General features: G+C 42.2%; 35 protein-coding genes across 72 annotated transcripts; 19 read left to right on the forward strand and 16 right to left on the reverse strand.

Annotated features, from left to right (window-relative positions):
* Positions 1-19,498: 19,498 nt before the first annotated feature.
* Positions 19,499-32,130, reverse strand: LOC128266514 (arrestin domain-containing protein 17). Its single transcript, XM_053003086.1, has 3 exons — positions 31,599-32,130; positions 21,628-23,001; positions 19,499-21,074 (listed from the first exon to the last, which is right to left on the reverse strand). The coding sequence occupies exons 1-3, from the start codon at positions 31,711-31,713 to the stop codon at positions 21,016-21,018; spliced, it is 1,548 nt and encodes a 515-aa protein (XP_052859046.1). The 5' UTR covers positions 31,714-32,130; the 3' UTR covers positions 19,499-21,015.
* On the forward strand, positions 23,601-27,536 carry LOC128266513 (tetratricopeptide repeat protein 14 homolog). The gene is made up of 7 exons (XM_053003085.1): positions 23,601-24,214; positions 24,281-24,492; positions 24,619-24,830; positions 24,897-25,115; positions 25,215-25,681; positions 25,760-26,057; positions 26,301-27,536. Exons 1-7 carry the CDS (start codon positions 23,947-23,949, stop codon positions 27,397-27,399), a joined length of 2,775 nt encoding a protein of 924 aa, XP_052859045.1. The 5' UTR covers positions 23,601-23,946; the 3' UTR covers positions 27,400-27,536.
* LOC128266525 (GTP:AMP phosphotransferase AK3, mitochondrial) lies at positions 24,976-30,327 on the forward strand. Of its 2 annotated transcripts, none has more exons than XM_053003103.1 (2): positions 24,976-25,115; positions 29,317-30,327. In XM_053003103.1, exon 2 carries the CDS (start codon positions 29,349-29,351, stop codon positions 29,997-29,999), a length of 651 nt encoding a protein of 216 aa, XP_052859063.1. In that variant the 5' UTR covers positions 24,976-25,115; positions 29,317-29,348; the 3' UTR covers positions 30,000-30,327. The 2 variants fall into 2 exon arrangements, with proteins under 2 accessions (XP_052859063.1, XP_052859062.1); XM_053003102.1 differs by lacking the exon at positions 24,976-25,115 and adding an exon at positions 28,183-28,722.
* Positions 32,131-33,097: 967 nt separating the features above from the next.
* LOC128266515 (arrestin domain-containing protein 1) lies at positions 33,098-35,590 on the forward strand. The gene is made up of 4 exons (XM_053003088.1): positions 33,098-33,391; positions 34,152-34,519; positions 34,577-35,111; positions 35,184-35,590. Exons 1-4 carry the CDS (start codon positions 33,277-33,279, stop codon positions 35,543-35,545), a joined length of 1,380 nt encoding a protein of 459 aa, XP_052859048.1. The 5' UTR covers positions 33,098-33,276; the 3' UTR covers positions 35,546-35,590.
* A 398-nt stretch (positions 35,591-35,988) lies between these two features.
* LOC128266523 (mitochondrial thiamine pyrophosphate carrier) lies at positions 35,989-38,764 on the forward strand. Of its 3 annotated transcripts, none has more exons than XM_053003098.1 (3): positions 35,989-36,275; positions 36,328-36,622; positions 37,213-38,764. In XM_053003098.1, the coding sequence occupies exon 3, from the start codon at positions 37,314-37,316 to the stop codon at positions 38,310-38,312; it is 999 nt and encodes a 332-aa protein (XP_052859058.1). In that variant the 5' UTR covers positions 35,989-36,275; positions 36,328-36,622; positions 37,213-37,313; the 3' UTR covers positions 38,313-38,764. The 3 variants fall into 3 exon arrangements, with proteins under 3 accessions (XP_052859058.1, XP_052859059.1, XP_052859057.1); XM_053003099.1 differs by having other exon boundaries at positions 36,364-36,622; XM_053003097.1 differs by having other exon boundaries at positions 36,367-36,622.
* A 386-nt stretch (positions 38,765-39,150) lies between these two features.
* Positions 39,151-40,461, forward strand: LOC128266524 (uncharacterized). The gene is given in 3 exon segments (XM_053003101.1): positions 39,151-39,711; positions 39,713-39,886; positions 39,888-40,461. Coding segments are annotated over 3 exon segments (864 nt in total). The 5' UTR covers positions 39,151-39,222; the 3' UTR covers positions 40,089-40,461.
* Positions 40,462-40,923: 462 nt separating this feature from the next.
* On the reverse strand, positions 40,924-43,122 carry LOC128266520 (sorbitol dehydrogenase). 2 transcript variants are annotated; one of them, XM_053003095.1, is made up of 7 exons: positions 43,011-43,122; positions 42,799-42,939; positions 42,703-42,736; positions 41,661-42,130; positions 41,373-41,591; positions 41,192-41,313; positions 40,924-41,133 (listed from the first exon to the last, which is right to left on the reverse strand). In XM_053003095.1, the coding sequence occupies exons 2-7, from the start codon at positions 42,850-42,852 to the stop codon at positions 40,950-40,952; spliced, it is 1,083 nt and encodes a 360-aa protein (XP_052859055.1). In that variant the 5' UTR covers positions 42,853-42,939; positions 43,011-43,122; the 3' UTR covers positions 40,924-40,949. The 2 variants fall into 2 exon arrangements, with proteins under 2 accessions (XP_052859055.1, XP_052859054.1); XM_053003094.1 differs by having other exon boundaries at positions 42,799-43,112.
* An 821-nt stretch (positions 43,123-43,943) lies between these two features.
* Positions 43,944-47,135, reverse strand: LOC128266517 (uncharacterized). Its single transcript, XM_053003090.1, has 2 exons — positions 46,577-47,135; positions 43,944-46,084 (listed from the first exon to the last, which is right to left on the reverse strand). The coding sequence occupies exons 1-2, from the start codon at positions 46,721-46,723 to the stop codon at positions 44,918-44,920; spliced, it is 1,314 nt and encodes a 437-aa protein (XP_052859050.1). The 5' UTR covers positions 46,724-47,135; the 3' UTR covers positions 43,944-44,917.
* A 2,718-nt stretch (positions 47,136-49,853) lies between these two features.
* Positions 49,854-57,184, reverse strand: LOC128266522 (uncharacterized). The gene is made up of 4 exons (XM_053003096.1): positions 56,873-57,184; positions 52,925-53,164; positions 51,749-52,154; positions 49,854-50,934 (listed from the first exon to the last, which is right to left on the reverse strand). The coding sequence occupies exons 1-4, from the start codon at positions 56,911-56,913 to the stop codon at positions 50,548-50,550; spliced, it is 1,074 nt and encodes a 357-aa protein (XP_052859056.1). The 5' UTR covers positions 56,914-57,184; the 3' UTR covers positions 49,854-50,547.
* LOC128266516 (uncharacterized) lies at positions 54,523-56,987 on the forward strand. Its single transcript, XM_053003089.1, has 4 exons — positions 54,523-54,906; positions 54,968-55,966; positions 56,546-56,656; positions 56,726-56,987. The coding sequence occupies exons 1-4, from the start codon at positions 54,809-54,811 to the stop codon at positions 56,835-56,837; spliced, it is 1,320 nt and encodes a 439-aa protein (XP_052859049.1). The 5' UTR covers positions 54,523-54,808; the 3' UTR covers positions 56,838-56,987.
* Positions 57,185-61,422: 4,238 nt separating the features above from the next.
* On the forward strand, positions 61,423-63,024 carry LOC128266518 (E3 ubiquitin-protein ligase RING1). Its single transcript, XM_053003091.1, has 2 exons — positions 61,423-62,800; positions 62,854-63,024. Exons 1-2 carry the CDS (start codon positions 61,541-61,543, stop codon positions 62,896-62,898), a joined length of 1,305 nt encoding a protein of 434 aa, XP_052859051.1. The 5' UTR covers positions 61,423-61,540; the 3' UTR covers positions 62,899-63,024.
* A 64-nt stretch (positions 63,025-63,088) lies between these two features.
* On the reverse strand, positions 63,089-63,854 carry LOC128266526 (uncharacterized). The gene is made up of 2 exons (XM_053003104.1): positions 63,731-63,854; positions 63,089-63,669 (listed from the first exon to the last, which is right to left on the reverse strand). Exons 1-2 carry the CDS (start codon positions 63,749-63,751, stop codon positions 63,214-63,216), a joined length of 477 nt encoding a protein of 158 aa, XP_052859064.1. The 5' UTR covers positions 63,752-63,854; the 3' UTR covers positions 63,089-63,213.
* A 263-nt stretch (positions 63,855-64,117) lies between these two features.
* LOC128256429 (uncharacterized) lies at positions 64,118-65,185 on the reverse strand. The gene is made up of 2 exons (XM_052986787.1): positions 64,989-65,185; positions 64,118-64,929 (listed from the first exon to the last, which is right to left on the reverse strand). The coding sequence occupies exons 1-2, from the start codon at positions 65,007-65,009 to the stop codon at positions 64,477-64,479; spliced, it is 474 nt and encodes a 157-aa protein (XP_052842747.1). The 5' UTR covers positions 65,010-65,185; the 3' UTR covers positions 64,118-64,476.
* Positions 65,186-66,069: 884 nt separating this feature from the next.
* Positions 66,070-67,573, reverse strand: LOC128266222 (hydroxysteroid dehydrogenase-like protein 2). The gene has a single exon (XM_053002577.1). It carries the CDS (start codon positions 67,399-67,401, stop codon positions 66,160-66,162), a length of 1,242 nt encoding a protein of 413 aa, XP_052858537.1. The 5' UTR covers positions 67,402-67,573; the 3' UTR covers positions 66,070-66,159.
* A 511-nt stretch (positions 67,574-68,084) lies between these two features.
* LOC128257427 (protein unc-80 homolog) lies at positions 68,085-85,679 on the reverse strand. Of its 4 annotated transcripts, none has more exons than XM_052988465.1 (30): positions 85,270-85,679; positions 84,253-84,507; positions 83,610-83,636; positions 83,292-83,312; positions 82,906-83,238; positions 82,548-82,847; positions 82,352-82,489; positions 81,976-82,289; positions 81,724-81,923; positions 81,531-81,661; positions 81,187-81,299; positions 80,565-80,700; positions 79,991-80,426; positions 79,670-79,867; positions 78,989-79,331; positions 78,186-78,291; positions 77,497-78,126; positions 76,213-76,945; positions 75,678-75,815; positions 75,316-75,614; positions 75,079-75,257; positions 74,445-75,018; positions 73,795-74,352; positions 73,431-73,734; positions 72,421-73,370; positions 70,463-71,926; positions 69,558-69,726; positions 69,439-69,486; positions 68,834-69,381; positions 68,085-68,569 (listed from the first exon to the last, which is right to left on the reverse strand). In XM_052988465.1, the coding sequence occupies exons 2-30, from the start codon at positions 84,496-84,498 to the stop codon at positions 68,336-68,338; spliced, it is 9,870 nt and encodes a 3,289-aa protein (XP_052844425.1). In that variant the 5' UTR covers positions 84,499-84,507; positions 85,270-85,679; the 3' UTR covers positions 68,085-68,335. The 4 variants fall into 4 exon arrangements, with proteins under 4 accessions (XP_052844425.1, XP_052844404.1, XP_052844409.1 ...); XM_052988444.1 differs by adding an exon at positions 80,976-80,993 and having other exon boundaries at positions 68,834-69,495; positions 80,565-80,709; positions 81,480-81,661; XM_052988449.1 differs by adding an exon at positions 80,976-80,993 and having other exon boundaries at positions 68,086-68,569; positions 68,834-69,495; positions 78,189-78,291; ... (1 more) ...; positions 81,480-81,661; positions 85,270-85,678.
* Positions 85,680-87,652: 1,973 nt separating this feature from the next.
* LOC128265667 (myosin light chain alkali) lies at positions 87,653-90,142 on the forward strand. Of its 2 annotated transcripts, XM_053001852.1 has the most exons (6): positions 87,653-87,784; positions 87,927-87,954; positions 88,961-89,266; positions 89,335-89,421; positions 89,772-89,818; positions 89,940-90,142. In XM_053001852.1, the coding sequence occupies exons 1-5, from the start codon at positions 87,782-87,784 to the stop codon at positions 89,813-89,815; spliced, it is 468 nt and encodes a 155-aa protein (XP_052857812.1). In that variant the 5' UTR covers positions 87,653-87,781; the 3' UTR covers positions 89,816-89,818; positions 89,940-90,142. The 2 variants fall into 2 exon arrangements, with proteins under 2 accessions (XP_052857812.1, XP_052857820.1); XM_053001860.1 differs by lacking the exon at positions 89,772-89,818.
* A 1,082-nt stretch (positions 90,143-91,224) lies between these two features.
* On the forward strand, positions 91,225-109,537 carry LOC128252883 (microtubule-associated protein tau). 14 transcript variants are annotated; one of them, XR_008267352.1, is made up of 9 exons: positions 99,010-101,392; positions 102,260-102,303; positions 103,363-103,552; positions 104,131-104,333; positions 104,976-105,161; positions 105,944-105,961; positions 106,367-106,525; positions 108,125-108,348; positions 108,688-109,537. XR_008267352.1 is itself a non-coding variant. In XM_052981048.1 (8 exons), the coding sequence occupies exons 1-8, from the start codon at positions 91,605-91,607 to the stop codon at positions 108,745-108,747; spliced, it is 1,116 nt and encodes a 371-aa protein (XP_052837008.1). In that variant the 5' UTR covers positions 91,225-91,604; the 3' UTR covers positions 108,748-109,537. The 14 variants fall into 14 exon arrangements, 12 of the variants coding, with proteins under 12 accessions (XP_052837008.1, XP_052837009.1, XP_052837006.1 ...); XR_008267353.1 differs by lacking the exons at positions 99,010-101,392; positions 105,944-105,961 and adding an exon at positions 91,225-91,860; XM_052981048.1 differs by lacking the exons at positions 99,010-101,392; positions 108,125-108,348 and adding an exon at positions 91,225-91,860.
* On the reverse strand, positions 95,422-96,076 carry LOC128252886 (40S ribosomal protein S10a). Its single transcript, XM_052981056.1, has one exon. It carries the CDS (start codon positions 95,986-95,988, stop codon positions 95,503-95,505), a length of 486 nt encoding a protein of 161 aa, XP_052837016.1. The 5' UTR covers positions 95,989-96,076; the 3' UTR covers positions 95,422-95,502.
* On the forward strand, positions 108,982-110,299 carry LOC128252228 (uncharacterized). The gene is given in 4 exon segments (XM_052979792.1): positions 108,982-109,031; positions 109,865-110,043; positions 110,082-110,173; positions 110,176-110,299. Coding segments are annotated over 4 exon segments (375 nt in total). The 3' UTR covers positions 110,230-110,299.
* Positions 110,300-110,308: 9 nt separating this feature from the next.
* On the reverse strand, positions 110,309-113,542 carry LOC128252885 (ras-related C3 botulinum toxin substrate 1). Of its 3 annotated transcripts, none has more exons than XM_052981055.1 (5): positions 113,527-113,542; positions 112,112-112,267; positions 111,811-112,043; positions 111,585-111,745; positions 110,309-111,523 (listed from the first exon to the last, which is right to left on the reverse strand). In XM_052981055.1, the coding sequence occupies exons 2-5, from the start codon at positions 112,225-112,227 to the stop codon at positions 111,446-111,448; spliced, it is 588 nt and encodes a 195-aa protein (XP_052837015.1). In that variant the 5' UTR covers positions 112,228-112,267; positions 113,527-113,542; the 3' UTR covers positions 110,309-111,445. The 3 variants fall into 3 exon arrangements, with proteins under 3 accessions (XP_052837015.1, XP_052837014.1, XP_052837013.1); XM_052981054.1 differs by lacking the exon at positions 113,527-113,542 and adding an exon at positions 113,292-113,520; XM_052981053.1 differs by lacking the exon at positions 113,527-113,542 and adding an exon at positions 113,283-113,520.
* Positions 113,543-113,825: 283 nt separating this feature from the next.
* Positions 113,826-115,044, forward strand: LOC128252085 (probable enoyl-CoA hydratase). The gene is made up of 2 exons (XM_052979498.1): positions 113,826-114,739; positions 114,809-115,044. The coding sequence occupies exons 1-2, from the start codon at positions 113,866-113,868 to the stop codon at positions 114,913-114,915; spliced, it is 981 nt and encodes a 326-aa protein (XP_052835458.1). The 5' UTR covers positions 113,826-113,865; the 3' UTR covers positions 114,916-115,044.
* A 687-nt stretch (positions 115,045-115,731) lies between these two features.
* Positions 115,732-150,618, reverse strand: LOC128252080 (tubby-related protein 4). 7 transcript variants are annotated; one of them, XM_052979493.1, is made up of 11 exons: positions 149,801-150,618; positions 137,229-137,426; positions 121,377-121,541; positions 120,856-121,315; positions 120,269-120,786; positions 119,349-119,577; positions 119,020-119,291; positions 117,023-118,957; positions 116,630-116,965; positions 116,055-116,246; positions 115,732-115,990 (listed from the first exon to the last, which is right to left on the reverse strand). In XM_052979493.1, the coding sequence occupies exons 2-11, from the start codon at positions 137,322-137,324 to the stop codon at positions 115,874-115,876; spliced, it is 4,320 nt and encodes a 1,439-aa protein (XP_052835453.1). In that variant the 5' UTR covers positions 137,325-137,426; positions 149,801-150,618; the 3' UTR covers positions 115,732-115,873. The 7 variants fall into 7 exon arrangements, with proteins under 7 accessions (XP_052835453.1, XP_052835455.1, XP_052835450.1 ...); XM_052979495.1 differs by lacking the exon at positions 149,801-150,618 and adding an exon at positions 145,240-145,923 and having other exon boundaries at positions 117,023-118,954; XM_052979490.1 differs by lacking the exon at positions 149,801-150,618 and adding an exon at positions 145,240-145,923.
* LOC128252084 (uncharacterized) lies at positions 124,941-128,135 on the forward strand. Its single transcript, XM_052979497.1, has 4 exons — positions 124,941-125,333; positions 126,581-127,022; positions 127,076-127,203; positions 127,522-128,135. Exons 1-4 carry the CDS (start codon positions 125,100-125,102, stop codon positions 128,002-128,004), a joined length of 1,287 nt encoding a protein of 428 aa, XP_052835457.1. The 5' UTR covers positions 124,941-125,099; the 3' UTR covers positions 128,005-128,135.
* LOC128252083 (attractin-like protein 1) lies at positions 146,372-156,841 on the forward strand. The gene is given in 9 exon segments (XM_052979496.1): positions 146,372-146,990; positions 150,625-150,861; positions 150,927-151,084; positions 151,146-151,293; positions 151,531-153,850; positions 153,852-154,364; positions 154,427-154,513; positions 154,981-155,062; positions 155,126-156,841. Coding segments are annotated over 9 exon segments (3,972 nt in total). The 5' UTR covers positions 146,372-146,721; the 3' UTR covers positions 155,284-156,841.
* A 1,610-nt stretch (positions 156,842-158,451) lies between these two features.
* Positions 158,452-170,007, forward strand: LOC128257548 (uncharacterized). Its single transcript, XM_052988611.1, is given in 7 exon segments — positions 158,452-158,821; positions 161,321-161,468; positions 164,198-164,757; positions 164,759-165,274; positions 165,682-166,120; positions 166,186-167,841; positions 168,461-170,007. Coding segments are annotated over 6 exon segments (4,584 nt in total). The 5' UTR covers positions 158,452-158,821; positions 161,321-161,371; the 3' UTR covers positions 169,777-170,007.
* Positions 170,008-170,737: 730 nt separating this feature from the next.
* On the reverse strand, positions 170,738-174,679 carry LOC128262422 (G-protein-signaling modulator 2). Its single transcript, XM_052996676.1, has 2 exons — positions 173,123-174,679; positions 170,738-172,537 (listed from the first exon to the last, which is right to left on the reverse strand). The coding sequence occupies exons 1-2, from the start codon at positions 174,401-174,403 to the stop codon at positions 171,848-171,850; spliced, it is 1,971 nt and encodes a 656-aa protein (XP_052852636.1). The 5' UTR covers positions 174,404-174,679; the 3' UTR covers positions 170,738-171,847.
* Positions 174,680-175,312: 633 nt separating this feature from the next.
* On the forward strand, positions 175,313-194,987 carry LOC128252527 (serine/threonine-protein phosphatase 2A 56 kDa regulatory subunit epsilon isoform). Of its 7 annotated transcripts, none has more exons than XR_008267313.1 (10): positions 175,313-175,865; positions 189,920-190,200; positions 190,268-191,070; positions 191,149-191,348; positions 191,420-191,614; positions 191,676-191,866; positions 191,939-192,272; positions 192,405-192,634; positions 192,704-193,315; positions 193,352-194,987. XR_008267313.1 is itself a non-coding variant. In XM_052980305.1 (10 exons), the coding sequence occupies exons 4-10, from the start codon at positions 190,932-190,934 to the stop codon at positions 192,987-192,989; spliced, it is 1,575 nt and encodes a 524-aa protein (XP_052836265.1). In that variant the 5' UTR covers positions 175,313-175,865; positions 177,051-177,183; positions 189,920-190,200; positions 190,268-190,931; the 3' UTR covers positions 192,990-194,987. The 7 variants fall into 7 exon arrangements, 6 of the variants coding, with proteins under 6 accessions (XP_052836265.1, XP_052836264.1, XP_052836269.1 ...); XM_052980305.1 differs by adding an exon at positions 177,051-177,183 and having other exon boundaries at positions 192,704-194,987; XM_052980306.1 differs by lacking the exon at positions 175,313-175,865 and adding exons at positions 176,161-176,445; positions 177,051-177,183 and having other exon boundaries at positions 192,704-194,987.
* Positions 194,988-197,198: 2,211 nt separating this feature from the next.
* Positions 197,199-199,642, forward strand: LOC128252529 (solute carrier family 25 member 45). The gene is made up of 5 exons (XM_052980311.1): positions 197,199-197,418; positions 197,707-197,819; positions 198,178-198,418; positions 198,478-198,592; positions 199,023-199,642. The coding sequence occupies exons 1-5, from the start codon at positions 197,373-197,375 to the stop codon at positions 199,417-199,419; spliced, it is 912 nt and encodes a 303-aa protein (XP_052836271.1). The 5' UTR covers positions 197,199-197,372; the 3' UTR covers positions 199,420-199,642.
* A 158-nt stretch (positions 199,643-199,800) lies between these two features.
* LOC128252528 (spaetzle-processing enzyme-like) lies at positions 199,801-201,860 on the forward strand. The gene is made up of 3 exons (XM_052980310.1): positions 199,801-200,415; positions 200,680-201,268; positions 201,382-201,860. The coding sequence occupies exons 1-3, from the start codon at positions 200,178-200,180 to the stop codon at positions 201,791-201,793; spliced, it is 1,239 nt and encodes a 412-aa protein (XP_052836270.1). The 5' UTR covers positions 199,801-200,177; the 3' UTR covers positions 201,794-201,860.
* A 1,185-nt stretch (positions 201,861-203,045) lies between these two features.
* On the forward strand, positions 203,046-215,292 carry LOC128252922 (kinesin-like protein Klp98A). Of its 2 annotated transcripts, XM_052981148.1 has the most exons (12): positions 203,046-203,807; positions 206,950-207,173; positions 209,801-210,114; positions 210,178-210,347; positions 210,603-211,038; positions 211,107-211,838; positions 211,904-212,077; positions 212,244-212,366; positions 212,469-212,582; positions 212,642-213,686; positions 213,878-214,053; positions 214,122-215,292. In XM_052981148.1, exons 1-12 carry the CDS (start codon positions 203,761-203,763, stop codon positions 214,362-214,364), a joined length of 3,798 nt encoding a protein of 1,265 aa, XP_052837108.1. In that variant the 5' UTR covers positions 203,046-203,760; the 3' UTR covers positions 214,365-215,292. The 2 variants fall into 2 exon arrangements, with proteins under 2 accessions (XP_052837108.1, XP_052837117.1); XM_052981157.1 differs by lacking the exon at positions 212,244-212,366.
* A 166-nt stretch (positions 215,293-215,458) lies between these two features.
* Positions 215,459-217,214, reverse strand: LOC128252935 (putative gustatory receptor 98d). Its single transcript, XM_052981169.1, is given in 5 exon segments — positions 215,459-215,870; positions 215,926-216,093; positions 216,152-216,228; positions 216,295-216,568; positions 216,570-217,214. Coding segments are annotated over 5 exon segments (1,227 nt in total). The 5' UTR covers positions 217,170-217,214; the 3' UTR covers positions 215,459-215,762.
* A 1,076-nt stretch (positions 217,215-218,290) lies between these two features.
* LOC128263975 (putative gustatory receptor 98c) lies at positions 218,291-219,625 on the reverse strand. The gene is given in 5 exon segments (XM_052999265.1): positions 218,291-218,344; positions 218,396-218,563; positions 218,625-218,701; positions 218,756-218,920; positions 218,923-219,625. Coding segments are annotated over 5 exon segments (1,167 nt in total).
* A 490-nt stretch (positions 219,626-220,115) lies between these two features.
* Positions 220,116-221,951, reverse strand: LOC128252229 (putative gustatory receptor 98b). The gene is made up of 5 exons (XM_052979793.1): positions 221,935-221,951; positions 220,649-221,534; positions 220,502-220,578; positions 220,273-220,440; positions 220,116-220,217 (listed from the first exon to the last, which is right to left on the reverse strand). The coding sequence occupies exons 2-5, from the start codon at positions 221,520-221,522 to the stop codon at positions 220,116-220,118; spliced, it is 1,221 nt and encodes a 406-aa protein (XP_052835753.1). The 5' UTR covers positions 221,523-221,534; positions 221,935-221,951.
* Positions 221,952-231,745: 9,794 nt separating this feature from the next.
* On the reverse strand, positions 231,746-236,374 carry LOC128266659 (uncharacterized). 2 transcript variants are annotated; one of them, XM_053003320.1, is made up of 4 exons: positions 236,145-236,374; positions 235,449-235,511; positions 235,224-235,386; positions 231,746-234,415 (listed from the first exon to the last, which is right to left on the reverse strand). In XM_053003320.1, the coding sequence occupies exons 1-4, from the start codon at positions 236,213-236,215 to the stop codon at positions 232,088-232,090; spliced, it is 2,625 nt and encodes an 874-aa protein (XP_052859280.1). In that variant the 5' UTR covers positions 236,216-236,374; the 3' UTR covers positions 231,746-232,087. The 2 variants fall into 2 exon arrangements, with proteins under 2 accessions (XP_052859280.1, XP_052859281.1); XM_053003321.1 differs by lacking the exons at positions 235,449-235,511; positions 236,145-236,374 and having other exon boundaries at positions 231,746-234,409; positions 235,220-235,287.
* Positions 236,375-240,980: 4,606 nt separating this feature from the next.
* Positions 240,981-242,496, forward strand: LOC128263159 (dynein regulatory complex protein 9). Its single transcript, XM_052997907.1, is given in 2 exon segments — positions 240,981-241,574; positions 241,577-242,496. Coding segments are annotated over 2 exon segments (1,401 nt in total). The 3' UTR covers positions 242,384-242,496.
* The last annotated feature ends 1,297 nt before the right edge of the window (positions 242,497-243,793 follow it).

A 243,793-nucleotide genomic window follows, 5' to 3' on the forward strand; every position in this document is an offset into this window, starting at 1 on the left:
AAGTAGCAAAGCACTCACTCCCACATATGCAGCAGCAATCACTCATGCCGACAGCCTCCGGCCAGAAGTGGGCGTGGCAGGACAAGGAAGCCGAATCGGGAGCTGGATCTGAATCTTTGGCTGACAACGTTCGGTGCCTGATAAGTGCCCCCGTTGGGTGCTTTTAACATAAACGCCATGCATTTATGTTTATTCAGGTTTCAGTCGATGGTGCGTTGGTATGGGTACGTGTGTTTGTGTCAGTGTTAGTGTTTGCATTGGTGCGAGGGAGTGGCAGTGCAAACACACTACCTACTTACGCATACAAACAAACAAGCGTTTGCCATTGTAACGATTTATCGACATCGAATTGTTAGTCCTCGAATCCTGTCGCCAAAGGTAAACGCAAGTCGGCGCTTACCATTAGCAAACCTCACACCCCCAGAAAGCACACACATGCCTCAAGAAAACCCCAGCACCACTCAAACATTATCAGACTAAAGAGCAACAAAAACATATCAAGAAGAAGAGTTTTATTTTAACAAATGAATTTGATTGTTGTTACTTTTTCTGAAAACGAATCAAGAAGATTATGAGTTAAGAGAGACAATATTATGACAAATCTCTTTAAAACTTTGTTTAATTTTTTTAAATAATTTTCAATATAAATTTAAAATTTATTTAGAAGCCAAGAATGTATGCAACTAAACTAAAACCAAAACATCTATAAATATGAAAGAAATATGAAAGATTAGTTACATATGCAAATAAATATTTATGTAAGTTTAATTTTTTTACAAACACTTAAATTATATTAACATTCAAAGCTTTTTGATCAATAGATATCAGTATTCGAGTAAAATAAATATTAGTATGAAGCAGTAATTCATCCACTATTATAATCTCTGTGAAAACATTACTCGAGACTGATAAGCTACTTTCATATATTTATAGGAACACAAGAAGAGTTCCACTTTATGTCTTTATCCGCCCTCAAAGGAGAACATCTACTTAACGCATTATATTATCCATTTTGCACCTTTTTTATGAACGCATAATACGCTGGCGCATAAATCATTAAAACTTGCCACATTACGCATACGCCGCGTTGCAGCAGCCAGCATAAAGTGTCTATAAAAACGCTTAAAATGTGTGAACACAAAAGCTTCAAACTCATGAGGCGAAACTTTGGCATATAAAAATCCTTGTCTTCCCAACTTGGGTGGAGTGTATGTGCGGGCTGCCCGCTAATAGACACCTTTGCAAGGAAAAGTGGGCGGTGAGCAGACTTTGGCTGGGTCTTAATTTTCAATATTTTGTAGCACACTAAAAACTTTTACCCCTCTTTCACACACACACACACAGCAAAAACTTTGCGTGCATAATAACATAATTAATTAATGTGGTGCAAGAGAGCATACACTGGGGGAAAAAGTGGATGGAGCGATGGGGGGAAAATCTATAGCCTTCTTTAAGACTAGCACTTTAAAATCTGCGGCCATGGGATTTTATATTTATATGACCAGCACTCGCAATTAGTGTGGCCGGCAAAGAGCTTCTTGCTGTCAGGCCTCAGTTAATTTATCGCTTGTTATGTTTAAACTAAAAAAATAAACGCGAGCATCGAAATTGAAGAGCGGGAAAAGAAGAGAAACATCGCTAGCTGGCCACAGCCATTAACGGCCATTGTGTTAAATATTTTGCGAGCAGACAAAAATATTTGCCAACCCCAAGAAAGCCAAGAAAGGCGAGGTGCTGCGATCTCGAAGGTCCGTGTAAATGGCAGGAATGGCGGGTTGTGGCATGTGTGTGCCGGCTAGCTGCTGCCTTTGTATCTCTGAGCCGTGGTTTAAAGCTGGCCTAACATTATTGCGCCACATTAATCACCGGCAGCGGAAACTTCTGCCTGCCAGGCACTGAAAGCAAAAGTGTTTTACTGGACTCTTTCGAGTGGCAAGTGGAAAATGGCTGGGGAGTTGGGGAGAACATTGAGATAGGCTAAAAGCATGCCAGCAGCATCTGGGCCAAATGCCAGCACACAAAATTAAAAAGGAATTAAATAAAATTAGCAAAAATGTGCGGCGAATTGATAATAATATTTAATGGCAAGTCAATTTGTTCCGGCCACCGAAGCGCACGCACAATTGCGCTGCACGCCCACATTTGCCTAAACACCGATTTGCATATGTGTGGCTTTTTTTCCCCAGCACAACGGGTCAAAATAACCCAACTGAACTCAGCTGAACCCCGTCGCAATGTTTGCTTTCAATAATTACGCATGAATTATGCATGGCAAAAGCAAATAGCGATTGGAAACTGCCAGGCGGGGAAAGGGAAAAAATAAAGTGAATTCAATGATACACATAAACTAAGAGAAAGAGTTTGAGATAAGGCTAATTACATTGATTTGGAGAATTTATATTCCGCTTAAAAGGATATAGTATAATAACATTCTTATTAGCATTCTTGCGAAATATGTTTTTCGAGCTACTTAGTAGACACAGTTGAAATAATGCTAAATCATATTAAGGTATTTCTAAGCCAAAGTAAAATAAACCCAAACTAGTAATAAGACATACAAAGGTTTTTTGGACGGTAGAGGGTTTATAGGGAATTTCTAGATTTTTAACAAATTACAGTTTAAGTCTTAAAATATAATTTCAATCGCTTCGTTGTTGAGAACCTTCGACTGACAGGATATTAAATTTTCAGTGCATTTTCATGATGGTAATGAAATCACTATTAGTTTCATTAAAGGTCCATGATTTTACCAAAACCCAAAATATGCATTGGCATTGCAACTAGCCCCACTAACATCATCTTTCTAACCGTAGCTGAAAAGAACTAAATTGCTGACCCCCTCATCCGAATAAAATCGTGAACCACAAACAGGTGCATACCGATGAGCAAATTTTGCTGTGCAATATTATTATGATAATAAAATGCTTGCCAAATAATTTACATTTTGGATTATTTTTGGTGGCCTGTACTCCAAAAACTCCTCAAACTATGCAATGGAAGCGATAAAATTTCTCTGCGAAACTTGTTTTCCGATCATCTGGCGTCCATAAAAATGGGGCAAATGTAAACTGTAAATAATTTGACTAAATATATACACGCATAAGTAGGCGGACATGAGCAGTCTGTTGTTATGCAATTGGGAATTCGGTTAGGCAGCTCATTGAATTTTATTATACAAATGAACAATTGGCCCAGCTCAAGTGGATGTTGCTATGATATGAGCCGATACCGACCCAAACCAAAGGTTTCGTAAATTTAATTCAATTTTATTATAGTTTATATGGGCATGCACAATGCACGTTCTATAGTCATTTGATTTGTCTGTTTGGCGAGCGCTTTGCAATTTGACAGATAATTTGATTTGGTTTTGTATTACATGTGTAATCATAATTTTATTTTGAGTGGGCTGAAGCTACAACAAGCTCTCGCAAAGTGTTCGGTAATAGAAGAACCCAATAAAACAATTTCAATTTAAAGCTCTAAAGTATTATCAAGTTTTAAAACTTACAGAAATAAGTACAAGAACACTCTGTGTCATAAATATATCATATCGTTGGGATTGTGAATAAATTAAAATTTATTAAATAAAGCTATCTTAAATGGCCTTAACTTTTAATTTAAAGATTTATTAACAAAAATTCAAGGAAATCCGCTAATCACAAAGCTAAAAGTCCAATATCAATTGCAAGTTCAGCTGAGCTTGCAAAAAAAAAGGTTGAAAATATTTATTTTCGCTTTTGAGCTTCATGTCGGGCGCCATAATCCCCAGAGCCATTCCTTCCAATCGAATGATAATACTGCAAAATAAATAAAATGGTAAGCTGCAAATCTACATTGCTTTTTTTCAGGCCCCAAATGACATTGAAAACGAAAGACCTATTGAAAAACTAACCAGGGCAATGCGAGTTCTTTTTGCACACAGCACTGTAAATCAAAAGTGTGTCTGCATCGAGGCGTAGCACACATTTATACATAAATTGTATTTACATTTCTATATCCATGCTAAAAAAAATGGCATATCGCTGCTCGATGGCCAACGCTTGTTGCACTCGTAAGCTGCATATTTATGTATTTATTTGCTGCCAGCAAACAAAGAGCGATTTATTCGACCTTTTTCGCCTTGCTTTGTGTGAGATTTCATGCGCAGGCATTAAATATTTGGAGATCGGCAAAAAATGGTCGAGTGTCAAGGCTCATTATTGATTATGTATTACTAGCGAAAACAAAAGAGGATTTAACTTGGTCGTCACCCAGCATTGCTGATGATTCCAAAACTTTTTTAATGCTTTATTTATAGTGAGTTGATAAGCTAATATTAATTAATACGGCTTTATTTTTCATGTACATACAATTTAAATTGTGTGGCTAATTGCGGCTAATATTTTATTTATTTAATAGCCGTTTTTCGCTCAACTATATGCACCTATAGTTAATATAACAAGAGGACAAATGCGTGTATAAATACGCACTTTTCAAAAACTTTTAGTTATAATTAAAATAAAACTGCTGAGAGCCTAATGCTTTTAGCCGAAACTAGCCCAATTTACGGCACCTGCTGCTAGGTTCATTCTTCCCCGATATTGTAGCTTCAATTCAATCGGCACACGAGAAACGCGTTAAATGGGAATGCTGTTATTCAATTGCTTGTTGAATGCAGTGACGCGTGAGTGGGTGAGTACGGTGAGTGGTTCGGTGCCACTTGAAATGAGTGGCATGTCGTACTGGTTTCTGGTAGCGTGCCATGGCTACCGGAGAAAGGCTGAGCCGTAGCCGTAGTCGTAATCCGCTGCCCCGAACCAGAACCCGAGACCCGTAATCGTTGCTCGAGCGACATGTTTACTGCGGTGCGTGCAGTCAGCTCGATGCATGTTTATTTCCCGCTGCAATTGAATGCTGCATTGAACGCATATATATAATATATGTTACACAGATGCGCTTATACACTAACAAAAAAATCAAGAAATATATACGAAATGGTATCAATAAATATGGGATTTAGTTTTAATGAAGGCAGCTCTTTAACTCAACAGCATACCTTAAATAACATTTTTCAACCTGTTGAATTTCTCATGATGCTTAAGTTAATCGGAGAATTTTCATTAAATCAAAAGTCTTTTACGCGAAATAAATAATAACATAGTTATAATTTGTTTCCGAATTTTTGAAGCTTTAAATTTTTTTATCTTATTCCAGTTTGAGATTTAAAGGATTTAAAATATGTTTCGAATTATATACCTTCTCAAGAGGCTTACTTTTGTGTAGAATATTTTTCCTTAGTGTATGTGTGGGTACGTTCATACGGGTCATATAATCCTCCATTTTTTACGCCCATTTTATTCCATCAGTCGGCGAAACAAACAGACGTGTTTTTCATAATGCATTTTTAATATAGATACCCTCCGACGACTGTGATTTCGCATTTCTCTTTGCATTTCTTTTTAAAATTCATTTCAATTTCGGTGGGCCTTTTTTACAGCTATTTGTTTACGGTATTTATTTATAAACAATCAGTTGGCCCCATTGAGTCGTAATATACTTTCTTTGCTTTGCGCTGGCAAGTGACAAAAAAATCAGTCAAAAGTTTATGGCAACCCCGTATCACTGCAGTTGATTTATGTCCTGGGGGGTGGTCGCCTCTGTTTGATAAGAGCAATGTTCGTGCACGCGGTTCTCTGAAAATGCATTCATTACGCCCACAAAGCCGATTCAATCATTCACCTATGGAGTATTGGATTGTGCCCATATCTGCGGTGATGGTCTCCACAAGGGTATTTAACCGAGCTCGACCACAAAGCGACGGCATTAGATGACCTTTAGCGAAGGCCTAGCTGCCCCCCACCGGGCACATTAATAATTTTCGCTATTTGCTAACAATATCAAGTGGCAAGTCATTATTCATGGCGAAAAGCACAGCACAGGACAGAACAGAACTGAACACAGCGGACCGGAGCGTGAAACTAATGACTATGAACAGCCTTGGTCATGGATATTTAGATGGGTGGTTTCGGGTCAGTTCATGCAGAAAATTATATGCATTAAACCCGTGATTATGTTGTCCAGACTGGCTTGCCATTATTGTAACTAGAGAAAAGAAAAAAGTAAGCCAGAAACACAAGAAACGAAGGCAAACTGCCTACAAATCCAAACGATGAATGCCCTTTTCAAGTTTTGAAAACAGTTTTGAATTTAAAAATTCATTAAAATATATTATTTCAATGCTCTACAATTCTTTTGAGAAAATTCCAGAGTCTGTAAATATATCAGAAAAAGTAGTGTTACTTTTCAATTCAAAGCAACTTATATTAAGTTTATTTTGAATTAATTTTTTGTTAACATTTAAAATACCCTTACTATAAACAGCGTGTGGCTCAAATATAAAAAAATTCGAGATTACACAGTATAAGGGTATTGTTAACGTGACCATTGTTTGGGGCAATGCAAGTCACCACTGTGGGCGTGGTCTGAACTTGCTCAGGTTTAAGCGAGCCAAACAAGGTCGCCTCTTTACTGCGACAAGAGCAGCAGCAGAAAAGTTGACCTAAAATGCGGAGAAAAAAATTCCAAGCGTTGCAGACCAGGCTCAATTGCTTTATGGAAAGTCATTTTAGTAAAGTTTTGCACGACTCCACCCCGTAACCGCCTATGAGCCCGTCCCTTTTTCTGTGGCTGAGGCAATTATAACACGTCGTCCATATGTTGTAAGTGCCACTAAGAGCTGTGGCAGCTGGGAGCTAGGTGCATTTGCCTTTGCACCCTGCGCTGCGGGTTGCAACTTGCAGCCCGTTAATGTGTTGCACTTAAAATTTATACGGCCAAAAAGGAGCTGGCAGACAACTTTAACTTGTTGTTTTTTACATCCCTTTCATTGGTGGTGAGCGGGGGCAGGTTTTAAAGTGCCGTGGCCAAACCGCAGGACTTCACACGGGCAATGTGCGCACCGTTTGCCAAGCTCGGAGGACATGGCTGCGGTCGACCGCCACAGGTGCAATATATAATTCAACCGCAATTTTAATTATGTTGGTAGAAGCAGGCAGCAGCAGCATAATGGAAAAGGTCTTAAGGTACCACATTGCGTATGCGGAATCTTTAAATTCAATATTTACCAAATTTACTTCTTATACATTTGAGCTGCCATTGTTGAACATTTAATAAATAAATAACCAAATTCTCGTTTTCAGAACAAGCTTAAATAGGTCGAAAACGGCAGCTGGGAAATGCTCTACATGACGAATGCGCAATATTTTAAAGTTTTTTTTTATTTTAAATCATTTTCTAAGCTTTGGATTTTGGTTTTCTCCGGAATTACTATGCACTGGTACAATGTTTAACTTCAATATTTGCCTAGGTAACTCTTGATACTTTCTGAAAACAATGAACTGATTTGTATTCACCTTACAGGTGAATTTATTGACCTGCACTAAATGGCAGCCAAAGATTTATAGAACTGCATTAAATTTCCATTAACGTTAAAACTAAGCAAATATGTCAGCCGCCTGCCTTTAACGAGGCCCGATGGAAGCAGCCCTTTGACTGGCAAGGGTAAACAGACACGGACACAGACGGGACTTAGATGCAGATACTAATGCAGTGGCAGTTGCAGATACAAATACAAATACGGATACAGTTGCAGTGGCAAAACAAACTCAAACAAAGCGCAAAAGCTGAAGAGCAGAGGCGGCGGGCGCAGTAAATGAACATGGAATTGTGTGCATCATGGATTCGTTTTTGGCAGTGTGTTTAAAATGTTAATTTGCTTGTTTAACTTCGGTTTGGCTGCTGCATTGTGCAGTCAAATTGGGAAAAACTTAGTTAGATCTGCGCCTCTCCAGCTCCTTTGAGCTGCTCTTAAGCCTCTATTTTATTCCGAGCTAAATGCATTATTTATTTCCTTGCCTAATAAATTGGCAACTATTTATTTTGGATTTCTTTGAACGACTTAATTTAATGCGCTCCAATTTGTTTCGTCGGCAACTTGTTTCCAAGCTGCACTTTGCTTAATAATAAATGTCACTTGAAAGGTGAAAGAGCCTGCAAGAGCTTTTAGAATTCTTGTCCGCTTAAATCATATTAAAGCTGTTCATACAAACTGCATAATTTATGATACTTCTTCGAGCCAAAAACTCCACTGACGGGCTTTGTGTTTGTGCTTGCATGTATTATAATTAAGAATAATGCGTGAAGAGAAATTCTATGGCAAATCAGGGTTTGTGAAAAATTTAAAACATTTTCTCATTGATGCGAAAATTTGATTTGTAGCCACGACGATTATCTGATACCCTTCTGCCGTGTTAAGCAATCGGATAATCAAACTGAACGAATAATCGTTGGGAAGGACATTCAACATTTACCAAATCAGAAATCTCCAATTAAATCAATCTAGATGCAGTTGATCCAGCAAATTTTACGCATATCAATTTGATAAAAATAAAATAAAGCCAACAACGGAAACCGGAATAACTAACACATATGCCTGCAAAAAAAATAAAAAATAAACATACACAAAAACTGAAGGCATAAAAAACGTTGCGGCTGAAACGCAATGAAATAACAATGGCCGAAAATAGCTACATAATAAAATTGAAATTAATTAATTAAAAACAAGAACGCGAGCTGGCCAACAACAAAGAGGGCACTGCGAGTCAGGGCTGGCACAGAATCAACAATGGCAATTATCATTATCATCAGCATAAATGTAAATTACACTTTTGTGTTTTGGCCAGAAATAAAAATGGCAAACAACCAAAGGCAAGCCAGGCACGAAGACGGTCCCAAAAAAGTATGCTATAAAACCATGCACTTTACAATTGCACTCAGACGAAGCGGAAAATGCGATGGTGGTGGGAAAGTGGGTGGCAGACAATACATAACTGTGAATTTAGATTACTTATGATTATTACGACGGCCGTGTTCCATGCCAAAAACCATAAAGTTCTCCTTGGCCCGTGCATGTGCAATGAACTATTCCAACAAAGTGCACCTACCGATGGCTCCTTAACGGTCTGCTGCTTAGCATACCTCGCATACGATCGTAAAAAAAACAGGCCGGTCCTGTTTTACCGTCGAGTGCCCTTTTATTGCCCCACATAAAGCGGCAACAATCGTTCCCCAAATAAGTTAACACTAATGCCCTCCGCAGTTAGGCTAACCTCGCTGGAGTTTATTTCATTTTAAGCATTTCTTACTTTTGATCTAATTGGCACGATAACGTTGCGAATTGCTGTAAGCTAGCTATAGTGTAAGCTTATCAAAAAATACTTTTCTATTGATCCATTTTTCGGTTTATCCATTAAACCAACTGAATAATTCATTGCCTGTTTTGTTTGACCTTTGTAAATGTGAAAATAAAGTGGAAAAGACATACAATAATTATAATTTTATTTTCAGTGACAAGTTCATCATATAGTTTTTAAAGTCGATTATTCATTTTCCAAAACGTTGACATCCCCTTCTCAATCAGCTTCCAAAATTATACCGATTAAGATACATTTTGTATATCCACATGAAGCTACACTGTAATTACCATGAAGAAGGACCTGTAAAACGTTCTTCCTCCGATATTTATTATTGAAATGTAATTGAGCCGTCTAGTCTCTGGAGCGTCGTTAAGCCAGTCTATACTTATAATTAGCTGCGGTAACTGCTGATGGCCACTGCCACGCCCCGTCCCCCGCCCCCGCCTTCGACCAGCTGCTGCTCTTGGTATCTTCTGGCTGCAGTTTGGGCCGTGGTCAATGTTAAGTTTAATTTAATTGCCCAACAAAAGGCCCAAAGCAACAGCAGGAGATACCCAAACAACCGCCCACTCACCCATTTATCATTATTCATGTGGACCGCACACATTGCCTTATTACCAACACCCACACATTTGTCGACGTTGTTTGTTGCCACATTCGCATCCGAGGGAATATGTGTAAGCCATGTTGTGTTGGCCCGCCACTTCATGTTTGTTCTTCCTCCCCAGCATCCAAACATTCATACACGTTAATAATTGTAAATACGCACACGTTGATACGCGAGTGAGCTTTATTACCACTGCCCTTCGTTTTTGGCGTTTGTCGGCTTAAACGTAACCGCACATTTGGGGAAATAATTGTTAATAAGCAGCTGCGTTTGTGCCATTTAAGTTTGCCCCCTTTTAGCCGCAAAAATTGCCAACTGATTCCAATCCGTGTCCCATTTCAATCGATGCCCTTGCCATCGATAAAGTGCAATCCCAAAATCCAATAACGTTTTAAATTGTTCAGTGAAGGCTGACATAATTACAAAAAAAAAAAAAAGCCAAAACGTTGCTGGAATAATCATTGTTTACAATAAAATTATATTGATCTCGAATTATAAAAAAAAGATATCATTTAAGTTATTTGTTTATTTTATAAAATATGTATTTAAATTAAGGAGAAATAATAACTTGTATGCAGTAGTAAAACTAACTGCTTACAAATTAAATTAAACCAAAAAAAAAAAAAATTGTAAAACAAAATACAATCGTATTAAGAATCGGTCTAGTTTCCATAATTTAAATAACATTTTTGAAGGGCCCATTATACACAAACACATCCCATTCTATCGCATATTGTAAGCAGAGCAAGTCTCGGCAGATGCGTTGTACCTACAATTGAAATATCAAAATGATTATTAGCATAATAATATTGCACTCCAACAAGGGGCACACACACTCTCACACCCACAGTCACGGCTGCATACAATAGATGCAGAAATAAATGCAAAATGGAAGGGGGAAATGGCACAGAGTGAAAGGAGAGATGTAGAGAAATTTATTACCGCCAACACACTTTGAAATCCCATAAAGCACTTTCCCACACTCACACTCACACACACACACATTCACAATCACTAACGCACACAGATGAAAATCCCCCCTCACGCATGAAACACATTAGCGTTTTGAAATCAACTCATGGGAGCCATGGAAAATAGAGAATTCTCTTGCCGCGAAACTCTTTGGCACAAATTTGAATTTTATTTGCTACTTCCGTCGCTATATTGTTTGAGTACTGGCAGGTGGGCGCCATGCCCACTCCATCAGCGCCCACCTTAGGCTACGTGGCGATGAATTTCCATATGCATTATTGCCAGCCCAGCGGCATTTCTGCTATTGCCACTGCCAACTAAAAGTTTTAAATAAGCCAGTCAGTAATGTGCCACAAATTGGCATTAAAATAAGGTATTACGCACTGAGAAGAATGCAAAAAACCACCTTAAGAATAAATATATACCAAGTGTGTTGGGGATTTGGTAGAGAGAAGCTCAACTGAATCATTAGTAAATTATCTCAAACTAATACACCAGCACAAAGATTCTTCCTCATTTGGAAACTTGAAGCAGTTTTATAAAGTTTCTTATCAATCAACCTGAATCTTTAGTTCAAAAATTTAACCCTTTCCAATACATTGTAAAAATTTTAAGTTTTATCCATCTAATTCTTTTCGTTCAAATTTCGCATAATCTGAGACTCAAAGCCTTTGTTTCCAATCATTTAATGTACAACCTAAAATCTATTTAATTGAATGCTCATAAAAAGTACGACAAATTGGAATATTTATACTTCATGTCCATCAAAGCAGACGATTGAATGTGGACATGTGTGAAGCAAACTCTGGAAATTTGGAAAGTTTATAAACCAAAAATTGTCTAAATTCAGCAGTCATCCTGTTTGATAGCAACTCACGGCATCTGCAAACATCCTGGCAAAATCTGCACTAAATTAAAAAATCGCAGCTTTGTGGAGATTTTTTAATTAAATCCCTGCATATTTGACTTGTTCATGCATCTGCAGCTCAACTAGAAAACAAAATAAAACAAATTCCAGTTGCAGGCGCGAGGACATTTGGTTTATGGAAATATTTATATGTTTGCCTATATATTTTTATTTCCGTTTTTCAATTTTATAATTGAATTACAACAGATTTGTATGGACGCATGCAAGTGGGGATTTTAGCAAACCCTCGTACATTTATATTTTTAGAGAATAATTTGCATGGCCTGAGCTCTGGATTCGGCTGACAAATTGCTAATTGAAAGAGCCAGGCAACTTTACACGAACGAGGCGTGGCAGCCGCTTCACACACACACGCCCCCACACACCATAAACTACCGACGCAAGTACACATAGAACAAATTACTTAGGACTAGAATTGGCAAAACAAGGCCAATATGATCTTATTTAAACTTAAACTAATGTTGTGAAATTAGATAATAATGAATTCATATGAAGCATTAATAGAAATATAAAATTAAATATCACTGAATTTAAAAATAAGTCCTTGTAATGTGTAAAGTTGGTTTGAACCACCAATAACTAAATAGTTATTTAAACAGAAACTAGAAAATTCAACTGATCTCAAACAGTTAAGCCAGATTATGCAAACTAAATAGTAATGGATATAAGAAATACTATGTAAAGCAGTGAGGGGTGAGAAATATAAATTATTTTAGACCTTCAATGTCAAATCAAAATGTTGTTTTTGTTTAGTGCATAGTTTGCTCCGAATACGCAGTGACCTGTGCGAGTCGCGTTTGTTTGCCCTATTGCAAAACATGTGAGCTTGTGAGCTGCGAGCGCCTAACTCGCCGCGACTCTGTCCTGGACATCGGGATTTGGATTGGATTGGATGGAATGGATTGGAGGGAATGGGAATGGCAATGGGATTGGTATTGGGATTGGATGGTAGGCAAACGACCTCGGCAATTTGCCACCCATCCACTCGACACCATCCCCTCAGCGGATGAACTGATGCAGTGGGTGCCGCCCCTTGGTTCACTGATTTATATGCAAAACGCGACGAGCGGCGAAAAACAGTTTTTCAATTAAATTCGTTTGAGTTGTCGTCGCTGGATTTCAATTTGAAGGCTGTCGTATAATTTATTAGCATTAACATTAACCCCGCCACGACTTGAGCCCAATCCTTGGCACTCGACCCCCGGCAACCGCAGCCTCATCAAATACGGCTCAATCCAATAACAGTGAAAAGAGAAAAAAATGTGACAAATTTGCTTTTCACTTTGCAAAATTAAAAACGCTCACATAATATATACTCCCACCGAAATAAAGTAAGGCGAAAACAAAAAAAAAAAGTGGCAAAGAAATTGAAGGAATATTTTTTCATTCATCATCTCAAAATTTGCTTGATGAAGCCAGCGGCAACAGTCGTTTTAGGTGCTCCATTTTGTTATACTTCTTGAAGGTACAACCATTCCAAAATGGACTATAGATTATTCACAATGCCTTGCTGCTACTAAATTGACTTTAATTTTGTAATATAATTTTCATTTCGTATAAATCTTACACAAATGAGAATCGGTTTATATCATGCACATATTTACTATCTTTAAAGATTATTTCCATTTCACTTTTTGTCTTTAAAAAATGCTTTAACTCAAGACGGGATAAACGCTGATCGATACATATATTGGGGCATATAGTTTTCTCGTTCAGCCACTGTGACTTGGCAAACTTGAATCCCAGCCATCCGATATTGATTTACTTAAAAGGCAATATCAGTTTGCAAAGCAGCAACCCTTAGCCCGACCAGCCAACCGAACCCCCAGAAACCCAAGAAATCCAGCAATTGCTCCGCCTCCTTGGAAACATATCGAAAAATGCGAAAATTGTACAATGAAAATTGAAGTGAAATTAAACTAAAGCCCTGGGGCGATAACGACTGGCTTGTCACCCTCAGATTCCCCACCCTCATCCCCAACCCCTCTTCAATCCCCGTCGCCTACCCCCATGTAGAAAGCTATCCCCCTTTTAGGAACAGACTCGACTTGTTGGCATTCATTTAGCTCTGTGGCCGGCACAACTTTGGGACACTTAAGCGTCGTTGGCCACGCTGACAATGTCTGAATGTTCGAGGGCCAAGAATGTGAGGGCCAGGCTTTATTCCTGGTCCTCCAACTTTCCCCTATTCCGCTTCGTCTCCCCACACCCCTCGCATACTTTCTAATGAGACAAAAATTGCGATTTGAATGCAAATAACTGCAGGGCTGCTCCAGACGGACAACAATTACATGGCTTCATTGGGCAGAGAGAGTCGAGTGGATAAAGACTACACTGAAAAACACTTATTTTAAGCTATACACTTTTTATTCGATGGCCTAGATACTGTAGATTTAAGAAATGTTCAACGGACCTTTTCTTTAAGTTTAAAGCTTTTAATTAGTTGATGTTATTTTAAACTTATAAATCTAAAAACTGTTAAATTGAAACTAATAATCATGTCCTCAAATAACTCGTTCAGATTAAAATAATTTTTGTAGAATTATTTTTTCTTGCCTTATCAGAAAACGTTTTTTTCTGTGGGGATCTATTCGGAATTCATTTCGTATGGGTGTGAGTGGTCGAAGCTTTTGTCAAGGGCATTAAAATTTGACAAAATAAAATGAACGAAATATTTGGTGTTGGTTTCGAGTTTGGCTACGTCGTGGGTTGGCATTTTAATGAAGTTCTTAAAGCTGGCGACCACAGAAGGGGGCAAAACCGAAGGGGCCAGGTGGGCAACGTCTATTTGCATTTAATTAAATGCCAATAATTGAATCAATTTGCACACGGAATGTGAAAAATCCTTGGCATTGTCATGGCAGACTAATCAACTGCTCCACTTGGTTAACTTTCGCCCAGCACTGTGAATATTTGTATTTTATTAATTTGGATATTTGCCCAGCAAGGACAGTCTGAACTGGCAACAGCCACAGGAATGCGGCCAGCAAGTCCTTGGACCCACTGGTTTGGATGGTGGAAAAGTATTTTGTCCCAGCCTGACATACCGGAACATTCCTACATAATTTGATTTACTTGTCTTTTACATATCTCGAGACTTACCTTGGTTTCTCGTCCAGTGACTGAGAAGGAATTCCTAGTTAACCAATTTAGTTGCCGGAAATTTTGCTTAACAAATATAATGAAATTTAATAAAAAATTTCTACAACATAGTTTGGGTGGGCAAATATTTCTTTTGTGCGTTGACCAAACAAATTAAATGAACTGACATTAAAAGGTATTTGAGCAATATTTTTTTAGCACTGCACTAAACTAAATACTTTTGTTTAATGTTAGGGTTAACATATAACTTTTGTAACATATATTTTATCAATCAAAATGCTAGTTAAGTATATTTTAAGTGATAAGAAAAACAAACAAATTATTTATTGGCTTTGAAATGCAGTGATTTTCCTTTTATTTTTTTAGATACATATTTTGTTCTCAGTGCCAAATTGATTTTAACTCCATTTCGTTTCCATTTCCTCGTTAAATTTTGCTGGTCAAATCAAATTTTAGCCTGCTACTAATTATATGCATATGTTTTTATTTACTTTTATTACCATTTTCCGTAGTTTTTCCTGTCATAAAAACCAATCAAATATTTATTGCGTTTTTTGCTTTGCTTTGGCATGATCATGGGTATGAGATTGGGTTTGTTAGCTTGTTTTGATTTGATTAAATGTTAACATTTTGCACAAGTTAAGTGCACTAAATTCGAATTGGATTGCGGGGAAAAGGAGGCATTCATTACATAAATATTGCAATTGCTTTTTTGCTGAAAATTGTTTTCAGCAAATATCTTTAATTCAATTGAGCGTATAAAATCAACCCTGTCACAGATTAAAGTGTTAATGCATATAAATGTTTTACTTATTTGCATACATTTTCGTTCGCACTGTTTTTATACGTGTTTCTGGTTTAGCGAACAATTTGAATTGAGCCACAGATAGTTTCTGGCATTACAATGCTAAACTGATTATCCAACAGCGAAAACGGTTCGGCCATCATTATAAATTCAATTTAACCAATCAAATGCTCGTAATTTGATTATGTTGATTTTTGCACATTAAGTGCATATTTATTGACTGAACGCATACACAGCTGGCAAAATGCACAAAAAGTTCAGCTTTTGTTTATTTGCCGTGTTACATCATCAAAAGAAAATGTTTTGCTAGTCCGCGGCCAAAGGTGTTTTAATTGTCAATTAAAAGTCAGTGGGGAAATTGAATAAAAAGCATCTAGAGGAGTTGACAGAACGATGCTGCCAAAATCTAATCCAATACTTTCTAGTAACTTCAAACCAATTCAGAAGATTCGCTTGTTTAGTTTAGCTGAAAACATCCAAAAACATAGCAGCCAAACCACAGAATACTCCATGCTTTTTCACACTCAAATGGACTTAATTGCCAAAGTGCTAGTGGACTTGCTAGCATAACAACGACTGCTGCTTAAACGCTCATAAATTGCTCCGCAGCAATGTTCTTTGTTGTGGCCTCCGGCCATTGGAAATTGGCTGGGTTAGCTTAGCTGCTCGGCGCTTAAGGATTTCTTTCTTGGCCACTTTTAGCTCGCCGGCATATCAAATTATATGCACACACACCGCAAGCCTTTGCTGTGGCTTCTTTTGCCAATCGGTCAGTGGAAAAAAAAACAATCCGCCCCTCCTCCGCCGGCATCAATCAGCGGGTGCAGCTCGAGTTTAGTTGGTGAAGTCGACTCCATCTCCACTGCCAAATTCCTCTGCCTCCGCCCGCCAGCTGCAGTTCATCTCCAGCTGTGCCCGTCCGCAGTTTGTGCGAACGTGTCTCAATAACGAAATTAACAGAAATTGCAACATATTGTGTGGTGGCGTACGATACGAGTGCCATGGGCAGTGGGAGAGGGAGGGTCCTGCAATCAAATTGCACAGAAAAATGAACAGCACGTGAAGGCCAACAACTGTGTCAAATTGATATTAGAACGAAGTCAAGTTGCGGCTACTTTGATGGTACATAAATGCGACTGGGTTCAGAAAGTACACTCCAGTAAATTTTTATTACCACATGGAAAATCTTCAACATGGATCCTTATAATAATATTACCTAATCGTTCAAGTTTGAGTATTGACGCTATGAGAAACTAATAATTTATAAGACTGTACTGAATTCAAAAATGTTCTTATTTACAAGAAAAGTAAGCCAAAAAATCTATAAAAAAAACAGTTGATATTTTGAATAACCAAATATCAATACATTTTTACAAAAAAATAAATCATTTTAATTTAAAAATCACTAAACGTAAAAATATAAATATTAAATATAAAAACTAATAAAAAAAATAGGTATATACCGTTAAGTATTTTGGTAGCTTAAAATTGACTTTATTATAATAACGCTTTGTAGTGATTGTACTGCTCCTTAATATACATAAAAATTAATCGCAATTATCGCATGACTAGCCTTCCTTCCCAAAAAAACACAGCATAAAAACAAACTTCAACTCCTCGAATCCGTCACAGCTTGCTGCCAGGCAACAAAAAAAGCTTAATGAAGCGGCCTGGCCAGCTACGACCAAAAAAAAAATATAATACGAAGTGGAAGGGGGGGGCCAAGAAGGTCACAGTCTTTGGCAACAGTTGCTCCAAAATGAACGCAGAGCTCGTTTCGGGCCAAAATCAGCGTGGACGAGGAGCATAAGCCAGCAAATAGCACCCACTGTGACCACTACGGACAGGAAATCGCACATGTGACCAAAAGCCAGAAATTGGAGCGACCATTGAATATGATAGAAATAGAAATAGAAATGGAAATAGAAATAGGTACGTGCGAAAATTTCAACGCTTGATTAAATTTCAGTCAGAGTCTAGAAAAGAAGGTTGTGGCGAGAAAAGGAAAAGGAGCAAAAGCGCCACAAGTGTGGGCCAACTTGAAAGACAATCGGGCAGCAATTTAAAACCATTTTCACTGTGGCCAGAACACCCATCCACATCCACACAACCGAAAACCCCATGAAAGTCGGATGGCACCTGCTGTGCGGCAGTTGCAGTAACTTCTGCTTGATTAGTTTTGATTTGGTTATTTGGCATTAGGCCATGTGCCCAGCCTTTTTTAACGTGCTCTTTGGGCTTCCTTCGATTTCCCCGTCTTCTGTCTCCTTGGACAGTGGAATAAACTAATTCGCAGTCACTCGGTGACGCAGATGGCTCGGTGTTTGGACATGTGTGCTTAAGTTTTAATAAAAACTCAATCAATGGGCGACTTACAATGTGTGTCGAAAGTTTTCGGTGGGTCCATTTCGGTTAGAAAATAAGAAACGTAGGGTATCGATGGGCCAAGAAATAAGTTATAACATTGTTATTAAAAAAAATTGTATTTCCCAAACCAAATAATTATATAATTTAACGAAATCGTAAGTCTTCAAAATATAAATTTTTGCATATATATATTTATAAATCTTTTCAACCAAAATTGAATTCGAGTTTTTATAAATATAGTCAATTCAAAAAGCTTTTTTAAAAAATGGTAACTAATAAATATATTAAATACACTTTTTATTTTTCTTTGCTTGCCCAACTTACCCACTGCATTCACCTCCTTATATCTTATCACATAAAAACACATACACAATCTTAAATTACTGCCATTTACGTACGTGTCTATCAATCTGTATCCGTGTAAGGGCTGCTCCAGTGGCACACACATGGCGAATACTTAATATCAGTTGGTGGCACGTTCAATGCCGAAAAGCAAAGCCTCAAATTGCACCACTCACGCTCTCGAAATGGTCAACAAATCATTAGCCTTCCACCCCCACTGCAAAGTCAAATAGAAGTTAAACCCAACAGCGATTAAGACATTTAAGTACACAGAAACTGGGGTGAGTTGAGTTCGCTTCTAGCACCTCTATAATTTGACGAAATGGAAATGGGGGAGTGAATCGCGCAAATAATAAGGGCCGCGATCGTTTGTCGCGCGTGCTGAAGTTTGCAGAATGCGGCAGGCACTAAACTTCCGCTAAATGGCGCTATTATTTAACAATTTTGTTTATGTATGCCTTTCATGCGGGCAGCGGCAGCCCACCATCGCAATGTGGAGTATAATTTATGGTTACTCTGATTCCCCCCGAGTGCCGCTGGGCAAACTAAATTGTCGCCCTCAGCAGCGGCGACTGGAAAAATATGAAAGAAAACAATTACAGCTGACTTAACACTTCCGTTGCTTGTTACAAAAGCCGCACACGTTCACCCTTCACCTCCTGACCACTTTTCCACCATCCCGTCCACTTTTCACCTGCCCAACTGGGCAACAGTAGACACAGGTAGCTGCGTGGGCGACAGCAACGCACTTCCCTTCAAGCACTTGAAATTGTAATTTAACACGTACAAGAAGTGTGCTTTTTGAGGGGTTGCTAACTTGTAAAAAGCATGGAGGAGGTAGTAACATGACCTGCTTTAACAATAGTTTGGATCCCATTTTACCTACAAACACATAGGTTTTACTTAAATACTACGGATTTATAAAAATGTAATTAAGATTAAGCCCAACAAATTATTTGATTCGGTTTATTCGAAATGGCTAAATTTCTCGTATAAGTCATTGGAAATCGTAATAACTTTTTGGCAAAGAAGCAAAATATAAGACTACAATTACCTAAATATTTTGTTATTATGTATCTCAGATTTATGGAAATGTTTCTTATCCCCAATGTAATCGCTAAAGTAGTCTTTTTTTTTTTGGTAATTTTATAAACATTTTATTCGGTTTTTCGTTTATGTAAATCATATTTAAATTTAGTCAACTTGCACTAAATTCGAGAAAAACTAAAAAATTGGTATCCAAAAATAGTGATTTGTAAAGCACCTTAACGAAATCGTTTGATCGTACATAATATGCATTTGTGCGCTTAAAACTAAAAGTTGACATTGCTTCCGAACGATGATTTATCAATAATGTGTGTATAAAAATTGTTTATCGATACTTTTGTATTCAACAACGATAACCATTCGATTTACTCATCATACAGAGGCACTAAAGCTTATTGATTCAATGATTCTTCTGGCTTGAAAGAACCAAACTATCCTTCAAAATATTCGATTCGTGCTTAAGTACTTAAATGCTAAACATATAATGAAGTGTGAGAAATAAATAGTATTGTAAGACCTGTTTTGGTATAGAATTTCATTGAGACACTAGATCTATAAACGATTTCATCTAAATCTTTGGAGATGTGGACGTGAACAAATAAGAGATGAAAGATAAATAGGCGGGTTACAAATATGTTTCGAGTTATGGTGAGTAGTGAGATAAATACTCATGAGTCTTTGAGATTTAAAACAGATTTCATTCCTAGAAATGCACAAAGTTTGGCTATCTGGGTAAGGGCGGCATTTAAATTATACTTGATATTCAAGACAGACTTTTCATAGCTAACAATAAATTCTTTAGACTGAAGAAAATTAATTAATAAGAAAAAAATCGTTTTTATCTAAATAATTCATGAAAGTTTAATTTAGAATTTGTTCGTATATAATTGGTATTCATATTTGTAGTAGCTTGCCTTAGCTGTGTTTCTATCTACTTCGCTCCAGCAAGCTAACTATCCCAAAAACCTTCAGACTTTTCGGCTAAAGGATACAAATTTATGTTGTTAAGCTCAACTGGTGGACAAGGCAAATACGCTTAAAAGTGGTCATAAGCCTTAAACGTTAACTATTAAATTTAGTTGATTGTAATAGATTTGCTGTTTTAAATATTTTATTTCAAATACTTAACTCAATCATATGCAAACGTGTTCTTTAATTATTTTTTTAAAGATATTTGATATGATTTTTTATTGAAAAATGCTAAAATGTTATATATGTGCATTCATATATTTATAGAAAAAAAAGGGTGAACAACCAGTTGTACATAATTTTCAAAAAATATTGCACAACTTTTTGAGTTATAGAACTTGTACCAAAGAAACTATTTGCCTTGTCCAAACCTAACTCTAAAATTAGGACAAACGAAGACATTAATTTAAATGTACGTCAAAATATAACTTTCGCATGGAAGATTAAAGCAGAAGAAAACCATATATTAAAGTGTGCGTCTGAGTTGTGCACAAATTGCTTAATATTTGTGTTCGAAGCGTAGGCGGTCTAGGTCATATTCGATATTGTGATACTCTATAACACTATAAAGTAAACCTGAAGCTCTATGTCTAGGCAAAGCTTGGACGTAATTGGGTGGCTGCTCAGGACTGTCTATCACTCCTTACTTTGGAGTTCCCGGAGGTGCGTTTGCCAGGCCGAAGAGCTCTTCATAGGAAGGTGCTGAAAAACAGAGATATAAGCTTGCTAGAAATATGGTTTACCACTTGTTAATTAATAATTAGGTGTATAGGACGAAAATAACCAATGGTCCGGAGCAGACAAAATTATGCTAAACACCCTCGTTAAGCATGGAAAAATCAGAGCCTAATTAAAACCGATGATAGACAAATAAAATAACTCTAAACTTTTAAATTAATCATAATATTGTACATATCTAGACCGTCACAAATAAACTGTATGTTTTAATGATATAGCTTTCCTTTTTTGGCAAACAAAACTTTGTACCAATTCTACAATAACCAACAATTTAATAAATATACGTAGAAAACTAATTGAACTCCGAGCAGTATTTTCTTTCGTTTACTTCATAAAAAATATATAAGGAATTTAACACAATTCAAAGCGCAATTAGAAGCTCATTCTAGAAAACTAAATAAGTATATAATGTAACACCTTTTGACTTTATATTAACTTGTAGCACAGGGAAACCACAAATAAATAGATATAAGTAATATAACAGGTGGAGAAAAAAGGTGTTGTCATCGTAACTTACGCAGCTCATGAGCTCCAGGCGCCTGGCGGGGCTGCAGAAACGATGCTGAGGCCGAGGTGGATGGAAGTTGGCTGTATCCCGGTGCTCCTGCTCCTCCTGTCGGAGCAGCCACCCCAGTGGGTGGCGGTGTCAAGGCAAGGAGCGAGTACTGCGGCGACTCCGGCAGCGGGTAGGTGGGAAGGTGCGGCGGCGGATACGACTGCACCATCAGCGGACTGGACGAGTAGGGCATGTAGGGCACGTTGGAGCTGCGCAAGCTGGCCCTGGCCGAGGGACTGCCGTACTGCGAGGACTGCGAGCCCGAGGTGTAGGAGAGCTCCATGTTCGCGGCACCAGCGCCGACGGCGGGACTCAGGGTGGCCGCCGAGGAGTCCGAGGTTATCGAGTTGATGGAGCTGCACTCGCTGAACTGCGAGGAGTGGGAGGGCGAGCCAATGGAGGAGTCTAGCGAGGGGTAGACGGGCAGGGCAGGCTCGAAGGGATTGCCGGAGCCCGCATCCGGACCGGGCGGACCATCGTCTGGCCGCGGTGGCGGCGGCGGACGCAGTGAACTCAGCCTGTTGCAAGTGTCCTGTGAGTAGACCTTGAACGGTAGATTTAGTATCAAGTTCTTGAAGAATCCCCGCAGCACCGCCTCCACGCGCAGCTCGTAGACGATTGTGATGACGCCGCTCATCTGCTCATCCGTGGGCTGAGCCCCTTCGGGCAGCAGCAGCTCGTGGGCAAAGCTCCGCTCGGTCTTCTTCTGCACCGAACCCGTCTCCTTGGTGGCCACCGCAATGCACTCCACCTTTTGCACCCGCAGCGGCACATGGCTGTAGTAGGTGACGTACTGGAGGACACTGAAGCGCAGCTTCTCCACGGCGGTAGTGCTGTTGTTGATCACAGTGGCGCAGATCCGCAGCGGCTCGCCCCGCACCGCAAAGTCCTCCGGCAGGAGGGCGAGCAAAGTGATCGGCCGTGTGCCGAACAAACTGATCGTCTTGGTCACCTGCTTCTCCAGTGAACTGGGCACACTGCGCTGCGACGGTTGCAGCGGCATATTCTTCACCACGGTGAACGGAATGGTGTGCCGCTCGTCGAAGGTCCAGGGCCGCTGGATGAGCACGCGCATCTTGTACTTGATGCCGCCATAGCTGCCCTTGAAGCTCGAGGGAAGCTGGCGACCCAGCGCCACCTCGAAGATGAACGTGTGCTCCCCGGGCGAGAGTTCCAGGCCACGCGGCTCGAAATCCGGCAGTGGTGTCTCACTGTGCTCGTACACCTCCTTGCTTGTGTAGAACAGGCTGCGGGAGTACTCGTTGTTGTTTGAGTTCTTGCGCAGGATCTCCATCCACTTGCACTTGCCCTTGCCGGTGACCTGCACCTTGATCGCTGCAACGAGGCGGGAGTTGAAGGGAATTAAAGAAGAGTTTAAATTAAGGTAAGGTATTATGGGAATATATTTAGGATTCTGGTTTCTATTTGCATTTAATGTTTTAGTTCTTCGTTAGTACCTTCATCCGTCGCATCGTCGGGGAGTGCTCAACTTTTTTTTCTCTTAGCTGCTCTTAATTCTATTAGGTGATTAGCATAATATAATATGACTGCGTGAGACATCTATGGGTGGCATACAGAACCAACAACATCTACATGCATTTTACAGAATGTCTTTACATCCACTGTAATCTATCGCCTTACTGAAATAGTGTGACCAGTTTGGCATTACCGAAAAATTTGAAAAACTAGCGACTAGCGGAGACAGCAACCGCGTCAATCAATAGTTACAGGCTACATCGATGACATCGATGTCAATATCGGTGTTTTCCTAACATGTATGTCCTTTACATTCCTATGTTTGAGTATAGTTTCCTAACATTTACCTAACATAGGCAGCGCTGGGGCAGAGGGAAAGCAGAGTAGAGATGGAAAAACATCGATGTTGCGCCGCCAAACATTGATGAAACCGATGTTTTCGAACATCGATGTAATCGATGTTTATATCGGTGTTTTTCCACCTCTACTTAGTAGCCCAACACGAAAATTAATTTCTTTTCAATTAAACTGATTTTATGCTAAATTTCTTTGCAAAACAAAACATATTTGTGCAGTAATTAAGGAATATAGCACGGGCCTTCCACGTTCCTAATTCGACGACCCCCAAAAGCGAGTTTGCGTTGTCAAACATACCCCAGACCGGTGCCGACATTTTCTTGCCTGATTAAAGTGTGGGATTTTCTTGCCTGATTAAAGTGTGGGGTTTTCTCCACCCATTCCCTTTGCTTTGTGAAGAGGCCTTAAGTTGAGATGGTGTAAAGCGAAATTGGCGGAGCTGCAAAAATGAATTTCGAGTACATTGGCCATGCGCTGGGCTTCCACGGCCAGCCGCTGCAAAAGATCTGGGACGATGAGCGGGGCATCGACGATTTGCGGCTGATGGGCCTCACCCAGGTTAACTATGGCGTCTACCAGGAGCGCCAGAAGTTCTTCACCTTCCAGGAGCGGGCCAAGCGGCTCAAGATGCACCAGTTTCTGGCTCGGAAGGCCACCGATCTGTACGATCGCAGTCTGGTGGCCAACGTTATGGAGGATTCGGTGGTGGCCCAAGGTGAGGTTGCCGGCATGAGTATATATGGGGAGTGGGGCTAACCTCTATTTTTTAACCTCGTTTTAGGCAACACCTATATGCCGCAGCTGCCGCCCTTCGAGTTCTTCCTCAATGTAAAGGACAAACGCAAGGGTTGGGCCCACCGCCTGGCTGCCCTGAAGCAAGGCGACGTCATCTACACCCAGGTGACACGGCTGGCCAATGGCAACCGGCTGATGGTGAAGCCACTGTGCACCGCCGAGCCCAAGCACGCCTACCTAGCCGACATGCCCATCAAGGTAAAAGCAGGTCCCTCTAAAACCGAACTAACTATATAGTTATTAAAAATGATAATACTGGTATAATATACCAACTATAAACCAAAGAAAATGTAACCATAAAAGCTCACCTTTGCACCATTGTAGGCCATGATTTTACAGGACTATTGGGGTCCGCTGCCCTTGGACAAACAGGGCAATGCGCGCACTTTTGCCCTTAATGACATCCTGCGCTGCGAGATCAACATCATATCTGCGGATACCGAGCGTCTCACTCTGAACATGATTGGCATGTTCAACAAATCGCCGGAATTGAAGTTTGGTTTATGCGACCTTAACGAGTTGCCCAAGTATTATCGGTAATGCGGGGAGTTATCGAGGGAAAACCAGTTTCGAACCCCACTAAACCAACGCTTTTCCTTTAGTAAAATCCACAATCTTGAACATCCTTCTGTGAAACACTACGAGGATGAGCTAAACGCTGCCCTGGAGTTCGAAAATCCCAACTACGATTTGCTGTTCCAGCTAAATGGCTTGCAGCCCAATGAGAATCTCTCGCTAATGGGGCATTTGAAGGGCGGATTCCCGGAGGCGGAGAACGCAGCAGAGCTGCGCCAGAAGCAGGCATCCCAATGGGCCTTCCGGTAAGTTTTAATAAAGACTTCAGACTTGAGAGTGTATTCCATTCCATCATTCACACACCCTATCGCACCCAACACCTTCGTTGCTTGGCCGGTGATCAGCTCCGTGGCTGATGGCATCGAACACTTTAAGAACGGCCAACAGGTCGAGGCCTTTCAGTGCCTGAACAAAGCTCTGAACATTGATCCGCGCAATGTTGAGGGTCTGGTGGCCCGCGGTGCCCTCTACGCGAACCGCGGAAACTTCCTCAAGGGGCTGCAAGACTTTGAGAAGGCCCTGCACCTCAACAAGTACCACGTGAACGCGCGCAAGTATATGGGCGAAACGCTGGTGGCCCTGGGTCGCAGCTATGAGGAGGAGAACCGCATTCCCGAGGCGGTCAAGGCATACAGCGACTGTCTAAATCTGCTGCCACAGCACGAGGAGGCGCGTCAGTCCTTGGACGCACTGCAGCGAAGTGGTGACGGTAAGAATAGACTAAGCACCGAGCTTATCAACCTGACCGGTAACCACTCGTCGGACGAATCCAGCTCATCCAGTGCCAGTGAAAGTGAAAGCGAGGATCAGGGTGAGTACATGTCCACAGATCCAGGGTTTATCTCTCTGTATTGCACCTCTTCAATCGATAACCTATTCCCCATTGTAGCTGGCAAGGCTAAGAGCAACATTAGTCAGCCCTTCTATGCCCAAAACCAGATTCAACCACCGGGGGAGGAAAAGTTGGCCGTCATCGATGCCCAGAAGGCCAATGAATTCCGTCTGGATGACGATGAGACCATGTCCAGTGTGCGGAAGCTCTTACGCGAGGCCAGCAAGCACAAGAAGGCCAAGAAGAAGGGCAAGAAAAAAAAGGACAAGAAGGAGAGGAGGAGGTCCAAGACCAAGTCTGTGGACGAGGATCCCATGGAACTCCTCAAGAAGATGGATTTTCAGGAGGCCTTCAGGTGAGTGTTGCAGCAAAAGATGCTTCCTTGCACAACAAATATACAATTTCATAAGATCTCCATGCTTAACCCACTGTGATAGGCAAGACAAGTATGTACCGGGAATTTAGCTTAACACCAAAGCTGTGTTTGCACCTCACATGAAATTAAACAAATTAAAATGTTCAATTTAATTGTGGGGTATAAATACAGTTAAATCTTTGAAAATACGGATTTATTATCCCTGCTTTGTGTTGCTTTTAGGCTTATGAACAGCGCCAGTAGCGAGACGGAACTTAAGGCCAAGATCAAAAACTATTTACAAGGAGCCAACAAAGGAGGAGACTCACCGCCACCTGCTCCGCCGCCGATGAAAAAAACACCAGCGCCATCAAAAAGATCTAACTTTGACACCATGGGACCCAGCACATCGCGTCATGCGGCCGCCGCTTCTGGATTGGGATTCGAACATCCTCCGGCGGCGCCCAAATACCATGAGCAAAAGAAACCGCCGGAGCCGGCGCCTAAGCTCTCTTTTCAGATCAAGAAGCGACCGCTGCAGATGGACAAGCTGGGAATGCTTCGTCTGGCAGCGCCAGCGGAACCCTTGAGAGGTGGTCGGAGCAGCAGCTCGCGCAGCCGGAGTCGGAGTAGAAGTCGCTCGCGAAGTCGCTCGCACCATCGTCGTCGTGGCAGGAGTTCGCGTTCGCGGCACAGGAGCAGCCGGCGTCGTGGGTCGCGTTCTGACTCCCGATCCAGGTCGAGAAGCAGGTCGCGATCGCGCCGCCGCCGCAGCTTTTCGCGTTCGCGAAGTCTCTCGCCACGCCGATATGGCAACCGCTTTGTGGTTAGGCGCTACGACAGCCGCCGAGATCGCCGTTCGCGATCATTCCATCGCCGCAGGACGCCATCGCCCTTCGTGCCGAGGCGTTCGCCCTCGCCCTTTAAGTCCCGCCGGACGCCCTCTCCGTTTGTGCCCCGACGCACGCCTTCGCCCGCGACCCGCAATCGCCGCTCCCGCAGTCGGTCCCGTTCACGTTCCCGCAGCCTGAGTCCGCGCCGCCACCAATCCCGCTACCCACCGAGGGGTAGGGGCCGTGGGCGTGGCTCTGCCGTGCCTAACCGCAGCAAGTACTCCTGGTATAACCATGATACACGCAGCGTTTCCCGCGCCGTGGAGACACCAAATGGCAAGGAGGAGAAGAACCCATCGACTGCTCCGTCGGAGAAAAGCGTTCCAAATGAGGGAAAAGGCAGTGGAAAAGCCGTGGTCGATGCCGAGTCCAGCGTCGAACAAGTGGACCCAATGATCAAGGAGCGCAAAGAGGGCCATGTGGAGGCCACCCAGGAGGTCAAGGACTAAAATCATTGACGCCCACACGTACTACGAGTGTTAAGTTTCCTTTTAGCTGATAACAAACATTTGATTTTGATATGCTAACTTGTAAAACCGGATGTGTTCTCCAAACACTAAATAAAAAAGCTTTCGAAGCGAATTTCGACCTGCATGCATAAATCAACAAAAACTATGCTGCTTTTTGTACACTTTTTAAAACACAACTCTAAGTCGAAAATGTGAATTTTTTTACGGTTTGTTTTTGTTTTTTTTTTTTTTTTCATTTGGTGAGAATGTTTTATTCCTGGCAACCATGTTGACATCTTAGGATTGGTAAGTCTTAAAAAATTACACTTTAATATTTTGCAGGTTGTCTCTTTTCTCTGACATTTTAACACTTGTTTTTAGCGGGTACATTTCTTCAGGCAGACAAGTCGAAATCAATCTCAGCAGGATATCAAAACATACTGGAAATAAAATAAAACAAATCACCCAAGCTCGAGCCAAAATTAAAAAAAAAAAGCTAAAGAAATTGTTATATATGCAATAACTCGTTTTTCATTTATTTTTAGATCGCTTGTACATTTTACATGCAGCCGAATATAATAAAATAATAATAATTTTATATTTTTTTTCAAGAAAGAAAAATCAAACTATTTTGTGTAATTTTTAATTACGGTTCAGGTCTGACATCTTAATTTAAATTATATTGGTTTATTCTTTAAAAAAATGTTCGCTTATAAATATAACACATGTGAGTAATACTTTTTAAAATAAATAAATCGGCAGCTTTTGAAAAAGCAATCAGTGTTGTTGCATAAACCTAAAATAGTTTTGTATTTCAGATACCACACGTTTTGCATATGGAAGATTCTAAATTAAAGTCCAAACTGCAGTTATTCACAATGGACGCGCAGTAAGAGAGAGAAAGCCCCAAAAGTGGAGAGCGAAACTGCCGAGCGAGCAAGGGAGACAGCGGGTGTATTCCCCTTAATTCCCATTTACACTGCACTTTCTGTACAGAGAGGGGACTCAAAAGAGAAGGCAAACAACCGGCTGTCAGTTGGGGACTCCAAGAAGGAGAGAGAGAGAGAGGGAAGCCTGGAAGCTTAACAACAAGAGCCAAATACTCACGACAAGATAATGGCTTGTTTCATTTGATATTCGCCAGCCGGCAGCAGCAGAACAACAAATAAAAACAATAGCCGCCGCAGCTGCGGACACCAAATTAGAATACTTACGGCGACAAGTTATCGCACAATTAGTTCGCGGGCGATAATTGTTGCGGAAATACGGCGGACACCCGAAATTTTCCCAAAAAACCGAAGTGCCGCCTAAGTGTAAATTAAGGTGGTTTTACAAGCTGCTAATTTTTACATAACAAAAGACAGAGCCAGTAAAAGTGCAAGGCCAAGTGAACTGCAGAAATGCAGAAGTGCTCAGAAAACACAACACGCGCCACACTGAAACTTATTCTATAATTTTCCGTGCGGACTTTGGACGATAAGCGCCCGACAACAAAAATATCTGGTTATTCGAAGACAAAGAACACAAGGCTGAAAAGCCACGCTTGCCTCCTGTGTTTGTTGTTGCCGCTCTCGGGATTGTGTGCGCTACACTCGTTGCCATGCGGCATATTGATTTGCGGGCACAACAGCTGACAAGTGTTATAAATTTAACATTCGTGTGTGTGTGGATTCATTGGTTCGAAAATTAAAACTTTCAGCGGTTGTGTATCAAACGATTGTAGCGTGCTTGATAATCTTATCTCGCCAATAAAGATAGTCAATTGTGGTCAACAATTGAATTTGTATTTAGACCTACGTATTTTAACTACCTGCAGTTTTTAACCCTAAACAGAAACTTTTAAATATTTATGTTTTTATATCATTTTTGTGGATAAGTTTGTTAAGTTGGGCATAATTGTATAATTGTATCTTCCAGCTCACAAAACAAAGAGGAAATAGAGCTAAGGCATGTATACGAAAATCTTTCGCACTGTGATAATCGGAGCCCCCGGCTCTGGCAAGGGAACGATTTCGGAGTTGATTGTCAAGACCTATGGCTGCCTTCACATCTCCACCGGCGACATCCTGCGCCAGAACATTGTGAAGAACACGGATCTGGGCAAAAAGGCAAAGCAGTACATCGCCGACGGACAACTGGTGCCGGATGAGATCGTAACCAAAACGATGCTGGCGCGGATAACCGAGGTGGGCAACAAGTCGTACATCCTAGACGGATTCCCGCGAAACATTGCCCAGGCCGAGGCGCTGGCCGCCCGCGAACAGATCGATGCCGTGATCACGCTGAACATTCCACACGATGTGATCATCGACCGAGTCAAAAACCGCTGGATTCACGCGCCCTCGGGCCGTGTATACAACATAGGGTTCCACGATCCCAAAGTGCCTGGCAAAGACGATGTAACGGGTGAATCGCTAACGCAGCGCGAGGACGACAAACCCGATGTGGTGGCCAAGCGGCTGCAGCTGTACGATGAACTAATGAAGCCAGTGATAGCCTGGTACGAAAAGAAGGGACTGGTCGCAACCTTCAAGGGCAAAAAGACTAAGGAGATCTGGCCGCGAGTGGAGCTCTTCCTCAGGGATCGTATGAACATGTGATGGGACAGCCCGAAATTTTCCCCATTGTGCACAAACTAACAATAAACTGCTGTGTTCAATTAAGTGGATAACATATTAAAATCTATATACATATAAGTACGTATGTAATATGTATGTTTGTGGGCCGGGTCGGAGGAGCAAGCGTTTGATTAATGTAATTGTGAAGCCTTACGATGTAACAGCTGTCGTCATGTTGTCCCACACAAAGCATTCCCCTCATGAAAATAATGTATTGCAGCTCCCCCTTTTTTGTATAAACATATTTTTGTACTTGTAGTCTGTGCTCTGATAATAAATCGCGATTGTTATAATTGCGCTGATAACGTGACGGTCGACTTTGACTTTGGAGCAGTTAACGGACCACCGTCCATCTATTTATAGCCTCCCATCCACAAACACTTTGCCTAGTGCGTGAAGTCTACATTTATGGCTTCACCTGATTGTCACCCAAATGCCCCTCGTTTCATAGCGTAGCGCAAAAGAACTTGAAAGATGCGGGATAGTGTGGCGCTCCCTTTAATTTACTCCCGCTCTTGCGCTCTCTCCAACGCACACATGCAGCGGACCAGCTGCTGGCCAATTCTCACGCACACCTGCACAATGACAAATCACAACAGAGAGGCGCTGGTACTACAGTGAAGGGTCATATAATTGGGGCAGAAAAATGGCAGATGGATAAAAAATAACGTATCGGTTAGTACAGAGTTTTCTTATTAAATTGGGGTAGCCCCAAGTGGTCCTAGAACCCTATTAGACATATTTTGTAGTTTCTCTTTCTTTATTTGAAAATTTTAAAAAGGTTGGAATTTGTTGTTATTATTATGTGTGTATCAATTGTTAAGGCTACCGATTTTAAAATATTCCAAATTAAAAAAAAAAAATCGCCTCTTGTGTGGCCACTACTGTGCTGAGAGTGCTCTCTCCCCTCTCTTTCGTTTAGACCTGACTTTGCGCTTGGCCCCATATTATGGCATTTTCGGAACGACAACATAGTGGGCCTCTCTTCACACATGCCATGCCCCCACCCTCTGACCTTCTCGCTCGCACCCGTGCGATGCGTTTGGCATTTCCTGAAACAAATGCCAGCGCTCGAGAAGAACGAAAGCATATTCAATTGGGATTGCATTGGGGCGGCAATTGAATGCTTATCGATGAATGAAAGGCGAGTGCAGAATTGTAGGAATTTGCGAGCAAGAATCTCAGTATCGTGGAGGGTGTGTAAGGGGGGGGGGCTATAAAATGGCCGCTCTGCTTTGTTAACTGATGGAGTTCTTTGTTTCAGCGAATGGGGCCGCAACGAAAGTCCAGTTGGCCATTGGGCAAACAATGAGTTAAAAACCGCTGACAATACAGAAAAAAACAACTGCACGCCTCGAGATTATTGTTAGATAGAAATAAAATCTATTTCTGTTTACATTGGTAATACAAGCACAAGTTTAGGTCAATAATTGTAGGAATGATTTTAATTAATCATTAAAACATAACAATCATTTTTTTCTGTGTTTTGAGGCGGTCTGAGTCACGGATGATGCAAGCCGGGCTTTGAAATGGCATTTCCAGGAAACTACAAAAGCCCTGGGTTTGGAATGCACAACTTACCGCGTATTTTAGTGCGCTTGTTTACATTCATCCAAATCTCGCCGCGAATTATGTCGCCAGCGAAGTAAACCCGATCCGCGCTGTCCAGCGTGATTCGCAACCGCTCGCTCTCCATTCCGATTCCGCTGATGATGATGGTGATGATTCCTCCGATTTGCCCGCTCTCATCAAACACTTATCCAAAAATAATTTCGTCATCAAAATGCCGCCACATAGAATAGTTGAAGCACTGCACCGCTAACTTAAAATATATGCAGACTAGTATAACACAACCACCCGCACTCGGTTAACAATACGATTTACTACAATGACCGCGCCGAGGAGTGGGAGCTTTTTTCGCGCTGGCCAATTCTTCGGCAATCTCTCTAATCTATTAACTGCAATGGCCCACAAGTGTTTGTCGCACACCCTGGCCAATTTAATTCGATTGCTGCCGAACGCTGGCGGGTTGAATAATTAAATTTCTTATTAATTTACGAGATCCCGAGAGTTACGCTTTTGTTGTAGTTGCAGCTCTTTCGATAACTCAGAGAGCGGAGGAACGATAGTAGAAACAGCTGTTACGCGGAGTTGCCATATTGCCGATGACCAGGCGAAGCGCGTATTTTGCAAAATTTGAATTAAATTTTGGGAAATATATGCCGCTTTAAGGGAGGTAGGGTTTTAAAGGCCAAACAAGGACTACTTTCGTAGTTTTTTTTTATTTTTTTGCTTGTTTTAAACAATTTGTACGTTTTTTTATTAAAATATTATTATCAAAGCAAAATTCTTTAAATTTCGATTTATATGCGTGCATGTTTACAAAAATTGAAGCTATGGCAGCTAAATGAAATCGTTTTAAAATTAATAAAACTAATGCTTAAAAGAGTAAACAAAAAAGAAAAATTAAGAGTAGTTACATGTTTTCCATTTATTTTTGTTAATGTTTTGATTACTCCCACGGTAGCAATATGCTAAAAGCGGCCGATTTTAATGATATTTAAATGAATTAATTAAATGGTGAACTTTACGAAAGTGATACAAATAGATGAAGTAAAAACCATATAGATATGCGGTTTGATTGATTTTATTGGTTGGTTTAATATTTGTTTAATTAGTTCTGGTTTTCAGATCTTAATTTCTCGGAGCAAAGACCTGTTGTAGAAGCTCTTAGCTGTAAACAGAAAATGAACATTGTTTGTGCCTGCAGTGTATGCAATATGTATGTAAATATATATAAATATATTATATTTAATATAAAATTAAAAAAAGGTAATTTAAAAGTGTGCATATTCTTGATAGTGTTTTTTAACATTTGCTTAGATGTTTGATAATAAATTTAAAGAGTACCAATAAACTTGTTTTTTTTTTTTAACTACACTGTTGTAAGAAGCAACACGCAAACAAACGCGTAGGGCTAAAATGTTATGTTTTTTTTATTTTGTGGGCCTCGAGAAGGGGGAGGTTCTCAGTTACTCTCGCACACGGAAAATCACTTCCAAGTTCGCCCGTGGCTTTCGAGAATTCAGTATTAAGCCAGAGCTGCTCGCGTTAGGTGCTCGCGAGCTGAATTTCCGCTGACCCCCGAACCCAACCACTCCCAACTATTATATCAACAATACAAACAAACAAACAAACAAAGGAACTTGATATCCCGACACCGCCTGACACCGTCGCCAAGGAGCAAATTCTGGAGAAGATGAGCAGCAAGGTGACCTTTGCCTTCGACAGCAACCCATTGGGGGTCTATCAAGCCGGTCAGCTAATCTCCGGCACTGCGGAACTGGTCACCGAGCGTCCAAAAACCATTCGATGTAAGTGAAACCCACGCGGAAGACGCAGTATTCCAATTAACTCAGATTTAAAGGGTGGCTAGTCGTAGGGTGTCATAAAATAGAAACATATGCACTCGGAAAAACAGGACGTTCTGAAATTATAATCCTAATGACCATGACGTCATGTCTATTCATACACCATTCAAACTCAGATGCCCATTCCCATCCACATTCGTTGCGTAGTCGCGTCGTCATTAATATTGTTGGTGTACTGTTGTCCGATGCTTTTGTTACTGTAGCCGGTAGATCTGTTTAGGCGATATGTATTGTGTATATAGTATAATACATACAACACACACGTGGCCGCTTGGCTGGCTTCGGATATCTGATAGCGATAGAAAACTAGTTTTGTTTTTAAATTGCGTCCAATAAAGAGAGAGATAGATAGAGATAGAATAATTGAGCTAAAAATCATCATAGCTTCAATGTATTTGAACATATACCCATATAAATCAAAATTTAAGTGTTTCCAAGAAAATTTAATTTTTACAAAGCTGCAAAGGTATATAAACTTCGGCTTACCGAAGTTTGCTTCCATTCTTGTTTTGTTATGGTAATGATTAAATTTTTCTCGGAATTATTGTTAGTGAATGAACGAAAAGGCTTTGTGTGGCTGCCGATCCATTTTCCAATAAAATACTACATCCGAGTATACAAAAGGCTTTAGGTCAACTACAATTAAAGTAAATGCATAATTGAATTACATACCCGTAGTACAGATAAATTAACCCAATTGCAGCGATCTTTATAACCATAAACGGTTATGGCGAGACGCGATGGCAAGAGAGCGAGGAGCGGGTGGGCGAGGACGGGAAGCCAACCAAGACACTGGTGACATACACAACCACCGAGGTCTACTATAGCACTGACCAGCCGGTGTACGGGCAAGCCGGCGGATCCCAGCTGGAGCTGCCCATGGGCAAGTACGTCTTTCCCTTCCGGACCACTATACCGCCCAATGCGCCCACTTCCTTCAACGGAGCCCACGGTCAGATCAAGCATGAGGTCACCCTGACCATCGATCGCGCCGTGCGCTACAACAATACCTTCAAGCAGTGCTTTTCGGTGATCCTGCCACACGATCTCAACAAGCGTCAGGAGTATAAGGTGGGTAACCCTGTTCCTTTAAGGCTGGATACCCTAATAAAGAAAATATTTTTCTAGGAACCCTTAAAGCGTCTGGAGTCAAAGAGCTTTTGGTGGGGCTCGATCTTCGGTGCCCACAAACCAATGATCATGGACGTAAGCACCTCGTACTCAGCCTACGTGCCCGGTCAAAAGATCCACTTCCATCTGGTGCTGGACAACCAGTCGGATGTGCAATGCATGGATGTGAAGGTGCGTCTGCTCAAGAACGTTTCGTATCGGGCCAATTCCTCCGGGGCAAAGGAGCAGCTCAAGGTCACCGAAACCAGGGTGGCGGACAAACATTGCGGTGAGGTGCTGAAGCACAACAAGGCCAAGTTCGACGAGTTCCTGATGGTGCCACCGACCACTCCGTCCACACAAAGCGAAAAGGATCCCATTCGGGTTGGCTACACACTCCGTTTTATTGCCAAGACCTTCAAGTTGCATGGAGGCGGGGATCTGGTTATGGACTTTCCACTAACCATTGGCACAGTGCCGCTGATGGGAAGTGCCGATGACACGGGTCCAGAAGAGGCGGAGAAGTCCACGCCCAGTGGAAACTCTCATCCAGGTGAGCTTTAATAATAATAATTAATAACAAGGAACATAGAAGGGTTAATAAAAGGTTGTGTCTCCCGTTTAGGTTCTCCCAACTTCCAGGAAGACGTTAGTGACGAACAATTCGAGTCCAATAGTTTTAAGCCACGATATCCCGTCTACCCCTTCGATGGAAAGCCGGGAACAAATGGAGCCATTGGGGCAGCTAATCCACCCAGTCTCTATCCCAATGTGGTGGACGCACCACATGCTACTCCTGTTAAATTTACACCGAATCCTGTGACGCCAGCCTCACAGAAATCCCCACCATATCCGACCAATACTCCTGCCGCTGCTGCTGCTCCAGGTGGCAATATCGAGGTGCTTGGATTCAGCATTCCACCTGACTATAAGCCCACGCCCAGTGCTCCAGCCGATGCTCAATCCGGAGGAATTGGGTGGAAATAGGGACCACTGATAAACCGTTTTGTATTTTACTTTTTAAGCCATTTTTAATAAACATAAAAGCGCGCCTAAGTGGCAACGCCATGCTTGTGACAGCTGCGGGTATATCACTGTTTAGCTGTTTTATATATAGCTTTTTAAAGCCAAATCTGGCTTATATATACAGGCAATAGACTTGATTGATTGACTATGTTTAAAAAACATTTAAATTTATTTTAATAAATATGCATTATCCATTAGTGCAGTTAAATAAAGTTTTGTTCATATTAAACAATGACTTTTCAAATCATTAAAACATTGGGTGGAAGACAGCATTAATAGAATTGATATATCATTAACTCGAAGTCAGCTATTCAAAAGGGGCACTTAGCCTTTTCTGGCTATTGTGGCTAGCTGCTCCCTAAAACCGATAGTTGGCATCTCTGTTTGGAAAGCTCATCTCCAACGGCCCAAACAGCTGACTGCGTGCACTTGGCGACGTAACTTGGTTTGTTGTTGTGGTTGGAGTAGAGCAGAGCCCCGCTTGGGAAAACCAGTTTGTGGAAGTGGAAGTGGCCAAGTTGGGCAGCGGATCGCCGCACAACTGCAACGGCATCTCAGCGGCTATTACAATCCCATACCCCTGGCAAAAAGAAAGTTTTGACGCAATCCACGGGCCGCTGCCTGTAATGAAGAAGCGTCGCAGCCACAGTAACTGCTGCACTCTTTCCGCGAACGGACGCATCTGCTCCAGGTGAGTTCCGACCGCCTCCCGCCCTACAGGCAATCATCAACCGAATCTCAAGCGTGTTCCCCCCGCCTTTGTCACTTTATCTCGTCAGCAGCATCGGAATTTTGGGGCTGAACAACGGTCAGCGGACAACGCACAACGGACAACGAGACATCGAACAACAAAAGCGGGAAAAAGTGAAATCGCTGATAAACCCGAATACCCACCAGACTTTTGTCAATCAATGAATGGCCATCTGAACCTGGAGTCTATTTCGAGAGCTCTGCGAATTTGCCGCGCACTTGGGCATAACAGAGATAATAGTGAAGTAATAGCAAAGACAACCCCACGCTCCGTTGAGCATGACACTTGTAAGTCCCCATCAACAAAATGCACTCCTACTATTTCCTAATTCCTGTCTACGCATTTTGACACATCAATTTGGCCATCAAGTTGATGAATGCGTAAACAACTCGGAGTTAGCGCCCGGCCGCACCTCTAAAACACTTTGAATGAAAGCTACAGTCGGGCTTCCCTAACTGGGATTTCCCAAAAATCAAACATATTTGGTCTTACACCTATTTTGAACTACTTTTTTTTATATCAAACAATTTTTGAATCAGCTAGAAATCGTTATAAGTAATTATATTCAAAAACCTTTAATTAAAAATTTCTGTTCATCTATTAAATAATAAATTATTGACCTGACTATAGCCTTTCAAATTCAACGAGAATATATTATATATTTATTGCTATGGAATTTCACAATTCTTCACACCTTTGTTCGAACTATAGGTAGAGGGAACCCTCATTTAATAATACAAAGCGTCTCATAAATAACTAATTAATTCTTCTTTAAAAGTACACTATTGACATTGAATGCCGCAGTTAGTGTTTGCATTTACTGAATTTCGACTGTAATAACGTTGTCTCCGCCTGTCTGGGTTTCTATGTTTTACAGAAACACCATTGAAGAGTTGGCAGTCGTAGCAATAAAAGTGAAATCCGCACGAGCAAACATACGCACACGAAAATCAAAACCAAAGCAGCTCCGACGCAGACATGGCGGTAACCACAGGCTCGAGCAGCGAGGCAACCGCAGCCACAGCTCCCGTCCCGCGGCGCAGGCACAGTACGCGGGAGCAGCTTCATCAAATGCTGGCCGGCGGACTGTCGGCGGCCATCACTCGGTCTACCTGCCAACCGCTGGACGTGCTCAAGATCCGTTTCCAGCTGCAGGTGGAACCGCTGGGCAAAAGCCGTTTTAATGAGGGAGCAGGAGCTTTTACCTCCAAATACACATCCATCGGTCAGGCGGTAAAGACAATCTATCGCGAGGAGGGGCTGTTGGCCTTCTGGAAGGGCCACAATCCCGCCCAGGTGCTGAGCATCATGTACGGCATCTGCCAGTTCTGGACGTACGAACAGCTGAGCCTGATGGCCAAGCAGACCAACTACCTGGCGGATCACCAGCATCTGTCTAATTTCTTATGTGGAGCTGCGGCCGGAGGAGCAGCGGTGATCATTTCCACGCCGCTGGACGTGATTCGCACTCGTCTGATCGCCCAGGACACTAGTAAAGGATACAGGAACGCAACGAGGGCTGTGTCGGCGATTGTGCGGCACGAGGGCCCACGCGGCATGTACCGCGGTCTGTCCTCCGCCCTGCTGCAAATCACGCCGCTGATGGGCACCAACTTCATGGCCTATCGTCTGTTCAGCGACTGGGCTTGCGCCTTCCTGGAGGTCAGCGATCGCAGCCAATTGCCCACGTGGATGCTGCTTGGACTGGGCGCCTCATCGGGTATGCTGTCCAAGACGATCGTGTACCCCTTCGATCTGATCAAGAAACGGCTGCAGATCCAGGGATTCGAGTCGAACCGCCAGACCTTCGGACAGACGCTGCAGTGCCACGGAGTCTGGGATTGCATGCGGTTGACCGTGCGCCAGGAGGGCGTGAGGGGCTTGTACAAGGGCGTGGCCCCCACACTCCTCAAGTCAAGCATGACGACAGCCCTGTACTTTAGCATTTACGATAAGCTCAAGCAGGTGCGATTCTAGGTCAGGCTTGGAGTCGGGGTTAATGGCGGCTCAAACCCATTGTGGCACCCGAGGCCCTCGTGCGCCCAGTCAGAATCTGCACTGTATTTTCTATTTTTATATATATATTTACCGCAGTGCGTAAATAATATTAAGGCATAGGCTAGCTGTTGATTAGTTTTCGGTTATGCGTACGGGGTTCTGTTTATCTAAGTCCAATCGTCTTGGGAAGCGCTTTAAACACACACAAAAACAATTAGCACACATGATAAGTTATATTTAAATGTTAGTTTGTAATCCGTTATCCGAGCAGAAGCGTTTCGCTTTTCAGCCAAACTCAAATCATTATTTATGATTATCTTTTGTTAAATTTCCAAACGAAAATGACGGGGCTGTAGCCCCATTACTCGTTAAATTATTTTTATTACACTTAAATATTCAGGGACTTTAATAAAAATTGACTACATCAACGAGTTGAGTTAGTTTTTTTTTAATAATGGAAGTTTCATGTTTTTGTGGTGAGACATGAATTGCATGTATTTTAATTTATGGCTCATGAATGTATAAACTTTCAATTGGTTTAGTTTAACTCCTAACTTAAACGGAATATGTCAAATCTGAATTTGTGTTGACTTTTTATTGTTAGAGATTACTAGTTATTTTATCAATACCCGCTTGGTTTAAGTTCATCAAATTAACAGAAATATAGTATATTAATTTGAACAATTGTTTTCTGGTCGCATTCCTACGAAATGTTAAAGTTTTTTGTTGTAGATATTTTATGTTAAATTTCAAATCGTAAACAATGTTAAGGAAAGCTCACCTTTCTGAGCTTTTTGTGTTGTGAAATTGCCGGGTATCGTCCGTGTATAAAAAGAATTGTATCTCTTTCAAAACAACCTGCTAGTTGATAACTGCGATACTTGAAGAAATGGCTCTAGTGAGAACCCTTAGCATTGACAATAACTTCATTCCGTGGCTGTTGTGGAGACCAGCGAGAAAGGCGGGGGAATCACCGCCGGATAATTTCACATTCGATGGGCCACAGGTGGTGGCGTTTCATTTCGTGGCCAATTGGCACGGTGACAACCTGAACAAGTGGAAAACCCTAATCGATAAGGTGGCACAGCAGTTCGCCGGACGGGTTCTCTTCGGCCTGAGAGACATTTCCAGCATAGCGCAGTTCAATAGTAATTTAAATCCGGAAGACTTTGGCAGCTACAGGAAGGGATTGCCCCCGCGGATCTATGGCAAGGATTGCGAGGGCCGAGTCTACGAAATGCACAAGCTGTTCAGCGCGAAGTACTTGATAGAATTTTGCGACCAACTGCTGAAGGAGCAACTCTTCCAGGCCGTGGTCGTGGGTCCCACTGCTGCACAGGATTCAGCGCCAAGGAACTACTTCGAACTCCGGGAACAGTGCTAGCGGCGACATGCTGGTGATGCTCTACGACCCTGCCTGCTACTACTGGCCCATCCAGCAGCGGATGCTGCGCAAACTGGTCCGCCTTCTCTCCAGCGAGGATCTGCCAATTGTGGTCGTAGACAAGGCGAACCAATACCTGGGCGTGGGCTTCAACCGCTGGCTGCAGATAGGTCAACTGTCACGGCTCTACCATTTTCTCCTCGCCACGTCGCGATGGCTGGGACATTAAGCTGCAAACGCGGCTGGAGAGCACTCGTGGCTATCTGCGCTACATTGCCCGGAACAGGCAACCGGAACTGAGGGACTATGACGGCGATGGGGAGCCCAGGGGACCAGAACATGCCCTAGAGTTCATTAAATGTTTATTTTAGACCTAGCATTTATTAATCGTAAGTCGTAGACAAAATTATTAATACAATTTAAATTCATTAGTTTTATGCATCGAAGGTTTTTTTATGAAACTAGTTTTCCACCTATATATTAGTGAAAAAATTAAGACGTAGGCTTTATAAGTCAACTAATGGTCTATATCGGAATGGTATACCATAAAAGTACTAAATTTTTAGGATACATTACATTTTCAATTTCAAATTACATTTAAAATGCATTTAAAATATATATAAAAAATGTTGTTAACTTTTGTAAGAACTGATTTTCAAAGGAAGTTATAATTTATCTTTGTTTATTCTTATCTTTGAAAAGATACAAATACATGAATGCTTTTTGGATGTACATTAGGGTAGTCACTGTTTAATGTGCTAGATATTGTATTCGAAACCCAATTAATATTTCAAGTTTTAGGCGTTGAACAATACAAGTATACAAGTATTTACTCAGACGACACTTAATGGTCGTTTCTTAGAATACATTTTTTGATTTAAGGCAACAGTACGTATTAGTGTTAACTTTATTTTTTGGTCCTATTCCTAACAGCTTGGAAGTAAAAGATGCTTCTATCTAAAACATTACCTTTAACGAACGAAAATGCTTCTATAATTTGTAGTTTCCTATTTGTGTGTTAATAGTTATTTTTTTGTATTTTTTTTATATTGAGAAACATTGAATGTCCCTTATCTTTCTGATAACCATTTTCATAAAACAAATTGTGTTCAAAGCAACTCAATCTCAGGGGATTCAAACTTTGTTTGGAATCGCTCTAAGACACCCAAAATGTTTACCAAAGTTGCCAAAAATCAGCACGCTTAGTTCGGTTTAAAGATAAGGCTGTATATTTAGAACTTTACTGGGTTGTTGGCGTCCCTCGGCTGGACGTGGATCATGACCTTGATAGCGCCGCCGGTGCCGCGGCGGGAGGTCTCGAACGCCTGAGCCGTCTCCGAGATGTCGAAGTGGTGCGTCACCAGACGCTTCACATTCACCTTGCCCGAAGCCACCAGAGCCAAAGCGGCGGAATAGCTGAGGATTGGGAGTAATCAGCAGTTTTAATGACCCCTGAATCCGGCTGATAACTCACTCATTGCAGTAGCGGAAAACTCCGCGGATGTCGACCTCACGGGCCAAGGCGTTGATCAGCGGCAGCTTGACCTCCGGAGCACCCATGCCCACCACCACCACCACACCTCCAGAGCGGGTGGCCTGAAAGAAAGGATCTTCAGTTCAGGAAAGCCATAATGAAAAATAATAAATCCACTTACAAAGATGGCCAGACGGGCACTGCTCTCGGCTCCGCAGCAATCGATGGACTTGTCCGGCACCTCGCTCATCGTCTGGTGAACCACCTTGACGGTCTCCTCGGCGGACTGATCCCGCTGCAGGAGCAGCGTGTGCGTGGCGCCCAGCTCCTTGGCCACATCCAGTCGCTCCTGCACCAGGTCGGTGATGAGGGTCTCCGAAGCACCCATGGCTTGGGCAGCCTAGTTGGCAAATACAATGCGTTTAACTGCAATACATTTATTTCGTGTCATATTAATAGCCTATCTTACCAGCAGGGTGACTAAACCAATGGGACCGGCGCCAAGGATGAGCACCTTGGAGCCCAGACCGACACCTGCGCGACGACAGGCGTGGACTCCTACGGACAGGGGTTCTAGGAGGGCTCCTTCCTCCATGCTGACGTGATCGGGCAGCTTGAAGCAGAAGTCGGCGGCATGCTTGTAGTACCTGGTCAGGTTTCCATCGTAGGGAGGCGTGGCGCAGAAGACCATGTCGGCACACAGGTTGTACTGGCCCTGCTTGCAGTGATAGCAGTAGCGACAGGGCACACCCGGTTCGATGGCAACACGGTCGCCCACCTTCAGGTTGGTCACATTCTTGCCCAGCTTGGCCACCAGTCCAGCGGCTTCGTGGCCAATGATCATCGGCTTGGTCAGCACAAAGTCCCCGATGCGCCCGTGAGCCAGATAGTGAACGTCCGAGCCGCAGATTCCCACACTATCCATCGCCAGGAGTACCTCTAAAATGTTAGTCGACATTTTATATATATTTGAGGTGATAAAACATCAGGTAAACTTTTATAAAATAAACACACCATGTTATATTTTTACTAAAAATGCATATTTAAGTTTCAAGTAATTGTAAAAATTGTTTAGAAATACCTTTTAAAAAATAAAATAACTAACTGATCGGATCAAATATAATTGTAATGTAGTAAACTATCCTCTATTATAAAAAACCTTTTTTATACACAAAGCCAATTTAACTTTCAATATTTAGAGAACGTGAAAAGGCTTAATTAAATAGCATTATTTATTTATAAAAAAAAGGCTTAAAAATATAAAAATACATAATGCTTTTTTAACATGTTCAATGTGTGTATGCACAGTTGCGGTCAAAATATTAATAATAACAATAAAAGTAAAAAAGTGTTTAAAAAATGTATTAATGGCATAGGACGATTTTAATTTTTTAATTTTTCATTGTGCTTACTTATTTTTTTTAATATACGTTAATTCAGTCTTTTTTCATAAGCTATTAAGCTACTATTATTTTGACCGCAACTGCAAGTAATATATGTTTATCACTTACCATCGTCGGCAATTTCCGGAATCGGGCGTTGCTCCTGCACAAAGTGAATTAGTAGTTGGCAAACATTTGCCTTATTTAGTTCCGGTTTAAGCTTACCAGTCGCAGGTCCTCGATTCCGTGGAGAACGGCTGTCAAATTATCTGTAGCCATGATTACCGCTGATTTTTTTCCGTAACACGTCTGCTTGCTTTGAAAGCCGATTTAGAACTGAATTCAGTATCCGATTCGTTTGATATGCTGCGCTCGCAAGTCGGTTTTCATAGTGGTGTACTATATAAATAGCTAAGTATTCAAATTAGCTTCTTTACCCATTTTTGCGTGTGTTGGTTTCCTCGACCGGAATACAGTTATAATCGGTTATATAGTCTATGATCAGTGTATGTTGAGCACAGTTACGATTTCATAGAAATTTGCACTGAAGATACTTGCAAGAACATCGTCAATTTTGTCACTGCTAGGCCTAGTTAATTACAGTAATTATCAAGAAAAACGAGCCCCTTTTGTTCATTCTATTTGCTATTGTCTGTAATTTGATGTTGTTCTCTCACTTACTTGAAACACCCGAGAACATCTGTTTTTTATTTACCACTTTATGTTTGTGGGCGTCTCGCACCGGCAACAACAAAAGTGAAAAAAGCTCCCTTTCTCTCTGTGTTTTCTTCTCTCCGAGACTTTTTGCTTACATACACTCAGAACTTTTTCAACATTTTTAGAATCTCCATAGCCATTTAAACCTGTATGCAGGGAACTGTAAAACTAGGGGTCAATTACAAGTCATAAAGCTTATACGAAATTCAAAATAAACTAAATAAAAGTTATTACATGTTTTTTAAAATATTTTATAAATAAAATACGAAATTCAAAATAAACTAGTTAAAAGTTATAACATGTTTTTTTTTAATATTTTTTTAGTCCAACTCAATGGAATAAAAGTTTTTAGGATTGCTAAATAAGATTTCCAAAACCGACCGTCCATTTTGAATCTGAAAGTTGGATAGTAATTATTTTATGTGTTTGTGTTAATGTTTAAAAAAAATGAAATACCAAACTGCTTTACTTTCACTTATGGCTTTGCTTTTGAATACTATTTTACAAGTGTGCACATATATATGTTACGTTATCTGTATATGTATATATGTGTATACAAATATTTATGCTAAACAAATCATATTGTAGCTATTAAACAACGCAATACGACATTTTATCAGGTTTTTTTTGTTGCTATATAGTTTTATTGGCTTTATTTCTCTGGCTAATATATTCATTTCAATAAGTGTTTGATATTCGGATTCTTAACATATAGAATTTCTATTTTAAAAACGTTTGCTTATATAGATATACATATATATGCTGGCTTTGCTGTCGTTTTTATTTTTATTGACGTATAAATAAAAAATGTATGCTTAAAACTAAGAAAAAGTTTCCATCACGTCAACTGCGCATTTAAAGTGGCTGCTTTATTTGGTTTAAGTTCACTTTGAAGATAAATGCATAATTCTGTAAATGCTATTTCAGTTCGGTAATATGTTTGTTATATGGTTTTAAATTTGGCTTTGAGTTAGAAAGGAAAGCAAATTTCAAGTTGCAAGCTAGTGCCCAACTACAAAAGTTAACTGTTTATTTGATAATCTTGCAGTTGTCCCAAATAATAGTGGATGGAATGAAGTTCATAAAAATAACTTCTACTACTAAATCATATATGTATAACAAACAACAATTCGGTTAACAACCAAATTATTCTATTCCATTGGTTTTTAGTTGGCGGATTAAATTGTTTTGTTAGGGGTTTTCACAAACTGAGGTTTAGACAAAAAATTAATTTAAATTCCTCTTTGAAAATATAACAATTATCTGTGACATTTACACATTGAGCAATTATATATATTAGTGACATTTGCAAGATTATATCTGTTTCGGGCTTCCGAACATCGAACTTGTGTATTTAGACGCTGTGCGAGTGTTAGATTTCTAGTAACTTAATGCTAGGCTCTCTAGGGTTTGGATTATGTTCTGGCTGCGATATCTAACTGCTGGCTTATATACTGACTGTATTTTCGGTTCTCTAAAGCTGCAGTTGCAGACATACGATTATGTCAATGTGAAAGGAACAAATTTGGCCAAAGGAAACTTAATGTGTTGATCGTACGTTTGTAATTACGTTTTTTCTTTTTCTTTGTATATCACACTTATGGTCGAAAATGCGGGGCCAGGCAGCCTACATGGATAGCTCCTGGCGCGGTTTGTTGATATGCAACCGCTGGGGATCCTGCGGCGCCACACAGATGTCGGTGAGGATGACCACCTCGTAGGGACTGCAGTCGGGCATCCGCAGGAAGCCGCACAGCCAGCCGTAGAAGCCCTTCTCAATGTCCGTGATGTCGTTCACCCAGCTGCTGTACTGCAGGCTCAGCTGGCGCACTCCCGAGTAGATGCCCAGTCCGAAGGTGCACAGCAGGATGGCCAGCGGATAGGCGACGAACAGCAGCGGCGTGACCAGGATCTTGTGCAGGTACGTCCTCTCCTCGCAGTAGTAGTTGAACATGTTGTACCAGGTGAGGGTGCCAATGTAGAAGGAGTACACCGCCGAGATGACGGTCACAAAGGGCAGACAGAGCAGCGAGATGAGCAGGATGTGGAGGCCGGTGCCGCAGCTGCAGGTGCAGCAAAGGTTGCCGCCCTTCTTTGAGTCACTGGCCATGGCATGGGCATTCAGCTGCTCCAGCTCCTCGCGACTGATGTTGATCTGCAGGTCCACGGACTGGCCCTTCTTGCGGCCCCGCTTGATGGTGCCCGTCATGGTCAGGTAGTTGCCGCCCTCGCCCTTGCGCGCCTGCGCCTGGTAGCCCCTCTCCAGACTCTGGTCGTAGTTGTTCAGCACACTCGTCTCCCCGGACTCCAGGTCCTCGTAGTTGGCTATCTCCGGCGAGGAGCGCTGGTTGCGTCCCTGTCCATGTCCCTGTCCCTGTCCCTGTCCACCGGGCAAATCGGACGTTCGGATGTTCACCCGCTTCTTGGAGGACGACCGGTTGCTCAGGCAGTCCTGCGACTTGCTCAACTTGGCGTCCAGGCTGCTCTCCGAGTAGCAACAACTGCTGGGCGTCACCGTGCTGCTCTCGTGCCGCTGCGACGTGGACTTCGTGCCCTGCGAGATGGACTCGAAGTTCTGCAGCTCGTTGAGATTGCTGTTCGATCGGGCCGATTTCTGGCTATGCTGCGTGGAGCTGGCCGAGTGGGTACTGGCCAGGGTGTCGTGGGCACCACCGGGAACACCCAGCTCCCCGGGCAGCTGGGGCAGCGGCTGTTTGTTCTTGATGATCAGCTTGGACTTGCGCAGCTCCTCCTCGAGGCCTGGATTCGAGGGAGATAGTTTTGGCCGATTTTGCTAGAGTAAAAACATGGAAAATGGTTTATACAATATATAAACTGGTGTATTACTCATTAGAACATGAATCAATAGTGTTCGAATCATGTTGTCTTATAATGTTTTATGGCTTAAGAAATCGGATTGTTATTTTTCGCCATGATTTAAAGAATATAAACCATATGATATAAGATTATTTATTCATTTATTAATCTTTAATCTAAGTAAAAAACTAATAATGGAAAATGTGGCTTAACGAGATAGAAACTAAACCGAAAATTATTATTTAATGCCAAAAGGCACATAAGTAGTGCCTATTTCTATGGAATGTGCAAAATATCGAGAACTGTTGAAATCGCAATCGCAAATCATTTTTTATTAACCGAATCATTTAAGACATAAAATTCAGATAGTTAAGGTTTTGATAAGCACTGCAGTAACAGTATACTTATGGAATATTTTGATCGAATAACACTCTTGATTCATCTTGGAGACTATTATCCCATTTCTCACCTGCACACTGACAATGTGGTCCACATAGTTCTGCTTTTTGGCCTCCGACTTGGTTTGTTGACGTTTCCGCGGCGGAATGAAAACAGGGCGTTCCTTGCTGCCAGTGCTCGTGTCTCCACCCAAGCCGCTCGACCCCTTGCCCACCATATTATTTGGGATTTTCTACAGACTCTTGGCACAAAGAACTACATCACTTTCCTCTAGAAATAATTTATTTTTTCCCTGCCCTGTGGCGTTACTTAACGCCCAGTAATGCAAGAAATGCACTTCCGGTCCGCGTCGCTTCGCGGCTGTGTTGTTATTGATTTTTCCTGACTGACTGGCCCGTCCTTGTGCCGATTTTGCGTTCAGAGACGTTTTTTGGGGGCTGCTGTTGCTGCATTTTGGGTTGGGCGGCAATGTTTACAAAAAAGTTGGCGCCTGCGCAGGCTGCAAGTTTATCTTAAAACTGGACTTAATTCAGCCCCAATTAAAACTCCTCAATATAGTAAATGCTTCCTTATTTGTGAATAGATTTTCTGCTAATTAAATTCACAGTTTGTTTGTATTTGTTACACTTTTCATGATTTTTGGTCTTATAAAAGTTTAAGGAATAACAGTCTATTTTCACCCAAACAGCTGACATGAACAGAACGAAGGTGGCTGCGCTTGTGATTCTGGGGTGACCAAACCAATTTGGACAAACCAGATTTCTCATCTTTAATCGAATTAAAACATTAGAGACAATCGCGCCCTTAGCACCGACAATTTATGATTTCAAATATGGTTACGATAAATATATTTTTGTAATTATGTGCAATTTTGTAATCTTGCTGCAAGAATGTTAATATTTTAAATGTTTAACTACTTATCTCCAATGTAACATTGTTATAAATATCAACTTTAGGTCCAACATTTATTTATAAAAAGAAAACTAGCTTGCCTAAATACTGAATTTTACAGATAACACATTTAAAAACTAAACAATTAATAAATTGCAAGTCGATTTGCATCGAAGTCAAGCTGATGAATTGGTTTCTTAGTATATGGCTTCGTAATTTACTACAACTTTTAAAATTGTAACATGTAAATGTAATTTATTTTTGTTATAGATCGCAATTTATTGGGCTGCGCCCAAGATTGCGAAAAAGAGGATTGCTGTTTGTTACCTTCATTTTAAGTAGTTAAGTGATTAACTCTGCTTTATATAGTTAACGCTTTTAAGTAGAGCGAACTAATTGGTGATGGATTCGGTCGGCTTGCTTGAAATTAAAATGGAACTTTAAAATGTTGCATACCTTAAAGTTTGAATATTGAAATATTTTAGTAAACCTATAACCATTTAATAAAAATACTTATTAAAAGGGAATCGTATTCGTCGTATATTTTTTTTTACTCCATTCTCTTACTTATATTATATTAGGTAGTAAAGCATCAAGTATTTTAAATTGACCATATTATTTGCCTTCGGGAACCTTGGGAGGCACTCCAATTAAAGGTCCTGGCTTGCGGGTGGCAGCTGCCTCAGGTGGCATTGGATTTGAGAGGCCTAGGCTCAGGCTTAGGATTACCAAAATAAAGATTACTGCATTCATTTTGATAAGCCAACTGACAAATGCAGGCTTTTAATGGACTCCTTTGTTCCAAAAAGTGGAACAAATCAATTCGTTGCGGCCATGTTTGTAAATTGCTTAATGTCTATGACGAATACAGAATATCATGTGCTTTTCTTCCCCCATTACTGCAAATGTCTTCTTAGCTGGCACTTAAAATATTGTTACCAATAAAAAAAGGCCAATTAACTTGATTGGGAAAGTGAAGAAAATAGGAAGTGAGCAGCTTAACAAATTATAATGAAATTAGGCAAATGAAAAACTTACATTTCTAGCTATTTTAAAACAATGTAATTTTCCGACCTCATTACTCCTAAAAAAGCCAAAAAACAAGAAAGATTATATAATAAAATTAATGTTAAGGGTACATGCTGGAAAACAGCAGTTACATAAATCAAATGTACGAAAAAAAAAAAAGATTTTATTTATTGGTACTCGGCACTTATACGTGATTTCAATTGCTTATGCCTCGTGTGCAATGCAAATACGATTAGGCGAAATGTTAGTTTAATTAGTAAGAATTTCGAATTACATAATTGCAATCAAGATTGCGTGAGGAACTTGTTCTACAGATAGTTGCAGATAGAACGCTGAACTGCCGCGCACGCAAACGAGTCTTCTATTAGATTGGTTTGCTTTGGTTTTGGCTGGGGTTGGGTAACTTTGGTTTGGTTTGGTTTGGTTTGGTTTGGTTTGGGTTCCTAGGACTCTCGGCTCGGGCAACACTTTGAGATAATTATTTTGATATGACAGGCGGAAATGGCGTTAACAAGTGGCAACCAGTGTTATCCGACATGTGATTGCCAGAACGGTTATCTGCATAGCCTGCCTACCATTTCCCCTGATGATGGCCATAAAAAATCAATGACCCATCCTCCATCCTCCATCCACCGTTTTCCCTGGCAGTTGAAGGCATATGTCATAAAAAAGATTTACGTCTCTTTGCCAGCGAAACGACAAGTCATTATATCTACTTAAGCCGCGCACTCAATATGCCACGGATACGGGTGAAAAGTTCAACGCTCGTGAGTCAGCAAAGTCAGAGTCAAAATCGGGAAAATATAAGCCGCGAAAACAATTATGCGCCAGAGTCGCCAAAAAGAAAAAAAAAAAGGCAAACGAGAAGGGAAGAACATACATACAACATTATTTATGCGGCAGTTTGGAGGTGCGCCGTCTGTCTGCCCGATTTTTTGTCATTATGGGGCTGTTACTTATGGCGACTTGGCGCTGTCTTTCGAATATGTATCTGTATCTGTATCTGTATCTGTATTTGTATCTCTGTCTGCGGCTTTATCTGCCAAATGAGAAACTGCGCATGCGCACGCTCGCCCCGCTTCCGTTTGCAGACCCAATCTTCAATCTTCCCATAGGGCTTAGTCAGAACACGCCCGGCTTATAGCCTCTTATATAATTAGCTCGATTTTTGTTTCTGTTTTTCTTGTTTTGATATTTTTTTTTTTATTTTTTTGGCTCGAGTGTTCCGCTGCCTGGGCAGCCAAAGAACTCGGCTTGTGTCTCTGTCGTGACAGCAGCCAAATTTGCCACAGACACTCACCTTTTCCTCACTCCCATCCTCCTGACTCGACTTCACCTTTTTCCAAGTCAATAAACTCGCAGCAGACAGTTCCGCCCCCCAATTTTGGTTCTTTGTCTGACTGTTATCCACTTGAAGGGGCTTTGCATTTAAAAATCAGTCAATATTTATTTATCAAAACAAAATCGTTCATGCACTTAAACCTAGCTTGATATATGATATAATTTATTGCTTGCCGCAGATGCTAAGCTAAATGCAGTCTGGGCTGGTCTTAAAGAGGGATAACCTCCATTGATTTTGGGGCTCACAAATCAAATATGATATTTTCCAAAGTTTAAGAAAGTAATATAATTTCCATCTATGTGCTCATAGTCTGTGTGGACTATTTTTTCACAAAGACCTCGTTTAAAATCAACAACAAACCGTTTGGAATTTTAAATTTTATGTTGTCCGTGGGCCTTTTGCAATATCAACATAGCTTTCAATTTAATTAAGGTTTTAAATTTAATATAGTCTTTGACCCACTTAAGTTTGAGTTTTTAGAGATATGAAAATCATTCGATTTATTGCAAATATGTGTCGATATGGTTAATCACTTCCAATGCCCACTTGGACCAGCCCATCTCTGTTATTGTATTCATTGCCGTTTTATAAAAATAGACTTTACCCTCCGCAATTGTTTGACAGTTGCTGCAGGTTTCAGATATAGGATGGTGTTGCTCGGAATGTTTATTCCAAGCGGAAACTGGACGGAAGGGGGGAATCCCCGAAAAGATTGAAAACAGAACGCCCGGCACCGCAGTCTTTCGAAGGTATTTAGAGGAGCTTTAGAAGGAGCCCCATTACGAGATGATGTTCTGGTAAAACTGCGGCTTGTTCTGGTGCTCCTTGATGACGTAGAAGCCCTTGGGCTTGCCATTGCCGGCGAAATACTTGTGGAAGCTCTGCTTGCTGACCGCCTGGGCGGGTGCGTAATAAGTGGGCGACTTGGGCTTGAGGGACTTGCGGTACTTGGCCTTCCCACCGCCCGCACTGAAGCCCTTCTCCGCGGTCTCGTTCTCCCAGGGCTGGCGCCAAGTGGGCACACTCTGGATGTCCAGCAGTCTGTTCCGATCCGCCGCCGAGACATGGGCGAAGTGGGCCTTCTTCGAGAGGGCCTCCTTCAGGACGGGCAGGTTCCAGTGGTAGATGCGGCCGGGCCGGCCGTTCGAGCTGAAGGGAAACGAGACCTGCAATTGAAAGCGCACTGATTAGACAACATTACCCGTAGACTGCGACTGGCGTCCCATAAATCAGCCGTGCTCTGGCTTCTAAATCAGGCATTCTCCATGCCATCCTAGGCCCAAACAAATTGCATTTTTAATTGAAGCTCGGACTTGGTTAATGGCCTGCATATTAATTTCTGGTTCAGCGGCCAGACTCCGTGAGAGCGTAATAATTTTCGTGCCACAGCCTGTCCGACATCCACTGACATTGACACTTGCCGCATTAATTCAGCGCCCCAGCTCTATAAAGGCCATGTATTACAGCTCGGAATGTTGTATGTTATTGGGGATCGGGATCGGGATCGGAATCGGCGTCTCTCTGGACTTCCAGATACCCACTGGCTGGCTGGCTGGCTGGCCGGCTGGCCATGACGCACCCTATCGAAGTGCTATTTTTAGCCTAACATACCCATTTCGGTCATTGGGGGTAACACGCATATAAATAGCAACTGCAACTGCAACTGCGAACTGCAAACTGCCACGACAGCCGGCAGTCGCATATTCTTCTTGGCCAGAGTCTGTTACCAAGTCTACGAAATGGGTAATCCATTTCGCTTCCACTTCAACTTCTCTTCTTGTGGGCTCTTCTGGCCGTTTTGCAATTTGTTTTATGCGCATGCGCGCGTCGATGTTTATCGCGGTCTAGGTCCAAATACAAACCTGGCCAGATCGCTGGACTACCCGGGTGAGAGCCAGTTTTAGCCATGGCCAGAAGGGGACAGACCAGAGCATTGTGTGTGCCGATGTCTATGGTGTAACCTAATGGAATCCCGTTTACCTTTTTCCCGTTAGCTTTCAACGCCGACGCCTCAGCAACTTGCGATGTTGCTGTTGCTGTTGCTGCTGCTGCTGCTGCTGTTGCTGCTGCTGCTGCTGGCGTGTTTGATGTTGCTCGTGTGTCCGCCACTGATGTTGCTGCCACTTTCATCTTGTTGCTGGGTGCGTTGCCATGTTTCTTGCCAACGCCACCATCACCACCACCACCACTAGCACTACCAATCGACTTGTCCTGCTGATCCGGCAAGGCATTCTTCGCACCGGGTCCTGCATAGTAGTGCATATTTGGCGGCAATTTGATGATGAACATGTGTGAATCATCGCGCGAGGAATGGCGTCGTGACTCAACCGCCAGTCGCTTCCGGTTGTGGCTGTTGGGCGCCTTCACCTTCATGAAGCCCATCTGGCTGCAACGACCAATAAAGTTTGGGCATGGAGTATGCAATAGCGGCGGGTGGGGAAATTCTTAGTGTCTGGTAAACGTTGTAAGCGCTTTCCATGAATATTTCATTACATTATTTATGGCTGGCCCCGAACACGGGACTTTAATTAAGCCCAAAATAAAAGGCGTGCACCTACCCCTCCTACCTGTCTTATTTAGCAGTGAAAGAAACGAAACCATAATCTTAAGGTATTATTTCAATTTTTAAATTCTTGAGCTCAAAGATGCGTAACTGATGTTACCTCTTCTTTAAATTTTCTTTTATCTCTATAATTTTGTTGCAAGTCAGCTCAATTACATTGCGTATTAAGGCTTAATTTATGTCCGAACATATAGACACCGAACATAATAAAAACATTTTTAGGGCAAACAATTTCAAGTTGCAAAAGCCTATTTCTAGGGGTTTTCAATAAATAATTTTGATAGAATTAATAATTAAATAAGGTTGTTATAAATAGGCTTTTAAAAAAATTTGATAAAAAAAAAATCATTAATAATTGCAGTATCTATCTCAACCTTTAAAAATCACAAGATATAGGATTAAACTTATGGAGTATTCTTTTTTTTTTGTGCTTTTATATGCCATCTATGGTACGAACTATTTTAGCTTCAAACCAATTGTAGATTTGATGAATATTTTATAAATATAATTTGTTAGTATCATACTAAATATAAAAATCATAAGAAATTTGTGTAAGAACTCAAGATTTTATTTTCGCCAGTGTGCTAACTCACCTGAGCAGCTTCTTGTTGAGGCCATGTGCACTTCTGGCCAGTTGTTTGGACTGTTTGATGGCCGTCAGAGGACTTGTTCCCGTTCCCGTTCCCGATCCGGCTACCGCTGCCGATCTTCTGTCCAGTCTCTTGGTCTTGTGGTGCAAGTGGGCCACATCCTTGGCCAAAAGTGGCGCTGCAGCCGCTCCTGAATTGCTGACTCCCTGGGCCATCGAGGCGAGGCACAGGAGGCAGAAGAACCTGCGGATTCGAAACTGCTTTTATGGCCTTCGTTTTATGCCCCGACATTGCTGGTTTTATGTGCGAAATTCTATAAGGGATTAGGCTGCCTGCGGTTTGATTGGACCCCACGGCCAGGGTTCAGGGTCGTTCTGGCGGCACTTTGACAGGTGAGATGGCCGAGGTCTTAATTTCGAGCCGTTCTGCTTTTCTTTTATTTTGCTTTTGGGCGGGGCCTGGCTAGTGTGTAAGCCAACTCCTCAACTTTAAATAGATGATGTGCTTGCCCCCCTGTGAAACTGAAAACCACTACCACTACTCGCTGCCGCTGCCGCCGCTCGAGTGTCAAGTAATAATAAGGAAGAAAGCGGAAAACAAAGCAGATAAAAATGCAAATAGGCACGTACAATTACAGGGAAAACCTGGGGGGGGGGGGGGGGGGAAAAGTACGGATATCATGGGCAAAAGACAAACGCTTCGAGCTGGGAAATTCAAGAGGCATGGGAGCATTAGAACCGACTAGAATGCATATCTCAAGGGGGTGTTGCAATCACCGATTCCTTGGCTTGAAATGCCACATTAGAAGATCATATTGCTGCACTTTCAGCCGGTCCTGAGATCCAACTTTGTCAAGCGAAATGCTATTGACCGACTAAGCGTTGGGGTTCTACATACCTTTAGTACGATAAAAGTAGTACTGCAGCCCTTGGCGGTCTTGCGCTCGTTACAAATTATCATGGAAATTGGCTAAGTTTTATGCAATAAATGTAACCGAAGGCCCGCCGACGTGCCCGGCATTCTGAGCCAAGACTTAGCCCCCTAGCTGCCGATGTTAATGCATGCAAAGAAGCTGGCTGTGAACTGAAAATAAAAGACTAAAAAACCTTAGAAGCCAAGAAGCCGAGGAAGCTGCATAAATTTCGAGTGCAAGTCAGCAAGGAAACTGTGCCTGCAGGCGGGATTAGAGGCCAGTCAGGAGCTGATGGACGGGAATGGGGGCCAATCGATTTTGTGGATTGCATATCCATGGGAGCCCAATCGAAAGCGCCCAAATCAACACGTACTTAGCAGTGCCGACCACATGCTGCCATGGTCTGGCGTTTCGAATACCCATGCACATGCCCCATCCTCAGCCACATCCTCATCCACATCCACATCCACATCCCGATGCAAGCCAAACAAACACCCCGGGCGGGTTGCTCCTACTCCTTTGTGTCCTCTGTGTCTGCGCTGTGGTTTTTGTGGCCATTTTCATGTTAACTCTGTATTGATAAATTGCAGAATAAGTGAATGCATTTTTTTTGTTTTGTTTTTTTTTTAGCCGCTGTCGTTGTCCTGGTCCTGAACATATGCGGCATTTTTGAATTATTAATGAATTGCCGGCACAAAGGAGCCCGGCAGCCATACAACATACATGCACACTATAGGCAACAGCAGCAACATGAGGTTGCGTGTTGGATTCTTTGAAGACAAAGTTTCGAAAAGGGTTTCGTGTGAAAATTCGGCAAACCCGACACATCGCACCACCTTCGATAATTCTGAACTGCTAGGGTTGAGATTAACAATTCAGGAAATTCACACTGGTCTACAGAAACGTTCTTGTCAAAATTGTAAGTGCGTTGTATTAATATTGTGAACAGAAGGTAGCATTGGATAAGTCTTAAAATGCGTATCGATCTGAAGGAACTGTTGTTGGTGTCCATGTCCACAGCTCCAAATAGTGTCATTCATCTGCACAAGCGATTCAGGTGCGGTAAAATAAGGTGAGTCGGTGAGACTGCAGGTCTGCGTTGATTTCCTCCAATTGATCAGTTAAACCCAAAGTTACTTGGTTCATTGTGAGCTGCAAAGGGGGCAGCTGCTCATCCAACAGGTGAAGCGGATCCGACGCACTTCATCCTTGAGCAGTCGGCTGCAGAGGCGTCGCCGTCGCTTGCAGCGGATGTTAAAAAATGGATGTGGCCTTGGGTCCAGACCTCCACCAGTTATCCTTGAGGAGGGCTTCACTCAGACCACGCTGCTTCATAACTCCGTAGCTGAGGGCACTGAGATGGTGCTGGAAAGCACTGCCAGTCAAACGGCCCACCGGGAGTGGATCAGCAGCCAGGTGGATACCTCCGATTTGGTGCAAACCATTTCCCGGGATCAGCAGACACTCAATCCCAGCCAGCACACGTTAAGCATAGCAGTGGGAACAGAAGTGGTGCTGGACAGCACTGTCAGCCAAACGGACCACCAAAAGTGCAGCAATATCCAAGTGGATACCTTCGATTTGCTGTTCTTCATTTCCAGGGATCAGCAAACCCTTAATCCCGGCCAGCAGTCCCTGAGCAGCCAAACGGAGAATCGGCCTCTGCAGAGTCGTACCACCCAGGTGGAGGTAGCCGCCAAGACCAGCACCACCCAGACCCAGCTCGCCAGCTGCTGCCTGGCCACCCAAACGGAGCTCCCCTGTACCAATTCCGCTGTCCAGACCGAGATCAACTGCCAGCACATGAACACCCAGACCTTCGACGTGGACGAGGAGGAGGTGATGAAGCCCCATCTGCAGGCTCTCTTGCTCATCTACGACTTGATCAAGAACCAGAGCGACCTCATCCAGAACGAAGTTCTGGCGGCCATCAACCAACTGTTCGATCTCACCCTGCTCGGAGGGAACAAGAGGCGACTGGAGGAGGACCTGCCCAGAGAGGCGTCACTGGAGCCACTGACACCTGTCCCCCTCAACCAGATCGGGGATAACTATCCAAAGGAGAAACTCATATCGGAGACGGAACTTCAAAAACATTTATTAAAGTTGGTCCTTAAATTAAGGACAAAAAGGTAATAAATGAGTTAAATGTTTGCTGTGACATTTTAATCATAATTTAAATTCGAACCATTGAAAATTTTAATTTTGCCTTTCCTAACCGCAATCAGATAATCATGGAAAATACTGTCATGATCATGAGTGATTCACTGATTGGAAATGAGAAAACCAAAACATTTCCCGGCTTGTTGAAGCTAACTTACATTAGTAATTTGCATGTCAATAAGTTAAACAATGTGGACCAGCTGCCCCTTAACTTCTTGAGTGAAAAACTTTAAAAATTGAAATATTGGTTGAAAAACTTCAATCGGTATAAGGTTTTGTCTGTTGCATTCAATTGAATGTATATTAAGATGAATAAAAGAAAACTTAAAGAACTGTAGTCTTCATTTCAATTACTTTAACAACACCTTGTAAAACGCTTAATTGTTTCGACATGTGCCACATAAAACCTAGAAAGCTTTATAGCTAAGCAAACTGCCGCAAAGGCAATTTTTTGCTTCATTTTTTAGCGTAACTTTGCCAGACAAATAACAATAAAATGTCTCTTCCAAGTTGATTTAGCAGCGAACTAAAAAAGCCTCCATCCACAGAATCAGCAAGAAAAAAAGACAGACCACTGGTCCCTCATGGAACTGTACGATGAAGTGCAAGAGGTGCGACCTGCATGTGCACCGCAGCAGGCTACAAAGGGTGTCCAGCGGGTAGGTGACTCAGTCTTCCATCTCTAGACTCCCAAACTCAGCCATTCTTTAATGCCTTTCCCAACCAAGGAACCAAGAAACTCAAACCGAAGTGGCGGAGACGAAGGACGCGGTGGTTGGGGCAGAAATGGGCACGCAGACGGAAAAGGAGCGGGGACGCTGGACCCTGAAACGCAGCTAAAGGACCCTCAGTCACCCGGTGTCCTTCGAACTTACCCCAGCAACCAGGTCGCCGTTCTCATCCAGGTTGAACTCATATTAACGAACTTGGGGTTTTTTTTATCGTTGGCACTTTTAGCATGGGATTTGTAGTAAATGCAATCGAATCAGAGTCTCAAAGTCTTTTGCTGGTGGCGCCAAATGTTACAAAACTGCATCTAAAGTCGCGTGAGTAACGAGCGAGGTTTCGGTTTTGGAATTCGGTGTTCAGTGCTCGGTGTTCGGTATTCGGAGTCGAATTCAAAGTCGCAAGTCAGCCGCAGACACGTCCGCACACGATAAAATCTCGCCAAAGACTGAATGAAGCGGGCCGGTCGTCGTTGGCGTTTATGCCACAGAACAAAACCACCGAGTGGATCCGGGTATTTCAGCTGGGTGCTGCACCACGTCATGACTAACCACCGCATTGGTTTGACACTAGTTTCGTAGCTTACAATCATTGTGGTTCTCGGAAAGAAACCTCATCCGAAATCCCATTTGGAAGAGTGTTCTTTATTTAGTATGCTTATAAATATTGCTGGTGTTGTAAAACCCTAAAACCTACTCTTATTTTTGAAATACTTTGAGTTGTACAACACTCTCTGTTAAGTACGTATTAAGATTATTAGTGACAAACAGTAAAAAATTGCATTTAAAGAATATATATTTTAATGATTTATTAAATTAAACTTATTTATAATTAATACCCAGTAATTAAGCCAAAAAATCGCTACCAATACCAAAATCTTTCTTTTTTTAGTACTAAATAATTATCTTTTAATAGTTCTTAGTAAAAGCAATTCGTAAACTTTAATAAGCCACAATTCCTTTAAATTTTAATATTTTGAATACCAAGTAGTCAATTAGTTTAACATTTGGAAAGATGATTTGATTTTGTAAGAAATAGCTTTCCTTTAATAAACTCAATTAATTTTTGTTTCCAATTACTTATAGGGTGTACAGCATTCAGTGTTTTGTAGAACAATTCTGGTTTCTTTCTTCTCTGTCTTTGGTTATTCGTGGAGTGGCTTCGACTTCGAGTTTGGAGTTCGGCTTTTTGTTTACGTTCCCAATCCCCTAACACACGCCGCTGCCCCTTTCCAATTCTTACCCATTTTTCCGACGGTATGCAAAAAGCAACAAACAACAATAACAAAAGTCACGCTTAACGACTGTGACGTCGTCGCGACTTGGCCAAGTCCGTACCATTTCTGCCCCCTTTTCCCCCTTTTCCCCCTCTCCCCTCGTTGTGTGGACTATGTCCAGTCTGCAGATTGGGACCGGCTTCTAAAAGGCTGGCCAAATAATGAACATGCAAGTGCCGCATGGCGTGGCATAGAAAAGAATAAAGAGTGGCAGCCGAAATGTCGGAGTTGGGGTGTGAGTGCGAAGACACATCTGTGACATCCCAGAGAACTTGGGCTAAGCCAGGGAGTAGCCTCTTCCACTGATTGATTACCAGGATGGACCATGTTCCATGTTCCATGGGAAACGCCTCCCGTGGAAAAGGGGTTGCAGTTTAATTGAGATTTATTTATGGTATGTGTGCTGTGTGCGGTGAAAAGACAAAAGAACCCGCCTGGCCCAACCCAAACCAACCCACTGGCCATAGCAATCCCAATTTGAGTACCAATCCCAGGTCAGGTTCCCATCAGGAGCCACGTCCATAATAACGAGCAAACAATGCGCTGCGTTCCTGGGATCTGGCAATATTTGGACAGTGGGCAATTGAAGAACTCCAATTGTGTGGCTGCCGTTTCAGTGGTTGTTATCGATGATGTTGCCGGGCCACTTCACCGCACTTCACCGCACTTCACCACCGAAAAAGAGTGGGGCGAACCAACGGTTTGGGTTGAAAATTGGGCGGACGCCGCCTGCTTGTTATTGTCAATTGATGGCTATGAGTGGCATTGGCATCGATTTTGCTTTTGTTTTTGGCTTTCGAAGTGGTCGTCATTGTTAAGACAAGTTAACAGATTGCAATTGCAATTCCAGGTGGTGGTGAGTGTGTGTGTGTGTGTGTTAGTGTGTGTGTGTGTAAGTGTGTGGGTGACATTCTAACTGTCCGAATCTGGTGGCCTGAATCCGTAACTCCCATTTTCAAAACCATACCCATCATTGATTTCGAGTTGGGGCTAAGTGGCATGTTGTGGTTTACTCATACAGCAATTTTGGGCCAACTCACTTTAACTGGTGCACAGAAAAGAATTATAAAGACTGTAACACCAGTTAGTTTCTTAAATGTATATGTACTTCTGGGAAAAGTAAATAGGGTAACTTTAAATTTTAGTCGTATAAGAAGGAATTGAAAAAAAAAAAGAAACCTAATTTTTTAGTTCAGACCGCGAGCTTCATAAATCAATCAAAAGTCAAACTGAATTTTTTTAAACAACTTCATTCCATTTTGAACAATGAATGAATGTAGAATTATTCTGTCTGTAAATTCAACATCAGAGTGAACGCCCACCTCGAGTTCAACTCGTTAAGCCCAATTAGGCATTCGCAATTTCAGCTGGATAGCTCGTTCTAGAGCAGAGCACAACTTTCACTTTAACTGCGAACAATGGCTAACAAATTTGCAGACATCAACTAACATAAATTGTAAGTAAGACCGCAACAAAATGGCGCAGACAACGGGTAAAAAAAAGATTTAGCAAAATGGCGCCTTCTACCTTCCGGTCTGCCGCCGCAAAAAAAAAGTCCCTCCCAAAAAAGATTCGAAGAAAAGTGGAATAGAGAAACTTTGATTTTAATTTTTTTTTTTTGCTTGTTTTTGTGCCAGTCGATATCCCTGGCCTTTTGGCCGTAAACCACCTTCCATAAAGCTGCCATAAAAAAGTGTGCTGGGAGGCAATCATTTCCCAGAAGTACCTGGTATACCTGGTATACCAGGCACCAGGTACTTGCAAATTTCCGCAAGCGGCCGCAAATGATTAATGTCAATAAACGTTGGCCGATGGAAAAGCGCTGGGATCATTCAAGAAAGCAGTTCCAGAGATGGAGAGCCAAGAGCCCGGCAGCATGTGGGTCGTGAACCCGAGAATCGAGGACAGCGGCGATCAGCAAGCGTCGTGTGGGTGCACAAGTTCAAGTGGTGCGGTGGTTCAGGTGGTTCTGGTGGTTCTGGTGGTGCTGTGGTCTCTGCTGGTCAGGTGCAGCGGTGGATAGCCTCGATAAGTTGAAAATTGCCGGGGCATAGGCACACACTATATATAGATGCTGCAATTACTGCCGCCATGAGGCAGCAATTTCAAAGTGAGCGAAAATCTGGCCACGCCTACCGACCACGATAATTAGCTGGGCGATCTAATGAGGAATTCGAAAGTGGCAACGCCTCCTGCACCTTGGGATATGACAACTGTTTTTGTTTTTGTTTTTGTTTTCGTTTTTTTTTTTATTTTTTTCTTTCTTTTTTTGTTAGCCATGCCAGGCATGTCCAGCAATTTCACCGCTCGTTCAAATGGCGGCGGCATTTGCCCAAGGTTTGCATATATGCCACGTCACTCCCGCCGACAATATGTGACAGGTGGTGAGCCAGGGAAAACCTTTTGGCTTGGGAAACTTGGGAGCACGCGATCCGCTCCGAACCGATCCAAAAGTAATGGAATGCTCAGCTCTCAAGGGTCATTGTCATCGCATGCAGACTGAAGGAGCCAGTCGGCGGGCCTCTAATTCAATTATCAGACGGGCTGCATTCAGCATTCTCGGCCCCACACAGCGTCACCAACTGCAGAAAATCCCATTCAGGTGCAATTTAGCTAACGGCGGTTCTGCATTTAAGCCATATTTGGCTGGATCCGTTAAATGCTTTCAGACGCCTTGATTGACAGCCGCAAGAAATTGTGGAATTGAGGTGTTGACAGAGTGTCAACCGAAAAGGATCTGGCGGATCCATATTAAACTTAAACACTGGCGTCCACTTGATCAGCAATGAAACTTAACCCCCAGAAACCAAGAAAACTAGAGCTTTACCGGGCATTGAATTTAAATGTACATTTCTGCCACATTTTTGGAATCTTTAAAAACATCTTAAAAAATCAAAGGCAAATGTTAAGCTTTGTGCATTACCATTTTTTGTTTATTAGATCTAGTTATTGTTTACAATAAGAAAGCAATGGGCTTAAAAGTGTTCAGTTCTACGTGTCTAAGCTGGTAAATAATCATTTTTTGTCTTGACAACTAAATTAAAACGTTAATGTTATGCCTTTTAAACATCAAGCCATAGCTAAATTTAAAAATTCTCCTCTCCCTAGAACATTTAAACAAATAATTTTAAAGGTAGCCAATTTCAAATGGTGTTTGAATAAAGCTGTAGTTTGCGTTCACAAATCATAAACAAATTAATATATATTATATATATATATTATATTTTTGTTGAGCTAAATTGGTATTTGTTTTATTTAAACAATACAATTAATATTTACATTTAATTAAAATTGAGTTCAATTTTTTTTTTTATTGGTTCAGCCATCAGATTTTGAATTATTTAGAGAACGCGCCAAGCCATGTACTAAAATCTAAAATACCGAAAAAATACCAATCAAATAACGATTGTAACATCGTTTGGTGGTGGTTTTATCAAACAACGAGCAACGGTCACACTGCAAGCCAATTTGGAAAATTTGAGCGAAAATTGTTGGTAAAAAGGGTGTTTGTGTATTGAAAAGCCTCAGAATTGGTGTGAAAATGACGTCGCTGGACCCGGCGCCGAACAAAACGTGGGAGCTGTCGCTGTACGAGCTGCAGCGCAAGCCCCAGGAGGTGATCACGGACAGCACGGAGATCGCGGTGTCCCCGCGAAGCCTCCACAGCGAGCTGATGTGTCCCATCTGCCTGGACATGCTGAAGAAGACGATGACGACGAAGGAATGCCTGCACCGCTTCTGCTCCGACTGCATCGTCACCGCCCTGCGGTCGGGCAACAAGGAGTGTCCCACGTGCAGGAAGAAACTGGTCTCCAAGCGCTCGCTGCGCGCCGATCCCAACTTCGACCTGCTCATCTCGAAGATATACCCCAGTCGCGAGGAGTACGAGGCCATCCAGGAGAAGGTGATGGCCAAGTTTAACCAGACGCAGTCGCAGCAGGCGTTGGTCAACTCCATTAACGAGGGCATCAAGCTACAGTCGCAGAACCGGCCACAAAGATTCCGCACCAAGGGTGGTGGGGGTGGAGGCAATGGTAATGGTGCCCCTACCAGTGGCAGTGTCGCGGCTCCTCCTGCTCCTGGTGCTCCCGCTGCTGTGGCCCGCAATGCCTCCAATCAGATGCATGTCCATGACACAGCCTCCAACGATAGCAACAGCAATACCAACAGCATCGATCGCGAGAACCGGGATCCGGGTCATTCGGGCACTTCGGCGGCTTCGGCCATTACGAGCGCCTCCAATGCGGCGCCCTCCTCGTCGGCCAACTCAGGCGCCAGCACTTCCGCCACCCGAATGCAGGTGGATGACGCTTCCAATCCGCCATCGATGCGGAGCACACCCTCGCCGGTGCCCTCCAACTCGAGCAGTTCCAAGCCGAAGCGCGCCATGTCGGTGTTGACTTCGGAGCGGTCCGAGGAGTCCGAGTCCGACTCGCAAATGGACTGTCGCACTGAGGGCGACTCGAACATCGACACCGAGGGCGAGGGCAATGGCGAGCTGGGCATCAACGATGAAATTGAGTTGGTGTTTAAGCCCCATCCCACAGAGATGTCCGCGGATAACCAGCTAATACGGGCGCTAAAGGAGAATTGTGTGCGCTATATCAAGACCACAGCCAATGCCACCGTCGATCATCTCAGCAAGTATTTGGCCATGCGGCTCACCCTCGATCTGGGCGCTGATCTACCGGAGGCCTGTCGCTTGCTCAACTTTTGCATCTACGTAGCTCCCCAGCCGCAGCAACTGGTCATCCTGAATGGCAACCAGACGTTGCATCAGGTCAACGATAAGTTCTGGAAGGTAAGATGCGCGTCAAGTCAGTATTAATTTTGTCTTAATCCCTTTTCTTTCAGGTAAACAAGCCGATGGAAATGTATTATTCGTGGAAGAAAACCTAAGCAGAACGAACGGGAATTAGTATAAGGTCGTTTATTTCAGAACTGGAAATATCTCTATAGCTGTATAGCTTAACAAGTATATAAACATTCATTCTAAAACAAAATATATTTGATTGTAAGTAAAAAGTTTCTCGTTTGGTTAATTATTGACAAGGATTAACTTTATATATGTTTTCTATAATTCAGAAGATCGTATTTATTTTTTTTTTTTTTTGTACAACTAAAAATTGATTCTTCTTAAAATCCCCGAAGTAAGCATACAATTTTTAAAAGTACATTTATGGAATGCACGAATTGTAGCTTTGATTTAAACGATTATTTTAATTCCTTCGGTACCCGTCCCAGTTTTTCTTCGATGGCTTTTTTGAAATCGTGAAACTCAGCACTACCCCCAATTTCGTTGCTACATTTGACCTGAATGCAACCAAGACATCGTATGATTTCCATTCGGTTGCCACTCAGCACGCTTTTGGTTAGATCCTGCTCCAATTCACGGGGTAGGCCCCTGTTGACGAGTTCACTCAAATCGCCCTGAGTAATAATTGGCTGGGACTTTAGCTGAATGCACATCAAGTAGATTTCCAAGTACTGCTCGGTCTCATTCTTGTCACCGGAACGTCTCTTCCTCATGAATTGGCCAAACAGTTTTGCGGCAGGCGGGTCCGACAGGATGTCTTTAACCCTACCGAACAGTCCATGAACACGGAGGACTTCTGCCACAGTCATGTCTGTGCAGCCGCAGAAACACTTTATCATTATTTGGGCCCTGTCCTAAATTGTGTTGTACATATTCATATTATTACTTATGTTCAAGGAATATGTCGTTAACTACCTTGTACGAATAAGAGGCCATCGCGAATATCCTTGATGATGTTAGTCAAAAGCAAAATAATAAATGGTACACAAAAGAGGCGAGTCTTTTATTTATGTATGCGCTAAACAGTTTTGCAGTGTTGTTATCTTTATGATCTTTATGATAACCATTATAACTTATGGCTGTAGTATAGGTGACGAATCTCACCAGTTTGGTGGCCAAGTAAATTAGATTTCAACTTTCTAACGCAAGATATTTCATTACTAAAAAAAATTTATTTTACATTTTTTGAGAATCGTTTTTAGGATATTCAAAAAATATGATATCCAGTTGTCATATGACATAAACGTTAAGAACTTCCCTCCATATAGTCTTCCTGCCGAAAATATATAAGATTTGTGTATGTATTTTTGATGAAGTCATTTATTTCTGACATTATTACAAAATTAAAACAAGTAAAATAAATTTAAGTAGGTAAAGTTTCTGTTCTGTATTTGTGGATTTAATATTAAGAATGTAAATGTTCAGTGAGCCTTGGCTCTAGCACGATTCGTGGGCCACAGTGAGATTAGGAGGACGGTTTCCGCTTCTTTGTCGTTGTATGACTATGACTAATCTTGGATCCATGGTGATGAGTGGTGGGGGCTGCCAAGGCACTGGGAAAGGAAAGAGGAGCGTGGTTGAGTGCGCTTATCGAAAGGTAACATCGTGACTTTGGCAGGCGTTGCACAGTGAACACAAAGCTTTAATTTGCACCGACTATATTATTTCGGCACCCGACGCATCTTATCAACAATGGCGTTCCTAAAGTCTGCGAAATCGCTGCTAGCCTCAATCTCGTTGCGACATTTGCCCTGGATCCGATAAAGACCGGAGTTGATGTCCGTCCGATTGCCGCTGAGCATGCGCCTGGACAGATCCTGCTCCAGATCATAGGGCAGGTCCAGATCGACGAGTTCGTCCACCTCGTCCTGGGTGAAGGTGCGCTGCGTCTCCAGCAAGAACTCGGCGCACTTCTCGTAGATGTCCAGGTACTGCTCAGCCGCGGTTTTGTCGCCGGACCGCTTCATCTCCAAGAATTTGCGAAACAGTCTGGTGGCCTGCGGATCCAGAAGGGATTCGTGGACGCTGTTCGTCAGGGAGTAGATCCTTCGAACCTCGGCTGGCGACATGTCACTGCATCCGCAGAAACACTTTATCAGCTGCAGGGTTTTGTCCTATCAATACGGATGTTGATGATTAAGACACTTCCTGTTAAATTTTAAGAAGTATCTACCTTGTACAGTGAGGCGGCCATGACGAATGACTTTTTCTGGGTCTTTTCTCATAATATTCTCTTGTTCATCGACAGGTGGACACATACATCGTTTATATGCCCGGTTTCTTATTTCGCTAAATTAATTTGGTCAACAAAAGTGTGATTGTCTATAGGTTTGCTTAAAATGCAAAGTGTCTATTTGGTTAAAAGCATCTGGTCAGTCTCAATGTGCTTGAAATCTAGTTACCCGCATTATTCAAAAGAAAAGAAGAAATATTTAGCGATACTACTGCTCCAATTTTATAGAGTTGAAATAAATAATTCATCAATTTCAGTCTGGTGTGGGTGGTGTTTTTAAAACAATTATCATTATATCTACTACTTTTTTTATACCCTTGCAGAGGGTATTAAAATTTCAGTCAGAAGTTTGCAACACAGTGAAGGAGACGTTTCCGACCCTATAAAGTATATATATTCTTGATCAGCATCACTAGTAGAGTCGATCTAGCCATGTCCGTCTATCCGTCTGTCCGTCCGTCTGTCCGTCTGTCCGTCCGTTTATATGCAAACTAGTCTCTCAGTTTTAAAGCTATCTGCATGAAACTTTCCCAAAAGTTGTCTTTCTATTGCAGGTAGTATATAAGTCGGAACGAGCCGGATCGGACGACTATAGCATATAGCTCCCATAGGAACAATCGGAAAAATAAATGAAAAAAAATTATAACTTTTCTGTTTTTTAATTTTTTGTTTAGTTCTTCGACATATAGCAATGTTTAATTATTTCAGAATTATGGTATAAATTTTATCAAAATCGGACGTCTATAGCATATAGCTCCCATAGAAATAATAAAAATATATAAAAATAACTATCTAATAATTGAGCTGCAAATTATCATAGTTTCAATTTTTGTATTTTAGCACATACTCAAATAAATCATAATTTAAATGTTTTCAAAAGTATTTAATTAATGCAATAGCTGCAAGGGTATATGAACTTCGGCTTGCCGAAGTTTGCTTTCCTTCTTGTTTTTATCTATAAAAAAAAGTTATCTTTGTTAACTTAACTTAATCGGTAAAAAACTATTCGAAACAGTTGATATGGAAATTTAAAAGAATTTCATACTTTATTGGGGAAATACATAAAATCAAACGTTTGTATACAATAGAAAAGTCAGCAACTTGATTGCTCCTACAGCTTCGACTTGAGCGCCTTCATCAGCTTCTCCAGTTTGAGGGCCTTCTGGAAGTCCCCGCTGATCTTCAGCTTGCCGGTCATGTAGGCGGGAGCTGCCTTCAGTTTTCCGGAGAACATGTCGAAGAAGTTGTTCGAGTTCATGGACAGTGTGGCGTCGGGAGCGGCGGGCGGTGTTCCAGATCCGCATGAGCCGGAACCGTTCTTCAGGTCCAGGAACCAGGTTCCCTGCTCAGCACCGGTGATGTTAAACTGGAAGACGGCCTGCGTCTTCGAGACGATCTCTGGCGAGAGTAGAGATTCGATTTTCTGGAACAACTGGGGTATCTTTCCGCTCCCTTCAGCTGCTGGAGCAGCAGAAGCACCTCCTGCCGGAGCCGCATTCTCAGCCGGTGCTCCCTTCTCCTCCACGAAAAAGTCCACCATCAGTTTGTCGGCATTCTCGCGTATGCAGGCGTAATCCGTGAGATCCGTGATTCCCACCGATTCCAACACCTCGTCGTCCACGAAGAATTGACCGCTGAACTGCCTGGGCTCCCGACTCAGAATGGCGTAGGCGGCATCGGCCATGATCTCGGGTTTGCGAGACCACTGAGCGGAATCGGGACCGGTGAGCATCTCAATGGCCGCCGTATGGATGGCAGTGCGCGGCCACAGAGCATTGACGGCGATTCCCTGGTCACGGAACTCCTCGGCCATGCCCAGAACACACATGGACATGCCGTATTTTGCCATAGTGTAGGCCACATGTGGGCCAAACCACTTGGACTTCATGCTCAGCGGCGGCGAAATGTTGAGGATGTGGGCGTGGTTGCTCTTCTTGAGGTACGGCAGGCACTCCTTGGACACCAGAAAAGTGCCGCGGGTGTTGATGTTGTGCATCAGGTCGTACCGCTTCATGTCCGTATTCGGTGTGTTGGTCAGCGAGATGGCGCTGGCGTTGTTGATCACGATGTCGATGCCCCCGAACTTGGCCACAGCCGCCTCCACAGCACTGCGCACCTGTTGCTCGTCGCGCACGTCCACCACGCAGGGATGGGCCCTTCCTCCGGCCTTCTCGATCTCCTCCGCGGCCGAGTAGATGGTGCCCGGCAGTTTGGGATGCGGCTCGGCCGTTTTGGCCGCCACCACTATGTTGGCTCCATCACGGGCCGCCTTTAGGGCAATCTCCTTGCCAATTCCCCGCGATGCTCCCGTGATGAACAGTGTTCGTCCGGCCAATTTTCCTGTGTTAATCATCCTGTCCAAAGTTTATAGACCGATCGCTGTAAGAGATTGAGAGCCACTGGTAACGGTGATAGTGCTTGAAATCAAAGATCCAAGAGAAAGTCCAAAGTGCAGATTCAACCGATTTGATCCACAACAAGTCGGCGACCGAGAGAGAGCGGCATCTTGCTCTTTCTCCTTTTCGTTGTGGGGTCTGGCTCCCATTAGAGATGGACGCGTGTCACTCACGAGCCCAAACTTAAATGTCATATTTTGAATCTTAAATTTAAAATACCTGAACTATAAGTAAATATATAAATAAATAATGAATAGCATAAAAAATATGTGAATGAATTTGTAATACACTGTTTTTGTAAGCACGTTTGTATCACCTGGAACATATGTTCAAAATTTTTTCATAACCAGCACTTTGTGTTTCGTTCTAAGAACACGAGAAGTGCACATCTCTGGATTCGATAACGTGATTACGTTACGTTACGTCAATCAGCTGATAAATTAAGGTGACCAAGATAGTAGCAATTTTTTAAATACAGCGCCTTTCCCAACGGTAAAATTTTGGAAAATGAAAGTAAAATGGAAATTTTCAAATGTTTTATTGTACAAACTTTAAATAAATGTTTATATAATAATACCTGTTCAATTTGTACACCGATCTCAAATAGAATAAAACCTTAAAAATTGTTTCCACAGAAAGTCTCTGAAAAAGAATATTTTTCGCCATAACGTAAGAACAAAATTATCGAGTAGAACGGCTACCAAGTACATTTATTAGTTTCTAACACTAACTATCGAATACAAAAATGGCACACAATGGAAAACAACGGTTCGTCTATTAAACTTAACACCCAACAACTACCTTCTGCACACATGACTTTTCCAAATTCCTGTTAATTAGTGGAACCACTTGGTTCTAAAGTTCGTAGGCCCGGTCGCCGTTCTGTGATTGTTAAATGAGCGTGTCCTCGTCCTGTCCTTCGAAGACCATTAAAAGCGAGTGCTGCGATGGGGACCGACCCAATGTCAATCCCCCCAGGGATCCATCTGGGGAGAGCAGACCGGTCTGCAGGCTGTTGTTGTCGCGATAGCCGGAAGTAGAGGATGTCTGGGAAACAGAGTCCCAGGATATCTCACCGAGGGTCTTGGCCTGCGTCTGCTGCGGTTGCTCCTCCTGGGAGGTAACCTAAAATAAATATTCAGGTATGCATTGAAAGTGTTATAGAAAAAAAAACTTTTATTTTCAATGCAAAAAAAAAAAATATAATTAAGGGTTATTTGTTAATTTATTTCTAATAATCGTAAATTTAAAAAAATAACTCAATTGTAAAACAAAACCAAAAATTTAATTAATTTAATTTAATTTTTATTTTTTTTGGAAATAGCTTATGTAAAATTCTCCCACTCCCCTAAACTTTTTTAGGGCTGATAGGGTATCCTAAGTACTTACAATGCTGGGTGGTTCCATTGGCGTGAGACGACTGCGCTTTAGCCTGAAGGTCTTCCGACTGGCCGCCTTGGATCGCTGCAGTCGCGACCTTGTGTGATCCCCGGAACTGTCCTCCGCCGGGCTCTCCGGCGATAGCGGAGTGGTCGAGGTCTCGCCGGAGGAGTGCCGGAACTCCACGGACGAGACGAAGCGCAACTTGGGCGGCTGGGCCTTGAAGGGAGCCTGCTGCAACGACTGCGAATGCGAGAGATGCGAGGGCACGGCGGAGGCGGTACCAGAGCCGGCACCGCCCGACCCATGTCCCGATCCGGTCGGCGTGGGCCCCACCAGCGTGGGCGCCGATCCTGCGTCCGCCTCGCCGCTCTGGCTCTCGCTGGTCGTCGTGTGCGGATCCCGGCCCGTGGAGCTGCTGGACAGCGACTCCCGCGGCGGGTGCAGCGTCTGCTGCGACAGCGTGTCGCTGGGCGTGCAGATTCCCCCGGATCCGCTGCGCGAGTCGATCGGCACGGCGGAGACGTGGGAGTGCGTGGCCTGGCCCGTGGTGGTCCCTGTGAAGATAGATATGAGTGAAGGTCTTTGCTGCGACTTGTGGCCTTCTGCCGCACTAGTTGCCGCCTGAGTGTCGCTCTTCTTCTGCTCGGAACTCTCGCGATCTGTGGAGACTGAAAAATGAGTGGGTGTGTGTGAAGCGGAGTTTGGAGTTGGCTCTGTTCCGAACTCTTACCGTATCGCTTCTCCTCCAGCTCGTCGCGCAGGTCCCGCAGCTCCCTGGCCAGTTCCAGCAGCAGCGCTCCCTTGGACTTGATCCCGCCCTGCGGCGGAGTTCCACGCAATCGCTCCCGGATGATGAACTGCATGTGCCGCTCGTGATCCCCGATTGGTGGCTGCGATATCTGGAATACGCCAATCGTAAGTGATTTCAATTTTGAGAAGGATTTAATTTAGGGGAACATGCACATATAAATAGATAATTGGGAGCCAAGGCATTAATAGATAAACTTTTGTTAGTCAAGGCTTGAGGCATAATAGAGCATGGTTAGGATTTATTTGAAGGGAATAGACGCAAGGATATTTTAAGGACATAACAAGTTATTCCAGCAATTAATGCAGAAATTAGTATTCTCCTCACAAACTTTGGATTTAGTTGGCTGAGCTTAGAAAAAGTTTTGCAAGGATACCCGTTGGCGAAAACAGCAAAGTTATAAGAAGTTCCGCTCTCAGCTCATAATATAGTCATCATTTAATTATATATAATCATTACCAAAACGAATTGCACATTTATGAACTTTCTGTAAAGAAGGGGTAAATTGTTTTGGATCACCAAGATTGATATTATACCAAAGAGAAACTTTGCAATTAGTCTTTTAAGTATAAATCATGACTTTCTGCAAAGAAGGGATATATTGTTTGGGGTCACCAGGAATAATATTATACCAAAGAGTAACATTACAATTACTCTTTTGAGTATAATTAAATATATAATCGATTAACAACAGAAATATTATACCAGCAAGAAACTTTAAGTTGTGTTACCCAACTATTTTGATCAAAGCCGAAGTGTAACGTTTAGTTATAAATATATAAATATTTCCAAGCACAAGTTAGTGAACAAGACCCCCCATTTCTTACCTTGTGCAGAATAAAGGGCAGCAGGACAATGTAGAGGGGCGTTCGATGGGTGACGACAAACTCCATGAAGCTCCAGAGGTCCGGTGCCGCCTCGTTGCGCCTCCCGAGATCCCTCATCACGCGGACAATGCGGGGCCACTCGTTGGAGAGCCGGCTCTCGAAGCAGATGCACACGATGCGCAGGGCGAGGAAGGCAGCCTGGTAGAGGGAGCCGGAGATGCGGGCTGGGCGCTTGGCATCCCGACTGCCGGTGAAGGTGAGTGAGCCGGCGCGTAGGTCGCCGGTTACCCGGTTGATCTGGGACACGGCCTGGCCGGTTCGACCCGCCGGCGGACTCATCGCGTTCAGCACGGCAGTCAGCAGGAAGGACACGTCCGTCATCTTCAATTCGCCCACGTCGGAAACGCCTCGGCCCGAGCAAACCTTCAGACACAGTGGCATTATCAGATGCATTAGAAAGCCCTCGGCCTTTTCCTGCGTGGCAAACTCGGCACTGCCGCCGCAAATCTGGACCAGGGAGAAGCAGTCCACGGGGCTGACCACCTGCAGGGCCACCAGACGCACCACGGCCGAGCAGAAAAAGGCCGGCGGATTCTGAGACATGAGCGCTGCTCCTGCGCTGGAGACGCCCTCGGGGATGCCGGATCCGGGCTCGTTGACGATCAGATTCTGCACCGTGCTGATGAGCGTTTTCATCTGCTGCCAGTGCAGCACGTACGCGTGCCGTATGATCGTCTCGTGGATGCCCTTCAGCAGTCCGGCGGCCGCCTCCCAGTCCGTATTCCTCCTAATCGATGGCTTCTTCGAGATCTTGAGAAACACCTTGTCGATGCGCCGCAGGATGGTGACCAGGGCATTGCGCAGCGTGTCATTGGACCACTCCGCCCGCGGAAGAACCGCCTGCATATAGCGCTGCAGGCCCCGACAGGCCATGGATTCGGGGTCGTAGGGCGACACCTTCAGCAGCGAGTGAGCAATGTCCGCCAGGCGGATGTGGCACTTGGCGTCCAGGACCTCGGTGGGCTTGGTGTCACTGGGCATCTTCTTGGCCAACTCCGCCAACCGAGCCGTAGACTTGGTGAGGAAATCCGCCACCACCGAGAGTAAAACGTCGCGGGGTCTTCTGTACTCGGTGCGTATCATTTCCGAATCCTCTGCTGAGTCCATCATATTCTTGGTGCGGGCATCGGTCAAATACTTGGGATGCGTCTCCTCCTCAAAGTCTAAGCCAGGCGAACAAGGTGGTCCTCGGCTACAGTTCCGCTGCGAGGAGCCCTTGTGCTCCGGACTATTCCGATAGGGCCCATTGTAGCTCTTGGCCAGACCCTCGCAGTTGTGCACCATGGTGCGAATGGCCACGGCCAGCTGGAGGATGATGTCGCGCTCGGATTTTCCCTGCAGCGGAATATAGCTGGGCGATTGGATCTGCTGCAGATAGCAGGGCAGAATGGCCTCCAAAATTATCTACAAGAAATAACGAGTTAGTATGATTTGTATTTTATTTAAAAACTTAAGTAGTATGTAGAAAATATAATGGATGAGCAGTTGGTCCAACTTGGAAAGTGTTAGGTTATTAGATCCGCCGAAAAGCATTTAAAGGAATTTATGTGGTGATGCTCTCACTGACCAAGATAGATTGGTCCTTTTAAGGTAGGTTCATCCGTTAAGTGTAGTATTTTTATAAACTAGACATTAAAATCTATTGACTCTTATTTAAGTTACGTATTAATAATATTTTTTTATGAAATATTAGTTAGTATACGGTTAGTATAATCAGGCTCTTCTATTCATAAATTCCCTATACGAAAATATTTTAAACATTCAACATTTCATATCGGCCTTGCCTAACAAATTTGTAATCCCAACTTAATATAATTGATATAGTTTCTAAAATAAATTTTAGAATTCAATTATTTGGCAGAAGTAAACCTGAAAAAAATCAATTAGTTTGGACTCACTAGCATTTGATATCCGCGAGTGCTCTCCGCAGAGTATGAGACCACCATTACACACAGAGTGATGCAGTCCAGTACAGTGACATCGTCGTTCTCGTCATGGTAGCAAAAATCAATGGCCTTCAGTGGCTTGGGCTCCTTGACCAGTTCCGCAATGTTTAGGGGATCCGGCGAGGGGTCCTCCAGACTAAGGAGCAGATTGAACAGACAGCTCGACTGCACTTTGTGGGCCTCACCGTAAGTGCCGTCCTCATCCGTGTCGAGAATGGCCGAAACGGATCCAAACATTTGCAGGATAAATGGTTTCCTGTTTAGCAGGTAAAACTGCTTGACCGCATACTCAATGGTTGTGGTGATCAGCTTGTTGGTCTGATGCAGGGAATAGACTTGCAACAAAGTGGGCATTATCATAAAGTAACCGTTGGTGGAAAAGATGTTCTTGAAGTTGAAGGCGGCGTTGATGAAGGTGGCCATCACATAGCGCATGATGCACGAATCTTCGGCGTGCAGAATGGAGGCGCCGGAAAGGACGTTCAGAAAGAGTTGGATGTCCGCCGAGTAGGCGAAATTACCAGCCATGGCCTCGAACATGCGTGCGATCAGCCGCACCCACATGAACTTGTGCAGGACGTCCAACCCGAGCAGCACCTTTCCGTACTCGCCACCATGGTGCAGATCCAGATCCACCTCGAGTGCCTTGCGCGGGAAGGAGGGCAGCTTCATCAGCTCCTCGTGCAGGAACACCACTCGCTGCACCACCATGTCCACGTTCTTGAGAATGGCCCAAGTCAAATGCACCTTGCCAATCTCGACAAACTTCTTTGTTAGCTCCTGTTTTTGGAGTGCCAGAAAGGACTCCTCCGGACGCATCAGCATGAGCCTGACCTCCGGGTACTGGGACCTCTTGAAGAAGTACAGATCACGGATGTACCAATTGGGATTGAGGATTTTGCCTGGAAAGCGCAAGACCATGAACCAAAGCTCAAAAGTTAGCGAGGAAAATATATACTTACTGCTCTTGTAGTCCACCAAGCAGTAGTGACTGGTGTTCTTCTCATCGATGGGGTAGTAATCCAAGGCCTCCTTGAGCAGCTGACAGAAGAGTGTGTCCTCCTGGACTGGAAATTGAGAGGGTATGTTGTAGTCGTCATCTGCTGGACCATGTACTACAATCTTTTTGGCGGCGGGCACATTGGCAGTCAGGAGAATGGACGCATCGCACTGTTCCTTTCGCAGAATCTGCTTAAGATCCTTGAACATAATGCCATGCACTGAGTGCACCACCATCCAAAGTACTGATAAGGCGGAGCCCACAAGCTGGGAAATAAGAGGTTGTTTAGTTAAATTTGTCTTAACTTTGAAATAATCTACACCAACCTCTTGCTTTAGTTCGTTGGATGACCTCACATAAAACATGATGTATCCAATAATCGAGTTGTAGAGCGCAAACGCCGCCTGTTGCGGCAGACGTGGCACAAATCGGATGAGGTGTCGCAGCAGCTTGAACATCTGATCCTGACGATCGCGAGTTAAGCGCTCGAAGACGTAGCGCAGAAACAGGGCCGACTCCTCCACCAAGCAAACCCAAATGACCTGGTAGGCAATCTCGTAAACCGCATTACCATCCGATCCGATGGCGGCATCATCTAAACACCCCACGATCTGCATCACGGAGGAGCAGAGAACGGATGGGAAAAGCGAGTGGGCATGGTGCAGGTGGGAGGACATCCGCGTCCCGTCGAGATCCTCCTCGATCTCGTGGTCCTCCAGCTTCTCCATTCCGGGCTCATGGGAGGCCTGTTGACTAATGGGTATCATGGTGATAAGGAAGCTGTGCCGCTCCGCCCGCTGTTTGTCCCTCTGCTGGCGCAGGGCATTCCGGATGGCCTCCGTCTGCTGCATCTTACGGCTCTTGGTGGCGGTGACCAGCGATCGCTGAACAAACAAATCATATATTATTAAGACCTCAGGCAAATTCCCCTCCCGACCAGTACATAACCCACAGTCTCAGCAGCCCTCTCACTCACATGTCTATCTTGGTTCAGCGTGACGTCCATGTCCTTTGTCTGCTGCACTGGCATCCAGGGAGGATCCACCACCGGCAGACACTCAATGCCAATCTTCGGCGAGGGCAGTGTGAATTCGATGCCACCCGGTGGCACCTTAAAGGTCACATCGTGGGCATTCTCCTCCATTCGCGGCCAGACATGGAAACGGCACTTCCACAGCACTAGATATCGCTGAATGGCGCCAATCCTTATATCCGGATCCTTGTGCTTCAAAGCCCGCTGCATGATGTCAAAAGCGAAGTTCTGGGACTTCACCGAACCCATCAAGAATACGGCGGCACTCGAGGTGGCCGTGTCGTGGTTCGTCTCCAGCAGAAGTTCCCAGGCGGCGGGCATGGCCTCGATGACCATCTCCTCGGTGAGCACGACAGCACCTTTCAATAATGTGGCCAGCGGAAAGTGGAACAAGTTGCGTATGTGGATGCGGATGAACTTTAGGATGGGCGGTTCCTCCTGCATCTTCTTTTCCTTCTCCTGGCGAAAGGCTTTGGCCAATTTCTCCGCCATTTCCAGGTCGGGATCATCACTAATACTGTTACGAATACGATATAAGATTAGATTTATAAGAAGATATTATATGGGTACAACCTACCGATCTTTGCGCGACAAACTGTCTTTTCTCTTAGAAGGAGAAGTCTGTGTGGAACTCTGCTCCGAAACTTTGCGAGTGGAGCGTGCTCTTGAAGTGTGTGGCTTGCTGGAAGTGATAATTGTTGGTTCCACATTGGGATGATCCGCATCGAAAGTGAATCCAAACTCCTCGCCATAAACCTGGTAAACAGAACTCAGTATGTATTCAGTACATTGCATGTCTATATAATCGGGTTACCTTTCTTGTGGCCTTAACCAAACGAGTGCAGGAGCGCATGTGTCGCTTATAGCAGAACGGATGGCAATATCCTTTGTGAGTGCAATAGTAGTTGTAGCTGGTCATCAGATCAATAATCGCCTTAAGCCAGGGCATGTTCTTGGCCGTATCATCGTTTTCGTTGGAGTCAGTAGGGGACTCCGGTTGCTGGTCATCGCTAAGAATTCCGGGCGACTCCTCGCCACCACTGATCATGCCCTGTTCCGAGGTGTCACTGCGATCGGAGAGCGAGGACACTTTGCGACGCGATTGCATGTTGACTAAGAGAGTCATGTTGTAAATAATTACAAATTTATGACTTATAGAAGGTTCGATTTACTTACAATCAGTTTCGATGTCCTTGCTGTCCTTGGTATTACGACGAAGCTTCAGGGAGCGACGTTTAAAGGACCCTCCCGTTGTTGTGGCTGTGCCACGTCTTAGTAGAAATGGACGCACAGCCGAGGCAGTGGGTCGACGAGCTGGGTAAAAAGAAAAGAAATACATCAAATTAGGACAAACTATGGTAGTGAAATTACCAACATAATTTTACAAAAATGTTTAGTTAACGAAAAGAAAAAAACAAAATTCATTTGGAAATAAAACCTGTACTCATTTCAATAAAATTATAATATTGGATTATTAACTATTTATATTTGAGCTTGAAATAAAACAATAAAATCGTTTAAAAATATTTGGCAATGGGATCTATCCTTACTACCATTTTAATGTTATGTTAAGGAAATCAGTTAAATTGAATACTTTGCCTTGCCCTAATATTCATAGATATCAATAAAATTTATATTTATAAGGTTTTGATTGATTGAAAATAATATTTGGTTATCAAATAATAGTAATATTGAAAGATTTTTAAATCACCTTCCTCGCCCTCTTTGGTAAGCGTTGTGTTGCTACTGTTTTCCGACTCATTGTCCGGTTCGTGCAGCACAAAGGATATCTTCCTTTCCGACTGGCCGGCACCATCGTTACCAGCCGCTATCGACTGCAGGCTCTGGGCGGAGGTCTGCGAGTGGCCCATGGAGCTAAGGGCCATGGACCAGCGCCGGTTGGCCTCGCGGTACACCTTCTCCCAGGGCGCCGGCTTGTCGCGATGGATCAGCTTGGATGTCTTGGGCAGCATTAGGTAGGTGTCCCGCAGGAAGGCGGTGATCTCGAACAGCAGCACACAGGCGATCAGTTTCAAGGAGTGCGGACAATCGTTGCCATGCGGATTCACCGACGTTTCGTCCAGGAAGTCCTCCTCCTCGTCCTGCTGCAGTAGCTCACGCTGCTTTTCGGGATCCGTGAGACTCGCATTCACTGCCTCGTACTGCAATCGCTCGGTGAATAGGATCTCCTCGAGCCTGGCGCCCACCATCTCCGCCCACTGATGGAACATCTTTCCGGCAGCTCGTTGCAGGATGTGCGTCCTTCTGGCACTCGTTTGGCTCACCTGCTGTTTCATCTGGTTGAGATTGATGTTGGCCCCGGAGGCCCGGTAGCTGCCCACGTTCTGCTTCATCCAGGCGGGCCACTGACCCTTGTTGCACAGATGGACAAAGTGGGCGCACTCCAACAGGAAGGTGGCCCGGGCCACAAGAGGAGCTTGGGGCTGTGGGTAAAGATTTGAAGGCTATTAGGAGAGTAAGTACATATTGAAATATCATTTTTCAAAACTCAGTATTACATACACTGGTAAAAAAAAACGTTAGAAATCCAAGTATTTATTACTCAATTTAATTATTTTTCACTTCGGTTTTTATCCTTTTGATATACTAATTTTCATTATATGTAAGCCATATAAAACTTTAATTTAATTATTTTAAACAATTAGGACCAATGGTAAATTTAATATTTTCCATGTTAATTATATATTAAATAGAACATTTTGGATAATAATAATAGCCACTTATTTATGTTTACTATTCAATTTTATCAGTGTAACAATGCTTCCTTATAGTTTTTAGCCTCAACGAAGTCTTATGTATGATCTTTCTTGCTTATGAGATATTTCGTTGATGCAAAGTAAGGCACTTTAAAAAATAAGTTGTGAAAAAATCTGTAAATCATGGCAGGCTCAGTCTTCTTTTTGTATCTTATCTCTCAACCTAAGGGATCTAATTGTCGGCGAGTCCGCTTTATAATTGGAAGTTGTATACTGACCAGATCGAGGACGGCTGCCACCAGTTGGGGATCGGGAAAGGAGCCGGGGGCACAGGTCTCCAGCAGGAAGGAGAGTCGCAGCATGCCAACCCGAACCGGTTCGGTGGGCACCAGCTTGCGCTCCTTGAGGATCACCACCTCCGACTCCCGCGGCCCGTGGCCGTCGCACATGTCGGAGGAGCTGCGTCGGCTGAAGTCCGCCGTCTCCTCGATGCCGCCCACCTTCTTCTTGCCCTTCACAATGCCGCCGAAACGGTTCAGTCGCCGCTCGACGCGTCGCTTGGCGCGCTGAATGGACCGCCCAATCGATGGACCATCGCTCGAGCGGCCGCGCTGGATCTTCAGCGAGGCGTGCCGCATGAACGTGGAGGAGATCTCTGGGTTGAGCGACCCGATCTCCAGGTCGATGGACGAGGCCTCCTTGGGCGTGCCGCGGAACCAGCGCACCAAGCCGCTGAGCCGTCCCAGCGAATTGCGTTCCGAGCTGGACGTGGAGTCGGAGAGCAGGGCGCGTTCGCTGTGCCGCGGCGTCAGAGTGGGTCGAACGCCCGTTGTCCTCCGCCGGAAGTTGCTCAGTGGCGACTGGCTGGTCTTGTAGTGCTCCTCGCACGCCTCCGTCTCCAGCAGGCTCTGTAAATAGGGACAGGGCGGGGATAAGCTTCAGGTTGGGATCGAGGGAGGCAGCTCACCACGGCGCAGGCGGACGAGGTGCTGCGCTTCTTCAGCAGCAGGCGGCGCTGGGAGCGGTTGTCTTCGTTCTGCAGGCCCTGCGTCACATTCGCCTGGGGAATGTGTCTGAAACAGGGGATACAATACATCAAATAATCGAAATGTCCATATAGAATAGTAAAATAAGAAATAACAAAATTATATATTCCATATTTAAATCAATTATAAAATCATAATAAAATTGCATGATTTGACATCAAAATGCTTGAATTCATGTGGAATATATACGAATTAAAATATGTGATATTTGTTCGATATCTTAATCGTTTAAATCTAAACTATATTTTCAGCTACAGAAATCAAATTCTTAAATAGTCAAGATTTAGGACTGTTGAGTCTGTTATAAGGGATACGATTTATTAAAAATTCTATTATTCAATATACACATTACCTACATATTACTTAAATTTAACAACGATTTAAAGACTGATAAGGTCTGAAATATTATAACTAGAATTTACTTTAACTGTTCTTGAGATAAAATCATTGACACGTATTTTAGAAATAGTTTTTAATTTATCCGTACATCTTTTTTCGAATCAGCTCTTTACCAAAACAATAATTAATTATACTTTATTTGTATTCATATTAGGCCTTATTAAAATGCCAGTTTTATGCTTTTAGTTTTTCAAATTACAAGATAGGAATTTAATGTCATAGAACACAAATGTGATACTTGTTGGTCTTCATTAGAAAGTAGCCAACACATAACACTTTAATATTTAATGTTTTTTTGTAAAGGAGTTAATGTTCTTAAGCTCACCTGATTACTCGAGTGGTCTGCGCCGTAGGTCCCTTCTTGTGGGGCCTAGGTGTGACTGCCAAAATTCCACTGAGGGCCACCAGGCGAAAGGGTCCACCGTGGGCTCCCTTCACATAGGTCACCAGCTGCCGGATGTCGCCGTAGAGGGCAATGTTCTCGGGACCCTTCAGATCCTTGCTGGCCTCCACAAAGCGGCTGACCAGCGGCTTGAATACCGCTCCAACCACTTGGGCCTCGGCTCCGCCGCTCATGCCGCCGCTAAAATTGGTCGAATAGCCGCCCTGACCTGGTACGCCGCCAATATCGGTGTTAGCATTTTTAAATCCACTCTGACGTTTATGAGCTATTGCATCATTTCATACATACATACATATATATATATACAACGTATTGGTGGTGACAGTAAAGAATCGGAAGGGGACAACTCAAAAGCATTAGCAAAAGTCTTGGCATGCAAAATGGTAACACAGAGAACCACAAACAGCATGGGGGATGCGGGAGATTGGCGCCGGATGAGCAAATCAAAAGGCGGAAGGGAAGCCCAACTCAAAATGGCCAATGGAACTCAAGAGTCTGGTTGGAGCGAGTATTAAAAGGGGGTTTTGGTGCGCCTACATTGTATTGGCATCCAAGCCCAGCATTTGCGGTTTGGCGGTGGCTATTAAATGGGTCAACACTTACTTAATGGTGACAGCAGCGAGCTGGGGTCCACGCAGAAGGCCAGGAAGGCGTGGAAGTAGTCAATGAGTTCCGGCAACGGCGACGTCCGAACCATCTCCTGCATGAAGCGCTTAGTCCTTTGACCCGCCTGCCTCAACATGCGGGACAGGATCTTCTGGCACTGGTTGCGCAGGAAGTCGGCGGGTGGCCCGCGAACACCTGAAAATAGTTGATACATAAGACTTAAGTACCTTATAATAATAAGGAAAAATTTTTTTATAATCACTGCATCTAAATTTCAGTTACCTGTAAAAAGAAAGAAATGTTCAAATATGAACTTACCATCATTACATCCATGCGGACAGCCCAGGACCTGTAGAGCTCGTCTTGTTATACTCATGGATATCTCGTGAGCATGTTCGCCCAATTTGAGAACACCCATTTCAATTAATAGCTCACAGATGTTTAGACCCGCTTCCAAAACTCGAAGGGAGCAAACTTGAGCCGGATCTCGCTTAAAAACATTGCTAATGGCCAACAGGATTATCTCGTAGTCAATGCCGCCATCGCGTGTTATATAAAAGGAGGATCCCGGAGCTTCAGACTCATCAACGCCGGTGTAGTCGATGTGGGAGTCCGTGTGGGAGCGCAGCATTTGTCCTCGGTATCGAGTAGTTGTGCTGCCCATACCTGTGCTGCCATTACCTCCCCCATTTGCACCCATGCCAGCAATGCTACCGCCATTACTCAAGGCATCCAGCTGGGAGTCAATGGAGCCCTGCAGAAAAATATTTTAGATGGTTTATAACTAATAATCTTAAATTAAATTAAAGAGCGATGGACTGTCATATAAAGCGTACCAAAATGATTCAGTTTTTCTGACCCCACATTCATAAAAGTATGCATAATGGCTCACCTGTCGCTTCATGTAATCGGGCGATGGTGTGGGAGTGTGTTCCGTGACCGTAATGATGGGGTTCCGGGGATAGAACGCTGTGGCCCGCTGGCAGGTGGCCTGCGATGGCCTTGGCGCCTTGGGTGGCTCAACGTATCTGTAAAATCTTGTATTTTGTAGGATACGTGCGAGAAAGCGCGTGTGTGGCATTAGTCAAAAAACGGAGTGCGGCAAGCTGAAGGATCAGGGGTTTATAGGGGGGATAGGCAAGGGGGTGGTGAGAAAAAAACAGGCTTGGACAGGTGCCAAAAGGAGAGCAGGCTTGGTGGTGGAAGGAGGTTAGAAAACTGTGGCTTAGGGCACATAAAGCATAGAGTGTCCTTAGAAATCGAAATAGAAATAATATTTAGTGGCTGGCAGACCGAAACTCACCCGCTATCAAGCAGACAGCTGGTTGATCATAAGAGAAAGAAGATCAAGTCATAGGGTATAGAATATAAGGCATATTAGCTCGAGGGCAAGAATTGAGTCACTGAAGAGTGTGTCATTTCGATAACTGTTTGAAAGTGTATATGTTTTTGGTTCTGGTGTCAGAGGCCTGATTAAGAGTCTTTGGTGGGGTTAGCTGGGGATTTCTTTATACCTGAGACTGGGCATGGATTTGCCCTTGATTAAGTTGCTGGCTGGTTCGCGGCTTATCATCGAGGCAGATCGAGATAGCTTCTTCTCACCCGTATCCAGGCTGCGATGGTATTCCTGGCAGATATAATAAGACATCATTATAAGTATGGAATTGAAGAACTGGTACGTCAATATAACATTAAAATCTCAAGCCAAACAAACACCATTCAAAATGGAAGATTTATATGGGGATTATAAACGGGAGCCAGGCAGAAACACTTAAGAACAGTAAACATAAGTTTTTGCTCCGCTTACTGCATGTTGCAGTGGTGTCTTGCCATTGGCTGAGTTTGTGTCGAGCCCTACTTTTTCCAAATTCTTCTCCGATTTCGAGAACATTTTAGTCTCTACAAAGGCCCGTAGATCGGCCATTTTAACGCGTTTCTTCTTCTCGCTGCCACGTCTTTCTGTAGTACTTGGTGCACTTTGAGGTTCCTCTGTAGATTGTTATAATAGTATTTTAGAAATAGTATTAAAGGTAATAAAACCAATAACTCACCTGCAACACAGACTGGCACCGTTGGCGATTGATCTGGTATTTCAATGTAGTCCTTGACCACAGAGCTTCCCGGACTATCGCGACTATTGCTGCCGGGTCCTTGGTACAGTGATATCTCGATTTGTGGAATGGGCAAGGAATTGGAGCGCTTGCGGGGTTGATTTAAAGTGATGGCCGCCTCTTCGCCAATGTCACTCAGTCTGTGGGAGAAAAGTAAGTTATTTACTTTGATTTTTTGCTATAATTACTTACCGATTATATAGGTATTGCAGGCTCCAGAAGATGCCCTCCTCCTGCCAGTGGGAAATGAAGAGACATCGAAGGACAGCCACATCCAAGAAAGTAGCCGCCGACACATCTGCCTTGATACTTTCTGACTTATCCGAATCGGTCTCCTTTTCAATGGAGGCACTTCGCTTCTCCTTCATCGAAGCACCACGCATTAGTTCCTGCTGGTCAAACTCGAACTTGGTGGAGGGCACTTTATCCTTATCGCGGGAGTTCATTGACTGGCGACTTCCACGTCGGCTCTGGGATTGCTGTTGCTGCAGCAGACTGGCATCGGCCTGGTACATCAGATATATTATTAATAATGACAACAAAAGATTATACCAGCTTAATGACTCACCGTAAAGAATGAATTATCCATAAGTTGTGGCGCCGAAGGCAGCCTAAATATGACGACACGTTCATCTTCCACGCTGGAGGCCTCCTCAGGTATGGTTTCGGGGAAGGCAAATTCCTTTGGAGAAGAAACCCAAGAGCCCTGGTTGTAAACCAAGCCATTTAATTTAAGGACCTCTTTGGCTTAACCCACAACGAACCTCCTCATCCTGCCTTCCATAATCGGAGATACCACTCTGGGGGGAATCCGCTTTCGGGGACATGGCATCCGCACTGAGGGAGTGCTTGCGGGCAGGAAAAACATCCGTAGAACCCTTTGGGGTGGGAGCACACAGAAGATTACGCGCCTTGGGCTTAACAGGTGCCGTAAAACATGGAGCTCCTGGAGCTCGATTATCCCACATGCCCTGCCACAGTTTTATGCCATTCTCCAAACGGAAATTCTGGAAGTCCGATTCCTTCAGATGGTGTATAATGGGTGCAAAGAGATACACAAATAGCTGGAAGACAGATGTGTTAAGATACGAAGAATTAGGGTTTGGCAGTCTATCAGCTCACCGTAATAGTAGGCACCGAAAACAAGTACTGATCTATGGACTTGGATTTGGGCTCTGCTGCATCACCCAATCCCAGATCCTCGCCGCCCTCATCGTCGGCACATTCTTCGGCGGCGTAGAGAAGGATCCACTGCATGGTGTAGAGCAGTTTGGTTTCCACGGGTCCAATGGCCTGCATGTCCTTGACGCGATTGTAAAGTAGAGCAGCACAGGCGTGCATAACGTGTGGTAGAGCTCCTTGAAGCAGGCGCCATCGGGGAATGACACCCAAGCCCTTTGTGAGGGGTGGTGATAGTCCAAACTGGATGTTTTGCACAAGCACTTTCTCAAAGGACTGCCAAGAGGAGTTAATAAATATCTTATCTCATAACGTAATATTAGACTCACCTTGCAGGCTTCCTTCGACTCCTGAACATCGAAAAGTGGGGGGAAAAAAGTAAAAATTTATAGCAAGGAAGTGAAAAAAACCTAGGTTAAAGCTAACAACATTGCAGAAAAAAAAATGGGATCTTAAGACAAAAACAAATCTTAAACATAGGCACATAAAACACCTAACATCTACAATATAAAAGGGAAACTAAAAAGTTTGGTTACCTCAATGTATAGTACACACTTTCAGTTCTAATTACCAACCAATACATTGAGGTGACAGACTTTAGCGGCTAGAAAATAGGTTTATGACTACCACAAACATTTATAACTTACATGGTGTCCCGGTGCATGTTGACAAAACTACATTCAGATTCAGACAAATTGCGAAAAATTTTACAATGTTAATTTGTACAGTTTGTTATTGTTAGTTGGTTGGTTTGTGTTAAAAGCATACTGAATAAAATAAACTCAAGCGCAGGAAAAGTTTTTGGGGTAAGTAAATAAATGAAACAAAAACATTTCCTGGCTTGGTATATGTATATACGAAGGACAGGTCTGTTGTTCAGTTTGTGGAAGGTGGCTGTGTTAGTAGTTGTTATAGGAAAATAAGTCGAATGCAGGAAAGTATAAAAACATCAAACATCAAAGTCAATTTTGGGTTTTGCCTTCCAATTCTCCATGAATTTAGCTGAGAGAAATCAAAAGTAGAAGACATTGAACACTATTTATTTGGTTTTTTTTTTAACTGGTGTCGAATTGTTTGTGCCAATCTGAATGCCAATAGTTTGGGTTTTGGTATGATACACAGTCCATCCTTACAACAAACACGCATAGCGAATATACAGCACCCATTTTATAGGGGAAATGTTTCCTTGTTTTCGGCCATCAAAGCATTCTTTACTTATATTTTTTTTTGGTATTTGGCAACCGCGATTTGATTTTAATTTTCGTTGGCAAGCCACGTAGCCAAACTCACCAGACAGGTAGACTCGTGCAGTTTGCCCAACTTGGGCCGGATGAAGGGCGCTATTTGGCGCCACAGGAATGTTTGCACGGACACCGGTAACCCGAGGTCCTGCAGCCCGCTATCCTGGTCAAAGTCAAAGTCATCGTTGTTGTTGTTCGCCGCATGGCTGTTGTTGTTTGTCTGCAGGTTGTTGTTGTTGGTGGCGTTGCTTGGGTTTGCAGTTGCTGTCCCCGTTGCCGCGGCTTGGGTCACCATGGTGGCCAGCTGCAATGAATGGCAAGGACACAAATCAAATGGCGTGTGCAACAGCTGTCGGTCGATTCGTGTCGAGTCGAGTCGAGTCATTCATGAAATCCAAAAGGGGGGCATTAGCATATGTATATGTATAGTATATAAAACATTCAACAGGTGTTTGCGTGCGCAGGCTCGTCGCGCTGCCTTCCTTTGCTCCTGTTGATTTCGGGCTTTCGACAGTGTCGACTAGGTCAGTGCCACATTCATAAGGCCGCACTCCCCCGCCCAAAAACTAGACGAGATTTCGGTCCTGGGACGCTGCGCAGAACGCAGACTCCGCAGCAGCGGCGAGAACGAGGCGACTGGGTTATAGATACAGAACTGGGTTTCTGGTATACATGCTAATTTGGGGCAAAAATTTTCACAGACTTATATAACCCAAGTTGGGATTGTGGAAAATTTCGCTTTTTCCCCCAATTAATTGCTCTACCGCTGTCAATTATTTGGCACTTAGCACACACTCAAATCAAATGTGGCCATTTGTGCCAACATTTCGCTTGATTGGTGCCGCACCCAGTGGAAATCGCTTCTGGCCAGCAAAGTTCTTCACTTCACTTTACTTAACTGGGCTGGGCTGGACTGAGCTATCGGACGTTCACTAATTGCAGACCCATTTTTGTGATGGCGCCTGAGCAGGGTGTCTGAAGCACTTTTTCTTTGATTTCAATATGCTTATTTTTTCATTTTTTTTGTTTCTGCAGCCCAGTTTTAATGGTTTTTGCAAGGACTTACCTTGATTTGCGCGTGGCCAGTTGTGGATAACGTTTACGGCTGGAGCGTTCGGATGCAACTGAGACAAGCGTCGTTAACTGACGAGCTCTGAGCTCCCTGTCGTTGTTATCCTCGCTGCCGCCCTCGTCTCGCAGTTCGACATCGTTTCCAATGCCGACAGCAGCAGGCCAGCAGTGCGTATACAGGATATTTCGTTGGTGGAGCAAAACAAACAAGAGAGAAGACATATACACCCACACTCCATATAAAGTATACGCACTGGCCGGGCAAAAGGGCTGCTCTCCGCATAGTGGGTGTCCTGGCACTTATTATTGAATGTTATAGGACGCTTTCCGATCAGGACACCCTGTTTCTGAAGCACACTTATCAATGATAACAAATGCCGGAGGGTGGATATTGCGTATACGCTGTGGGGCAGCCATTAAATTCCTTTTGTCTGCCGGTTTTAAGGGTGCGTCTGCAAATAAATGCTGATGTATTTAAGAAAATATAGCCATAGATAAGTCACTGTCTTGTTGTACTTAAGTGGAAATTAAAGCAATGTCTCTGTCCACTTTTATTTGTTTAGTATGCTCACTTCGCTGAAAACTTGTTTAATAACATTTTAGTAGGTTATAGGCTAATGTGAGTTTTACAGGAAAGTATCTAATAATGAAGAATGATATGAACGAAATTTAAATTTAATTAAAATTTTAAAAATTCAAACCAAAAAGTTTACAATTAATTTAATACTTTATAAGTTGAAAAAGTTTTATTGGTGATATAACATAATTTGCAATTTAAACTGCTGGACCATGAAGTTTAACTGACAAGCTTTAATTCAATAATCTTATTTTAAAATTAAATCTGACAAAAATGGCTTGCAAAAATGAATGCACATTATTCCCAAATGTTTTCCCATCTCCCCGAGCGATTTATCAATGACTTGCGCACTTTTATCTGCGCAGATTCACTGCAGCAATCGGCTGCTGATAACAGCTGTTCAATTAAGGACCAAATCGGCCTAAATATCCTTGCAACAATTGCTCCTCTGACAACAGGTTGCCCCCCTGATATAAACAATAACAATGCCAGGGAGGCTGCGCGGTTAAAAGCCGAGTGGATGGCTCTATTGACAGAGAGGAAGCTAAACAGTCAAGAGAACGAGCACCAGCCGGAAGTTGGCAACACAGCTGGGCTCGAGTAACTGGGTCAAAGAAGGGCCTGTCTGATGGGCACGTACATTTACATATAGTGCCAAGGGCAAGGACATGGACTCAGTGATGCCAATGGCCTGTGTGTGAGGCAGCCAGCCAGGCAATTGATTGCTTAATTGCCATTTCCTTGCCAGATTTGCCGCCTTTTAAGCACCTCTTTTTACCCTTCAGTCTTGATCGGGCATTATATGGCTTGTTTTATGTACCTATATACCTACGCAAACAACACGAATGACTATTTGTTGCTGTACATTTTTGCTCTGAATACGCTTCGTGTATCTGTGTCATAGTTTTTATAAATAGCACGCATTAAAATGTTGTAGAGACGGCACACAAAAAGGCGCCTGAGGGGCCAGTAATGCGCCTTCTATGTAGATGAGATGCGAACGAGGAATAGAACTTTTGGAAGACGTATTTTATATGTATATGTATAAATATTGAAAAGGCTTTCAGGTGTTTTTCGGTCGACAAACAAGAAGTCGGGCATTTAACACCACCACCAACGACCGGCTGACAAAACATTTCGAGTGATAACACGCTAGACCACAGGAATACGCTCGAAAAATACACGTACGCAGTGCGGGGCTTGCCAAAAAGACGATCAGGGTCGATGAGTGTATAAATATATACATATATATCTGCCAAAATACATAGTACATGGCATCTAAATTTCCCCTCATTGGCCCCTCTATGGAGGAACCAAACTATTGCGCAGCGCTAAACAATAAAATCTATGTTGCCCAGAAAATATTATCTGCAAAATCATCTGTAACATCGAATGATATTCAACACTATCCGGCTGGGAATGCCACAAGCGATTATTATTTTGCCTTCACGAAAAAATAAAACAGAAATTCAAACAGAAAATAAACGAAAAAAAAAACAAAATGTTATAAATAGCCCGGTTAGAGAGCACAACAAATGGCTCTGGCTCCAAAGGAGAGCCCAAATATCTGGTGGACGATGGACGATGGTCGATGGTCGATGGGATCTCGCGAGAGTGTGGCATTCGAAAGTCTGAAAAGTTCCCAAGATGAAAGTAAATTCTTGGCATCGTACATGGTCTATATGCTATGGTGTGTGTATAGCCTTGCGCAGGAGAAGAGCGAGCGTTTCGTCATCCATTCGTATTTGAATCTGTATTCGAATCTGTATTCGAATCTGTATTAGATTCTGTGGCTGTGTCTGTGTGCTTCGGCGATCGGCTGGTTGGCTTTCACCTCAGAATTACCTTGCCGTGCTGCCGCTGACGAATAACGTTCAGTCGAGACCGAGCTCATCCGCGATACAGTTGATTTTCGCATCAAACAGACAAAATGGTGAGTGAACATCGGCCAAGGAATCTTCTCACACATCTTCCTCGAACATCCAGTGATTTCTATATGCAGCAGCTAAAAAACCACAAATTTTCACACTCGAATTAATGCAAAATTCTCCAATCTTTTTCGATTCCGTTGACAGGCTGATGTTCCAAAGCGTGAAGTTGAAAGTAAGTTGAACACCGCACGAAAAGGATTATCTTTAACCTCAAACGAAATCCATCAAAGATAAACCAATAAATGTACAATAAATCAAAGAGGATATAGAAGTAAGCCTAGCAAAAGGACTAAAAACCAATAAATATGGGGATACCAGAAAAATTAAAATCGATTACATAATGTGCGCGTGTGAGATACACAACAAAAAAGTACACAAAAAAGTCGGTGAACATATTTCGTAATCACTTGGAATATATTGCATACATATACGCGTGCCTATATATAACGTTATGCGGAAAATTTTCATTCAGGAATGTCTATATGCATCGCTGATCTATTTTCATCGATTGACAGATGAACGATGAACCAGAAACGAGAACGCGAACGGGAACGGGAAAAGGTTGCCAACACAATTCCGGTAGAAAATCTAGTGCAAAGTTATAGAAAACCCGCGGAAAACAATGGAAATCGTGTGTATATGTCGGGAAACCGAACTCGCGCATTCGTCTCCGAGCCGAAATGCTGGTCGTCTAGAGATCTAATTTTGGCAAAGTTATTTCTTGGGATTTATTTTCGATCAAACGCACAGAAAGAGAGCAGAAAACTGCGCGGCTGTGAGTGTGTATATGCCTATACACTGTGTATATAGCGTAGACGAGGGCGAAGGCGTTCGGTTCGGGTGTCGGATTACGTATACGTAGTGTGTTCTTCGGGTTGGCAATGCTCCCAGATCCCGATCCCCACTCACGCATACACTCATACGCGGCCAGTAACTAATGCCCAGCCATGTCAAGATTTTCATGATGACCAAAAATGTGCGTACCAGAAATTTCAGGGTTACCACATCGACCCCATTTAAAAAAAAAAAAAAAAAAAGGGTGTCACCCGCAATCTAAAGTATTTTTAAATCAACTAATGCAATTGCTACAATGAATACAATAAAATAAACAACAATTTGATGCGATTTACGTTCGGTTACAAGGATATACAAATGCTAATTGAGTTCCTTTCGCGCAGATGTCGAATTCGTTTTCGAAGTCATGGGCTCCGCCGGCGAGGGCATTGATGCCGTCGATCTAGGTGATGCCCTCCGCGCCCTGAACTTGAACCCCACCTTGGCGCTGATCGAGAAGATGGGCGGCACCAAGAAGCGCAACGAGAAGAAGATCAAGATGGATGAGTTCCTGCCCATCTACTCACAGGTGAAGAAGGAGAAGGAGCAGGGCTGCTATGAGGACTTCATTGAGTGCTTGAAGCTCTACGACAAGGAGGAGAACGGCACCATGATGCTGGCTGAGCTGCAGCACGCCCTGCTGGCGCTTGGTAAGTTTTCCCTTGAGTCCCTAATTCACAAACTCCACTTAAACAGCGTTTTTTTTTTCTGCCAACAGGTGAGAGCCTGGATGACGAGCAGGTGGAGACTCTGTTCGCCGACTGCATGGACCCCGAGGACGAAGAAGGATTTATCCCCTACTCTCGTAAGTATTCGTCCCTTGGGCAAGCCAGGTCCTTTTGTTTTTTGTATATGTACGATTTGTAAACGCCGTCTGTCTATTCCACATGTCACTCTTTGTCTGCGCACAAACCAAAAATCCCAACCACTCTGCACTGTGCACTTTGTACCACCATCACAACCTGAAAAAAAAACCCACAAAAAATATATGTATGCGTATCCATGTTTGCGTGACGAAATCCTCAACCAATACACTTGAAAATGAAAAAAAAAAAACACAACAAAACCAACTCCCGAATGTCAATCGAATGGTCTCTGCACGGTGATTTCGTCCTGTTTACCCGCCGTTTGTCGTCGATCGAAAAAAAAAAACAGAGTTCGTCCAGCGCCTGATGAGCGATCCAGTCGTCTTCGACTAAACAGTAAGTAGGGATTGAGCCCAGGCCCTCTGCCTTGATGTCTTAATGTCTGGATGTCTAATTGTCCATTTCTTGTTGAAAGGCCTTGCACTAATATTGACTTTTCTCAAACTCTATTCCACAGCATTCCTCGCCAGAATGTGTGAAAGACCAGATCAGCTAAAATAGTTGAAAACAACAGCTACAAACCAACTACAACAACACCAACAAACTTTTAGCGACAACCATTCTCCATAGATGTTATATTCATCGCTAACTCTCTCTATCTCTCTCTCGTATATTATTTTAATTAAAAATTACTTCTGCTACTACAACTGCAAAATTGAACTTCAAGATAATATTATTTTTTAAAAAATAAAAAAATTTAAATTATAAAATAACGGAAAAAAAAAACTGAAAAAAATCCAAAGTTTCGTGCCCATTATTTTGTTATTCATTTTTTTGTTGGTTTACCAAAAAGCAAAGCAATAGTTAATGATTATTTTATATGAGATGAAAATAAACCAAATAGCAAATAAAAATAATGTTTAGGCAATTTCAACATCCGAAAGCGCCAAAAAAAGGCAGTAGCCAAGTCCTGAAATGTGTTACTTGTTGCCTTTTAGCCTTCTCAGTTTACCATGTGAATGTGTGAAAGTGAAATAAGTCAAATGTATTTAAATAAACACTAAGAATAATTGTGCAGCCGAAAGGTGTTGCACAATCAATGAAAAAATCCGTGAAGGGGGGGTATCGGAAGATGGGGTCATTCATTTAAAACGGCCTTCTAGCGGTACCCAATGATTTATAGAGGTTTTTGCTTGCTTAGCCTTAATAAACATCAATAATGAGGTTGTTTTGTATAAGACCAGCAATTTTTAAAAGACTCATGACAGGTTCTATATATATCCTTCTCGTTAGGCACATTGGTAAGCCATAACATATATGTACATCCCAAAAGTTTCTATAAAACCCATCGTGCAATAAATAAAAGCACTCTGTAGTCGATATCGGAACCTATAGATATTTTCGGCTCAGGCTGAACTAAATTAGACGGGACACAAACCAATAATATACATTAAGCAACATATACAGCTGAGTTTATTCAAATTAAAGTTGTGTTTCTAAAAACAATAATAAATACAAAGGCATTAAATATTAAACACATTTTAAATTCTACAATAAGAGATGGTGTAGTACAATTTATTATTTTTATTTAGGTATACTCAAAAAAACATTTTGTTTTGAAAACTGAGTGGTAAAAGGGTAATCCAATTGTTAACTAAAATTCTTAAAATTATCAAGTAAAGCACTGAAAAGATTTCCCTTTTTAGTAAATCCATTCCACCCCTAAGTACCGTGTACTAAAAAGCTCGTGGCCGGAAAAAGCTTAACGGCGCGCGCCGCCTGCGAACGTTAGTTAGGAATGAAAATCAGTTGAAAACGAGATAACAAACCCAAAAGATACAAAACAGCCGACCGAGCGGGTGCTGTCTCGCCGTTTTACAAAATTTGCACTAACAAAATTTTTAAATAAATTAGCCAGTGAGTGCCAGTGCGGTGCGTGAGCGTGAGTGCAGAAATATTGTTAGCATAATTGCCATCGCAAAGTATATATTTGTGAGCAATTTTCGGCCAATTAATCCAGTAGGATTATTGCATTGTGCAAAAGTGAAAAGGACTAGCCCAAAGATACACACACAAGAAAATACCGACAGATCCTTTGAGTTTTCCCGTGAGTGCAACAAATACAGACACGGTACGGTACACACGGATACACGCACTCACACATACTCGCTCGACTTTCAATATGGCGGATGTCCTGGAGAAAAGCTCCCTGCTGGATGCTGTGCCAGCACTAGGCGACCCCCATCCCCACCCACCGCTGAACAACCAGCAGTTGCAGTTACAACAGGAAGCTGTCTCAGTAGCAGTAGCAGCAGCAGCACCACCACCACCACCACAGCAGCAGCAGCAGCAGCAACAACAACAACAACCACCACCATCGCAACAACAACAACAACAACAGAAGCCTGCAACTGCGAGGGCTAATCAGGATCAAAAAGGTAAGGGAGAGTTACCATATACTATGTATGTAGCATATACACCTTCACTTACCAAGTAAAAGTGACTTCATAGCGCATTACGCATACGCCGGGTGTGTATCTTAGAAAATCAATTAGGAAAGTTCAAGGCACGCCTGCATTGGCGATGGCTCAATTAGGAAAATTGTTCTGCCGGCACTCCCCAGGACATCATTGATGGTTGGTATGCCAATGGGACATGCACACCCGATTCACAACCTCATGCGCCCGCCACATTATGCAAATAGATTTGGGGCTGTTTGATCTGTTTGAACAACGGCTTAGACCCGCAAGTTTACGGCTTTTGGGCCTGTCTGAAGAGGCCTCAACTGCCGGCAGGATGTGGATGTGGCTTCATTGTGCCACCAGCTCTCTTCATTCGGTTTAATGACCTGCAACTGTGGCATGCCACCACCACCTACACGGCGGCCGAGTGCAGCTTTTAATTGTGCTTAATGCCCGGTGCCTTCAGTCCAGACCGCTGCATTGTCTGGGCCCCAGTGTGTATCTATCAGATACAGATATAGATATAGATATAGCCTACTGCGATAAAAGTTATCAGCAATTCGAGCTCGTGCTGATGCGGCAGCTGCACTCAGAAAAAGATTATCCCTGCTGTTAAGGCATTTGCCAGATCTTTTTCTTCCAAAACTCCTTCAAGTTGTTATTTTATTTATTTTAATATAAGTTATATTGCTCATAAGTAATCTAGAACCAACGGAATTTAAACACTTTGTGGAAATGATTTTACCTAATAGTAAACGCACTTCATCTTATTTAAAACAAGGATTTCCTAATTAAATAAATTTACAATATCCAATTTACCTAAAACATTTCCATAAAGTATTTATTCTATTCCCGCTGGAAGCGAAGCTACATTTTTCACTTACTAAGCTAAAAATTCTGAGTTAACTTTCTAAAAAATATAGAAAATTTGTATATAACTTTAAACAAAATCTTTTTTTTAATAAAAAACTTTTTTTTTTTAATTTTATAAATGTGTACATATTTTCGTTGTTCACATTTATTGATAATTGTATTTTTTATTGTAAATATATACCTGCCTAGCAGCTAGAAAAATTGATTTTAAAATAACAATTTTATAGCCACTTTCCGAAATGTAGGCTTTCTGTTTTTTGAGTGTGCTGCTGTTGTGGTTAGACTGCAGCTGACCTCGTTTTAAATCAAGCCGTGTGTACCTTCAATAGGGGTCGTTCGGCTTTGCGGAATTCACTAAAATCACTCGGTTAAATTCTATAATGTATGGGTTAGAGTATCTCCCTCACGACTTGCATCCATTTCAGCGTTTCCCTAAAACAGTTGACTTCATTAGGCCAGTGTGATGTGTGTGCAGCGAAAAAGATACACCCCAGCCTCGGGTGATGATTAAATAAAGTGTTCAAGTCAAGAGCAAACCGGCTCTGCTAAATAGAAACAATAACAATGCGACGCTGCTGTAGGTATTGTTTTGCTTTAGCGCGTATAATAAAAGTAAAAATATAGTTGTTGATTACTATCAGCGCTCTCGTCCACATGAAGTCACCCGCTCTATATCATCTAGATTATAAATGACACTCGCTCGTGTTTTGTGTTAATAAGCCGGGGGAAAAGGCTTTCTACCTGAATGACAAGTTCGCACTTTCTTTGCCAATCATATATTTTCTAATACTAATATTCATCGTGTGACGTAATGGTGCTCCATTGAAAACAAACCAATCTCTTTGCTTTAGGTGCGCTCACCGAATTTATAAATAGCCAAGATTTGTTGCAATTTCTGTCGCCTATTTCCCAGTGGCTTTTCAATTATCACAAAACGCTGCCAGCTGAGCGACACGTTCGTTTCTCATTTGCATTTGGCGCTGCAATTGATTTTCCCTCCGAGTTTTCTACTCTTTGTCTTTGGCTTTTGTATTGGGGGCGTGCTCTAGTTTCACGTAGATACCTTTTTTTCCTAACGGAAAGCTTTAAAAACTCTGGTAATTGTTAAGGTTTCCGCTTTGAGAAACAATTACCGAATATTTGGAGCCATATTTGTGCGTCGCGCCTTAATACAGAACTTTTCAAGCAAGACGAATGTGAATTTTTGGTTTTGTTTTTGTGACATTGGGATACGCATGGCCTGCCCATATGGTCTTTATGATTAACTAATTAGTCGATAAATCGATTTCAGAATTTGTAGCTACGGACCAAATGGAGAAGAGCTGGCCTAATGGCCAATTTGTCGACTAGGTGCAACGATTAGCATTCACAAGGCGCACAGTGAGCGTTCATTAGGTTGTTATTGTGCCCGGGCCTGTGGCATATTAATGCATTGTATATCTCGTTGGGTGCATCTCCAGAAATGCGGCACAATTCGGGGGCTTGATTAATTAATTACAAAATGAAAAGTTTGATCAATAAAGTTGGCAACAAAAAATTAATAATGCTTTTGAGGACTGCTTCTGCTGGTTGGGTGTTTGCTTAATTGTTTTCCCGCGAACAAAGTGTCGCTAGACACGCGACATGCAAATCCCTTTCGGTCCGTGTTGCCCTCTAATTAAAGCCACAAAAGAGTTGTCAAATGGCTTCGGCGCGAACATCGCCCCTCTTTGCAGAGCTGGCACTTCCAATTCCAGTTCAATAAACTCGGGGGACCTGCTTTGATTTCGATTTACTTGCCCGATTTTTTGCACGATTTTATGGACACACATTTCGCTGCACTTTCGCCAGTTGGGGAGTCTTCAGTTGGGTGGGTTACCCAATCCCAAAGCCATCCCAGTGGCTAATACCTCTTTGGACAGACGCCGCATAATTTGTTGTTCTGGTTGATGTTGTAGCCACGTCCATATTTGGCCTGCCAGCCCGTTTTGGCTGACATATCGTGCGTGCCGCTGCCGCACTGTGACAACAACTGCCACATTTTGTGGAAGCCAATCAATAATCGAAGTGCGTCAAAAATACAAATGTTAAAGTTACCAAACCGCCAGCCAAACAGCCCGACCATAAATACAGCCATGTTCGACACGAAATCCGAGCCACCAGAGGTCCTAGTCGATGGAACCATAAATTTGGCGCTTGATTAATTGATAATGTGTCTCTGAGGGGGGAGAAAACTTTTGTATTCAACTTGGTTTTAAAAGAATAAACTGTAATACATTATTTGTATGCTTCTATGTTGTCTCTACGGTGTTGTTAGAATGTTTCCTTAATATCTTAAAGCATTGTTATTAGTTCTTTCCATTTCATGATATTATTTCAATTTAATTTTTATTTGAAAAACTTTTTTAAGGGCTTTTTTAAGATGCCTATTACTCTTAACTACTTATTTTTCATAAAAAAAATCATGGACTTGCCATTCTCAATAAATTATGGCAGTCTCTAGAAATATCTACGAGTTTATCTATTCTATTATTTTAGTTTAATTTTAAATTGAAAATCCTCTTAAAAAGTTCGATGATTGTCACCCAAAATTACTTATTACTAGCTGTATCTAGAAATATCTACAAGTTTGACGATGAAAATAAACCTAAGGCTGGGATTTAGTTTGCCTAAAAAAACATTCACTTATGTTGTTCTTAAGGGAAATATTTAATTCCACGTTTTTTTATTTAAAGAGTTAATTAAACTGGAGCTCCATTTGCTAGTTTAGTAGCGGGATCCGCGTCCAAAGCCTCCGCGGAACTCGAGGTCCCTAGAGCCGGGGCCCACGTCGCCCGTCTTGTCCAATCCGCCATCGCCAGGATTGCGTCTGTAGTTCGAGCGGTCCTGGTCGGTCTTGGAGGGACCGCCTCCGAATCTTTGAGGTCCTCCAGCTCCTCCACGTGGACGCACCGCATCGGAGCGAGCAGGACGGGTCAGGGTGGAGGGCACAATCTCCGGGGGCAGGTGCAAGTAGTTGCGCAGCTCCTCGATTCCCTCGTTGGTCAGACACCAGTAGAAGTGCCTCCAGGCGAACTGCTCCTTGACCAGGCCACGCGAATGCAGCGACTGCATTGTCTTGATGACTTGCAGATTTGGGATCGATGACAGATCGGGGTGCTTTAGGACGCGAGTGTCCTTCTTGGCCACCAGTACACCCTCCTTAAAGAGGTACTCGTAGATGGCAACTCGATTAGCCTTTGGAATAAACATGCTAGACTTTTTGATTAAAATCAGAACAATGCCTTAAAATGAACTTAGCACGTTGAAAACGCAAAAGAAAAGAAAGAGTTATAGGTAATGTGACCAGTCCCACTTATAAAATATTTCTAAAGCTTTAAAAAGTGTTGGAAACTTCTTCGTGAGATTTTCGTATTTTTACTTTCGATTTTTAGAAATATCCTGTCCAATAAATTCAAACTTAATTGGTATTTCAGTTATAAGATATAAAATCGAAGCAATCGAAGACGTTGATTTTCGTTTTAGTTATGCATTGAATACTTAAAATAGATAAAGATACTAGTCTAGATTGTTTATTAACGTTAAAATGTCTTGGTACAAATAAATTTTAATTTGATTTTTTCTGGAGAGTTTCTGGAGAGCGAAACATTTCCCATTTTAAGAGATCTAAGCAAAGTGTTGTGAGGATTGGCTTTTTTTCCCTATATGTCGCTGCACCTTGCTTTATATTATCTGCGTTTTACGCCTCCACACTCCTGCGGAGCTGTGATTCATCTTTTGCGTCGCAGGACATTCTGGCCAAACATGCGCAGTTCGAGCGACCGCAAGCCACATGAGGAATTCCTCCCTCACAGGAATGCTGAATAGAATAATCAATGGGCGAAACGCAGACACAAATTGACCAAGGGAAGCCAACCAAAAGGGATGGCATGCCGATAGACACAACGTGAGCCCACCCCGACCGGCTGCATCCCCCAAAAAAAAACAAAACAAACGCCGGGAGGAAAGGAAAACGAAAGCAATTCGGGGGCGGCAAAGCAACCCCCAATCGAAAAGTGACAACAAAATGCAGTCGACCTTGCTTTGCGTGCGTTTCCGATTAATTGCACTCGCTTTACATAAACGTTTTAGCAGTTTCTAACTAATTAAAATTTTCTCTAAATCCAATTAAGGGTTCTTCTAAGAAACACTTTTCAGCATATTCGGCTTACTTTAAAAGTGCTGACCAAGACTACTATTTACTAACTATTCAAGCTTATTTAAGTTTGGAAAGACAACTTATCATACAAATTATTAATCAAAAAGGCGCCAAACGCCACCAGTGCTGCCAATCAATGGTTGTAGTATTAACTTAACAGTGGCTTCTGTATTCGCTTAACTTAGACACCAACCAAGTGCAGATTTGGTAAGAAAGTGAGGCGAATTGGTAATAAAGTGCGGCGAAATAGAATAAATACAAATTCGTTACATTTTAACTTATCAATATAAACAAATAAGGAAAATAAGTAAAAAAATACTTTTATTTCACAAAAAAACCTATATAGGTTGCATTAATTTAATTTTTTAGAAGCATGAACTCTTTTTTGGGAATTAAAAGTCATTTAAACTGTTTCTTACCTTCTCAGTGATGAAAATCAAATTTTCTCTTATTTTACAGGTTTGTATGCATATTTGTCGGATACAATTTCGTGTGTAATAAACTCAAAATGGCTTTACTAATTGGTATGTTAAGAAAACATAAAAATCTAAGGGCATTGTTGTATCAGCCCACAAAAAATCTGACTAGCCTAGTAAGCCCCCATAACCTTGACAATCAAATTAGGGTAAAGAACCAGCCAGACTACACTGTGTCTAAGGATTTATCCTTAGCCACCCTCATGTCGGTTGGGATCGTCGCTGGTTTACTTTTATGTCTACGCATTGGAGCGCCGGAATCTTGCGTGCTGGCTGCTTGTAAATAGACAACAATTAGAGGAACCTATGACAACAACACCTGGATAATGGGAAGGCCGTTATAAATATTTGCGGTGCGTGGCAAGCGGTGCAAGTTCCCTCGACTCTTATGTGTGTGTGTGTGTGTGTGTGTGTGTGCTCGATTGCCGTTAGCAAACGGATTACGGCCGGAGAACTGCACAAATGCGCGCCAAATGCCTCCCCCCAGAGCCCATTAAATTAATCAAGTCAAATGAAATCTGCATATAAAATCAACGGAGCCCCCCTTATTTCTCATTGCTGGCGTGTTGAATTTGCATTTTTCCCCGGCGCCCCACTAATAAGTTTGTATGTCAATAGAATAAGCCAGGCGACGAGCAAAGCGGCGGGCTGCTCCAACCAAAAATATCCTGCTCTTTGAACTGCGCAAGGACACATTCGGTTTATGCGCCCCGAGAAGTTTACGAGCAGCTACGCTCCGCCAGTCCAAGTTGGCGTATCAAAACAAATTCTAAGTATTGTAATTCGAAATTTTTCAAAGCAAATAAAAGCAGTCGAGTCTTAACACTCGCGCCAAACACAACGCAGTTCAGAGCCAACGTCGCGTAGTGGACTACAATTGTTCAAATAGTTAAATAAATAAACTAAAAAACAAACAAACATAAAAAATATAAATTAATATTCATTTTAGGCGCAATTTATCTAGAGAGTGGCTAGTTCATAGGTAAATTCCACACACACACACACACACATATATACTTGTGGCCAACGCAAAGTGCAAAGTGCATTAGCCTTCTCAGACTGTACAAGTGGCCAAGTTATTGCCCTCTGACTAGGAAAATCGATACAATTGCACGGCGCTTGTTTTATGGCCAACTGCAACAATTGATAGTGGTCTGTTTGTGTGATAAAAATCGCTACTGCAGTGGCAGGCAAACGGGAAATTCAATTGCCGAAGGACCAACTTTTGTTAACAAAATATTTCTGGTTAGGCTGGCTTTGCCTGCCTTGCGACCAGAGGGTGAATCTAATTGAAAAGCGGCAGCAGGAGCGTTTAGGAAACTTTTGTGGTTTATGCATTGCACCTGTACCTGTGCAACTGTTGGCTTTCAACTGCCAACGACCAGCCAACCAACCAAACAACCAACCAACCACTACCAATGATAATCAATTTGGCCAAGACCATTTGGCCACAAATGACAGTTGTCGTTGTTGCGGTTGACATGAACATTGTGTGGAATTTCGGTTTATGTCAGCCGCGGTTAAATCACAAATCATTGTGGCCCTAATTTGCAGTTGCTGCTTCTGTCGGGCCTCCTTTATATTTTTCATATTATTTTTTTTTTGCTGCCAGGAAGTTGGCGATTTCGACTCTGACTCGGCACAAGTCGCAGTTGGGTCTTTAGTTGCCAATCGGGTGTGGCACGTGCTGAGGTTACAGCTCCTCCAGCAGCAGCAGTTTTAAAAGAGTCCTGACCGTGCAATTTTATCGATTCGCCCCGTCAAATGTAACACACCAAAACTAAATGCAAAAGTTTTCGGTTCTTTCGCATAAAGTTAATTGCCAGGCAGTGCCGAGAACCAGAACCCCAGTCCACACAGTCTATAGTCTGTAGTCCACATTCGAAGAGCACCCCACTCTGATATGAGTGATACCGATGCGGTGAGTTGTGGTTCAAGTACCCTCACATTTATTTTTTGGAGCTGCACTCAAAGCACCAAATTGCCCATGCACAAATGATTTACGAGCATAATTTGAATATATCGGCCATGTTAATGGGTGTATTATGCCGTCGACCTTGCAAATACCCCATTGCATATACCTCATTGTCAGTCAGCCGCAAGGAGCAAAAGCGAACAGAAAACCCTTTGCGAAACAAATCAAACAGCGATTTCTTGTGGCCCGTCGATTTTGGGCCTTAGAACTGCCGAAACTTTTGTTGAATCAATAAGCCACAAAAACAATTTGGGTCATGTTACAGCTGGCAACCGAATTTCATGACAAAATTCCCTAATGGTAACCAAAGAGCGCCGCCGCCCGAAAGCCGAAGAACCCGAAAATACCAAAAACCAAAACAATAAAATGTAAACAAATGCAGAAAGAGCCATCAAATTTGAAAGCACCCACTCAATGGCAACTATATTGATACCTCTGTTCCGATGATACACGAGCACTTGGCACCCCCACACATTCGGTGGGTGAATCCACAGCGATATATGGCCATACATATGCAAATGATATGGGCCAGTCAGTTTGGAACTGTATGTACTGTATATGTGGCATTGGCCACCAAAAGCTGCCTTTCGAGCCCTGCCACGTATTGGGTTACCCGACACTTGCACATTTCTGCACCGACACCGCAGGCGAGAAGTTCTAGCTCCAGGATGTACGGCACGGCAAAGGAAGGATCGAGCCAGGAGTTTTCCCAGGAGGATTACCCACTGCAGCCGCAGCAGCGTGGTCAGTCCAAGTCAGAGTATCTTGCTGCAGATAGCTCTAATTACGTTTTGGATTCGGAAGCTGTAGATCGCCCCCAGCAGCAGTTAAGATCACAGCCTGCCCAGGAGGCAATTGATTCAACTGTGGAACGAAGCAAACCACAGCTAAGAACTCAGCTAAACAGCAATAATACCCTAGATTCTGTGCCAACAGATCGCTCTAGGCAGCAGTTAAGAACTCAACAGAATCCAGAGTACCTGAGCAATGTAGGAGCTTCCTACGAGGCAGCCAGAGGTGATCCGGCCTCCGTGAACCGCAATCAAGAGCAGCCATTGAGATCCCAACCAGCTGCAGATTACTCCAGCAATAGTTTTCTAGCTGAGCGACAGCAGCGTCCTCAGCCAGCCACAATTGAGTACACCGGCTATAATGCACCACCACCACCGCAACAACCACAACCCAAAGATCGCACATTTTCACGCAGCAATTCCAAGCCCACCATCTCACCCCAACCCAAGCTCCAAAGTAAACCCAATCCCGAGTATGTGCGACCACCACAGAACTTTGTCTTGCCGCCGCAGATGCGTCCTGCCGTGGGGCCACCACAGCCGCGTCCTCCGTTCGCCGGAGCCAGACCGATGGTCGGGATGGTGGGACCACGTCCGCCCATGCCACCCAATATGGGGGCCAGGCCACCGCCACTGCGCACCACAGACAGCAAGAGCAACTTGCTGATGGGTCCGCCGGGAATGCGACCGGGAATGCCACCGCAGCTGAACATGCAGCAGGCTCGTCTGCCCAACTCTGGCGGACCACTGAGTCCGCCGGGACAGGGGCCGCCCAGGCCACCTGGTGGCTTTCCCTGGAATCCTGCCGGGGCTCCGGGAATGCCACCGGGCGCCAGACCGCCCCAGAATATGACGCGACCACCGCCACCCACTTTTGCCCGCCCGCCGCCGGGTCAACCGCTGCAGGCCCCCTTCCGACCGCCCTTCAACCAACCGCCCATGCAACCGCAACAGCTACCACAACAACTGCAGCAGCAGCAGCAGCAGCAGCAGCAACAGCAACACTTGCAACAGCAACCACCACCGCAGCAACTACGCCCACTTTCGGCACACAACAACGATGACGACGATGACGTGGTCATGGGTCCGGCGGTGACCCCGCTCAAGACCTTCAACCCGAGGCCAGATCCCATGGGCGAGCCCCTGCTGGAGGACATTGAGCCACCCTTCGAGACCAGCCCGCCGGCGGGAGATGCCCGGAAGGGACCTGGATTTAGTAAGACCCAAAGTGAAACTGTTACCATTAGTAGAGCCATTTTGGAGTTTGTTGTTCAAACAAATATTACACATTTAACCGATTTCGAAAAGTTAAGTTTTGTGCTACAGCTAAGGTGTTTTTCAGATTTTTAAACAAGAATTTTTAGAAAATTCCATACAATATAATTAACCATCAAATTAACCTTCCTTGAAATGAAAAAAAAGAAGTTAGTTCGAAGTTATCTAAAAAGCATAGCTCCGTTTTCGAATAGCTCATTCCTGTTTTAACGCTAGCATATATTTCAAAATTATAAACAAGGCTTCAAAAGCCAAAGTTTATAAAATTAGACTTCAAGTATTTTATATTTTATATGAACAATTAAAGCTCTCAAATACCAGATTGTAAATTAACTATCAAATCATATTCCATTTCAAACTCTACAAATCTGGTTTCGAAAAGCTTTTTCTTGTTGTATCGCAACCATATTTTTCAGATATATAAGGCTATATAAGCAAGATTTTATAAAATATTACCTTAAATTTGTCAGATTTTTAATATAAAATCATGCACAAATTTAAGGAAACATAAATTCTTAAAGCTCCATTTAAGTAAAATTTCATCCTATAAAGCCTATTACAATTTAATCATAATGAAACATTTATGTCGGTTTTCTAGATTTTTTTAAAACTACCCAAGGTTTTATTATGATATTTTATATTTACGACGAAAAAGTAATGAAATTTAAATTTATCAATAATACAATAATACTATACTAACTAATACACGTTAAGTAAACCCTTTCTACATTTAAAAAAAAATTAAATTAAGTTATTTCAATTCCAGAATTTATATGTAACTAATTTGTTTGCCATCAATTTTTTTCAGAGGGTGACAATGACAGCGGCGTGGATGAGTCCACTCAGGAGAAGGTGAGTTAAGATCGTCTTTGAACTAGTTAACTAGTTGGCCATAAACTGTAACTACCGCTGCGTCTCCGTTAATTGAGAGGAAATTAACTGGAACTGGCAACAAATTAATTTAATTCCGTTGACCGTCTCTGTCTGCCTGCCGCTGAGTTAAGTTCTCAAATCATAAATATCTGTAAAAGGCCGCGGCAGCCAGCGGGTGAGCTGCGATCTACGAGCCACGAGCTCCACGGTCCATTAGAGACCATATAGCATATAGCAAATAGCATATAGCAAATGGAACATAGTCTGCGACAGTTCCGTCGCTCAGTAAGTTCAGTTCCCAAGTTGGCCCGTGTGTTCGTCTGCAGACGCCAAAGTTCAGACTAAGTTTTGTGTTGGCAGACGGCAGTTGGCGCGTCGGAAAAACCCGCAGAAAGTGCGACAAAAGTCGAACAAACAGACTGCTCCTAAACATATATACCATATATATATATTGTATATATACATGCAGTACGTGAGCTTCACAGGTGCGAGTTAAAGAAAGGGGCAAGTATTGCCAAAAGCCACAAAAGAAATACACACGAAAAGCGATTTATATGCCTGGTGATATCTGCGCACAGATAAGTGCCAAACACGAAACCGTTTTTTGGGGGAATCGGGCCGGGAGTTTTTTGGGGGCAAATCATAGCACATAGCATACATATATCTGACTGAGCCGGAGTTGTTGTCTCTATAAATACCCATCCATATGCAAAAACGACACGAAGCGGCGACAATCGATAAAACAATGCATAAACTATAAGTCCTTCGTACCGAGGCATCGACAGCGGCAGGCGTACGGCCAGCCATAAATGCCATTGGCATTACGTTGACAGCTCCGGAAAGCCCAGTAGTGTTGAGAGCCAGTCGTAAATAGTTAATAAGCCACTCGGGCACAGCCGCAGCCATAGGCACAGCCAGAGCCAGGATGCATCTCGTCATAATGGCCGATTCGACCTACTTGCTAGTAATTCGCATCGTCTTCATTTGGAAATTCATCAGTTTTTTAAGCCCTTTTTTTGTGATTGCTTTTCACGGCAGGATCGCAACGGACCCATCTCGCCCAGTTCGCCGGTCAAGACACCCACATCGACCTCATCGAAGCCGGACAAGTCGGGCACGTCGCGCCCACCGAGTGCCACGCCCTCGAACAAGTCAGCACCCAAGTCGCGCAGCGCCTCCAAGAATCGCTTGCTCCTCAAGACACCAGAGCCCGAGCCAGCCAAGAAAGGTAACTTTGGTTGAACCACTACAACTCCAATCCCTAAAAATAACATGTTAAAAAAGGAATACGAATTATTAAAATTCATTTAGGTCTTAGGAAAGCAGGAAAAATGTATATAATATCATATCATAAAGTGTCATATCATAAAATATGAAGTATAAAATTAAATTAACCAAACGAATATGAAAATCTAGTCACTTTCAATACTCTAAAAGCTAATGTTAATTTCGAGATCTTAAAAATATGGTTATATGGTTAAAAACAAAAACTGTGGTTAAGAAAATTGAATTTTTGGTTTTAATGAAAAAGATTTTTAAAATTAAATAATATAACAAAATAACTTCATAAGCTTAAGTGTAATATTGCCATATAAAAAGCCAGTTTTTTTTAGGTTATAATTTTATAAATTTACGTTATGAGTTTTAGGATCTAATTAATTATCATATTATAATATGCGACAAAGCGATCACAGTTGTTCAGAAACCAAATCAATTGATTTCAAAGACTTATGTGGATAGGAGAAATAAAAAAGTATCTTTCTAATTTCGAGATATGTAATACCTGTTTCTCTTCTGTCCCACCAGTTCCAATGAACAAGGTACAAGTCGGCCATGCGCCTTCGCCCAACCTGAAGGCTGTGCGCTCCAAAATCGGCTCCCTGGACAATGCCACCTATAAGCCGGGTGGCGGCCACGTGAAGATCGAGTCGAAGAAGATTGACATCAAGGCGGCACCGCGCATCGAGGCCAAGAACGACAAGTACATGCCGAAGGGCGGCGAGAAGAAGGTATGCCTGTTGCTTATTGTCCATCTGTCGGATGGAGGTTTTATCCACGGGCGGGACCGGTGTATCCATACAGTGCATATTTTCTCAGCTAGCCCGGGACATAGCTGCTCTATCATAATTCTCTGTAAATTTCTCTCATCTACAAATGGCTTTTACAAATGTGCAGAGAAAAGCTCTCTGACCAAAAAAAAAAAAACGTTAAGTATAGTCGCGTATTGTAAAGTAGTGTAGAACTATTGGCAAAACTAAAATGCAATTTCACGGTCGATTTGCGATATGAGATCTATGCCCATTATAGCTGGGTAGTCAACAGCACGGTATCTTGTATCTTGTATCTCGTATCTTGTTGTAGGAAATGCAATTACCAATCCGCAGCGACACTTAGCAGCATAATTCCGTTGCCTTATGTAGCGTATTCCAAACCCATCCGCATCCGCATCCGCACTGGATGTGCCAGAGTTGGGTGCGACTCTGACATTGACGTGGAGCCGTCATCCCATCCGATCGATTTTGACTTTGGCTTATAATCGTTTACCTACCTTGTATCTATTTACAAACTTACGACCATCGAATTCGCACACACTCGCACCACCAATTACCACAAAAAAAAAAAAAAACGAAAAAAACACTGCAAATCCGTAGATAGTTACAACCAAGTTGCAGTGGAATGCGAAGTCGAAAATCGGTTCGCTGGAGAATGCCGCCCACAAGCCAGGAGGCGGGGACAAGAAGATCGAGACCCTGAAGATGGACTTCAAGGACAAGGCCAAGCCGAAGGTGGGCTCCACCTCCAATGTGAAACATCAGCCAGGTGGCGGTGATATCAAGGTATTTAGCTCCTTTTTCCATTCGTGACCTTTCACCCCCCCCCAAACCGATTTCATGTTTGAGTTTGACCCAGAGACGTGAACGAGTTCATATATTGTATATTGATTTTTGTAGCGGTTAAGTATGATTTCCGATTGCTGTTGGCTTTTGTTGGTTTTTGGATGCTCCACTTAAGTTACCAACTGGCATGGGCATGGGCCGCATCTATCCTATCTATCTGTTTTTCTCAGTGCATGAACTGCAATGTTCTCCTAGTTTTAAACAGCATGCTGTCACGTTTGTCCAAGGTTATTGAAATCAAAAACATTTAGAAAATAAAACTAAAACCAACTAACACCCAGAACACCCTACATACCAAAACCTTGAAACGCTTTCCAGAACTACGATAGGAAGATGAACATCATCTATGGCGAGGGCTCGAAAATAGTCAGCCATTGCGCCAATAACAAGCGCCTGGATCAGAATTTGTATAATGAGGAGGAGTAGTGATTTAGTTTGGGTAGGTAACACCCGCCAGATGTACATATACCCGAATCGAATCATGGTGCTAAAACGAAAAACCCACTCACCTAGCTTAGTTTTGGGGTCAGCATTGTAAATATCCAGCATTCTCGAGGAGAGCATTCTGTTTAGTTCCTAACCATACCGAAAACCACTCTGAATAATTGAGAATAACTTATTGTTTTTCCATCCTTATTTTAACGAACCGAAACATGTTTAAAACATATTTGGGAAAAATGTATTTTGTTTTTAACTAAACCATTAAAACAACGAATTCAAAGGATAACAACCCCAAGGATGTAAGTAGTCGTGATAACTCTTTTTCCTCTGTGTACTAAGTGTGCTTTTGTATGAGACCCTAGATGCATCATATATTTCCTATTTTTTGGTATTTTTGGAACACCTAAAGCCTTCACTTTTTGAGATCCCCAATGCACCACACTCTGTAGCGTATTGTTTAAACCGTTTACCCTTTATTGTTATCCATCTGTTACGTTATGTGCTCTGCTGTTTCTGTGTGCGAAAATTCCAAATTTCAGTTGTGTCCTCGATTGGCCGTTGTCGTTCGTGTGTCCATAATAACCCACCCGCAAAGTCGAAAACCTAATCGAAATTTTCGAACCATTGCATAGCCGAAAATGAATCCGAAATACGATCTTGCTAATTGTTTTCTGTACGTTGCCGGTGCCGGTGCTACTTTTCAGATCCAAACGCAAAAACTAGAAATTAAGGCACAAAGCAAAGTTGGCTCTTTGGATAATGTAAAGCACAAGCCCGGTGGCGGTGAGAAGAAGATTTTCGATGATAAGGATTATTTGAAAAATGTTGAACACTCTGTTGCACTGACAACACCACCAACACAGGTAAACTACGTGTACATAAGCTCAATGTAGTTACGGTTACGTATGAAAGCTAGAATTTAACCTTAACCCTGATTTATTATTAGCATTTTAATTTCCTTACGAAAGCAACTAAAAGTAATCAGTACAAGTATTATATATATATATATATACATATTAACGATATCCCTTTTTGTGTTTACGTCGAGAAATTCATTTTTTATGTAATCTGTAATTGTAATTGATTGCGTTGCATTTATGGTTAACACTTTATGATTTACAATCAGCAACTAACAGAGCACCACACCCCCCCAAAAAAAAATGGCCCACACAACACCCAACCACCCACAGTCACCCACCCACCCTAAACCGCTTTCAGAGAACTCCCACCAAAAGATCAATCCGTTCATGGGGAAATTGTATTCAATAAGAACTAACATTTGGACAAAGTATTTTGGCACTCTTACTCTTAGGTCTTGAAATGTATGGGCGGGCTTTAAATATGTTTTAATTTTGGAGGTGCCACATAGGTTTCTATGAATTTAAATCACTAGAGATTATTGTGGCACCTAGTTGTTTAGTTGTTCAATAATATTGTTTCCTTGGTTTGGTTACTTTTGGTTTAGTTTACATTTAAAAATGAATTTCTTTCAAACTCAAACTGAGATTCATTGGCAACAGCGCTTTCCATCCATGTGTTCCCGAAGTGTTTGAAGATTTTACACGCAATTCTCCTAACTATTCTCTTCTCTTTCTTTCTCTGTTCCCCCCTCGCTCGCTCTCTGCCACCCCGCCGGCTAATTGTAGTTTGCGGCTCAAGGGCGCTTGATTGCCACGATCCACCTAGAATTCGGTCTCTGTAACTCAGACTGTGTGTGTAACAATATATTTGAGTCGCTTTTTAAATGAACTCCCTAGCTTTAACTAAGACATCCATCAACTACTGTACTGTACCTTATGCCAAACGATTTAACTGATGCAGGACTCAACCGAAAGAAACTAAACTAAACTAAACTAAACACAACCCGAACTCAACTAGAAAAGCTCAAACCGAAAATCTCGAATGAGTTTGCAAGAGTTTCTATTTTAAATTGTAACCAATATATGTATACTTTTATGCATTCTTCAATGGTTTAGCCCTTGAAAGGTGTATAGATACTGTAAGCTGACCTGCCCCTGAGCAATTCCGCTAAAAAAAGGATGAAATTTAATCTGAACCCTAGGATACTGCTCATGGGCAAGGACAGAACTGCCCAACCAAAGAGAGGGCCCGATGTTTGTTAACTCCTTTAGCATGTAGCGAATATCCTTTAACAAAGTATTATTTATGGCAGACGGTCAACAACCTTAACACTACTTAGGATAGTACAAATTTTGAACAATATACTGATCCGCAATTGCTCAAAGTGCCCCGAAACCCAGACCACGACCCCAAAGACGGTTTAGCAAAAGGCTGCCCAGCATTTAAGTCATCTAACAACAGTGCTTTGCTCTCTCACACTAAAACATAATACCACTCAAACATCGACCCCATTACTCACATCAATTTTAAATTACAAATAATTATGAATTATTAAATGTTCTTCATTTCTGTGTTTAATGCCTCTTTTTCGTTTATTTTAGGAATATATATACAATTTTTATTAGGCTAGTCGTACGAAACTAAGTGCATTAAATTCAAAAATCGTATACACGTTACGTCCATTAGAGTTATTTATCGCCTATTACTATATAACTACTACATCATATACTCGAAATCCGAATGCGATGCGGTTTTAACCAAATATAGAAACATTCGATCCGATCCGATCCGATTCAATTCGATTCGATTTGATCAAGCAAGCCCCGTAAGTTAATGTGCGTTGCGAGTTCTTCTAAGATGTGTCCGTTTCGTATATAGATAGTTATATATACCAAAATATTTAACAGTGCTGTGATAGACTAACCGAACCGAACCGAAGCAGATTTGCCAGATCAGATCTGCGTCCATACCATACTATATAGAGCCCCGAAACGGTTTCATGGGCATTTGCTTGCGACTCCCTCGTTTACTCCACCGCTCCATTCCAACCAACCAACTCATGACTCTAACTTCTAACAAGGCTTTTGGTTTACCTTTTATTAGATTACCTTATGATTTGTGCAATCGATACGCATTCACGTTTATATTTTTATCTTGAACGCAGAGTCCACTACCATCCATGACGGCTTCTGGCGCTGATGAAAATTTAAATCAACAAAGCTAAATGCCCGAAATGCCCGAAATGCATGTCGAGCTGAATCTTTCTTTGCAATCGATGAAAGATCGAAAGTGAAAAATGAACATTGAACATTGAACCAGCTAATTTGAAATGTACTATCTAAGCAAAAGCCACACAAAGCAGAACGAGAGTTATGCGATAATTCCCACACACCCTCACAAGCCAGTTAAAAAAAAAAAGATCAGAGCAATTCGATAGAGGTGCAAGCACGCAATAAAGATGCAGATACTCGAACATCTACACAAGCACCCACATAGAAGCGGTATTTGGTATACAAATCGAAAGTATATTTGACTAGTTGAGCAATGCACTCTTTATCATCAGATACAAGACATAAATTATATATCTCAATGTATTACCAGAACTTCATACATATATACATACAAATAAAAAAATATATATACATAAAAGTATCTAAATATTTAAGCAAATTATACAAGAATCGTACGAATAAACGGTGTGCTTAGTTGAAAATGTTACACTTGACGTCTAAATGTTAAACGACTAAGATAATGCGACCCATTGATTTGTAAACACTTTAGATACTTTTGCGACGAACAAAAGCAAACGACACCAAACAGAACCGAACCGAACCTAACCGAACCGAACGGAAAAGATAAATCCACTTATAAGCATATTTTTACTATTAATTTGTATCTTATTAGTCAAGCGCATCATTCTCACGATTTATTTACACCCTGTTACAAAATGTAAGAACAATGGCAAAATTTAAACATAATAAAACAAACAAAAAAACGTTTTTTCATTTACCAAATCTTGGCGTTGCTGCACTTAGTTTTTGAATTTCAACAGCCACTTATCGTAACCGTATTGAGATAGACAAAAAGCAAATTTTGGAGATACTCGAGTATCTTATTTGGCAAGCCACGCCCACGCCGCAAGCGTTCCAACAAAGCCACGCACGAGCACACATCCTCCTCTACCTCATTGGATGCATTGGTAATCGAAACAAATAAATTTGATCAAGCAAATTAAGTAAGTCTCCATCTCAATCGAGCTATGACAACTATTTTTGCATCTCCCCCACTTGGCAATGTAAATCGTTGTTGTTTGCTAAGAACTCTCTTTCGCATCCCCGCAGTATTGGAAGGCGCCGCGCATCCAACGGGCCACCACACTCACCTCGTCCATGTCCCTGCCGGCGGAGTGCCTGGTCCTCTCCGTGTCCATGCCCTCGCTCAACTCGGAGCCCAAACGTCCCAAGAGTGCCGGTCCCAAGAAGAAGCCCGGCCAGGCCGTCCACACAAAGCCATTCCGCCTGTATTGAGCTGAGATGACTTCCTCCTAGTCTTCGGCAGTCCAAGGAGCTGCTCCACATGTTGCACGAGACGTCACCCAATCGAAGCACTCAGAGATTTGCGCACAAGTTGATATCTAGGCACGCACTTCTAAAAAAAAAAAACATACATACGCAGAATACATTTTATCAAACCGTTGATTGTTTAGAACCGAAAATCGAAACGTGGCATTTACAACAAAATAAACGACTAACTGAGAGGCAAAGTTAAGCACAAAATGCAGCTGGTTTGTTGTTTCTTTAAATAATTACAGTATATATTTTCATAAGTATTAAATCAGTTTTACAGCTGCTATATCTCTGGAGCCAAACGGCCTTCGTTTACGTTTCATTTACATAAGACTTGCGTTAGAATTATTTATATATGTATAATTAGTACAAAAATTGTCCTGGGATTTCGTTACGTCTCAACTTTATCAGCTTGCTCTTTGTGTTTTTTGGAAAATTGTGTGATTTTCTTGGTTTCTTTAGGTTTTGTATTCGTTTTGATTCTTGTTTCTTCGTTTATTCGAGTCGCGTCACATTTAAATGCAGCTGGTTGCCCATCCATTTACATAATCCTTTTGCTATACCTACGCCGTAAAAGTTGTTTATACAATTCGTTTTAAAGTTAGGGTAATAAATAAGTCATTATAAAATAATAAACAACAGTTGTTACATTTTCAAAAGACATTGTCAAATGAGCTTCAAGTGATTATGATAATGATTCGAGGGTCGAGTTAGAATAAAAAAAATGCTCATGCTTGAATATTATAAAAAGTGGCTTTCTCTAAGAGCTTGTCGTCAAGTGAATTAGCATGGTTTCAGATTTGGTAAGCTTCAGCTCATGGCTACATAACTATAATACATTTAATGGGAAATTAGGAAAAGCTAGATGCTCGTGATATGCGAAACCAATTTTTAGCTGCGAGTTGGCTGCGGTTCTTATAATTTTCTCTTTCTGCTTGATACTATTAGTACAATACATTCGATTCAATTGACTAGATTTCTACATATGTAGCTGCATTAGATTTATGATTTCTCTGTGGTTCCGAGTTTGTTAACGATGTGGTTTCAGTTTTTGCGGGAGGGAGTCATGGTGTGCCGAAAGACCGCAACGATCCACAAAAGAAACTTTAAAATCAACGAGAGAATTCACATGAATTCTGATGGCAGTATCCATCGTTGCTATAGTTTTTTTAAGGGGACCGTTTAGGGCTTGTTGCATTACAAGAAATTTGAAACTTTTATAAATAAATCTATGTAATTGATTTGTTCGATGAGGGCGCTGCATGAGTGTCTATGTGTGCCGGACGTCGCGCCGGTGTACGTGTCGCTTCCGAGGAATCTTTTTACTCTGTCAAAGCCAATAACATGCTACCTTATTTACATAACTAAACACTTTCGCTGGCGTCGTTTTAGCGGCTCTGGTCTGAGCACCGCGCGCACCGCTTCCTCGAACACCTGAATGCAATCGGAGTAGGGGAATTAGTGAGAGGTGGGTGTGCCAGCTGCGATGACTTACCGGCTTGAGGCCGCGCTGCGTTAAGGCGGAGCATTCCATGTATTTCACAGCGCGTATCTTGTTCGCCAGCTTCTGACCCTGCTCGCGCTTCAGCGGCGTCAGCCCCTGCTCGGCCAGACCGCTGAGTGTCTCTCGATCTTCGCGCAAATCGATTTTAGTGCCTGCAATATGACCAAAAATATATATGTACTCCCCCTTCAGTGGCTTCACATCGCTGGCAACTTACCAACTAAAATGATGGGCGCGTCGGGGCAGTGGTGCTTTATCTCCGGATACCATTTCGAGGTGACGTTTTCGAAGGACGAGGGACTCGCCACGCTGTAACATATCAGGAAAACGTCTGTCTGCGGGTAGGAGAGCGGTCTCAGGCGGTCATAGTCCTCTTGACCCGCCGTATCCCACAGTCCCAGCGAGACCTGTATTGTGTCCACTTGCATGGGCGCCGAGTAGTTGTCGAAGCTGTGAAGATATCATAATAAAAGTTAGATATTGATCTGGGCTGTGGCAGAAAGGAGGCAGATACTCACACTGTGGGCACATATTCGCCGGGAAAGCAGTCTGTCGTGTAGGAGATTAGCATGCAGGTCTTTCCGACAGTGCCGTCGCCAACAACAACACATTTTATGGGCCTTCCGGTTGACATCGTGAGTGCTGAGTGTGCCGCTTGCTATATACTGTATGTGCTGTGAGCAAAAATACGATGGAAGATGAATGTCTTCGCCAGCTTAATTCAATTAATTAAGTTCTACTCGAGGCAATAAACTCGGCAGCCCCAACTGACCGCACATTTGTATACAGTCTAGCTTCCTCTAATTGATCTGCCATCTGTTTTTAGTTAAGGAGACTTTGAATATATATTTCCTATATAAAATTTAAAATATTTTTCAAAGGGCCATAGGATTTTCTTTTATTAAGAGGGTATTTTTTTAAAAAAGTATACAAGCCATTAATATACAAATATTTAGTCTTCAGCAAAAGTGATCGTTCTAAATAAAAAATTTTGTAATATTAAGTTATCCGACATTTAACAGAGTATAAATTACTTTTTTGTTTAACGTATCCTAAGGAAGTGACAATTACAGGACAAACTGAATTAGAGAGGAATTCGATTTAAGAACTTATGAAAAGAAACTAGTATGAAATCTAGCAGCAAAATGCTATTGGCACTCAGTTTGGTGGAATATTCGAGTTAGGGGAGTTCCACTGTATATAGTTTAATTTCGAGGGTCTGTGGTATATCTTTGGGATGATCAAAGGCAGGGCCCTCGAAAGGTGTGTCCCGGCCGCAAAAAAAAAAAAACAACCGCAGGCAGGCCCATAAAGCATAATAAAACGAGAATCTCATTTCGGTTGCGGTGGCACTTTGTTTTCGCAAATAAAATTTACAAAAATAGATCATGATGGGCGACACAGACTGCGGCACAAAAAACAACAAAATAAATGGGAACAGCGGACCTAAATGGCGACCGCCCCTCCAGTGGCGCAGTGGGCGGGGCCGGACGAATGTTGTGGTGACGCGGAAGCCACCGGCAGACGCACAAAACCCGACCGAAAATAGACACAATTAAGTTCTCATAACCGATTCAATTAAAGTTGCGCCACATGCAACGAGAGGGGCGTGGCAGGGGCCAGAGGGGTTGGGGACTCCGGAAAATCTTTTGTTATGGCACAATATCGAATGGGGAAATATTGTTTTACCGTTTTCACCTCCTCTATCCTTTTCCTTTGTCTGGCAGGCGGCGACTGTTTTGTACTTTGCTAATATCACTGTGTGTTTCGTTGTTTCCGCTTTGTTTCGGGGCGCCGGCTCATGCGGCACAGCCAAATAATAGAATTGCACTATTTATTTGCGATTTTTACTTATAAATATCTGTTTGGGGAACAAACGCAGCGTTCTCGAGCAATTTTTTATCTTTTTGTTTCCACACAAACACACACCCACCTTTTTTGACAGCTCGGCGTCTCTCTCGCTCTCTCGCGGCTGACAAGCAGTATTCGAAAGGGCCGTGCAGAAAAACGGTATTTTGACGTTGCACAACACTCAAGAGCATGGGTGCAGACTGAGCTGGGATAGAAAGTATTAAAAGACATATATAATAATATTTGCTATATATGTAATAAATATTAACGTTTATCTTAAGATAAATGTAATAAACAAACTAAGAAGAATTATACTGTTTAGCAATGTACTGATTCCTCCTAATATGTGTCCCTTTTAAAAACTGCTGCTAACTACGCCACTGGCACCCTTTACCACAGCTGTTGTTGTTTGGGCGGCGTAATGAGCAGATTTGTTTGTAAACTATTGAACTGTTTAAGCCAAACAAATTCGGGTTGCAGATACCTTTCTTTGTCGGCTTTTAGAAATGGAGAAAGTGCATCTCAAGATGGGGCTCCCGCCCGTACAGTGCTGGTCGAAAAAGATTCTCATATAACTTTAATAGGCCTAAATCGCGAGCAGCAGCGGAATTCCATTGATGCCAGCACTGCGGAGCAATTAACAGAGGCCATCAGCCAATTCGAGCAGGATGATAGTTCCCCTGTGGGTGTACTCTATGGCATAGGTGGCTCCTTCTGCGCCGGCTATGATTTGCAGGAACTGGAGGCAGAAGCACAGCGCGGCAGCCTCAACTTTCTGTTGCGTCACGAGGGCTCCATTGGACCAACTAGGCGGCATCTTCGGAAGCCAATTGTCTGCGGTATTAGCGGATTCTGTGTGGCCGGAGGAGTGGAACTGGCCCTTATGTGTGATCTGCGGGTGATGGAAGACACTGCCGTACTGGGTTTTTTCAATCGCCGACTGGGAGTCCCTTTGAGCGATGGAGGAACTGTTCGATTGGCCGCTGCAGTGGGTTATTCCAACGCCTTGGACATCATTGAAACAGGAAGACGCATATACGCCGGGGAAGCCAGGCGCATGGGCTTGGTGAACCGCGTTGTGGCTACGGGCACAGCTCTGGGACAAGCAGTCAATCTGGCCTTCTCGATAGCCAAGTTTCCCATGGCTTCGTTGATGCACGACAGAAATGCACTGCTGGAGAATGCCAATGCCTACAACAAACCGGGTTTCCATGTGGCCAGTTACAACGAGATCATGAACGTCACCTCAGACATGATAACAGATATGCAAGAGGGCGTAAAGCGCTTCAAGAATTGTAAGTATAATCTTGGGTATCACTCTCTGAATACCAATTTAAATCATTATTATCATACTTCTTTTTTAGCTGAGATAAAGGGCGCTAAAACCGATTCGTGGCACATCAAGGAAAAAAGCATTCCAGATTGGGAAAAAGCCGAGATTGAGATAGAAAGGCAAAATCAAAAGACATGACAGAGCACCCTTTGATTTCCCACTTAAATCTCCTGGTTAGTTGCAATTATTGATTGTTATTTATAAAACGAAAGCCTTTATTCACGTAAAATACATTTATTTAATGATTTATGTAGTTGACCGCCTAAATCGTTTACGACTCGTGCTTATTTCAATATTCACAACAATTACAATAACGAATTTTCCTTGAAATTAAGCCTAACTACCAAAAAGAGTTGAGAGGAAAAGCACAAAGTTCTGTATTCCTTGCCGTCGATCGATTCAACATTCACAATTAGTTTACACATATAAAAAATATGCTAGCGTCAAGTAATCGGACTTGTCCTCCTACTCACAATGAATTTTTCGAGTGCTGGGCCAAGCGGTTTGCTGGTTTCGCCAATAGATCTTAAAGTCTAGGAGTTAACGAAAGGAGTTTATTGCACTTAAATCGAGTAAAGCGAGAAACGAAGCTCTATGCAAAAAAGGCTGCTCTTGTACAAACTAATGTTAAAAACTGACTGATCGTTAATCGTGTTATAGTAGTTTGATTTAAAATACTCGTACATCATCGTCTACGCCTAACATTTACACTCGGCTACACTTAATCCAAAAAATTTGTCATACAAATATTGCACAAAAATGGATCGGACTGTGAGTTTGCACACCCATGTGCTCGCACTCGTATTTCATTGTGCTGCACATGGCAAAACCTTCAATCAAGTGGTGGTACGTGTTCACATACATAATCACTAAAGTACGGTATTCGGAAACCTAAAGACCACAATACATATACAATATATACAAATGAAAAAGCAATTTTCGCTAATTGTCCGTCCCACCGTGTCTGGTATAAAAAATATATATAGCATAGGCCAAAAAAGCAATTGCTGCATTCAGCTGGCGACATTTTTGAGGAGCCATGCACGTCGAAGATGCTGATGCGATGCGATACGAAATCTGATCCCTCGATCCCCGATTACTTAAGTCGCTGGGTCACATTGGCCAGGGCCACGGCAAAGGCCTGGAGGGCGGAGAAAGGATACTGGAAATCCAATGTGTAGGCGTTGCCATCAATGCGTCCAAATTGCATAACCTTTTGGGAGAGTTGGGATATTAATTATGTACACTTTAAGATCTATTTGAGATGCTGCACTCACCTGCTTGCCTCGAAACTCGATTTGAAAGTTCTTGGCCGACTCTTGAGTAACGCGACCCCCAAAGTCCAACTGGTACACCTGGCTCATCTCATTCCACATGGGCGCCTTATTGTGCATCACAAACTCACGGCGCACTGGCGCCGGATTGGCACAGCTGGCACTGCCATTTGGTTCGATTTTGCCACGCTTCAGCTGTGGATAAAGATTTTTCCATAAAAATAATACAAGTTTCACTTTTAAAATGTCAACAATTTGTTACAATGTTTTTTTTAATTGAATATAATTTATAGAAACAAAAAAAAACTAAAAATAAAATTTTTTTCAGTGAGGGAGACATTTTGGACCCTTTAAAGTATATATATTCCGTCCATTTTCTACGAGAACGAGTCTCTTAGATTAAAAGCTATCTAGATGATAGAAAAAAGCGAAAAGGGCCGGATCAAACTACTATATAAATAGCTTACAGTTTGTTAACTTTTGAAAAAAAGCAGCAAGGTTAAATAAACAAACGAAAGTTTGCTTCCTTTCTTGTCGATCTGTCGATTTAGAATAAAAATCGTGTATCTTTGACCCACCTTTTGACGCAGTTGGGCCTTTTGGAAGGTCTCCAGGTCGCGATACTGCTTGCTGTTGCCGGCGTTGTTGCTCTCCTCGCCAGAACCATTGGTCTGGTTGCCCTCATCATCGGAGCTCTCGATGATACTCTGCTTCTTGCGCTGACGGCGGTTCAAAAGCGGTGAATTCAAAATGTGGCGAATGGGGGAGTTGCTCTGCTGCCGCTTGTTCTTTTTGCTGGCAGCCGGCGACGCTGGAGAACTACGTGGCAGTCGCTGTGGGGTGGATGGAGGCGTCAGGCGACCCTCGTCGAGGTCACGAAGACGGCTTATTATGTTCTCCAAGGTGGTAAGGGCCTGAGTGTTTAACCATATAATTATTAAATTGTATTTAAATCTATATAATCTACGTACCTGAGTATGCAGAGAAACGGAAGCCTTGGCCTCCACTGGAGTGGCCTCCACAGTGCCACAAGCTGCTCCCGTGATCTCCGGCTGCTGTTGCCTCTCCAAAGTGCTGGCGTCACTGGAGCCATTCACTTGCGACTGGGTTGGCTGTTCCTTGCGCCTCCAGCGAACTTCGGACAACTGCTTCACAAAGCTAAAGCCATTGTCCTGCTTTCTCCCCAGCAGCGGTGTGGAGTTCTCGGTGCCCGCCGTCTCCTTGCTGCGTCCGATTCCAAAGCGATGCTTTCTCGTAAAGAGCGGCGAGTCCGTGAAGCTGGTAATGACATCGAAGCGTTTCTTGGGCACTGGCTTGGCCTGCACGCTGGCCACCGGAGACTCCTTGGCCGGCTCCACCGTGCACGCTGCTACTACGGACGTAATCTCATCCAGAACGGGGACCGCCGAGGGCTGGCATCGCTTGCAGGCACTGCTGGGATTCATGTTGTTGCGGCACTTGAAGCACAGTGTGTTGGCCGCACTGCTGCAGGCGCTGCTGTCGGAGATCTCCTGCAGCTTGCGCACCACCTGCTCGTGCTCCTTGCTGGACAGCTTTGTCTGCAAGGACAGCAGGTCACAGGAGTCCAAACTCTTGGATTTCCCAGTCTGCTGCAGTTTGTGCCGCCGCGCATCCTCCTGCTGCTGCCGTTTCCTGCGGTTCCTGCGCTTGTCCACCAGTATCAGGCGCTTGTTGGGGGCATCTTTGCGCAGGGCGGACAGTGCCTCGTCGGAGGGCGTGATGGCCACCGAATCCAGATAGCCCACGCTGCAGCTACGTGTGATGGAGTCGGGCAAGGCCGGAGCTATCGACACCACCGTTGGAGTGCGCTTCATGCTGCTGCTGCACGGCGTGGGCGTTGGCGACTGTGTCTCCTCATCGATGTACAGCATTTCACGACGCTTGGCCGTGGAGGATGTGGTGGGTGCCATGCACTTGACCCGCGCATCCATGCGCTCCAGATTCAGGTTGAGATTCAGCGGCACCGGATTGACATGGCTGTTGGCCGAGCGCACTGGCTCCGACATTAGGGCATTCTTCACCTGGACCACACTGTTGGCATAGTCCGCATTGCTCGAGTAAGACATCAGGGTGGTCTGTCCAGCGGCGGGCACAGCCGGACGCTCGAAGATGATGTCCGAGGGAGCCACTGCGTTCTTGGGACTCTGCAGCGTGGGCACCGCTCCATCGCAGTACAGCGGCGAGATGGCATGACGCGACTGGCAGCTGGAATTCGAGCTGGAGCGGCTGTAGCTGTTCTTAAAACTGCTGATGGTCTTGGGCCGTGTGATGGTTTTACTGCTGCTGGGCCCCGAACCCGAACCATTCGAGGGAGCCTGGTGCAGCAGGACAGTGGTGGACTGGCAGGCAGCAGCTCCCGCCTCCTGCGATTCATTGGATGAATCATCATCGTAGCTCTCGGCTCGCGCCAGAGGACTTAGGCCCGCCGATGAGCCGGACCCCCTTTCTACGCCATTCACAGTCAAGGAGTTCTTGTGCCGCGCCAGGATTCGATTTGGACGTGGTGACATGGGCGCTATCAAGGGAGCAGACGCGCCATCGGTGAGGCGACGCTGCGGTATTATCGGAGGCTTCAGGGAAGCACCATCCTGAGCGGTGATCACATTGACCAGCGGCACTGCATCGTGGTGATTGCCCTGGTGGTGCTGGTGATGCTCGTCCTCGTCCTCGGAGAATATGTTCGGATTGAAGCTGGGATCGGGACCAGGTGGAAAATCGTCGCGCAGCTCGGTGATGACCAGCGTCATTTGGCGCGGCTGCAAATGCAGTAGGGACGTCTTATAAGTTACTTGGCCTAAATTGGCTGGGACGGTTTTGGCAAGTCCATGGATCTTGAACTTGGTTCCCCATATGTTGGATGTCACCTCCACCAGCTTGACTTCCTGCTTGAGAAAACGAAAGGAATCAGTGATGGCGTGGATCTTCTCTGGCAGAGAGTGACACCTACCTCCGGCAGTGTGTCCACATATGCCAGTTCATCCAGGCTATCGGGATCGTTGGTTCCTCCGCCGCCGGAACTACTCAATCGATCGCCCGCTTGCTGGCGTCTCTTGGGTCGCACTCGCTTCTTGCGAGGAGTTCGCGGCGAGCCAAAGCGAGATCTCTCCTCGTAATCACTGTCCGAGGAGTCAGTGCGTCCACTGTTGCCCGTGGTGGTGGACTGGCTGGAGCCCGACGAGCTCTTGGCCTCGGCGGAGTATTGAAAGTACAAGGGGGCATCTAAAACAGGTTTTAACATTCAATTGGATTGCACCATTATATACTTTAGATACCCACCATTAACCTGGGGATCGAAGATAACGAACTCGGGACGAATCTTGGAGGTGCGCTTGCCCTTGAGCAGCGGCACCAATCCGCCCAGGTACTCCAGATACAGCGTGTAGCATGTGCCGGAGCTCAGGTTGGAGTCGTCGTCGTGCCGGATCATGGTGCAGTGCAGCCGGGTGGAGCAGAGCGGTGGTCGCGAAACAAAATCACGGAGCGACTTTAGGTCAGGTACACAGCACTACCAAAAGAAATTACAAATATCATTAATATATCCTTTTTTTTGTAAGCAGTGTTTTTCGTTTCTAAACCGTGGTTTTTGTAAAATTGCGGTTCGCAGAGAATAACATTTATTGTTTTGATTTAAGATACAATTAAATAACTTAGATAGATGCCACTCCTTAGATTTGCAATTAATTTTCAATATATTTTAACAATATCCAAAGTTAGGCACAGTTTGTGAGTTGTCCTTTGGAAAATATGTGAAAAACAAATTTTTAAAAATTCAAAACAACTCATTGAAATTGGATAAATGTTTCAAATTATAAAAACTTCTTAAATTCAAAAAAATATGATAAAAAAAAATTGTTCTTCAATTTATAAACGTTGTCAAAAATTGTTATCTTTTTTCTTCTACATACGTTTAGAATGCAAATCAAAGGCAACCATGCAAAAAGCTAAAACCACTAAAATTTTTAGACTGTTAATCAAATAAAATAATATACAACTTGATTTTCATAAACTAAAAATATTACAAGTACACAGCTGATGGCCTTGTTTATCATTATCAATAACAGATGGGCCTGCGCTAAACTAATGTGGCTTTCTGATATATTAACTGTTCTTCTGTTATATCATTTAAAAAAAAATAATTTAAAATCTATTTTTTAAAAGAACACACAAAGTTTCAATGATAAAACCATATGACTTACTCTTATCGTTTGAGCAAACAGATTGCCAATGAGAGACTTAATCCTAGAAGGCAACGGCAGCAGTGGCAGCAGCGACTCGGATCCGACGCTCGCCTGGATCTCCAGCCGGCAGAGGAGCTGCAGGGAGGCCACCCGCCTGGAGACCCAGGCGATGTGAACCTGCGTCCCCGTGGCGATGAACAGCCGCTTGTCGTTGTGGCCCCAGGTGATGGCCGAAACGGTGGCACTGGTGCAGGGAATGTGTGCCTGGTACAGGCACGTGCCCGTCTCCGTGTAGAACTTGACCAGATTCGTGTAGCTGCTGGGCGTGGCCATGTCCTCTGGCTTGCTGCCATCCAGTCCGGCGCGCAGGGTTCCGGCGACGGCCAGCAGCTCGCGGGAGTTGCTCCACTCCATGACCATGCCGAGGGCGCCGTTAAGGCATGTGTTGATATGTGCGGGTGAGACGTCGTCGAACGACTTTAGCAAGTAGATGTATCCGTTCTGGAAGCTGACTGCCAGGACAAAGGAGCGTTTGGCTAATGGAATGCAAATAATTAAGATATTTATAACTTAGTTTATTACAACTACTTAGGCAGATCACTCACCCGCATTGGTTACACCGGGCTCCGCTTCCTCGCCCTCCTCCATCTTGAACTTCTCGCAGGACCAGGCCATCGAGGTGATGGGCACATCGTTGGAGAGCTGCACCTGCGACACCATCGCTCCGTGCACATCCATCACAATCACCTGGCCCTGGGTGGTGCCGAAGTACACCTGCTGGTCGTCGGGCGTCCAAATGCCGCAGGTGATCGTGGACTCCAGGTTGAGCATGGAGGACCAATACCGCTGGCCGGCCACGGAACCCACCAGAACGAAGCCATCCTGGTAGCAGATCAAGGCCATGCGACCATCGTGCGACCAGGAGAAGTGCGTGACCGGCGTGTTCCGGTCGTTGATCAGCTCGATGGACCAGCGGCCCTCGTACTTGATCCACACAAAGATGATGCCCGAGCTGTCGCAGGAGGCCAGTTTCTGGTACGGTTCGTTCCATTTGACCAGGATGACCTGCCGGGAAAATATAGGCACTAAATACTTTTCTTTTAGGCGATCTATCCATGCAACTTACATCCGATCTGTGTCCGCGCAGGTTGTAGTTAGTCCTCAGCGGATAGTCCATGTTCTTGCGGCAATGTGAGGTCGTAAAGGTCACGCCCACAATGCCGCGCACATTGCCCGTGGCCAGCCATCCCTCCTGGTAGTAGTTGGTGCGGTTTAGCTTCCAGCCCTCGTCCTGAAAAAAGGAGCAAAGAGGAGACCCAGTTGAAAAGGATGTCCACGGCTGGTTGGCAGGTCGCTTAAGCAGTCGTCAATTGTGAGTCAAGTGCCCGTTTGTTGGCTTGTAAAATGGATTACCGCAGGCTCAACGCCCGGCCCTGGCCCATTCACACATTTCCACCCGTCGCCATCGACATCGACAGCCGTCCAGTTGGCTTGGCAAATATGCTCCACTTTGTGGCTGCATCTCTTATTCTTTGAGCCGCTCAACCTGCCAGCTGCCTCTTTCACAGCCCGGGGCAAAGCATTTTCACATTTTCACTCAATTCGTTTGGGTGCCTAGCAACCAGCAGGCTGATGAGGGTATGCCTACCATGGAGATTGGATATGATATTTTACTGGATTTACAGCATCTTTCTTAGTAAAGCTTCATTAGGAGATTTATTCAACCAACCAAAGCACTTCGCTAATTATTATCAAGTTCCCACTTAATGTCATGTATCTTAATGACATTTAATACTTTTATTATTACTGTAGAATATGTTGAAGAGATAAAAGCTGAGTATACTATAAATAAAATTCAATATCTTGTGCCCCAACAATAAAATAAGTGTAGTTAAATATATATTTAGGGGTCAACTAAAAACTACTCCTAAATTCCATATTTAGTTTTCTTTTGTAAAAGTAAGTCTTCTAAAGTTTGTAGAAATGTTTTTTAGTTGACAAACCTTCAATACATCAGTTACATATTGTCTCAATCTTTATGGCTGTAATGCCAGTTTTCGAAAGCAAATGTAACAACTTGTGCAATCAAAACTAACAATCAACACGTACCTCAAAGGCAAAGGTAAATAAAAACTAGCGCTGCATTCCCTTTTGAGGAAGAATTGAAAGCAATTATGCCATCCAATTAACATTTCAAAAGCTTCACTCAGTCGTCATCAGTCAGTCGAGCATTCATTCTGCAACTTTTAACTTGGTTTGTTTGCCCGCTGCGTTGCCTTTCTCCCAGCGGGCTTTCTTTGGCACACAAACTCTTTGCCAGTTTATCAACTGCAGCAGCAGCTGCTGCACTGTGGCACTCAACCGCAGTTCCAACAGGCAGCATCTCCTTCTCCTCTTGTTTTAAAATTTGATTTGATTGTGGCCGAATACCACCCACCACCCACCACCCGCCACCCCCGCCAATCCCAATTGATTGTTTTTTTCGTTATGGGCTGGGCTAGGCTGCTTACAAAAGCTTAGCCTACATTTCGGCGCGCGCTTTTGACTCGACGATAAGCGGCAGGAGCAGCGAAAAATATTTCAATTAAAACCGAAAATTTTGGGCGCTTTCAGCATTCTGGCTAATCCCCCGCTAAGCCAAATGGCCACTTTTGGCGCCCAAATCCAATTTGCGTGGGGCATAAATTAAATTGCCGCCGCAGAGGCAAATACAAAAATTACAACAAAATTTGTAATTTCCGTTTCGTAGCGTTGTCGTAGTGGACCTTGCCGGGCGTCAGAGTCAGCGTCCATCAAGTTAATTGCTTTATTGGCCTGATTGATTGGTGTGCATATGCTGATGTCCTTGCTGATTCAATTATATAATTGGAGGCACACACACTAGCAACCACTACCAGCAGCAGCCAGGGCGCAAATGTCGTTGAGGCCATCGAATGGCTCACTGCCTCGTTATGGCACAATCGAGAAAACGCTTCACTGCCAACAATTATGGGCTGGCATTCGGCATTTCTTTGTGGAGTGTTATTAACCTTTCACTGGGCCACTTGAACCAGATCTGGCCGCTGCGCTTGGCCAAAATAGATGCACTTGGGGCCACTCGAGACCAATGGGAATTTCGCATTCAGATGTGCATGTTCGAAAGCACTTCAATTTAATAAGTATATCACGAACCAATAAATTGCTACAATGCTATCGGTAGAGCGCAAAAGGCAATTCGCTTGAAAAACGTTGGCGATAAAGTCGGAGGCAATTGAATTAGTCAAAGTTTGCTTTAAGCATTCCAAATGGTTTAAATTTCCGTTTTCACTTTGGCTAATGTAATTTTCCTTAAACGCTGTAATTTCATTTGGTACACACCGAGCATCAGCATCAGCAGCAGCAGCAGAGGCAGCAGCAGTAGCAGCAGCAGCAACAGCAACACAACAGCAACTAGCAACATCAGCAACATCAATGTCAAAGTTGCGACATCAAGGCAACGACGTTGACAGCCTCGCATTTTGGCCATGTCTTTTGCTCCTGCCTTAAAATGTTTAAGTGGCTACTTGTAACTTGTTAACCGTTTGGCGACGTTGACATCCTGCCTAGTGCTTTCGCATTGAAAATTACCTGAAAATCGCTCGGTTTCCCCAGCAATATTTAAATTCGTTGCGCAAAACTCTATGGTGCATTCTGGCCCAAAACCAGCGGCAGATGCCTGCCTGCGATTATGCTGCAGTTGTGGCCGCAACAACATCGCCTCCATAAATTATGTTGCAGCCATTTGGCACACGAATCTGAATTGCGATTTCGTGCTGCTCCATTTCGCAAACACACAGCAGCATACGCATTTAATTAAAAAAGGCCATTTTTAAGGCAAGCACCTGACTGACAGACTGACTGACCCCCTACATTTTTGCCCTCTTGTGCACATTAACCATAATTGCAATTCATTATGCATGCCAATGGCAACCCGCGTCGCATTCGCATCCGCTTCATTATCCTCATGAACACGGCACTAATGGCCAAAGCTGCGGCTAAACGGACAACTAATGCTAATAAGCATTTAATAAATTAAATATTTGGCTCAACGCTTTACAAGTGGCCAATAGAACATCAAATTGCTGATATTTACGTTAATAAGTTTAATATAAATAAAAACCGCAATGGAGAAAACAACCGCAAAAAATTAAAATTAAGTATGAAACAGTAAGAGAAAATTGTGCAAAAATATCCAATAAAGCTGCCATTAATGCGCACAGTACTTGTTCTACTAACAATCTATCAAATTATTGGATTTCAAACCAAGCCTTGAATAGCAGGTATTTCATACAATTGCTAAAAAACCTTAAATGAATTTTAGATTCCCCCTTGATGAAGTTAAAGAACTCTTATGCAAAACAGTCCCCATATATAAAATATATGTACATATATATAATCCCATCTATATACATTGCAATGGGTTATTTTTGCGCCTTTTTGCAGCTAATTTTAAACGCCATACCGAAGGCTGATGGGCCTATTTTCGGGGTCGTTGACAAAGAGTTCAAAGCATCGCCTGGAAGCTAACGGTTCCATTCGGGTCAAGTGCAGAAACAAATGCAAGCTGCTTGGAAAAAAAGAGAACTGCTCGATTGGCAAAGAGTTTCGAGAGTATTTCAATTTTTAGCCACTCGACTCGCAATCATTTTCTCTCGGCGACCGAAAGTGAATTTACGAAAAATAGCGACGATCCATCAGCACTTGGGCTCAGTTGCCAAAGTTCTTTTGCGCGGCGCGTTCGAAGATCTCTCGGTTCCGTGTGGTTATTTCTGAAAATGTTCCACATTCACTAAGTACCAAGTTGAAAACAAAATCAAAAAACAACGCTGTAATGTACGCAAATTTGTTTTGGACTTGGCTAATTGCCTGCCTAGTTTTGGCAAGAAGTGGTCTGTGTTTTGAGGCAAAACGCTTCTTTGGAGTAGGTGAGAGGATCAATGGAGACCAGCTCCTGGTCAAGGATGTGCTCCACTCTCGTCCAGCCGGTGTCGATGAGCTGCCCCGTGTGACGTTCACCTATGAAGTTCAGGAGCCGATAACCTGCGTCGAAATCGTGTCGGAGGAAGTGAGTTCTGGATTTTCAAAAAAAAAACATTTAAGTTTCACAAGATTTATTGATTGAGTTGAGTATTGAAGATTAATTAAAAAAAACTCTTCAACGATTTTTTCCGAGCAAAACATTTTTTTAACCTTTAAAATTGTTATACAAAATTTGATATATATAAAAAAAACGCTTTTCTCTTTTCAAAAATAATTATTTTCATCAAAAAATTTAACTTTTAAAAGCATTTTATCCGGCTTATAAGCACCAAACATTTTTTAATAAATTTGTTAGCTACAAATTTTAGTTTTGGTTCACATTTAATGTTAAAAATTTAAACTAGTTTTAAAGCAAAAAAATATTCATTTTTTTTATTAACAATCGCCTGCTAACTAAAAAAAACAAAAACGCAAAATGGCTAAAACAAAACATGACTAAAACAAATATTTTTGCTTCATTAAGTCCGAAATTCTGTATTTTGGGTTGTGAACAAGTGAGCGATATGCACGGATATTATGTGGCTTTGCATTTGTCGCTGACCCCTTGTTGTGTTTTATTTTGCAAATGCCTGTACCGAAAATAGAAACAAAAACTGACATTTCTTTTTTTTTCGTCACAGCAGCCGACAACAAGTTTGGCCCATAGATGTATTTTTATATCCAGTGCGTTTGAGGCTGGCGGGCCTATGTGTGTTTACTCTATCTAGTCGCCTATATATTTTCATATTTTTTGTTTATTTTTTTCCCCCTAAAATATGATTGGGTTATGGGCTTGCACAAGTGAGGCACGTAAAAGTTTGAGTGTTTGTTATTTATCGACATCTGGGTCGATAATTGTAAGTAAAATTAATGCAAATATTGTATAAGTAAATCGAATATTTCGAAGCCAATAATAATAAAATAGCGTGAGCAAATGTGGCAATTTGGCAAAGCCGACAAGCTTAATGGGCGAAGGAAGTGGAGGAAGGAGGAAACTGAACCGAGAACGAAAACGAATATTTAATTTTTTAGAATAGCACGCAAGAAAATCTTGCTAAATGCAATTTCAATTTTAGCATTTTTGAAGGCAATTATGACGCGGGATTTTCCCCAGAAAATATACAACTTTGGCAAAGTACATTAATGTCTGTTCACGAATCTGATTGTCAGCCCAAGTAAACATCTTGGGGAATGTGGCAATCGCTGATGGATGTGACCGTGATGGTCACGCCTGATTGGGTCTTTCCAAATTGCAGGGGATTCGTTCTTATTTGGTTTTCCTTCGCATTTCAGAACATTTCGGCGGAGGTGAAATTCAGCTTGGTGAATCGCCTGGTTGTGGGCATGGTCCAATTGGCGGGCACTAATCAAATCGATGAACCCACCCGAGAAGTAGCCACCGTTCCACCAACCGTCGAATTCGATGTGATCATCATGGTGTACGGCCTCAATGAGACCGCCCTTAACTTTGATCAATCTCTGATCATCAATCGGGATCAACAATACGAGGGTGAGATGCAGCCCTACGAGGAAATCATCTCCGAACCGGATCAATATGTCGAGGTTTTCGACAACAACAGGCGAGATGCCCTCGAGGTCGACGAGGAAATTGAGAATCTTAGCGAAGAGGATGACGAGGATGACGAGGATGACGAAACCTTCACGGAAGTTCCAACCTTACCAGACAATTTTGATAAGCCGGACAAGATTATAGAAGTTGGAAACAGGCAGGATGGTAAGTGCAGAATGATAATGTTGTTTGATTCAAACTAAAATGCCAGATTTTAGGTGATGAACTTCTATATGAAAGCTATCAAACCTCGCCCGATGTCTCGCAAAAACCAACTAATAATTCGGTGGTTTTCTACTATATCGACAGCAACTCTATAACATATGTAAAGTTCGTTATTTTGGATGTAAGTATTATTTATCAATATTTAGGTTTGCCTATTTACAAAAACCAATCTTTTAAGATATATATATAGTAAATTGGCATTTTATATATTTTTTTGCAAGAATTTTTAGATTACTCTTAAAACCCGTGCTCAAAATCACATTAACTAATGAGTATTTTTATACCTTGTTACCTAATGTGATTTATCAAATCTTAAAAGCTGTAGAAAAGTAAAATATTTAAAAAACATCGTAAATTTATTAAATTTATATTTTAAAATTAGTGAACTTTAAATTGAGATATTGGAATATTAACGGATAGCTTGTTTGTATATTTCCAGCACCATGCCGACAGAAACATATCGGATGCGGATTACATAGCCCCCGTGGCGGAGTACAGCCACTTTTCGAGGGGCACACTTAAAGCCGTTGTTACGGACTTTTACTCCTTGAGCATATTTGTCCAGATGTACATCTACGGTTTCCGAGGTCGCGTGACGCCCGCCAACTATGTGCCCTTCCTGCCGCCGCCTGATTGGCAACGTAACCTGGACCTGGAGACCCGCACTCCGGGCCTGGAGAAGAAGACTCCGCACCTGACGCCGCTGCAGACGATGCAGCTGCTCCTGCTAACCGGCCAACGGACCACTCCGCCACCAGGATCCTTCAACGATAGCGGCGAGGAGCACGAGGAGCAGCGGAGCATTCGGCCGGAGGAGATGATGTTCGAGCAGATCGAGGATGAGAAGAGCTCGGCCCTGCGACAGATGGACCGAGGATTGGGGGCTTTGCTGGGCTTGCTCCTACTGATCCTGCACAACTAGAATAGTCGGCGAAGGGGGCGTCATTAGTTAATCCATGGAAAGCTTTATGAGTAGTATTTAGTCCAACATTCTGTGTATTGTATTTTACCAAATAAACTTTTGGCCTAAGCCAGGGCACACACACAAAAACACACACACACTCTTCCGCAAATTGAAAAAGTTGCGGCCAAAAGTAGGTCATGGCGCTGGCTTGGCCCCTGGCCCCTGACCCCCAACGCCAATCCCTCACTCAACCGCACCCACAAACACTCTCACAGGCGCCACCCCTTAGCCCATAAACCAACTCCCTTGGCAAATTATCTGCGTCGGCGGTGGTTGATTTGGCCCGGCTGACAAAGGGAAAGACGGAAAAAAGGAGAAATGGAATAACGAAAAAAGTGGAAATCCAACTGACGACAGCGGCAGTTTTCCAAACGCAACCCAACACAACCACCCACACGCCTTGGCGAATGTGTTTATTTGCTCGGACATTAAGTCAGACCCAAAAGTGTCCTTTGCCTTGGCAATTTATGTGCCTTGTATTTGGTTTCAACGCAGCCGAAAGAAAATAGCAAAATTGGAGAAGGGCAAATAAAACTTTTTAAATTCAAGAGTCGAAAAATCAAGAGTTCCACAAACCAAACAATCCTTAAAGCGTTTCGAAATGTTTCCTAGGGGCTCCCGCTCCCACATTCATATGGCTTGTTCGCCCAGCGGTTGTCAAAGAAATCTAATAACTTTTATTTCAATTTCCGGCTAGCTACATTTACGTACATGTGCCAGTCCTGCGGCTGCAATGCCATTTCGTCCTTTGTTCCCTGTCGTTTGCAGATGGCAGGAAATACTTTCAAAACATTGTACAAAATACGTAATGCTACCTGGGAGTCTGCAGGAGGAGCAGTAAAAATGTCACAGCCACACAGGGAGACCAAGATGGAACCAAAGCGCCATAATGGCTTTTGGGAGGGAACAGGGCAGGACTGTCCAGCACAAAGGACATGTGAGTGAATGACTGCACCGGAGCTGGAGAGCTTCGCAGATTGGAATTTTACCGCAGCGTTGCACCCCAGGGCTCGGCCCTCCCAACATTATTTATGTTTAATTTACAACTGAAATTTAACAATATTTGCAACACTTGCCGCGGTTCCCACCGACAGAAAGTTTTGCAGTTTAAGGAAAAGCCGGCGCGTGGTGCCAGCTTGGGCGGAATTGAAAATTTCTTTTTATGCGTGCAAACGCTTACAAAAGTTTTTATGCTCAGACATATAATTTTGGTATTATACGAGTGTATGTATTTTATACACTGCGAAAAGCAAATGTATCTAGGAATTCTGTACATTAAATCCGTTATTATTTATTTTTAAATATGTATTATACGCCAGTTTATCTACTATACACACAATTATGTATCTTAAGTTTAGATTTATTAGGTTAAAAAAAAGAAAAGCTATGTAGATAAATTACTGTGATACAAGAACCATTTTTATTTTAATTTAATTTATAAAAAAAATAGCGTTTCGTAAGGATTAAAATTATATTGTACGTGGTTTTTTGCATACAAATTAATTCAAAACCATTGTTATCTTTTTAGCACCACCCACTAATTAAATAAATATAATAATATATTTTTTTATTATTACTAATTATGTTTAATTTTCATTAAGTTAAAGTCTGGTTTGAGAGTTCTTCTTGTCAAATCCAAACCTTGGCTATGCTCTGTAATCGGATAAATTACTATTTAACATTATTTCAATCTTTTTTTCGTAAGATTTTCATCACAGTGCTTGTAAGTGTGCTTGTGTAACAAGGCGTGGCATTGTAAACAATATGGATAAGCAGCGCACAAGTGTCGTCCGCCTCCAAGCCACTCTGCCCCCGGATTGCCGAGCACCAGGGTACATGGACTCAAGTCAATCCAAGGCACAGCCATGCGCACCCAACCCAATCCAATCGCAATCCCAATGCCATGTCCCAGAGCAAACCAACCCGACGCCATAAGGGGTGACGTGAGCTTTTGTCAATAACTTAATAACTTAAAATATGGTTTAATGCTCACGTAACAACATTTTGCCACTTGTGCCAAGCACACGTAGGTGTGAAAGGCTTGTTTGGGCTGGTGGGAGGGTTATGGGGATTTCCGAGGAAGGTTGCTTAAGGTCTCATCACACCACCATCACCCCTTCTTCCTCTGCCAGTCAAAGCCAAGAAAATCCACCGGCCACGGAGACCAGACAATGCCAATGGCAATGCGAATGGGAATGGGACTGGCAACTTTTATGGGTGTGCGGCAAATGGTTTTGGTTCCTATGGCTTACAAGTGTATACACAGGATATAGTCGTACAATGGCGATATAGCCACATTCGCCTCCTGGCCGTGCGCACGTGCTCCACCTTTTGATCCTTTTTAATGCCACAGCCCAAAAAGCGGTATCGATTTTTTTCTTGTATGTTATTTTTTTGCCACTGCCACTGACACTGCCGCCGCAGATGCCCAAGTCGGCATGCATATGTGAACGCATTTAAAATAATTAAAAATACAGCACGTTTCAGAGCTGCGAGCTTACAAATAAATACTGCAATGATTTTTTGGTAAATGTGATAAAACATCGGGTTAACTGGTTTTTTTGCTAAAGGAGATGTATGATAAAATAAGAGCTCTTAAAGCTTTTAAAAATGTGTAATTTTCAATATATAACTTGAATAAATGTAAGATGTTAAGTATGAAGGCAGACAAGAAATTACAAAATGTCATCTGATGTATTGGTAGTCTAATTCTTTAAAAAAATACTTTTAAGCAAATACTATCTTAAGAGCTGGAAAGGTATCAACACTAATCAAAGTTTATAAGAGTATTTAATAGCTTTTTTTGCATCTCCAGACTAACTTATGGTACTGGAGCGCACTGTATCTTCCTATACTCGCCATTACCACAATTTGGTGGGGGCAGTTGCTCCACTGCATCCTTTCGGCTCCAAAGGCACACAATACATTCCCTCTGTTGTTGTGTGTTGGAGACAAAACTCAACTCATTAGCGTGTGGAAGAGGCTGCGGAATGGGGGGTGAATCATAATGGGGACACGGGGCGTGGCATGTGGCACATGTCTGGCTCACTGGCTCACTGGTTTCTGCATTTGAATTTGCATTTTATTAAATTTCAAAAGCTCTTCTCACATGCCCCTATAAGCGGCATTCCCCGACCACTCGAGGGCCCACCTGAAGCAACCATTGTTAGACAGGTGGATGGGTGGCAAAGTGGTGCCACGAGGGTGGTACCGAGTGCAAAAGGTTGGGCACTGCATATTTATGCACTTAATAACGCATTTTAGCATGCTCAAGTGCAACTCATCTTTTGTTACATCTCCCAGTGCAAAGGAGGGTGTGGCAATGGGGTGGTTGGGTGCGAAAAACAGATGGAATATGAGTGAAATTCAGGCGAAACAAAGCCAAATGAGATTTTTCTGTGAGAAGAGGCCAAATGCTGCCTGTGTGAGTTGACAAATGGAGCATGAGCGTTACTGACATGTTCATATCCAGAATGCATTCTCATGTTACATGAATGCTTCCAGAATAATTAAGGGGAATCGTACACTAAAAACAACAACAAATTAATTTCCTAAGGACTAACACTGCGCGCTACAAAAATATTTGTGGTCAATATTTATTTTAAACAACTTGTATTGGTTTAAGATGACCTTATATAAAGGAATTTTAAATTTCATTAAAATAAATCATATAGTTAAAAACATCAAAATTAGCATCATAACATTTATTTAATGAACATATTGAAAAAAGTAATACTTTTGCCTTGTACTTTTTTTTTTAAGGTCGGCAACTTCTTTAAATCTACTAAAATTCCTTTCAGGAAAAGAATTATTCCACTTTTTTGGATCAAAGGGGTTGGGTTTTCCAAAGTAATAACCAAAAAATCCCAGCAAAGTCAAGAAGCCTTTCAACTAAAATCAGAGCCCCGAGGACCGCATTCAACTTTGGTTCCTGCATTCCTGGCAAGCGTCACTGGCAGCTATCTAGGATTATGCAATAACAATGACCAGGCGGTTGCATAATTGATTGATTGAATTCGTATGCAACAATTGGACAGAGATGGTTGGGAATTGAGTGGCTGGCCGAGTGTTGGTGCTGCTGTTGGGTTAGTCTTTGTGTCCAACCATTGTTGGCAAGTGGCAGAGGCGCAAAACACAAAACACAAACACAAAAACCGCATTTCCTGGCAAAGGACTCGATCGAAGGCAGTGCAAACAAACAAACAACGAAATGCTGGACAAACCAATCAATGACACAACTGAATGCCACAACGTCACCCAAGTGTGAAGAGCCAAGTGGGGATGATTGAGCAGCTCTACACTCGAAGAAAAATAGTTGGATAAATTTTATTAGGTTTTAATGCAATATTATCGTAGCAACGGTACGCAATTTATTTAATAAATGTAAAGCATAAGTAATTATAGGTTATGTGTCCAAAAATAATAAATTTAAAGATTTTCCTTTGCATAAAATTTTTATAAATCTAAACGTTGGCGAAAGGTGATAAATGGTCTCAAATGTATTTCTTTTATTAAACATTAAAAGTAATATAATTATTTAAATGTTTCTGTGTTATTTTACATAAATCAATTGAATGTTTTGCTTTTCTTAGAGGAACTACAGTTTTTCAGGGAATTAAATTATTAAGCAATGCATTAAATCGATTTGTATGTTATAAAATATGCATTTTTTCTTTGTGTAACCAAGGGCCATCGCTCAAGACATGTGCGGCAGTACTGTGGCACATTAAATTACAGTTTTCAGAGCCAAGAACAAACAATCGAAAGTGCAGACGCGCCTTCAGCAAAGGATGTGAATGTGGCTGGGTCGATGGTTCGCAATCGCATGGCACAATGGAAAAGCGGCGCCAATCGGGAATCCCCGAGCCACGATGTCCTTGGCCAAGGCGCTTTCTAATTGAAACTGTCAGCGACAGAGGCCGGGTCGTAAATCAGGGCCGGCACGAGAACTAAGCCAAGTCTGTTCCAAGTGTTGCCGCTGCCTAAACAATTAAAAAGTTTTCAATTAACTCGCAGCTACGAAATTGGCACTTGTAATCGGCACCTGTTCAACAAGCGTAACAAACAAAGGCCTGCGGATATTTTTCAGGGGATCTGCGATGTTTTCGGGGGTTTCTGTTCCTATTTAAATAAGCTTAGATGAGTGTGGGTGGGGGTGTGTATGGGTGTGTGGGTGGGCCAGCACTACCACAAGCAGGCACGTAATACATTTATTACGCGTGAGCACGCCGTCCTCTGATGAAAATCTAGCTGTGTGTGTAAATGAGTTTCCAGCATTTCGTTGCATAATTTCAGGGTGGCAAAAAAATTTAGGTTTAAAGAGCAAAATGCAAATTCCCGTGCTTTAGACTATGATGGTAGAAATATAATCCGTTCTACAAATTGTACCCTTACTTTTGTCCGAAGAAAAATGGTAAGTGCAAACGCTATAAAAATCAATTTTATTTGGATATAATATCTAAAATACCAACTGAAAAATTAAAGATCAAATTTCAATGCCTAAGACTAAAACGAAAAATATATAATTTGTTGTACTCAGCCTTTCTTAAAAAATAATCTTTCAATAAAAATCACTTTAAGCTTATTTGGTTAGAAACTTAACTTTAAAGCAGTAAATAGAAATACAGTTTTTTATGATATTTATAAAATCAACTGAATAGTAAAGGGGACAGAATATACAATTTTATTCAAACATTTTATGTATACAACATCTACTTGTTTTTTAAAAACGAAAAGAAACAAGTTTTTATAATAAATACATATTTAGTTTCATTCCTAACATAGGTTAAAGTACCTTCATCACTCGGCTGCATAAACCCTTTTCGTGGAATTGTATAAAAGCGGAAAAGTGGAAAGGTGGCAAAAGCTTGTCATTATCCAGATCCGGTAGAAATTAACTTAGAGCACGCACAGCCAGCAGAAAATGCGCGACTAAGAGCATAATGGTCTGCTGCACATAATTAGCCAGTGGCTGTTCGAGGGCTATTCAAGTGTTTTTGTGGTGGTCACTGACCACCAGTTTTCAGCAGTAACGGGACACTCAACTTTCGCCCCGCACAGAGATTGAAAAGAGCTCAATTATTTTTTACTGCGCGTAATTAAAACTCAGCAGCAACACACGAAAAGGAAAAGGGCGGGGGGATCCTGGATTGTCCTCTGTCAGTGGCACTGGCAAATATTAATGATGTTAAGCCCTCCCACAACTGCTAATGATGCTTTTGCTGCTGCTACTGCCACTAATTCCAACGTTCGTCGACTTCATCAACAGTTGCCAAGTTAATTACGCTAAGTGAACCATTCCAGCTGAAAGCCATCGGCTCCAGCCTCATCTTCAGCATTAGTAAGCGTCTTCAACTTTGCAACGAGTGGAAATTGTTATTCTTTTTGCATTATTAAAAGTTTTGCAGGACGAGGCAAGTTCATAAAAATGCGGCATACTCCTGAGCATGCCATAAATATGCAAAATATATTCCCATTTGCAGCTGGGCAATTCAAAAGCCTCTTGGGCCAATATATGTAAGTGAGTCTACCAGTGCCCCCGAAATTTTCAAACATATGCAAAGAACTCAAGTAAATAAGTAGACTCAAGTCCATTAAAGATGCATTACCCTTTGCTGCCTAAAATATAATATTACTTTGGTAAGCCGAAGCAGATAAATTCATTCACTACATTTTCTTTTTAAAGTTTCGATAATATCATTATTTAAATATAGCTTTCCTTAAATCTTCTTTACAGTCGTCAAGGAAAGTGTTTTCCCTAAAAGTCCCAGACACTTTTCACTCCTTCTTATCGTTTCATCATTTAGGTATCATTAGATTTCATTTGTTATGGATTCAGCATAAAGCGAGGGGAATTATGATTTTTAACCCAGGGATTTCCCTTCAAAATAGCGACATGTGTGTCATATGCCAGAGAGCGGGCTATTAAGTTACATTTTATGATTTCATTTTGTGTCCTTGGCCTCGAGGATGTCAATTTGCTGAGACTATTTATGCGAAAATCCCGCGACATTTGTACAACCCTTGGAGGAATAAAGAAGTTAAGAGGAGCCCCCGGACTCAATGGAGTCCAGTTTTTGTTTGTAAAGTCTTTCCGCCATTCTACTAAAGTGCGCACAAACAGAAACCCAATAAATCAACACGCTACGCCGACGATGACGCACTCCATCATCAATATTCTATTAATGGCATTGCAGTTGTTAAAATATTATGATACCAAGAAAAATTTGACTACTTTTTGGGTGAACATGGGGGCAGGGTACTTAAAAAATCACTTCAGAGTATTTTCTCGCCTGTTTTAATACGCATTTTCTCGCTGAGATGATTTATGCGAGGAGGAAATGGAAATGAGGATAACTCCCCAGTGGGTTCGAATTCCAATTGAGTGAGGGGGGGGGGACTTCCTGCTTAACGCTCGTAAACTGCTCAAAGGCGTAACAAGAAATTAAGCTTGTGGCTTAACGCACTTGCAACCAAAATGGAAACGCAATCGGAATGGAAATGGAAAAGGAAATGGGTTTGTTTAGTTTCGTTCGCTGGGTGGGTGGAGGTTCGATGATAAGGGCTCGGGGGAATGGATAGACACGCGTCCTTCACAAACCTCGACACGTGTCCGTTGAAACAGAAACACGTTCTGGACAAACCACTGACAAAAATAAGTGTTTTGAAATTGAGAAGCAAGCGAATTAAAAAATTGAATTAAGAAATTTGCAAATAATTTAAAACATTAACACAAGAGAAGCGCATTTTTTTATGTAAATAACTTCATAGCTTCATCCTAGCAAATTTTAGCGTATCTCCCATTCTTATTGGTTTAAATTCAATTTCATCAAAGAATCACTATATGAAACTGAATTTAAACTACTAAAATTAATGTTTCTTTAAGTGCACTCGTTTGTGTTGAAAACGAAATTGAAAACTGTTAACTAAATCGCAAACGAGTTTATTGCTCGAGTGGTGTGCATCGCGGCACAAAGGAGAGGTCGAGATAAACAGCATAACCAACATATTCCACCCAGTCAACATGTACCACTCAACCATCTCATCCAACTCATTCAACTCATCCGGCATATCCTGATCCGAAAAGGACCCCAGACAGACGGAGGATCCACTTAAGGCTGCGTGGGCCGCATTCACTTAACTTTAATTTTGCGCTACAAAACACAAGAGGAGAGGGTCGAAAGGAGGAGCAAGGGAACAAAGGAGCAAAGGAGTCGAGACAGACGTGATTGGATTTTTATATTCAATATAAAAAGGATTATATGGCATTTGTTGTGCAAGCATTGAAAGTTCATAATGATTGGAAAAGTTAGGGCCACTCAATCATCGGACCTCGTGTTCCGTTTGAGCTTTGGCTTACACGTGGCGTGTAAAATCAATTTTTCCAGCCCGAAATGAGTGCAACGTGGCCAGCGACACCGGCCAAGTCCTTCACAGGTGTGTTAATAGCTCCTGCTGGGAGCTCAAGCACTTCCGCTGTGAAAATACCCACAGCCGTATGAAGATTATCTAGATTATGCAAAGATGCCATGAAATATCCAAGCAGAAGCCACTTTCCAATTTAAGAGCTGACCAGCCCCTTATCCCATCAATTCTGGCTAATGGCTTACGGTCAGTCTTAATAGTTTCGCCTGACAGTTTAAAGTGTCCGACAGTTTAATGGACCTTGTCCAGTATTTATTGTATTAATATTGCACGGACAGCCTTTGCACAAATGAGAAGGGAAAAGTATGTCGTCACACTTAGAAAACTTAATGTACGCTCAGAAAATTGCCATTCATTTTATTTTCAAAAACTTAAGTCTATTTGTCTATAGACTTAAAAATAAGATATAGTATTTAAATGAATAAAGAAAATTAATGGAGGCTTGAGCAAATTGCACAGTCGTTTGATTATAAAAAATATATATTCTTCTTGTTCATAGACTTAAGAGTAAAATATATTATTTAATAAACTTTGTGGATTTAAAAATCATTGAACAGAAACTTAATGTGGAATAAGCTTTGCTTAACACACAGATTTTCAAACTTAAATATTGTACTTAAATGCTTTGCTGTTTCTTCATCATTTTTGGACACTTGATAAATTATTAATGCATATTTGCAGAGTGTAAAATTGTGTTTTTTCAAGGTTTTATTTCTTCAGTGCATTCTTGGTAACCCCCTTAATGACTGTGTACTTACCTCGGGTATATCATCTGGCACCTTTCCCATCCAGGACAAAGAGAGGATCGTGCAGTCGCATTTTGTGTTGATGTTTCGCTCGAAGTGTAAATGCATTTTATGGCCCAAAAGCGAAGGCCAACCAACTATTTCCCTCAAGCTTGTGGTTTTTACTGTAGCTATAGCTGCTCAACGCCGATTTAAGCCACACACATGTTGCTAAAATAGAGTGGAGAAATAAAGGGCGGGGATGAGTTTCATTATCGTTAAGTATCACATGCCAATAACTAATTTACGATGAAAGCCAAATGGAGTAGATGTTGTTGATGTTGTTGTTGGTGGTCGTGTTGCCAATGTTGTTATTATTATTCTGGTTACTGCTGCTGGTACCTTATCAGACTTAAACACACACACTCCCGCTCTGCCTTGCGGGTCATTGGTTGTGCTTTGTACGGGGATTTATCGGTGGGTGGAACGATGTTCCGGCATATGTTCGCCGTGCTCCCCCTTAAGTAGAATCGACTTCATCGTGCTCCTTCAAGGGTTGACAAATTGCGCCATGCAAGCTCACAAGAAACACACACCCACGTACACGACATAATTTGAAGCATGCTTTTCAGGGCACACTAATTGGTGTTAGTGAGTAAGTGGATATGTGTCCTATCTGACTCTGCACCGCCTTTCACCAGGATAACCCACTTACACTCACACACACACGCACACCGCTTATAAAAGTCCATTTTACTAAATGGCATACATATAAAAACATCTACTTGCTCACAGACTTTGAAAACTTGTTTGCGGAAGTCGAATGCCTCGATGGCTAAAGTTTGAATTGGTTAATTTTGTTACTCTTGGTCTTTCAAGGAAAGTTGGCAAGCATGATAAGCTCAATATAATCAGTTAAAAATGTTTAACTTGGTTTCGAAACTCAACATTTTAAAGGGTTCGGTCAGGCTACTCTTATCTAAGTCAAGGTATTGAAAATTATATACATTCCATATTTAAATTTGTTTCTGCATAAACAGATGCTTTAGTAGCTTTTTAAAAACAGACTTTTCAACTCAACAAATAGATACAAAAACTTGTTTAAATTAAAACAGAAATTTTCAATCTGCTGGAAATATTTACAGATATACAAAGCGCCCCTATTCTCAAAATATAGCAAGCGGTAAAAGCTCAAACGATGTCAAAACTTCTCCGTCACTTTTGCGACGCCACTCATTTAAATTATTTAAAAAGTTTTTAGGCAAAAAGTCGAGTAAAGTCGAGCCGGGCTAAGAGCTCTGGGCAAAGGAAAACAAAGCAGAGCGAAGGAGAGTCCTCCAGTATGGGAATGTTTCAAATTATTCTTGAATAATTGATATGGCTTGCTGCTGTCTGTTGTCTCGTTTGATGACTGCTTGACTAGCCGGCTTCTCGTTCTCTGCAGAGCGTTTGTTTTGTGTAATTTGGTCTAGGATGTCTTTACAGGGAGAAAAATGTTAAATAATAAATCCGGGCACTCAATGGATTTTTAAATTAATTGATGTAAAACATTTCAGTGTAATAAAGTAAGGTTTGATAATTGTAACACTATTTAACTCCAAACTTTGTGAATATATATGTATAAATACATAAATATTAATTCCTATTGATATAACTCATTTTATATTACTTATGTTTCTTCTCTTAGTATACAAGTTACAATTTTGAAATTTGTTTCCGATTGCCGTATTTTTTTCCGGTGTATCAGAGCAATGCCTGTGGCTGGAAGAACTTTGAGATGAAAAGGGAAAGAGGATTGCCCGACCAGAGGCAAAAGCACACACGCATTTGCTTCAATTATGTTGTGCGCATTGTCTGATTGAATTTGACATGTGATATACCATTTTTGATTGCGCATACGCCCCGGGGGCGAGCCGTCATCAAAACCGGTCATCTTACAAGGAACGAGGCTGTCTGAAAGCCAACTAATGGAATCTTTCGGGAAGGATTGCCACTTGCCTGCTTAAATATTGATAAAAAGCCAACTACAACTCGTTATAAAATTGAAGAGTCCTTTGAATTCCATTTCAATAACAGAACAGACAGACAGACAGCAAAAAATAAAAAAAATATATAAAAAAAAAACGAGGGAGGAATGCATTCTCGAGTAGTTCACGAGATGAATGATTGCACATCCACCGTGGGGCACATTCCGAACGTGTTACTTTCGCCACTCTGACGCACTCAAACTGCCAGACAGCCATTGTTTGGTTGCTTTCAAATTGTTCAACGTGCCGCATTTGGCAGCCGACCTGCACATTTCCACCCACCAATCCTCCAATCCTCCAATCCTCCAACCCGCCAAATGCCAGCCTTTCGGCGCTTTCATGCGACTGCGACACTGAGCACTTTTTAGCGGTTCATGGCCATAACGCGGCAGAGTAACGAAAATAGCTGAGGCGGCGTCGGAAAAGCTGTCGAAATGCCAGTCAGACTCGGTCTCGAGCGGAAAACTCCGGGCAGGTGTGCACTTTCAGCTGTGCAACGGACACGACAACCTGGCCCAGACATCATGAAATATGCATTTAACCATCAACAATGGCAACCAGCCTTGGTAATGGCCCCGAGCCAAACTGGCGAATAAATAAAGCCAAATTACTTTGTACAATATTACTTAATCCATTTGAAATGCAATTGTTATTGATAAAATTTGCTGCAATCAAAGGCCAACAAAAGCTTTGTGTAAATGTATCAATTAAACAATTGAATCAATATCCATCAAATTGCTATCAAAATTTTAATTTGTTTAACAGGAATTTGTTTTGTATTTATGCGAATACTTTTCTCCCTTCTCAAAACAACCCCCTCATAGCATTTTACTTATTTCGAGAATTCAGGATTTGGCTCGGCTTGCCATTAAAAGTTAATTATGTGGAAAGAAGCATAGGCGGAACACACATAGCTGTTCACAAAGTAAACTTTAGTTGCCTGTTAGTTGGTTCTCGTTCTAGTTCTCTATCTATCTCTTTCTGTTGCAATTAGGCTGACGAAATTAGATTGCGTATACGCTCCATGGTACACAGTTTGCTGTAAGGCGCTTAACTATTATGTAGTCGTATAACTGGTGTTGTTACTGCTAGCTGAAAATGTTTCGGGTGAAACTTCTGCTCTTTTCGCTGGCTCGCATAATTTTTGGCATTTGGTAAATATCTTTACAGTGGTAACATATGTTCAAATATTAATAATTCAGCAACTATTTTCCATACAAAGAATCCAACAACTTGAACGAAAACTTTTTATTTAACTACTCACGAATGCAGCGTAAACTTTTTAGTTTGCCTCTTAATATGGTAACAAATGAATATCACGTCCTTTAAGTGATATTAAAATATCAAAAACAAATATAAATTAAAATAAAGCCACCAAATTTTTACAAAGTGCTTTGCATTTTCATTTTTTGTTTAAATTAATATTGTAGTCCTAAGCCGAATTTATTTTATTTAAGTATCTCAGCCATGTTTTTGTTTACAATTGTTGACAAAACTAAATTGAAATAAAAATTGAGTAAGCACCAAAATTGGGTTATTTAAAATGTTATCAGGAAAACACTCTTAATTATTACGGAATTATAATACAAATATATACTGCTTTTAGTTAATTCCAGCTTATATTTGCAAATTGCAAATTTACATATTCTTTCAACTGTATGTAATGCATAAATGTGTATTTACGTACAGGCCAGTGGCTTGGCCCCCGTCTTAATGCCGCTAAAATCCTGATTTACTTTTTTATCCTTCGCGCATGTCCCTCCATTATGTCTGCGAATTAATTGTGGCAATTTGCTTTTGATCCTTGGGGCACAGGACGGAATTTGAATGCACGCAATTATTTTATTTTCATCATGCTTTTCATCTACCTAACGAGCTGGCATTGTTCATATTTTCTTTTTCCTGTCGCGGTTATTGCTGTCCTGGAATGCCCTTGAACCGCTTGAAACTAGCCCAGCTCGCTGCTCCTTTGCACATAGTATAATATAGTATAATGGAAGTGCAGCGGTGCATGCAACAAGACTGAAAACAACAAGAACCACACTAAAAAGTCGAGTGGAAGGAACGAACCACTTTGAGCTCAATTCGGAATTTGTGTGCGTTGCCCTCGACTCGAAAGTTTCGTGACGTTGGCCACAGGAAAATATATGCACATAAAGCGTTTGCATGACGACATGTATCGGGAAGGTATTTATGCCAAGCCTTTGCTTTCTAGTTTAATATATATGGAATGGAAAGGCCGCTCGTAAATCAAAAGCCTTGGGTAAGACAATTTACTATTTGTAAAAACTTAATTGCTGATTTTTTTTACTGCTTTTCCTATTCACTTGTGTTTTTAATGATAGTTGATATGTCAACTATTTATTTTTACAATAAGGACCAAAAATAATTTAAGTAACTGAACTAAATATTTTCGGTACTATCATTTTTATTTTTAGGTATTGAACGATGTATTTTTAAGTTAAAAAAAAAAAGAGAAATATACCATTTTCATGTTGGATAAACCAATTAAATGTTTAAATAAATACATTAACAGGTTTCTAGTTTATTTTAAGTACGTTTATATTTTGAAAAACAATGTTACATTCAAATATTTCAATGTTTAATCTTACTATGGGGTTTTTGTCTGGATGTAACAAGTTATATAAATCACACATGTAACTCACTTTACGTTTGCAATCCTTGAAGCATAATTTAAGATTAACCGCCTTTGTGAAAAGAGATTTAATCCTGGCTTTGGGTTTAAGTTTTCCCTAATTATGTGTCCGCTTTGTTGTGTGCCACTTGCTAGGCAACCGGTGGGATTGGAAGAAGTTCAAAGCCTACGTCGCTGTCACCAATTTTCTTCCCCTGTGGAGTGCGCCGGTCGCCCAAGTAATTGTTGGGAGCTCAGATTCCACTGCCCATGGGGCATTCGCTTTAATTAGCCACACGCCAGCAAGCACAAGAAATGCGTTTGAAAAGGAAAAATCATTAAAAACTGTTAAACAACAAAAGGCGACACCGAATACGATGTGCATGCATTTAATTGGCAAGGTTTTTCCAGGCAAACCACTCCCTTTTTCCTTAACACTTTCTTTAAAATAAAGCTGAAGGAGTTCCGGGAAAAACCAGAAGACAAGAAAAAGCAATAAAATTTTGCATAAATGACGAAATAAATGACAGCCAAGAAAAGCAACATTGACAAATACACACCCTGGGGGAGGGGGATTTTCCTCCTGTTTTGCCAGCTCTTTGGGTGCCGGCTACATCGAATGTCTTTCTATGTGTGCACTGAGCTTTAATGGTGGAAAACCGTTGGGGAAAACACTAGGGAAATGCCATATAAAAGCTGACGCTGGGCTCTTTTCCCAGCTACCCTCCGTTGTTCGAGCTTGTTTATTGACTTTCTGCAGGGTTTGGGGCAGTTGGCAGTTGGGGGTGTGTCGTATAATTTGTTTCTACTTTAACCTAACCCACCCCATCCCCCTTCTTCTATAGAATGTTGGGGAAAATTGTGCGCCTCAGTGGCGCTACAGTTACCCAAATGTATCTGGTTCTGTTTGTTGTTGCCGGGTGCGTTTTTCTTTCTTCTTGGCAATATAAACAATTTTTCCATTATTTTTTGTTCGCTGCTACAGCTACTGCTGCTTCAGTTATGCAAAATTATCAACATGGCAGAGGTATTCAGATATTGGCAAGGCAAGGAATAACACAAACAATAACAATCATGGAAAAAACAAAAGCAAAACCAAAGCCGCCGCCTGTTGTCAATGGCGTAAATATTGGCAAAACATTCGGAAAAAAACCGCAAATCGAGCAAACTGCACTTGAACTTGCCACAAAGACCCGCCACATCGTCCTCCCTCTGTCAGCTCGAATTATATAATGCAAATCGCGACAAATACAGTCGAACTTCTGTAGCTTGAACCTCGACTTCCTAAATAAATGATTTATTTAATTAGTTTTAACTTTTAAATAACCAAATATAAGTTTTCAAACATTTAGATTTCTTTTGTTTAAACAAACACTTTTTTATTTTGTGCTCTAATGAAAGTAAATATAAAACGACAAGGTATTTTTACTTGGGAAAATCGAATTTCGAATAAACATCCGAAAGTGAAAGCAGCTACAGTTCTCTAAATGTTCGATTCCGCGAATTTTAAAATAAAACACAAGGATTAGCTTTTTAGGGCTGAATACTTGGCCACAAAAAATCAACAATAATATTTACAATTTGTAAAATAATGCAACTTTTTATTTCAAAATTTATACAAATTAATTTAAAACGAGTTTTAAATTTTTTTTTAGTTTTTTGCGGTAAGCAGTGTTTTTATCTAAAACACGAATCTACAAACCTTATGTAACTAATTCTATAACACAAGGGATATTTTTTGTACTTTTAAATTATTACTTTTTCACTTTTATCATTTTTTAAACAAAAATTTTTCAAAGTATGTTTACCAAATTTACTTTAACAAATCGAACATTTAAAGAAATACATATATTTAAAACAAACGAGTTCCAAAAATACGACATAGCAATGTTGGCCTGTACCTGCGAAATGCTGGGGCCGGAGCAACTGAAACGCAGCGAAATAAGACAAAATGTAATGACCTTGGCAGCCAAGCTAACACACATTGGCCCACACCCCCAGACACCCCCGCATTCAAGCACCCACAAACTTAAAAATAATTTCTCAAAGAAAAGCGCCAAGAACAAAAACAAGAAAAAGACATTGGCGGTCATGCGTTGGCGTCGCTGCCTCAGTCGCAGTCGGCAGAGGCAGAGGCATCTAAATTATGCAAACTGAAATTGCGGAACATCACACACACCCATTATATCCCGTCCAGCTGACGCCGCAATGCAAATGTAACGGTTATGTGCTATAGGGCTAAAATGCTTATCAACCCGGCTGACCAACTAACGGAATTTCATTTTCTGCACGCTTTTTCCATGGGCTTTTTATAGACGTGTGCTTCAGATTGCCACTTCTTCAGCCTACATTTTCCCGCCGGAGTCGTTTCATGATTACAGAAAGAAAAATTAATATATGAAGATTTTTAGGAAACTTAAACTCAAAATTAATAAAAACTATTCAATCTTTGGAATTTGATTAGTAGATTTTTCTAAAATAATAATTATTTACACAAAAATATATAAAAATTCAACGGGAAAGGCTGGTCTATGGTCTTTGGTCTTCTATGCCGTCTGACGCATGAGAACATAGAATGCATCTCTATTTAACATATTCCATATTTCTACATAAGTATTAAAATTTATGTAAAATCAAGATTTCTTTTCTGTGTAGGGAAAACATTACACACCCGTGGCGAAAGCCAATGCCGATCGATTTTCACTGTCATTGGTTGTTTGATGCGGATTAATCGAAAACGTGCGTGGGCAGCTCACTCAACTGAAACTAGAAACGATACCGAATCGCTTGAAATTTAAGTCGTGTAAGCTAAGCAAATATGGCTGATAAAAAAACGTTTAACCAAGGTAAAAACAAAGGTAACGTGGCATTGGGCAGAGCACCTTTAATTAGCCCAGAATTCAGGGAGTTGTTGCGGTGCCTAAGGTGTTGTGCTTATGTGGCCACAACAAAAACTCACCCATATACGGGAGAACAAGCCTAACTTAGATATACTTGAAATTTTAAAAAGTTAAGGGCAACGGTTTACATAATATTACTTAATACACACATCGCAAAAAATTGGTTTATGAAATTATCAGAATTTGGGAATAAGTTTAACTTTTATGACATTTTATGCTACTCTAAAGATTTGCCAGTAATTTTTTGGAATTTTAAGATTGCTTAAGCATTGCTAAAATAACTTAGGGACTTAAAAAATTAAGTTTAAAAAACGATTTATTTATACTAAATATTTATTATACCTAAGTCTGTTTAATTTAGGCAGGTCGGCCTGTTGTACAGACATTCGCAGTGTCCATGGCTTTAGGGCCAATCCACCACCGAGTGAGAGAGGCTAAAAGGATGTTTTCCAGCCAGGGGACAACGGAATTCCGCAACTCACCTGTAAAGTGTCCGCCCCGTCTCTGGTGCTCCTGTTCCTGGTGCTCCTTGAAAATGCTACCGTTAAACGCACTGCTATTCGAACAGGCTGATCCAATCGAATTACAGCTTTTCAACCGAAAAATTGGTGCACCGCCAACGACTCGAGTGTGTTTTGCAACATGTTTTGGGGCAGACGTTCCCGTTACTTTTTCCCGTTTTCCTGTTATTTTCCTTTTTTTCTTCTCCTCTCACACACACTCACGGGCAGGACACACAGACATATGCAAACGGAACGCACATGCAGCGCGGATAAAATACCGTTAGCACACTCTGCTTGCAAAGACGCCCGAACGTGGACTGTCTGAGAATTTCGATTCCGGAAAGTTTACAGGGGCCCCACATAGGATAAGGGGGGCGCCCGGAGCGCGCCTGCGCTTTGGATAGTCCATCCGCATAGTTCTTATCAACGTAACTGTCAAACTGACGGAATTTACGCGCTCCGGTTGTTGTTAACGCGTATTGATTTTCTAGTAACGGGGGAGTCCAAACGTTATTTTTATTAAATATATGTGCTTTTTCTAAAAAACGTAACTTTTTACACATTTTAAGTTTAATAAAAACACTACTTTACTTTATACATTTATTTATAGTCTTAAATAAATAAATATTGCAGCGGTGCTAACAGAAAGCTGCAACTGTAACTTGACTGTTATAATTGTAACGCCTGCGAGGGATGCACTGCTTGCCACAAAAATTTATCGATTGGATATGTATCGCCCGCCCAGATAGCAAGCAGGGGTACGAAAAAATATCTCATCGATATTTCTGTTCGAAAAAATATCTCATCGATATTTCTGTTCGAAATACCTAAAATCACATCAAAAATTTATTGTATTTTTCAACATCACAATGCCAAATTATCTATCGTTATAAAAACCCAATGTTTTCTTTAGTTCACAATAATAATTAAATAGTTTCGTGATTTGAAAATGGTTTAAATATATGGCAGTTCTCGTTGACCTGTCTACTTCTTCAGTCCGATCTTTTTTTGAATCAAATCTAATCTCTTTGTTATAAATATTTATGAGTTGAAAATATTTTTTTATCGATATAGATATTGACTTGTCAGCCCTGGTGGGTAGTGTTTTGCAACGCCAAAGCAGTTCAGCGCTATGCAGCACTGGACGCCCAGCAGATTTCTCGTTTCTCTGATAAATTGTCAATAACTTTGCCCGTCGTTGGATGCAGGTTGTTTCTTTTTGCCAATATTATTTGTTGTGCAGCCCGCGCGTTCGTGTGTGTGAGTGAGTGTGTGCCAGTGTGTGTGTACGGGGCCTTGGATTGCCCCCAAATTACAAAGATTGCAAAAGGCCACGGAGAAAACGGGCCCAATAGAAAGGAAAATTGTGCAATAGTCGCGAAAATCGAAGGACTCGCAGCAGGAAGACGACGATGTGAAGCTGCAGGCGGGCGGTGGTCTCCTAAAATCAAGTGTGAAATCATGTGCCTGGCGGAGCAACCGCTGAAGCAACCAAACCGGAGCAGCACCTTACCCACATTCAATGCGAAGTACAGGCGAAAATGCCTGCTCCTCCTGACGCTGCTCCTCTTCCACGGCTGCTTCAGCGGACTGCACCGCGCCAGCGCCTTCAACTGCACCGCCCACGGCGGCCGCTGCCAGAACGACGGCCAATGCCAGGAGGATGGCCAGTGCCTCTGCGCCGACGGCTGGCAGGGACCGGAGTGCCAGTTCTGCGGGGGGAAAGTCCGGTAAGTCATAGTCATATGCCTACAAAGATAAGGTTAAATGGGCACCGTAGAACTCCTTTAACTCAAACATTACATAGTGGGTCACATAATTGGTGCCCGTCATTACACAGAGAAAAATGATCGGGTTTAATAGATCTTGTTTATCTATTAATAAAGACACAAATAATCAGGTTAAATAGAAACAGAGACTTCAAACCAAAAATGTCTACATATGTATAAAGGCTGTTCCAAATGACAGCCAAAGCAAAGTCGGTTGAAAGTTATAAACAACGATTTCTGGGGCTCCCTTGATAGGAACATGAAGTAATGTATAAGTAATTTAGTTTATATACTTCTGATATATGAAAAATTATAAATGACTTAAGATGACAGAATAGGCCACGGGACGTGTTTAGTTTCAGCCATATTTTTCGAAACGATATTTTTGACATATCAAAATGAAGTGCTGGTAAATGGTCGTATGATATACATATGTAATCTCTTCAATATCATATACATTTTTCTTTCTGTTTAGTTGTGGTACCCTAGTGATTAAATCCACGTTATTAATCAGATCTCCTCTACCTTTTTTGGCCCGGCCTATTTGTGTCAGGCAACGGTTCAGTTTCATCTGGTCGGACGGGTTCTTGGCCGCGTTTATCTCAACTCTCCACCCTCCCCATCTCCCATTTCTCCCGTTCTCTTTCTCCCATTCTCTCTCTAAACATTCTTTCACCTGCTTTCAGCTTTCTACGCCTCCTGACGCTTTCAGTATGCGGATTATTCAATTAGTTCGGTTTGACTTTGAACTTGTCCGCGGCAGAAATTTTCTTTTTGGGTGCCATATGAGCTTCTTTGGATGATGCTTAGTCTACAAGCCTCTAACAATCTCACAACTTTAAGATCTTTAATATTTTTTTATCCATAAATTCAGTTATTATTCATCAGATATTAGAATCTTATCTAAATCTACTACAACAAAATCGATTATCTTGTACTATTTTATTTGCTTAGCAGGAACTATAGATCTGTGCTAGATAGTTTGGCAGCAATGTTTATTGACATGTTTTTGCCACATTTCTACACTCTTATTTCAGATCTCATTTTATTCGACAAACAATAAGATAACAGTTTTTTGCTAGTCATAAAATGATATTTAAATATGGAGGTCAAACAGAAGTTGTTGTTTTTCCATGCGTGCAGTTTGTGGGATATGTCGCCAGGCCAGTTTAACCAAACGCTGACGCTGGCGTCATAATGCTTATGAAATGGTTTGTTTATGTTTCTTAACAACGGCTATTTGCTCGCCAAGCCCGATAAGCGCGTGTGTTCTATCTTGACATTAATTAAGCCCCTCACCTGCCGTGATGGTAACTGGAATTTGCGCACTCAAGCATTGAGGTCGTCGTTTCACCTGCCAGAGACCATCGAAACCAGTTCGACGGTGCGTCTATAGACCCCTGATCCCGACCTGCGGTTGAGCGGTGGATCGCAGCTTTTCGCGGGCCATAAATTTCGAAGCTACTACATGCTCGTCCGTTCAATTTACGCAGTGATAAGGGGACAAGTGATTCCGCTTATCAGCTCTGTGCTTCCGCTTATCGCCTGTGAATTTCACGATTCTAGTCCAGATCCACCCGCTGCCTGTTTGTTTGCGTACGACTCACCAATTCAAACGACCTTACTGAGCCGACATTTTGCCGGCTTTCTATGCAAAAACAGGGCAAAACCAAACCAGTTTTGGTTTCCCTCACTTTGATTGCATTCCAACCCATTGGCCACATGAGGAGGACGTCTATTCACCTACATCGGCTCCCGATCCCCCCAGTTTCATCTCCAGGTTCATTTTTTTTGTATCTCCAAAGCTGTGCGTAAGCTTAGCGCTCGACTGCACAGAGTGACTCACCGGCTGCCAATGAGTGTGTAAATATATCTTTGCCCAACATTGATTTTTCGTGGCTATCGCTTGAAATGGCAACAGGCACGGACTGCATCCCGGCTGGACGATTGTTTACGTAAAGTTTAGAGCTGCCCGAGACACAACGCCCACACGAGGCAGTCTTTAACAGACGCGGTTGCAACAATAGAAAAAAAAGTTTCAAACCGTAAAAATATTATAAACAATCTACCAAAATACAATGTCGTTTTTAGTGATTTTACACAGCTATAAATATTCATTAACAGAAAGGAAATAATGTTTAATGAACTGCCCTATTTCATATTTCTGACAAGCAATAATAATAAAAACATAATGACAAACACGGCAATTAATAAAAACTTTTATTTTAAAATAATGTGTTAGCAAACACGAGTTTTACTATTTAGATAAGCCTTTGCTTTTGACTATCGAATAAATAAACAAACAACTAACTGGCAAAGCAATTAATGATTTCCATTAACCAAAAGCATGTTGACATTTCTAAGGTGTTGACCGCAACTGTTTGTGTGCTATATGCAGTACTTATCGGCACTTGCTCAGTGTAACGTGAGTCGCATTTAGAATGCGGAAGGCTACCAATTCCACTTTCTCCGAGTACTCTGGCTATTTGAGTTAATGCTTTCAACTAGTACAAATAAACAACTTGAAAAGTTGCCTTTAAAATGGTAAAAAACAAAAAGGTCTTCACTTAAAGCTGTATCATATTAGGATGTTAAACTAAATACTTTGAAATCAGTCTTTTTTATATTTATAGATCGTCAAATAAAATATTAAAAATCTTAAAGTTACTGGCAATAGTTTTGAACAGTCTAATAATTTCTAGTAATATTTCTATCGTTTTAATCTTAGGCTTACAAAGATATGTGTTTTTTGTTTTTTTTACATTAGTTACCTGTATGTATAAACACGGTTAATATCAAATAACACTATTAACATTTTTTAAAAATTGTAGGAAGATTTTTTATTAAAAAATGTTGTTTAATTTTTTCACATAGGAACTACAATTTTTCGTAAGCTCTCTAACTAGTAGATGTTTTTTTTCGCTAGACCCCTCAATTGAAAAGTTTAAAGATCAACATACAGGCCATTACTAGCAAATATAGGCTAAATTTTAATTGTCTCATTTTTAGAGCACTGCGCTTTGTACTCCACACAGCTGTAAATTGAAATCAGAGCGACTAAAACAGGGGATAGCAGTTATTTATAAGCGGATGTGCACACAAAACACTAAGAAAATAACGAGGCAGACAAAGGAAGACTTTGGCAGGCGACTGCCGGATACCCTTATCGAGTTTCAAGCTCTCAAGTTGTCACATTCCGTTTAAGACTGTCTTGCGGACATATTTTCACTCGTAATCCCCCGTTTGCAGAACAAAAGCCACGGCGCACAAATGCCCAAAGGGTGGACGACGAGCGTCGACTTTGTGAGGCTGCCGCGAGTCAACAGTTGAACGGCTTCAGCTCGGTCACACATTGATATAGTAAACTACTCTCCATCATACCATACACACTCTCCCCATATCAACTGTAGATTGCAATTGCACTGGCCGGCAAATTCAATTATCTGCTCACAGCATCGGGCTATTGGCATTTGCATACGTGCATGTGCAATGAGCGCACTGCACTTATCTATCGCTAAATCGATAGAGGAATTGATTTATTTTGCCACCTCGAAGCTAATGGCTTCGCCATCCCCCCTTTCTCCGTATCTTCCAGCATGTACCACCCCATGGGCACGATTCACGACGGCTGGGGCAACTATTCGGTGAGTGTCAAGTGCAGCTGGCTAATCGATGCCCGGCATCCGCACTGGAACCGCCGACATAACACCAACCCGTCGCGAACCGCCAACATACGGATCCACCTGCGAGAGTTCGCCACGGAGTGTGGCTGGGATCACCTGTACATATACGATGGCGACAGCGTGGACTCGCCCCTGCTGGCGGTGTTCAGGTGAGTTTCATTCCTTGCTTCCCATGTGGATTTATTATAGCTTACCATTCGCATCTTCCTTTTAGTGGCCTCATGTACCGGGGGAACTTCTCCATTCGTCGCGTGCCACAGGTGATTGCGAGATCCGGCACAGCCCTGGTGCACTTCTTCAGTGATGATGCCTACAACATGTCCGGCTTCAATCTCACCTACAAGATGAACGGCTGTCCCTCGGATAGCGATGGTAGGCTCTTCATTTATCCTTGTTTTAAAGGAGATCTCAAAGGGTGTTCTTACCATTTCAGAGGTGGAGTGCTCTGGCCATGGCAAGTGCCGCGATGGCGACTGCGTCTGTGATCCCATGTTCAGGGGTGAAGCCTGCAACATTGCCGCCTGTCCCAACAACTGCTTGGAGTCCAAAAACCAGGGCCATTGCCGACTCGACCAGGAACGGTTAGTTGGTTCTACATTTTCTGCTAAACATTAAAAAGGATTAGCCGATTATCATTTGTTGAAAGAAAACAATCTTTAGTTTAGGCTTCATATTTATATAAAGAGTTGCTTTTTAGAACTCATAAGGTTTTTATGTTATGTGATACATAACTATACTTATACTTATAAATCCAGTCTTTAGTAAAAGGGCCAATTACAAACATATTGTCACTCATAAAACCTTGCAATTTCTTGCAGCTGCTCCTGTTACGAGGGATTCGCAGGCGACGACTGCAGTCAGATCAGCGCCCATGGCGCCTGGTCCACAGTGCACCCGAAGCACTCGCCGGCGCCAGCGGGAAGCGCCTCCCATGGCGCCACCGTCTGGCGCGACACACTGCACATTGTGGGCGGCGAATCTTACGGACGGGGCGAGCTAATGAGCACCTATGACTTCAACGGCAACGTGTGGGAGACCGTGCATCCGGAGGATGGCGGCGAGGTGCCCGACAAGCGATACGGTGCCTCCACGGTGATGTACGGCGACAAAATCTTCATGTACGGCGGTGTGGTCAAAGGCCAGGGCATCACCAACGAGCTGTGGGCCTTCGACGTCTCGGCGCGAACGTGGGCAAACATCTCGGTGCGACCGGATTCCTTGTGCAATGCGACGACTGGAGGAACCACCGCCATGTGCGGACCACTGCACGTGGTGGGTCACACGGCAACGCTGGTGCCCGGTTACGGGGACAAGAACAACTACCAGTACATGGTCGTCATCTTCGGCCACTCGCCGAACTACGGCTACCTCAACACGGTGCAGGAGTTCAACTTTGGGTCACGCGAGTGGCGCATCGTTCCCACCACCGGTTACGTGGTGAAGGGCGGCTACGGACACAGTGCCGCCTACGACTTCCTCACGGAAAAGGTGTACGTCTACGGGGGAATAGTCTCCGAGAGCGAGTCTAGTCAGGTGCTTAGCCCGAGGCTGTATGCCTATGAGCCGGCCACAAGGATCTGGAGCCTGTTGTCGGCGGCGCCCAGTGCTCGACTGCTCCACACGGCGAACTTTGTGAACCAGGGCCTAATGATGGTCTTCGGTGGAAACACGCACAACGATACCTCGCAGAGCTACGGAGCGAAGTGCTACAGCCAGGACCTGCTCGTCTACGATGTGTACTGCGACTCGTGGCACTATCATCCGATGCCGGGCCACCTGCAGGCGGATCTGGCCCGCTTCGGCCACAGTTCGGTGGTGTTCAAGGAGTCGCTGTACATCTACGGCGGCTTCAATGGCCAGCTGCTGAGCGACATGCTGCGCTACCAGCCGGGCTACTGCAGCTACTACACCAAGCAGGAGAAGTGCACTTCGGCTCGACCCGGAGTGAAGTGCATCTGGGATGTGCAGAAGATGCGCTGCATTGCCATCACGCAAGTCCAGCGATCGGCCATTTACGGGCGAGAGCAGTACGACTACGTGGCCTGTCCGTCGAAGAGCCGACTTACGCTCACTTCGGAGCTGCTGCATGATGTCCACCGCTGCCAGGAACTGGCCAACTGTCAGTCGTGCGTGTCCACCGCCTTCGGCTGCACCTACTGCGGCAACGGAGTGTGCAGCAAGGAGCGGTGTCGGGAAACCACCTCGATGGCCTCCGTCTTTTTCGAGTCGTCCACGCAGCAGGCGGTGTCCACGGCCAGTCCGCCGCTAAATGCCAAGCACCTGGACTCGTGCCCCATCACCGAGGATTACCTGGTGCACTCCGTGTGCGAACAGCTGCACAATTGTCGCGCTTGTTCCGCCAACCTGGCCTGTCGCTGGGACTCGGAGCAGAATCGCTGTCGCAGTTACTCTTCCGCCGGTGGAATAGCCGTCAACCGGACGCAGGATGAGGTGGCCTGCACGCCGGCCTGCGCCACATTGACCAATTGCCAGAATTGCACGGAGGACGAGTGCATCTGGTGCCAGAACGAGCAGCGGTGCGTGGACCGCAATGCCTACACGGCCAGTTTTCCGTACGGCCAGTGTCGGGAGTGGACCACCTTTACGGCCAAGTGCCGATCCGCTCCGATGCAATCGACGGCGCTGACTGTGGGCAGCACCACGGCGCTGTCGAGTGCGCAGTGTGGCTTCTACAACAGCTGCCAGATGTGCCTGGATGATCCGGCCTGCGGATGGTGCGACAATGGCTCCAATACGGGTCTGGGCCGGTGCGTTGTCGGCGGAGCACTGGCGCCCTACGATGAGACGGAGTGTGCGCTGAAGCACTGGTTTTTCACGTCCTGCCCCCGGTGCAATTGCAACGGGCACTCGTACTGCAACGACCAACAGCACTGCGAGCAGCCGTGCAACAACCTGACGACAGGAGTGCATTGTGAGAAGTGCCGCACTGGCTACTGGGGCAATCCCATCAACGGCGGCAAGTGCCAGCGCTGCGATTGCAATGGCCAGGGCGTTTACTGTCATCCGGACACCGGCAAGTGCTATTGCACCACTAAGGGCATTGTGGGCGATCACTGCGAGAAGTGTGACTCGCAGAACCATTACCACGGCGATCCACTGAAGGGATCCTGCTACTACTGAGCTGACCATCGATTACCAGTTCACGTTTAATCTGTCCAAGAAGGAGGACCGTCACTTCACGCAGATCAACTTCCGGAATTCGCCGGGCAAGCCGGAGATTGATGCTGACTTCACAATTACCTGCAGCGTTCCGGCCAAAATGGACATCTCCGTGAAGAGGGCCGGCTCGCCGGACATGCTCATCCTGGTGGGGGTCAACTGCTCAACTTTCCGGCACCGCTTCCCCAAGACAGACTACCAGTTCGGGCACTCGCCCGACGACAACAGCTCCCTGACCACCTTTTACGTGTTCGTGCACGACTTCCAGCCACCCATTTGGATACAGATCGCCTTCTCGCAGTATCCCAAGCTCAACCTGCAGCAGTTCTTCATCACCTTCTCCTCATGCTTCCTACTCCTGCTGCTCATGGCCGCCGTCCTGTGGAAGATCAAGCAGAAGTACGACATGTTCCGGCGACGCCAGCGGCTGTTCGTCGAAATGGAGCAGATGGCGAGTCGACCGTTCTCCCAGGTTCGTATTAAGGAATATGGATTGATTGAAATGATCTTGATCCATATTCGTTTTTCTCGCAGGTACTGGTCGATATCGAAAACCGCGAAAGTATTGATCTGAGTCTGACGCTGGAGGGCATTGGCCATCTGTCCAAGAAACGTAAAAAGGTGGGCGAGTCAATCAATCAAATCTATCGATTTTTTGTACCGGCTTAACGAATTATAACCATACAGGAATATAGACTATATTCAAAATCTTTACTTTCGTTGTCATAAATCACTGACAAAATTAATTTAGTGATTCAATTATTTACTCAATAATTATAATTAAAATATTTAAACATGTATTAATCAAATACTTTGCTGCATGGTTTGCTTCACTTGCATTTTTTTTCAATTTAAATGGTATTTTACGTGTAAAAAGTTACATAAATTTAATTTCTTAAAGAACTTTGACTGCTTTATAAATTTATACTTACTACTAACTTAAACAAATTTTAAAAAATGTATTTATTGTGATGTTGCAGAAATATCACAATAGCTATTGTAAAGAATTCACATTTAACTTTTGTATATGCACATTTTTATAGAAAAACCTCTGATAAAATGTTAAATAAATATGTTTATTTTCTCAGGAATGCCCCAGTCCCATTGCATTGGAGCCTTGCAGCGGAAATCGAGCCGCTGTGCTCTCGCTTCTAGTCCGGCTGCCCACGGGTAAGGATAGATATTGATCTCAACCCGCGAATATTTGTCACTTATTCTACTATCCACCCACAGGTGGCCTTTCGCAAGCGCCGTCTGGACAGTCCGCTGGTCTGGCCGTGGCCAGCGCCTTAGTCACGCTCGGCAATCCGCGTCGTCCGTCGATCGAGCAGCATCCCAAGGAGCCAAAGTCGAAGCGCAAGCAGAGCCAGCACCCAGACAGTTGTACATAATAACCGTAACACTATGCTTACCTACATAAATTAATAATGATAACGATAATGATAATAATTATGATAATATGTAACTAGCGAATAGGTACGAGTATATAGTATATATTTGCCCCGACTTTCTTCTACTAACCACACACACACACACCCACACACACCCACACACACAAAAGGCAAGCTAGCAAGTTGATAATCCGCAGTTATTATTACTTTAATTCATTATAGACTAGTAACGAAACGAAACGAAACGCGAAAGAAAGAAAAGAAACAAACAAAATAATAATAATTTTTAGCAAAAGGACATATTTATATACGGTTATATACAATTTGATATAGTTGATAGGTCGAGTAGCGTTGCAATAGTTATAAATGTTTAATTTATTATTTATACCGCGTACGTGGGCTAAGTTCGATGGCAACAGCTGTATTCAAATTAATAATGTATTTTTTTTACTTAATCACATAGCCTAAGCGTGTTGTTAGAATTTATTTATGCAAATTTTGTACGCTGCCTCGGCAGTAGCTGCACCAAAAGCCGCGATAGTGTCAGAGACAGAAACAAAAACGGAAACGGAAACAGAGTCGCTCGAGAAACAAAAAGACATTCAAATGATCTTAACAAAAAAGTGATGAACAAAACCAGAAGACAGACAAAGGCGATAGATACGTGTACAAGCCAGAGGAGCGAGGTGATGGAGAAATGCAATACTGTGTTCAATAATAGAAATATTTATGTTTTTAAATATCCGTGCAAATATTTACAACGCCAGACATGAATGAGTGGATCAAGACATAGACCGAAGAGAACAAAACAATGCAAGTGTAAATAAAATACGTAAATTATGAACGCTATTTAGATAGTAGTTATACATAAACAAATAGCTCTTGATATGAGAACGCGCCTATAACAAATCAAACGATTAAAATTGTACATGCAATCTAGATGAGATCCAACATTTACCAAAATTCTAATTAAATCACAAACTAATCTTAAGGTTTCCTCTTGGCAACAGAAACAAACAAAGGAACAAACAGTTGACTACAGAGCAGTAACAACTCACACAGTTAATTAACTCGATAACTCAAACTAAGACAAGTCACACCAATTTACTAGACGCACTCTCTGTAATACAAATCCAGGAATGGAACAACCTCTAGAATCAAACGACACTCGTCTTAAACTTTAACTAATACCTAGAGATCTTCTAAGTAACACAACTCTTCAAAGTACACGATCGCTTCGGGTTTAGCGTTAGCAGACATACATTTGTAAATCGATTTAATTTTTTTTTAACAATCTAATGAAGTCCATCTATGAAATTTAATTTCAATTGTAAAATGCGTTTAGAGACATACACGTAAAGAATATATATAAAGATAAAAGTACTTGCCAACCCAGTTCCAAACACCAAAGAAATTGACAAACCCTTCGAAGACTTGTTTGTTATCCCAGAATTTAAAGACCCCTGACAGCAACAGCAGCAGCAAGATATACATAGATAAAGAATCATATATTAGTTTATTAACCAATAAAAAGACACTCCAAATGTAAGCAATGTAAGTTGGTTTTGTTTTCATTTCTCCCCCCCACAGACTATTCACTCACCGCGGTATCCCATGCATTTCACAGAACTTTCACTTTCGGTAGCCGGCGGTTGGGAGGGCGCAAAAGTTGGGGGCGCGGCTGCATGGCCTGATAAACCGGGTAAGTGTGAGCTGTTTATTCAGGTCGAGGTTCGATTGGAGTAATGGCGGGGCTCCGTAGAAGCTCTCTTTCACGTACACGGATGTTGTGATTGGGCTGGCCCTTTCCTGCTTCTTTCTTTTCTTTTCGTTTCATTTTTTCCCCCTTTCTCCATATATATTTTTTCGAACATCTTGGCAATTTGTGTGGCTTTTGTGTCACGATATCTCCAAGCACCGCATTTAATTTAATGATGACGATTTTATTAATGAAATTAAAGAAGAAAGCCGACAGCAGCGAGCGATGGCAAAAGCGTGCGAAATCCGAAACGAAGCGGAAGTGCCCACCAGAGATCTCTGTCAAAACATCCATCAGAGGGATTTATCGCCCTTGGTTGCCTGCATTGACGTATTCAATATTTAAGCATACACATTCGCATACATTTCTGTGCATACCCAAGTTGAGTCAGCCGATGTGCGGGTAAGCTAACTCGGTTTTACCCACCGCTAAAGCTAATTCTGGCCCACGAAGGCCAACACGCACTAGGTTAAGTGAACTATTGCGCTCCATAACAGATAATAATAATCAGCATTAACCGATCGTTATGAATCAACGGTGGAATGCCCGAAGTTCAAGCCAGAACCAAAACCGACAGTGTGTGGAGTGGAATTGGAGCATGAATAAGTGTCGTCCACACATGGGAGGAACCCATAAAACTTAACCAGCTACGCAGCATATTTCAAAATCCCCCCTTTAACAACAGCATAACAGCTTTACGAGTGACAGACAAAGGGTCACACATTAATGGCTTTGTTGTTTTTGTAAAATACAAATAAAAATATTTACAATATTACCATATATATTTTTTTTGGCTTAAATATAAATACTTTTTTTAAATGTGGGTAATAATTAAATGATATTTTCGGCCCAGTTCTAAATTCGACCGTATTAGCTTTTCATCTTCACCAATTGAGTTCAGATTATGATCACGTTTCCAAAAAACTATAAATCTAGTTAGTTATTAACGTGATTCCTTTAGTCAGAAACATATATTGGATCTGTGGGAACATATTCGCTTAAAATCATACAACGAAGCTTCAGAAAAAAAGCAACATTTTATTTTAAATTTACTGATATATATATGTTAAGAACCGATCAATTAACAAATGTTAAAAAAAAGACCAAGTGTTCTCTTAAAATATTATGTTAAAATGTCCCAAAAATACAAAAAAAAAAATGTATGTAAAAATATTACCTCAAAATAAGTGATAAATTCAAACGTTGTTTAAGGGGCTATATTTTTGAATCGTTTTTAAAATACCCCGACCTTGCAGCTGCGCATAACCCCCCAATGCGTCAGAGGCCTTTTAAGTGAGTTAGAGCTCGGCTTGTTTTGGTTTTTGGCAGTTCGTGTCGCACCGCGACATGTTCGATCGAACCAACTGAAGCGTCTTGGCCAACTGGGGAGCTACTAGGCCATTGCGGAGTCTTGCAAAAGCTCAAATGCGCAACGCCCGCCGTTGAGGTTGCACGCGAATTTGAATTACCGCCGCGGATCAAAAGGAAAAACGTTAAGTCGCTAGAGAGTTGGCGAAGCGATCGGAGTGAAAACCGAATTTGGCGCAGCGTTTCAGCTAAAAAGTCTATCTGTGTGCGCCCAGTGAAATTCAGTGAAAATTGCTAATTTCATAGCACCGGCCAGCTGTGCACCTGGATTAAAGCACATACCGCTTAGGATTGAAACCGAAAACGAAACCAAAACCCAAACCCAAACCAATCAAATAGTTTCACTTTTTATTGGATTAGCCGCCGCGGCAGCAGCAGCAGCAGCAGCAGCAACTCATCTCAATTAAACAGGTTTGTTGAGCAATCGAGGGTGTGGAGTCCGCGGCTAATTGAAATTGAAACCAAAACCGAGCTTTAAGTGCGGCTCGTAAACGTGTCAAAGGTGTCAAAGTCAAATGTCGTTTCTTTTCCAAACCAGCAACTCAATCATTTAATTAGCTTAGCCTACGCTAATTGAAAACTCAAGGTGAACTTTTGGCATTTACGATCGATCGCTCGCTTCTCGATTCTCCGAAAACTGGAATAACCAAGTAAACAAGCGGCTCGCATTCTGTACAAATATTATTTTTAGCTCGTTTCGAAATTATGTCAGAGTACTGGAGTACTTGAGTCCCCTCAAAAGTTCGACATGCGCAATTTAAACGGCTCTAAAAACGAGCGAGCCAAAGAAGAAACGACATTAACTGCGCCAGTCCAAGTCGAACCGTTAGGCGTAAGCCGAAAAAACCATTTCGCAAGTGTGGTCTAACTGAAGTTAACTGTAGCTGCAACTCAAAAAAAAAAAGAAACACAAAGTTGGCAATAAGCCAGCCGCCAAGGGAAAGAGCCAAAAATACCTGTATGAGTCGCTATTGGACTTTAAAGTGGAACATTTGGAGTGCTAGGTTCCCAGGGGAGATGGTCCAAAAGTTCAACACTCGCTTGATCCAATTATAGATAGTTCCCAATGGGCTCTTCAGGTGGTAAGCTTTGCAAAACTCTGACTTATTTGCATAAGAAAGTGCAGAAAAAGAGATAAAATGCAAGGGAAAAAACGAAAAATTAAAAGATTCATCAGTATTAAAATGATAGGCTTAAATGTTGAATTTTTATCCAAAAAAGATATTTAAAAACTTTTTTTTTAAAACGTTTTTATGCTTTGGCATCGACTTTTTTTAAGCGAATTTCAAACCTTTTGGGACCCAACATTTTCAGTGATTTCTATGGCCTACCAGTATAAAACGAATCTTAAAAATACCTCAAAACAATATTTAAAAAAGATCCCTTCCTTTAAAAATTTTATTTAAAATTTAAGTTATAAATAAAATGAAAAATCAAAAGTACGAATTTTTTAACAAGATCTCAGTTTTAAGAAAGGCAATGTTGGGACCACAGTTTATTTTTTGAGTGGAACGGCTGGGGAGTGGGTTATGGGTTGAGTACTTGCACTCGTATGATCGGATTATAGGTATTACGAATTGAAGTGCTCCAAAGGCAAAGCTGCCATGAAATTCCTTCGGTTATGCAGTGCCTCCCTTCTCAACCAGCCGGCTGACATGTGGCCTCATTTCACTAATCATTTAACTTTACACTCTAGTAACTGTCGGCCAAGCATGTCAGGCGGGGTCAAGACTGCCATCGTAGGTCGCCCATCTGTGGCAGTACTCACAACCCATTAGCCACACTTGACTCCCTTTGGCCCACAGTCAATGACAAACAATAGAGATAGAGCCGAGAGCTAAATGTTGAGGTTTTTTGCAGGTTTTAAGCTTTTTGCAGGCGAGGTGAAATCTTTGGCAGGCGGCGCGCCCAAGTTTTTGGCCCAAGTTCAAGTCAGCAGGCTTTCATTTCGGCTTGGTTGCAGTGAAAATGGCACTCCAAAGTAAACTGGCCTGGTTTTTCAGAACCATGCAACAGCCAAAAAGCATACACATTTTTGTTTTTCGGTTTTTTTTTTTGTTTTTGTAGCCGCCAGTTCCGTGTTGAAATTTCATTGTGGATCGACCAGGTGTTGGCCAGTTTTCATGTTTGGCCAATTGCAAATGCGGCCACTGGTTATTGAGAAAATGATTCACACAGTTTTCACCCAAAACGAACAAAAAAGCCAAAGCCAAACTCCTATGAAGGAAACAATCAAATCAAAAGACTTAGGCCACAAACTTATTTTTGTTGAGATGCTCATTTAAAACTTTTGACCACTGCGGAAAAGATGCGTTAAGTTATTACCTAACCATAATGAGGGAAAATCCTCGGTGTCATTAAAGTGGTCAGGGAGTTAACCCGCCGCTGAGCCATTTTCAATGGACCGGAAAACGCAAGCTCACACACACGCACAAGGCGCAAAAGTGAATTTTTTTTTAAACATTGTAGAGAAGACAAAAAATAAATAAAAATAAATGATGTATAAAGTTGACTGGTTGTTGCTGGCTGTATGTTCGTTTGGTTGTTTTGCCAAAGTGAAAGCGCAGCGACGTCAACGTCAGCGGCGATGTCTGCGCAGATTAATCACCCGGCCGTAAAGCGAAGACAGTTGGGCTCCTATAAACAAAAAAAAATACAGATCTATTATTTGGATGGGTTCGTGACCCTATCGAGTTGCTCTCCATTTTCACATGTTACGCAACCAAATTCTTTGCCGCGCCCCGGAAAGCAGATGCAAATTTATGCCTAGCCGATGATAGTGAAAGTGTCTAGCTGAAATTTGAATCTCACGGTTTGCTCGTGTGACGTCAAATGCTCAAGCTTAGCAACCACATTACTCACGCACTCACACACACTCTCTCTCTGTCTTTTTTTTTCGATTTTTTGCAGCCGCAGCAGCTGAAAACAGGAAATTTTTTGGCAACTCTTGGATGCCCGAAAATGGCACACTATGATCAACGTTGGCTGAAACTCTTCTCCGGCTGCCTTTTCCTCTTTTTGCTGGCTCTGCAAATTTCGGAGGCCAAGCGATCAAACGGTGAGTGCACAGTAAAAAAATATAAAATAAATAAGAACAAAAACTATAAAAAACTAGCAATTTATACGGAAAGCTTATTCAAATCGTAATATTGCCCGAATGTGTAACAGTTTAATTGTTTGCAATTATTTTATTTATTATTTTATTTGATTTATAATATTACCAAATCAAATAACAATTTAAAGAGAATTTATTTACTTCTTGTCAAATGTTGCTTCTCATTTTTAAGATATGCAACGATGTCGTTGTTCTTTCATTAAATCAATGTTTCTTCTCATTATTGAGATATATCGTTTAACAACCATTATGTCCATTAATCTTAGACATTTTAACAACAATTAGTATACCATAATTTTTGTTCTTTCATAAAGTAACATACCTCGAAAAAACCGTAGATAATTTCTTAGCTTTTGTGGCTGTGTAATGCCAAAATAGCAGGGCGAATTGCAAGTCAATGACTTCTTGAGCCAGAACTTTATGTTTTTTCTTTAGTCTTTTTGGGCAGAAAGCAGTCATTGAACCCGCCACGAGCGAATGTGGACCATTTGGTGGCTCATTAAGTGCCAAGATGCAGCTGCATAATTAACGTGACGTGCGAATATTCGTGTAGAACTCACAGAGTCTGGGTGGTGTGAAAAATGGCACGCTATCATTAAAAAGCGCTTAGCTGTAGAATAAGTCAGTCACCGTTAAGAAACCCCGCCAAAGAGCTAGAGCAAAAGGGAAACAAAGCCAGCCAGCCAGTCAGCCAGCCGGCTTCCAAATGCAGCGGACACTGTGTCAGTCGGTCAGAAGAGGTCCCAGACCCAGTACCAGTCCCAGTCCTAACTTCCACTCACAATAGGCCAACAAGTCTCTAGGTACTTACCAGTTTGCCGCTTTGATTTCGTTTTCGTTACGGTTCTGTTTTATACTCGTTTTTGTTTTCCGTTTTTCTGCTTCTTTTTCTTACATTTTTTTTTGTTTGCCGAGCGGAAGCCGAACGAAAGACTCAAGCGACAAACTCGATTAAGACGGGGAGGCGAGAATAAAAGTCGCCTGCAAATGACGTCTAGTGGCCGTTGTTTTACTGCCTGATTATATTCATCAGTGGCCAGCTTTAATTGCCAGCTGTCCGACGGCTTTTGCTTTGTTGTTGTTATTGCTAGCTTCATTCACGACAGAAACTGAAAGCCATTTTCATTTCTTTCTTTTTTTTTCGTAGCTGTCTCTTGTCCAAACGGCAAATACAAATTGATGGCCAACTCGAGCTCGAGGCGCTGCCAAAAAAAAAAACTTTCATTCAATTTCCAGCGAAAACTCCAGAAAAATAAAACCAACGGCCGCAAAGAAAGGCAGTGAAAAGTAAATAAAAATAAATAAATATTTCGGATGAGTCGAAGCGGATGTGCGGCAAAAAAAGAAATCTACTGAGATAAGTTCAGCGATTACTCAGCGGCTGCACCACCGAAACTTACTTTTAAAACATATGCTTATGTACCTTAAATGGGGGTTATTCGGATCATGTTTCAGATGAAAATGGAACTAAAATGGCAAACATGATATTATGATGAACGTGTTTAAAATAATCAAAACTCAAAGAGATTTAAAACGGGATCAATATGGAATAGACTAAGATTTTATTGAATTTCATTTAAAAATAAACCCTCGTTTATATGGTTTTCTTTCAGGTGCACTATAAAACAATTGTCTATTTATTTTTCATTTTAAACAAAAAACGTTATATTTTGTATAAGCTAAGGTAAAGGCTTTTTTTAAATTTGAAAAGCAGGGCTCAGTTCTCGATCTTTCCTTCGTTGCACATACGTTTTCAGTGCTCCAAATGCCAGTTGACAGTTGCATAATGACTGGTGCATTAAAAGTATATATCGAAAGTGCATAGGAAGTGACCAGCAATAACGACTGCAATTGACGCAACTAAAGCTCAGCTGTCGCAACCCCGAAGGCAGCGTTGCGTGCTGGACAGCAACAAATAAAATGGGGGAAGTAGGGGGCGGTATGAGGTAATGGGGGGCGAGATGATCACTCACTTTAATTGCATAACGCAGTCGAGACAATGGAATGGCTCTTCCCAAAGCAGAATGCTCATAGCATCCCCAGCCAAATCCGTGGCCATTTGAAGCGAATTGCTTATACGCCTCGTGGACAAGCTGTGCGCATACAAAACGCTTAATTCAAACCTGGCCCTGGGACGGCCAAACAACAACTGCGAACGGGGCTGGCACTGTAACAACAATTCCAGCAATGCCGCCGTCGGCCACTCCATTTTGTATTTTTAATTTCAATTTTGCAGTTTTCATAGACGATGGGTTTTTTTTTGTTCAACGCACGCGTCACGTCCTAAAAAAATAAAAGTGAAATTGTCGTAGCTGGGATTCGGCGGTTGAATAACACGAAAGTATGTCAGACTCTTTTCTTTCCCGCTAAAAAGTAAAACAGAAAACAATACATTTATATATTTTTAGTGGCTTCTAAAATGGAAAATCCCTTTAATTTTAATAAAAACCTAAAAGCTTAAAATAAAATAATTTATTTTTAAAAAGTACTATATAGTTTTTAGCAAAAGAGTTTAAACATATAAGTATAATTTTCATAAATAACTATCAATCCAAAATATATTTACTTATTTTCTTCTTCGGTTTTAAATAAGTTAGCTAATATTTAAATAAAATTCTCCTTTCTCTTGAAATAAATAACTAATTTTGATGGTTTTTATTCTCGTTTTATAGCTAATCTTACAGCCTGCCAGCACTTAAGACGCTCGGAGACGAGAAGAGCGAAATCGCTGCAATCCGGCTTTGAAGGACCATCCGTTCGGGTGCCACGCTGCCAGAAGAACGGCGACTTTGACAGCATCCAATGCGAGGATGAAAAGGCTGGCCGGGATTGCTGGTGTGTGGATGACTACGGTGTGGAATTGCCCGGCAGTCGTAATGAGACGCGTTCGGGGGTGACCTGCTCGGAGCCGAAACATTGTGCCGCCTCCGCCTGCCGCATGTTCTGCCCCTCGGGATTCGCCCGTGATCCTGCCACTGGCTGCTCCGTCTGCCGTTGCCGGGATCCATGCGATGGCCTGGAATGCCCGCGCGGGCAGTCGTGCCAGCTGCAGGAGGTGCAGTGCAAATCAGAGCCATGTCCGCCGCTGCCCACCTGCAAGAAGGCCCGATCTCTGGCCAATCTTTGCCCAGCTGGGCTACCCCTGGCGATCGATGACACTGTGAGGCCCTTCCTTTGCGGTCAGGATGCGGGCAAGCCGCAGTGTCCTCCTCTCTACCAATGCCTGGTGGAATGCCGGCAACGATTACGGAGTGTGCTGCCCCAGTGCATTGACCTTCCAGAAACCCGGAATCTGTCCGGCACCGGAGCAATCGCAGTACACCGAACGGACGGGCTACATGTGTGGCGCGCCCTGCTCCCACGATTTGGAGTGCCGCAATCTGGAGAAGTGCTGCTTGACCAAGGGATGTCAGTTCAACTGCCAGCAGCCGGGCAACGTCACGGGCTGCCATCAGGCCAAGGCCTTGGCGGACATCCTGTCGATCAATGAGCGCGAGGGACGCGGCTATGTGCCCGAGTGCAATGGACCTGGTGGCCAGTTCTCGCCGAAACAGTGCTCCCGGAATGGACTGGTCTGCTGGTGCGTGGATCCCCGAACCGGACATAAAATAAAGGAAACCATGGGTGCTGCAAATAATGTAAACTGTGAGGGTTGGGAGAACATGATCAGCAGATCATATGCCCGCAGTTTCCAGATGGAGCAGTGCGATACCAATATTTGTGCAGCTGTCTGCGAGTATGGATTTAAGGTAAGTGATAATACACTGGTAAAAAAAAAACATACTCCATTAAAATATTTTCCAATTGATTTTGATCCAATGCGGCTTTAAGTTATTTTAAATATGAAAATATTAAAATTTTTATAATTGTTTTTAATACCTGAAAATTTAATGTACATTTAAACCGTATTAAGATTAATTAAATGTATTTAGATCAAAAAAGGAATTACTTTAACTCTTATATTTTCAACATAGATTATAGAATTTAAAATCAAATCATGCTATTTAATACACATTTCATTAAAAATTATGATTTAATATTTAATGGAAACATTAAGTATGCAATTTTGAATTCAATAGTCAGAGAATTATGTTTACTTTGATGTTGTTTATTCTTGGATCTTTAATTAACCTAATCTTAAACTTTTGCTTAACAGAACGATCACAATGGCTGTCCCACGTGCGAATGCTCTGAGCCCTGCGATGGCTTCAAGTGCTCCATTGGCTCCCATTGCGAGGTGGCCACCGATCCGCTGTGTGAATCTGGTTCCTCGCTGTGCGCCTCCTGGCCCGTATGCAAGCCCGACCTGGTCTACTCCAATCCCTGTGACGTGGGCACCCCACTTTCGGACTCCGCCACCGGCGAGGTGATGTACTGCTATGAGGAGCGGCAGGGACGCAGCTTCCAGCCAACGGCCTTCTTCGAAACGGAACCGGAGTCGCAGTCCAAGCAGGGTCGCTCCATGAGCAATCGCATCATGTGTCCGGAGCAGTACAAGTGCACCAAACTCCATCGCGAAACGGAAAATGTGTGCTGTCCAGTGCCGGAAAAGGACACTCCTGCCGAGGAGGCAATGGGATCACATCAGCAAACTAGTGAGTTCTATCGCTACCTTGTTGTTTAATATATTATGAGTATTTAACAAATATTTTCTGTATAGTGTGCGAATATTTAAGGGACTTCTCGGAGCGCATGGAGGGCACTGAAGAGGGCATGCAGCTGGCGGTTCCTTCGCCCCGATGCACCGCCGATGGGGATTACGAGGGTCGCCAGTGCCAGCTGAAGAAGATTCGGGTGACGCGCGCCGAGCAGCGCAAGATTCTGGAGGAGAACACCATACGGCGCATGAGGATGCTGCTCGCCAGCGCTGCTCCAAGTGTGGCGAAACGATCTCGTCGAGATTCGGAACGCCTCAAGCTCTACCGCGTGGAGGATAGTGCCTTGAAGGTCCAGGTGGCTGCACCCGTGATGGGTCGCAGTGCCAAGGTGATCGACATGGGTGCGGATCGTCAGCAGGGATTGGGTCAGCTCTTTGAGACGGAGTTCAAGAAGGTGGCTTCGGCCTCCAAGCGGCCGCCGGAGAACGAGGATGAGCTGCTCGAAATGGAAGTGGAGCAATGCTGGTGCGTGGACAGCTTTGGCACGGAGATTCCCCGATCGCGGGGCTACAATGTCAGCGAGGACGCCTGCCGGAGTTTGCGCGATGACCTGGACTGCCTGGATCTCACCTGCAGAATGGGTTGCGAGTATGGCTTCGCCCTGGATCCGGATACCCGTTGTCCGGCCTGTCAGTGTCGTGATCCCTGCGATGGGGTGACCTGCGGCACCGGCAAAGAGTGCCGCGTGGTCGACGTGAGCTGCGAGGGTGAGTACTGCCCTCCAGTGCCGGCCTGCCTGCCGCGAAAGCCCGGACAGTGTCCCTATCTTGTGCCCCCGGGTCCGGACAACCTGGATGCCAACACCTGTGCCTATGAGTGCCGCACCGATGCCCACTGCGAGGGTTCCAGGCGGTGCTGTTCCAATGGCTGTGGCACCCAGTGCGTGGACCCCCAACTGAAGACAGCCTGCCAGCATCTGCAGGCCATCCAACTGCACCAGAGCTCCGAACTGGGCATTCCCGCCCGGCAAATGGCAGTGGCCCAGTGTGACGCCAGGAGTGGCAAGTGGGAGCAGGTGCAGTGCTCGCCGGATGGTCACTGCTGGTGTGTGGATGACCAGGGTAAAATCGTGCCCGGCACTAGGGTGAGCTCCCCCGAAACACCGCAGTGCCAGGAGAACTCCAGTTTCGCCTGCCCACGGACGAACTGCAGCCTGCAGTGCGAAAGTGGCCACCAAATGGACGCCAATGGATGCCCCACCTGCAAGTGCAGAAACTATTGCCACGAGGTGAGCTGCTCACCGCACGAGGAGTGCCAACTGATCCACGTGGAGTGTGTGGACAGCCCGTGTCCCAAGATGCCCATCTGTGTGCCGCGACGCGCCTCCGTCTGTCCCGAGGGCAATCCCCTCCAGCAGGGCGACCTGGACCTGAGCTGTGGCCCCCACAACGAGCACGAGGCCTGTCCCACCACCCACTCCTGCCAGCTGAATCCGGTCAGCAATCGCGGCGTCTGCTGCTCCAAGACCCGCGACGTCTGCTTCGAGTCCATGGACAATGGTTGTCTGGCCGGTGGCAAGTCGGAGCGCAATAGCACTCGCTACCGGTTCAGTCCCAGGGCCAACAAGTGCCTGGCCGTGGTCATCGACTCCGAGGCACCCGCCTGCCAGACCAAAAACCTCTTCCACAACGAACTGGCCTGCAACTCCGTGTGTCCAGGTGAGATTTCCGGTTCTTCTTGAAACTTAAAATTCGATTCACTTACTTTTTGCTTATTTAAATTTTTTTTAAACATGCTGACAAATATTTATATATTTTAAATGATGCATCTTTTAGGATATTATAAAAATTTCTTTAAAGGAAAAAATATTTATACAATTGAGAGCCTGCAGAAAAATATTTATAATGCTTTAAATGATTAATTTTTTAGGTTATTTGTCAATTTTGTACAAGCTTAAAAATATTAATGTATTTTAAATTATAATAAAAATTCAAATATTTATATTGTTTATGGTCAGCGTAAATTGTTAAAAAAGGTTTAGATATGATGTTTAAGGATGAGCATTAGGCTTAAAAATTTTCTGAAAGTTTGCAACATTCAGAAGAATACGTTCATAATTGTTATATTGTTTTATTAATTTAAGCAACTTCTTAATAATTTATTTTATTTATTATTTGAGTTATATTTTATTTTAGTTTGGGATGAACTAAACTTTTTTTCAAAAACAATGTGAGAAACTTAAAAAACCGAAAAACAAAAACAGGGTTTTTTAAGTTGCATATTTTATTATAATTTATTTTATTTTAAATATACGTAATCTATATCATTTCGTTGTAGTTCTAACCCAATGCGAACGCCTGAAGCTTAAGAACAGCCTGGCTGCCCAGCGCACGGGCCACTCCTCGGTGTGGTTCCAGCCACGATGCGATCCCGTCACCGGCCACTGGAGCCCGGTGCAGTGTCTGGGCAAGCAGCCCCAACCGGCGGACAGGCACACGGAGATTGTGAGCCGGGCCTTTGCCGCCGAGCCCGCCTCCGCCGCCGGCGCCGGCGAGGAATCGCCCGGAGTTTGCTGGTGTGCGGACAAGAAGGGAGCTCCGCTGAAGGGCACCCTCACGCGGGAGAGCGAGCCCATCTGCAACAGCAGGCAGGCGCGGAACCGGAAGAATTTCGAGGCCGGAGATCCGCTGATGGAGCAACTGATTGCCCAGCTGACGCAGCTGAACGATGTGGCCAGCGAGAATGTGGATTTCGATGAGCTGGAGGCGAGGATTCTGCCGGCCACCGCCAGTGCGGCGGAGTCTAGTGTGACGGAGCGGGTGCTGGAGCTGGCCAACTCCCTGCTGGACTCGCAGCTGTCCGTGGAGCAGGCCACGCTGAAGCCCATGGAGCTGAAGACCACCCGGTGTCGGGCTCTGGCCGCCACGGCTCCATTTCCGGTCAATTGCGACGAGGCGGGTGGCTTCCGGCCACTCCAGTGCAATGGAAGGAGCTGCTGGTGCGTGGATGCGGCCGGCAACCAACTGCAGGCCACACACATCTTCGGGGCCGGAGATCGGCGCTGCAACCATGTGCCCATCGAGGCGGTGGCCATCGAACTGCACCTGACCAACAGCAGTGGCCGGAGTGTGCGGAACGCCTACGACACCATCCGGCGGGAGCTGCAGCAGCTGCTCGGCGGCGAGTCCGTGGAGAATCTGCGCGTGCAGGAGAACTTCGATGGATCGGCCATCGTCCGGTTCGAGCTGCACAACGAGGCCAAGGTGGACATGGCCTTTGCCATCGAGGCGGCCATTTCGTCGGGTGATCTCCGCCTGGCCGGTGGTCACTTTCGGCCCGATCTGACCCGCTCCCACTTTGTGCACCGCAGTGGCCTGGTTCCGGTGGCCCAGGCGGCCACCGCCCAGGACGAGTCCATCCAGCTGGTGCTGTTCATCATGGCCACCAGCTCCGCCTTTCTGGTCAGCATATTTGTGGTCTATGTCATGCTGAAGCGGGGCCGCAGCCTCAATGCCGTGCCCTCGTATGCGAAGGGTGGCGCTGGGAGTGGTGGTGGCGACAAGGCCGTGGACTACTCCGCACCCATCTTCGTGCTGGCCGCCAGCGACATGGACGCCCAGCCCCTGGACAGCATCAAGGGGCTCAAGGCGTAGAGGCCTTTGTTGAGTTATCTAAATCAATTTGTAAATAAACGAGAGCAAATTTAAGATCTACTTTTAGGGGGGGAGGAGGAGTTCCACGGCAAAGGTCAGAGGCCTCGATTCCGCCCCAAATAAGCCAAAAGGGGCGTGCGACTTGAGGGGCCCCCACCATCGCATACCTATCGCATATGTTCTAGCACCTTAAGACGATTAATTTATGAATAAAGCTTTAAAATCGAATACAATTTGGCATTTTTGAAGGGATAAAGTTTGCAAAAATTTAATTTTAATTCTTCTTCATTATTAAGCAGCTGGTGTGATAAATGTTTTTAAATCCTGCAAAAATTTTAAATTGTTTTTTTTTGTTAGAAATATATTAGAGTTGATCTATGATCTGCTTGATTCATTAGAAATCAGAACAGCGCATGAAGCTCATGAAGTGGCTAGTGTACATCTAGGGTTCAAGAGATTCATAGTAAAAATAAAATAATTGTGATCCGGTATTTCGTACTTTGAGCACCATTGAACAGACAACTATAAACAGCAATAAAAAGAAACAAAAGTAAGCCACTGTTCTAAAGAATTCGCGATTTGTGGTTCGACTTAATGGAAAAGACTAGTCGCAACTGAATATTTTGGGCTCTAAATTTGATACCACAAGAATCGAAGACTGTACAATTATTGTTCTGACATAGACTTTTAAAAGCAATTGTTTTATTACATTTAAAAACAATTGGAATAATTTTAAAAAAAACCATAATTACGATCTTATCATTGTTATGAATTTTATATTTAATATAATACTCTGAAATTAATCATCACCACTAAAAAAAATATTTTTTTTTCCATATTAATTGCGGTTTGTGGTTTAAGTAAATTAAACAAAAAAAATTCATCAATTTTAAAAAGACCTTAGAAAAAACAAAGAAACGAAGTCTTCTAGATACACCCCTTTCAATTTAAAACAACCGCCTTTGTCAGCAAACAGTTTTTGATTTTAATATTTAATAATACATGACATAATTGTCCGCCTGTATGGTATGTTTTACGGCTGTATATCATAATGACCGACCGATCGATCGCTATCATTACGAATAGCTTCATGAGCGCACCTCATTCCTTTCCTTTCGTGCTACATAAACGTATAACATTAATAAATTTTGGCTTCGTTTCATGCAACTCGAACTCAGTTTTGTGTTTTTGTTTTGTGTATATATATTGTGTAGAACATTCCCCACGAATCGGTCAATTGCTAGACATTGGTATAACTATATATTGTTCATATGTATATTGTATATGTGTACGTATGGATGTGTATATCGTATGCTAATTGCTAACAAAAGCGCCGGCCCACAAATGGAAATCCGAGCAGCTCTTCTTTGTGTCTTGTTAATATCCTAAAAAAAATTGTAAGTGGCTTAAAAAGTATGCTCAGAGTTAACGATAGATAGAAAAATGCAATACTCATGGATACAATTGGAACGATTTGTAGATTTTCGATTTGGAAAATGCATTGCTTATGTGTAGGATGGTTCGTTAGACTTTAAACTTAGTAATTAGTTGAATGCGTTTAGAGAATGTAAGATCGTTGATCGTAGAGAAGACTTGGTTCCGTCTGTTGAGCAAATTGGATTAGTATACCATCGGCTTAAGCTAATTGTTGCACATGCAATTCAAACGTTAATATCGTAAAACTCGAGTGCAGATTGTTCAATATCATGGCCAACTCCAAGAGGAGTGTGTAATGAGTCATGACTGGATGAGTAAGTGCATCCAATGGAAGTTTCTCTCCATCTGCTCGTGTGTACGGGGCCGTATACGCCCCTTATATTTGGTTACGTGGTTAGTTGCTATTTATAAATTAATGCTTTTCATGTATGTGAGAGTGCGTGTGTGTGTATATATAAATCTTGTAAAAGAACTAAATGTTTAGTCGCCAATGGCCAAAAAGAAACGACTCAATAAAATGACCGCAAAATGTACGTATAACAAAATGAACGGGGAGAGCTGCGGCCAGGGATGGATTATTAGGATTGTTTTGGTTGGACTCCTTCTGTTCTGGACTCTAGCTACTTTCTACTTTCTACTTTCCAGCTCCGCCAGCCGAGCCATTGTTGTTGCTCCGACTGTTATTGTTGTTGTTGGCATTGCGGAACGGAATCGATGCGCGCTGATCCTCCATGCGACCGCTCTGCACCTTCATGATCAGCGAGAAGAAGTCCTCATCGGGCACGGTGGCTCCGCGTCCCGTCTGTCCGCGTGCCGCCCCGGCCACAGCTGCCTCTGGCACTGGTCGCGGTGGTGCCTCCGCCTCCGCATCCATGGTGACATTGGGTCGCGGCAGCTCGGACCGCTGCTCCTCCAGCCGCGAGCCCTGGCAGCGCATCAGCATGTCCAGGAAGTCGTCGTCCGGCTGCTGCGTGGTGGTGGCACTCCTGGCCAGCGGCCCATGACCGATGGGCACCGCATTGGCCGACGAGGGCGATTTCAGGCCAGGCAGATTGGTGGGATCCACGAACAGCGAGTTCTGCTGCACCAGCGGCTTGCGGGTGGCACCAGTGGCCACCGCCGGAGCGCCGGCGGGCATCACCTTGATCGAGCAGCGCTGGTCGTCCATGCGCTTTGACTGCGACCGCGACAGCATCTCGAAGAAGTCGTCATCTTTGGCTTTTCCGGTGGCCAACGCGCGACGCTTCTCCTCCTGCATGCGCTTGCCGTCCGGCGTGATCTTGATCAGGTCCAGCTGCTCCATGCTCTGGCGACGAACGCGCACCTGAGGGTAAACAATAAACAGCAATTAATGTGGTTATGACTCTGCGTTTTACTCTCACAGCATGTGATTTTTGTTTTGGTTTTCCCTACATCTAAATATTTACACCACAATTAGTTGGCAAACACTGCTAACAGCAGGTGTCCATAAACAAAACATACAAGTTTCTCTTTCAAAAATGGAAAAATTGAAAGATTTATGCTATGACTGAAAAGTTAGGGCCTTTTGGAATATTAAAAAAGTAAACTATGGCTAGCATTGATGATAGTTTTGTTTCATTTAACCTTCTTAGTTGCAAAAAAACTCAATTATTATTAATTGACAAAAAACAAAGTATATGTTGTATATAGATTACGTTATGAGGGCAAACAAATTGATTACTTTAATCCACAATGCTATAATTTATTTGATTGAGCTTTCAATAATTCCAGAATTCCGTTAAGTCACCAATTAATACAGACAAATGTAACTAACTGGCCCATTCAAATTAACCTTTTTAATAGATAGGTCAACCATCAAATACAGAGATTTGAAATCAAATTACATGGGGTAAAATAAAACCCATGTTTCCAAGTGTACTTTACTCACCATCCTTCCCTGCGAGTTCTCCGATCCGTCCGACTGGTGTCCACTGGCCGAGTGATCCGATGCGGAGGATCGTGCCTCCTCCTCGGTGGGCGATGGCTCCGACTCGGGCAATCCCAGCAGCTTCCGCAGATCCGAGATGTTCACCCTGGCCGTGCTCTCGCCCACGGGATCGTGCAGCTCCTTGGCCAGCTGCAGGTGCTGCTCCGCATAGCGCAGAGCGCGCTCGTGTCCGCCGATGGCGGAGTGGGCGTTGCCCAGCGACCAGCAGGCCCTGGCCTCGCCAATCCGGTCGCCCAGCTCCTGGGCAATGGCCAGGTGCCGATTGTGGTACTCGATGGCAGTGTTGAACTCGTGCAGCAGCGTGTACGTGTTGCCCAGGCTGTAGCAGCTCTGGGCCTCCACCTCCCGTTCGCCCAGCTCCACGGCCAGGGTCAGGGTGCGTTTGTAGTGCTCGGCGGCATCCTCGAATTGGCCCAGAAAGATGTGCGAGTTGCCCAGATTACTGTTGGCCCTGCGCTCGGCAGCCCGGTCGCCGAACTCCCTGGCAATGCGCAGTCGCTCCTGGTGATGCTCAATGGCCGCCTGAAAGTCTCCCAGCAGATAGTAGGTGTTGCCCAGATTGCCACACGCCCGTCCCTGGGCACCACGATCGCCCAGGTCCCGCATGAGCTTCAGGTTCTCCTGGTAGAACTCCACGGCACGGGTGAGAGCCTCCTTGACGTCGTCGCCGAACTTCCCGGGGTTTCGCTGACCCAAATGCTTGCCCTTGGCATGGTACACGTTGCCCAGGTTGTAGAGGGCCCGACCCTCGGACAGGCGATCGCCCAGCTGCCGGGCCAGGGTCAGATGGCGTTCACAACAGATGGCCGCCTCGTCGAAGCGGCCCATGACCTTCAGGGTGTTGCCCAGGTTCCCCGATGACTTGGCCTCGCCCAGGCGGTCGTTCATGCTCTTGGCCAGCGTGAGATCGTGCTTGTGGTACTGCATCGCCTTGTTGTAGTCGCCCAGGTAGAAGTAGGCGTTGCCCAGCTGCGAGTAAATGGCGGACAGAGTGCGGAGGTCCTCGGTTCCGGCCTGAATGGCCGCCTGGAAGAAGGCCACGCCCGCCCGGCAATCGCCCGCCTTGCACAGCCGTTCGCCCTCGAGCGCCAGCTCCAGGCACATGCTGGATCCGCCGTCGGATCCGGAGCCCTGCTGCGAGTTGCCGTCGTGGGAGTTGGCCCCACCCGTGCCCAGGCCCAGGCTGGACACATTCTCCGCCGATGCGGACAGCGAGGACATTCTGCTGCGACGAAGTCTCGCCTTTTTGTCGCGATGCTCCTTTTCGGGATGCTCGAAAAACTGGGAGTTGTCCACTTTGCGGCGATGTGGCTTGGGGGCGACTGCGAGGGGTCTTTCTGCCTTCTGCCTATCTCTGGACACTTGGCTGCTGGCTTTTAATGGGCTGCGGCAGGTGAAATTTCAGCAATTAGGTGTTCTTTTGTACCGTTTTTTTTTACTAATTAGTCTGCGTTTCTGATTCACGGCCAGTGTGACCAGAGCGAGCAGGGCGGAAAATAGATGGTGTTTTGTTAGTAAGGGCAGACACCACTGTACAGTTAAAATTTAATTTTGTGTAAATTTGCCGTTGGCAAGAATTTAAAATAAATTAAAAACTTATCTTATTTAATTATGGCGACAATTAAAATTCTGACAAATTTTTTTAGCTTTAAAATCTAATTGCTTAAAAGGATTTGTGAAAAACATTTCAATAAGCCGTCCAAAAGTTAACATTGAACCCCGTGCTGTTAGCGCCCAGAGATACGCTTACCAACACTAGACCCACCGACTGAACGTGCATAGGCCGCTCTTATCGATGTTTTCAATGTTTTTGGTGGGAAACATAGAAGTTTGAAATAAAATTTTGCTCATACTTACTTTTACCTTTTTTTAAGTGGTTCCAAGCAATCCCGGCTCTTCCAAACTTTCATCTGAATTTGATGGTCTTAGTACAAAAAGGTTAACGGTTACACAGGCCTCTAAACGTTTAATTCAAATTTTATTGTTAATGTGTTAATCCCGCTATTTTTGACGTTAGAGGTGGACGAACTCCGATTGTTCAATATCGATTGGAAAATTTATGTCACCGATGTTGGCATCGATGTTTTCCCACCTCTACATTCAAAGATGGCGTCACTTTCTACGGTGTCTGTGTGAACGATTCTAGTTGCCGCTGGAAAAAATTCATAATTATCGCATAAAACGCACCTGCCGGCCGCCCAAATCGATCGAAAAGCCCACGTCCCCCATTGCGGCGCGATTTGCGAGTGAAATTGTGGCAGTGTGTGCGCGGTAAATCGCCGAAAAGCGCAACGCAAAAATTACAAATCGGGAATCCGGATTTGAGGTGTGTGTGTGCGCGCTGCGTCGCTTTTTTTGTGTGCCCTTCGCCGTTTTCGCTGCAGTCGCCAACTCAGTGCAAAGCAGACATTGTGCAAAATTACATAAATTTCAGACACTCTGAATAAACAGGCGAAAAGCGAAAAAAGGAAAATTCTACCACTCAGGGAGAGAGCGACAGAGAGAGCATCACTCAGAGCAAGCGAGAGGTCGATAACGATTGCCTTGTTTGTTATCGCCCTCGATAGCAACAAAAAAAAGCGGCGTCCTTTCAGTATGACCCTGCTGCGGACCAACGGATTTCTCACCTGCAGTGTGACCGTATGAGAGAGGGCCTGGAGAGAGCGCAACAACAGTTTTTGTGGTGAGTGTTGGCGGCGCAACTGAAAACTCACCACGCTCTCACCCAGAAATCTGGCACAGTGGTATCAAAATTAAAGCGAAATGAGTAATCGGAATGGGTGATTTCGAGTGCGAAATCAAACTTGAGTTTGGGAAACAAAATAAAAGCCAGTCAGATAAGCAACAATAACAATAGACAACACATATACCTTCAAGATCTACTCATATATCTGGCTCATTTGTGTGTGTGCCGTTTCTCACGTATAGTATATACACATGTGCAAAAGAGAGAGCAAGCCGAAGAGAGAGCCAGAGTCGGGCGAAGGAAAAAAAATATCGTCACAATTGCCGTATGCCGCCTTGCTCGTCGGTTGGGTGCAAAAGATAAAGAAATTTATATACGCGCTTGATATAGAACGCTGTCGGTTTTTAAATTATTCTGCAGACCCGAAAAAAATTGCAACATAACAAAGCCGTCGTCGAGTGAAAAAAATTTAAGCCAATTTCCAAGGCGAATGCAAATTTTTCAAGTGCGCAGTAAGCGGCTAAATCCCCAGACGCAATTCGGAGTTCCCCAAAAGTTTTAATAAATAAATAAATATGTAATTACCCTCGCCAGCCACAACCACATACACACTCATTCGTTTGGATTTCGTATGCATATATTTTTTACTTATATTATTTTTAGAATATCGATTTTGTTGCCGCGTGCGTGTGTGTGTAAGTGGTTGTGTCTCTCTCGCACCGAGTGTGTGTGTGTGAAACATACATATTTATGATAAGTGTGTGTGTCAAGCAGTAAAATGTGTTAAGAATTATGTTCATATAGACACAAGTTACCTAATCTTACTGCAAAAAAATATAAGAAAAAAAAAGAAAAATAGAAGAAAGGAATCAACAAACCGAAGTGAAGCGAAAGAAAGAGCAAAAAACCATCAAAACAGCTGCGCTCTCTCACCTTTTACTCATCCTCTTCGTCTCTCTCTTTTTATTCAAATTCACATTCTCCCATTTTCCCATTCCCTACTCTCACACATACAAAAGTAAAAGATCTTTGTGTTTTTTTACCGCATTTACATGTGTTGACCCCACTCGGACCCTGCCCTCTCACGAACCCCCCGCCCCCTCGCGAGTCTTTGTGCAAAATTCTCTCGTGAACTACAGTTTTAATTCAATTATGTCAACTGCTATATACACACATCCACAGTGAAAACCCAGAAAGCAGCGCAATCTCTGGATTTCCGTGACTTAGACAAAAGGGTGAGATATCGCTGAGAAACTGAGAAACCGAGAAACAAAAACTGAGAAACCGAGAATCAAAAACTGAGAAACCGAAAAAGGTATGCCAAAACCAACGGAAGTTGGCCCACAACAAATTCGATTCAAATCGAAACCATTTTGGGCCAAAAGCTCGCTCCATTTCCGTTCAATGCTTAACCCTTTCATTGCTCGCGTGACAAATTCGTAACCAAACAAATAGGGCACGTCTTTAAATTTGCTAAGGTGAACTACAGAATCATAAACGTGCACTCAAAATTCCATTACTCAAAACAATATTTTCCGAATTGTTTGAGCAATAGAATAGTTTAGTTGTGTACCTCTGCGCCCCAACATGTTATTAATATATAATCTTTGAGACTTGGAACATGAGTTAATAAAATGTTTGTTATACAATTTCTTAATGTTTATTCCAAATCTATTATATTAAAACATAGTACTTTCAATTTTGTTTTTAAGTTTTGAAAGAAGAATTACATGTTCAATTATTTTGTGTGTTTTTATTAGTTTTTCATTCTTAACCAATTTTTATTTTAACCAAATATTGAAAACTTTTGCCTTTTGTCACCAAATTATATTACCGTTCATTATTATTTATGATTTTATTTTAAAAACCCAAACAACCTTTACAACTCATTGACTGTAAACGCCAATGGAATTTCTAAAAAACGATTTCGTAAAGGGTTAAGACAACCGAAGCTCAAACAAAGAACTGGTTCTAATTTATTGAGTGATTGCTGGGCGGCGGTGAAGAAGGGGTTAAATGGTGAGAGGAGGCAGGGGCGAAACCTGCTCGGCAAATTAACAAGTTCCAATTGATACATTACATACGTGTGGGGACACACGAAATTCGTCGAGCCTGCTCGAAATTAGCATAAATGTGTCAAAATGGTAAATCATTTGCGGGTTCGGGCTCTCGCACATACTTGTTTGACAGCCAGGTGACAAGGCTCTGGCAATGCCCTGGAATCAAGCCATTATATATCGGCGCACAAATCAGTTTAATTACGATAATCCATAAGGTAGCCAATCACGCCCAGCGGAGAGTTCCCAAATCGAACGTGACTTGTGCATTTAAATGGTGAAGAAACAAAATCACAGCTCGTAGAGCATTTCACTTTTCAGCGATATTTCCAGTTTCTAGCAGGCGATCGTTTTGTTGTTTGTCCAAGCGAATTTGTCACCAACCGCCATTAACTGCTTTTGGCGTATTTGTGTTGGTAAAGCACTGCTGGCCCACTGCGATTCGATAGTTAACTTGACTTTGACGTCACAGGTTTGCCAAAAAAGGCTTGCACTTGAAATAAAGATGCAGCTTAGAATTCCTACTTCAAGTAAAATTTCGCAACAGTGTTTTGCAAACATATCATTATCATTAGCAGGTTGCGAAATGTTATTTATTTTTACTTGCTGTAGATGGAACCTCTTAAAAAAGTTGTTCTATAAGCTAGAATATCTTTGTTGGCATATCTATTTTGTGCGGTTAAGGCGTTTCGCTCCCATTTTCGTTGTTTGAATTTGAATCCACAACAACTGACAAGATACACAATTGATCCTATTCTAATCTCTTAATAACATTAACAGGTTTATTTGAGAGCTATTAACCTTTTTAACCTATAAAAGCTCGGTTCCTTTGAAACTTAGCTTCATCATACTAATAATAATGGCACTCTGATTGCTAATACTAGCTTATACATGTACATATTTAGCTCTATTTTCTAATGACCGATTTCTTTCGTTTTTAGTCTATTTCCTTGGAGGATTTTAGTTTCTGAACTATTTTAACGAGTTAACCAAGGCAGTCAACCCAAATAAGTGCCATGCCAGCGTGTGCAACAATTTGTATGCCCACTTATTGTCTGGCCACTGGAGTTTTCACAATGAAGAGGAGAATGTAATGCTACCATAAAATGCCTCCGCATACAAATGTGCGCGTATGAATCGCTCCTCCGTATATATCCCAGTGTCGGCTGAAAGACGAGCTCTATTATAAAATTACCAAGTCTCTGGGGTACACTTCACCCTCCCCGGACGACCTGCTTTGCGACTGTTCACCTTTTTGCTGGCGATAAACGCACATTCTCCCGGCAGCCGATGTTAATTTTGATGCAGCTTTAACTTTTCTGCCAAGCCGCAGAAGTTAAAGAGCGTGCTCAGAGTCAATTTGCCTTTGCCTTTGCTGTGTAAGCTGGCTCTTTCTCCGCCGATTTTCCTCTGCCAGCTGAGGCTTGGTAACCTCTTAATGACCACAAACACACTCGCTTCTGCACATTTCTGGCTGTCTGTTTTGACATAACTGACCTCACTTTTAGCAGTCTTATGTGTACGATGTGGTGGGCTGTTTTCCCTTACATTTTCTCCACCTCGTTATGTACGGATTGTTATTGCTGGGCTCTATGCCTGCCTCTTTTGAAACAGTTTCCCTAATTTCACACGGAAAAAAAATGACGGAAGATGTGTATGATTGGAATTTCTATAACCAAAATTCTTGACAAGTTTTTAAAACATTTCTGTATAATAATACAATTTTAAATTAAACTGATGTTATTCTTTTTCACGAGATGAAAATCGTAAAACTTTTATTCTCTAAAGAAACTCCCTCGTGTTTCGAGCTCACAAACTTTTCTGGTTGCTCTAAAAATAAAGCACAGACCCATATTTCTTTCAACTCTGTTCTCATTGAATTGATTTACCCCAGCTCGTCGTAAACAAAGGTATAAAATTGCAGCCAGCTCCGATAATTCTCATTGTATCGAATCCCTTCCCATGCATATCCGATGAAAATATCTGTAAAAGGTAAAACTCTCGGACAAAATTTTCGACAAATTACTAATTCAATCTATTTGCAGTTGAAGGTTTTTTTTTTTTTTTGCATCACCATCTCATCCCTCAAGTTTTTTTGTTTGACTTGAAAATATTTTCGTTATTTGCAATGGCCAGCTCGCCCGAAGCGAAACTACAGACTGGCCAAAGCTTTTTGTTTGATTGTTTGTTTGTTTGTTCTATTGGCAATTGAGAATCGGCTGCAATGGGAAAAAATCAATTTTATTTGCTAGTTTGTTAGGCGAATGTATACGAGTATTTGTACAATTTTCGAAGCCAACGGTGGATAGAATATGTGTATTTGTGGGGGTATAACCTGCTATACTCCAATGTAAACATATTTCGCACACCGCAAATTAACGACCGTCTGAGTGGAGGGCAAATGTTTTTCTCATTATAATTAGACGATTGTGCCCCTCTGTCTGACTAGCTGACTTCTTCACTCTGCAGAAACGTTTACTGGGCCGAGCCCCAGATTTACGCCTTTGTTTTGCAAAATGTTTGCATATTTTTTACTTCGCACGCCTCGCTAACGAGAGGAGCAATCAGCTGTAGCTGCCAGAAATGCACAAAATAAAAACCGCGAAATGAAACGATAAAAAGTCAATTAGAAAACCTAAAGCTGGAATACACTGCATTTGATCAATAGAGATGAAGGCTCTTGAATTTTACTAAAATACGTTAGTTCATTTCGTTAACAATTTTACGTTTTGTAAAACAATATAAATATGTGTTTTTGAATGTGAACTCAGCTATTACATTCAACAAAGAACAATGTTACATTTACGTCACAAATTTACCAGTGTATTTATTTTTCTTGGAGAAAAACACTGGGCAAATATTGATTTTTTGATTGCTGATGTGTCGGTGTCTCTATCTATTTTAATTGATGACAAGAATAACCCATTTCATTACTATCAGCAGGCTGACAGGTTCCTGTCAAATAGCCAAACTTTTAAAGATAAATGCAAGCAAAAAAATAAATTATTTTAAACCACATTTACGTAGTCCAAAATATATTGCTTAGAGCACTATATGCTTTAGTTCTGCTGAAACAAATAGATTTTGTAATGGTCGATTTGCCAATTTTTGGCATTATTTTATGACCTCATGCCGTTGAAAAAACACACAATAAACTGACAATTTTAATCAGCTTAAAATTTAATCGATATTGTTATTCATTGCAAACCTTGCTGCGAAAGTGTATGTAGTCAGCCAGAGAAGTCCATTAAGAAACATCTATATTTATTTGGCAGTCTAGCAGTCGTTAGAAATATTTTCACATTTTATGTCAAACGTTTTTGTTTCTTTTCTGCTGGCTTGCCTTTCCCTTGCGTTTGCGGCTATTAATGACGTTTTTCATCGTACTGAAAATAATTTTAGATGCGGGAAATTCGGTGCGAGTGAAAAATCTTTTTGCTGATATTTTTACAGCCAGCAGAGTGGCAGGGGGCCTTAAATAAATTTCCGTTTCAGCCATTTTCCATTTTCAGTGCAGTTTGGAGCGTAGGCAATTTATTTTCAAAAATATTCTTCATTTAATTTGTGTGTATTTATAGAAAAATTAAATTGGGAAAATTCTTTAGCATGAAAATCATTTGACCTTGAATTTCTGCAAAGTTCTCTATTTCAGACCAAATGGGCTCCATTATTAATACAGTCTTTGTATGTTATGACCAGAGTGTCGTCATGGACAAAATCAATAAACAACACTCTGAATGAGGGGCGACAGCTGCAGCAATTAAATAAAATCGCATTGCACAATTAATAATTAACACTTGCGGTGCGCCGCCGTCACCACACAAACAATAAAAGATAGAGCATTTGAAGGAATTCCTCAGCAGGTGGCAAGCTTTTTCCTATCTTATCTCTTTCAACCTGAGATACATTTTCTCGTCTTTTGTTTTCGCATTTTGCGCCGCTCGCTGTCTATGCGACATTTTTGTGATGGTTTTGATTAGGCGGCAGCCACGCCCACCTATACTCACTCGCCAGCCGCTTATCACAGCTCAAATCGCTTAATTAAAAAACACAAAGTGAAAAAAATAACAAAGAGAGAGGTGCGAGCAAAGGCAGGACAGAGCAGAGCACTTTTCAATAGAAAATTTTCCATGCTTTGGCATTGAAATTGTAGTGGCACATATATTTTACTAAGTAGCACATACGCAAATCTGAGCACCAAACCTGTATATAAATATATATATATACATAAATACCTCTGTAGGTGGTGACGCTATAGGTAGGGGTATATTTCATTGAACTGAGCGGCGTCTGGCGCGTGTTCTACAGCGAAATTTGCATTCTTTCAGCCTTATGTTTCATTTTGCTGTTTTCTTTTTTAATTAGTCAAAGGCTGTCGCATTCGCCGTGTGTCTTGGTCTTAATTATTTAATTAAATTGAGGAAACTGTTGTGACTGCTGTTGTCTGTCTCACTCTTTGAGCTCCTCCACCTCTCTATGCGCTTTGTTGGGTCTGTATTCGTGCTTTACGATTTCGTCATATGGTTTGGTTGCTCTTGACTGCTTTGGGCCCCTTATTTAATAACAATTCATAGAGCAAAGCCGAAACCAAAACAGAAATCCCCGCCTCGAACATAACACTTGTCGCTGATGCAATTAGTTGTGGGCTTGTGTACATTGTCAACTAATTTCGTGGCACTTTCTCTCCTACCACCTATGGAATAAGTTAAATTAAATCTTGCATAAAAACCAGAAGCACATGGTGAGTGCCGGGCTAGAAGTTATGACAGATGTAATTAAATTAAAAGCGGCCAGAGATAAGAAAGCTTGTTAATTAGACTACCCACATTCGGTAGCGGATAATTGGTTAGATAAAGTTTTTCATGCTTTTGATACTTCAATCGAATAAATAAAAAACAATAAAAGATCTATAAACTGTAAGCAGCAAGGCATAGTCAATTTAAACGTATTTTTAATTAGTATTATTGAATTTTTGTTGAAATAATTGCCTAATTCATTATTTATTCGACCCCATAATTTCTTTGTTTTTTACTTCACCTTGACTTTATTCAGCAAGTCCAAGAAATTCCAAGCCCAGGAAACAAATAACAGCCCTTCTTCTTCGAGAATTTTCTTATAAGCTCTTTGTTTAATTAAATACCAAAAACTATTTCCTTTGACATGAGGGTCTTCCAGCGAAAAGTCGCCTTTTGAAAATATACAGCCCTTTTCACTTGGTACACTTACTTGAAAGAATACTTGCCGCTTCATCCATTTTGCATTAAATGAAAGTCCTTGGCAAATGCATTGCACAAACACGTGCGTACACCCCACGCCCACGCACTCGGTTAATAAATGCTCGAATGCGCAAAAGGAAAATATTGTGCACATTTTGCAACCCATTACTGCTGACGTACACTCTACGTTGGGTACACCAAAAATAGAAGTATAAAGTCGCGTCTATTTTTGTGACCCATAAGCTCTGGTTTTCCCACCTTTCTCCACTTTTCCTTTTGTCTTCGTGTCAATGTCGTATTGCGTGAGTTGGTTTCATTTGAACTTTGGCGAGAGGTTTTCACCATAAGAGGGGTTGGCGCCTCATTTCATTGAAATTACTTGGCAGAGCTGGGGCGATTATGTGTGGCCAGCTAAGTGGGCTATCAATAAATTGAATCATGCTGTCAATTGAAATTAATAAAGTGCATGGGGAGCTGTTGATGTCGGGGGAAAGGCCTTGAACGTGGCTTTATGGCTTTAAAATATGTGTGTGCGACTGTTTAACCGATAAGAAAAGCTCCTCATTCAGCTACTCATTCATGCTGATGCATCTGTCGGATGCATTTTATTTTGCTGAGCTTTATTAGCTGACATTTGCAACTCTAAACCCTTTTTAGCCAAAGCTCGCCTGTTATCTCTGCCACGCACCCGCACCCGCTCTCTTTCTCTATTTTTTGCGGACTCAACAAACATCAATCGATAGTTTGGCTTGCCATTGTTTGCCTGCCATCTAACTTGGCCGGCCAGCAACTTTTTCAATCGAGTTGCCAACTTTGTCTTCTGGCCAGCGTTTTTCCACGCCTCCGGGATGTTTTCTAATTTAATTTATTACTGTTTCTGTTCATCTTTCGCTTGTTAAGTGTCTTGAATGTTTAATAACGTTTTACATGCTACAAACAAGTTGTTCCGATTTACGCAGTTAATTTTTTCCCAAAGTGACCCAATTCCCTTGGAAAATTCTTCTAATTTCGTTAGCTCTGGCCAAAAACTCGGTACATGCGGTGTGTATCCTGCGCAAAATTCAACCAAAACAAATCAAAAATGCAGCCCAGAAAAAAGAAAAATGTCGAGTGGAGAAGCAGCGACTCTTCCATAAAAAGAATGAACAACAGCAGTCGTAGCAAAAAGTTCTTACCCAAACCAGACCCTTCGACGCTGACCACCTCCTCGTGACATTTACAATTGCGTTTTCTCCTTTTTGGAGGGCGTTCACTGTAAAAAAAAACCTTCCAAATAAGTAATAAATATTTTTGGGATTTGGGAAGAATCAATCCCAAACAACGTTCAAATTGCCATTTTTCTATGACATGTTTCTTTCTGAGGGTACTTGCATTTCTAAGGGTTTATTCGATATTGCAATTATTTTTCGATATATTATGTTCTCATTTCATACTTTTAAAGAATTTTCTGTTAACTTAGCTTTATTTACAATTTAATTTAATTTACATTTTTAGAAGTTAAAAACAAAAACAAAGTTTTAGATTTTATATTAAAATGACTTGCACATGAGGCATTGCATTTTTTTTCAGACTTTGCTTAAATGTAATTTTCATAAATAGAATTACTGACTCATTGAATTGCTATTTTCCATTTTCCAAAATAGAAAGCTCTCAGGTACAATTTTGGTTGTTTTCAATGTGAACATATAAAAATACGCATAGCATGCGTCACTATTGACGGAAAATAAAACAAAAGTCATTGGCTTTCCTTAATTTTGTGTTGATAAAAGTGTGGAAGATTTAGTGTAGAATTGATAGTTATATTGTGTTATTGATTGTTATATCGATAATATCAATTCAATTTTTGTAATGTTTATATATACATATATGTCTCAGTGTACGGCTGTTGATGATGGTCGTCGTAGCTGCCTCGAGGGCACACGCTGAGCGGCCCAAGTGCTTACATTGTGCAAACTTTCGCTTCTTTTGCAGCTGATGCTACTGCTGTTGCGGCTTTGTTGATGTTGTTGCCACGGCTGTTGATGTTGCTGATGGGGCTGGGGCATGAAATCTTATAAAACTTATTGTTCCATTTCCTTTCACTTTATGTAAATTAAACAGTGCATTATTCTTGCATATGCGCGACTGGGGGAGAAACACGAGTGTGTGGTTGGTTGGGGGTGGTGTTGGAGTGCGAGGTACATGCAGATATTTGCATTTTGCACTTGGCACATGTGCTGTGTCAAGTTCTCTTCTTTTTTTTTCTCCTGTTCTGCGTGTTGTTTGCTTTTCATTTAACGAGGCAAAAGGGTCGGAAAAGCTGTTGCATATGTAAACTTAATGGCTCCGCGCTGATTTGATTGATTCCATGGTATCAATTCAGGGACTGTGTGTATCCATTGCGATAAGGTCAAGGCTAAGCCCTTAAGCTCTTATTTTTACAGAAAATGCGCAATGGATATTGTCAGCGGGCGATGATAGCTACCTATTTTGGCGAAATGGCAACATCACTTTTTTATTAAGCTATTAAGGTTAAGTGGGAAAACTTTGTTCAAGACTGTTTATTATTTAAAATCATATATTCCTGTGCAATTGGGGCACGCCCACAGCAACAGGCTTTCATCGATGATTACAGTACCGAAATCAATTTCATGCTGGCAGCTTTGATGATTTCCCAAGTAAACGGACACGCAATGAAACGCAGTTTATAATTTTTGCCACTAAACTCCGTGGCGGCCAAGTGCATGCCAGTAATTTGATGCATTTGGCGCGTTTTCATCTCTCGCATTTTCCCTGTCATGCCTTGCTGGAGACGACTGTCTGAGTCTGAGATGGAGAAGATGGAGAATTCTCACCGACCATGAACTCATCTCTGGTGCGTTGCACAAAAGGATTTTGCCAAGTGCCGCCCCATGTGTGTGAATGTTTTCGAGGAGGAGCATTCATGGACGCCGTTTACTGCGTAGTTTTTGCACTACAGTTTTTCCCCGCTTGGAAACCTCCGCCTCGTCTTCTGCAGCCCTCAATTCCTTAGACACGTTTCAAGTACGTAGCGAAAACGAAAACAGTGCGCAATATTTTCACACTGGAGAGGAATATGACGAGGGAGAAAGTGGAAAAGGGGAAATTCTGCTTATCATCGTGTCACTTTGCATTACATAAAACCAAAAAGTGTGAGAAAAACCTTTGAGAAATAAGAACTTGTAAACTACTAGACATAGGTATGTGGGTGAATTACAATCAAAGAAATCGGTGTATTTCATTGACAGCGAGATTACTCAATGCAATGGAATGGGGAAGTACGAAAAAGAAAGCTTCAAAACAAGGCAATGAAAATGGATGGGGCTTCCCCAGAAGGCATAATGCATTTATAATTTATGACAAACTAACCTAAATTCACAATTACAGTAATGGTTGCGTTACCAGTAATTTGAATTTTACTCAATTAACTAATAATTTAGCTAAACTAGTTTATTTTAATATGAGTTTAATTAAAACTAAAAATATTATGACATTAATCTCCTTGACCTAAAAGATGCGTGTCTAAATCACAATCTCAAAAGTACTTACTTTAATAAGGAGAAAAAATGTCCAAAATTGAAAGCAAAAACCATTCAAAACAATATGCTTAAAATTACCATAAAAGCCAACTGATGAAGAAAGCTGAATAGTTGTGAAAAGTTAGCAATTGGCAAAAGTTTAATGCCAGTTCAAAAGTTGTTCTCATCTTCAATATTTAACTTTAGCTTATTGATTATAGCTGGGAAACCAATAGACATGCGTCAAATGCATACTTTCGAAGGCGGAGGGCAGAACGTGCTATAGAAAATATGGCTGGCTGGTAATCACAAATGGCAAATAAAAGTTTAACAACAATTTTAATAGTAATCAAAATTCTTGGAGTGTGGTATTTGCTTCAATACTAATTTGCTACAAATAAAATAAAAATAAAATTGTTTAAAAGACAAATTGTTTAGTAAAGAAACATTTTAGGTTAATCGGTTAGAACGGAAAAGCTGCTTCGATAGTGTAACTCAAAAACCGCAATCGATAATATCGAACTTACTGTCGAAGCTTGGCCACCTCTTTTGTTGAGGGGCATTTGGGGTGGGAAAATAATTTCCCCCAATGAGTGGGCGAAGGCTGCCGACTGTCGACTGGCGCTTAGTCATTAGATGACCAAAACGATGACTGTGTTTTAGTGGATGGGCGGTGAAAATCTTATAAATGCCAGCAGAAAACAACAGGCAAACAAAGCAAAGCAAAGCAAAAGAAAACAAAACAGCAGAGGAGAACCAAAGTGAATAGACGCGGCCACAAAGCGGACTTGTCTCATTATTTTGTGAGCCGCCCTGGCTATTTGTTATTGTTTTCTACGATGATATGCTGGGGAATTTCGCTTCCATTGCCGAGTAAATAATGTCATAAGGTCACACGCACAGGCACACATTAAAGGGGGAATACTGCGGGCCTAATGGTCAGCCATTGTTGTTGCCCTTGTTGTTTTTGGTCATTTGTCTTGGGACTCTGGGCTGGGCACCGTTGATGGTTTTATATAAAATAGCATAATAAATGGCCAGCCCAGGCCCAGTCCTCTAGACTCGCTATCGCAGCCATATTAAATGTTACCACGACGTTGACGTTATTTGCTCGCAGGTCCCGCCCCAGTGCGAAGGTGATTGAAACAAATTAAAGCGAAAAAACAGTGCAGAAATTCAATTATTAACAGGGCAACGCGTTGAAAAGCTCTGACCACCGTCACTCAACGTGGAAAATGGTTAAAAAACTGCCTCCGTCGAAGGCAGCTGTGCAAACTTTTCACTCTCCACTCGCACCCACTATTCTCTCTGTCTCTCTATCTCTCTTACACTTTTTACCTTTCTGTGAGTGAGTTCCGGCTGGCTAACACACACATGCGTATTATGGTTTGCCAGACAGTGAGAAATAATCAACAAAAGTGGGTTACAAACTAGGTTAAATATGTCACATACTACATTGTTTATAAATTTCAACAATGAAAATTTAAGTGAAACATGATGGCTTGGGCAAAGTTATGATTTGACCCTAAATAAAAACAGTAAAGTTAACTTAAATCTATATTAAACTGATGCGATTTTTTACTTTTTATATTCTTATAATTTTTCAAAACCAAAATTCTATATTTGACCATTGTTTTCCTACAAAAAACACACCTAAGTCTGTGAAACGTATCTTGTAGAGTAAAATGTTATTTAAATTAATTTTTAAATGTTGATACAAGTAAAAATATTTAAATGAGTTTGTGTATCAAGCCTATTAAACATCCATTAAAAAACTGTTTTTAATAAATTAAAATATCAACTGATTTTTATGCTTTTTTCTCCGTGCAGAGGACGCCCACGCGTCTCAATTTCCATTTCCACCGGCAGGCAGCTGGCCAAAGCGAAGTTGATCGCATTTACCTGTTTGTCACACATACGCCTTGTGGTCCCAGTTAATTTCTGGCTCTTTTATTTTCTGCTCTCTTGCATGTGGGTGTCCCTGTGTGTGCGACATGTTTAACATGTTTTCGCTTGGCAATCGACGGTGGGCAGTCGACTTGACTTTGTGCATTTGTGCAAATTTGTGTGCCTAACTGGAAACACTGGACCAGTTCCGCAATGTCCTCGAAGTGAAAACTATGCAGCAGTCACACACATGTGGCATTTTCCTGCCTCAGCCAGCCATTTCCCTCAAATAGAAGTTGAACCTAGGCCAGTTGATTTCTCTCCCTCGAAACAAGCCATGCAAACGAATAAGTTTTCCCAGTTTGTGCGCGTCCTTCGTTTGGCTTCATTTCCGTTCAAGACGACAGTGGCATCTTGTTTCCGTTTAAAGGATGCTTGGGCTGCTTTTCATTTAATTAAGACGCCAAGCTAAATTTAATTTAACTGTGGCCGTCCAGAAACAAGCCACTACAAGTTGACCACATTTCTGGGGTCTGCCAGACCCAAACGTCCAGCTTGAATGTACTTATGGTTTGCGTGGTTTGCCGAGGAAAGTTCAGCTGGTGGGAATTGCATTCAGTACTCAGCATTTGCCATACGTCAATCAATCAATCAGGAGACAGATTGCAATTGCAAAACTTGCACATGGGACATTTTGCCTTCGTTGTTTACTCAATTTACCCAGGAAAAGAAACGGAATCGGTTCACAAAAAATGAAAATATCAATTTCAAGCAATAATACGTTTTTCTGATAAGAGAAACGTGTATTTGATTAGAAAGCATTAATGGTCTTTGTTTCGAAACAATATCAAAACTATATGTTCATGTACAGCACGTTCCAGTCGTCAAGACTTATTTAAACTTTCATTCGTTTTTGGAAGCTTGCTCACCTTAGTTCTTAAGAATTAGTATGTAATGAAGTACATACTTTGTAATTAATATTAGGCCTCACTGTAACATAAGTTACTTATTCTAGTAGCAGTAGATTATAGAAAAAAATACATCAACTTCCAATTTTGTTGTACTCAAAAAAAAACGAACGTTTTTTTTAGATGTAAATGCTTACCTTGGTTTCCAGTGTTGCCACAGTCCTCGTTTTTTATCAGCTATCTGTGTTATCTCGAAACAAAGAAATCACAGGCAAAGCCATTATCTCCGAAAGCACATACACAAACGCACCTGCAAAGCCTACGATTAGATACACCTGAATGTTTCATTTTTATCAGACTATGGGGCTTTTTCGTGGCTTTCACTGCGATGTCAATTTTTGAGTAATTTGCACCGATAAAGAACTATCTACTTGACGAATCCCATATTTTTCTATTTGCTTGCAGTGCATGTGATGCCAAATATCCACACAACCCAATAAAGTAATCAGCGAACGCGGAGTACTATGTGAATGCAGCAATCAGCAGTTAGCCAGCAGCAGCTCTCTCTCTCTCTCAGTTAACCAAATTAACCAATTGATGTGCCATTCAGGAGCAGCAGCGCAGAAACAGGATCAGAGCAACGTAGAAGCTAAGCGAGAGTATTATCAAGAGTCAGGCGCATCGCAAATGCAACAATCCCTCCAGTAAACAATACAAAATCCAACACACAAGAAGCGAAGAAACAGGTGAGCGGCTGATAAATTAGCCTGATGAAGTCACCGTGAACTAATTGATTGCCCCACTTTATTCCAGTGTACATACAACTGTAACGAATTTAAAATCCAAGCAAGCGGTTAGCGGTTCTACGGAGTAAGAAATTTCTCATCCCCAGAGTCCTCGTCCGATAAATGCCAAGATAAGTCGCTACCGCTTTAACACCGCCATCAACATTACCCAGCAACAGAAGCTGATCCAGCAACTCCAGCAGCAGCAGCAGCAGCAGCAGCAGCAGGCGATTGCTTTTAAGGGGAAGAAAAAGAAGCAGAAATTGCAGTTGCAGCAGCCGTTGCAGTTGCAGATTGGTCAGGAAACGAACGGAGGAGTAGGAGGAGCCGTTAAAACCGGAGCAGCAGAGCTGTTGGGCTTAACCAGAGGTGCCGATAACAATTGCAAGACGCCAAACTCAACCGCAAAAGTCGCCAACATAACACATAAAATTTTCGGTTGGCTACGCAAATCACGCAACAAACGGCCTGTCGAGATCCTCAACAGCGATTTCGGCGAAGACGGCGACGAGGGCGTTGGCGAGGGCAAAGGCCAAGGCGCAGGCGAGGGAGGAGGAGCAGCTGCCAGTGCAGCTGGCGGTGCAGCCGATCAATTTTCAGTGGCAAGCGTTAAAAACAAAGCCGGCAAGCTGAATACCACACAGACAGCCACGGAGACCGCCATCGATTCAAACGAACCCAAATCTGAAAAGATGTCATCGGGCACGTTTGTGGATCGAATCGACCCGTTCGCCAAACGTTCGCTCAAGAAGAAGGGTAAAAAGAGTCAAGGTTCCTCGCGCTACAGAAATTCTCAGGATGTTGAGCTGCAGCAATTGCCGCCGTTAAAAGGTTAGTATTCACTTGGGAATTTCACAAACATTATGGCCTACTAAAAATGTTATTACATTTCTCGTTTTTTGCCAACAGCCGATTGCTCCAGTCTAGAACAGGAGGAGCTGTTTATACGGAAGCTGCGCCAGTGTTGCGTGTCCTTTGACTTTATGGATCCCGTCACGGATTTGAAGGGCAAGGAAATCAAGCGGGCCGCACTCAATGACCTTTCCACCTATATAACACATGGGCGCGGTGTGCTTACGGAACCGGTTTACCCGGAAATAATACGCATGGTAAATATCCGAACTACCACAACACTTTATCGGTTGATGTTTTCTAAACTGTCATTTAATGCTTTTAACAGATTTCATGCAACCTATTTCGCACGTTGCCGCCCAGTGAGAATCCCGATTTCGATCCCGAGGAGGACGATCCAACATTGGAGGCTTCCTGGCCACACCTGCAGCTGGTGTACGAGGTCTTCTTGCGGTTCCTGGAGTCGCAGGACTTCCAAGCGACCATCGGCAAACGTGTGATCGATCAAAAATTCGTCTTGCAGGTGAGTGGACAATTTAGCGGCTTTAAGTTTAATTTTTGTACTCAAACTGGTTTTCTAATAGCTGTTGGAACTGTTCGATTCGGAGGATCCACGGGAGCGTGACTTTCTGAAGACGGTATTGCATCGCATCTACGGAAAATTCTTGGGACTGCGAGCTTTTATTCGAAAACAGATCAACAACATATTCTTGCGATTTATCTACGAGACGGAGCACTTTAATGGAGTCGGTGAGCTTTTGGAAATACTGGGCAGGTATGTTGAACTGTGTAAAATAACCTTTTGATCGGCCAAATATTAATGGGATATTTTGGTTTATTCAATCAGTATCATCAATGGATTCGCCTTGCCTCTGAAGGCCGAACACAAGCAGTTTCTGGTTAAGGTCCTATTGCCGCTGCACAAAGTCAAATGCCTGTCGCTCTACCACGCTCAGCTGGCGTATTGCATTGTACAATTCCTAGAGAAGGATCCATTCCTTACCGAACCGGTGGTGCGCGGCCTGTTGAAGTTCTGGCCCAAGACGTGTTCCCAGAAGGAGGTCATGTTCCTGGGCGAGATTGAGGAGATCCTCGACGTGATCGATCCGCCGCAGTTTGTCAAGATCCAGGAGCCGTTGTTCCGCCAGATTGCCAAATGCGTGTCGAGTCCACATTTTCAGGTGCTTACACTACAGAAGATATATTCAAGAGAATAACAAGGGATAACCTCACTGAAAACATACAGTGTTTTCCAACCATTTACCATGAGTACTATATAGCGGTGTTTAAAATTCTGGTTTTTCTTTCTTCAGGTTGCTGAGCGAGCTCTTTATCTGTGGAACAATGAGTACGCCATGTCGCTGATCGAGGAAAACAATGCGGTCATTATGCCCATCATGTTCCCGGCCCTTTACCGCATCAGCAAGGAGCACTGGAATCAAACCATCGTGGCGCTCGTCTACAATGTATTGAAGACGTTCATGGAGATGAATTCGAAGCTGTTCGACGAGCTGACCTCCAGTTACAAGGCGGAGCGGCAAAAGTAAGTTCGGAACCGGAACAGATGGTGGACAATGACAATGGTTAACCTGCTTGTTTACCGCCTTTTCAGGGAGAAGAAACGTGAGCGTGACCGCGAGGAGCTGTGGAAAAAACTGCACGAACTCGAATCCAATCGTTCTAGTGGGCGCACCGCCGGCGGCAGCGCTACGACATCGAACAGCGCAGCTCCCGCGGCGTCAACGTCCCTGCAGCCACCCAGCACCGCTGGCCTGAACTCTCATCAGCAGCAGTCGAATAGCAGCAGCAGCGGTAGCCTGTCCAGCGGCGGTGCCGGCGTCGACAATAATCCTGCGACCACAAATGCGAAAATCAAACAGGATAAGGCGGACAACTAAGCAAGCAACGCGAGGCGCGCCCGAAACTAACAATAAAACCAACATCAGTAAAAGCGTAAGCGTAACGCGTTATCCGATATCCGTTATCCGTAAACGGCAGAGACAACAACCACATCTAAAGGAGAAATAAATAGTTATACTAAACCACACATATGCTAAACTTTAAAATCAGAAAATATAAAACTAAAATGTATACTCGATTGACAAGACACCAACCAAGCTGACCCGCAGGACGCTTGGCCGGCTGTTGAAGGAGGTAGAACCGAAATCTGGAGCGGGAGCTGAATCAGATCCCTTGGCGTGTGTATGTGTGTGTGTGTGTGTGTGTGTGTGTGTGCGGTACGGTAATTAAGGAGCTTGAGTGCGGCATAAAAGAAATCTTTATAAATAATGTATCTTACAACAACAGCTACACACACACACACAAACACGCACACACACGTGCGCGACACGTATAAATATATATTACAAAAGAAGAAAAATAATTATTAATTACGTTTAAGCGAAAACAAGTTGAATAAAGAGAAAACATGTTAGTAAGTGAAAAGCAGAAGAGCGATAACTATAACGGATTGACGATTGTTGAAGCGCATTGAATATTATTAACTAAACATATTGCTAACTAGATCCTAGCATAGATCAGCCATCCTATACCCATCCACGAACACAACAACAACAACAACATCCTACTCACCAGAATGTTCACTTGCAATTATATTTGCGTTCATTTGATATTTGAGGTGTAAAATAGTTGAAACTGCTCTCCATCCTAAGATTTTGATTTAACTAATTGCTCCATAGAACGGCGTGTCTTAGTCCAGATATCCCACTGAATTGTATATAAGATATCCGAGAACTGTGCTCCCCCTTACCCCCAGAATGAAACTTTGTTACTTAGCTTTAAGTGTTGCACACTCCGTCAAGACTTCTCGAAAACAGAAATTCCAACAATTCCCGCTAAACGCCTGCGCATCTGCATTCGAGCATATAGACAAGAAATACAAAAGCAAAGCCAAGTTTTAGTACATTGTTGAAGTTGCTGCTGCTAAACGGGCCAGGATAGACAGGGAGCCGGCGAATCTATAAATAATTAAGGATACAATTAAATACCATACCATAACGTACGACAAACGCTGATCTATATAAATGTATTTAAGTGTGCGGAAAATACAAAAGTATATCTCCAAGCTGAGGAGTAGGCGCATGCGCGGTTATCAAAATGTACTCGGCAGAAAATGAATACAAAATATTGAGCATTGTAAAAAAGGTTAAGCTAGAGAAACCAACAACCAAGCAAACGATAGTATATAGAACACCGTTTTGGAAAATTCGACTTGGCATAGTCTCTCTCCGCACGATAATTGGCATCTAGCGAAACATTTCCACAGTCCACTCCAGGCTCGATGCATCTAAACACACTATGAATCCTTTGCATATATGTATGTATATCTCTGCGGAAAGCGGTCCGGTGTCTCTAGCCCCAAAAAGTTTGCAAATTCCTTTCCGACTCTTCTCGATTTAATGAACTTAATTTCAATCCTCACGGAAATGCGCACAAGTGTCATTCAATTTGCCAAACAATACTTTCAATTGTAAATAATGTAGCTAAGAGTAAATGGGTAATACTTTTGACCGCTTTCCCAGCATCTCACTCACACTCACACTTAGCCGCACTCATAGTAAGAAAATATATAAAATTTATATATGAAATATACTATGCATATGTATGTTTGTTCACTCAACTCTCACGCCCATTACAAAGTATAGAAGCATGCATTATAGGAGCAAAAACTAGGAGCAGAGGCGGCGATAGGGAAGCAAACGAGGACGAGATGAAAATATCCACTAATGAATGTCTCTCATTGAGTGAAATCGCTAAAGTTCATATAATATTAGAGATAATTGTGTCTGTGAATCGTGAGTTATTATACACATATATGTATACATATATTGCAAAACAAAACGGAAAAAGGGGAAAAAAAAAAAACCATACAAAAATCTAAACGAAATGTAAAAGTTAGCGTTATTATTAAATATGTTTGTAAAACGTCAACAACATGCAACAAAACAAGTGCGAGGAAGAAGCGGATTAAAGTGCATCAACTAACGAGTCATCGGCTAGAAGAGAGAGTATATTTCGAAAACAAAAATTGAACCTATGGCCTAAATACTAAGCAACGTGTGTAAGAAAGTTTTGCATCTTTATATTAGCGTGTAATTAAACAAAACAAATAGCTAAAGAAAGCCCAAGCCTAAACAGCAACTACAACTAGAGCTACTACAAAGAACCCGCGAGTATCATGCCCCCATTGAGAAGCAATAGCGGTCAGATCATATTCAAATATACCAAGAACACCAAAAGAAAAACTAAGTAAAACAAAACTAAAAAAAAAATAAAACCGGCCTGTAGAATGTTAGAAGTTGAGGGCAGAAGTTCTTGACCTGTTTGTTATGCCAATCCCGTAACACCAAAATTCTATTCCTAACTAACAGATCCACAACACACGAATAGGAATCATCTCTAGTTAACGTTGATGTTCGCATAGGATGCCAATCAGTGACAAAAAAAAAAAAGCAACATATTCAAATAATGCAAATGTAAAAACGAAACAAGAAATTAAGTAAACAACAAAAATAAACTAAATAAAAATGTTGAAAAGGAATGCCTAATAAACGATAAATATTTAAGTCAAGTGGTTTAATGATTACTGTCTCTTCATTTTTGTTTGTTTTGTGATCAACACTTCTGTTGCACTCTGAGTTAACCTGTTTAGTCCGCTTTCAACTTATATGGTAACTTTAACTATAGTTTCTATTATTGTATTTATATGTATAAACAAATCGAGCATGTTAAATCGTAACTGCAAAAGCTGCTTAGAGCCAGCTAAGCAAAGAAGTATAAGCAAAAGCAAAACTCGTTAAGTACTTTTAGAGACAAAACCTTGTACTAAGAAATGTACTAAAATAAAGTCGCATTAACAACGTTGCATCTAAAACAAAAAAAAAACGAAAAAAAAAAAGATTAAGTGCCGAAAAACGGAAAAAGCTAACAAAAAACAACAACAATAAGAGCAAAAATAGTTAAAGCGCTTAAACAATATAAATACTATGGATACTAACAATGAAAAGAGAAAGGAGCCGATGGAAAAGGATAAATATATATGTGAATTATGTATTTTCTTATGTTCTAGACTTGTAAAAAAACCTATCGTATATGACACACGCTATTATTATGTATAACTTTGAGTTCTTGTTCTATAGGACGGTGTGCGAGGATTTCGATTGTTTTCTTGGGTTAAAGGCACACTGCACCACACTCACCCACACACCACACACCATACACCATACACCATACACCACAACACACCCACTCATACACACTCACACTCACACAACTAAACAAAATCTTATGCTGAGAGTAAATATAAAGAGTAAATTATAATTACACAAACATAAATGGGAATAAATATATATAGGTACATACATGCATATATATATAAAAAAAAAATATATATACAAGAGCATCGGAAAACAAAGGTTTAGTTGATTGCTTTCGAATCCAGGCAGAAAAATGTGAAAAAAAAATTAACTAAATGCGAGAGGCAGCAGAAAAATAATGAAATTGCATGGCGCAGACGAAAACAAATACTTAGCTGCAAGCAGAATTAACCAAAAATATTAAAAAACCAAGTAAAACATGAAAACACACAAACTGAATGAATGAAATGAGTACGAGCAAACGGAGAGAAAAGAAGCAAAGAGATCAATCAACAATAAAAATTAATAAATACAAAATAAAACACAAAATTTGTTTGCATTTATCATTTCAAGCTGCAAGAAATAAAAAAAAATGGAAATTCTCCAACTAAAGGGTGAATTCAAACTTAGAGATCCATTATTGGTTGTATGACTGTATCTTCCATTTATTTTATCGCAGAAGTTGGAAGGTAGCTAACATTCTTTTTAGGCTCTGAATGAATCACCGAGATAAATATCAATTCTATGATTAATAAGAGTTTGTCTAATGCGACAGTCTAAAATTTATAAAGCATCTCAGATTTGTCGAACTAAAGACAAAAAGTGTCACTGCTGAATTGATAACAACATTTTTTAAAACCTCAGAAATGCTATACGAAAATATCTTAACTCATATAAACTAAGAGAATGAATAATCGTTTGAAAAGTAAATCCGGTTAGTTGCCGATTTCTAGCAGTCAGCTTCTGTTGGCCGAAAAGCTGTCAAATGCATGAAGCTTTGCCTCAAAACCACAAAAGCTGAACGGTGCAGTTGGTTCGCTGCCGTCGTCGGATGCAGTTGGAAAATCGCGAGAAAAATCAATTTTGAAAATTCCACCCTCGCCGTATATTGTCCCGTGATCCTCCATGAAGTGGGAGAACTATTGCGACTTTGTGGCCGGGTGTTTTGGCGGTGAGTGGAAAGCTCCAGCTGGGGATCGTCTAGCACTGGCATCCCATAATGGGAATACTCTAGGAATGACGCAATGCTGAACCAGATGATAGGCCACTTGTTGAGAGGAACAGCCCCAGCGGAAAACGGGCGCCATGGTCAAGTTCATGTGCAGCGCCCCTGATCCCCGATTCGTATTCTCGCGCCGCCATCGCATTCTTGGCAAGCGGCTGTCGGCCGTTCAACATGTGTCCAATATTGTGGCTAAAATTTTTAATTAATTTATGCTATTTTCATTAATTTATTCAGGTGCTTGCGGGGTGCTGGTGGCCCATCCACTCGACACAATCAAAGTATGGCAACAGGCTTCTAATTCCTCCGTTGTGGCAGCCATTCAACAGATCTATAGCCGCAACAATGGGGTAAGATTAAGGGTAACTAGTAATTACGTCTAGTCAGGGTTTTTGAAAAAAAAAGAATTGAATTGGCTAATTAAGAAACCATATAAATTATATGTTTTCTGATAGAGAATATATTTTCGTAAGACAGTATTCTATCAGGAACCTGATTCATTGGTAAAAGAAAAAATCAACCCCAAAAATAAAAAAAAGAAAGAATAAATTTCAGAATATTAATTTAAAACTTTTTTTGTAACGATACTTATTTTGCTATTGAAACTGGTAGTCAATGTTAAATATTGGTTTTGACCCGCTGACTAGACGTGATCCTTTAGGTGGGGCGACTGGGTGTTGTCGGTTTAATCGGTCAGCATAACTTTAGGTGAATGGCTTCTACAGGGGCATGTTCTTTCCCTTCATCTCGACCGGAGCGATCAACTCGCTGCTCTTCGGCATCTATGGCAACCACCTGCGGCAGCTGAGGAAGGTGTGCCACAGTGATTACCAGCGGGAGCAGCTGGAGTACCACAATATGTTCCTGGCGGGATCGGTGGCCGGATTCGTGCAGTCCTTCATCGCCTGCCCCATGGAGCTGATCAAAGTGCGCCTGCAGACAGCAACATGTAGGTTTTGCTCTGTTGTCCTATTATAAAATTAAATCCTAATGTGCGAGTGCTCACAGATTACAACGACTACCTCTATGGCCAGCGACGGACTGCCTATGGTACTTTTAAAAGGATACTCAAGACTGATGGGATCTCCGGACTTTATCGCGGCCTTTTGCCCATGATGTGCCGGTGAGTATTGTTTATTAATTAATAAAATTAACGTGACATTTTTGATTTTTTTTTTTAATAACCAAATTATCTTTACATTTTTGCAAATTGTTTTCTAGGAAAGTTATAAGCCTTATGCCTTTAAAATTGTCAAATCAGTCGAATCAGTAGAATTTCTCCATTAATATAGTAGTTTTAGGTCTGCAATACATGTAAAAAAGAAAAGGTATTTTAAGTGTTCAGCTCAAAGCAATAGGCTAACTTTTTTCATAACCATTACTTAATTAGAATTTTGTTCACAAGAAAACAAACATTTTAACAAATAAATTGGAAATTTAACTTATTTCCCTGTGGTCGAATGTATTAAGTTTCTTTCTCTAAACCTAAGGAGCAAGAAAATATTTCGAAGTTCTATAAAGACTCCTAATGTTTATTTTCTTTTTCTTTACAGCGATGTCCTGCCTTATGGAATCTATATGCTGGCCTATCGCCAGGGCGTTGACTATATGGACAGGCGGGATTTTGTGCGCCGGAGACGTAGTCAGTCGGACGGATCGAGTGTAAACCTGCTGGTGACAACATTGGCCGGCGCTTGGGCGGGAGTCATCTCGTGGGTGTGTGTCATTCCGTTTGACGTGGTCAAGACGCTGATGCAGGCGGACGAGAACCACAAGTACCGGGGCATCTTCCACTGCGTGAGGGTGCAGTACAGGGCCTATGGCTGGAGGAGCATCTTCCGGGGCAGCTGGATGCTGGTGGCACGGGCGGTTCCCTTTAATGCCGCCACCTTTCTGGGATACGAGTACGCCTTGGAGTGGTGCCAGCGATGGAACGGTTCCTATGTGTGACCCAGCAAGTCTGACGGTGATAAATGACCTTAGCTTAGTTTGTATGCTTGTGTACATTAAAATCTACTAATGAAATAATTGTTGCTATATTATACAAATTTAATATCTCACATACTGTGTAACAGTAATAACATCTAGCTTTAATAGCTTACCTTTTTGTTCATTGTATCTTTTTATATTTTTGTATTATATATGAAGAGCACAACAATTTTAAAAGCTACCAAATAAGATTTACCATTCAATTATAATAAAAATTTAAAAAAGATCCACGCAGAGACACTCATCTAAAAAAAGAATTGTAAATTGTAAAAGAAAACAATGGGATCTCAAAAGAATAATTTCAGTTGAAATTAGGTTTATCTTGTTATGAATTTCTTTAAAAGTTCCACCATGACTAAGTTCGCCTTATATGGCCTTGTATTTTCTGATTTTTGCTTGATCAAATATTTGTCTATTAACTTTCTTATTTATAAACTCAAAGTAACTTGTTTCTACAAAAAACATGACTAAGTGGCGTTATTCGTCATTCTGGTTAAAAAAATCTACTTTTTTTTTATCCATTTGCTAAAAAAGAGAATACAGAAAAAGTATCTACAGTCGAAGCGCAATTTAATGAAAATCATAATTTTGAATCAAATTTTGGCAGGAGTTCAACTGAAAGAGATGTGAGGGGCTCATTGGATTTAAGCTTGAAGTAATCTTTTGCATAGACTTAATTCATAAGGTTGACTAAGCGCAAAATTTTTATGTGACTGTGAATGCTAAACGGTAGACGCTTCCAAGAAAGTGCATGGGATCTCGATCGAATTAAGATAATATTATCAGATCGAATGCTTATGATCGCCAGATTCACAATCTCGCCATCATTGGCAGCGGGTATAAAAAAGAAAGCGTTGCTAGATCTAATCCTAGTTGATAGCCAGATGTTTGTCGGACTGAAGGTGTTTACTTCGATGCTGCTGCCGATTATTTTGCTGGCACACTTGGCTAGTTCTGGTAAGTCTAATAAATTGAAGATTTCGGAACACTTACCACCGATTGAATTGAGTAAGAGTTGTTGGGAAATACATGGCAATTTTTTTTTCTTTCCTTTGACAAAACCTATATTTTATTTAATTTATAACTAAGTACCAGCTAGAAAATTTAAAAACGAAATATTGGGTCAAATAGGTATATGAGCTATCAGTGTTAGATATTCCACGATGCTATATCCAGTTGGTTGTACATTTTGCATACGTTACTAATTCAAATCATTTTCAGCTTCTCAAGACTGTAAGACCGATGAGAAATGCATCAGAATGGATAAGTGTCCCCTCATGGTCAAACCGGAGTACACGATGCGAACAATCAGACACAGGCATTGCCGCCCCGATATAAAAACGATTGAGAGCTATTACCACGAATATATCTGCTGTCCAGGACAAGGTAACGTGCTGCCAAATGAGGAGATCTGTGGACAAAGGCCTCCCACTAATCGGGTTATGAATGGCAAACAAGCTGAGCTGAACGAGTTCCCCTGGATGGCCCTGATTCTATACCAGAATCGTATAACTTTAAAGCCGAAACCGAAAATCATTTGTGCGGGATCCCTGATCAATCACCGCTATGTCCTGACCGCAGCACACTGCGTGAGCATCGGGTATTTCCCTCCGGATGCTGAGGTCAAGGCAGTTCGCTTGGGCGAGCATGACCGATCCTCCGATCCAGACTACATCAAGCTGTTGAATGGGAAGTGGCACTGGGCTCCTCCGCATCTGGAAGTCGACGTGGAGGAGATTATCAAACATGAGTATTTTAACAGTAACTTTCAAAACGACATCGCCCTGCTGAGACTCCAACTGCCAGTACGGTGAGCAATAATGCATTGCTTTGAACAAACAAATTTAAGGCGTGATTACTTCAGCTTGCAAACATTTTATTGTTTGTTTTATTATTTAAACAAGGCAAATGTTTATTTTTCAGCTATACCAAAGCAATCGCTCCCATTTGTATTCTGGGAGGTCAAATCACGCCGAATGCCTACAAAAGATACATATTGGAAATAGCTGGTTGGGGCAAAGCGGAAAAGCACACACCCAGCCAAGTCTTGCGAAAGTCGTCTATCATGGAAGTGACCGAAGATAAGTGCCCAACTCATTTTAAAATCTCGCTGGAGTTCCAAGTCTGTGCTGGTGGTCAGTTCGGAAGGGACACCTGTGTGGGCGACTCCGGCGGTCCGTTGATGGCCACCATGGGAAAAAGCTTAGCAGAATTCGTCTATTTACTTGGTATCACCTCCTACGGATATATAAAGTGCGGACAGCTTAACCATTCAAGTGTATACACCAAAACGGAATCTTATTTCTATTGGATACAGCAGAATTTGAGGCCTTAAACATTTTGAAATTACTTTCAAAAGTTAAGCATTCTTCCTTTTTGCTTTTGCTTTTCTCGATCTATGCTTTCAGATACCAGAAATAATTCTAGTTTTTAAACTCTTTTAATTTACTTGAACCTAACATTTTCAAATCAATTCTTAACAATAAACAGATTGCACTCAAAAAAATATTTACCTAACACTTTAAAATTAAGGGCGTACTTTTCTTATAATATAAATTGGCTTTAAAATCATGTGCTAATCGCCGTTGGATCCTTTTTTAAAGCAATTTCCGTTGTTTTTGGGCGATTTTAAGCGAACATTTGTAAGTGGATAAATTAGAAATTACAATGTGCAAAGTGGTTACACCAATAAGGTAAATATGTTGATGATCGTCGAACCATATTTTCAATAATTTATATATTTTTTTATTCTAAGAAACTCGTCCAAATATATTGATTCCAAAATAAGTTTAATGAGAGTTAATCGAGAAAACCTTAAATTGTCTATAAAAAAAATCCGTTGGAATCGGTGTGAGGCCTCCAACATTTCCCATTTTGCCAAGGTATTGTATTTTGTATGCCACTTTCAGGTTCCTGCACTGAAGAAATAACAATAAATTATGGATAAATGGTTTAAGACTGATCGTTCACTCTACGCAGTGCAATGACTCACATGATGCAAAGTTTATGTTTGGTTTTGAAGTTATAAAGAGATATTTTTCCAGCCACCTATGTTTTTTTTTAAATAATTGATACAAACACACTTTAGAACTTTAAGTTTAAAAATTTACTCTGAAGACAAGTTGAACAGACGTGAGTCACCTTTTATGTAAGGATTAACTTTGTATTAATCTTACCTAGCTAGAGTGAAGATACAAATAACCAAATTAAAAAAACGAAATCAACTGCGCTTGAAACATTCTTAATTTGACATTTCGATTAAACCATATTACATTGTGTTCGAAAATACGTTACTTCCAATTTGAAAACTATAATAGTGCTGTGAAATGGCTTGCAGCTTAATGTAAAGTAAGAAAGGTGAAAGTCAAAACTAACTCCACAGGTAGCAAAGACATACTCCGCAGTTATTAAAGTTTAATCGAGTTTTTACCAAAAATCGACGAGTTAACATTGGGAAATCGATGAGTTAACATTGGGCAGCGCTGCTTCAGAGAAAGAGCAGAGTAGAGATAGAAAAACATCGATGACGCCCCGCTAAACATCGATATTACCGACTTCTTAAAAAGCATCGATCATATCGATATTGGCATCGATTTTTGTCCATCCCTAGCAATGAACAACAACACAACGTCGCGTCGCGCTTGCTAAGAAAAAAGATTAAACAAAAAAATAATAATTAAACATTCAGCCTCTCTTCTTTTTTAATAACTTATTGCGCTGCGGCGAAGTGCGTTTAATGATCCGTGCCAAGTGAATATTCATGAATACATATGGCCAAGTGCAAAATCAAAGCGAAAAATCGCAGTTGCGATGAGCAGCTCCGAAAAATGCCAGCGATGTTGTGCAAGTGAATTAATGTCGAATTGCGCACAATTATTATTGTTTTTATTGGTGGTAGTATGTGCAGTTGTTTGTGGCGGCGCGAAAAGTTCGCAAAGTTTGCTGATTTTGCGGACAGGAGGTGGCAATCGATTGAAATAACGGTGTACAAGAAGACGAAGAGAAAAACAAACTAAAAAGCAGAGCAAACAGCAGCAAACAGAACGGGGAAAAACGCAACAGAGTGAATTGTTTCAAGTGACACCCCCATATCTTCCATATTCCCCATTTTTATCCCCTGAAATTGCCCCAACAAAAAAAATCAAATTACGTGGCAAGTGGTTAAGCAAGAAGCAACAACAAACCTGCTTTTTGGTTCCATTCTTTTATTTGGTTTACTGTACGTGGTGAAAACGCCCACCATTCCGCACCACCACCCACCATCCAAATAAAGGAGTACAAGAATCCCGGAGAGCCACCGAAATGTCGTCACTCAAGGTCGCCGTCAGGGTTCGCCCCTTCAACTCCCGGTAAGCCCAGATACTCTATAACTATTTATAGATACAGCTGCGGTCAAAATAATACCACAATTATAAATTAACAGTTTAATTGTATATTAAATCAAGGTTGAAAACAAAGCAGTTTAAGATAAACCTATCCCTTAAATAAGTCATACCCTGACCTTCGTTGCAAGAGAATCCATTATTCAAAAAAGCACTGAAACAAAGTCTATCACAAAGTCATTTTATATGGTTTGACAAAAGTACTTCCATTTGAGTAACTTTATAAATATTTACTTTATTCGTTAGTCAGTACATGTTAATTACACTTGAATCCAAACAATTTTTTACTGTGCTATTATTATGACCTCAATTACAAGTAAGAGAATGTTTGTGCAGACCTCGTGATAAGGTGGATAAAATGTGTAACGCCCCCCAATGAACTTTGGGAATCTGTTGCGCATTTGACTGGCCCTAAAGAATGAAAACGGATCTCTGGAAAATCCACGCTTTCGGTTAACAAAATTCGGCACAAAGAAAACCCCTCGAAATTAAAACATAAAAAGTACTAAGTAGAGGGTCAAGACGAATGTGACTACTTAAAACCACATTAAACGTAGTTGGTTTTTTACCAACCTCGTCTACGATCGTTAACTGTGTTTGTTGCTATGTTTTTGTGTCTTTATCTTGTAAATCAGGCGGAGCGGTCATTGCTTTTGGCACAGTTACTTGCGCGAAAAGCTGAATCGAAACAAAAGCAGGCGAAAGAAAGACAAACGCACAGAGAAGTTGGCAGAACTGCCAGACAAAGAAAGATATATCTCCCGGTAATGATGTCATTCATCTCGGGGTTCGATATAGCCTATACAAACAAGCTATCTGGGCTTTGAGTTTACGGCCTGCCGTGTGTTAATTGTGCATGAAATAAAACAACATCATCAGCGGCAAATGCTGTAATTATAATAGCAAAAAACTAGAGCTAACTCCCTGCCGAGTTGTGACATCATCGTTTTGCCTCAAACTTATGCAAAGCAGCCACTTATAAAAACAGATCACACTCGATACGGTGAATCAAGGAAGATCAGGAGAATTTATTGGCAAAAACAAAAACAGGAACCTTTTTTACTCAATGATTATATAAAATTGCACTACTTTATTTAGAGGTTCCACTGTAACCTAAAGTGTTCGACACCTTTAGTCCTCAGATTTATAATATTAATTTAAATTAAAGGCTTTATATTGTTAAAGAAAGTTAAGTTAATTGCTATATGCTATCATTAATATTAGGGCTTTTAAATTTTTGACTATTCTATTATTTATTGGTTTATATATCTCTTTATTTTTATTTTTATTTTTATTTATTTTTTAAAACATATTAAGAGCATTCTCCGAGATTTTACTGTACATATTTTTGCCACTTAGTTTGGCCTCCGGACGGAAATTTTTAGCACATATTTCCACGGCTCCTCTGTGGACATGCAAGACTGGCTACCCGTAGTAGCCTCCATGCGAAAACAAAAGCAGAAATCTACTATAATTACGTATAAGTATGTTTATATGCACTGCACCCAAAAAAGCAAACCAAATTAATTTTGATTTTGGCACGAAACTGGCCGAACAAGTTCCATATCTCACTGTGAGCTCCCATGAGTCAGACCAGCGAAATTTGTTGGTGCCCCGCATAAACGTTTAATTGAGGAATGAATCAACGCAAAAAAGAATTTTCCGCCGGAGGAAGGAGGCAGTTAAATGAGGCGATAGCTCAGCAAACATAGCCGTTCTTTTCCGTAATCTCCAACTGGATGTCTGCTCTTTCATCGGGCCAAAGATTAACGAATTAAAGCCACTCAAACGCAATGAGCACTGAGCCGACTTGAGTGCAGCATGGCGAAGTGGAGCGGCGTAATCATTCCAACCCATGGAAAAGAGGGGAATGACCTAAAATTGTCGCTCGAAATGGGACAAGGCACTACTGCAGTCGTGAACTAAATATATTTTTTATACCGAATCATTTAATTCGCTTTACATAAAACAAAAAAAAAACATTTAAGATTAACATAACTAAACGTTTTATTCTGTAACTTTCAGAAGGCCAAGTTTCGTAAAGAATATTTTATGCAAAATAAAATTACTTATTTTTGACAAAAATTCCATTTACAAAAGAGCAAAGGAAAAAAGTCCATTAAAAAGAAGTCTAAAATCCAGTTTGTCGTACGTCGATTGAGATTTATGTTAGCATTATAGACTTTTTTGCCTTAAGTTAAGCAGTATGTGAAAAAATTACCCTTATTAGCTACATGCCTAAAAAATTTGGTTAAGTTACACTTAACAGTTTTTTGTTTCCTTAATACATTTTCCTGAAATGGTTTTCAAAAACTAATTGCTCTCTTAAATCTCCCATTTTCTCATAGCCAGGTTATTTAACTGTGCCTAACAAAGACAGTCAGTAAAATTCTTATAACAATCATGTGACTTTTTCTCTGTATATAAAAGTTATAAGATGGAGTCTATAAAGATATACCGAAATAAAATTTCCCTGAATTGGGTGCAATCAAAAATCGTCTGTTTATTTAGATGCGCCTTGTGTGTGTTTTTTTCCAGTTGGAGTCGGTTCCCGCGTGTGGGTGCCCCTATGAACTCCAGTCAACCGGTTCGGTTCCATCTTTAAATGAATGTTCTATGCCCAGATGCGAGTTTTTTCATCTCTTTTATTTGCGCCGCTTTTCCTTTTGATGTTGCAATCATGTCTTTCAGTTTATTATTTTATCCAAACCGGATTTTCTTTTATAATTTGTAGCCAGCTTTACGTCGCCTGATCACAGGGCTAACATGTCAATTGGATTGCATGGGGCAGTCTATTTCTCGTCTATTTCCATTCGCTTTCCCCGAGTAACGCCCCCTGACTTTTCGCCATTTGTTCGGGTCATGCAAAAATCGTTAATAGGAATATTTATGAGCAAACTGTGCGGCCTATTTATATTCCAACACGAAAGGCCCGAAGCGGGCGGGCTAAAGAGGTGTTTGAGAAAAAATCCAACGTTTCTATTACATAAAACTTTAACAATAGGCTAGCTCGACGTCTGTCAGCCAGAGCCCCATTATTTGCGAATAGCTTTGTCAACTTTCATGAACAAGAAATAAATAAAATTGTCATTTGTACTTCCCTTTGCAGTGAGCTTGACATGGACGCCCAGCTCATCATGGAGATGGAGAACAAGAAGACGCGTCTTCTGAAGCCCCGTCTGCAGTCAATTCGAGATGCCGGCCGGGACAATCATCATGACTTCACCTTTGACTACTCTTACTGGTCATTCGACGCGGAGGATCCTCACTTTGCCACCCAGGAGCAGGTGTACAGCGATCTCGGAAACGACGTTGTCGATTGTGCCTACGAAGGTGAGCCAAGGGCCAAGGGGTCACACCATTCGATTACACAATTGTGACGCTTTAACCCCCAGCTAATTGAGCGAGTGTCGGTCTAGGCATTCGCTTTGGGGCCGTCACCCACATCTGAAATGCACCGGGAACATTTTTAGAATCCCGAAGTATCTAAAAAAAAAAATGTTATATTTTAAAGAAATATTTGTATAAAATCGTTTGAGCTAAAGAATTCGCGCTAGGCTAAGAAAGGGCGGCCATATTAAATCATGAAAAAGCAAAGAACTGCAAAACATTTTTATAACTATTAGAAAACATCCATTTTTTACTACATCCAAAAGGGTACCGTTCTGTAAACTAACAAATATTTAACAAAATTTAGGTTTAGTTTATTTTTTTCTGTGTACATTTTCCATTAGCCCCACACTGAGAGCACCTTTCTTTCATTCTGTTTTCTTGCACTCACGGTTTTGTTTACATTTTCCCTGTACGTCTGCTTATTGGCTTTGATATTGTGTTTTCCCTCTCGTTTCCCCAAAATGTCTGCTTTGTAAACAACATTGCGGCTCTAAAAATAAAAGCAGCACTACTTGCTTCAGCTTGAAACGCTCTGCTGGCGACTAATTAATAAATGAATGTTAGTTTGTATGCAACTAGGTGCAGTAAGCGAATTTCCTGCTACCGGATAGATGACTACCGATCCAGAGGTTTTCAGAACCGGCAGAAATACCGGGATGATTCGTTTAGAGCGCTCAGATTTGATGATTTATATTCGTTTCAACAATTTAACTGCCTGTTTATTTTAATTGAACACGGAACTAAAAAATCTCTTTTTACTTAAGGGTATCTAAGACTTCGTCTAGCTTTAAAATAGTTTTCTTTTCATTGCAATAGCTAGACGAGAAAGAAAGGCAAACAAAACTTTCGCCCACAACTCAAGATGCCAAGCGAAATGGAACAGCTGTTTTTTGCTTCGCGTTGTTTTGGCACGCTTTCAATATCAAATTACGACAAGCCAAGATTGGCAAAGTGGCAGCGGGAATGCGAGTACGAATGTGAATGACAAACAGATAACATGAATTCGCTATGCAGATAAACCAAGACACTGCAAAACGAGCCATAAACATTGAGTGCAGTGGCGTCCAACTGGCTGGCTGAGTATATGAGTTTAAGTCGTTTTGAGTGCTAGTGCACAGTACAAATAAATTTAGGTATTTCAAACTACTTGTTTTTAAATGTTTCAAAAAAAGCAACACAAAAAATTAGGCAGTTACAATGGATATAAAAAAAATAGAATTATTAATTGTCGGACAAAGCTAAAAATTACTTTAAAACCTTTTTTCTTTGGATATATAAACGGAATTACTTAACCAACGAAGTAATATTTAACAGATACATATGCTTAAATATTAAACCCAAAAGTTTAATTCTTTAAATTACTATACGGAATGGTAATGTTGAAATAAAATAGTATGAAATCTAAAATTTTTACAAATATGAGTATTAATTGAATTTGGTTAGCTTCAATGACCTGATTTCCTTCTGTGTTTCTTACTAAACGGCAGACCAATTTTCTTAAGCTTTTGGGCATTGACTGTAATTGTTGTTCCACCACCTGTGCGGTCTCCAATGACGTCGAATGCTGAAGCAAATCTTATCTCACACCTGTCGACCATCGAGATTGTCCAACGAGCTGCTGAAACGTTTGAGCCGCCCGTCCTCCAGTCTCAACTATGTGTAATTCGAGCTGAAGCCGCTGGATCCGATGGCTTTAATTGCTGCTGGCTAGGCGCCAACGATGATGTCGCAATTGGCGCTAGTTGGCGCTAGTCAAAGTTTTAGATAGGTCATCTTTGAGTCATCACTTTTTATTAAAAAACATTTTTTGTTTATTTCTTTTCTGACTGGCAAAAAGTCGCCTATCGATTTTCCATCTCTGCTAGGTTAAGTGTCACTGCAAGTAGTTCTACTCTAAAGGCAGTAAATGCCACTTGAAACTGATAACAGTTTAAGTGCAGGTATAAAATGAATCAATGAACTGAAAATATCAATATTTAGCAAAGCAAAACATTTTGTTTTGAGAGCCACCTTCTGATTTACTTATAGAGAAGTACCACTTTAATTATTAGGAAGCCTTTTGAATTTTATATAAATACATAAACAAATAAGTGTTTTATTGAGCGAAATAAACCTAAACTATATACCTTAACAACTGAAAAATATAGTGACTATATCAAAGTATGAGTATGTTTCGAGTATATTTCGCAGTTAAGCGAAATATGTTTATTAAACCCCATACATGGTGGCAAAATTGGTCGATTTTGATTTACCTTAATTTTATGATGTGTCACCGGTGACGATGCATACTCATTACTCAGTCACGAAGTGTTTGCCTCACTTTTGGGAGGTTCAGCAATTGCGGCACACTCTTCGTGACTGGCAATTAACTTTGAATAGCATGATGCGCTTGAGTGGCAAACGCCCAACAATCACTTAGCTTTGGTTCTGGGCACTAACTAAATAACGTAGAGGCCAATCGCTATAAACAATCTTCGCCATATTAATATATATAAAATAGTACTTATTTTAAGAGTTTTAAATATGGCTATAATGTAAATTGGTTATGATATTTCTATTTTCTCAAGGCTACAATGCGTGTGTGTTTGCCTACGGACAAACAGGCTCCGGCAAGACTTTCACCATGATGGGCACACCCAACAATCCTGGCCTGATACCCCGCATCTGTGAGGAACTATTCACACGCATGCGTGTGGGCCAGGAATCGGGCACCGGCTATAGGACACATGCCAGCTATCTGGAGATCTACAATGAGAGGGTCAAGGATTTGCTGGCGGCACAAAGCACTGGCCATGGTTTAAGGGTTCGTGAGCATCGTAGCCTGGGTCCATATGTGGAGAACCTGTCCCAGCACGCCGTCTCCGACTTTGATGAGATTCAGGTGAGCTACCGGCATTTTTGGCATATGAGCACATTAAGAAATCCTTGGCCTAACCCCATTTAGGAATGCATTGCCCGGGGAAATGCGCAACGCACCACGGCCAGCACCAACATGAACGATACGAGCAGCCGCAGTCACGCCATCTTCACGATCACATTTGTGCAGGCGGTTTTCATGAATGACATGCCAAGCGAGACAGTCTCGAAGATCCATTTGGTCGATTTGGCAGGCAGGTGCGTAAGCGTAAAAGTAAACGTAAGCGGAGCATGAAGCTCTGCTCTAAAAAGTAAAATCACATAAGGCAAAAAATGCATTTAGTCATATTTTGTGAAAAACAAGTCTTAGGTATGTTTATACAACTATGTATATACAAACTTCATAAGATTTAGCTTAGTGTTACAAAAAGTTTCCTGATTATAAATGGGCTTTTTTGAGCTGTGTTGCAATGTTTTCATTTTGATGTATTCCTCTTTAATGGCAACTTTCAGTGAGCGTGCCAATGCAACGGGGGCAACGGGTCAGCGCTTGAAGGAGGGCGCCCACATCAACAAATCGCTGGTGACTCTGGGTAGCGTGATCTCGGCTCTGGCAGAGCAGACGAGTGGCGGTCACAACAGCAGCAGTTCCGCACTGGCCACCACCCCGAATGGGGCCAGCAAGCGGGTGCTCTACATTCCGTACCGCGACTCCATCCTCACGTGGCTGCTGAAGGACAGCTTGGGCGGCAACAGCAAGACCATCATGATTGCGGCCCTTTCGCCGGCAGATTGCAACTACAGCGAAACCCTCAGCACTCTGCGGTACGCGAATCGGGCCAAGAACATCATCAACAAGCCGACTGTTAACGAGGACACCAATGTCAAACTGATCCGGGAGCTCAGAGAGGAGATCAACAAGCTCAAGTCCATGTTGTCGGGCGATATTGTAAGTAGTTGTCTCTAAAAGGTTTGTGTAATTATAACATTTTTATATTGATTAACGTTTTCCTTTAGCACTCCCTGCAACCGTCGCTCAAGGTGTTGGCCGATCTCCAAAAGAAGGAGGCACAAGAGAAAGTACTCACCGAGGAATGGACGGAAAAGTGGAAGGTGGCCCAGTCCATTTTGCAGGAGCAAAGGAGCCTGGGTCTTCGCAAATCGGGCGTGGGCGTGGTTCTTGACTCAGAGATGCCGCATCTAATTGGCATCCACAACGACGTGACCACCGGAGTGACGCTATACAGTCTGAAGGAGGGCGAGACGCGAATTGGCAGCGAGGATGCGGATGTGGCGCAGGACATTGAGTTGGCCGGCGATGGCATACGGGCGCAGCACTGCAGCATTGTGCTGAAGGGTGGTGTGGTCACGCTTCACCCCTGGCCATTGGCCCAGTGCTGGGTAAACGCCCACCTAATTGACGAACCCAAGCAGATCTCGCAGGGCGATATTATACTGCTGGGCCGAACCAACATCTTTCGCTTTAACAATCCCGCCGAGGCGGCAAAGCTGAGGAAGGACTTAAGTCGCTCGCAGCTAGACATGTCGCGGCTGTCGCTGATCACCTCGTCCAAGGAAAACCTGCTGGCCTGCAGCATATACTCGGATGAGGATGGGGCATCGCCCTACAAACGTCCAGAACGCCAGTATTATCCTCAGCGGCCCATGTCGCGAGACGATCCCGAAATGCAGGATGAGAATCGCAAAATTCTTGATACCATCGAAAATGCCCTAAAGCAGCTCAATGTGGTAAATGGCTATATACATCAGTTATAGTTGGTTTAAATATTAAACATACATTTTTCATTGTTTAGGAACGCGTCCAAATGCACGACCAATACAAAACCAAAGTGCGTAAGCTGACCGAAGAGCTGATTCGCCTGGAGCAGCAGGAAATGGATGGATTGCAGGTTTTGAACTGCCGGGAACAGGAGCTGATCGCTCGCAAGGACATGCTGCTGTGGGAGAAGAACAACGAGAAGGTTCAAGTGAGTCCATCAGATCTGTTCCACGCGATTGCATGTCACCATTACTTCTTTTTGATATGAATGGATTGATCATTGTGCTTGTTATATTGCCTGTTCTGTTTTATTGTTTTCCTTGTTTTGGCTTTATGTTCCTTACGATTTTCTGTTCGTTCCATTTTCGTTTTAGATCGACATTGTGTGTAGACAAATTTCAGCGTTTCAGACGCAGCTCGACTCTAAGAAACGAGATTTCTCTGAGTATGTAGCGAAAGAATTGCAGGAACTGCAAGATTGTGGCAAACTGGACGAGGTTTGTTTTTTTGTTTAGAATTTCTTTGCCTAGAGTTTGGATTAGATGATAATAACCATTCACAAAAACTTATGATTGACAAACGAATTTCTGTATTCACAGATGGGCATGAAGATCGAAGAGGGCACTCCTCTGAACGATGAGCTGCTATTGCAGGTGTCAGATTCCTTGGATTTGTTTGCAGCGCAGTTTATAAAGGACACTGTGCGCCGAAATGTATGTTAAATTAATTATCATGCAAGAATCGTTGTCATTACTAAATTTAAACCATTTAGAACGAGGAAATCCGCAAATTGGACGAACAAATAGCCGAAAAGGAGCGAATACTCAACGCCAGCACCACAAAAATAGCCAAGGTCGATGAGACCATGCTGGAGATCCAGGCCCAGCTGGAGCGCCTGCGTCTGGAACGCGCCGAAAGCGAGGCTGAGTCACAGGCGATGCGCGCCAGGAAGCAGAACATGAAGCTACAGTTGGGCAACAAGTCCATGTCCACCTCGACCAGCACAAACGAGGCTGACGATGTGTCCAAGTCGGACACGTACGAAACCTGTGATACCTTCCACACCGCCCAGTCCAACCTGTCGCTCGTCTCATCGCCCACCATCACAGAGGGCCAGCAGTCGCCGCTCAGCAATTGTTCCTGCGATGCAGAAGACGAGGCAGAGGACACGCGCAAGGATGACCTCTCGGGCAGCAGCGAGGAAACCTCACGCACCTGCACCGCTGGTCCCAGCAGTGGAAGTGGAAGTGGCAGCGTGGGCATCGGTAATTCTGGCTCGGCGCCAAGTGCCACGCCCAGTTCGCAGGCCATCATGAGCGACAGCGGTGTCTGCCTGGATACTCGTAACCAGGCGCTACTCCAAAACGGACACCTCAACAACTATAAACAAGGAGTGCGAACCAGCGACGAGGACACCGGCTCCTGCTCCTCATGCGAACTCGGACGGCACTCGGATGTAACCCGTCCATATTGCCCGCTCCACTCGCTGCGACGAAAGATTGCTGCTCAAAAGGCACTCATCATGAAGAACCTGGAAACGGACTTGAATAAGGTCCAGTTGGATGAGCACATTGCCGATCTGCAGGATCTGCAGCGACGCTACATACAAATGGAGCAGGAGATGCTGCAATCGGTGCAGGACTTGGAGGCGCATGCCCAGTGCTGTGCCGACGAGCGGTCCGGCATGGAGCGACAATACGAGCTGGCTAGCTCCATCATGCGCTCTAGTGTGATGAGCCCCACCAGCATGGAAGAGTCCACCTCACAGATCTATTCGCCCAGCATGACCAGATCCTGTCCATCCATGCGCGAGTTTCGTAAGTATTTTGTGGCAATTCATACCCTTACCCTTGAATATTTTTGTTTCAACATTGGTCATTTTCGTAATTGGAATTTTCCAGAATTTTCCAGTTAAATGAAATTTTTAATATGACCATTTAATTAACTACATCCCTCTCCGTCACCAATTTGTATTTTCTGCTTTTAACTAATTTTTAAACTTTTGCAGCTGAGGGCGAACACTTCATTACCATCCCGAGTTTTGTGATGCGGGGCGCCGGCAAGCAAACGCACTACGAATACGAGGTTCGCATCGCTCTGCCCGATGGCAAGCTGAACATTCTACGACGATACAGTCGCTTCAGGGAGCTACACCTGTGCATGAAGCACTGCTACGGGGCCAAGGTAAGATACCTGGTAAAGGAAACATTTTTTTATCACAAAGTAAATTAAATTAAAAATTAATTCCCCAGATCTCTGCACTGCCCTTTCCGCGACGGGAGCTCTTCGCTTCGAACAGCGAACCGGTGGCCAAACATCGACGCCGTCTGCTGGAGCTGTATTTGCGACGCCTGTTCGTCGTCTGTTCGAAGATTCCGCAGTGCCCGATCTACGAGGGTCCCGGCGGACCGGGCCTCACTCGCGCCTCCCTCGTCCAGCTGTCGTCTTTTTTCAAGAAGGGCCTGTTCGAGAACGGCAAGCACGGGACGGGATAATAGTTAACCTACTGCTGAATTATCTCCTGCCTACAGTGTGTCTTTTTATTTACTTGTACTACCTGTTAAGCTATATGAACGACAACATGGACCTGTTTTGATTGGCTAGCCAGAACTACTGCGTAGATTAATTAGCTGTAAGCCCCGATAGCTATGTAAGACCACCAGTGTCCTTTCTCACACCCGAGCATATATGCGATCATTTTTATACCCATTGTTATCAACTGAATCGGAGCTTTATATTGAAATCACTGAAAATGTAACTGCCAGTGGCGACGTTGCAATCTCTGAATTGTTCTACACCAAGTGCAAATATGTAATCTATCTGTTGGCATCCAGTTGAAGGTTTGTTTAGACGGTTTGTTGGTGTTTGCGATCAGTTTTAATTAGTTAATTATTCTCTTTACTAGTTAAATATACGCATACAGGTGTACAACTTCCAAAAGTTTATTCCAGTTATTTAGTCTGTGATCACCAACTGAAGTTATAGAACAGAATCCAAGCAAATGAACGTAACTGAACATTTCACGAGCGAGTAATCCAACTGACAACTCCGCAGTCTAAAATCTCTTAGGCTTAAGCTAATTGTACAAAATCAAACACTGATGGGTCTAGGTGGGCAGATGTTTAGCAGTAGGTATTAGGTTCCCTAGCCACTAAGTTTTAATTAATTACAGTAAACTAATTATGAGTACAATTTTTGAAAATGTAACAACATGAAATGTTCAATGTAAAAAGCTTAGACTAAACTTACTTTTAGCAATATGCTAGTTGGTTATGAACGGTGAAATTGGTCGATCGGTGGATCGATGGCAATAAGTGAAACAATAACAGTATAGTTTTAGTCAAACCTGATAGCTCCGCCCACTTAACCGGATGTCCCTCAGGGGCAGGCCGATACCGATTTGACAACAGAGTGGATGCTGTCTTACAAAAAAAATTAAATACGTAAAAATATTCAATTAAATCAAAAACTGTTTTTGCTTATTGCATGTATCGAATGTCTTCAATCAAGCAAAGTCGGAAGTGGTCAAATGTTTAGGCCATCACTGTACGTATGTAAGGTTTCCAAATTATTCATGGTGTATTTTTACAAAACCTGTATTTTACATGTATTTTACTTTTCCAGATGCTTAAAATCTTATTTTAAATTCCATATTTTTATGCTAAGGAAATGTTCATTTCTTTATTATTTAGGGTTGGTTTGAAAATTTTTTTTAAATACATTTTTTTAATAAGTCAAAATTTATTTAAACACTTCAGTGTTTCGTCGCCAGGTGTCGCTATTGCAAGATGTAGATTTCATCTTGCTGATGAATTTTTGTAGATATTTTGTTCGAAAATAAATGTGCTTAAGTTTTTATGTTACGGTGCTTAAGTAATTAAAAAGCTCAACATTCATGTTGTCATTTCGCTAATATTAATATTTTCTCGATATTTCATTTCCATAACTGGAATTTTGAATTGTACTAAAATAATTATATAGCCCAATATAGTGACCACCATCTAAAATAAAGTAGCTGAGTATAAAATTATAATTTATAGGTCATTCTTGTCATACCCCTCCAAAATACTTAAGATTGATGTTGAAGAACCCGCCGCAGTTGAATTGGAGCTTAAGGTGTTGCATTTGCAAGGAGTATTCCCTTAGACCCATTTTTAGCATTGAATAATTTTCGGCTGCAGGTAAGCAAACCATTTGCTGAAGAATGCGTGGGATGCTATTGTACTAAAAGATTTTAAAAAGATTTAATTAATTAAATATGTGAATTTTTGATCATACGTACCGCTTTGATGCAGAGCTCACTGTAAAAGCAGGACAAATATATAGTGAATAATAGTAAAAAACAAGTACCGACTCGCACTATAAAAATAAATAAGGAAGTCAAATTATCTGCATTATATAGTAAATATTTATACTTATACTTACTATACTGGCAGCAATCGTTTGGATTGATAGACTTGATGAGAGCCCAGTTGACGATGTGCAGGATAGTCAGCCCGTTGTATACAAATAAAACCATCATGGAGATGGTGAAATATGCGGCAATCTCACCCACTAATTTCCATATGCGGCCAACCATCAGCTGATTCCGTTTGAGAGCCACACAAAGCTCCTGAATCCTATCCCTGCAATCGCAGTCCTCAAGTTCAACAAAGATCTGGTCGAGAATATGGCGCACTCGGAGAACCAGCTCGTAGACCTAGAAGTACGAACAAGCAATATTCCAAACCTTTAAACTGCTGCATTACCAGGATAAATTCGGTGAATACTTTATTGGCCCAGTGGAGGTAGGGTCCTAGACCCGTAAGGGTAAAACTTGGTACAAGGGCTACGAGCACTACCATCCACAATCCCACTGCAAAGGCCAATCGGAACGGTAAGCTCCAACAGTTTCTCCGTCCACTTAAATCTCTCCAAGCATTGTCTATCTCATCCTCCAGTTCCGCCATATCCTCATAGATATGTCGAAGTCGGCCAAAGTTAAGCAGCATGTTGAGTTGGTTACATGAAGTCATGGCTACGACAAGAATCTTCTGCGTGCTTCCCATTACTTTGCTAAAATCCTCCGTGTGGAACTGGTGTAGATCCCGGTGTAAGGCGATGATGTTCGCATAGCACTCATAGATGACCAACAGAAGGATTGCAAATGAAAAGCACGAGTATCCTGCCACCAAGCAGCCTCTACGCCTCTTGTGCAATGTCCTGGTGCAGAACAGAGTTGGAGGTGTAAGTCCGAATATCGAAAAAACGTGCAGATATGGTCGAGCTGTGGTCAGCAGACTTCTGCGATGCACTTCCATGTCCGCCAAGGTCTCAAGAGGTACTGGTAACTGACGTAAACTTGCTTTTAAATTACTTTGCGAACCCTTTTCATTAATTACTATGATTAGATAATCTGAATGCTTTTCAGCATTATAAGCTTTCCATTAAATACAAACTAGTTCTTTGGAATGTATTTACCTTGACTTCATTATATTGAATATAAATGATGGGATGGTCTAAGTTCGTAAAAATGAGCATATTACTCCAAATCAATCATAGTCAATAAAAACGTTTTAAAACTTGTTGCTCAAAAATTATAAAAAAAGAAAGGAAGCAAACTTCGGCAAGCCGAAGTTCATAAACCCATGCAGCTATTGCAAAAACTAAATATTCCTGAAAACATTAAACATATGATTTACTTGCGTATGTGTCTAAAAACTTTGAAGCTATGATGATTTGTAGCTTAATTAATCAATAATTCCTATGGCAGTTATATAATATCGTTTTCCGATTTTAATAAAATTAAAAGCGTAATTCTGAACTGTCAAATTATTAATAAGTCAAATTAATTACAAATTAAATAATGGAAAAGTTACATTTAATAAGAACATTTTTTTTATATTTTTATTGTTTCCATATGAGCTTTATGATATAGTCGTCCGATTTTGATGAAATTTAAACCGTAAAAAAAAATTAAGAAACAGCAAAAGTATACTTTTTTTAATATTTTTTCCGATTGTTCCTATGGGAGCTATATGATATAGTCGTCCGATTTTGATGAAATTTAAACCACTATTCTAAAATATTATACAATTACTATATGTCAAAAAAAAAAATTTAAAAACAGTAAAGTTAATAATTTTTTTCATTTACTTTTCCGATTGTTTCTATTGGAGCTATATGCTGTAGTCGTCCGATCCAGCTCGTTCCGACTTATATACTTCCTGCAATAGAAATATTTTGGGAAAGTTTCATTCAGATAGCTTTATAGTTTGCGTAGAAACGGACGGACAGACGGACATGGCAAGATCATCTCTCATAGTGATGCTGTTCAAGAATATATACTATATAGGGTCGGAGATGTCGCCTCCACTGCGTTGCAAACTTCTGACTGAAATTATAATTCTTATATTACGCATATTTTCAATTTCGGTGAAACCTAAATTTTGAACTGTACTAAAATAATGAGATAGCCGAGTATAGTGACAACCATCTGAAACAAAGGCGGTGAGTAGAAAGTTATAATCGACAATGCATGTTTTACCCCTCCAAAGTACTTAAGGTTAATGTTGAATAAGCCGCCGCAGGTGAAGATTAGCTTCAGGTGTTGCATTTGCAAGGAGTATTCCCTTAGGCCCATTTTAAGCATTGGCAATTTTTCAGCTGTGGACAAGCAACCAATTTTGTGAATAACATGTGAGATGCTACTGTACTGAAAGGTTTTGGTAATATACATTTAAATATAACACATCTCTAAGACTTGGCACACTTACAGCTTTAATGCAGCGCTCACTATATAAGCATACCAGTAATAGATTGACCGATAGTAAAAGACTAGATCCGAATCGCTCTATAAGAAGGATAAATATATTGAAAATCTTTAGGACTTTTGGAGTTTACCCACTATGTTGATAGCCATCGATCGGATTGATAGATCTTATGATAGCCCAGTTGACCATGTGCAGAATAGTCAGTCCATTGTATAGAATCACCAGCGGCAGGGAGAGGGTGAAATAACAGCCAATCTCACCCACCAAGCTCCAAATTCGCCCAACCAGCAGTTGGTTTGCTTCAGAGCCACACACAGTTCCTGAATCCTATCCCTAGAATCGCAGTCCTCAAGTTCGGCATGAATCTGGTCGAGGACATGGCGCACTCGGAGAACCAGCTCGTAGACCAGAAGTACGAACAAGCAGTACTCGGGGCCTTTGAGTTGAAGCATTATCAGGATGATTTGGGTGAGTAGTTGATTTGCCCAGTGGAAGGATGCAATGCGTCCATTGGTAAAGCGAGGTAGAAGACCCACGAGCAGCACGATCCACAATCCCACGCCAACGGCCAATCGCAATCGTAAGCTCCACCACTGTCTCCGTCTACAGAAGTCCTTCGCGGCATTGTCTATCTCCATTTCCAGATCGGCAATGTCCTCATAGATACGTTTAAGGCGACGAAAGTTCAGCAGCATGTTAAGATGATTGAAAAAGGCCATGGCCACCACGAGAAATTTCTGCGTTCGTCCCATTACTTTGGTAAAGTCCTCTACTTGGAACTGATGCAACTCCTGGTGAAAGGCCCCAATATTTGCATAGCACTCATAGACGACCGTCAGAAGGATTCCAACTGCAAAGCTGCCGTATCCTGCCATCAAGCAGCACCTACGCCGCCTGTGCAATGTCCTGGCGAAAAAAAGGGGCGGAGGAGTGAGCCCGAACACGGATAGAACCTGCAGATAGGGACGAGCTGATGACAGCAGACGACTGCGATGGGTTTCCATGTCCCTCGAGGTGCTGAAAGCTACTGACAAAACCCTGAGAACTTCCGGGGTCAACTGGTAAGCACTAAGTAATTACATAGATAGGACTATCATGATTTCCTGCTTAGCGTTATTTCACTACAAATAAAGTTCCTCCTAAGGTCAAACACTGATTTTGTTTAGATTAATTGTATAATTTTGAAAAGCATTTTTTTTCTGTATCTTAAACTATGTATTTAGAGGTGTGTTATTAAAGAAAAGTATGGTTCTTGCTTTTTATTTATTTAATTTAATAAGATATGATAATGGTTATTTTTGGCCATATTTGTTTATTACAAATATAGTCCCTTTTGAGTAAAAAGACTTTGTTTTTATTGTATAATTTAATTAGATATTTTTTAACAAACCATGGATTTAGGAGTGCCAAACCGTTTATTTATTTTAAAGCTTCGATGACTTTGCATATATCATCGTATAATTAAATTTAAATTTACTTTGAATTTATTTTGTTTTAGACGCTACTGTTTGAGCTTGACTTAAATTTGGTCTCAGCAATTCCCTGGAGTTTGAATTGTATGAGAATTATGGAATAACCCAAAATCGTAATCAGCACCTGTAAGTAAATACCAATGAGCAACCAATTATAAGCAAGAGTATAGACTAAGTACCCCGCCAAAGTATTTTAAGTTGATGTCGAAGAATCCTCCGCAGGTGAAGCGGAGCTTCAGGTGTTGCATCTGCAAGGAATATTCCCGTAATCCCCTGATAAGCAGGGGAAAATCAGACGATGCAGACAGGCTACGAATTTGATGCAGTATGCGTGGAAAACTGTTGTACTGCATATATTTAATTTAAAATATATATTTGAAATGGATAAGTATTTTCTGGTCAACTTACAGCATCGATGCACCGCTGACTTAGAAGGCAAGCCATCAAAAGATTTATTAGGAGCAAAAGGCAAGTGCCGAATCGGTCTGGAAGATGTTTAATAACAATAAGAATATTGTGATCTTACAAATTGATTTATATTTTTTATTTACAAACCATAGCGACAGCAATTTTCGTCGAGGAATGTATTGATATATGCCCAATTGACCACATGCAGGATGGTGAGTCCATTATAAATAAACAGCAGCGTCATAGGCAGAGCGAAGTAGCTGGCCAGTTCGCCCTCCAGTCTCCAAACGCGGCCAATAAGTAGCTGATTTCTCTTGAGAGCCACACACAGAGCCTGGAGCATGTCCTGGTGATTGCAATCCTGCAGTTCCACCTGCAGTTGAAGAAGGGTGTGGCGCAATCGCAGAACCAGTTCGTGGACCAGCAAAACAAACACACAATATTCCAGGCTCTTGAGCTGCTGCATCACAATTACAAGCTCGGTGAGAATTTTGCTCGGCCAACTGACGTAGGGGCCCATGGACAGGAGGGTGAATCGGGGCATGACACCCACCAGCAGGATCAACCATAGACCCACAGTACAAGCCAAGCGGAAGCGGAAACTGTAGCGTTGCCCTTGTCCACCGAAACACTGCGAGGCGTCGTCTATATCCTTCTCCTGATTTGCAATGTCCTCGTAAATTCCGCCAAGACGTCGATAGTTAAACAGCATGTTTAGTTGATTGGCAATGGCTATAACGGAATAAAGGCTCTTCTGAATGCAACCCATTACTCTGGTAAAGTCGGCCACATTGTAATCCAAGACTTCCTCGTTTATGGCGATAATATTTATGTAGGAGACGGAGAAGACCAACACAATGATCGAAACTGCATAGCAGACGAATCCGGCCATCAAGAACCTTCTAGGGCCTTTTCGAGTGGTACTATCAAAACTTTGGGGCGGTGGCGTCTGGACAAACACGGAAAAGATCTGAAGATACGGAAGAGCTGTGGCCAGCAGGCGGCTCTTTTTTGCAACCATTTCAGGTGAGTTCTGAAAACGTAATGAAAAGAACACGATACGAAAAGATGTCTTATAACAAATGGGACCCTTCTACCCCTGTACCCAAAAATGGTAGCTTATGGTACTGGAAAAAGGCAGTACCTTTGGCTTATTTTAAATTGCATATTTTCACAAGAATGGAAGCAAACTGAGGCAAGGCAAAGTTTATAACCCACTGCAAACTTTTTTTTTAAATACAAAAATAGAAAAATTAAATTAAAAAAAAAATTATTTATTTTTTATATTCCGATGGAATATATATATATAAAATAATAAGAAACAGCAAAGTTATAATTTTTTCATTTCTTTTTCCGATTGTTCCTAAGTGAGCTACATGCTATAGTCGCGCGATCGTGCTCGTTCCCACTTATGCTGATTAAAATATATCTACTTTATAGGGTCGGAGGTGTCTACTTCACTGCGTTGCAAACATCTGACTGAAATTATAATATCCTCTGCACCCTTGCAGAAATCAACTTGAACAGTGAATCGTATTAGGAATTAATAAGGAAATATTATCAAAAATATCTTCTATCCCAACTGGTCTAAATTAATTGTGTACCTTACCCATCACTGCCTCTTCGCTTACCTAATTATTCAATAAACCAGGCAAGCACATTTAACTAATTAGCTAGATAAGATGTTCTATGAACCACTAGGGGTTGCTTTTCGGGGGGCCTGTTCCCCTGGACGATTTCAATCTCGCTGCCTGGCCAATTTCCACGTCATAACGCTGGTAACTTCCATTTGCCATACCATGCAAATGTGGGCTAAATTGTTTTTGTCTTTGGCCAGCAATCAGCATTGTCTTTCGACGACTGCATGTGGATCCACACATTTTCATCTCTCCATCTGTCGCTTTCAATTGCTCCACTTTCTTGCTTCATTTTCCATTTTGTGCACATAATTGCTCTTCTTGTGAGTCAAAGTGGGCAAACAACCAACCTCACCGACATCCACTCGCAAGCTGATGCTCCTTCTGCACAAGCTAAATCAAACGAAAACACCCAGCCACTCCCTCAACACCATATCCCGTTCAATCCCCAACCGCCTGCTAATCCCGTGCTGGAATTTCCCTGGGATCCACATGCACACACGAGGATTCGGATCTGGATGGAGGTTGCCGGCGCGATGGCAAGACATTGACGGGATTAAGTGTCCTTTTTAATTTTAAACTACTTCACTTCACTATGCTCAGTCAATGAGTGCGCTCCCTCTGAGACCCTCTTTTATATCCACCGCTCGGCTGGGCTTCTCTCCTTTTTATTTTTTTTATTACTTTGGCCCTGTATGTTTCTCTTTCGAGTCCTTTTCTTTTAAGCTTGATTAAGCACTTTGTGTAACTCTATGACATGGACATGCATTTGCATGCTGGACGCCGTGCCAATGGCATTTTTAATTTGCCATAGCAACATATCCTGATCCTGCTCCACTTCAAACCAGTGCTGCTCTAATAGCCTATTGTACGAAATATCGCTTAAATTTCACCAATAAACCGATAATATCAATAATATTTTATTTTTGAGTCCCTTTTAAGCGTCGATACACTCAACTCAAGCTGTATGAATCTTTTATAACTTCCTGAAATTTGGTTAAAAAATTATATAAATTTGTAAAGTATATACTTTAACATTCAAAATATTTTTGTAAAATTACTATTACTTATAAAAATGTACGTATTATTTTCATTTTTAATTTTTAAAACAATAAAGAGTTTCTTCAACTTTTAGTGAAGTCAATATAAAATTATAAAGATAATATGTAATAACTGATATGTTATTAAAAGTTTCCGAGAGTTCCAAAAAAAGGCCAAGTTGTCATCAGTGGCAGGACACTCAGCTTGGAGAGCAGTGCAAATTGCATGCATTAGCATTGGCACTGAGGGACGATGGGCCGATAAAGTGGGTGGTAATGGAAATCACGCCTAGTGGCGATTGAGGACAGAGGAGCTGGCTTCTCATTTATTATGCAGTGCTTCGAAGTAACAATGACTTTGGATTATTGCTTCCTCCGTGCCGCAGCAAACAATTGAAATACAATAAAATTAAATAATTTTTAACAAGCCACAGGAAAACGGAAGTGCTTGTCCATACCCACACCGACATACAGATACAGGCGCCGGCAGATTTACATGGCCTTAATAGCCAATCTCTGGCATTGGCGCACAGATAGTCCGTATATAAACCGCTTTTTCCACTACATTTTATCATGCTTATTACAAATGTATTGTATATTGTTTAAATTGCATTTAACTTAAATAAAAAAAAAACGAATTATATATATTGATATATTTTATTCGCAAAGGTAAATAAATCCACATAAAGGAATGGTTGGCTGTGTGCGAGTGTCTGCGAGCAATAAACAAATACAATTTTATTATTTATTATTTATGTATTCATGGCCATTAAACGGATATCCGTGGCCGTGTTGCATTAAATTGCACTGCCGCCCAGCCGCCCAGCCGCCCAGCCGCCCCACTCATCACCTACTTCTCCCCTTACCTTTGTTGTGACCTACAAGGACTCTCGCCCTCTCCATTTTTTCAATACATAAAGCGGATCACGTGTCGCGGTCACGGAGTCAGCTTTAATGCACCTTTAGTTCATGTTCTGTGAGCGATAACTTATAAGGAGATTCGAACTAATAGAACAGAAGATAAGTTGGCTGTAGAAAAGATTAAAAATAACTAAAACTGTGTGCTTGTGCACACTGAAAAAACCTTAACAATCTACAAAAAGTTCAGAAGGCGTCTATTGAAGATAAAGCCCAACTGTTTGGAGTGTTTATTAAATTGAATATGTATGGTTTTTAGCATCTTAGTTTTGTGTGTATTGGTGTGTCGAGTTTGTCAAGTAGTTTTAAGTAACTGTGTGCTTAATTCTCTAACAGTTTGATATTAACTTTGCAAAATTATTAACAAAGAAAACTTACCAAGTGCTTTTAATACTGTGTTGTTGTGAAGGCGCTCTCTTCATATGTGTGTTTAAAGTAAGTCAATTAGACATCCAGTTAGGCAAGCACTCGTGTTTATTATCCTTTATCGAAAAATGTTTCGTTGTTTCTTATTTTCCAAAATGCACGTTTGGAATTCCATTTCTCCTCTATAACTTTTATTTTACGAGTAATAATCATGGGTAGGATAAATCCCTTCCTGCACAGAAAATGAAGAGAAAAATATGCTTTTATATTTCTTGACATCCGGAGTTGTTAAAATTTTAGTTGAAATGCATACTAAATATTTGAAAGTTTACATGCATTGTTACTAGGAACTGTAGCCATACATTAGTGTATTAAAGCCATTTCCCAAATGCCGCTGCAAGCTCAGTGAAGTAAAGTAAAATGGAAAAGCCAGAAATTCATAAACGCTTACTGTGTGATAAAGTCAAATCTCCAATTAAAATTTATCCACAACTTAAAACCACCTGAAGCATGTGATAAGCTTCCGTCGGGCCATAAGTATTTCGTTATCTGTCGAGCAATCGTTTGGCAGGATGCGAAACAAGTTTAAGGAAGTATCAATTGTTGGGGATAAAGGCCTGGCGATACAAAGACACGGATCTCTCCTTTCTCCTTTCTCCGACTTCCATTCTCCATTTCTCCGGATTGTGGGTGGCGGTTTTAGTTGACTTGGCACTGGCAAACAGCTGAAAGTGTATCTTCGGCTTTCAATATGTAATCAATGCTTTCGAATATCTTTGCCATTCGCAGCAAGGCTTTTGTCTTGTGCAAATCAGGAGACGGAGCACCGGCGTTTGGAGTTGGGTAATGGCATCACCTAAGCCAACCTATCCATGCGAAGAAACAGTGTGGAACCTGGGAGTATGGAGATATTGGCACACAGACTCGGAGCTGGCGTGTGTGGCCTGCCTGGGGCGCACAAAAGGGATTTCAATAAAACGCGCACAATCTGTGCTGAAAGCTTAAACAATAAAAGCGAAAATTCCGCAAGGGCTTCGTGATAGAAGGGATATGAATATTATTGGGATGTGTGATCCTAATGTAGATAAATCTAAAATCCAAAAATCTATTTCAAATTATTATTAAAAAATATTTTGGTAAATTAAACAATAATATATTATTATACTTAGCTCAAATTAACTTAACTTTTAAGATATTTCGGCCATTAGAAAAAATGTTCTTATTTCAATAAAGATCAATTTTTTATTAACTAAAATTGAAATGTGATATATATACCTATTTCTTGTTATTATCTTTCAAATATTTATTTATGCGTGTGGGCATGGAGTTGCGTCTAAATTTACTTCAAATCTAGTCACCTCTCTGCATTTTTATAATACTAAAAATTTGTTATTATGTATTCAAACATTTTACAAGCTTTAATTTGAGCATTCCTCGAAATTTTAACATTGTCTGATATTTTTTTAATTGCTCCAAGTGCAAAGTGCAAGTGCAAAGTACCCCAAACCAAATCACGAGGCTCACGAACTTGAAACTTGTTCATCGCTAGGAAAACTTTAAGTTGTGGTTCAAGGGAACAGGACAATGCGACATGTGTATCCTTGTATCTGGGCATCCGTGCAGTCGAGTCTCCAAATATCTTCCATACTGCCAGCAAGCCAGACAATGCAGATTAGCCCCGAAACGGAGGGACCCATCCAGCACTCGAGACCTTCGTGAGAGACAAAAGCACTTGGCCGGGATTTTAATGAATAACAACATGAAGAAGTGCGGACTGGGTAACAAGAGGAGGAGCAGGAGGAGGAGCAGGAGCAAGTGCAGGAGCAGGAGTAGGAGATGGCATCCACATCAATTACATTGCGGTTGGCTGCCATTGCCAGGGACACTCTAACAATCGAGGGCCAGGAGCACGTTCGCATATGAATATGAAATGCAGAAGCACATGGCTGCGGCCATATCGATGAAAATCAATTCCACTGTCATTCGGGAATCGGAACGGAATCGGAATCGGAATCTCTCAATTGGTCGAAGCAGCTCGAAGATACTTCTGTGTTTGTCGCACTGAATTGTCAATATCAGCTCAAGTTGATTTTGTCCCATTATCTGTGTAATTTGGAACACAACTCGGCGAGTACTGCAACTGTCGGTTTTGGATGGCTCCCAGCAAACCAGCTACCTTTTTGACCTCTTTGCCTGCGGCCTATTGGGCAAATTAGTTTTGCCTGATTGCAAATTGTACATGGAGGTTGCTGATGCTGCTGCTGCTGCTGCTGCTGCTGCTCCGCCTTCATGACAGGACGTAAATTCAATGTGTATGTATTGTATTATGGCTTCGTTCGTTTTAAACCAGGCCCACACACGGACTCAACCACCCTGCTGATTTATGTTTATGGGCTTGGCAAATATTTGCGGCACTTCAAAAGCATTATGATGATTATTAGCATTGTTTGCCATCGTAGTAAAACTGTCATACGTGTCTGGCTGACTGTTGCCCAACATTTGCACTCGAACAATATAGAAAAAGAGAGCATCGCCAACTGGAGCTCCAACTGTAGCTATAAATGTAGCTGTAACGGACAAACGTGAAACGTGACCGACGTGATGTTTATGCGAAAACATTCCCCCATCATCTGAATAAGTGCGACTGCTAGTGTGAGCGGCGGCATTAGCATCCGAGATCGGGATAAATGCTGCATAGCTGCAGAGGCATGCACATCATCATCGAAGACCACTTGCCCTAAAACGGAAATCGACTAATCGCCAAAGTAAGGCGCAACTTTGGGGAGACGCGTTAAAAGTGAACACGAATCGATGACAGCGTTTGTCATCGCTTGCTGAAAGGGTTCCAAACACCAGGGAAAATGATGCTTCAACACAGAACAAAATTGTAACTTTAAAGTATTTCAGTGTATTACAAAAGTCTTAAACGCTGAACACCCAAAATTTTGGATTGTGGGAGCTATTAAGTTGTAAAACCTTGTCAATGGACTTGATTTGTCAAATTGTTTCTCTTCTTTTTAGCCTCAAAATAAAGTTGATAAATATTTAAAAATGTATGATATCGTAAAGCTAATAAAGTTCAATTTTATAATTAATAAATTGAAAAATTATAATAAATTCACTTTGATAATTATTACAGAGTCTAATCAGTGTTATTATAATTTTTAAATATAAATGATTCACACCCTTTTAGAAGGTAGGTTGTTGGAAAGGAGACTGCCATCTCTACTGCCATCAAGTCCTAAAAGACTCAACAGTCAAAGTTCGGGATTGTAATACTTATCAAGTTGTAAAGTCGTGTCGGTGGAATCGATTTTTTCAAATGAATCTCTCTCTTTTAAGCCTCAAAATAAATGTTTAATAATAAATACTGTACATAACCTTTTAGAAGTAACAACATATTTTGTTTTAAATTAGGTTGGTTCTTAAAGAGAAGATTGTCACCTCCACTGCCATTCAAGCCTTGAATTTCCTATTAACTTAAAAGTACACAATTTATGTACTGTTTTTTGGCAGTGTCCATATGTATATCACTGGCAGTGTCAGCTCTCTGGGCCAAAAGTCGCACCACCCAGAAGACAACTGCGTGACAATGCCTGGCCCCAGTTCGGTTCCCAAAGTAGAAGTGCCTGGAAAACTTTGTGCCCCCCAAAAGAGACAGCTCTGGAGGAACTTGTCGCGCATATGGCTGCACCTACAAGGACAACGAAAACGACACGGAGCACGGAGAACGGAAAACGGAGACAGCAGGAATCGCACCCTCGTCGCAGACGCCGCCATTTTCAGTGTAAATATTTAAACAATAATAAGTTGGCGGAAAAACGTGGGGTAAACTCTTATGTTGCCAGCGCGGCAAAGTGAGGCAAACTTTTGTTATCTTTTCACCATGAAAATAGCACGAAATTGAACAGGAAAATGCCGGCGGAGTCAGACGGTATATCAGGTTGAGAGGTGGTGGGTGGCTGGTTGGGTGCGCTGAGTTGGTTGGGTTGGGCAGGTGACAGGTGGCATGGGAGACTACACATCGACGGGTTTCGACAGACAGTCGGGCTGAAAGCATTGCACGTGCACTAATCATCACGGATGGCGGGCTCTCGGGGATTTTGGCTGGTGTATCGCCTTTCATGTTTTCAATTAGCGTTAATGTCAGTGCAGCGCCCGATGAGCTGGATCTATTGGCTGAAAACTATCTGTATTGGCTAATGTTTTGCGTTTTATTTATGAAGCCCATCCATACCAAATAAAGGCTTGCCGGTTGACAAGCAGACAATAGAACATCATATCACCCTTAAATTTCAGCATATTTTGGAGTGCAGTTTTAAGTTTGTGGAAAGTATCATGAGGACAAAACTATCCCGAAATATTATGAGTTAATAGGGGATACTTTACACAAATTACCTAATAAAATTAAGAAATAAATGTAGATCACATACAATTATAAAATATGCAAAAATGACTCCGGAAATGATAAACATACTTTGTCTTACACTATTTTCTTAAGAAAATATATAGTTTATTACTATGCTGTTTGAGACGTGGGAAATTGCAGTTTTCAAAAGTTACTTCAACTCGAAATTAATTTCCGACAGGTTCAATCCATCATTTGTGCCCCCCACCACAAAAGCCAACTCCTATATTCATACCATAACTGCTCTATAAATATTATCCGGCAAAGTCTTGCCTTTACACCGAAAATGTCATTTGCATAACCGTCAATCATACGCCACGTATGGTGGCTCTTGGTGTTCCACCTTGTTTGTTTCTGCTTCACTGAGTGTGCACACACACGATGCACAACCACCGCACAGCCATCGAACCGCCAGAACCCTAACCCACCATATGTTCGATGGCATTGGAAATTTTGCTCCTCGATTTGCGTTTGCGTTTTATTTCGAAATTGAATTTCAGCACTGATTATATTTTTTCCTTCTTTGGTTGGGTTTAGGGGGTCCTGGGATACTGGGAAACTGGGAAACTGGAACCCCGGGGATGCATTGATTGGGGGCGGGGTTCCCCGTTGTTTGCGTTTTCCGGCTGCCGGGGGTGCATAAATAAGCGCCACTCAATTATGCAGACTGCGGGCGAAGGAGCTATAATCCTTTATCCTTCTACCTGCGACGTGTCGATTTGATTTGCTTTGCAATTTATTTTTGAATTGCGCTGACAAGGACACACTTCGCGCATATGGTATTTATATAATATAAGACTTTCTTTGACAAACCGCTTGATAAGCTTTATGTAGTGGGGCGGAGAAAACACCTCTCACCATTTTGGCCAACAATTTCGCAATTTAATATCGACATATTTACCTTCACACTTCAACTGCTTGGCTTTAATTTCAAAAGGTATACCTTTATTGGGAATTTTTTATTTGCTGTAAATTGAGCTCGCAATTAGCAGCTTGATAAGAAATTGGGGGTTTTTCCTTTGGCTTATTTTTTTTTTGTCGTCATTAGCAGGAATTTAAAACCTTTTTTTTTTACCGATGGAGAGGGTTTGGGTCAATGCAAATATTTCATTTGAAGTGACACAGCGTTGAAAGTTTGTCTGAATTTGCCCTGACTGAGGGCATTTAAATGTGGCCCATTACATTTTATATTGCCATTTGCCTTTGAGGTTTTGTGTGTAGCATTTAATTGCGAATTTCTGTTGAAAAAGTTTCATTTCACTGCGTCCTGGCCCACTAACCTTTGCCCCGCTCGATTTTCTTACTTCATTTCATTTCGGTTTACTTTCTCGCTTGTACGGCTTCAAATGTTCAACTCATTAAAAAGTGAAACAAAAATGGAATCGAAGACAGCGGGGGCGGTTTGTTAGTCTATTTGCTCGACACTGCAGCCATTTCCGAGCAGTCATTGGCTTTAAATACGGAAATATGCGAAGGGACGTTTGCGTATAGTGTGGCGTGCTCCCAATGGTTTATTAAATATTTAATGACCCAACCACAATAATTGATTGACATTTGATTTAACTGTTTGATGTGCTCGAGCGTTGACATTCCGACAGCCCAATTATACGTATTAATTACATTTTTACTGCTGTCTGTTCGATGCAGAAATTAATTTAAATTAAGCCGGGGCAGAAATAAGAACAAAAAAAGTGCCTTTAGGTGTAATTAAAAAACTTCATAAAATTATTTTTAAAATGGAATAAAACACTCCTGGCGGAATAAAGTTCGAAATACCATAACAAACGCATGCAAATGAGTGTGATGATCGCATTGATGACGGTGAAATTCGCAAAACGAAGGAAAAATGTCCTTCGGACACTCAAGCTGATGGAAAAATGTCAGCAACAGTTGGAGCCGCTAGTCGAAAATGAAAATGAAAATAAAAATATAAGCGCTTTTACTGCCTTAACTGTGAATCAAATTAAAATTGCGAAAGCGCTGGAAAATACAATGTGTGTATATTATATATATGCTTATGCAACAATGTATGTATGTGCTGGCATGATTTCAATTAAGTTGGCCATTGTTGGCCAAGTAAGCAGCCTCTGCCACCCTGCAAGTCAGTGGATGAGCAGATGACCAGATGACCGGGATGCTCCTCATATCGGGAATCAGCATATTTGCTGGACGTGGCTTTAACCGCCTGGCCGCACATAATTAGTGTCATTGGCAGCGATGCCAGCGAGTGTTGGCCAGCAAATATACATAGCTGGCGAAAGGTAATTTGGAGGCCCATGGCAAAGACAATTGCACTTTTGATAAATTGCCGCCTGGCAGCAACAGCTGCTGATCTTATTACCGATGTCGTTAATGAAATATTTCCCAGCCCATTCACGGGGGCGTATGTGTGTCGAGTATTAATTCTGAATATTACGTATACGCACTGTTAACAGCTGAACTGTGTCAAGGCTGAATATTGGTGCTTAACAGAAATGACTGAAATACCGTACAGCGATTTGTCGCTAAAATAACATTTTTTATTTAAATTTCCCAACCCTGATATTTAGTAAAATCTAAATAAATAAAAAAGCTTCCGATTTTGCGTGAGTATGAAGAATAGTTAATGGCTAGTACCATTAGTTGCCATGTTAGTTTTAGTTATGCAAATAATTCTACCATAAAAATAAGTATGATTTTCTTTTAATTGACTAAAATTGATTGACTTTGTGACAGGCCAATTATATATATCAATTACAATTAAAAACAAAATTAATTTGTATAATTAAATCTTTTGGTGATAAATTATTTGCAATAATTATAATATATCTTAATATTGATGTATAACTAATTGCCTACATTTATTACCTGTAATGTTTTCACAATGAAAATGGAGTTTTGCATAGTATATTTATTTTATTTAGCATATTTGTTTTATTTGACATGCAACTGAGAATATTAAATAAGACGAGCATTATTAGTTTGTCGTCACCAAAGTAAGCAACAACTTTGGTGTGGCTTGTGGCTTGCCATTTTCCGCAAAAAATAACATTTTAGCTATTGCTCTTTTTATTCTCCTCTCTGTTTTCTCTCCGTTTCCTGGATTATTCAGAATACTTTTCCGAATGCATTGGCAACAAATCGAATCGGTCGTTCACTTTAAATTTGGGGCGTGAGGTGGGTGGTCGGTTAACCCAAATGGCAACAAATTAGAGCTCGAACGGTTTGCCGTATCGTACTAATTCTTTGCCTCGCTGCCGGTTGAAAAATCGAAATCACTCTCGCTGCCGCCCACGGGGGGCGTGGCCGAGTTGGGGGCGGTGGATGGGGTGGGTCCTGGATTTGCGGCCAGGATCGGGGTCGGTTTCACGCTTGAGCTATCATCCGTTTCGCTGCTGTCAACGAAATTAACGCGCTTCTTTTTCTTTAGCTGCTGTTGCTGCTGCTGCTGCGCATCATTAGACGCCGCTTGTTTGTCTGTCGTGGAAAGTATTGACGTGGGTTTGAGGGGTTTATTGGTGACTGGTGGTTCCGGCGGAGCAGCAGCCGCCACAGCCGGACTTTCTTCCACTTCCGGTGCTGCCATTTCGCCCACTGGATACGCTTCCTGCTGCTGCTGCTGTTGCTGCATCAATTGCTCCTGTGCTGGCAACTCTTCGTGCTGCTCTTGCTGTTGCTGCTGCTGATCCGGCTGCTGATCCGGCTGCTGTTCGTAGGCACTGTAGTCATAATTCTGCACCGCACTGGCATCGTACTCCTGGCCAGCGTAGCTGCCATCCGGCGCATATTGAGTGGCATTGGGATCGGCTATATACTGCCCCGTTGCCTCGTCGTATATGTACCCCGGATAGGCATTGGGATCATAGCCGGATTCATATTGGCCAGCCTCGTAGTTGCCGTAATCAATATTGGAGTACTCCTGCGGCAGGACCTCTGCACCACTGGCATCGCCCGTTGCCTCCGTGGAGCCTGCCATTTCGGGAGGAACCTCGCCAACTGCCCCCGCATCCGCTGCGTACGACTGATAGTCTGTGGGATTTCCGATTTCGCTGTAAAGCGGCTCCGCTTTTGCGTTTGGTGGCTGGCCGGCGGAATCGATGCTGGCATAGATGGGCTCACTGGCATCGCCGTAACTGCTGGCATCGTATTGCTCGTAACCGGCCACCTCCGGCTCCGGCTGCTGCTGTTGCTGCTGCTGCTGCTGCTGCTGCTTTTCCACCTCCTGGAGTTCCTCCGGCGATGTGTTGGTTACCATATTTTCGAAAAATCCCTGCGTAGGTGCGTCCACCTCGCCTGCTGTCGCATTAGCTCCTCCTGCACCTACACCTCCACCTCCACCTGATTCGCCCCCTGTCAAACGTTCGCCATAAATGGCATTTTCAATATTCTCAATCGACACACCAGCTGTGGGCTCCTGACTCCTGGGCGGCGACAATTGATTACCCCTTGCCAGCTGCTCATCAACCGCAGCCGCTGCCTTTTCCAGGGCCGCCCGGCTGGCTTTGACTTCGTCCAGCAAATCGTTGCTGATGCCAACTTTGGCACCAACCGCTGATCCCTGCTCACCGGAACGCACGTTCAAGGGGCGTTTGTCTTTGCGTGTGCCATCCTGCCAGGACTCATCGATTTTGAGCTCACCAAAGTATGCTTCAAAGTCGTGGGGCTGCTGATGTTGCTGCTGTGGCTGTTGATATTGCTGCTGTACCTCTTGATGTTGCTGCTGTTCGGGCTGATTTTGCTGCTGGCGTATCTGGTGCTCCTGATGCTGCTGCTGCTGCTGGTGGTCTGGCCAATGTCGCTGGCCGTTATGCTCATTATGCCCAACGACAGTTGGTGATTTTTCATACTCGACTGTAGTCACGCGTGAATTTGTCCAGGCATCCAGGTCGCCGGTTTCCCTCTGCGGTTGCCCGCCCACATCCTGGCCAGAAGTTGTTCCCGCTCCTGCCGTCGGCAGCTCAGTTAACGTCAGCGAGGGCGAGGACGACGTCTTTGGCAATTTATCAAATGTCAACGAGGATGTGGCCAGCGTCGAGGAAGTGCTGCTAAGTTGCCGGGCACCCTTTTCCTGGCTGGAGGACACCGTGGATGTGGGTGTAGCTTCTGGGGGAATCCTTCCACTGCCACTGCCACTGCCACCCAGATCCGCCTGATAATCACCTGTCAGGTGGGGATGCATGCGCTCCGGTAAATCGGCATTCTCATTATCAAAGGCGCGCAGGGTGGCGCGCAAATCGAACAGGTTCGAAGTGCCCAGAGAAGCTGCAGTTCCGCCAAAGAGCTCCGGATAGTAAACAGGATGGCCAGCTGCATTGGGATGGGGGGCGGGAGGAACAGGACTTGCTGCGGCAAACTGGGGCGTCAACAGCATGCCCGCCTGCGTGGGCGTGGCCATGGCAAACGTCCACGGCTGAGGCGTCGGCTGCGGATTGGTCGCCTGCGGCTGCGGTTGCACCAGCACCGGAATCACTCCGCCCGCGGTTGCCGGCGCCGATGTCGTCGTCTGCTGGATGCAACGCATTGTTTGATTCTGCACCAATTTCGCAAAGTACATTTGGTACTGCAGCTGTTCGCAAGGGCAAAAGAAAGGGGAACTATAGATTGGCTGTTTGGTTTGTGCGCTCAAAAGCAAGAAAAGAAGCAATCTTCGGCAAGCCGAAGTGATGCTGATCAAGAATATCCTGTTCTCCTCTATTGCGTTGCTAACTATTGACTGAAATCATAGCACACTCTTTAAGAATATGAAATCCAGTAAATACAAAGACTGCAATTAACTTTAAAAATGCATTCGTAAGTTTAAAAAAAAAATAGAATTCAATAATCAAAACTTTTGTTTTTATAAGTTAGAAAATGTTTTTCTAAAAGCTTAGTCGTACACATACAAAACGTGTATTTGTAAAAAGGATACCTTATTTTGAATTTAGTAAATGTTTTACGTATTTTAAAATTCATGTACAGAAAAGTATCTGTAATAAAAAAAAATATTTGTAATATTAACATAAGAAATAAAAATAATAATGGCAAAACAACATTTGTTTCCATTTGTTTTTATTTCAAATATGAAGTATTATTCAAGCATGTAAAACAATCGTTAAAAACTCCATCAAAACCCCAATTTCGGTTTAGAAAAAGTTGTTTACAAAATATTATTAATAATTTAATTTAAATACAATTGCTTTTAAAAATATATAAATGTGTAAAATCGTTTTCTTAAAAGTTCTAAGAAAATGCTATTAATTTTATTTACTAATTTCAACCAAAACTATGCTTTCCAAATCTTTCAAAGCGATAGCTCCGTGCTTCTAAATTCTTGTGTTTTTTTTTCACAGAATTCTGGGAGTTGATGGCAAGTGGTTGATTGTGGGAAGACTTACCTTCATCATTTTAAGCCGCTCGCTTCGCTGCGACATGGCAGCCGTTTGCTCGTCGATGCGCTCCAGCATGTGAACCAGCTTTTTGTTGCGCTCGTTGCGCTTGGTCTGCTCCTCCAGGAACTCCTGGTACTTTTGGCGGCTCTTGTGGCGCACTGACTTGTCGCTGCAGTACAAATGGGGTTCACCTTTGAGGGCAAATGAAGGAAAACGACAAAAGCTACTTACAGCTCGCTGCGCTTCTGCAAGACCTTATCCAACTTGTGCTCCAGCTGCTGGCGATTATCCTCGCTGCTCAAAGAAATTCGGAGAGAGTCAAAGAACATGCATATGATTTGTAAGCGAAGCGGTTGCATATGCACATGAAAAGCTTTAGAAAAGCTGACAAACACAAATCAATGGCCGTGGCCTTTGCATGACTTACTGCATACAAAAATCGAAATAAAGGGTAAAGCCCTCTCCATGCAAAAATGCACATTAGGAAGTGCAGTCAAAGCATGGCATTTTCAGGACTTTCTTTATTTTATTTGTATGCTTGATTTTTTTGTTAAGAGAGTATTTTTAATAGCATATTTGGAAAATGCAAAAACTTTCACTTTTACGAGTTTACGTCACCTGCTCAATATATAAAACTGATTACGAACATGAGAGTGCGTCTTATAATACTTTTTGTGTTCCTCTGCCATTGCCAAGTAATGAGAAAAATTTGCATCAATGTGAGATTTAGAAATAGGTAAGTTAACTATTTTTTAAAATTTATAATTAATTGATTGGCGCAAAAAGATATCCATTTTAAACCGATAAATTCACTTAAAAAAAAATTAAATTATTTGAATTAACCCAATAAAAGTATAGAGTGGACAAGGACTTTAATTTGTTGAATTTATTTGATACTAATTTTGGTAATGTTATTTATCTGCTCACCTGCGCTGTAGCTTCTCCTGTAGCAGCTCCACCTGCAGCTTATAGTTCTCCAGCTCGGCTTGGGGAAACATGGCTTAAAAGGGGGAGTATAGGGGAATTATCTTCCGTTCCTTCTGGCCGAAACCGCTGCGAACTTAACCACTTGGCGGCTCTGACTCAACTGGCCATATGCACTACAGCCCGGTATTGACACAGTTTACTTGCCACGGCGATATTAATGCGACAGTGTGTTCTATTTTAAGGCAACTTTATTTGAATGCCGCATTAAATACGTGTTCGTATGGGTGATTGGCATTTGTTTTGTTGAGTCTCGTTGCCATGGCTGCCCGGTTTCTTGGTGGTTCCTTTTGCGTATTTATTTTGGTGGTTGCTTGGCATTGGCCAGGGACATTTGGCCCCTATCGATTTCCCTCGACGACTCTCCCAACGTGCCACGCATTGAGGAGCAAGCGGTAGTGGTGGAGCGGCAACTAACTTTCGATTTTTCGCCCCATGAATTTTACATTCCACTGTCGTTGTTTTTTTCCGGCCTGTGGTATACTAATTACACGCCCAGCAAGTGGGTCACTTCTTTCAGAACTCCGGCCAGTTTTCTGTTCTGTTCCGATTTGTTCCGTTCTTGGCTTGGCCGCACCGGGCTGGGATGGGCCAAAAAAAAAAAACGTGAAGAGTCGTCTGGGGTCACCGGACCCGGTCGGGCCATTTATAATGCATTGCACGGGATTGGCCTGCATGAGTGGGCCCAGCTTCTTCCATTCCTTTTCTGATGAGTGTAAACACATGTTGTTGTCGCACACTCGCACTCAGGTTTACACTGAGGGAAAAAATGTATAACCAAGCTGATATTTTCAGGTTTTACTATGGCTCATTAAAAAAATAAATATAAATATGTCAGAGCATAAGGTTACTTTATATATCATTATTACATTTACAAATTAATAATGATAACAAGTATTTAAATTAACATTTACCAAATATTTTAAGCGGATTTTCCTAAAAAGAAGTGAAAGAAAACAAGTTCCAAAGGTCTAAATTCACAAATCTTTATTTATTTTTTTAAAAAGAGCAAGCCTTTGTTTTAAAACAAAAAGCTAACTTGTAATTAAGATCAACAGCAACTACCGCTCGTCTAGAATAACAGTATTATTTTAAATAAAATTTTATGACTATATACAGTCAATTTAAACTTTATAATTCCATGAGATCTCTGAGTGCAGAGGCTACCCTTTGTGTGCGGCCAAGCGTGCGGCACCTGAATGTGAATTAATGGCAGTGGCGTCTATCACTCCCCCGGCCGCAGACAACAGCAGAGGCCCCTCACTCTCGCTGACATATTCACACGCTCACCACGGTGTCCTGCATGTCCTGTGTGTTCTGTGTGCCCTGCTCCATGTCCTGCTGCATGTCCTGGCTGCCATCATCAGAGTTCCCAGCGTCAGCAGTGACCAATCTCGTGTTCCTGTTCCTGCCAGAGTCACTGGCAAACGGCTATTGCCACCGAAGCCACAGCAACTCCACATCCTGCTTGACTTGCTACTGGCTTTGGCTTTAGCTTTGGCTTCCCTCGTCCTGGCTGGGCTTCTCCATGTGGCACATGTATAGTATATTCCGGCGTTGTCACGGTGTTGTGGCTGCGAGCCGAAATATAAAATTTTTGGTTATTTACATGTTCGGGATAACAAACGGCCGGGAGGGGCACTGTTATAAGTGCGGCAGGTTATCGCCGCGGTTCTTCGTTTCAGGACACCGAGTGCTGATGGGTCAGTGGGCAATGGCAATCAGGGGCTCTGTGGCAAGAAGCAATAACGTTTATATTATTTCTCAACCAACAAAGATATTCGCGCTAGTTGTGCGGCCTACACATACATCATTTTAAAAGTTATATGTAGGTAATATATTTTATCATTTTAATAAGTCCCCCTCCCGTCGGCTTCCTTGACCTTTGCCAAGGGGTTAAAATGAACTTGTTGCCAAGCGACCAGAACCACGAGCAATTTCTCCTTGTCACTACCAATTTGAGTAACTGAAATTCGCGGAATTCCTTAAGCGTTGGCTAAAATTCTGAAAGTGCATACTTAAAAGGAATAAGTATCGCTTGTAGATATTCTGCTATTAAAATGTTTAACCAAGAAATGTAATTATGTATAAATAGTTTACATTATAAGCTTAAGAGAAAAATGAGAATGTCATGAAAATGCACATTTAATAAACGACCGTGCTATGATATTAAAAAGTTTAGAATAAGTTTATAATTGTATTAAAGTAGATATGGTACAAATTTATTAAACATTATAAATTTCTAACTATAAAATTTGTTTAAATTAAAGGAAAGTCTTTAGGTTAAAGTATACAAGAACTAGTCATTGAATTTAAATCATAAAATACACAATGAACTGATTTTCATATAAAAATATTATAAAATAAATATTATAAAATATTTTGTTTAAATTAAAGGAAAGCCTTTAGGTTAAAGTATAGAAGCACTAGTCAGTGAATTTAAATCATTAAATACACATTGAACTGATATTTATATAAAAATAAGATAAGATAAATCATTATATTTTGGTTTTTAATAAGTTAAAATCAGTTAAAAACATCGTCCATATGCCCTTGAATTTTTCCGCTGTGTTATCTTTTCTAAACCGAGAACACGGCAGCTCAGACAACTGCGACAGCCGCGGATGTCTGGCGAACTTGAGGTCTTGTCATATCGACTAATATTTACATATTTATTATTTAGACTGAGCAATTTGCGACAAGGTCTTGGAGATATTAATAGCAGAGCAACTTGGCATGGCCTGGCACCCAAGTATGGTTTCGATTGGAAATTGGCTGAGTGCGCGCAAGGATACCAATGGAAAGTTTGTCATAATCGAACATTTGCATTGAAAAGGGTGTGTGTGTTCGGGGGAGTTGGAGGATCTAAATGGAAATTGAAATTTTTTTGCTGGAAAATTTCCTTGTGGCGAGCAAGGGGCGATTTATGTGTTTGACTTTACGCTGCAGTTGCCAGCCGATTTGTGGGTGAGAAGTGTATGTGAGTGCTTATCAGGCGCTGCACAGCGTCCTTTTTTGGGGCACTTAATTTCGGCTGGCATCCTTAACGGACGGGGAATGGCGGCAATGCGCGACCCGAGAGCTTCTTTTGCCGATTTGCAGTCAATGAAGTAGAAAGCTGAAAACTTTTTCTTTCGAGTCTATTAAAAATAATGGCAGCTGAAAGCAGAAGCGCCAAGTGCGAACTTCTCCCCATGTGAGCGTTTGCCCCCCGTCTCTTTTTGTCCCCTCACAAGCTGTCTCTTTCTACCTCCAGTGTTGCTATCTCTTTCGGGTTCCCTTACTCGCTGTCTCTGTCTCTATCTTTGCGTGTATGAGTGCGCGAGACATCGGCGGGCATTGAATTAATGTCCTCCCTGCCATTTCTCACGACAGCCTGGTCGCAGACCCGGCCGTCCGGTGCATTGACCACTTTCGGCGGCTTGCTTTTAAAGCGCTCCATTACCCCTTCGAAAAATCGGTGCTATTTGGCCTTTTGGAGTACCCATTGGACATGGATTTGTATAAGGTATAACGACTTGTGTTGTTACAGAAAACCAGATTAGCAGGGTACCAACAAAAATTCGATCGATTCAAAAATACTTTTATGATATTGTTCTCCAAAAAGAATGTCCCAAAATATTTTATTTCCAAAAAGGACTTAAAGTCTTAAATTACTTACTGTTTCAAAATCAATATATCGATATTTTTATGTGGTTAGTTATGTGATATAAAAATATTTTAATAATTTTTTTTTTATTATGATAACATTATAATTTAAGTTTTTAAAGATAGAAAATTAAATCTAAAATTTAAGCTTCTAGATTTTTTTGTTTATAATAATATTTGGTCAATCGGCACGATCGATATACACAAAATTAAATTTTAAGTTGAAGTCATTTAGAAGCAACCATAAGTCTAATAGTAAATGAATTGAAACAAAAATAAAAATAATAGTCAAGTAAAATGCTGTCTCAAAGAAAAAGACAAGTAAAATAATAATTAATTTTAATAGTTTTATCAAAATGCTGATAAGCTTTTAATATTTTTTATTTAGTTTAGTTTAGTTTTTATCCCACATAGCTCCCAGTATCTTACTCTTTAATTATACGCCAATATTCTAGGGTAACCGATAAGATAAACCATTTCTTTTAATCCCAAAAAGGTCTATGTACTTATTTTACTTTTAAACCCTGTCGCTGCGGGCATGCTGCGAAAATGGCCGAGCCAATGGGATCGGAGAGCAAACGCCGTGCAGGTTTTGCGGTTAATGCGATAATTTAATTGTAATGCGGGTCTGGAGTCCTGCGCGCCAATAATTTAACTTGCAATCAGCGCGGCATTTATTGGGTTAAACATATAAGCCAGGCGAACGGGTCGAAGTCGCATACTTGCATGCCCAAGGAGTGAATGAACCCCAAGGATACAGAGCTTCAGATACAGATACGCAGCGAAAGGCAAAGAGTGAAAGAAGGATCCAAAGGATGGCAAATAAATTCAACGATTTTCTTTGCAATAAGGGGACACAGTCGGTTGGGCATTTTTGCACGTAAGCCACGAGGACGATGACAGCAATGAAATATGCCATGGAGCCCGGTCCTGAACCCAAGCATTTCTCCAAGGCGTACATGAGTCACGACGAGCCAAGGAGTTAAAAGGGAAGGACGAGCGTAAATCCGAGCTCATGCCGAAAGCCAAACATTTATAAACTTCACAACCTAGCAACAGTTGCTGGGAGAACTCTGGGGATTGGCCTCTATTGTCTTCGGGTAACAAATTTTGATTGCACTTTGAGTTGCAATGTCCGAAGGACACATCGAGGAGCAATTTCAGGACCTGCGACGCATCCTGCTGCTGACCGTCTATAAAAACACTTTGAATCAGTTGGTGCTGCAGCAGCGTTCCCAGCGCCTAAATGCCAGGAAACCGCTTTCGCTGCCCGCCTCCCTCCGGAGACGTCGCAGTTCGTCGATGGGGGAGCAGGAAAAACCGGAGCGAATCCTCATCACGGGCAAAGTCCTTCCCCGTTTGGAATCCCTGCTCGGTGAGCCGGAGAACGATGCTGATCTGCTGGACGAGGACGTCCTGAATGCCCTGAAATTCGAGCGGGATATGGATGCCCTGCGGGCGATCTTTGAGGTGGCCATGAATGATCCTGAATTGGCAGAGAAAAACGTTATTGAGGGCGAGGAACTTGAAACCGTGGAGCAGGAAACTAAAAAGGAGACAGTTTTATCTCAAGAGCAAAGTGTTTGGCAATCAGAGGATATGGATAAGCTTAGGGAAGGAAAAGACAATATCTCACAGGACTATGACGATATGGCAATCATGAATTTGCAAATTAATAAAGTGCAATTTACATTTGAAGATGAAAAGGTTCTGGACACAAAGCCGCCTCTTGCCAAAGGGAACAGCATATGTCCGAAGAAGGTAAGGACTCACATGTTTTGGAAAATAAAGACGAGGACAGGAATGATGTGGGTTTGGAAAACCTTAAGCAAGCCATAGCTGCCTTGGGTGGGAATAAAAGCGAGGAGTCCCAGGCTGCCCAGCAGCTGCAAGAGTCCAAGGATGAACTGAAAAAACTTAAAGAGAATCTGGAAACCGAAAAGAGGGATACCAAAGACAAGCTGCAGGACCTGGAAGAACGCATCGCCGAAACCAAGTACAAGCTTCGCTGTGTTTCCCGGGTCAATGACCTCGAGTACAGTCTAGTGCAACGCTGGGAGGAGGGACGTCTGGCCCAGGGAACCATTTGGGGCGAGAATGCCGAGCGGGCCTATTTGAGAGACATTCTGGACATCAAACAAAAACTGGCGCGAGAGGAGCGGGTGAGTGCCGAACTCCGCGCCTTTCGTCAGCGTGAAATCCTGGAACTGCAGGCGAGGATTAAGGAGTGGCAGGAGCGGTATGTCAGCGAAATACGCCGTGTGGATCGGGAAGCTGAGTCCTGGGAGCTGCGCATCCTCGAGCAGAAGAAGCTGCTTCAGCGGCATCGCGAGATCTACGAGGAGCGCATGACCTATGTGCAGGAATATCGCGCCCAAAAGGAGGAGGAGCAACGGCTCCTGGACCTGCAGATCCACCGCATCGAGTGTGCCGTCAGACTCCAAGCCTGGTGGCGCGGCACGATGGTGCGACGCGGTTTGGGACCGTTCAAGAAAAAGCCGAAGCGCGGAAAGCGAGGCAAGCCCAAGAAGTAGGACTCTGGCGAAAACTTATTCACATCCTTTTAATGCTATTCTCCTAGTTATGCTGATCACAAATATATAAACTTTATAGGGTCGGAAATGCCTCCTCCTTTTGACTGAAATTATAATTTCCTCTGCAAGGGACTAATAACTATTTTAATTTTAAAACGGTTTTCTCACTGTGTGTTTTCAACTTATCCTTTAATATCATAAGTTGCACAATTTCTGATGACTTTAGCTAAACTTTAAAAATATAATTTTAAAATGTATACAAATACTTCATTTAAATAATAAAGCGCTTAATAGTTTGTGTAAAAGATAAACAGCATAATTGTAATATTTAAACTTAAACTGAAAAGATTGCCTCAGTATTTTGTAGTTTTAATTTTTATTCGAAAATATAAAGCAGCCTTATTCTTGGTTTTTTTCGTGTAGATTTGTCCGTTTAAAGCTGTTTTTTGTCGGTCAATAGTTTTGAAGTCAAGTTATCAACAAATCGGTTAAATGATATTAGAGACGAAACAAAATATGCTTGCTTTCCATTTACAAATTTTTGATTTATTTTCCAGCGAGTACTTTTGTCGTTGGATTTTTTCAGCGTTTTCCCCTTGCCTTATGGAAATTAAGTTGTGACTTAAAACCAATTAAAAGTTGGACGCGCTGCAGTTAACACGTCAGCGGTCGGCGGCCACTGATGTCGCCCTTAATGACATGCTGCCCGTGTTAACAGGCCCGTCTCGAGAATTGTTAACGCGAGGCGGTAATAACGGTCGGTTTGGGGCCAAAGGAGGGAGCACTGTAGCACTGACCCACCCAGAAGGCAGAAGTTAAAGTTTCATCTGGAGTTCCAGTGTTCTCCCTTTTTATTTGTTGCTCGTTGCCCTTCTTTTCCGCATTTATTTAACTTTTATGCCAGGAATGACCAAAAGTGGTTTATTTGTTGCGGAGCATTTTGTTTTCGATGCGTGCGGAGGAGATAAACTGCGACAATTTGCCCGGTGAATGAGTGTAACTTTTTCACTGCCGACGCAAAGGAGCGCGAAACAAAAGCAAAACTTGCCCACGAGTGTGCCAGTGTGGACATTGCAATTTAAAATATAATTAATGGTCGTTGCCGTAATTTATTGAATTTGCATGGCACAAGGCTGCATTGCTGTCATTTCTTGTTTGCCGTTTGCCAGTTTTGCCGGTTGGCCAGAGTCGAGAGTTTCCGCCAGTTTCCCACAGTCCTCCGCCATCCAGTCCAGTTTTGCGAGTGTCCTTGCGAGGCGAGTGTCTGCACATGCACTCACTTTTGTTTTAATGCACTCCGCCCGGTCCCTCGCAATTGTTCCAGGCCGACGCGGCAACAATAACATCCCGATAATGACTGGCGAAAGTCCATTTGCCGTAAAAAAAAGCCCTGTTGCCAATTGGATACGA

This window comes from Drosophila gunungcola, chromosome 3R, assembly GCF_025200985.1.
Source record: "Drosophila gunungcola strain Sukarami chromosome 3R, Dgunungcola_SK_2, whole genome shotgun sequence".
NCBI lineage: Eukaryota > Metazoa > Arthropoda > Insecta > Diptera > Drosophilidae > Drosophila > Drosophila gunungcola.

Bases quoted from the DNA above. Each gene is read 5' to 3' on its own strand.
- LOC128266513 (XM_053003085.1), top strand. From the start codon at position 23,947: ATGAATTTCGAGTACATTGGCCATGCGCTGGGCTTCCACGGCCAGCCG. The intron at 24,215-24,280 runs GTGAGGTTGCCG...ACCTCGTTTTAG, and splicing joins GGATTCGGTGGTGGCCCAAG to GCAACACCTATATGCCGCAG. The intron at 24,831-24,896 runs GTAATGCGGGGA...CTTTTCCTTTAG, and splicing joins GAGTTGCCCAAGTATTATCG to TAAAATCCACAATCTTGAAC.
- LOC128266525 (XM_053003103.1), top strand. From the start codon at position 29,349: ATGTATACGAAAATCTTTCGCACTGTGATAATCGGAGCCCCCGGCTCT.
- LOC128266514 (XM_053003086.1), bottom strand. From the start codon at position 31,713: ATGGAGAGCGAGCGGTTGCGAATCACGCTGGACAGCGCGGATCGGGTT. The intron at 23,002-31,598 runs GTAAGTTGTGCA...GCCTCGTTGCAG, and splicing joins CAAGCGCACTAAAATACGCG to CGATCAAGGTGCAGGTCACC. The intron at 21,075-21,627 runs GTAAGTTACGAT...TCTGTTTTTCAG, and splicing joins GCCTGGAGCTCATGAGCTGC to CACCTTCCTATGAAGAGCTC.
- LOC128266515 (XM_053003088.1), top strand. From the start codon at position 33,277: ATGAGCAGCAAGGTGACCTTTGCCTTCGACAGCAACCCATTGGGGGTC. The intron at 34,520-34,576 runs GTGGGTAACCCT...ATATTTTTCTAG, and splicing joins ACAAGCGTCAGGAGTATAAG to GAACCCTTAAAGCGTCTGGA. The intron at 35,112-35,183 runs GTGAGCTTTAAT...TCTCCCGTTTAG, and splicing joins CAGTGGAAACTCTCATCCAG to GTTCTCCCAACTTCCAGGAA.
- LOC128266523 (XM_053003098.1), top strand. From the start codon at position 37,314: ATGGCGGTAACCACAGGCTCGAGCAGCGAGGCAACCGCAGCCACAGCT.
- LOC128266520 (XM_053003095.1), bottom strand. From the start codon at position 42,852: ATGGCTACAGATAATTTGACAGCCGTTCTCCACGGAATCGAGGACCTG. The intron at 41,314-41,372 runs GTAAGTGGATTT...CCTTTCTTTCAG, and splicing joins GTGCCCGTCTGGCCATCTTT to GCCACCCGCTCTGGAGGTGT. The intron at 41,134-41,191 runs GTGAGTTATCAG...CCCAATCCTCAG, and splicing joins GTTTTCCGCTACTGCAATGA to CTATTCCGCCGCTTTGGCTC.
- LOC128266517 (XM_053003090.1), bottom strand. From the start codon at position 46,723: ATGGTGGGCAAGGGGTCGAGCGGCTTGGGTGGAGACACGAGCACTGGC. The intron at 46,085-46,576 runs GTGAGAAATGGG...TTTTTACTCTAG, and splicing joins ACCACATTGTCAGTGTGCAG to CAAAATCGGCCAAAACTATC.
- LOC128266516 (XM_053003089.1), top strand. From the start codon at position 54,809: ATGCGTATCGATCTGAAGGAACTGTTGTTGGTGTCCATGTCCACAGCT. The intron at 54,907-54,967 runs GTGAGTCGGTGA...TTAAACCCAAAG, and splicing joins TTCAGGTGCGGTAAAATAAG to TTACTTGGTTCATTGTGAGC. The intron at 55,967-56,545 runs GTAATAAATGAG...CTCCATCCACAG, and splicing joins CTTAAATTAAGGACAAAAAG to AATCAGCAAGAAAAAAAGAC.
- LOC128266522 (XM_053003096.1), bottom strand. From the start codon at position 56,913: ATGAGTTCAACCTGGATGAGAACGGCGACCTGGTTGCTGGG. The intron at 52,155-52,924 runs GTGAGTTAGCAC...TGGTCGTTGCAG, and splicing joins CTCAACAAGAAGCTGCTCAG to CCAGATGGGCTTCATGAAGG. The intron at 50,935-51,748 runs GTAAACGGGATT...TTTCAATTGCAG, and splicing joins TGAAAGCTAACGGGAAAAAG to GTCTCGTTTCCCTTCAGCTC.
- LOC128266518 (XM_053003091.1), top strand. From the start codon at position 61,541: ATGACGTCGCTGGACCCGGCGCCGAACAAAACGTGGGAGCTGTCGCTG. The intron at 62,801-62,853 runs GTAAGATGCGCG...CTTTTCTTTCAG, and splicing joins TCAACGATAAGTTCTGGAAG to GTAAACAAGCCGATGGAAAT.
- LOC128266526 (XM_053003104.1), bottom strand. From the start codon at position 63,751: ATGGCCTCTTATTCGTACAAG. The intron at 63,670-63,730 runs GTAGTTAACGAC...AACACAATTTAG, and splicing joins TGGCCTCTTATTCGTACAAG to GACAGGGCCCAAATAATGAT.
- LOC128256429 (XM_052986787.1), bottom strand. From the start codon at position 65,009: ATGGCCGCCTCACTGTACAAG. The intron at 64,930-64,988 runs GTAGATACTTCT...CCGTATTGATAG, and splicing joins TGGCCGCCTCACTGTACAAG to GACAAAACCCTGCAGCTGAT.
- LOC128266222 (XM_053002577.1), bottom strand. From the start codon at position 67,401: ATGATTAACACAGGAAAATTGGCCGGACGAACACTGTTCATCACGGGA.
- LOC128257427 (XM_052988444.1), bottom strand. From the start codon at position 84,498: ATGGTGACCCAAGCCGCGGCAACGGGGACAGCAACTGCAAACCCAAGC. The intron at 79,868-79,990 runs GTAAGTTCATAT...AACTATTTTCAG, and splicing joins TCCGCATGGATGTAATGATG to GTGTTCGCGGGCCACCCGCC. The intron at 75,816-76,212 runs GTGATTTAAAAA...CTTTTTACCCAG, and splicing joins TACCAAAGAGGGCGAGGAAG to CTCGTCGACCCACTGCCTCG.
- LOC128265667 (XM_053001852.1), top strand. The intron at 89,267-89,334 runs GTAAGTTTTCCC...TTCTGCCAACAG, and splicing joins GCACGCCCTGCTGGCGCTTG to GTGAGAGCCTGGATGACGAG. The intron at 89,422-89,771 runs GTAAGTATTCGT...AAAAAAAAACAG, and splicing joins AGGATTTATCCCCTACTCTC to AGTTCGTCCAGCGCCTGATG.
- LOC128252886 (XM_052981056.1), bottom strand. From the start codon at position 95,988: ATGTTTATTCCAAAGGCTAATCGAGTTGCCATCTACGAGTACCTCTTT.
- LOC128252883 (XM_052981039.1), top strand. From the start codon at position 99,829: ATGATACACGAGCACTTGGCACCCCCACACATTCGGTGGGTGAATCCA. The intron at 101,393-102,259 runs GTAAGACCCAAA...AATTTTTTTCAG, and splicing joins CCGGAAGGGACCTGGATTTA to AGGGTGACAATGACAGCGGC. The intron at 106,526-107,308 runs GTAAACTACGTG...GGCTAATTGTAG, and splicing joins TGACAACACCACCAACACAG to TTTGCGGCTCAAGGGCGCTT.
- LOC128252885 (XM_052981055.1), bottom strand. From the start codon at position 112,227: ATGTCAACCGGAAGGCCCATAAAATGTGTTGTTGTTGGCGACGGCACT. The intron at 112,044-112,111 runs GTGAGTATCTGC...ATATCTTCACAG, and splicing joins GGCGAATATGTGCCCACAGT to CTTCGACAACTACTCGGCGC. The intron at 111,746-111,810 runs GTAAGTTGCCAG...GTCATATTGCAG, and splicing joins CGCGCCCATCATTTTAGTTG to GCACTAAAATCGATTTGCGC.
- LOC128252085 (XM_052979498.1), top strand. From the start codon at position 113,866: ATGAGCAGATTTGTTTGTAAACTATTGAACTGTTTAAGCCAAACAAAT. The intron at 114,740-114,808 runs GTAAGTATAATC...CTTCTTTTTTAG, and splicing joins CGTAAAGCGCTTCAAGAATT to CTGAGATAAAGGGCGCTAAA.
- LOC128252080 (XM_052979488.1), bottom strand. From the start codon at position 122,633: ATGCTGCCTGTTGGAACTGCGGTTGAGTGCCACAGTGCAGCAGCTGCT. The intron at 121,542-122,501 runs GTTAAAAGTTGC...TCCTTTTTTCAG, and splicing joins GCAGCGGGCAAACAAACCAA to GACGAGGGCTGGAAGCTAAA. The intron at 115,991-116,054 runs GTGAGTGCAGCA...CTCTCCCAAAAG, and splicing joins TCGAGTTTCGAGGCAAGCAG to GTTATGCAATTTGGACGCAT.
- LOC128252084 (XM_052979497.1), top strand. From the start codon at position 125,100: ATGTACGCAAATTTGTTTTGGACTTGGCTAATTGCCTGCCTAGTTTTG. The intron at 125,334-126,580 runs GTGAGTTCTGGA...TTCGCATTTCAG, and splicing joins TCGAAATCGTGTCGGAGGAA to AACATTTCGGCGGAGGTGAA. The intron at 127,023-127,075 runs GTAAGTGCAGAA...GCCAGATTTTAG, and splicing joins AGTTGGAAACAGGCAGGATG to GTGATGAACTTCTATATGAA.
- LOC128262422 (XM_052996676.1), bottom strand. From the start codon at position 174,403: ATGTCCTCGCTGTCCGCATCGGCGGAGAATGTGTCCAGCCTGGGCCTG. The intron at 172,538-173,122 runs GTGAGTAAAGTA...GTTTACCCTCAG, and splicing joins AGAACTCGCAGGGAAGGATG to GTGCGCGTTCGTCGCCAGAG.
- LOC128252527 (XM_052980305.1), top strand. From the start codon at position 190,932: ATGTCATCGGGCACGTTTGTGGATCGAATCGACCCGTTCGCCAAACGT. The intron at 191,615-191,675 runs GTGAGTGGACAA...GTTTTCTAATAG, and splicing joins ATCAAAAATTCGTCTTGCAG to CTGTTGGAACTGTTCGATTC. The intron at 192,635-192,703 runs GTAAGTTCGGAA...CCGCCTTTTCAG, and splicing joins TACAAGGCGGAGCGGCAAAA to GGAGAAGAAACGTGAGCGTG.
- LOC128252529 (XM_052980311.1), top strand. From the start codon at position 197,373: ATGAAGTGGGAGAACTATTGCGACTTTGTGGCCGGGTGTTTTGGCG. The intron at 197,419-197,706 runs GTGAGTGGAAAG...TAATTTATTCAG, and splicing joins TGTGGCCGGGTGTTTTGGCG to GTGCTTGCGGGGTGCTGGTG. The intron at 198,593-199,022 runs GTGAGTATTGTT...TTTTCTTTACAG, and splicing joins CTTTTGCCCATGATGTGCCG to CGATGTCCTGCCTTATGGAA.
- LOC128252528 (XM_052980310.1), top strand. From the start codon at position 200,178: ATGCTAAACGGTAGACGCTTCCAAGAAAGTGCATGGGATCTCGATCGA. The intron at 200,416-200,679 runs GTAAGTCTAATA...AATCATTTTCAG, and splicing joins GGCACACTTGGCTAGTTCTG to CTTCTCAAGACTGTAAGACC. The intron at 201,269-201,381 runs GTGAGCAATAAT...TTTATTTTTCAG, and splicing joins AGACTCCAACTGCCAGTACG to CTATACCAAAGCAATCGCTC.
- LOC128252922 (XM_052981148.1), top strand. From the start codon at position 203,761: ATGTCGTCACTCAAGGTCGCCGTCAGGGTTCGCCCCTTCAACTCCCG. The intron at 211,839-211,903 runs GTAAATGGCTAT...TTCATTGTTTAG, and splicing joins CCCTAAAGCAGCTCAATGTG to GAACGCGTCCAAATGCACGA. The intron at 213,687-213,877 runs GTAAGTATTTTG...AAACTTTTGCAG, and splicing joins TCCATCCATGCGCGAGTTTC to CTGAGGGCGAACACTTCATT.
- LOC128252229 (XM_052979793.1), bottom strand. From the start codon at position 221,522: ATGGTTGCAAAAAAGAGCCGCCTGCTGGCCACAGCTCTTCCGTATCTT. The intron at 220,579-220,648 runs GTTTGTAAATAA...AACATCTTCCAG, and splicing joins CGAAAATTGCTGTCGCTATG to ACCGATTCGGCACTTGCCTT. The intron at 220,441-220,501 runs GTAAGTTGACCA...AAATATATGCAG, and splicing joins GTCAGCGGTGCATCGATGCT to TACAACAGTTTTCCACGCAT.
- LOC128266659 (XM_053003320.1), bottom strand. From the start codon at position 236,215: ATGTTTCCCCAAGCCGAGCTGGAGAACTATAAGCTGCAGGTGGAGCTG. The intron at 235,512-236,144 runs GTGAGCAGATAA...TTCTTTGAGCAG, and splicing joins CAGGAGAAGCTACAGCGCAG to CGAGGATAATCGCCAGCAGC. The intron at 235,387-235,448 runs GTAAGTAGCTTT...TTTGTACTGCAG, and splicing joins TTGCAGAAGCGCAGCGAGCT to CGACAAGTCAGTGCGCCACA.